The sequence below is a fragment of the Bombina bombina genome, chromosome 1 (assembly GCF_027579735.1).
Source record: "Bombina bombina isolate aBomBom1 chromosome 1, aBomBom1.pri, whole genome shotgun sequence".
Taxonomy (NCBI): Eukaryota; Metazoa; Chordata; class Amphibia; order Anura; family Bombinatoridae; genus Bombina; species Bombina bombina.
Window position 1 is genome coordinate 599,366,844 of NC_069499.1, and position 288,358 is coordinate 599,655,201.

General features: G+C 39.4%; 2 protein-coding genes across 2 annotated transcripts; one reads left to right on the forward strand and one right to left on the reverse strand.

Moving 5' to 3' along the window:
- Positions 1–41,813: 41,813 nt before the first annotated feature.
- Positions 41,814–153,772, forward strand: ARHGAP36 (Rho GTPase activating protein 36). Its single transcript, XM_053698934.1, has 12 exons — positions 41,814–42,089; positions 46,344–46,474; positions 49,419–49,463; positions 61,121–61,347; positions 79,681–79,873; positions 124,099–124,154; positions 129,787–129,937; positions 135,928–136,076; positions 148,718–148,867; positions 149,359–149,456; positions 152,496–152,575; positions 152,758–153,772. The coding sequence occupies exons 2-12, from the start codon at positions 46,345–46,347 to the stop codon at positions 153,033–153,035; spliced, it is 1,557 nt and encodes a 518-aa protein (XP_053554909.1). The 5' UTR covers positions 41,814–42,089; position 46,344; the 3' UTR covers positions 153,036–153,772.
- Positions 153,773–207,855: 54,083 nt separating this feature from the next.
- Positions 207,856–239,637, reverse strand: LOC128638934 (galactose-specific lectin nattectin-like). Its single transcript, XM_053691066.1, has 5 exons — positions 239,557–239,637; positions 226,638–226,732; positions 225,631–225,765; positions 222,353–222,465; positions 207,856–208,080 (listed from the first exon to the last, which is right to left on the reverse strand). The coding sequence occupies exons 1-4, from the start codon at positions 239,630–239,632 to the stop codon at positions 222,403–222,405; spliced, it is 369 nt and encodes a 122-aa protein (XP_053547041.1). The 5' UTR covers positions 239,633–239,637; the 3' UTR covers positions 207,856–208,080; positions 222,353–222,402.
- Positions 239,638–288,358: the final 48,721 nt, after the last annotated feature.

Consider the following 288,358-nt stretch of genomic DNA (forward strand, 5'->3'; position numbering starts at 1 on the left):
GGGAGAGTAGGGGCTTATGGTGATTCTGGTTAGCATGAGAGTAGGGTGTTAGGTTTTCTTTAAATCTTTTGCTCCATTGACTTCTATGCAGCAGTAGGTGATTGTGCTAGGGGTAATTATTTTATTAGAGGTTAGCGCTAGAGCAATCATTTTTTACTTTCAACTTGTAATACCAGTGCAACCCGACTCGTGCAAAAGGTTTACCGCTAGCGCAATTAGCACACTAGCAAAAGCGCTAGTTAGCGCCCAACTTGTAATCTAGCCCATTATGTGTACACATACTGGCATTGTATACTCTCTCATTTTGATGGTTGGAGCTGCAATCTGCTGGCATCAGTAATAGCATCAGCAATAGGGAGGCTGTGGGTGTCTTTGTGCTGTTTGCTGCACCACTTTCCCTATGTGGTGACAGAGCCAAGGCTATACATTTTATTTGTAAACGGGGAGGAACCAAGAGCAGCATGTGCAAGACTAGTCAATAGTAACTCCTCTACAGCTTCTCTCCCTAAATGGCAACAAGAGTTAGTTGCCTATCACTGCTAGGGGGAAAGGACAGAGTGTGTTAAATGGCAGTGATATTGTAACTGACAGCGCTGGTACTTCGTTAAGAGTAGTTTGTCTCAGGCCTTCCCTTTAGGCAGGGCGAGAGGGGCACCTACCCAGCAGGGCCCATTTACTTAATGTCAGGGGTGAGGGTATGAGAAGGTGCATTGTACATCCTGTATTTATTTTATGAAGAAGTGTTTATGGTATTGGGAGCAATGTTCCCTCTACATTTTCTTACAGCTGTATGGACCTGCTACTGCTCTGAGCAAAAATTCTTTACACAACCTGACAACTGGGCAGCACTTAAATATATACATAATGATAATATTGTATAATGGCAACTGAATAGTTAAACATATAACTAGCAGTGTGATTCAGCTAAAGACACAAATTATCTAAAAATACAGCAAATTAGCAACTATGGAATATATAGCTAAAATTTGCTTCACTTTAGTTTCTTTCATATACAACTATGAAATATGTAGCTAAAATGGCTTCACTTGTTGCCAAATCACAAAGTAGGACAGTTCTGATAAACCTCTTAACTTTGACAATAATAAATGGTGCAAAGGATATAAAAAAAAGATTGCCCAGCCCCAGACCACAAGAGACTGGCGTCTATTGTAAGAATAGTTCAAATGAAGTGTTGAAAGTAAAGCACACAGCAGGTTGTACCTCATCACATTTGCAAATGAGAGAAGCTTACACTGTAGTCAACTGATTATAATTAGTGATGTCCCGAACTGTTCGCCTGCGAACGGTTCACAGCGAACATAGCTTGTTCGCGTTTGTGGGCGAACACATGGCGATCCGCCCCTATGTGTCAGCATTGAGGAAACTTTCACCCTGTATGTCACAGCCGTCTGACACATTAGAGCCAATCAACATCAGACACTCCCTCACAGACCCTCCAAGCTACTCGGAATCCGCCATTTTAGACTCATAACGACCTTGCTTTCTTAATTAGAGGACGTGTTGTGTTTTTGCTCCTGACATTAATAGGAAAAACATAGCTAGGCTAGTGTATTTAGTGTCCACTACAGTCCAGAAGGACTCCACTCATCTCTGCTGCAAGCACAGCACCCCAAAAAGCCCTTTTTAGGGGTATATTTCGTGCCGTTTTTTTTTTCGTTTTTTTTTTTATATTAGCATTTGCCTGGCTTTCAGGCTGTGTGTTTAAGGCTCACAGCATATGCTGTGATTACTGCCACCACTGATATCTCCCTAACAACATTAGTTTAAATTTAACTAACCAAAAATTTTAATTATTTTGCTAGTGTAATTTTTTTTCATTTTCTATCAGGCCTGTGTCACACAGCATATACTCTGGTTCATTGCTCTGTGCCAGCCACCAGTGTTAATATCCGTTTATAACATTATTTTAAATTTAAAAAATAATAAAAAAAAAATTTTGCTAGTGTAATCTAATTACATTTACTATCAGGCCTGTGTCTGTCAGGCTCACTCAGCATTAATATACCTCATTTTTTTCATTCTTTTGGTTAATTGGTCTGTGCCAGGCACACCCAGCACTCATATCTTCTTCACCTTAATTTAAATATAAAAAAAAAAAGTTTAAATTTGTTTGATAGTGTAATCTAATATAATTTTCTATCAGGCCTGTGTGTTTTGCTGACATACAGAGCTTACTGTGTTTACTTGCTGCCCTCCCTAGTCTATGAGCCACGACTCATATGTGTGTGCTTCACCTTTTTCTTTAAATTCCCAAAAAAAAGTCTTTAAATCATTATGCTAGTGTAATCTAATTTTATTTTCTATCAGGCCTGTGTCTAACTGTCTATCTGACTTACAAAGCATACTGTTGTTAATTGCTGTCCTTCCAAGGCTATCAGACACGACTCATATGTATGTGCTTCACCTTTTTCTTTAAATTCCCCAAAAAAAAAGTCTTTAAATCATTATGCTAGTGTAATCTAATTTTATTTTCTATCAGGCCTGTGTCTAACTGTCTATCTGACTTACAAAGCATACTGTTGTTAATTGCTGCCCTACGTAGCAGCCAGCCAGTGCGACCACTCATATGTGCATTGCACTTCTTAACATAATTTTAATATTAAAATCTAAAATTTTAAAATATTTTGCTAGTGTAATCTAACTTAATTTTCTATCAGGCCTGTGTTTTTGTCACTTACACAGCATACTGTGTTAAATTGCTGCCCTACCTACCATCCACGACTCATATCTGCCAGCCAATTAGTGGCACCAATCATAATTCTTGTAACAGTATCCAAAAAATTAAAAATCATAATTTTTTGTACTTCAAATATTCAGTCTACTAGTGCCATTGAATTGCAGTTTCCTCCTGCCTGGCAGCCGGTGTGCCAGGCACAAACTAGCCAATTAGTGCCACCAATCCTAGTTTTTGTAAAAGTATTGTTAATCTTTAAAATTCCAAATTGATCGCTTGTGATTCCTCAGTTTGCTCGTGCCATTGAATTGCACTTTCCTACTGCCTGCCAGCGTGTTTTCCAGGCCCAACTAGCCAATTAGTGGAACCAATCATAATTCTTGTAACAGTATATAAAAAAATAAAAATCATAATTTTTTGGACTGCAAATATTCAGTCTCCTAGTGCCATTGAATTGCATTTACCTCCTGCCTGCCAGCCTTTTGTGCCAGGCCGTCTAGCCAACTATTTACACCAATCATAATTGTTGTCACAGTATAGTTACTAATTAAAATTAAAAAAAAATTGATTGTTGATCTTAATCCTCAGTTTGCTTGTGCCATTGAATTGCACTTTTCTACTGCCTTCCAAGCCTGTGTGCCAGGCCTACTTTCAAAATATTTACACCAATCATATTTGTTGTCACAGTATTCTTAATAATTAAAAATTAAAATTTTTGGTAATAGTTGTTCTGAATCCTCAGTTTGCTCGTGCCATTGAATTGCACTTTCCTCCTGCCTTGCAGCCTGCTGTGTGCCAGGCCCACCTAGCCAATTATTGCCAGCAATCATATTTCTTTTAACAGTATTGCAAAAATTGTCAATCATCACTGTTTTGACTGTCAGTATTCAGTCTCCTAGTGTCCTTGAATTGCATTTACCTCCTGCCTGCCAGCCTTTTGTGCCAGGCCGTCTTGCCAACTATTTACACCAATCATAATTGTTGTGGAAAAGAAAAAGCGGATCCATCCAATACTTCCAAAACACAGTAACTTTATTGTAGCAATTTTCTTTCACAAACGATTGTTGCAAAAAACTTCAGAGACACACACTTAAAACCATAGGAGCTGATATGAGGTCTGGTTTCAGTCTTACATGTTTCGGCGGATCCTGACCGCCTTAATCATAGACCATACCGGAACCTCTATACCTGTAGCCCTTTTACCTGTGTACAGGTATACGCCCTCAAACATTTACTCCAATCATATATATACAATGGGTTTTGGCCTCAAACGGCTTGACAACATCGAATAATATTCTATTAACTTACATAGATAGATCTTAATCCTATAAATGTCTTTATATAACATTTTGTAGGAAGACATAATTAATGCTGAATTATAGATTAAACTTAAATAAAGGTCATATAGCTACATTAAATGCATCATAATAGCTATGGGGTTGCTGTGGCATAGTGCTTAGGTTTACTGCCTCCTAACCCAAAGGTTGTGAGTTCAAACCTGGCTTCAACTGCTGATTTTTTCAATATGTGTCTTTAATAGATGTGTTAGAAGTTTGCGTTCTAAATTACTAAAAATGAGTACCTTCTTTTAAGTTTAATCTATAATTCAGCATTAATTATGTCTTCCTACAAAATGTTATATAAAGACATTTATAGGATTAAGATCTATCTATGTAAGTTTGCTCAGTTTGCTTGTGCCATTGAATTTCACTTTCCTCCTGCCTTGCAGCCTGCTGTGTGCCAGGCCCACCTAGCCAATTATTGCCAGCAATCATATTTCTTTTAACAGTATTGCAAAAATTGTCAATCATCACTGTTTTGACTGTCAGTATTCAGTCTCCTAGTGTCCTTGAATTGCATTTACCTCTTGCCTGCCAGCCTTTTGTGCCAGGCCGTCTTGCCAACTATTTACACCAATCATAATTGTTGTCACAGTATAGTTACTAATTAAAATTAAAAAAAATTGATTGTTGATCTTAATCCTCAGTTTGCTCGTGCCATTGAATTGCACTTTTCTCCTGCCTGCCAGCCTGTGTGCCAGGCCCAACTATCCAATTAGTGCCAGCAATCATATTTCTTTTAACAGTATTGCAAAATTTGTCAATCATCACTGTTTTGACTGTCAATATGCAGTCTACTAGTGCCCTTGAATTGCATTTTCCTCCTGCCTGCCTGCCTGTGTGCTAGTCCCAACTAGCCAATTAGTGCCACCAATCATATTTATTGTAACAGTATTGGAATTTTTTTTAATCATAACTGTTTTGACTGTGATTCTTCAGTCTCCTAGTGCCATTGAATTGCAGTTTCCTTTCTCCCAGCGTGTGTGCCAGACAGGCCCATTTGCCAACTAGTGCCAAACAATCATATTTGTTGTCACAGTACTTGTAATATTTAAAAAAATTAACAATTTGTGATTTTTAAAACATCTGTCTTTTTTGTTGTTGTCAGTCTCACAGCGTATACTGTGCCCACTTTCACAGTGCCACCACTCAATTGGTGTAATAGTATTGTTAGTGTCCATTTACAAAAAAATGACAGGCAGAGGCAGGCCACCCCCGTCGTGGTCGTGGTGCTGTGATTCCTTTAGACCCTACAAATATGCACATTGTTCAGACGCCGGGTGCCAGGGGGGATGCGAAAAGTTCTGAGGAGGACCTAGTTGAATGGCTAACACAGGACACCCAATCTTCTTCAGCTTCCGCTACTAGTCCTCCTAACCTTGACGCACCATCTACGTCCAGCTGTGCTTTGGGCAGGTCTCAAGTGACCAGTGCCACTCCCCCGCCTGTCGCCAACACCAACACTAGCACCACAGCCGCTTCACTTGATCTGTCACAGGAGTTATTGACACATCATTTGGAAGAAATGAGTGATGTGCAACCATCATTGACAGAGGATGTAGATAATAGTGATCAGTCTCAGTCAGGCAGCATTACCGACATGGAGGTACGGTGTGATGATGATGATGATGTTGTACCCGCTGCTGCTTCCTTTCTTGATGTTTCAGATACAAGTGAAGCGGTTGATGATGATGTGTCAGTGGATGTCACGTGGGTGCCTGCTAGAAGAGAAGAAGAAGAGGGGGAAAGTTCAGATGGGGAGACAGAGAGGAGGAGGAGACGATTTGGAAGCATGGGGAGGTCGTCTCAAGGAGCTAGTGGCACAGTCAGACAGCATGCATCGTCACCAGGGGTCAGCCAGACAGCACGCCGACGCCCATCAACGCATGCTGTTGCCACCACCAGAATGCTGTCATCGCAGAGCTCAGCAGTGTTGGATTTTTTTTGTGTGTCTGCCTCTGACAACAGCGATGCCATTTGCAACCTGTGCCAAAAGAAACTGAGTCGTGGGAAGTCCAACACCCACCTAGGTACAACTGCTTTGCGAAGGCACGTGGTCTCCCATCACAAACGCAGATGGGAAGAACACATGAGTAGAAGCAGCACACAAAGTGAAAGCCGCCCTCCTCCTCCTGCTCCAGCATCTTCAGCCACGTCAACCAGTGCTGTCCTCTTGCCCCCTCTCAACCATCCTCCACTCAGTCTCTCTTACGTAGCAGTTCCTGGTCATCTGCCCACAGTCAGGTGTCTGTCAAGGACATGTTTGAGCGTAAGAAGCCAATTTCTCAAAGTCACCCCCTTGCCTGACGTCTGACAGCTGGCTTGTCTGAACTCTTAGCCCGCCAGCTTTTACCATACAAGCTGGTGGAGTCTGATGCTTTCAAAAAATTTGTATCTATTGGGACACTGCAGTGGAAGGTACCTGGCAGAAATTTCTTTTCACAAAAGGCAATCCCAAACCTGTACTCTGTTGTTCGAAAGGAAGTTATGGCATGTCTGGCACACAGCATTGGGGCAAGGGTCCATATGACCACAGATAGCTGGTCTGCAAAGCATGGTCAGGGCAGGTATATCACCTACAGTGCGCATTGGGTAAACCTGCTGACTTCTGACAAGCATGGAATGCGTGGCTCTGCAGAAGAGTTGGTGACACCGCCATGACTTGCAAGCAGGTCTGCTGCTACCTCCTCTACTCCTCCTACTCCATCCTCTTCCATAACCTCTTCCTCGGCTGAGTCCTCTTCAACTTCTGTGTCTTGCTCCACATCTATGGCACCCCCCAGCTCCCCAGGTACTATGCTACATCCCGGGTACGGCAGTGTCATGCCGTCTTGGGGTTGACTTGCCTGAAAGCGGAGAGTCACACCGCACCAGCACTCCTGACCGCCCTGAACACACAGGTGGATCAGTGGCTGACTCCGCACCAACTGGAGATTGGCAAGGTTGTTTCTGACAATGGAAGTAATTTGGTGGCGGCATTGAAATTGGGCAAGTTGACACATGTGCCGTGCATGGCACATGTGTGTAATCTAATTGTACAATGATTTGTCCATAAGTACCCAGGCTTACAGGACGTCCTGAAGCAGGCCAGGAAGGTGTGTGGCCATTTCAGGTGTTCCTACACGGCCATGGCGCACTTGTCCGATATCCAGCGTCAAAACAACCTGCCAGTGAGGCGCTTGATTTGCGACAGCCCGACACGGTGGAATTCAACACTCCTAATGTTTGACCGCCTGCTACAACAAGAAAAAGCTGTTAATGAGTATTTGTATGACCGGGGTGCTAGGCCAGCCTCTGGGGAGCTGGGGATATTTTTTCCAAATTACTGGATGCTCATGCGCAATGCCTGTAGGCTCATGCGTCCTTTTGAGGAGGTGACAAACCTTGTCAGTCGCACCGAAGGCACCATCAGCGACATCATACCATTTGTTTTCTTCCTGGAGCGTGCCCTGCGAAGAGTGCTGGATCAGGCAGTAGATGAGCGTGAAGAGGAAGAGTTGTGGTGTCCATCAACCCCACAAACAGCCGAATCAGCATCGCTTGCTGGACCTGCGGCAACGCAGGAAGAGGATTGTGAGGAAGAGGAGTCAGAGGAGGAATGTGGCTTTGAGGAGGAGGAGGAGGAGGAGGAGGAGGAGGAGGAAGACCGAGCACAACAGGCATCCCAGGGTGCTCGTTGTTGTCACCTCTCTGGTACCCGTGGTGTTGTACGTGGCTGGGGGGAAGAAGATACCATCAGTGAGATCAGTGAGGAGGAGGAACGGGACATGATTAGCTCGGCATCCAGCCTTGTTCAAATGGGTTCTTTCATGCTGTCGTGCCTGTTGAGGGACCCTCGTATAAAAAAGCTGAAGGAGAACGACCTGTACTGGGTGTCCACGCTCCTAGACCCCCGGTATAAGCATAAAGTGCCTGAAATGTTACCAAATTCCCGCAAGTCGGAAAGGATGGAACATTTTAAGAATAAATTAAAAACTATGCTTTACACAGCGTATAAGGGTGCTGTCACAACACCACAGGAATGTAAAAGGGGAAGAGATGAAATTAATCCTCCTCCTCCCACGACCACGGTGGCAAGGACAGGATGCTTTCCTGACGTCTTGTTGATGGAGGACATGCGTAGCTTTTTTAATTCCAATGCACCCTCAGAGCCTTTCGGGATCCAGCCTTAGAGAAAGACTCAACCGACAGGTAGCAGACTACCTAGCTTTAACTGCGGATCTCGACACTCTCAGGAGCGATGGACCCCTTGACTACTGGGTGTGCAGGCTGGACTTGTGGCCTGAGCTATCCCAATTTGCAATGGAACTTCTGGCCTGCCCCGCTTCAAGTGTCCTGTCGAAAGAACTTTCAGTGCAGCAGGAGGTTTTGTCACTGAGAAGAGAAGTCGCCTAGGTCAAAAAAGCCTTGACTATCTCACTTTTATAAAAATGAATGAGGGCTGGATCCTGAAGGGACTGACATTGGGCGATACATTTGAATAAAAAAGGCCTGATAATGAGATGAGCTGGCTTGGGCTACAACTGGTACACAGGCTGGCCTTTTTGTTTTGTTATAAAGCCGGAGGACTTGCTTGACTTATCCGCCAACAACTAGTGTTCAAGCCACAAGCTTTTAGGGCACTTTATAAATGTTTTACAAACATCAATTTTTCTGGCCGCTGCTACAGCAGTTGCTACAACAATACCCAAATTTTTCAGTCATTTGTACATTCCTAATTTTTCTGGCCTCTGCTGCAGCTCTGTGGATACAAAACTCAAATAAAAAAAATAAGGCACATAACAGTGATTAAACTGTTACGAATAGTACAACTTAGCACACCACTCATATCTGGTGGACCATTAAATTGAACGCAAAATGCCACAAATTTGAAGGAGGAGGACCGACCAAGCATCTTTATCCGTCTCTTGGTTGCTCTAAATTATCTCCGTGTTCCATCTATGCCATACCTGTACTCTATTGTGCAAAAGGGTGGCATGTGTGGTGTTTCATGCTGTTGTGCCTGTTGCGGGTCGTGGCCCATGGTATAAAAAGGCTGAAGGAGAACGACCTGTAATGGGTGCCCCAGCAAATTTTTAGAAAAATGTTCCTGGTTCCTCTCAATTATCTCCGGGTTTCTAAAATGGATGCCATACCTGTACTCGCTTGTGCAAAAGGATGGCATATGTGGTGGTGTTTCCTGCAGTTGTTTCTGTTGAGGGTGCTGGACCCTCTTATAAAAAGGCTGAAGGAGAACGACCTGGAGTGGGAGTCCAAGCATGGTTTTTGGGGCAATTTCACTTTTCCAAACAATTATCTGTGGGTTTCTAAAATCAATCAATTTTTTTTTCTATTTCACATTTGCCCAAAATTATCTCTGGGTTTGTAAAATCAATGCTGTACCTGTACTCTATTGTTCAAAAGGATGCCATACGTCCTCTTTCCTGCTGGTGTTTTGTTTGAGGGTCCTGGACCCTCTTATAAAAAGGCCTAAGGAGAAAGAAGTGTACTGGGTGTCCATCGAATCATTTGTTTGATTCAAATTCCCGGTTGCAACAAATTATCTCCGGGTTTCTAAAATCAATGCCTTTCCTGTAATCTAATTTTCAAAAGGATGCCATATGTCCTCTTTCCTGCTGGTTTTTTTGAGGGTCCTAGAGCCTCTGCTAAAAAGGCCTAAGGATAAATAAGTGTACTGGGTGTCTAATCAATGTTCTTTTAGATTTCCCGGTTGAAACAAATTATCTCTGTGTTTCTAAAATCAATGCCTTTCCTGTAATCTATTATTCACAAGGATGCCATATGTCCTCTTTCATGCTGTTGTTTCTGTTGAGGCTCCGGGAGCCTCTTATAAAAAGGCCTAAGGATAAAGAAGTGTACTGGGTGTCCAATCAATGGTTTTTTCTATTTCCCGGTTCATATAAATGATCTCTGGGATTCTAAAATCAATGCCTTAACTGTAATCAATTGTTCACAAGGATGCCATATGTCCTCTTTCATGCTGTTGTTTCTGTTAAGGGTCCTGGAGCCTCTGCTAAAAAGGCCTAAGGATAAATATGTGTACTGGGTGTCTAATCAATGTTTTTTTAGATTTCCCGGTTGAAACAAATTATCCCCGGGTTTCTAAAATCAATGCCTTTCCAGAAATCTATTTTTCAAATGGATGCCATATGTCCTCTTTCCTGCTGCTGGTTTTGTTGAGGGTCCTGGAGCCTCTGCTAATAAGGCCTAAGGATAAATAAGTGTACTGGGTGTCTAATCAAGGTTTTTTTTAGATTTCCAGGTTGCAACAAATTATCTCTGGGTTTCTCAAATCAATGCCTTAAATGTAATCTATTGTTCAAAAGGATGCCATATGTCCTCTTTCCTTTTTTTTTTTTTTTTCTCTGTATTTTTGTTTATTTTAGAAAATGTAATGCACTTATAGGTTCACTAAGATTATGACTTTGCACACTGCCATTTTCCATGCTGCATTTTCACATGTCGTGTGATATGACTAGAAGAATGGCATGTTTTGAATCTGCTGAGCATAATAAAAAAATAAAAAAATTAATTTAACTTGAGTTACTAACTGAAGCATGACTTCAGGAGTCAGGTGTGGTCCTAGGTAGTGGTTGTTAGCAGATTCTTTTTAATGCAAATTGCAATTGCCACAGCGTGCATAAAATGTGTGTCACTAGTCTCCAAATCTTACCTTTTTAATGCCAATTGATATTGCCACAGCTGGAACAACAGTAAATAACATGTGTATCACCACAGTCTCCAAAGCTGTTGTCAGATGTATACAAAAACACTGATAAAGTATTCCTTTCGGGGCGCAAAGAGATGGCTACCGGAACACTCCAGGAACTTCCCAAGAGTCGCTGTCTTGTGTTTCTGGTGATGTTAGAGACATCTGGTTAGTGTACAGGGAGGCCCAAAATCCTCTCCATCTCTGTGCACCATGGGACAGGACGTCCTTGTCATCCATAAGCACATGAAATTGCTGGCATTTTCCTTGCTTCAAGAAGTTCAGCTTTTGTGGTGATAGTACAGAATTTAATAAACTTTGGTTTCCTACCATACTCAAGACAATCTTGTAGTTCAAGCTTCGGACTTGCTGTGGGAAACAGTGGCCTGTCCATACCAGGAAGATGATTTAGACAGAAGTAACGAGCTCTGCTTGCAGGTGACACATGTTTATCGTCAATCATCAAAGGGGTTGCGTGCAGAATATGGCAGATGGCCCCTTTTTCACATGTTTGTCCAGAGCCACAACATTTGCAAACAGCCAGAAGAAAGGTCGGTTCTCACCAGCCTTAAGTTGCGCTTCATTTACCAATGTTGATATTCAAAAAATAGACAAACAGTGCCTTAAAAAAGACATTTGCGATATGGATTCACCAGAGCAAGGTCATTGCAAGTACTTCCCATGATAACAAAATTAAAATTCCACAACTCCGCAATCTTCCCCTTCACATTATTATTGTCACACTACCTTGTTCTCCTATGCCCAGCAACCTGCTCTTGTTTTTGTTGAGGGTCCTGGAGCCTCTGCTAAAAAGGCCTATGGATAAAGAAGTGTACTGGGTGTCTATTCAATGTTTTTTTAGATTTCCCGGTTGCAACTAATTATCTCTGTGTTTCTAAAATCAATGCCTTTCCTGTAATCTATTATTCAAAAGGATGCCATATGTCCTCTTTCATGCTGTTGTTTCGGTTGAGGCTCTGGGACCCTCTTATAAAAAGGCCTAAGGATAAATAAGTGTACTGGGTGTCTAATCAATGTTTTTTTCTATTTCACGGTTGCAACTAATTATCTCTGGGTTTCTAAAATCAATGCCTTTCCTGTAATCTATTATTTAAAAGGATGCCATATGTCCTCTTTCATGCTGTTGTTTCGGTTGAGGCTCCGGGACCCTCTTATAAAAATGCCTATGGATAAATAAGTGTACTGGGTGTCTAATCAATGTTTTTTTCTATTTCCCGGTTGCAACTAATGATCTCTGGGTTTCTAAAATCTATGCCTTTCCTGTAATCTATTATTCAAAAAGATGCCATATGTCCTCTTTCATGATGTTTTTTCTGTTGAGGCTCCGGGACCCTCTTATAAAAAGGCCTAAGGATAAATAAGTGTACTGGGTGTCTAATCAATGTTTTTTTCTATTTCCCGGTTGCAACTAATTATCTCTGGGTTTCTAAAATCAATGCCTTTCCTGTAATCTATTATTCAAAAGGATGCCATATGTCCTCTTTCATGATGTTTTTTCTGTTGAGGCTCCGGGAGCCTCTTATAAAAAGGCCTAAGGATAAAGAAGTGTACTGGGTGTCCAATCAATGTTTTTTTTCTATTTCCCGGGTCATATAAATGATCTCTGGGATTCTAAAATCAATGCCTTTCCTGTAATCTATTATTCAAAAGGATGCCATATGTCCTCTTTCGTGCTGTTGTTTCGGTTGAGGCTCCGGGACCCTCTTATTAAAAAGGCCTAAGGATAAATAAGTGTACTGGCTGTCTAATCAATGTTTTTTTCTATTTCCCGGTTGCAACTAATGATCTCTGGGTTTCTAAAATCTATGCCTTTCCTGTAATCTATCATTCAAAAGGATGCCATATGTCCTCTTTCATGATGTTTTTTCTGTTGAGGCTCCGGGACCCTCTTATAAAAAGGCCTAAGGATAAATAAGTGTACTGGGTGTCTAATCAATGTTTTTTTCTATTTCCCGGTTGCAACTAATTATCTATGGGTTTCTAAAATCAATGCCTTTCCTGTAATCTATTATTCAAAAGGATGCCATATGTCCTCTTTCATGCTGTTGTTTCGGTTGAGGCTCCGGGAGCCTCTTATAAAAAGGCCTAAGGATAAAGAAGTGTACTGGGTGTCCAATCAATGTTTTTTTCTATTTCCCGGGTCATATAAATGATCTCTGGGATTCTAAAATCAATGCCTTAACTGTAATCGATTGTTCACAAGGATGCCATATGTCCTCTTTCATGCTGTTGTTTCTGTTGAGGCTCCGGGAGCCTCTTATAAAAAGGCCTAAGGATAAAGAAGTGTGCTGGGTGTCCAATCAATGTTTTTTTTATTTCACAGTTGCAAAAAAATTATCTATGGCTTTCTAAAATCTATGCCTTACCTGTCATCTATTGTTCAAAAGGATGCCATATGTTCTCTTTCCTGCTGTTGTTTTTGTTTAGGGTCCGGAATACTACTCTAAAAAGGCCGAAGGAGAACGACCTGTACTGTACTGGGTGTCCAATCATGTTTTTGTTTTCAATTTCACGGTTCATAATAAATATCACCGTGTAACTAAAATCAATGCCATACCTGTACTCTGTTGTTCAAAAGGATGGCATATGTGGTGTTTCATTCTGTTGTGGTTGTTGAGGGTCGTGGCCGTGGGACAGCGTATAAAACGGCTGAAGGAGAACAACCTGTACAGCCTTGCTCCTCTTTTTAGGCAGGCCAGCTCTTTGCATACATGCCCACAGACTCTGTAATGCATGCCTCTTTTAGGGAGAGGTGCAGCCATAATGCAGGGTCAGAACCTCTGCCTGCAACTGTTATACTCGATTTTGCAAAAGGAAGTAACCTTACCATGGTTCCCTGCACACACGTATTGTTGTTATATTTTGGTGAGGGTAATCATGATGGCCATGTAGACCACCACCGAGAGTCCTGGAAGTAACAGGGATGAGATGAAAGTGCTAAGAATAGTACAACTTGAAACAACAGAGTTAGCCATGGGTGTTAGTGCAAGACCGCTTGGCTTTTTTTTGGCTTTGGGTGCGGCTAATCATGCAGGCCATATAGAGCTGCCACCATTCGGTGTTGTATCAGGTATTAAACTAATAAGAACAGTACTACCAAAATACATCCAATGAAGGGCCTTATGAAGACTGAGCCAAGGTTGGATTGTAGTATTTGGTTAGGCTAATCAAGATGGCCATGTAGACCACCACCGAGAGTCCTGGAAGTAACAGGGATGAGATGAAAGTGCTAAGAATAGTACTACTTGAAACAACCGAGTTAGCCATGGGTGTTAATCCAAGACCGCTTGGCTTTATTTTTGTTTTGGGTGCGGCTAATCATGCAGGCCATATAGAGCTGCCACCATTCGGTGTTATATCAGCTATTTAACTAATAAGAACAGAACTACAAAAATACAACCAATGAAGGGCCTTATGAAGACTGAGCCAAGGTTGGATTGTAGTATTTGGTTAGGCTAATCATGATGGCCATGTAGACCACCACCGAGAGTCCTGGAAGTAACAGGGATGATGAGATGAAAGTGCTAAGAATAGTACTACTTGAAACAACAGAGTTAGCCATGGGTGTTAATCCAAGACCGCTTGGATTTATTTTTGTTTTGGGTGCGGCTAATCATGCAGGCCATATAGAGCTGCCACCATTCGGTGTTGTATCAGCTATAAAAATAATAAGAACTGTACTATCAAAATACAGCCAATGAAGGGCCTATGAAGACTGAGCAAAGGTTGGATTGTAGTATTTTGTTCGGCTAATCATGATGGCCATGTAGACAACACCCGTAACAGGGATGAAAGTGCTAAGAATAGTACTAATTGAAACAACCGAGTTAGCCATGGGTGTTAGTCTAAGACCACTCTGCTTTTTTTGGGGTTTGGGTGCAGCTAATCATGAAGGCCAGATAGACCTGCCACCATTTGGTGTTGTAACAGGTATTAAACTGCAAAGAACAGTATTACTTAACACATCCTACTTACCATGGGTCCCAGAGCATATGTTTGGTTATTATATTTTGTAAGGGTAATCATGCAGGCCATATAAACCTCCACCGATAGGGTGAGTATGAGTAACAGCTATTAAAATGCTAAGGACATTACTAATTAACACAACATAGTTACCATGGGTCGCAGACCAAGAGCAGATGTCTTATTATTATATTTTGTATGGGTAATCATCCAGGCCGTATAGACCTCACCAAATAGGGGGAGTTACAGAGATTAAAGTGCTAAGAATGGTAGTACTTAAAATACAACCTAGTTAAAATGGGTACCAGACCGCATGTCTTATTATTATATTTTTTCAGGGTAATCAGGCAGGCCATATAGACCACCCCCGATGGGGGGGGGTAACAGGGATTAAAGTGCTAAGAAAAGTACTAATTAACACAAGCTAGTTAGCATGGGTCCAACACCGTGCGTCTTGATGTTATACTTTGTCAGGGTAATCATGCAGGCCATATAGACGACCCTTGATAGGGGGAGTAACAGGGATTACAGTTATAAGAATAGTACTACTTAAACACAACCTAATTACCATGGGTCCAAGACCAGATGTTTTATTATTATACTTTGTCAGGTTAATCATGCAGGCCAAATAGAGCTCCAACAAAAGGGGGGGTAAGAAAGATTCAAGTTATAAGAAAAGTTTTACTTAACACAACAAAATTACCATGGGTCCCAGAACGCATGTCTTGTTGTTATACTTTGTCAGGGTAATCATAACCGCCATATAGACCTCCACCAATAGGGGGAGTTACAGGGCTGAAATTGCGAAGAATAGTACTACTTAACACAACCTAGTTGGGTCCAAGTACGCATGTTTAATTATTAGACTTTATCAGGGTAATTATATATCTAACAAATCTATCTATTTCTCTTCTATCGATTCTATCTAACTATCAATCTATGTATATCTATCTATCCTATCTATCAATCTATCTTCTGTCCGGGATGTTTTGAGACAGCCACTTGTGTTTCTGAAAAATTTGAAGTAGGAGGACAGAACAATCATCTTCTTCCATCTCCCGGTTCCACAAATGAAGGCCATATAGTCCTCATCTGATAGGGGGAGTAACAGGTTGTAGTAAAATGTTAAGAATATTACTACTTAACACACCACGGGTCACAGACCACATGTCTTATTGTTATACTCTGTCAGGGAAATTATATATATTTCAAATCCATTTATTTATATATCAAATCGATCGAACTATCAAACGTATCGATCAAATGTAGATTGCATCTATTGATCAATGTAATTCGTATCTATAAAATGTATATTACATATTTTGGTTGATGTCATTCGTATCTATAAAATTTATATTGCATCTTTGATTCGATAACATTCGTATCTATCAAATGTATATTGCATCTATTGATCAATGTAATTCGTATCGATCGAATGTATATTGCATCTATTGAGCTATGTACAGTGTATCGATCATATGTATATTGCATCGATTGAGCTATGTTATCTATGTATCTATCTATCAAATCTATCTATCTCGTGGTTGTGCAAGTGGACTGTTTGCAGTTGATTGCGGTGCGTAACACTTGGAGTTTGCTCTGTCACTGTGATGCGGCCGTAACCCTTACACTACCTGATAGATACGACATCATAACTGATGTTTTAAAGCATGTTATTGCAAACAATTTGGGAATGTTAGTTGATTTAGGCCCATTATGGGTTAAAAGCAGACTCTGCATAAACTATGTAATTTTCCATGGGAGTTTTGCCAGGGATCCCCCTCCAGAATGCCACAGTCCAGGTGTTAGTACCCTTGAAACAACTTTTCCATCACTATTGTGGCCAGAAAGAGTCCTTGTAGGTTTTAAAGTTCGCCTGCCTATTGAATTCAATGGCGGTTCACGCGGAAAATTTTAGGTTCGCGACATCACTAATTATAATACAAACTATGTACTACACTTGACTGTCCATGTGAGAGGGACTATTTAGGTTCAATATCTCAGAAACATTCCTTTCAGTACATAAATCTGCTAATAACTATAAACCAACTCAATTATTTAAATCATTGGAAATAGTTTTTGGAATATAACCATAAAGTTTGGATATGAAATGACAGGTTATAATAAAAAAATATTATTTCTCCATACAGCAGATTAAAATGCCTTGGATGGAGAAATTGTGGAAAAGTAAGCATGAAACGTTTAACTCTTAATGATCTTAATTATTAAAATAACTGTAAATGCTTGTTTTAAAAGTCTGCAATAATTAATATTTGTGGTTTATGTAAAATTCCTACTATAGAGAAAATGACTATGCTATATTATGACAGACAATGTATGACACTGTTCACAATAAACAAAAAGAACAAAAAAAATTAAATACAAGTGTCATGCAAAAACAATTTCTGTTTATTGTAAGCCATTCCAATCCATTAGAAGAGCTACTGTTTTAATTAGTAAAACCACTAAACTTATGTATCCAATACAAAAGGGAAACCTAGTTAAAATAAACAGCAGAAAAACATTAAGCAATTGCCATTTAAACCCCTTAGTGACCAGACCATTTTTCAATTTTTTTACCATTATGGACCAGGGCTATTTTTAGATTTCTGCAGTGTTTGTGTTTAGCTGTAATTTTCCTCCTACTCATTTACTGTATCCACACACATTATATACCATTTTTCTCACCATTAAATGGACTTTCTAACAATGCCATTATTTTCATCATATCATATAATTTAATATAAAAAATTATAAAATATGATGAAAAAAACACACTTTTTATAACTTTGACCCCCAAAATCTGTTACACATCTACAACCACCATAAAACTCCCATGCTAAATAGTTTCTAAATTTTGTCCTGAGTTTAGAAATACCCAATGTTTACATGTTCTTTACTTTTTTTTTGCAAGTTATAGGGCAATAAGTGCAATAAGTACAAGTAGCACTTTGCTATTTCCTAACCATTTTTTTTTTCAAAATTACCGATAGTTATAATTTTAGTAGACAACCCAAAGTATTGATCTAGGCCCATTTTGGTATATTTCGTGCCACCATTCACAGCTAAATGCGATCAAATAAAAAAAATTGTTAACTTTTTCACAAACTTTAGGTTCTCACTGAAATTATTTACAAAAAGCTTGTGCAATTATGGCACAAATGGTTGTAAATGCTTCTCTGGGATCCCCTTTGTTTAGAAATAGCAGACATATATGGCTTTGACATTGCTCTATGGTAATTAGAAGGCCGCTAAATGCCGCTGCACACCACACTTGTATTATGCCCAGCAATGAAGGGGTTAATTAGGTAGCTTGTAGAGTTAATTTTAGCTTTAGTGTAGAAATCAAACTCCCACCTTAGACATCCCACCCCCTGATCCCTCCCTGACCCCTCTCAAACAACTCTCTTCCCTCCCCCCCCCCCACAATGCTCACCACCATCTTAAGTACTGTCAGAAAGTCTTCCAGTACTAAAATAAAATGCTTTTTAATTTTTTATATATATATATATATATATATATATTCTGCATTGTAGGATGCCTCCTTACCCCCAAACCTCAGCAATCCCCTCCAAATAGCTCTCTAATCCTCCCCCCTCTACCTATTTGTTGCTAAATTTTAGGCTTTTTTTTCATTAAAAAAAATTAAAATCCCATTTTTTTCTGTAGTGTAGCTGCCCCCCCTCAATACCCTCCCCCTCCCAGATCCCTTTCCCAAAACTTATTCCCCCCTTTCCCCCCTTCCCTTTCACTAAAAACATTCCATAGTGTAGCAGTCCCGCACGCTCCCACCCCCTCATGCGCGCTCCCGGACCTCACTTCCCTGCTCACCGGAAATCCTCCAGCGATGGGCCGCCCACCCGCTTCCCTGCTATTCCTCCCATGCCACCAATGATCGGCATCATTGCTGGCCGATGCAGAGAGGGCCACAGAGTGTCTCTCTCTGCATCGGTTGCTTAAAAAGGGTATTGCAGGATTGCTTCCAGTGCTTGAAACCCCTGAGGACGTACCAGGCACATCCTTGGTTGTTAACAACCAGTTTTTGTGGGGCGTGCCTGGCACGTCCTTGGTCGTTAAGGGAGTCTTGCAGGATTGGCAGGAACTGGGTTGGCTTACCAGGATACCCTCGTGGGCTGCAGCAGCTAGGTCTGGAAAGCTGCAATTTAAAAAGAAGATTAATGAATGCAAATGGGTTGTAGGGTGCCTATGTAACAACATGACAGCATATAGAATACAATTAAATAATGACTTATGACTCAATGCAGTTTTCTTAGTAAACTATTAATATCAATTTGTGACATGTGCAATTAATATATAATGTTTTTAAAATCTTTACAACTTGCTGTTAGTGGGTGATCCGGTCACTCATCATGGTGCTGAAGTGAATATATATGAGACATAACAAAGGACTTTAGTGCTTTTAGCAGAAGACAATATGCAAAGCCCATGTACATGTTTTACCTTTGTGGGGATAGAAATTGATTTATTTCATGGCTATGCACTGCATACTACCATTGGATAAGGTGACCAGGATTTTGGAGGTGGTTAGGACAGCTGTCTCTTCCAAATGGTCGCTGATTCAGGATCTGCAGCCCCTGCTAGGTCTTTTTAACTTTGCAGGGAGGGTGTTTCCCATGGGCTGTGTATTTAATCTTAATGTGAATGAGCTATTGAGAGGGGGTGTTGATAGAGGCAATGTGGTTAGAATCCCTAAGGGAAAAAAATTTAGTTGGCAGGCATCCTAATTCGTATTAGTGACACCTTCCAGTTAACCCCAATTGAACGTGACATCTATGGCATAATTTTTTTACTGACTGGTATTCTACATCAGAAACCTATTACTCTAGTTAATATACAATCCCCCCAACCCATAACCTAAACACTCTTAGTTTAGAGCCATATTTAACAAAATGCTATTCCTCAAGAAAGGAACATTGTTCATGGGAGGAGATTTTATTTCTGCCGACACATACCTATTCCACAATAGATCAGATACTAATAGATTTTGAAAGTGCTAACAATGCTAAGAAACATTATCAAATCATGCATCAATGTCCTGCTCTCTGAGAGCATGCAATTTTAAGCAACATTCTAATTTACTTCTATTATCAAATGTTTGTTCTCTTGGTATCTTTTGTTGAAAAGCAGGGACGTAAGCTCAGTAACATTCTTGTGCCTGGAGCACTATAGGGCAGCAGTTTTGCAAGACTGTTATCTGTTTGCAAGAGCACTATATGGCAGTACTATTTCCTGTCATGTATTGCTCCAGGAGCCTACCTAGTTATCACTTCAACAAAGAATACCATGACAACAAAGCAAAATTGATAATAGAAGTAAATTAATACTGTGACAGATACCCCGGCTACCCCGACTAGGTAGCTCTGCCAAACGGGTCCTGCTTGCTCCCTGCCGACTGCAGCTATGTAGCTGGCAAGTGACCACAGCCTGTAGCCACCCCTGATGCCCGACAGCACCAGTACTCAGTGTCCCACCCTGTGGCAGACTCCAGCTACCCCGACTGGGTAGCTCTGCCAGAGGGTCCTTACTTTGCCTGGAACAGGCTGCTATGTAGCCCAGGAAAGTGATTCTAGCAGGAGCCCACCTAAATGACTAGAAAGACTAGCATTCAGGTGAGTAAAGAACTGCCTTTATTGGGACAAACACACATCTTTTATACACACACACACATCTTGATAAAACAGGGAGAAAATGCCACAGTTTTCCCACCATTCCCGCCCCTCCAGACTGACCGGCGCCTCCATAGCAACCATAGTCCCACAGAATCCCAGGACACAGTGGTGACAGTTTTGGGGTGATCCTGGGAAACCGTCATTTGAAAGCTCTCGGTCCCCAGATGCCGCAGTCCAAAAAGCGGCTTGATTTGTTGTTGGGGACCGTAGATACAGCCCGTTGAAGTTGTAGGGGTGTCCAAAACCCCTCTTTCCCAAAGCAGCTTCCCTCCAGTAATTCCCCCACCTCCTGTCCTCCCTAGGGGCTACTAATCCCCAAAAGAGCGGAGCTTTGGGGCACATGGTTGCTGGAGCAACCAGGGGTAAAGTTAGCAGGTGTCCTGCTGTCCTGTGAGTTCCAGGAGCCCGGACAGCCTGAGAGGGGTTAGGCGGGTGTCCGTGGTGAGGCAGCCGACCGGGAGTTCCAGGGGCCCGGCCAGCCTAGGAGGGTTGTCCTGGTCATACACCAGCTTTTCACAAGACAAGCAAATCAAAGCTTCCAGGGATTGTGGTTGCTCTGAGGAGCCCCAAACCACTGAGAAACAACAGGGGTGAGGTTGTAGGGGGGTGGGGGGGTAGCCTTAGCTGTCTGGTATCCATGACATCTCCCCCCTCCAGTTTGGCAGACCCAGATAGACCCTTAATGGGTTGGCCTGGGGCCATCCGACGGTAGCCCTCCACTTCTCGGTTGCTGGGAGAGGTTATCCCATCTCTCCTGAGCTTTGGGCATCCTGGGGGGTCCCTGCTGGCATTTATACCCTGCGCCCTGGGCACAGGGAAAGTCAAATAAGACAAAGTCCCAAACAAGTTTGCTAAGGCCAGCTCCCAAACAATTGCTGTCCCACAAGTTCCAGTGTCCTTAAGTTCCATGGCAACACTGCCTCTCTCTGTGACACTCTGTTTAGTACCGGCTGACCCACCCACAAACAAAGATAGTGCCGGTTTCCCAGCTGTATTCCCACCCCAGACCGGAGGGGGAGGTTGCTCCTTGGTGGGGCAGGCAAAGCTCGGGTGCCCAAACATGTGGCACCAACTGTATAAGCTTTTATCCTCCTTGCCTAATGCAACGCCTGTCTCTTCTCCCGAGAAGAAGATCTACCGCTGGGGAGGGAGGTTTGCTACCTCCGCTCCATGGGAAACTGTGCTGCCGCTGGGGAGGGAGACCGGCTGTCTCTGCTCCCTGTACGGGTTTCTGCTGCTGCCTGGGTAGAGAGACCAACTGTCTCCTCTCCCAGAAAGGGATTCGGCCGCTGGGGAGAGATATCGATACCCGTCTCTCCCTGCAAGGGCTTCTCTGTAAGGGGAGGGAGGACGACTACCTCCGCTCCCGAAGGATGGACCTGCCGCTGGGGAGAGAGACTGACTGTCTCCTCTACCAGGCCGGGGTTCTGCTGCTGGGGAGGGTTATCAACATCCATCTCTCCCTGCAAGAGGTGTTCTGTAAGGGGGGAGGGAGGATGACTACCTCCACTCCCAGGGGATGGCTCTGCCGCTGGGGAGAGAGACAGATTGTCTCCTCTCCCGGCTCCTGGCTCTGCCGCTGGGGAGAGAGACCGACTGTCTCCTCTCCTGGGAAGGGCTTCTGCTGCTGGGGAGAGTTATCGACATCCATCTCTCCCTTCAAGGGGTTCTCTGTAAGGGGAGGGAGGACGACTACCTCCACTCCCAGGGGATGGCTCTGCCGCTGGGGAGAGAGACCGACTGTCTCCTCTCCCTGCTCCTGGCTCTGCCGCTGGGGAGAGAGACTGACTGTCTCCTCTCCCAGGAAGGAGTTCTGCTTACGAGGAGGGAGGACGACTACCTCCGCTCCCAGGGGATGGCTCTGCCGCTGGGGAGAGAGACCGCCTGTCTCCTCTCCCTGCTCCTGGCTCTTCGGCTGGGGAGAGAGACCGACTGTCTCCTCTCCCAGGAAGGGGTTCTGCTTACGGGGAGGAAGGACGACTACCTCCACTCCCAGGGGATGGCTCTGCCACTGGGGAGAGAGACCGACTGTCTCCTCTCCATGCTCCTGGCTCTGCCGCTGGGGAGAGAGACCGACTGTCTCCTCTTCCAGGAAGGGGTTCTCTGTAAGGGGAGGGAGGACGACTATCTCCACTCCCAGGGGATGGCTCTGCCTCTGTGGAGAGAGACCGACTGTCTCCTCTCCCTGCTCCTAGCTCTGCCGCTGGGGAGAGAGACTGACTGTCTCCTCTCCCAGGAAGGGGTTCTCTGTAAGGGGAGGGAGGACGACTACCTCCACTCCCAGGGGATGGCTCTGCCGCTGGGGAGAGAGACCGACTGTCTCCTCTCCCTGCTCCTGGCTCTGCCGCTGGGGAGAGAGACTGACTGTCTCCTCTCCCAGGAAGGGGTTCTGCTTACGAGGAGGGAGGACGACTACCTCCGCTCCCAGGGGATGGCTCTGCCGCTGGGGAGAGAGACCGCCTGTCTCCTCTCCCTGCTCCTGGCTCTTCGGCTGGGGAGAGAGACCGACTGTCTCCTCTCCCAGGAAGGGGTTCTGCTTACGGGGAGGAAGGACGACTACCTCCACTCCCAGGGGATGGCTCTGCCACTGGGGAGAGAGACCGACTGTCTCCTCTCCATGCTCCTGGCTCTGCCGCTGGGGAGAGAGACAGACTGTCTCCTCTTCCAGGAAGGGGTTCTCTGTAAGGGGAGGGAGGACGACTATCTCCACTCCCAGGGGATGGCTCTGCCGCTGGGGAGAGAGACCGATTGTCTCCTCTCCCAGGAAGGGGTTCTGCTTACGGGGAGGGAGGACGACTACCTCCGCTCCCAGGGGATGGCTATGCCGCTGGGGAGAGAGACCGACTGTCTCCTCTCCCTGCTCCTGGCTCTGCCACTGGGGAGAGAGACCGACCAGCTTTTCACAAGACAAGCAAACCAAAGCTTCTAGGGATTGTGGTTGCTCTGAGGAGCCCAAAAGGGGGGGGGGGGTAGCGTTAGCTGTCTGGTATCCGTGATAAATACCTTTGTTTAAATTGTATGCTATGACTAAATAACAAAAGAGCATTTTGGGGTTTTATATCCCTTTAACTGTTTGCTGGTTTCTGCAAAAGAGTGTGACATAGGACTGGACTCTCTAAAGCTCTTTAAAGGCAAGATTATGTAAGAAGAGGAATATTCTAGACATTTGCTGTATCTCTCTAGGGTATTTACTGCATTTCTTAATATGAGGTTTTATTACTTTTAAAGTTTGTACTTTACATGTTGTGCTTTTATGACTTTGGATATAACATATTTAGGATTGTGGTTTGCACAATGTACAATTGTACATTGAATGTTTCTATGTATCTTTTAACAAATTATAACTAGACTTGTACAAATTGCATTTCACTTTCTATTGTTTATTTGTGAAAAAAAATCTTGTGATTATAGAGAGTAGGCTGGACAGGGACATCTAATCAGATAGAAAGAGGAGGTCCCTGGGTAGGTCTGAATCTCACAGCCCTTAGAATATATTCACTCACACCTGCACTGATTTATCTCGCCAGACATATCCTGGTAAAGTTTACTCAAAATTTACAATGCACTTGTTTAACTGAAATAAATACTAAGTATACTAAACTAGAAGCCAATACAAGTTAAACTGCAGTGAAAGTTAAGTCAGTGCCTGATGTTACTCCTTCAGGTTCCTCCTGATGTTCCTCCTTCAGGTTCCTAGCTGTGTGGCCGCCAGTTAAGTTAGAGATAGTTGCAGTTTGTGGGACTGGATTAGCTGCAGTTATTTTAAATTATGTTGGGGCCTGGTCATTTTGAGGACTGGGCCAGGCTTGGTTAGGGTTAATGGCAGTAGCAGTTTGTTATGGGTAAGAATAGTCACAGTTAAAATCAATAGTTATTAAAATCAATAGTTTTAATGAGGGATAGTTGCATTTTGGGGTTTGGGTCTTTTCTCAGTCAGAAATGTTGCAGGCCTCCAAGGGGAAATTTGGACTTGCCACCAATCCCCTGGTCTACAGTGAGCTCCTCCTTGTGGATCCACAGCCCTCCCCTGGGAAATGTGGTCTACCAAACCCCTGGGTTGAGATGCAGTTACTGATTTAGATCCTTGGCATCATGCTTACACTGCCTAGGATAGGCTTGTCTACTGGAAACAAATTGCTGCGGCTGAGGTAAGCCCTGCGGTTGGAGGTGCTGAGAGGTAAGTTCCTGCACCGTCATAGCCCACCCGCTATAAGCATGAACATGTTTCACATAGTCTGGGGACATATATTTATACATTATACACCTTATACTAGCAGTTTGTAGCACTTTTAGGCACTTTTAAAAAACTTTGTCTTTTGAGGTTACTGTTGCTTTAAATTTAGGGCAGTCGGCTTAGCACTCTCAGAAGTTGCTTCTAAGCTATGTTTACTTCACCTGCTAGTTACCTTCTGGTTTTTAGCTTTATCGCTCACTGGTAGCGCAAACGCTCTATGGGCCTGATAAACCTTGCTGGCAGGGAGAGAAATAACACAACATCTTTGTTTTTTTTAGGCCTTGTTTCACAAACAAATCACTACATAGCAGCATAAACATGTATCAAGTTAAAATTTGTGTTTCTTTCATGTAATTAGCAAGAGTCCATGAGCTAGTGACGTATGGGATATACATTCCTACCAGGAGGGGCAAAGTTTCCCAAACCTTAAAATGCCTATAAATACACCCCTCACCACACCCACAATTCAGTTTTACAAACTTTGCCTCCGATGGAGGTGGTGAAGTAAGTTTGTGCTAGATTCTACGTTGATATGCGCTCCGCAGCAAGTTGGAGCCCGGTTTTCCTCTCAGCGTGCAGTGAATGTCAGAGGGATGTGAGGAGAGTATTGCCTATTTGAATGCAGTGATCTCCTTCTACGGGGTCTATTTCATAGGTTCTCTGTTATCGGTCGTAGAGATTCATCTCTTACTTCCCTTTTCAGATCGACGATATACTCTTATATATACCATTACCTCTGCTGATTCTCGTTTCAGTACTGGTTTGGCTTTCTACAAACATGTAGATGAGTGTCCTGGGGTAAGTAAATCTTATTTTCTGTGACACTCTAAGCTATGGTTGGGCACTTTGTTTATAAAGTTCTAAATATATGTATTCAAACATTTATTTGCCTTGACTCAGAATGTTCAACTTTCCTTATTTTTCAGACAGTCAGTTTCATATTTGGGATAATGCATTTGAATTAATCATTTTTTCTTACCTTCAAAAATTTGACTCTTTTTTTCCTGTGGGCTGTTAGGCTCGCGGGGGCTGAAAATGCTTCATTTTATTGCGTCATTTTTGGCGCGGACTTTTTTGGCGCAAAAATTATTTTCCGTTTCCGGCGTCATACGTGTCGACGGAAGTTGCGTCATTTTTTGACGTTATTTTGCACCAAAAATGTCGGCGTTCCGGATGTGGCGTCATTTTTGGCGCCAAAAGCATTTAGGCGCCAAATAATGTGGGCGTCTTATTTGGCGCTAAAAAATAAGGGCGTCGCTTTTGTCTCCACATTATTTAAGTCTTATTTTTTCAGTGCTTCTGGTTGCTAGAAGCTTGTTCTTTGGCATTTTTTCCCATTCCTGAAACTGTCATTTAAGGAATTTGATCAATTTTGCTTTATATGTTGTTTTTTTCTCTTACATATTGCAAGATGTCTCACGTTGCATCTGAGTCAGAAGATACTACAGGAAAATCGCTGTCTACTGCTGGAGCTACCAAGCTAAGTGTATCTGCTATAATTTTTGGTATCTGTTTCTCCAGCTGTTGTTTGTATTGCATGTCATGACAAACTTATTAATGCAGATAAAATTTCCTTTAGTACTGTTACATTACCTGTTGCTGTTCCGTCAACATCTAATTTTCAGAGTGTTCCTGATAAACATAAGAGATTTTATTTTTTAAATCCATTAAGAAGGCTATGTCTGTTATTTCTCCTTCTAGTTTACATAAAAGTCTTTTAAAACTTCTCTTTTTTCAGATGAATTTTTAAATGAACATCATCATTCTGATACTGATAATGGTTCTTCTGGTTCAGAGGTTTCTGTCTCAGAGGTTGATGCTGATAAATCTTTGTATTTGTTCAAGATGGAATTTATTCGTTCTTTATTTAAAGAAGTATTAATTGCATTAGAAATAGAGGATTCTGGTCCTCTTGATTCTAAATCTAAACGTTTAAATAAGGTTTTTAAATCTCCTGTAGTTATTCCAGAAGTGTTTAATCTCCCTGATGCTATTTCTGAAGTAATTTCCAGGGAATGGAATAATTTGGGTAATTCTTTTACTCCTTCTAAACGTTTAAGCAATTATATCCTGTGCCATCTGACAGATTAGAGTTTTTTTGGGACAAAATCCCTAAGGTTATGGGGCTGTCTCTACTCCTGCTAAATGTGCTACTATTCCTACGGCAGATAGTAATTCATTTAAGGATCCTTTAGATAGGAAAATTGAATCCTTTCTAAGAAAAGCTTACTTATGTTCAGGTAATCTTCTTAGACTTGCTATATTTTTAGCTGATGTTGCTGCAGCTTCAACTTTTTGGTTAGAAGCTTTAGCGCAACAAGTAACAGATCATAATTTTATAGCATTATTATTATTCTATAACATGCTAATAATTTTATTGGTGATACCATCTTTTGATATCATTAGAGTTGATGTCAGGTATATGTCTCTAGCTATTTTAGCTAGAAAAGCTTTATGGATTAAACTTGGAATACTGATATGTCTTCTAAGTCAACTTTGCTTTCCCTTTCTTTCCAGGGTAATAAATTATTATTTCAACTGTTTCTGGAAGGAAGGGAACTTTTTTTCCAAAGGATAAAAAATCTAAGGTAAATTTAGGTCTAATAATCATTTCGTTCCTTTCCTCACAATAAGGAACAAAAGCCTGATCCTTCATTCTCAGGAGCGGTATCAGTTTGGAAACTATTTCCAGTTTGGAATATATCCAAGCCTTTTAGAAAACCTATAGCCAGCTCCTAAGTACCCATGAAGGTGCGGACCTTATTCCAGCTCAGCTGGTATGGGGCAGATTACGTTTTCTTCAAAGAAATTTTGATCAATTCCGTTCTCAATTTCTGGTTTCAGAACATTGTTTCAGAAAGGTACAGAATTGGCTTCAGTTAAGGCCTCCTGCTAAGAGATTTTTTTCTTTCCCGTGTCCCAGTTAACACAGCAAAGGCTCAGCATTTCTGAAATGTGTTTCAGATCTAGAGTTGGCTGGAGTAATTATGCCAGTTCCAGTTCTGGAACAGGGGCTGGGGTTTTATTTTATCTCTTCATTGTACCAAAGAAGGTCAATTCCTTCAGACCAGTTCCGGATCTATCAATATTGAATCGTTATGTAAGGATACCAACATTCAAGATGGTTACTGTAGGACTGTCCTGCCTTTTGTTTAGCAAGGGCATTATATGTCTACAATAGATTTACAGGATGTGTATCTACATTTTCCGATTCATCTAGATCACTTTTAGTGTCTGAGATTCTCTTTTTAGACAAGCATTACCAGTTTTGTGGCTCTACTGTTTGGCCTAGCCTCAGTTCCAAGAATTTTTTTCAAAGGTTCTCGGTGCCCTTCTTTCTGTAATCAGAGAACAGGGTTTTTTGGTATTTCCTTATTGGACAATATCTGGGTACTTGCTCAGTCTTCTCATTTTCGAAGAATCTCATACGAATCGACTTGTGTTGTTTCTTCAAGTTCATGGTTGGAGGATCAATTTACCAATCAGTTCATTGATTCCTCAGACAAGTGTAACCTTTTTAGGTTTCTAGAATAGATTCAGTGTCTATGACTCTGTCCTTGTCAGACAAGAGAAGTTTAACATTGATATCAGCTTGTCAAAACCTTCAGTCACAATCATTCCCTTTGGTAGCCTTATGCATGGAAATTTTAGGTCTTAGGACTGCCGCATCAGATGCGATCTCCTTTGCTCGTTTTCACATGCGACCTCTTCAGCTCTGTATGCTGAACCAATGGTGCAGGGATTACTCAAAGATATCTCAATTAATATCTTTAAACCGATTATACGACACTCTCTGACATGGTGGGAAGATCACCATCGTTTAGTTCAGGGGGCTTCTTTGTTCTTCCGACCTGGACTATAATCTCAACAGATGCAAGTCTTACAGGTTGGGGAGCTGTGTGGGGGTATCTGACGGCACAAGGGGTTTGGGAATCTCAGGAGGTGAGATTTCCGATCAATATTTTGGAACTCCGTGCAATTTCAGAGCTCTTCAGTCTTGGCCTCTTCTGAAGAGAGAGTTGTTCATTTGTTTTCAGATAGACAATGTCACAACTGTGGCATACATCAATCATCAAGGAGGGACTCACAGTCCTCTGGCTATGAAAGAAGTATCTCGAATTTTGGTTTGGGCGGAATCCAGCTCCTGTCTAATCTCTGCGGTTCATATCCCAGGTATGGACAATTGGAAAGCGGATTATCTCAGTCGCCAAACGTTGCACCTGGGCGAATGGTCTTCACCCAGAGGTATTTCCTCAGATTGTTCAAATGTGGGAACTCTCAGAAATAGATCTGATGGCTTCTCATCTAAACAAGAAACTTCCCTGGTATCTGTCCGGATCCAGGGATCCTCGGGCGGAGGCAGTGGATGCATTATCTCTTCCTTACAAGTGTCATCCTGCCTATATCTTTCCGCCTCTAGTTCTTCTTCCAAGGGTATTCTCTAATATTCTAAAGGAATGCTCGTTTGTCCTGCTGGTAGCTCCAGCATGGCCTCACAGGTTTTGGTATGCGGATCTTGTCCGGATGGCCTCTTGCCAGCTGTGGACTCTTCCGTTAAGACCAGTCTTTCTGTCTCAAGGTTCTTTTTTCCATCAGGATCTCAAAACCTTAATTTTAAGGTGTGGAGTTTGAACGCTTGATTCTTGGTCAAAGAGGTTTCTCTGACTCTGTGATTGATACTATGTGACAGGCTCGTAAATCTGTATCTAGAGAGATATATTATAGAGTCTGGAAGACTTATATTTCTTCAGGATGGTTTAGATAAAGGTTTGTCCGCAAGTTTCTTGAAAGACAAATCTCTGCTCTTTCTGTTCTTTTTCACAGAAGGATTGCTAATCTTCCTGATATTCATTGTTTTGTACAAGCTTTGGTTCGTATAAAACCTGTCATTAAGTCAATTTCTCTTCTTTGGAGTTTGAATTTGGTTCTGGGGGCTCTTCAAGCTTCTCCTTTTGAACCCATGCATTCTTTGGTCGTTATATTACTTTCTTGGAAAGTTTTGTTTCTTTTGGCCATCTCTTCTGCCAGAAGAGTCTCTGAATTATCTACTCTTTTTTGTGAGTCTCCTTTTCTGATTTTGCATCAGGATAAGGCGGTGCTGCGAACTTCTTTTGAATTTTTTACCTAAGGTTGTGAATTCTAACAACATTAGTAGAGAAATTGTGGTTCCTTCATTATGTCCTAATCCTATGAATTCTAAGGAGAAATCATTGCATTCTTTGGATGCTGTTAGAGCTTTGTAATATTATGTTGAAGCTACTAAGTCTTTCCGAAAGACTTCTAGTCTATTTGTCATCTTTTCCGGTTCTAGAAAAGACCAGAAAGCTTCTGCCATTTCTTTGGCATCTTGGTTGAAATCTTTATTTCATCATGCCTATGTTGAGTCGGGTAACACTCCGCCTCAAAGGATTACAGCTCATTCTACTAGGTCAGTTTCTACTTCCTGGGCGTTTAAGAATGAAGCTTCGGTTGATCAGATTTGCAAAACAGCAACTTGGTCCTCTTTGCATACTTTTTCTAAATTCTACCATTTTGATGTGTTTTCTTCTTCTGAAGCAGTTTTTGGTAGAAACGTACTTCAGGCAGTGGTTTCAGTTTGAATCTTCTGCTTATGTTTTTTCATTAAAATTTTATTCTGGGTGTGGATTATTTTCAGCAGGAATTGGCTGTCTTTATTTTATCTCTCCCTCTCTAGTGACTCTTGTGTGGAAAGATCCACATCTTGGGTAATCATTATCCCATACGTCACTAGCTCATGGACTCTTGCTAATTACATGAAAGAAAACATAATTTATGTAAGAACTTACCTGATGAATTCATTTCTTTCATATTAGCAAGAGTCCATGAGGCCCGCCCTTTTTTGTGGTGGTTTTGATTTTTTTGTATAAAGCACAATTATTCCAATTCCTTATTTTATATGCTTTCGCACTTTTTTCTTATCACCCCACTTCTTGGCTATTCGTTAAACTGAATTGTGGGTGTGGTGAGGGGTGTATTTATAGGCATTTTAAGGTTTGGGAAACTTTGCCCCTCCTGGTAGGAATGTATATCCCATACGTCACTAGCTAATGGACTCTTGCTAATATGAAAGAAATGAATTTATCAGGTAAGTTCTTACATAAATTATGTTTTCTATTTTTTTTTGTAAGGGCCTCTCCGCACCAACGAGACTTCTTAGAATATCTCGCCTGAGCGGCGAGGTTTTGAATATCACGACCTAAGGGTTAACTGTTTTAGCGTGTTATATAGCGTGCCTTTCCTGCTTCTTTGTTGCTGTAAATTCTAAGTGGGTACAAAGTTTTTAAGGACCAGTGGAGGAGGTAAAGCGCTCTAACTATCAGAGCTTGGGGTACAAATTTTATTTAACCCTTTATGTGCTGTAATTTGTGCTATGTAATCCTTTATACTGTTTTACATTTTTTTCATCGCTTATTTGAACAGTATCTTATGTTTATCTCTAATATTTAAGCTATTTCTTTACTAGTCTTTAGGATTATATTCACTCTGATATAAGTATGCTGTTGGCATTTAGCGAGGTCGAGCAGACATGATTCTCTACAGCAAATCATGTCCGCTCGACCATTAATAAAAAAAGGCCCTTTATGGGCTATTGGTAGTTTATTTTTAGAATAGTTTTTTTTTTTTCTATTTTGGGGTTGTTGTTTTTTTAAGGAATATTCGAATAGGATTAATTATTTTTATTTTTGGTAAGTTCTTTTTTATTTTCTGTAATGTTAGTTTATTTTTAAATCTAATGGTAGTTTTTTTATTCTTTGTAATTGCAGGTGTTTTTATTTTTCAGTAATGGTAGGTTTGTGTTTTTGTTATGATAGTTTTTTTGTGTGTAATGTTAGTTTATAACTGCTTGGTGGGGGGATGGTGGTTTAGGGGTTAATAGTTTATTTAGGTACTTTCTGATGTGGGGGGACGGCAGTTTAGGGGTTAATAGTTTTTTTAGTGTTTGCAATATGGTTGGATGGCTTATTAGGATAGGGTCTTATGCTAGGGTGTTTTTTCACTTTTTATTTCTCTATTGATTTCTATAGAGAATGCGAAAATGTGAGGTCGTTTACGCGAGTAGGGTGTTTTTTTCAACTTTTTGTCTCCATTGATTTCTATGGGGGATTGCATGCACTCAGAAACTCTACTTAGGATTTTTGCCCTTTTCTGGTTACGCTAGTGCAAAATACGCTTTTTTTCAACTTCTAATACCAGCGTAACCCGAAAAGCGCAAAAAGCCTAACACTAGCAATGTTTTTGCTAATTAAAAAAATATATTTACTGTGGCACTTGCAATCTAGCCCTGTATGTGTTCAATAGTATTTATAGGGGGATATTTATCAAGTCATCATCTCCAAATACGCTAAAATTCTGCAGCGTAATTGTGGCGAGCTTGATTTGACCTAGTTATCAAAGTCTACAGACCGGCAAAAGTTGAAATCTGTGACGTAACATACGATCCGCCAGTCTCAATCCAACACAGATCGATGCTTACGTCATTACAGATGTTCCGAATACACATTCTGCACTATTTGACACGTTTTAAAAGTTATCAAATAGTTAACCGGTACGCTCGTGGCTATTCCAGGCCAGCGTACCTGGTTTTCAATCCATCACCCTGGAGGCCGCAGATGCCATAGGAATAGGAATGGGAGTCTGAAAGCAGTGAAAACGTATGTTCGATGCTGCCAGATAAGAATGGTTTAGTCTGTGGAGATTTAGCGCCAAGGGATAAGCCACCTTTAGCTCTGACTATGGGCTATCTAGCGAGCCTAAAAAATGTGATAGAAAGAGAGTGTTAGTACAGAGCACCTCAAATTGTGGGCTAGGTGATATATTGTTATGATTCCAAATTATGAATTGTACTTCATATGTATTGAACTTTGGGGTGATTTTAAAATTGAACTTTATGTTGATTTAAAACCGTAAAGAAATGAATTACAATATCATAAAAATATAATGTCATAAAAAACACCATAAAATAAATTGTGGATCCACAATGTCAAATAATCCCAAATGTACAAAATTAAAATATTAGACTTCAGAAGTAGACCCCTAGTATGTTGTGTCTAATGTTGTAGCCTGGATCGGCTGATTGTGAATGTCTGCAATGGCCTTGAGACGTCTGAGATGTCTCGGTTAAAGACTGGGATTGGATGATCAGAATCCCGTGGAGTGATTATAACGAGAGTGATCTACAGTGTTAGATCATATGGTAACAAGGTGTCTCATATGGATTGAACAATGACTTTGTGTCTGTGTGGTATCTTTGCAGTGAATCAAATGGTGACTATATGTCTTTAGATTTGTATGTCATCTTACACTCGTGAATGTGATTAAAAAGTATTGTGATGTGTTGGGTTATTTTCTCTAGGTGTGTGAACTGCCCTGATAAATCTTTTTGGCAAGTGGTTTAAAGTAAAAATGAATATGAGAATTGACCTTTGTTGAAAATTAATGACAAAGTGCACAAAAATATATATATATAAGTCTTTGGAATCAAAAAGGATGAAAAAATTGTGAAAAAATTGAAAAAAAGAAGAAAAAGAGAAAATGAAAACTTGAAAACAAAATTGGCTTGTGTACAAAAGAGTGCTAGAAAAAAAGTGGTAATAATAATTTGTAATCCAATAGTTTGTTTGTTGAAATTGTTAATACAGTTGGATGAAAACATTAATAAAGAAATTACCTTATTTCTTGATGGTGAGAATCTTTTTCAAATTCTGGTGGTGAGAACCGCCATTTGCGTGCCCAAGTGTCACACTGAGATGAATGCTTAGCTCTCCTTGTGGAGATAAATTCCCTTGGCGAAGGGGAGAATCCCTGTTCCTGAGGTGAGAATCTTTGTCTTTAGGTCCCGTAAGTGTTTGTCCTTTTGTCTCAAAAGTCCTAAAAACATAAATTCTGATGGTGTGATGGTGTGATATGTTTTAAAACAAGTATAACAATTGAAAATATTCTTACCAGCTTGGTCAACGCGTTTCGGCCTTAGCTAAGCCTTTATCAAGACTGTCTTGATAAAGTTCTTGAATGACGTCACTTGCATTCAAGTTCCAGTTTACAGCGGTGAACGTATTGAAGAGGAGCTCCGCGCAGAATGTCTTCAGGTTGGACCCGCTCCACGCCGGATGGATGAAGATAGAAGAGGATGCATGGATGAAGACTTCGCCGGCTGGATGAAGAGAGGAGAGGCTGCATGGATGAAGACTTCACCGGCTGGATGAAGATGGAAGAGGCCGCCCAGATGAAGACTTCTTGCTGGTTGGATGGATCCTTCAAGCGGGAACTTAAAAAACTGTAAGTGGATCGTTGGGGGTTAGTGTTAGGTTTATTTTTGGGTGGGTTTTATTTTTAGATTAGGGTCTGGGCAGGTAAAAGAGCTAAATGTCCATACAAATGCCCTTTTCAGGATAATGGGGAGCTTAGGTTTTTAAGATAGGGTTTTTATTTGGGGTGGTTGGTTGGGTGGGTGGTGGGTTTTACTGTTGGGGGGTGTTTTTATTTTTTTTTCCAGGTAAAAGAGCTGATTTCTTTGGGGCAATGCCCCGCAAAAGGCCCCTTTTATTTTTGATAATTTTCTTCATAATTTAGGTTTTTTTTGTAATTTAGCGTTTATTTTTTTTTGTAATTCAGTAATTTTTAATAGTAGATTTAAATAATTTGAGTAGGGTTAGGGTTTTTTAATATGTTTAATACATTAACAGTTTAATGTAATTTTAGTATAATAGTTAGGGTAGGTTAATTAATAGTTTAATATAGTTTATTTTAATGCTACAGGTAAGTTTTAATTTATTACAGGATAGGGATGTTGTAATTTTAATGTAAAGTTAGTGGGTTGTTAGGTTAAGGGATTAATAGCTTAATTTAGTTTAGGGCGATGTGGGGGCTGGCAGTTTAGGGGTTAATAGGTTTAGTTAATGGTAGTGATGTGGGAGGCCAGAGGTTTAGGGGTTAATACATTTATTTAGTGGTGGCGGGGTCTGGGAGCAGCGGGATAGGGGTTAATAACTTTATTAAAGTTGCGGCGGGGTCCGGGAGCGGCGGAATAGGGGTTAATAACTTTATTAAAGTTGTGGCGGGGTCCGGGAGCGGCAGGATAGGGGTTAATAACTTTATTAAAGTTACGGCAGGGTCCGGGAGCGGCGGGATAGGGGTTAAAGGGACATTATACACTCTTTTTTTCTTTGCATAAATGTTTTGTAGATGATCTATTCATATAGCCCATAAAGTTTATTTTTTTTTAAATGTATAGTTTTGCTTATTTTTAAATAACATTGCTCTGAATTTCAGACTCCTAATTAAGCCCCAAACTTTAATGAGAATACCGTCAGATACCTACTTCATCTTTCTCCTGTTTATGTAAAGGGTCTTTTCATATGCAAAAGAAGGGGGGGGGGGGACTGTCTTATTTCCCACTTGCAGTGGGTTTTCCAACTACCTTATCAACCGAGCTAAACTGAGAGCTTCTAAGTAAGTTTTTAAACAGTTTTATACTAGATTTTTATATCAGTATCTGTGCATCTTATTCTTTATAGTAGTGTCTATAACATGCAGTTATATGAAAATGAGTGTATACTGTCCCTTTAAAGATTTTAGTATAGTGGCAGCGTTTAGTGACAGAGTATAAATAAAGTTGCTAAAAAGCCGAATAGCAGCAAGATCGATGACTGTTAGTTAACAACAGTCCGATGCTCATCACCCCGTACTTGGTGCACAGATTTTTTTTTATAAATTTTGAGACATCGTATTCAGGTCCGCGGCCGTGATGTTAGGCGAGCCTATTGGTTCCGGCGAATGCAGCATAGTTGAGGCTTTGATAAATATCCCCAATAGGCTTAGTTTCAAAACTTATTTAGTCTCTTCTATAATTTTAGTTTGTTTGACAAGCGGGCTGGTTAGATTTATATACAGTGATGTAGGAATTATACATGTCTGCCATACTACAATCTCATGTTTATCTCCACATCTCCAGTATAACGTTTTACTCATCATCTAGTTGGTACTGGATGTCTCCCTGGGTTTGCAGTCACTGGATGACATCTCAGTAAGTTAATGGAACTATTAGTTTGTCCTTCTCAGACTTTTATATATATTTGTTTGAAAGGTTAAATTTTTATGTGCTAATAATAGGCTTATATCCCATTTTTTTGTTTACAAATTCTACCACAAGATTTAACTAACTAAGCCCACTCTAATAGGTTTCTTTATTCCAAAGATTTTACAATATTATAGAGCTAAGTCATAATGTACTGTCTGTGGCCAAGATAGTATGATTGGCATATACTCTCCTTTTCTTTTTATTTTTTGCTCTTTGGTGATTCTCTATATGATATAATGCAATATACAAGAGGAAACAGGTGAAATCTTGTCAGATGGTTCCTAAGGTGGAGGGAGCAGTTTCCACTCTGACCAAGAGGACCACTATTCCTATTGAGGACAGCTGTTCCTTTAAAGATCCTATGGATAAGAAGTTGGAAGCTTTGCTTAAAAAGATTTATGTTAACCAGGGGTATCAATGGCAACCAGCTGCATGTATTGCTACGGTTACTATTGCTGCGGCATATTGGTTTGATGCATTGTCTGATTCTATTCAGCAAGATACTCCTCTTGAAGAAATTCAAGATAGAATCAAGGCTTTGAAGTTGACTAATTCCTTTATTGCAGATGCTTCTCTACAGGTCATCAAGTTAGGAGCTAAAATTTCTGGTTTTGCTATTTTTGCTCGCAGAGCTTTATGGTTAAAATCCCGGTCTGCGGATGTGTCCTCTCAGTCTAAGCTTTTGTCTATTCCTTACAAGGGTAAGACCTTGTTTGGGCCAGGTTTGCCTGAGATTATTTCTGATATTATGGGAGGGAAGGGACATTCTCTTCCTAAGGATAAAAGAAATAAACAGAAGGGGTTGGCAGAATAATTTCCGTTCCTTTCGTACTTTCTCTGGTAAATATTTCTCTTCTTCCTCCAAGCAGGAACAGTCCAAGCCATCTTGGAAGTCAAATCAGTCTTGGAATAAGGGGAAGCAGTCCAGGAAGCCTGTTGCTGACTCAAAATCAGCATGAAGGGTCTGCCCTCGATTTGGAAATAGATCTTGTGGGGGGCAGACTCTCTCTCTTTGCTCAAGCTAGGGTTTGAGATGTTTAGTATCCCTGGGTGGTAGATATCGTATCCCAGGATTACAAACTGGAGTTCAAGAATTTTCCTCCCAGAGGCAGGTTTCTTCTCTCCAGGTTATCTGTAAACCAGATAAAAGGAGAGGCGTTCTTACGTTGTGCTCAGAATCTTTCTCACATGGGAGTGATAGTTCCTGTTCCGGTTCAGGAACAGGGTCTGGGTTTTTATTTCAATCTCTTTGTCATTCCCAAAAAGGAGGGAACTTTCAGACCTATGTTAGATCTCAAGAATGTAAACAAGTTTCTCAGGGTTCCGTCTTTCAAGATGGAAACTATTCATTCCATTCTTCCTTTGGTTCAGGAAGGTCAGTTCATGACCACAGTGGATCTAAAGGATGCGTATCTGCATATTCCCAGTCACAGGGATCATCACAGGTTCCTAAGATTTGCATTTCTAGGCAAACATTTTCAGTTTGTAGCTCTTCCTTTTGGTCTAGCAACATCTCCCAGAATTTTTTCAAAGGTCCTGGGAGCATTGTTTGTGGTGCTTCGATTGAAGGGTGTTGCTGTGGCTCCTTATCTGGACGACATTCTAGTTCAGGCTCCATCTTTTCAACTAGCAAACTCCCACACTGAGTTGTTGTGGTCTTTTCTGCGCTCCCACAGTTGGAAGGTGAATTTAGGAAAAAGTTCCTTAATTCCAGCTACAAGAGTGGTATTTTTGGGGTCCATTATAGATTCTCTAGAGATGAAAAATGTTCTGACAGAAGCAAGAAAGTCAAAGATTTTCAATACGTTTCTTGCTCTTCAGTCCCTTCCTCAGCCGTCAGTGGCTCAGTGCATGGAGGTTATTGGTCTGATGGTTTCAGTCATGGACATCATTCCGTTTGCTCAGTTCCATCTCAGACCTCTGCAGTTATGCTTGCTCAGGCAGTGGAATGGCGATTATGCGGATCTATCTCCAAAGATTGTTCTAGATCAGATGTCCAGAGATTCTCTTCCATGGTGGTTGTCTCAGGATCTTCTCTCTCAGGGAACTTGCTTTCGCAGACCTGCCTGGGTGATTGTAACCACGGATGCCAGTTTGCTGGGGTGCTGTCTGGGGTTCTTTAAGGGCTCAGGGTCTATGGACTCGGGAGGAGTCGGTTCTTCCAATAAATGTTTTGGAACTGAGAGCAATTTTCAATGCTCTTCTAGCCTGGCCTCAGCTAGCTTCAACCCAGTTGATCGGGTTTCAGTCGGACAACATAACGTCAGTGGCTTACATCAATCATCAGGGAGGAACTCTGAGTTCCGGAACTCTGAGTTCCGGAACTTGGAGTTCCGGAACCCGGAGTTCCTTGGCCATGACAGAGGTAGCCAAGATTATTCAGTGGGCAGAGATTCACAACTGTTGTCTGTCTGTTATCCACATTCCAAGGGTGGACAATTGTGAAGCGGATTTTCTGAGCAGACAGACTTTTCATTCGGGGGAGTGGGATCTTTATCCAGAGGTATTTTCCAGCTTGATTCTCAGCTGGGGGCAGCCGGAGTTGGATCTCATGGCATCTCGTCAGAATGCCAAGCTCCCGACATACGGGTCGAGGTCAAAGGATCCTCAGGCTGTTCTGATAGATGCTCTGGCAGTTCCTTGGACTTTCAGTCTTGCATATGTGTTCCCTCCGTTTGCTCTTCTTCCTTGGGTCTTTGCTCGGTTCAAACAAGAGAGGACATCAGTGATTCTCATTGCACCGGCATGGCCTCGCAGAATCTGGTTTGCAGATCTGGTGAAGATGTCTTCCCTTCCACCTTGGCGTTTTCCATTAAAGAAGGACCTGCTTCTGTAGGGTCTCTTCCTTCATCCAAATCTCATTTCTCTGAAGCTGACTGCTTGGAGATTGAACGCTTGATTCTTTCTAAGTGTAGTTTTTCTGAGTCAGTCATTGAGACTATGATTCAGGCTCATAAGCCTGTCACTAGGAAGATTTATTTATTATAAGATTTGGTGTAAATATTTGTATTGGTGTGAATCCAAAGGCTACTCGTGGAGTAGAGTTAGGATTCCTAGGATTTTGTCTTTTCTCCAGGAGGGTTTGGAGAAAGGTTTATCTGCTAGTACCCTGAAGGGTCAAATTTCTGCTTTATCTATTTTATTGCACAAGCGATGTGCCAGATGTTCATTCTTTTTGTAAGGCCTTAGCTACAATTCAGCCTGTGTTTAAGTCTACTACTCCACCTTGGAGTCTTAATTTGGTTCTTAGAGTCCTTCAATAGGCTCTGTTTGAACCTATGCATTCTTTGGATATTAAGATGTTATCTTGGAAGTTTTGTTTCTGGTGGCTATTTCTTCAGCTCGAAGAGTTTTGGAGCTTTCAGCCTTACAGTATGAATCGCCTTTTCTTATTTTTCACTCTGATAAGGTAGTTCTGCGTACTGCCTTGGGTTTTCTTCCCAAGGTTGTTTCTGATAAGAATATTAATCAAGAGATTGTTGTTCCTTCTTTGTGTCCTAATCCTTCTTCTCATAAGGAGAGTTTGTTGCACAACCTGGATGTGGTTCGTGCATTGAAATATTATTTGCAGACGACTAAGGATTTTCGCCAGTCTTCCTCTTTATTTGTTGTAGGGTAAGAAAGCTACGGCTACTTCTCTTTCTTGTTGGTTGAGGAGTGTTATTCGCTTGGCATATGAGACTGTAGGTCAACAGCCTCCTGAGAGAATCATGGCTCATTCCAAGAGGGCTGTTTCATCTTCTTGGGCTTTCAAAAATGGAGCTTCTGTAGATCAGCTTTGCAAGGCTGCAACTTGGTCATCTTTGCATACTTTTTCTAAATTTTACAAATTTGATACTTTTGCTTCAGCAGAGGTTTCTTTTGGGAGAAAGGTTCTTCAAACAGTGGTGCCTTTTGTTTAGGTTAACTGTCTTGTCCCTCCCTTATCATCCGTGTCCTCTAGCTTGGGTATTGGTTTCCAACAGTAATTAAGATGATCCGTGGACTCACCGTGTCATTAGAAAGAAAACATAATTTATTCTTACCTGATAAATGTATTTATTTCTTGACACGGTGAGTTCACGGCCCGCCCTGTTTTTCAGACAGTTTGCTTTTCTATAAACTTCAGGCACCTCTGCACCTTAGATTACTTACTTTCTCCTTTCCCTTTGGTCGAATGACTGGGTATTTTGGGTAGGGAGAGTGATATCTAACAGCTTTTGCTGTGGTGCTCTTTGCCTCCTCCTGCTGGTCAGGAGTGCTATTCCCAATAGTAATTAAGATGATCCATGGACTCACTGTGTCAAGAAATAAATAAATTTATCAGGTAAGAATAAATTATGTTTTTATGATTTCCATATAGTACATTATACTACTAGATGGTAACTGTTAACATATAAATACTATCATGTATTTAGCTAGTAGTTTAAGAATTCCACTTTGTCAACTGTTTCATATTAACTAATCAGGGGTAACCTCTAATACTTTGACATAGTTATATATATATATATATATATATATATATATATATATATATATATATAATTATAATGTGTTCAATCAGCACTCTCTGGACTTATCATATAGTGGATATTTTTACTACAAAAAAGACAGTGACTTTTCAGGTTGGTCTGATGAAGGGGCAAATACCCTGAAACGTCACTGATTTTTTTTTTATAAAAATATCCTCTATATAATAAGTCCAGTGAGTGCTGATTGAACTTTTCTATATTACATTGAATTCTACCACCCTGGCAATTGCAAGATTGGTTTGTGAGAGTGCACCTATTTAACCTCTCTCTCTCTCTCTCTCTCTCTCTCTCTCTCTATATATATATATATATATATATATATATATATATATATATATATATATATTTATCTCAATGCATATTGTATTGGCACTTGTATATGTACCTTCAGTATTATTCTGTCACCCTTGTCATGTGGCTTTTTCGTTGCATCCTCAATAAAAATAAAAGCCTTCACCACGCAGGTTGTAATGTAATTTGCATAAGACTATCCTCAGATCGGAAACATGTGCAGATTTGATAAACCTTCTGGCTTTTATCTGCCATCAACATCTATGTTTCATGTGTCTTTCTTCTCTAACAGTGTCAGTGATCATGCTGTCTTCAGGGACAGGAAACACAATATTTGTCTTTAATGTTTCAGACACAACATACAATTTAAGACAACTTTCCAATTTACTTCTATTGTTAAATTTGCTTCATTCTCTTGGTATCCTTTGTTGAATGAGCATCAATGCACTACTGGGAGCTAGATGAACACATCAGGTGAGCTAATGACACATGTATATATGTGCAGCCACCAATCAGCAACCATTGCTGCTCCTGAGTATACTTAGGCAAAGAGAATGAAGCACATTAGATAATAGTAGTAAATTGGAAAGTTGTTTAACATTGCATGTTCTGTCTAAATCATGAAAGAACATTTTTGGGTTTCATATCCCTTAAAGGGACATTACACTCAAAATGCAATTCCCCATTATAAACATGCATTTTTCCTGCTTTTCTGTTGTTTCTCCACTTCCCCCAGAAAGGCTGGTGTACCTCCTGCAGTGCCTCTGTCTTATTTATATCTGTCTCTAATTGGCCACAGCAGAGATAATAAGTAAACATACTTAAGTGGCTTATCAAGGGGAATGTCCATGGAGTGCAAAACAATGTAAATTGTGCTAACAAACTGACTGTTTTTAAATATCTCTGAAACATTTGGTATTCCGTTCTTTTGCAATGCTGATATACAATATGTCCCTTTACTAATCACTTTGCCCTGGCTGTGTGACACATTTTCTCTCTATTTTTTTGTCTCTCTACTCCTTTGTCATAGGTGTAATTCCTTCTTTGTCTGTCCAGAGCCCTGTCTGCCTGCTTCTGTCCTGCAAGGGTTTATTATGGCTCCCCTCCAGCAGCAATATTTCTCTTGAGCTCACACTTGTTGCTGTAGCAGAGTGCAGTAACTTGTCACCTATCCCCTCCCTCTTGCGTTCTCAAACTTTGTATATCCCTCTTATGCTCATCCCCTCCTTCCTCTGCTTTCTTTCCCCACCCCCCTTTTCTCTCTCTATACCTCCCCATTCTTCTTTCTCTCTCCTCTTATTCTCACTTTTCCCCTTCCACTGCCCTATTTCCCCCTCCCCCTGCCCCTCCTCCGCCTCTTTCCCTCTCATGAGAAATTTTACAGATACCTGCAGCCTGAATAGAGACACACACAGAGAAGAGAAGTATTGGGAATATAAAGAGTTGTTGAATGAAAAAGCAAGAGAAAGGAGTAAGGGATAAAGAGACTGAAAAAGCGAAGGAGGGAAGGAGAGCAAATCTTGTATCTCAGTGGAAGGTAAGTGACAAGTAAAAAGGAAATATACTGTGGGAGTATGATTCATATATATTTATATATAACTATTGTGCAAATGTGCACAGCTACATAAACATCATGCTCTATGTAATCAGACTGTACACATACTGTATATCTACCCACATACAGTGCACCAGTCAACACTGTAGAGACCGATATCTTGCAGACACACACAATACATGCAAATTGCCTACAAATGTACTGTGCTCTGTGCACACACATGAAAAAGTTACTAGTTAGTAAGTTAATAGTCCATACAATGTTAAGATATGCAAGAGCTTGTGTGTTGCAATTTCTAGTAATGTGTTAGTGATGTGTATATATATATATATATATATATTTATTAATTCCCACAGGCATGCACACATATATTATAAAAAGGTGCCCTCACTGTATACCACTACAAAGACATAATGTATAAATATGTATTTAATTTCATGCACATACTATAGACAGTGTATAAATATGTCTTTCATTTCATGCACATACTATAGACAGTGTATAAATATGTATAACATTTCATGCACATACTATAGACATTGTATAAATATGTCTTTCATTTCATGCACATACTATAGACAGTGTATAAATATGTATAACATTTCATGCACATACTATAGACAGTGTATAAATATGTCTTTCATTTCATGCACATACTATAGACAGTGTATAAATATGTATAACATTTCATGCACATACTATAGACAGTGTATAAATATGTATAACATTTCATGCACATACTATAGACAGTGTATAAATATGTCTTTCATTTCATGCACATACTATAGACAGTGTATAAATATGTATAACATTTCATGCACATACTATAGACAGTGTATAAATATGTATAACATTTCATGCACATACTATAGACAGTGTATAAATATGTATAACATTTCATGCACATACTATAGACCAGAGCTTTCCAAACTTTTCATGTTGGTGACACACTTTTTAGACCTACATCATTTCGCGACAAGGTAATTAATTTAGTTGTACTAGTAAAAAGGAGGTTAAACTAACTTGTTTTAAAATATACGGACACATACATAAATTATATAATAATAATATGTATTTACAAGTAACAGTATGTATGTGCAAGAATTAAAAAAAAGTTTAATAACACCAATAGCTACTTACTATTTTAATGGGATTTATGAGATTGATGGGATGAACACAATTTCTGAATATTTGGTGGAATATTAGATAAAGATACTCGCATTTCATCATCAAGCATTTTTAAACTTCCACTTCCTATCCATATATCAAGAGCAGGAGCAGCAATGCACTACTGGGAGCTAGCTGCAAAAAAACCCTCTGACTTCAGCTCAGCGTTTAAGCTGCCGCCCTCAGAGCTCCGTGAGCCCTACTGACTACTGCCTGTTCTGCAAACACACTGCTGTCCCACTAACTGACTACACATGCAGTCACAAGCAAATTAAGGAGACTACACGTGCAGTCAGGAGCCAATGTGCCGCCAAAGCCGCCAATGGGAATAGTTTCAGTTCCCACTGAGCTGCACCAATTGGTTAAGATGATCTGTGACCCACTAGGTATCAATCATGTGTCAACTACAGTGGGGAAAAAAAGTATTTAGTCAGCCACCAATTGTGCAAGTTCTCCCACTTAAGAAGATGAGAGAGGCCTGTAATTTTCATCATAGGTATACCTCAACTATGAGAGACAAAATGTGGAAACAAATCCAGACAATCACATTGTCTGATTTGGAAAGAATTTATTTTCAAATTATGGTGGAAAATAAGTATTTGGTCAATATCAAAAGTTCATCTCAATACTTTGTTATATATCATTTTTTGGCAATGACAGAGGTCAAATGTTTTCTGTAAGTCTTCACAAGGTTGTCACACACTGTTGCTGGTATGTTGGCCCATTCCTGCATGCAGATCTCCTCTAGAGCAGTGATGTTTTGGGGCTGTCGCTGGGCAACACAGACTTTCAACTCCCTCCAAAGGTTTTCTATGGGGTTGAGATCTAGAGACTGGTTAGGCCACTCCAGGACCTTGAAATGCTTCTTACGAAGCCACTCCTTCGTTGCCCTGGCAGTGTATCTGGGATCATTGTCATGCTGAAAGACCCAGCCACGTTTCATCTTCAATGCCCTTGCTGATGGAAGGAGGTTTGCACTCAAAATCTCACAATACATGGCCCCATTCATTCTTTCATGTACACGGATCAGTCGTCCTGTTCCCTTTGCAGAGAAACAAAAGCATGATGTTGCCACCCCCATGCTTCACAGTAGGAATGGTGTTCTCTCTCCTCCAAACACGACAAGTTGTGTTTCTAACAAATAGTTCTACTTTGGTTTCATCTGACCATATGACATTCTCCCAATCCGCTTCTGGATCATCCAAATGCTCTCTAGCATACTTCAGATAGGCCTGGACATGTACTGGCTTAAGCAGGGGGACACATCTGGCACTTCGGGATCTGAGTCCCTGGCGGTGTAGTGTGTTACTGATGGTATCCTTTGTTACGTTGGTCCCAGCTCTCTGCAGGTCATTCACTAGGTCCCCCCGTGTGGTTCTGGGATGTTTGCTCACCGTTCTTGTGATCATTTTGACCCTACGGGGTGAGATCTTGCGTGGAGCCCCAGATCGAGGGAGATTATCAGTGGTCTTGTATGTCTTCCATTTTCTAATTATTGCTCCCACAGTTGATTTCTTCACACCAAGCTGCTTGCCTATTGCAGATTCAGTCTTCCCAGCCTGGTGCAGGTCTACAATTTTGTTTCTGGTGTCCTTCGACAGCTCTTTGACCTTCATAATAGTGGAGTTTGGAGTGTGACTGTCTGAGGTTGTGGACAGGTGTCGTTTATACTGATAACAAGTTCAAACAGGTGCCATTAATACAGGTAATGAGTGGAGGACGGAGGAGCCTCTTAAAGAAAAAGATACAGGTCTGTGAGAGCCAGAAACCTTGCTTGTTTGTAGGTGACCAAATACTTATTTTCCACCATAAAGGCTGTGACACACTGCAAGCGGAGCGACGCGCAGCGTGTACATGCAGCTGTGTGCGCTCAGTGTGTCCTGCCTTTTCATCTCTGAGCACTCTGCTGCGTCAGGACGCGTAGCTGAGCGCTCAGAGATGAAATATTTGAACTTCAGAAGCGATGCGACGCAGAGCGAAGCAGCTGCTTCGCCTCGCGCTGCATCGCTTGCAGTGTGTCACAGCCTTAATTTGCAAATAAATTCTTTCCAAATCAGACAATGTGATTGTCTGGATTTGTTTCCACATTTTGTCTCTCATAGTTGAGGTATACCTATGATGAAAATTACAGACCTCTCTCATCTTCTTAAGTGGGAGAACTTGCACAATTGGTGGCTGACTAAATACTTTTTTGCCCCACTGTATGTGGTATGCATAGCAGGCAGGCGGAAAGTCAGAAACCAAAAATAAATAAATAAATAAATAAATAAATTTTAAAAAATTGTGCTGAAGCAGGGACACACCTACACACTGCTGCTGACACACTAGTGTGTCCCGACACACAGTTTGGAAAGCACTGCTATAGACAGTGTATAAATATGTATTTAATTTCATGCGCATACTATAGACAGTGTATAAATATGTATTTCATTTCATGCACATACTATAGACAGTGTATAAATATGTATAACATTTCATGCACATACTATAGACAGTGTATAAATATGAATAACATTTCATGCACATACTATAGACAGTGTATAAATATGTATTTCATTTCATGCACGTACTATAGACAGTGTATAAATATGTATAACATTTCATGCACATACTATACATATGCACATGCTGTATATAAGCACTGCGCTTTGAGCTCAGTGTAAATAATTGAATGTCTAAGCAGCTTGGAATGACTCATCCTAGGTCTGTGTATTTTCCTATTCTCACTGTTTTCCTTTTTCCTACTCTGTCTCTCTATTTCTCTTCACTTATTCTCTATTTCTGTTATCCACATCTCACTCTCACTGGCTTTCTCTATCTGTTCTTTTTATAATTCTTCTTTTTATTTGACTCTTCCTCATTCAGTATTTTACAGTATTTCTTTTTCTTTCTCCTTCATCCCTCTTCTGTCCCTTCTCTCTTTTTTGTGCTGTCTCTCCATTTTAATATATTTTATACACTTTGTCCTTTTTACCGATTTCCTTTTTTCTATTGCTTTTAATTGTTTACTTTCTCTTTTTTCACTTTCTGTCTTTTTACTTAACTCCATTTTCCCCCATCCTACCCCAGGATGCTGGGTCCTGTTTTGCAGCTGCCTGCTGTTCCTCTCCAGAGCTTGTCAGAGCTGGAAAGATTCCAACTGCAGGAGATCGCTCTTTACCGACTGCGAGAGCATGGAGGGTGTCATGACATCACAGCAGGTAAGGGCAGTGCTGTGGCATCACACATTACGCACTGATGTCTTATGTGGTTGAAGGCATCTAATAAAATCTGTGAACACCATGCTGCAGGGTATTAACATGCTACTAGGTCGCTAGATGTTGGTTATTATGCCCTTGTCTCCAAATATTCTCTTGCCCACCCCTTCATTCTGCCCAATACCTTATTCTTCCCTTCTCTTGTGCCACCTTCTTACATTCCCTCCTATGGGACTTTTTAAAACTGAACTTATTTAGTGTAATTCTCTGTCGTACTCTTAAAGACTTATATGTATATGGAGATATGCCAAATGCAAATATTTTCTGATTTAAATAATAATTCTGTTGTGGCACAAACACTACTACTGACATAGAGAAGTTTAGATAAATCTGGAAATTGTACCTGCAAATCCAGGGTTTTTAGAATGTGTGGTTGTATGATACCATGTGGCAGGTTTTGTATATTATTACACTTAGTGACACACATTCTGCTATTGAGGGATACTCTAATATTGCAAGTGTTATGTCATCACACTGGTTCAGTGAAGGTGCTATGACATCAGACTAGGCGAGGTGATACAGCACCACTATGTCAGGTGCCACACCCTTATATTAGTTCTACGGCAATGCTATAACATTGTACCAGAGATTGGATTTACATTTTTATTTTCTCCATCTTGTATTTGGTGTGAGAACCCACAGGGTAGGCGATGGGAAGGGTGTAATTAAGTAGCATGTTCCCAGGCCCAGGAAAAGAGGAAATGAGCTGTTTATTTTGGGATTCCCTCTGGAATGAGTAATAGCTCAGCCAGAATCCCAGGGGTTACAAGGATTAACATTCTCAATCCCAGAGTTTACTGACATGTTACATCCTCATAATGCAGCTTTATCACTACCATATATAGCTGCTTCTAATGTATTCAGAGTTCCAGTGCTGTCTTTTTCCTACAGAAGCAAAACTACACATGGGGAGCACGCTTACTGCAGGGCAACAGATACACACATACAGTCACGTGAAAAAGAAAGTACACCCTCTTTGAATTATATGGTTTTACGTATCCGGACATAACACAAATCATCTGGTCCTTAGCAGGTCTTAAAATTAGGTATATACGACCTCAGATGAATAACAACACATGGCATATTACACAGTGTCATGATTTATTTAACAAAAATGAAGCCAAAATGGAGAAACCATATGACTAATGGTGGTTCCCTGAATAGAAGACTTAGGGCTCGATTTATCAAGCCTTTACGGCAGCAAGTTCTCTCAAGAACTTGCTCGCCGTTATTTATCAAGCAGCGGTCACCAGACCGCTGCTTCCCTAACATCTACGCCACCTCTATTGTGGCGAAATTCAATCTCCTCGGTCGAGTCCGACCGAGGAGATTGACAGCTCCTGCCCGCGCGTGATTGGCTGTGCGCGGGCAGAGGGCGGGATTGCACGCGATCGCAAAATTGTGCTCGTGTGCAATGGCGAATACCTGCGGGTAATTTCGCCATGCCTCAGCGTTAATAAATCTAGCCCTAAGTGCTGATTAAATGCATAAAATGTGAATATCACGTATATTAAAAACAGACAGACCAATTCAGTTTCTTCAGTCTCTTAGAACAAATTGTAGAAACTTGTTTTTAATTATAAGTTGAATTCCAAGGCATTTCAATCTGAGAACAGTTTAAAAGAACTCCATAAACAAACATGAAAGAGAAGTAAGCCAGTTTATGCAAATGTATATTAAATAAATCCAGATAACAGTCCTTTTATATGCAGAAATAATAAATGCCATGCCATGATATTAAAGACATATGTTAGAATTCAGCAGTAAATGAGATAACAAAATAAAAAATAAAATCATCATAGCAGAAAATATTTCAAGGTTTAAAAAAACAATTTAATAATCTATATATTAGGAATAAGAAAGTGAGCAAACCGTATTAAAAAAAAAAGTGGGCAATACTATATTTGACAAATATATATTTTACATTTTACCCCACAGGGAGAATTCATCAACCTGCAGGAGGATACGTTTTTAAGTAGAGAACCTGTCCTCCTGCAATCACTTGCGATGCTGAATTACTTGGTAAAAATGTAGGATTGCACAAGAGCTCTCTTGTGCAATCCTGCTCCTGCTGAACCATTCACACAAAAGCAGGACCTGCCAATCACCCCTAGCTTATTCACAGGAGCTGGTTCTTAAATCTGTGGCTGCAGACTCATATCACAATAGGCTTGATGTTAAAAAGCTCGCCCAATTGGAAAGAGTCACACAGAATCGTTAGTTTTTTTTTTTGTCTCTTTTGCACATCCAGAACCCTGCATAGCATAGCTAGATAAACAGCTCTCAAGCTAACATTTGCCTTTCTAAAATGATTTCAGCTACATTTCCAAGATGTCTATATTTAAAGGGACAGTCAACTCAAAAAGGTTTATTGTTTAAAAAGATAGATAATCCCTTTATTACCCATTCCCCAGTTTTGCACAACCAACATGGTTTGATTACCTTGTATCTAAGCCTCTTTTGGCAGCCCCCTGATCACATGACTTTTTATTTATTATCTATTGTCTTGCATTTTAGCTGTATTGTGCTGTACCCACGGGCGTGAGCACAATGTTATCTATATGGCCCACAAATAAAAAAGCATGTGATTAAGAGGCTGCCTATAGTGGCTTAGAAACAGGCAGAAATTTAGAGGTTTAAATGTTATAAAGTATAATACTATAACAATGTTGGTTGTTCAAAGCTGGGGAACGGGTAGTAGAGGCATTATCTAACTTTTTAAACAATAACAATTTTAGTGTTGACTGTCCCTTTTAAGGTTAAAGAAGTTACAGATGGTAAAGTGCTAATGTATATAGAAATGTACTGTTCATCAGGGTTGTAAGAAAGTATATTTCAACTCTGGTATTCCAGGTTCTGATGTTGCTTTTTTTTTTTTTTTTTACAGATCCAAAGAAGAGAAAGATTACAAAGAGGAGACAAGATAAAAAAGGTATGATTAATTCAGTTTGTTTCAACACTCAGAGGTGGGTATATACACACATATTGCCAGGTTATTTTAATGATCCAAAAAATTATCAAACCAGGTTTTTAGGTAAACTGTCAGTTTTTTTTATTTCCTTCATTTGCAATGTACCAAGATATTCTGCTACATTATTCATGTTGTACAATATAGAGTAAGATTGCTGTCAAAAAGGCAAGTGTGTGTGATTCTTTATCATTGTACATAAATTGTGACATACAAATACAAATCTAAATGTAAAAATATAATTTCTTTCATACAGGTGGAGTCCATGATCCATTACTCCTGGGAATTACCCTTCCTTACCACTAGGAGAAGGCAAAGAATCCCAAACCCCAAGAGCCCTATAAAACCCCTCCCACCTCACAAATTCCTCAGTCTTTACTTTGCCTCCACTGGAGGTGGTCGAAGAATGAATATGTGCATTTGATTCTTCAGAGAGAGGGGTTTTCATTCTATATTGAAGTCCAGTTTCCTCTAAGAGTACAGTTCTTGTCAGAGGAATGTATTTGGGTTATGTTTTGCGATTCTTTTTTCACCTCATGGGAAATTTATCATAGACCTTCCAAAATTGATCACAGGGCTTTTATTTTGCCTCCCTCTATGGATCTACAATATTCTTATATTTCATAAACCTCTGCTGATATGTTTCCGTACTGGTTTGGCTGTCTGCTGCTTATTTGCTGGTGGATTTTTTTTTTACATTTTAGGCACTCTATACCTATGTTATGGGCACTTATAGTATATATATATATATATATATATATATATATATATATATATATTCTAATATATATGGCCCTTTACATTATTCCCCTTGCTGTTTTGTGTGCTTGAAGAAAAATAAAGGTCCCTATTAAATTTATACAAGGCTGGAGTTACTTTGTTTCCTGATTATCTATGTGGTGGTGGCTGACTCCATGCCTTGAGGTTGAAACAAGTGGTGCTGTTCTCTACACTTTAAATTGGCAAGTATACCTAAGGTTAATGGGGTCGTTTCCACTCTAGCTAATTATACCACTATCCCTTTGGAAGATAATACTTATTTTAAGGACCACTGGACAGAAAATTAGAGTCTTTTCATAGAAGGGCCTTTTTACAAGAAAGATTTTTACTTAGGCCAGCCATTTCTATAGCTGATATGGCTGCTGCTACCACTTACTGGTTATCCAGTCTTTCAGAAAAGTGTTCTGATGAGTCAAAGAGGCCTATTTATCAAAGGTCTTGCTGACCTGACCCGACAGTGCAGATAAGGTCCGCAAGACCTCGCTGAATGTGGAAAGCAATACGCTCTCCGTATTCAGCATTGGACCAGCAGCTCACAAGATTTGCAGCCAATGGTCCGCCAGCAGGGGGTGTCAATCAACCCGATTCCTGTCCACCTGCTCAGAGCAGGCGAAAAGGGTTATGGAGCAGCGGTCTTTAGACCTGGCGAGTCTGTTTCTGGCGAGTCTGAAGCTTGACAAAGGGAAACACTCCCGAAACGTTGCTCTGCTGTTTTTCCTTGTGTGTTCCAAATAAAATGTGTTGTGCTGCCACACTCTTGGATTTTTTGAGTCTGAAGACTCGCCAGAAACACGGGCCCACAAGCTCCATACGGAGCTTGATAAATAGGCTTCAAAGTCTTTTGGCTCTACTTCAAAAGGCTAATTCTTTTATTTGCAATGCTGTGTTTGATATTATAAAGATTAATATCAAAAGCATGTCTTATGGCTTAAATCCTGGAATGCTGACATGGTTTAAAAATCCAGATTATTGTCTCTTTCTTTTCAAGGAAAGAAACTGTTTGGTTCTATTATATCTACTGTTACTGGAGGTAAAGGGGCTTTTCTTCCTCAAGACAAGAAGTCTATACGGAAATCTAATACTTCTAATACGGCTAGATTACGAGTTGTGCGTTAGCCTTAAAAAGCAGCGTTGAGAGGTCCCAACGCTGCTTTTTAATGCCCGCTGGTATTAAGAGTCTGGCAGGTACAGGTGTACCGCTCACTTTTTTTTGTGACTCGAAAATACCGCAAATCCACTTACGTCAATTGCGTATCCTATCTTTTCAATGGGATTTTCCTAACGCCGGTATTATGAGTCTTCCTAAAAGTGAGCGGTACAGCCTCTCCTGTCAAGACTCCTACCGCATTTTAAAGTCAGTAGTTAAGAGTTTTATGGGCTAAGAGTATAAAACTCTTAACTAAAGTGCTAAAAAGTACACTAACACCCATAAACTACCTATTAACCCCTAAACCGAGGCCCCCCACATTGCAAACACTATAATAAAAATTTTAACCGCTAAGCTGCCGAACTGGACATCGCCGCCACTTTAATAAATGTATTAACCCCTAAACCGCTGCACTCCCGCCTCGCAAACACTAGTTAAATATTATTAACCCCTAATCTGCCGTCCCTAACATCGCCGCCACCTACCTACATTTATTAACCCCTAATCTGCCGCCCCCAACGTCGTCGCCACTATATTAACTGTGTCAACCCCTAAACCTAAGTCTAACCCTAACAGCCCCCTAACTTAAATATTATTTAAATAAATCTAAATAAAATAACTACAATTAAAGGGACAGTCTACCATAGATGTGTTATTGCTTTAAAAGATAGATAATCCCTTTATTACCCATTCCCCAGTTTTGCATAACCAACACAGTTATATTAATACACTTTTTATCTCTGTGATTACCTTGTATCTAGGAACCTTCTTCCAGACCCCTGATCACATGACTGTGACTGTTTATTATCTATTGTCTTAAATTTAGCATTGTTTTGTGCTAAATCTTAAATAACCCCCTGTGCCTGAACACAGTGTTATCTATATGGCCCACGTGTACTTTCTGTCTCTTTGTGTTGAAAAGAGATTTAAAAAGCCTGTGATAAGAGGCCGCCCTCAAAGGATTAGAAATTAGCATATGAGCCTACCTATGTTTAGTTTAAACTAAGAATACCAAGAGAAAAAAGCAAATTTGATGATAAAAGTAAATTGGAAAGTTGATTAAAATTACAAGTCCTATCTGAATAATGAAAGTTTATTTTATACTAGACTGTCCCTTTAACTAAATTATTCCTATTTAAAACTAAATACTTACCTATAAAATAAACCCTAAGATAGCTATAATATAACTAATAGTTACATTGTATCTATTTTAGGATTTATTTATTTTTTTTATTTTTTTTTTAAATTTATTTTTTATTGAGGTTAGAAAACAAAACAGGTTACAGTCAAAATTCTCAAAGTAAATATGTTCATACAAGCAGTAAAGTTTACATTCAGTACTGTAATGGTTTTACAAAACAGACCTCAGGTTTTTAATTATGACAGTGTTAGGATATCTCCTTAGAAGTTAATAAGGTTTGTGTTAGAATGATATCCCCTAGTAACCAGCGGGGCCACTCTTGGACCCCAGGGTGCAGTAATGACCTTTAAGGGGAATGACTGGGGAGATAGGATTGATTTGGCCACTCTTGGACCCATGGTAATATAAATAACAGCAGTTAATTAGCAATAATAACTAGAACTTATAGGAGAACTCTGTGGGCTCAATCATGTGCTAACAGGATAGACAACTCATCTAAAATATCTAAAGGGATAACACCTAGATAAACAGCATATTGATATTGATATTACTGTCCTAACCAAAACTAAAAATGGACAGAACATAGAAGGGCAGAAGTGAATAGACAGTGTATACATTCGACTTGTGAGACTACATGAAACAGACACAATACTGGTATAAGTAGCTGTGGATGTTGGTTTACCATAGAGCTGCCTGAACAAGACACAATGAAGTATAAGAGAAAAACCCCATGGGACTATATTAGAGCCTGTCAGTGTTGTGCTTATATTTGTACATTCCCAAGATGCTGAAGCGGGTTGATGCAAGGCCCGTTTTTAACTCTGAGTGCAAGATAAAGAGTAAGCAACATGTAATGTCCCTCTAGGTCTTATATATCATGAACAGTTGTGTGTTTACAGACCGCATTAATAGATTTCAGTTCTTTTGCTTTAATAATGTTTTGTCTCTATTATAGTCCAGCTTGCAGGGCAGCTCAAGGCGCTTGGTTAGTACAATCTTTAAACAAAACAGTGTCCCAGGCTAGAAGGTCAGTCCCGCAATAAAAGGCTCTAGCCTACCCCTGTTTTCCGAATTTGACCATCTGGAAGGTGTGGGTTCAGCCGAAAACAGGCACATCGCTTCTGAGAAGCGCAACTTTTATAGCTCCCTGACCAATCCGATGAGAGCTCTGTGTATTGCTGGTCAGAGGTTTTTAAAACCGACAGCCTCCATGCGGTCGTGGGTTCCACCCAGCATTTCCATCTTGCCACGACAGTCCCGGTCTGCTGCTTACGAGGTGCGAGCTCGCACAAGCTTCTCTCTGTGCCTCCCCCCTCCGACGGCAAGGAAGAGGCCGGCAAAGTACCAGTATCTGGGATCGGAGTCTCCTGGCCAGCTGGGCTCAACGCTCCCCTTTTCAGGAGTAAGTCTACCGGAGCGGGTATGGAAATAGATGCGTTAGGCAGGGAGGCCATCGCGTCTCCTATGCTGTGAGTTGGAGAGGGGCTGGGTAGGCTGTGTATCTGTGGCTGCTCCTCCTGAGCTCTGCTATGGCTTGGTTCAGCATAGGAAGCCCTCTTCAAGGCCTCGATATCCCTTTGTAAACCGGTTGCGACAGACTTGGAGACCCCCTCAGCCTCTGTTGCTAATAGGTCCGGTTCTGTTAGGTGATTTCCTTTTGTGTGCTGCGAAGGTGTGAGGAGCCTGCAGAGCTCCTTCTCCAGGCTCCGGTAGCTATCACGTATCGCCTGGGTCACGGAACGCTCCCACTTATCCAGAGCTTCCATCTTTCTGGTATGTTGGTATTGTGTTATTCAGATGATAAAGCCCCTGCTTATTGCTGTATTGCGAGGACAGTAGATTCCCACTTCAGCTGTAAATAATCTATTATGGGTTAAGACTGCGCACATGAGGGGCAGCTAGTTGTGGGGACAGGCTGAGGCTTCTTTTATAGGGGAAGGCCTCAAAAATTAAAAGTCCGGTACTGAGGGCAGTATAGCCCAGTCACCATCCAAAACCCTATTTCTGGATTACGAACCTCTTCAGACAAGCCTCTCCACTAGTTTAATCAGGATATTGCCCAAAATATGATGTGAAATTTAGGAATAGTAGAGAGGGCTTATGGAGCTGAAGCTCAGTGCGACCTGTAAGATGGCCGCCGCCCGGAAGTCCCCCTAGGATTTATTTTTATTTTACAGGCAACTTTGTATTTATTTTAACTAGGTAGAATAGTTATTAAATAGTTATTAACTATTTAATAACTACCTAGCTAAAATAAATACAAATTTACCTGTAAAATAAAACCTAACCTAAATAACAATTACACCTAACACTACACTATAATTAAATAAATGAACTAAATTAAATTAATTACAATTAAATAAAAAAAACTAAAGTACAAAAAAAACACACTAAATTACAGAAAATAATAAAATAATTACAAGTTTTTAAACTAATCCCACTAATAAAATAAAAAAGCCCCCCAAAATAAAAAAAAGCCCTACCCTATACTAATTGCCCCAAAGTAGTCAGCTCTTTTACCTGTAAAAAAAAGTACAATACCCCCCCCAACATTAAAACCCACCACCCACACACCCAACCCTACTCTAAAACCCACCCAATCCCCCCTTAAAAAAACCTAACACTAACCCCTTGAAGATCACCCTACCTTGAGAAGTCTTCACCCAACTGGGCCGAAGTCCTCAATGAAGCCAGGCGAAGTGGTCCTCCAGACGGGCAGAAGTCTTCATCCAAGCCGGGAAGAAGAGGTCCTCCAGACAGGCAGAAGTCTGCATCCAGACGGCATCTTCTATCTTCATCCATCCGGCGCAGAGCGGCTGCATCTTCAAGACATCCGATGCGGAGCATCCTCTTCCATCGACGGCAACTGGAACCTTTAAATGACGTCATCAAAGATGGCATCCCTTGAATTCTGATTGGCTAATAGAATTCTATAAGCCAATTGGAATTAAGGTACAAAAAATCCTATTGGCTTATGCAATCAGCCAATAGGATTAAAGTTCAATCCTATTGGCTGATTGGAACAGCCAATAGGATTGAGCTCGCATTCTATTGGCTGATTGGAACAGCCAATAGAATGCAAGCTCAATCCTATTGGCTGATTGCATCAGCCAAAAGGATTTTGTCTACCTTAAATACAGTCCTTGACCCTGAAGTGGGCCTTTCAGTACTTGGCTCTTTTCTGTCTGAACTTGCACATGAATATCAGCTATACTGGTTTGTACAATTATTATTAGTATAAACTATTTCAGGAAGTTACTTATTATTTGCCTGTGTAGCTTTCTCTTAATAAACAGGGCTGTTGTATATATTTGAGTCTCCAGTCTATTGCTATGCAATCTGCCCATTTCACTACTAACCATGCTATTGGGCTCCATCAGAATCAAGAATTCGTCCTCTTAGTTGAAACTTTTGATTCACAGGGTTTACTTAGAGGCAGGCAAGTTTCCTCCACAACAGATTACTGCTCATTCTTCTAGGTCAGTTGCCACTTCTTGGGCCTTCAAGAATGATACTTCAGTTGACCAGATTTGCAAGGCAGCTACTTGGTCTTCTTTGCATACTTTTACAAAATTCTACCATTTTTATATTTTTGCTTCTTCTGAGGCAACCTTTGGTAGTAAGATCCTTCAGCAGTTGTCTGAGCTTGATTTTTTTTCTTGCTTGATTTTTTTTTTAAATGCATTAAAACATTTTTTTTTATTGGATCTAATTTTTCAGTGAAAAATAATGTTTTTTTTTTTTAAATCCCTCCCTTTATGTTATTTATGCTTACCTGATACATTAATTTATTTTTTGGGTTTATTATTTTCTTTAGCACATCTTTTTCTTACCTCATTATGCTTGGCTATACGTTAAACTGATGTATGTGTGTGTGTGTGGAGGGGGGGGGTTATAGGTTTTATAGAATCTTTGCCTCATCCTAGTGGTAAAGAAGGGTAATTCCCAGTAGTAATGGATCGTGGACTCCACTATCAAATAAATTAATTTATCAGGTTGGTACGCATAAATTATGTTTTTTATTTGGAAATACAAGTTTTTGTTTAGAATACAAATTTTTAATTACAAATATAATTCTTTTTTTTGGAAGTACAATCTTCTTTTTTGGAAATACAATTAAATTTTTTCTTTTTCTGTTTCAAAACACTGTTAAAAATAAATGCTAGTTCACATTTTGCTAAAGAACTTGTGATGTCACAGCAGGAATATCATCAGTTTGACTGGGTACTAGCAATTTGCTTTGTTTTCAATTAAATGTGGAAAAGTAGCTGACAACCCCAGCACAACCGTAATATGAGGTAAACTTTTTAACATTTATCATGTAAGATACAACATGGCTTAACATGTCAAATAGTTATTATTAATTATTGTATTAATTGTGATGTTTTAATTACAGTTTTCATGGCGCAGAAAAACTCACTCTAGTATGTGGTTTTCCTTCAGAATATTTTTTTTTATGTTGTCATTTAGCTAAGTAAAACTCTCAGAACCTTTTGCAATCTATATTACTAGTTGAGCACTGCTTTATGGAACATGGTCAACATAACACTGGCAGTAAAAAAAGTTTATTTAATTTTTTTGCTTACCCAGCAAAACCCAGTGATGTGCGGTGAGGTCAGAGGCTGGTGAGGCACTGGCTGTGATACACCCGAGCAACATGTATGAACCCGACAAAGGCAGCTTAAATTTACAATTTAATTGGCATGTTTACTGCTATTATTACATTTGCTTCATTCTCTTGGTATCCTTTGTTGAAGGATATGCAGATACTGGGTGCTAACTGAACACATTAAATGAGCCAATGACAAGAGGCATGTATGTGAAGCCACCAAACACCAGATGCTCCCAGTAGTGCATTGCTGCTCCTTAGCCTACCTAGGTAAGCTTTTCAAAGGATATCAAAAGAAAATATCATAATGCAAATGATTCAAATGCAATTACTGTATGTGACAGTGAAATAAGTCACATAAACTATATATGAAACCAAAGCAAGTGTATTTGTGTGACTGTGTTGTGTGTGCATTTCTTTGTATATGTCTGTGTTTGTAAGTGTGTGTGTGCTGTGTGTGCGTGTTGTCGTCTCTGTAAATTGCTTTCATTAGTCTCTGTGCCGTCATTACATCTGCAATCAGTTTGTTAGCAAGGTCTCATAGACCAAATAAATATTAAGTAATGTAATAATATAAAAATAAATAAATTAATGTATAGAAAAACTTTTCTTTTTCCTAAGATTTAATAACAGTACAGTGTAATATTACCACAAGCTTCAATTTTTTTTTTAACAATGAGAACCAGAACTGTCTGCAGACAAGAATCAGCTGCTCTCCAATTCCCTTCCAGAAAGCTTTAACAAGTTTTGCTCCTGTAATATACAAGGTTTTTCTACTTACTGCTAAAACCTCTAAGGATTGCTCACACACCCCTAGCAAGAAAAATACACACTAAGGACTGAACCAAATCCTCTTGGGAGTTCTAGAGATTTTCATCTGACTACTATCCAATCACCAGCCTGACTAAGCAGAAGCTGTGTATCCAGTCACCAGCCTGGCTTAGTAGAAGCTGTGTATCCAGTCTGGGATGCCAGTCAAACTCCTCTAGAGCCAGATAACTCTGCACCAGTGCCTAACAATACTCCTATGAGCATGACACCAATAAAAGATAATACAAAAACTATCTAAAAATGGGTTACTCAGTGGGAACCTTGATTTTCCAGAGAACACAGAAAGAATATCTTGTCTTTTGTATATGGGTTCCTGGGTGACTTTGTACTTGTCTGTCAGTCACTCTCTTCCAAACAATGCTGTCCATGCTAGTTAACATAAATAAGTATTAATGATTATAAAGCATATCTCATATACTGAAGCTGCTAAGATATATTTTTAATTTATATAATAATTTCTGTCAAATTAGATTCCGACTCTCTTAAATGTTTTATCACAAAAGGCTAATTTGCTATTGCTATATTGCAATTTTCATTCCTTACTATCTATATTTGACTGTATCTTTAAAATGATGTTTGGTCATTGGTCAACCAGTAGCTATTGTTCAGATGTGCAGTGCACTAATCTTGTGTATGTGTACAACAATAGTTCCAAACTTGCTGCCAAGCAGCCAAGATGGGATGCTATGGCAGTGATATAGCACTTCTAATCTGCATTGCTGCTTTGGCAGATGGGGTGATCCTAGTGTAATGCTGTACAATGAAGTCACCTGCTTTGTTCTTCCTTGGACCTTTAGTACTTGTATTAATTAACTCTTTCTGCCCTGAGTGTCAAGATTCCTGTCCTTTCTGATCCATCTCATTCTCTGTAGGATAGGAGTTAGGTCGGACTTATCAATAACTGAATAGTTTAATTAAAACATTTAAGCAAGAGTAGGCTTTATTATTTAGGTGTAAACATGCGTTTTCCACACATATGTTGTGTTTATGTATGCATGTATTAATTTAATAATGACTTAGCTGCAAGTGAAATATATTTCACTTGCAGCTAAGACATTATTAAATTAAATACATGCATACATAATGCTACTACTCGGCATTAAAATTGTAAAAAAAAAGTCAATAAGGCATACTTTGCTGCTGGTAATGGGGAGCTCCAACGCTCCTCACCGCAAGTCCACAACTGGTCCTGAGCTGATGAGGTTGTCACTGTCAGACACTGAGAGACTGTCTGTCACTCCACCCCCGTCCTCCTGAGTCCTCCAGGACCTCATCCATAGTCCACACCACACAGCCACAACCGCAGCTGAGCACTTTCAGCACACAGGGCACTGAGGGCAGGGCAGTACGGGCACACACTCTCAGCAGCAGCTCCCTCCTGTACTGAGTCTCTTTCCACCTGAAGTCTGACTGTGTCGGCGCGACGTCACGTAAATCTGACGTCACGTGACCCACACTCTGTCACTCAGCAGCCCAGCAGGCACGCCTCCCCGGCTGATTGGCTGAGTGATCTAGCTCCATCATGGAGGCGGTTTTGAGAACCGCCTCCATTGGAGCTTGTATGAGGGCCGGCGAGACACCACTGGGTGGCGCTAGCTCTAAGTAAGCAGTGGAAGTTATTCAAATCCATGTTGCGCAATTAATGGAGGAAAGCAGACCGGCTCACTGCCTCCTAATTGTGCAACAATGGATGCTGAATTTGGCAGCGCAAGCGCAGTACAAATAAAATAATTATAATTTGGGTAATCGCCGTCGGGGGTGGGGGCACCCTTGGGGCGGGGGTGGGAGTAGCCAAAAAAAATAAGAAGACAAAAAATACTTTTTTTTTTTTAATAAATATTATTTAAAATCTTTTTTCTCCAATTGCCTCCCCTGCCTCATATTACTGCACGTCACTGGCAAAACCCCACACTGTCTATCAGTTAAATAATTGCAGAAGGTCATTATCTTTCAAAATATATAATGGGGTCTCTGTTGGTTTGCTGCCACCTTTATTATCTTGCTATGGTGGCACCAAAAACTTGAGGTCATTGTTGTTGTTTACTCTGGAGATAATGGGAAACCTTATTGCTTTAAAGGGACAATATACAACAATTTTCATATAACTGCATGTAATAGACACTACTATAAACAATAATATGCATAGATACTGATATAAAAATCCAGTATAAAACCGTTTAAAAACTTACTTAGAAGCTCCCAGTTTAGTTCTGTTGAAAAGGTTAGCTGGAACACCCACTGCAAGTGGTTGTATACCAAAAAGAGGAGACACTCCCCCTTCCTCTGCATATGAAAAGACTCTTTACACAAACAGGAGCAAGCTGGAGTAGGTATACATCAGTATACTTCTAAAACTTTGGGACTTGGTTAGGAGTCATTTAAAAATAAACAAAACTATACTGTATGGGCTATATAAATGGATCATCTACAAAATATTTATGCAAAGAATAATCTAGTGTATAATGTCCCTATAACTCCTGGTTATCAAGTCTATCCACAAAGACCTATTTGCTTCTTGCTGGAATTTAACTTGACATGAATAGATCTGATTTCATATTGTGATTAGCGTTAATCTTACGATCAGTTATTATATTGAGTTACTAATATGCATTTATGTCTGATGTCTCTTTTTGTCTTCCTATTTTTAACGTGATATCTTCAGAGGCTGCCCCTGCTAGAAGTATTCCCATCAGTTCTCAAATACCTTCACCAAAAGACAATTTCAGTCTATCATATGAATGATGGTCTTAATAATATCTCATCTTCATTAGGTTAATGCAATTTCATTTTAAAATTTAGTGCTGCCAATTAGGTATCCTAATTTAACAACTAAGTGATAGATAGTAAAATTAGGCTGTTTGGCCAATCCTGTGTAATGTCATCATGATGTCATCAGTGGGCGGAGCTTGGCAGACATTTCAAAGCAGCAAGAAACAATATTCATTTTAAAATTATTAGAGATCTACTTTAGATGACAATTAGGTATAATGGAACAGGTTAATAAAAAGTGTGATACTAAAGGGTGACTAAGGATAATTAAGTAGAAGGTGGGGGCTTTGATTTACAGTAATTTCATTTATATAAATGCTTAATTTTACCTCTGTATCTTGCAGATGCCCCCTCTGGCCTGTTTGGGGTTCCCCTATCAGATGTCATTGCTCAAGACCGTGTGGAGAAGCAACGTATCTCTGTTGTACGGAGCCGCAGAGGCTTTGAAGAGGTGGAGAGTACTGTACTTACTTTCCGGGTGCATAGCCAGCGCTCTTCCCACCGAGGTGCATCACTGGAAGTGCCACTCATACCCACCATGAATGACAGCATGACAAGGGCAAGGAGGAGGGTGAGGATCAGCCACAAATGAAAATACTCACAGCACACAAGTTACTTGCTCTCTGTAATACTGAAACCCATACTTGATTTCATTCTGTGCTTCTTTCTGAGCATTGCACTGCAGCCAAATAGAAAATACAAATACAAATTATTATTATTATTATTATTCTTTATTTATAAAGCGCCAACAGATTCTGCAGCGCTGCCCATGGGTACAAGGATAACAGTACAGTGGAGAAACAATACGATAAGACACAAAATTTTACAGACAAATACAGGGGGAGTTGAGGGCCCTGTTTCCGTGGGAACTTACAATCTAGATGGGTAGGAGGATTGGAAACAGGAGGTGGGGACTGCAGAGGTGAGAATGATATTAGTGAGGAGATAGAGGGCAACTGTTAGTTAGTTGGTTAGTTTGTTAATAAGTCGGGTGATAAGCTTCCCTGAACAGAAAGGTCTTTAGGGAACGTTTAAAGGAGGAGAGGTTAGGGGCAAGTCTGACATCTCGAGGAAGTGCGTTCCAGAGGGTTGGTGCCGCACGAGAGAAGTCCTGTAGTCTAGAATGAGAGGAGGTGATGGTAGAGGATGCAAGAAGCAGGTCGTTGTTGGATCTTAGGGGACAGGCAGGAGTATATTTGTTGATGAGTGAGGACAGGTAGGGTGGGGCAGCATTGGTGAGGGCTTTGTAGGTCAGGGTGAGAATTTTGAATTTAACTCTGTTGTGAATGGGGAGCCAGTGAAGGGACTCACAGAGAGGCGCAGCAGAAACAGAGCGTCGAGAGAGGTGGATTAGTCTGGCGGATGCATTTAGGACGGATTGGAGGGGAGAGAGGCGGGAGAGAGGGAGGCCAGTTAGTAAGTTGTTACAGTAGTCAAGTCTGGAAATTACCAGGGAGTGGATGAGCTGTTTGGTAGTTTCAGCACTCAGAAACGGGCGAATTTTGGAGATATTGCGTAGGTGGTTGCGGCAGGATGAAGAGAGCAGTTGGATGTGGGGAATGAAGGACAGATTTGAGTCAAGCGTGACTCCGAGGCAGCGGACTTGGGGTGATGGGGAGATAGTGGTGCCGCCAACAGTGATAGAGAAATTAGAGACGGGAGTGGAGCTAGAGGGGGGAATTAGAAGTAGTTCGGTCTTGGACATATTTATTTTTAGGTGGTGAGAGGCCATCCAGGAAGAAATGCCAGATAAGCAGTCGCTGATGTGAGAGTTGACAGAAGGAGAGAGTGCAGGGGTGGAAAGGTAGATCTGGGTATCATCAGCATAGAGGTGATAGCTGAAGCCATAGCTGTTGACAAGTTTACCCAGTGAAGAAGTGTAAATAGAGAAGAGTAGAGGACCCAGGACAGAGCCTTGAGGTACTCCAACAGACAGGGGCAATAGAGAGGAGGAGTCACCAGCAAAAGAGACTGAGAAGGATCTGTTAGAGAGATAAGAGTGAATCCAGGAGAGGGCAGTGTCACAGAGACCAAGAGAACTGAGAGACTGTAGGAGAAGGGGATGGTCAACAGTGTCAAAGGCAGCAGATAGGTCAAGTAAGATGAGTATAGAGTAGTAGCCTTTGTTTTTAGCAGAAAGGAGATCGTTAGTAACCTTGGTGAGAGCAGTTTCAGTTGAGTGTTGGGGACGGAAGCCAGATTGCAGGGGGTCAAGCAATGAGTTGGACGACAGGAAGTGGGTTAGGCGATTGAAAACTAGTTTTTCGAGGAGTTTTGAAGCTAGTGGGAGCAGTGATATGGGGCGGTAGTTTGCAGGGGAGTTAGGGTCGAGGGAGGGTTTTTTGAGGATGGGGGTGACCTTCGCATGTTTGAAGGAGGCAGGGAATGAGCCGGTAGAAAGGGATAGGTTAAATATGTGAGTAAGAGCCGGAGTGAGGGTGGTAGACAGAGGAGGAATTAGATGTGAAGGAATAGGGTCAAGTGGGCAGGTAGTGAGGTGTGAGGAAGACAAAAGGGAAGCCACTTCACTCTCGGTGGTTGGGAGGAGGGTGCAGAGAGTGGCAGAGGGGGGTGACTGGGAGCGGAGTTGGGAGATTGCAGGTTTGTGTTGGGATGTTTCCTCGGATTGCAAGTGTTTTATTGAGAAAATAGTCAGCGAGGTCTTGAGCACTGAATGCAGATGAGGGGGGTGGTGCAGGTTGGTAGAGGAGAGAGTTGAAAATAGAGAAGAGTCTTTTAGGGTTTGAGGAGTGAGTGGATATAAGAGAGGAGAAGTAGGTTTGCTTAGCTAAGCGAAGGGCAGAGGTGTAAGAGTAGAGAATGAACTTATAGTGCATGAAATCATGTTCAGAGCGGGATTTCCTCCAGGCACGCTCAGCAGTGCGGGAGCATTTTTGTAGGTGACGTGTTTGTTGGGAGTGCCAGGGTTAGAGCGGACGACGTGGGGCTTTGCGAGGTTGGGGTGGAGCGAGAGTGTCAAGTGCAGCAGAGAGAGTATTGTTAAAGTGGGTTATAGCAAGGTCAGGGCAGGATATCGTGGAAGTGTGGGGGAGGCGTAGTTGAATAAGATTGGAGAGTTGGGGAGCGTCCACAGTGTGCAGATTTCTGCTGGTGTAGGGGCGAGAGGGGGAAGTAGGTTTAGTATCTATATTAGGATTAAAGGTGAGCAGATGGTGGTCTGAGATGGGAAATGGGCAACATGCAACATTAGAGAGAGAGCAGAGATAGGAGAATACCAGATCAAATGAGTGTCCTTCGCAGTGGGTAGGGAATAGGGTGGATTGTGACAGGAGGTGAAGGAGTTAGTGAGTGAGAGAAGTTTAGAGGCAGCAGGGGCAGATGGCTTGTCAATGGGGATGTTGAAGTCCCCTAGAATTAGAGCAGGTGTATTTGTGGAGAGAAAGGAAGGAAGCCAGGCAGCAAAGTTGTCAAGGAATTGGGAAGTTGGTCCAGGGGGGCGATAGATAACTACCACTCTGAGAGAGAGGGGAGAACAGGCGAATGCAGTGCACTTCAAAGGAAGAAAAGGAGAGAGATGGAAATGGGGATAGGTACTGATAGGAGCAGGAGGGGGAGAGTAAGATGCCAACACCGCCACCGTGTCTCTCACCTGGTCTAGGTGTGTGGCTAAAGTGAATACCACCATGTGTGAGAGCAGCAATGGAAGCAGTGTCAGAGGAAGATAGCCAGGTTTCAGTAATAGCTAAGAGGTTGAAAGCGTTGGAAACAAACAGGTTGTGAACAGTTGTAAGCTAATCCGCTACAACTATACGTTTTCATGTCTTTCCACCTGTTACATGTGTACTACTACATAGGCACATACCATTATTGGGAACTATCCCTTCGTGACTAATATGGGGGTATCAAATTCTTCATTACTGGTACTTGAGGACTCTAGATTATATACATTACCAACATCTTCTTTCCTTTGTTGGGAAGGTTGTGGTAGTTTTAGGGACTCCACTGCTACAGGCCTGTCCTTTTAGGAGGCTTGCTGCTGCTCAAGCAGAATCAGATTCCAGAACCACTTGTTTACAGGGCTGCAGTTTTTCGAATCACCACTAGATTAGGTTAAAAAATTGTGGTGGCTGAAAAATAATTGGGGAAAAGAAAGCTCTGCACATAAGGCAAGCAGTTTACTGTGATATGTGTTTTTCTTAGTGCTGTAGTGTTTGTTACGGGTGTTTGCTAGGCTGTGCATCAACTCTCTCTTGTGTATGTATGTGCATGTCTATGTGTGTGAGTGTATATGTATGTGTGCCTGTGTGCATGTGTTTGTGCATATGTATGTGTTAGTGTGCATGTGTTTGTATGTGTGTATACATATATATATATATATATATATATAAATATATATATGTGTGCATATATGTATGTGTGCATGTGTTTGTGTGTGTGTATGTGGCTATAAGTATACAGTATGTATGTTTTGTGTGTGTGTAATGTGTGTGTATGTGTATATATGTTTATGTATGTGTGCATTTTTGTGTGTGTGTATGTGGCTATAATTGTATGTATGTTATGTGTGTTTGTGTAATGTGTGTGTATGTGTATATTTGTGTATGTATGTGTGCATGTGTTTGTGTGTGTGTATGTGGCTATAAGTATATGTATGTTTTTTGTGTGTGTAATGTGTGTGTATGTGTATATATTTGTATGTATGTGTGCATGTGTTTGTGTGTGTATGTTGCTTTAAGTATATGTATGTTTTTTGTGTGTGTAATGTATGTGTATATATGTGTATGTATGTGTGCATGTGTTTGTGTGTGTATGTGGCTATAAGTGTATGTATATGTGTTTGTGTGTGTAATGTGTGTGTATGTGTATGTATGTGTGCATGTGTGTGTGTGTGTGTGTGTATGTGGCTATAAGTACTGTATATGTATGTTTTGGGTGTGTGTGTAAGTTGGTATATGTGTATATGTTTGTGTATTTGTGTGTATTTGAGTGTATTGCTCATTACCTTTGAAAGGGGTGCTGTTCAAATGAGGGGGGCCCTGCTACAGGCTTTGCCCTGGAGCCCAGTGAGTTCTTGTTACGCCTCTATATTGTCTGGAATTATCAGTGAATAAATTACGGGGATTGATTGTGTTGAGATAACAAAAAACAAAACTTTACAAAAATTACAGATTAAATGCACATTAACTGATCATTAGCTGATAAACAATATCCACAGCCTTACCTCAAGCATATAAACAAAATAAAATCAGTTTTTCATCACAACCTCACCCCCCTCAAAAAACTAAAGACCAAATCAACAGTAACAAAAAATAATACAGGCAGATTTTAAAGTAAATTGTAGGACAAACAGGCATATAAATAGTGATTACAATACTATATTTTGCATTTTTTTTATACAGTGCTTACTTTGACATTTCGGATGACTATGAATGAGCTGATAAATACTGCATTAGAGGGCAGTGATTGAATGAGATTTTCTGTTGCATTTTTTTTGCTGGATAAGTTATCAGTTATCTTTCACATTGTTCCACACTGACTGCTGCTCAGTTCTATGGTTCGTCTTGCTCACTGATACTGGGTCATAATAGTTACCTTTCATATTATTGTCATTAAAGTTATAAATGTGCAATAATAAAATGCTACAATGTAACCACTGCAAAGGTGATAAGGACATAGATAAATTCACCTCCGGAGTGTTGATACACCACTACTGCAGAGCTCAACATCCGGTAATTGGTGGCTAAGTACATATACTCCCTGTGATTGGCTCACCAGCAAACACAAACGCGTTCATTTTGATTTCTTTCCAGTGCTACAACATGAGCTATGATTGTGCCATATAGTAGCCCATCACTGATAACATAAGCTGCTTTGCTTAAAGTGATACTAAAGCCAATTTGTTTGTTTTTTTCATGGTTCAGGTAGAGCATGCAATTTTTTAATTTATTTTTATTTTTATTTAATGTGCAGTACAATTTAGATGATAACGCTGCTTTCTATTGGCAGTGATAAATCACAGCTCACTACCCAAGTGTATGTAATAAACAGCAACACACATATAGAGTTCATGATTTACTCCACTCCGAAGTGACAAGTGTGTCGGTTCATCCTACATGGGAGGGTGTAATGTCCCTAATTGTCTAACCAACCGAGTGGGAATATTTGATAAAACCCTATTTACCGTTTACATAGGCAGTCAATGAACTGTATCTCAACACAACCCTGAATAAATATAAAGGGGAATTAGGGAACATCCAGACACACTTAGTTTATCTTTGCACCTATTTCCAACAATTGGACTTCATATCATATATTTAATATTCTTTGTAGCACCGGAGCAAAATTGCAAATTACCCATATAACAAGTAAGCTCGAAACCCGCATAGGATTTTGCTACCATTTCAAGTTATAGCACTTTTTGCTCAAGAATCACAGGGGGCACCTGGCTGCAGTACGATTATTAACCCTATTGAACTTTTATGCCATTTTGTGGCCCCCTTTAATTCATTCAACCTTGATTTGGTTTATTTAACTACCCCATTTTAGGTTTTGGTCATTGAATAATTAATTCTAAGGGTATCCAATTTTATTTTAAAGAGGTATTATCCTCTGGAACTTTACCCTGATTGGTGATTCACTCATTTTATCACACTGTGTTTTTAATTTACATTCGGCTAGATTACGAGTTGTGGGTTAGGCTTAAAAAGCAGCGTTGGCCGGTCCTAACCCTGCTTTTTAATGACCGCTGGTATTACGAGTCTTGCAGGTACAGGTTTACCGCTCACTTTTTTGGCCAGACTTGGAAATACCGCAAATCCACTTACGTAAATTGGGTATCCTATTTTTTCAATGGGACTTGCATAACGCCAGTATTACGAGTCTGACAAAAAGTGAGCGGTACACCCTCTCCTGTCAAGACTGGTACTGCATTTTAAAGTCAGTAGTTAAGAGTTTTACACTACAACGCCGTAGCATAAAACTCTTAACTAAAGTGCTAAAAAGTACACTAACATAAACTACCTATTAACCCCTAAACCGAGGCCCTCCCACATCGCAAACACTATAATACATTTTTTAACCCCTAATTTGCCGAACCGGATATCGCAACCACTATAATAAATATATTAACCCCTAAACCGCCGCACTCCAGCCTCGCAAACACTAATTCAATTTTATTAACCTCTAATCTGCCGTTCCTAACATCGCTGCCACCTACCTACATTTATTAACCCCTAATCTGCCGACCCCAACGTCGCCGCCACTATATTAAATTTATTAACCCCTAAACCTAAGTCTAACCCTAACCCCCCCAACTTAAATATAATTTAAATAAATCTAAATAAAATTCATATCATTAACTAAATTATTACAATTTAAAACTAAATACTTACCTGTAAAATAAACCCTAAGCTAGCTACAATATAACTAATAGTTACATTGTATCTAGCTTAGGCTTTATTTTTATTTTACATGCAAGTTAGTATTTATTTTAACTAGGTAGAATAGTTACTAAATAGTTATTAACTATTTAATAACTACCTAGCTAAAATAAATACAAATATACCTGTAAAATAAAACCTAACCTAAGTTACACTAACACCTAACACTATTCTATAATTAAATTAATTGCCTAAATTAAATACAATTAAATAAAATTAGCTAAAGTACAAAAACAAACAAACACTAAATTACAGAAAATAATAAACAAATTACAAGATTTTTAAACTAATTACACCTAATCTAATCCCCCTAACAAAATAAAAAAGCCCCCCAAAATAAAAAAGCCCTACCCTACACTAAATTACAAATAGCCCTTTAAAGGGCCTTTTGCGGGGCATTGCCCCAAAGTAATCAGCTCTTTTACCTGTAAAAAAAACTTACAAATCCCCCCCAACATTAAAACCCACCACCCACACAACCAACCCTACTCTAAAACCCACCCAATCTCCCCTTAAAAAACCTAACACTAACCCCTTGAAGATCACCTTAGTGGGAGACGTCTTCATCCAACCGGGCCGAAGTCCTCAACAAAGCCGGGAGAAGTCTTCATCCAAGCCGGGCAAAGTGGTCCTCCAGACGGGCAGAAGTCTTCATCCAGATGGCATCTTCTATCTTCATCCATCCGGCACGGAGCGGGTCCATCTTCAAGACATCCGAATTCTATCAGCCAATCGGAATTAAGGTACAAAAAATCCTATTGGCTGATGCAATCAGCCAATAGGATTGAGCTGGCATTCAATTGGCTGATTGAAACAGCCAATAGAATGCCAGCTCAATCCTATTGGCTGATCCAATTGGCCAATAGGATTTTTTCTACCTTAAGTCTGATTGGCTGATAGAATTCTATTAGCCAATCGGAATTGAAGGGACGCCATCTTGGATGACATCATTTAAAGGAACTTTATTCAGTCTTAGCCGTCGGAAGAAGAGGATGCTCTGCGTCGGATGTCTTGAAGATGGACCCGCTCCGCGCCGGATGGATGAAGATAGAAGATGCCGTCTGGATGAAGACTTCTGCCCGTCTGGAGGACCACTTTGCCCGGCTTGGATGAAGACTTCTCCCGGCTTCATTGAGGACTTCGGCCAGGTTGGATGAAGACATCTCCCGGTAAGGTGATCTTCAAGGGGTTAGTGTTAGGTTTTTTTAAGGGGGGGTTGGGTGGGTTTTAGAGTAGGGTTGGTTGTGTGGGTGGTGGGTTTTAATGTTGGGGGGAGATTGTAATTTTTTTTACAGGTAAAAGAGCTGATTACTTTGGGCCAATGCCCCACAAAAGGCCCTTATAAGGGCTATTTGTAATTTAGTGTAGGGTAGGGCTTTTTTATTTTAGGGGGGCTTTTTTATTTTGTTAGGGGGATTAGATTAGGTGTAATTAGTTTAAAAATCTTGTAATTTGTTTATTATTTTCTGTAATTTAGTGTTTTTTTTTTGTACCTTAGCTAATTTTATTTAATTGTATTTAATTTAGGCAATTAATTTAATTATAGAGTAGTGTTAGGTGTAATTGTAACTTTGGATAGGTTTTATTTTACAGGTAAATTTGTATTTATTTTAGCTAGGTAGTAATTAAATAGTTAATAACTATTTAATAACTATTCTACCTAGTTAAAATAAATACAAACTTGCCTGTAAAATAAAAATAAAGCCTCAGCTAGATACAATGTAACTATTAGTTATATTGTATCTATCTTAGGGTTTATTTTACAGGTATTTAGTTTTAAATAGGAATAATTTAGTTAATGATATGAATTTTATTTAGATTTATTTAAATTATATTTAAGTTAGGGGGGGTTAGGGTTAGACTTAGGTTTAGGGGTCAATACATTTAGAATAGTGGCGGCGACGTTGGGGGCGGCAGATTAGGAGTTAATAAATATAATGTAGGTGGCGGCGATGTTGGGGGCAGCATATTAGGGGTTAATAAGTATAATTTAGGTGTTGGCGATGTTGGGGGCAGCAGATTAGGGGTTCATAACTATAATGTAGGTGGCGGCGGTATCCGGAGCGGCAGATTAGGGGTTAATAATATAATGTAGGTGTCGGCGATGTCGGAGGCGGCAGATTAGGGATTAATAAGTGTAAGATTAGGGGTGTTTAGACTCGGGGTTCATGTTAGGGTGTTAGGTGTAGACATACATTTTATTTCCCCATAGGAATCAATGGGGCCTGCGTTAGGAGCTAAACGCTGCTTTTTTTCAGGTGTTAGACTTTTTTTTTCACGAGCACGTTACACCAGCTCACAGCTGACTTAAGCAGCGCTGGTATTGAAGTGAGATTTTAAGCAAAATTTGCTCAATGCTCACTTCTTGTCTGTTAACGCCGGGTTTGTAAAAACCCGTAATACCAGCGCTATCTGTAAGTGAGCGGTGAGCATAAACTGCTCGTTAGCACCGCATAGCCTCTAACGCAAAACTCGTAATCTAGCTGATTATGTTTTATTTTCACCTTATTAAAAGTTAAGTTTTATCCCTTCACCCCTTCTATTGGACGATCCCCAGTTGGGTCCTCCTTGAACCTTTAGGCTCTTATTCCTTAGTGGTGTTAAATTTTAAATAGTGTTTGTGATGCGGGAGGGTGGCGGTTTAGGCGTTAATAGGTAGTTTATGGGTGTTAGTGTACTTTGTAACACTTTAGTTATGAGTTTTGTGAAAAATTTTTGTGGTGCAAAACTCATAACTACTGCTCTCAGGTGGCAGTATGGATCGTGTCGGTAAAGTCTGTAATGCAAGCTTTTTAGCTGGAACGCACAACCTGTAATATCGGCGCAATGAAAATCCCACGCAAAAACGTCATTTTTTTAAAGTGCGGAATGGATGTTGCGTTACAGGCTAAAATGCTTGCGCTATTGCTATACCGACACGACTCGTGATAGCTGCGTTTCTGCCATTACGCTGAAATTGCCATTTTTTCAGCGTTAAAAGCCGTAATGCAGAACTCGAAATCTACCTGTCTGTGAGCTTCTTTCTTTGTTAACACTTAATTTTATTCTTCTTTCTAACTGTTAATGGTGCCTCCTGCAGTTCCTTCTCTGCTGTTGCTTGTTCTTAAAGGGACATTAAATTGTTTATATATATATATAAAACTACTTTTTCTTTCCATAAGGCAGGGATAGTCCACAACTTCATTCCTTACTGTTGGGAAATACAACACCTGGCCACCAGGAGGAGGCAAAGACACCCCAGCCAAAGGCTTAAATATCCCTCCCACTTCCCCTATCCTCCCAGTCATTCTTTGCCTTTTGTCACTAGAGAAGGTGGCAGAGAAGTGACAGAAGATTTGGATAGTCCTGTAATGGGTATGTTCCCTTCAAGAGAGGACTGGAGTTTTAAGTAATCATATAAACCTCTCAGTGAAAGTATTTATGAAAGTTAGAGTCTGGAGATGCAGGGAAAAGTTTTTCTGTGAAACCATCCAGGCTGTTAGCTAACAATTCCTGAGCTATCAGTGTTGACGAGTTTCACTGCTTGCTTTTAATCACTCAGGTCCCTGTCAGAGCGTCGCTACAAGGCTGTCACACTTGAGAGGCTGTATCTGTTTCACAGCATGGATCCTAGAGGGTAAGTCCGCTTTATTGTTATAGCAGGGACTCCTGTATAGGGACACAGTGTGACTTCTCTATAACTCAATAGGATCAGGGGTAATATCTCCTTTAGGGAGATTATTGGGAACAGTTATGGGGATCTTTATGTTCTGCATTAGGTTTGGAGACAGGTTTCACTTTAGTTTTTGGGATCATAAAATTGTGTGCTTTTGGCTTGGGAACAGACAGGTTTCACTTTCATTTTTGAGTGTTGCACAGTTTTAGCAGGGGAAGTCCTGTCTTGCGCACCACGTGACCAGGTGCGGCCTCTTTCACTTCTTTGCAATCCTGCTGCAGACAGCACTCCTGAGGAGAGCGTTTCACTGATCATTTTTCTGTGTCTAGGAGGTGGTGAGTGCCCCAGCCATTGGGATTGTAAAAGTGCCTGTTTATATTAAAAATGCTTGTTTTTTGTATAGTTTTTTATTACATGTGTGGAATTACATACCAAAGCTATGGAGGACTCTGATACTACGTTAGAGGGTTCCACTCCTTCTATAGTGAATAATAATACTCAACCGCTTCACATGCAGTTCCACGCGGCACAGCTAATTCTCCATGTGGAGGGGACCTTTTTCCTGTGGACTTCACCGTGCAGCTACAATTGGCAGTGTCTGCGGCCCTGAGTGCCCTACCTATCTCTGGGAAACGTAAGAGAAAGCTATGGCTATGGAGGACTCTGATACAACGTTAGAGGGTTCCACTCCTTCTATAGTGAATAATAATACTTGTCTACTCAAACCGCTTCACATGCAGTTCCCCACGGCACAGCTAATTCTCCATGTGGAGGGAGCCTTTTTCCTGTGGACTTCACCGTTCAGCTACAATTGGTGGTGTCTGCGGCCCTGAGTGCCCTACCTATCTCGGGGAAACGTAAGAGAAACGTTAAACATAGTTCTCCCGACTTAGAGTCATCTAAATTTCTATTGGATCTAGCCTGTATGTCTCAGCTATCTGAGGATAAGTTAACCAATGTAGCGTCAGATGGTGAACTTTCTGAGTCGGAGACGTCTGTTACTAAGTGTCCTCCGGTGTAGGAACCCTCCTTTAGATTAAAAATTAAACATTTAATTTTTTACTAAAGGAGGTCCTGTCTACACTAGAGGTTCCAGAGGCTAAGCTACCTGAGGATCCTAAGATCCCTAAGTTAGACAGGCTCTACGAAAACAGGAAGGTCCCATAGACTTTTCCTGTACCAGTTTGTATGATGAATGGGAAAGAATCGGAACTTCCTTTTCTCCCTCGGCAACTTTTAAGAAATTGTTTCTGGTCCTTGACTCGCAAATAGAATTGTGGGGTTCCATACCTAAGGTGGATGGCACCATTTTGACGCTAGTTAAGCATACTACTATCCCCCTTGAGGATAGTTCATTCTTTAGAGAGCCTATGGACAAGAAATTGGAAACTATCCTGAGGAGAATGTTCCAACACACAGGGTTTTTATTCCAACCTGCGGCAGCAGTAGCCTCGGTGATGGGAGCAGTTACCTACTGGTGCAAGAATTCAGGAGAAAATTAAGGCATTAAGAATTGCTAACTCCGTCTGTGATGCGAATATGCAAATTATTCGCCTGAACACAAAGGCTTCAGGTTTTGTGGTTCTAGCCCCGTCGGGCTCTCTGGTTGAAGTCTTTTTCTGCGGATATGACTTCTAATTCCAGGTTACTTTCTCTCCCCTTCAAGGGGAAGATCTTATTCGGACCAGGTCTGGACTCCATCATTTCCACTTTTACCGGAGGTAAAGGAGCCTTCCTGCCACAGGATATGAAGAACAGACCTAAGGGACGACAGTCATCGAATTTTCATTCCTTTCATTCAGACAAGACCCAATGATCTCAATCCTCAACCAAGTCCGAGCAGCCCAAGAGTACTTGGAAGCCGGCTGAGTCCTGGAACAAGTCCAAGCTGATAACAAGTCGGGAAGGAAGTGGCGGCCCCTGATCCGGGATCGGATTGAGTAGGGGGCAGATTGTGGCTTTTCTCAGACGCTTGGTTTCAGGATGTTCAGAACCCTTGGGTTCTGGAGGTCGTATCTCAGGCATACCAGATAGGATTCAAGTCCCATCCACCCAGGGGCAGATTCCTTTTCTCCAGACTGTCTACAAGACCAGAGAAGAGGACAGCATTTTTAGTTTGCGTACGGGACCTAGTCTAGTAATTGTCCCGGTACCTGCATCAGAAAGAGGTCTGGGGTTCTATTCAATTATCTTTGTGGTTTCCAAGAAGGAGGGAACTTTTCGTCCAATTCTGGACTCGAAGTCCATGAACTAATCTCTAAGATTCCCATCCTTCAAGATGGAGACAATAAGATCAATCCTTCCTCTGGTTCTGTAAGGACATTTTTTGACTACCATAGACCTGAAGGATGCATACCTTCACATTCCGATACACAGGGAACATTTTCAATTCCTGAGGTTTGCATTTCTGGACCAACACTTTCAGTTCATAGCACTTCTATTTGGCTTAGCTACTGCTCCAATATTTACGAAGGTTCTGGGAGCTCTCCTAGCGGTTGCCAGAACACGAGGTATCGCAGTAGCACTTTACCTGGACGATATCTTGGTACAGACACCATCTTTTCGTCTAGCAAGGGAGCACTTAGAATTCCTTCTAAGTCTTCTTCAGTCACCTGGATGGAAGATAAACTTGAAAAAAGTTCTCTTACTTCACATACCAGTACAGTTATAGACGCGGTATCCATGAAGATCTTTCTAACGGATCAGAGACGTTGCAAACTAACATAACCATTCAGACCTGTCCCAACAGATAATACTGGACAGCCTGTCGAGAGATTTGCTCTCTTGGTGGCTCTGTCAAGAGCACCTGTCCCAAGGCATGTGCTTCTTGAGACCATCCTGGGAGATTGTGACTACGGACACAAGTCTATCCAGCTGGGGAGCCGTTTGGGGTACCAAGAAGGCACAGAATCTGTGGACTCAGGAGGAGTCCATGTAGCCGATCAATATCTTGGAACTTATAACAATAGCTTGGCCCCTTCTGGGTTTGTCCCAGTTTATCAGATTCCAATCAGACAATATAACTTTGGTAGCCTACATCAACCATCAGGGAGGAACAAGGAGTTCCTTAGCTATGAGAGAGGTTTGGGAGACCCACAACTGTATGCTGTCAGTGATCCGCATTCCAGGTGTGGACAACTGGGAAGCAGACTTCCTCAGCAGGCAATCTTTTCACCTGGGGGAATGGTCTCTCCACCCCAAGGTATTTGCAAAGATATGCTCCAGATGAGGGATGCCGGAGATAGACCTCATGGCCTCCCGTCTAAATGCCAAACTACCCAGGTACAGGTCAGATTGAGGGATCCTCAAGCAGAACTAATAGATGCTCTAGTGGTTCCCTAGAGGTTCAGACTCATATCTATTTCCTCCATTAGCTCTTCTCCCCGTGTGGTGGCTTGGATCAAGCAGGAGCGAGCACCGGTGATTCTAATTGCTCCACCCTGGCCGCAAAGGGCTTGGTTTGCAGATCTGGTGGGGATGTCCTCATCTCCTCCATGGAGGTTACCCTGTCGCAGGGACCGTCTACTATAGAATCCCTTCCTACATCAAAATCTAGATTCTCTGAGGCTGACTGCATGGAGATTAGTCTTAGCCAAGAGAGGTTTCTCTGAGAGTGTTATTGACACTTTGATTCTAGCTTGTAAGCCGGTTACTCGACACATCTATCATAAGGTGTGGTGGACTTATCTGCACTGGTGTGAATAGCGTGTTTTTTCTTGGCATAAGATTAAGGTTGCCAGAATTTTATTCTTTCTCCAGGATGGACTGGAGAAGGGTCTATCTGCTAGTTCCCTAAATGGACAGCTAGCGGCCCTGTCGGTGTTGCTGTAGAAGAGATTAGCTGAGCTTCTCAATGTGCTGTCCTTTGTTAAGGACCTGACTAGGATCAGGCCTGTGTTTAGAAGGGTGGCTCCGCCTTGGAGTCTCAACCTTGTTCTTCGTGTGTTGCAGCAGGCTCCGTTTGAGCCAATGCATACTGTTGACATTAAACTGTTATCCTGGAAGGCTCTGCTTCTGAGCCTTCCTACTGAGTTTTTGGTTTCCTTCCAAAGGTGGTGTCAGATTGGAACATTAAAGGGACAGTCTACAATAGAATTTTATTGTTTTAAAAGATAGATAATCCCTTTATTACCCATTCCCCAGTTTTGCATAATCAACACAGTTATATTAATATACTTTTTACCTCTGTGATTACCTTGTAGCTAAGCATCTTCTGACAGCCCCCTGAGCACATGACTGTGACTATTTAAAATCTATTGAGTTGCATTTAGTACTGTGTTGTGCTAAATCTTAAATAACTTTCTGGGCGTGAACACATTGTAATCTATATGACCCACATGAACTATCAGTCTCCTGTTGTGAAAAGCAAATACAAAAGCATGTGATTAAGAGGCTGTCAATAGAGCCTTTGAAATAGGCAGAAAATTAGAGATTTAAATGTTATAAAGTATATTTTTGGTTGTGCAAAGCTGGGGAATGGGTAGTAAAGACATTATCTATCTTTTTAAACAATAACAATTTTTGTGTAGACTGTCCCTTTAATCAAGAGATTGTTGTTCCGGTAAAGGAACGTCTGCTTCACAATCTAGATTCGGTTCGTGCCTTGAAATTTTACCTTCAGGCTACTAAGGAGTTCAGACAATCTTCATCTTTGTTTGTCATCTATGCAGGTAAACGTAGGGGTCAGAAGGCCACTATGTCTTCCTTGTCTTTCTGGTTGAGGAGTGTCATCCACCTTGCTTATGAGACAGTGGGACAACAGCCTCCTGAGAGGTTTACGGCTCATTTCACTAGAGCAGTAGCTTCTTCCTGGCTTTTAAGAATGAGGCCTCTATGGAGCAGATTTATAAGGCGGCTACCAGGTCCTCCTTACATACTTATCTAAATTTTACAAGTTTGATATGTTTTTGCTTCGGCTAAAGCAGCTTTTGGGAGAAAGGTTTTGCAGGCTGTGGTGCCCTCAGATTAGGGTCCGCCTCCTTTTTGTTCCCTCCCGTTATTCCTTCAGTGTCCTCTGGAGCTTGGGTATGGTTTTCCCAACAGTAAGGAATGAAGTCGTGGACTCTCCCTGCCTTATGGAAAGAAAACAACATTTATGCTTACCAGATAAATTCCTTTCTTTCCTGGCAGGGAGAGTCCACGACCCCGTCGTAAGAAATTTTGTTTGGGCGGCTCCCTTTTTATACTTTCTTCTGGCACCTTTATACCCTGATGTTTCTCTTTCTTTTCCTTGTTCCCTCGGCCGAATGACTGTGAGGATAGGGGAAGTGGGAGGGATGTTTAAGCCTTTGGCTGTGTTGTCTTTGCCTCTTCCTGGTGGCCAGGTGTTGTATTTCCCAACAGTAAGGAATGAAGTCGTAGACTCCTTGGTAAGCATACATTTTGTTTTTGTTTTTACCAAAATGTTTACGAACATTGTCTTGAGTGTTCTCATCAAGCAATCACTGTATAGAATGTTGCAGGGCTAAGGCATAGATTCCTGCATTATGCAGACGGTTGGTAAAAAACAAATTTTAGAGTTAAATTACAGTGAGATAATAATAATAATAATACAATACTTATTTTGATATTATTGATAGAAGCAGCATTAAGTGTACTCCTCTCTGCTAATATTAAATGTTATTCTCTCCTAATCTACTTGTGCATCACTCACAGTATCGCTCTTTCTGCGAACAATGCTTTGCATACTGCCCTACACACACTACTATGACAGTTATCTGCTCTCACTACTCCCCAGTGCTCGCCTCTGTCCTTTCCTGTAGTTTTCTCTGTACAGTTATTTATGGCATTATTAGACAGTGGGGGAGGAGAGCAGGAAATTACTTCCAGATGTCACATTGCGAGAGAGGTTACTGTCCCCAAATCCATCATTTTTAAGAAATAATTTGAATGTTTATATAACATTATACTTCATTGTATTATTCAATATAACAGATAACTTCCTTAGACGATTCTTCTTTTTCCCCTTATACTTCTTAAAGGAACATAAAATAAGAATTAAATTGATAATGTGTGCTTCAAATTCCATAAGTGGCATTTAAAAAAAAAAAAGAAAAGAAAAAAAAGTAGATTTTTTTAAAACGATGTCTTCTTCCTTAATGACAACTGTTCTTGTGCTTGTGAATTGTTGCCAGTATGGTGGTTGTCTGTGTGCGCTTGAAATTGCCACCAGAACTTTCTCAAAATGCCGTTGATATCAATTAATTTATGTCTCTTTAAAACTACCATCACAATAGCCCCAAGTATTGTTCTCTATCTATAGACATAAATAAACATTTCTGCTGTTACCTCTTTACATTTTCTACAACTTTCCTATTTACTCCCTATTCTACAACCAGTAGTGGACCTACTTAACAGAGGGCCCTGGTGCAAAATATCCCCCCCCCCCCGGTAACTCATTAGTAAGCAATAGTAATAATATACATATGTATAATGATTTTGAGTATAGATTTACAGTGTAGATAAGATGGACCTGCAACGTGCAATAATAAAAGTCTCTTTTGCATTAGGTCAGTACATATTCTGCACAGCCTATGTATAGACTAGTTGCTATGGCCCCCGCACCAGAACTTGGGCCCTGGTGCCACTGCACCTGCTGCACCAATGGTAGTTCCGCCTCTGTCCCCAACCTTATCGCCTTCCATGTAAACCTCACAACATATTATATTCCTTTATACTAACAGTGCTCTTGCTGATGTATAACATTGTAGTACTGCAGACACACACACCCCTGAGCTTACATCCTGTAGTACTGCAGACACACACATACCCCTGAGCTTACATCCTGTAGTACTGCAGACACACACACACCCCTGAGCTTACATCCTGTAGTACTGCAGACACACACACACCCCTGAGCTTACATCCTGTAGTACTGCAGACACACACACACCCCTGAGCTTACATCCTGTAGTACTACAGACACACACACACCCCTGAGCTTACATCCTGTAGTACTGCAGACACACACACACCCCTGAGCTTACATCCTGTAGTACTACAGACACACACACACCCCTGAGCTTACATCCTGTAGTACTGCAGACACACACACACCCCTGAGCTTACATCCTGTAGAACTGCAGACACACACACACCCCTGAGCTTACATCCTGTAGTACTGCAGACACACACACACCCCTGAGCTTACATCCTGTAGAACTGCAGACACACACACACCCCTGAGCTTACATCCTGTAGTACTGCAGACACACACACACCCCTGAGCTTAAATCCTGTAGTACTGCAGACACACACACACCCCTGAGCTTACATCCTGTAGAACTGCAGACACACACACACCCCTGAGCTTACATCCTGTAGTACTGCAGACACACACACACCTGAGCTTACATCCTGTAGTACTGCAGACACACACACCCCTGAGCTTACATCCTGTAGTACTGCAGACACACACACACCCCTGATCTTACATCCTGTAGTACTGCAGATACACACACACACATCCCTGAGCTTCCTTACAAAGGATAACAAGGAAAGAAAGAAAATTTGATAATAGAAGTCAATTGAAAAAGTTGTTTAAAATTGTATGTACTGTCTTAATCATGAAAGAAAATGTGTTGGCTTTATGTCCCTTTAAGTCCATTATAATGCCTAATTCTAGATATTCCTAATAATTCTTTCCAGTTATATAAATATTATTTTTTATATAACCCCTCCTACATCTCCATCAATATAGCTCATCCGCTTCTTTCCATATAACTCTTCCCTATAAAACCCCTATTGCTTTACATAAGCTCTAATAACTGCTCCTATTGCATTAATAAACCTCTTCCCATGATTCATTCTACTCCTTTCCTTGACAATGCACCTTCACTGTCTTCTCTAGGGGGCCTTGTCTGTTGATTCAATCACAGAATTGGATGATGGAGATGCTCGGCTCCTGGAGGCTTTGCATTTATCACATCCAGACGAGTTAAGGAGTCAAAGAGACGAGCACATCTCATGGCTCAGTCTGAATCCGATCTACAAACAAGTGCCGCGGATTGTTGAGAGATGTTCCTCTCACATAGAGACCTTTGGTAAGACACAGGGAAAGATGTGACAGACTTTTTTTTTTTTAGATGCTTTTCAAAAATACATGAAACCCCCCCAAAAATATTTTGAGATAAAATCCATTTGTGTGGCTGTAGTGCAGCTAGCGATAAGCGTTTCATTGCTTAGTAGTGGCTCTTTCCACGGGCAGCGAATTGTAGTTATGAAATGGTTACAATACCACCGATCAGCTTTATTGAGTAAGACACAGGAGCGTAGGAACAAGTAGTACATTTGTGTTACATAAGCAGTGTTTTTTTTTTAAATGAAAACATTATCGCCTAGATTTAGAGTTTTGTCGGTAAAGACCCGCGTAGCTAACGCTGCTTTTTTCCCCAGCACACCCTTTAACCTCTTAAGGACATATGACGGATTTTTTCCGTCATAAAACAATTGAGCAAACTGAAAGCTGTGTCCTTAAAGGGTTAAACAACGCTGGTATTTAGAGTTGTCTGAGTGGCTGCGTTAGGCTCAGAAAAGGGAGCGTTGAGCATAATTTAATGCCACTTCAACCCTCAATACCAGTGTTGCTTATGGTAGCGGTAAGCTGGAAAAACGTGCTTGTGCACGATATCCCCATAGGAAACAATGGGGCTGAGCTGGCTGAAAAAAAACCTAACACCTGCAAAAAAGCAGCATTCAGCTCCTAACGCAGCCCCATTGTTTCCTGTGGGGAAACACTCTCTAAGTCTGCACCTAACAACCTAACATGAACCCCGAGTCTAAACACCCCTAACCTTACACCTAATAACCCCTAATCTGCCGCTCCGGACACTGCCGCAACCTACATTATCCCTATGAACCCCTAATCTGCTGCCCCTAACATCGCCGACACCTACATTATAGTTATTAACCCCTAATCTGCCCCCCCAACGTCGCTGCTACCTAACTACACTTATTAACCCCTAATCTGCCGACCGGACCTCGCCGCCACTATAATAAATGTATTAACCCCTAATCTGCCCTCCCTAACAACGCCGCCACCTACCTTCAATTATTAACCCCTAATCTCCCAACCCCAACGTCGCCGCTACTATAATAAAGTTATTAACCCCTAAACCTAACTCTAACCCTAACCCTAACACCCCCCTAAGTTAAATATAATTTTAATTAAACAAAATAATATTCCTAAAATTAAATAAATTATTCCTATTTAAAACTAAATACTTACCTATAAAATAAACCCTAATATAGCTACAATATAACTAATAATTACATTGTAGCTATTTTAGTATTTATATTTATTTTACAGGCAACTTTGTATTTATTTTAACTAGGTACAATAGCTATTAAATAGTTATTAACTATTTAATAGCTACCTAGTTAAAATAAGTACAAAATTACCTGTAAAATAAATCCTAACTTAAGTTACAATTACACCTAACACTACACTATCATTAAATTAATTAAATAAATTAACTACAATTAGCTAAACTAAAATACAATTAAATAAACTATTCTATAATACAACCCCCCCCCACTAAATTACAAAAAATTAAAAAAAATTACAAGAAGTTTAAACTAATTACACCTAATCTAAGCCCCCTAATAAAATAAAAAATCCCCCCAAAATAAAAAAATGCCCTACCCTATTCTAAATTACAAAAGTAATCAGCTCTTTTACCAGCCCTTAAAAGGGCTTTTGCGGGGCATTGCCTCAAAGTAATCAGCTCTTTTACCTGAAAATAAAAATGCAATACCCCCCCAACATTACAACCCACCACCCACATACCCCTACTCTAACCCACCCAAACCCCCTTAAAAAAAACTATCGCTAACCCCCTGAAGATCATCCTACCTTGAGTCGTCTTCACCCAGCCGAGCCGAATTCTTCATCCAAGGTGCGCAGAGGAGGTCCTTCATCCGGTAGAAGTCTTCATCCAAGCGGGGCAAGAAGAGGTCCTCCATCCGGTAGAAGTCTTCATCCAGGCGGCGTCTTCAATCTTCATCCATCTGGAGCGGAGCGGAGCCATCCTCTTCAACTTCCCGACTAATGAAGGTTCCTTTAAGGGACGTCATCCAAGATGACGTCCCTTCAATTCCGATTGGCTGATAGGATTCTATCAGCCAATCAGAATTAAGGTAGGAAAAATCTGATTGGCTGATGCAATCAGCCAATCAGATTGAAGTTCAATACGATTGGCTGATCCAATCAGCCAATCGTATTGAGCTCGCATTCTATTGGCTGTTCCAATCAGCCAATAGAATGCAAGCTCAATACGATTATAGGGTTGACGATGTGGGGGGGGGGCCTCGGTTTAGGGGTACATAGGTAGTTTATGGGTGTTAGTGTACTTTGTAGCACAGTAGTTAGGAGCTTTATATTCTGGCATTAGCCCATAAAGCTCTTAACTACTGACTTTTTTTGGCGGTAGGAGTCTTGTCAGTAGAGGGTCTACCGCTCAGTTCTTCCAAGACTCCAAATACCAGCGTTAGGCAAATCCCATAGAAAAGATAGGATATGACGTAAGGGGATCTGCGGTAGCCTGGAGTCGCGGTAAGGAAGTGAGCGTTAGACCCTTTCCTGGCTGACTCTAAATACCAGCGGGAGGTAAAAAGCAGCGTTAGGACCCCTTAACGCTGCTTTTGATGGCTAACGCCAAACTCTAAATCTAGCCGTATATTTGTTACAATTTTCAATGTGTACCAGTTGCTGCCCCTAGGAGTGTAACCCTCTCAAATGGCAACACTGTCTGAGCATGGCCTGGTTACATGCGTATGTTGTTCCTGATTAGCCCACAAGCTACGTCCTTCTCATGACCGGTAGTGCATTGCAGTTATTGAGCAGGACTTAGTTTCCATTGCTTTTGTAAACTGGTGGTGACATAAAACATATTCATAGACTGTAATGGAGATGCTTGTTGTTACCATAAGTTTACACAGTTTACAACAGCAATGGAAACTAAATAGTTTACTGAGATTTTTTTTTCTTCCCCTTAATTTGTTCCCAATGATCAATTTTACCTGCTGGAATGTAATAATTTGTTTACAAATAATGACTTTACCTTCATTTTGTCATTTGAAATAGCTGCTGTTACCTGTTGTATCCACCTCTACTGCATATTTCAGTACATAAGTACCTGTTTTAGAAAAGATATGCAAACATGAAGGTTTAGAAGACATTATACTCCCAGTGAGGAGTGGTTGGTCAGAGATAATAAAATGTTAATTTTCCATTGTTCTCTGTAAGTATTGGTCTCACTGTGCAGAGTGAAAAGGAGGATTTGGTTTAAATATAGAGAGATAAGATAACAATCGGTCAGATTAAGAGTTTTGCGTTATGGCTGGCTCGCTACTAACTTGCAAGTTATTTCCACCGCTCACCTTTAATATCGCTGCTATTACAGGTTTGCTAAAAAACGGCGTTTGCGGGCAATATGGCAGCGTTGAGCTCCATACTGCACACAAATACCAGCGCTGTTTTGACGTGCTCATGCACGATTTCCCCATAGACATCAATGGGGAGAGCCGGCTAAAAAAAAAAGCCTAACACCTGCAATGACGGAGCGTAAAGCTCCGTAACGTAGCCCCATTGATGTCTATGGGGAAAGAAAATGTACGTTTACACCTAACACCCTAACATAAACCCTGAGTCTAAACACCCCTAATCTGCCGCCCCTGACATCACCGACACCTATATTACACTTATTAACCCCTAATCTGCCGCCCCAATGTCGCCGCCAGCCATATACATTTATTAACCCCTAATCTGCCGCCCCCAATGTCGCCGCCACCTGCCTACACTTATTAACCCCTAATCTGCCGCCCCCAATGTCGCCGCCACCTACATAAATTTATTAACCCCTAATATGCTGCCCCAATATTACTGCCACCTGCCTACACTTATTAACCCCTAATCTGCCGCCCCCAACGTCGCCGCCGCCACTATACTAAAGTTATTAACCCCTAAACCTCTGGCCTCGCACATCACTAACACTAAATAAATATATTAACCCCTAAGTCTAACCCTTACCCTAACACCCCTAACTTTAATATAATTAAATCTAAATAAAAATTACTATTATTACCTAAATAATACCTATTTAAGACTAAATACTTACCTGTAAAATAAACCCTAAGCTAGCTACAATATAACTAATAGTTACATTGTAGCTATCTTAGGTTTTATTTTTATTTTACATGCAAGTTTGTATTTATTTTATCTAGGTAGAATAGTTACTAAATAGTTATTAACTATTTAATAACTACCTAGCTAAAATAAATACAAATATACCTGTAAAATAAAACCTAACCTAAGTTACGCTAACACCTAACACTAGTAGGTGTTATATAATGTAATAAAAAAGCCCCCCCAAAATAAAATAAAATAAAACCTAGCCTACACTAAACTGCCAATAGCCCTTAAAAGGGCCTTTTGCAGGGCATTGCCCCAAAGAAATCAGCTGTTTTACCTTTTTAAAAAAAATACAAACAACCCCCAACAGTAAAACCCACCACCCACACAACCAACCCCCCAAATAAAAACCTACCTAAAAAACCTAAGCTCCCCATTGCCCTGAAAAGGATATTTGGATGGGCATTGCCCTTAAAAGGGCATTTAGCTCTTTTATGGTGCCCATAGTCCCTAATCTAAAAATAAAACCCACCCAATAAACCTTTAAAAAAACCTAACACTAACCCCCGAAGAGCCACTTATAGTTTTTGAAGACCGGACATCCATCCTCATCCAGCCGGGAGAAGTCTTCATCCAAGCGACAAGAAGTCGTCCTCCAGGCAAGCAAAAGTCTTCATCCAGACGGCATCTTCTATCTTCATCCTTCCAACTCGGAACGGCTTCATCTTTAAGACATCCGGCGCGGAGCATCCTCTTCATACGGTCCCAGCCGTACACTGAAGGTTCCCTTTAAGGGACGTCATCCAAGATGGCGTCCCTTGAATTCCGATTGGCTGATAGAATTCTATCAGCCAATCGGAATTAAAGGGTAAAAATTCCTATTGGCTGATGCAATCAGCCAAAAGGATTGAGCTTCAATCCTATTGGCTGATCCAATCAGCCAATAGGATTGAGCTCGCATTCTATTGGCTGTTCCAATCAGCATTGGATTTTTTACCCTTTAATTCCGATTGGCTGATAGAATTCTATCTTGGATGGCGTCCCTTAAAGGTAACCTTCTGTGTACGACTGTGTCCGTATGAAAAGGATGCTCCGCGCCAGATGTCTTCAGATGGAGCCGCTCCGCGTCGGAAGGATGAAGACTTCTCCCGGCTGGATGAGGATGGATGTCCGGTCTTCAAAAACTATAAGTGGATCTTCGGGGGTTAGTGTTAGGTTTTTTTAAGGGTTTATTGGGTGGGTTTATTTTTAGATTAGGGACTTTGGGCAGCGTAAAAGAGCTAAATGCCCTTTTAAGGCCAATGCCCATCCAAATGCCCTTTCAGGGCAATGGGGAGCTTAGTTTTTTTTAGGTAGGTTTTTATTTGGGGGGTTTGGTTGTGTGGGTGGTGGGTTTTACTGTTGGGGGGGTTGTTTGTATTTTTTTTACAGAGCTGATTTCTTTGGGGCAATGCCCCGCAAAAGGCCCTTTTAAGTGTAGGCTAGGTTTTTTTTTATTTTGGGGGGCCTTTTTTATTTTGATAGGGCTATTAGATTAGGTGTAATTATTTTAAATATTTAATAATTTCTTTTTTATTTTGTGTAATTTAATGTTTATTATTTTTTGTAATTTAGATAAATGTATTTTTTTAATTTAATTTAATTTATTTAATTTTAGTGTAATGTTAGGTTTAACTGTAAGACAGGTTAGGTTTTATTTTACAAGTATATTTGTATTTATTTTTACTAGGTAGTTAGTAAATAGTTAATAACTATTACTAACTAGTCTAACTAGTTAAAATAAATACAAACTTACCTGTGAAATAAAAATAAAACCTAAGATAGCTACAATGTAACTATTAGTTATATTGTAGTTAGCTTAGGTTTTATTTTACAGGTAAGTATTTATTTACTTTTAAATAGGAATAATTTAGGTATTAATTGTAATTTTTATTTGGAATTATTTTAATTATGTTAAAGTTAGTGGGTGTTAGGGATAGGGTTACGTTAGTGTTAGACTTAGGGTTAGGTTTAATATAGTGGCGGCGACATTGGGGGCAGCAGATTAGGGGTTAATACGTGTAGTTAGCTGGTGGCGATTTTGGGGGCAGCAGATTAGGGGTTAATAACAGTAATGTAGGTTGCGGCGATGTTAGGGACAGCAGATTAGGGGTTAATAAGTGTATGTAGGTGGTGACGACATTGGGGGCAGCAGATTAGAGGTTAATAATATTTAACTAGTGTTTGCGATGCGGGAGTGCGGCAGTTTAGGGGTTAATATGTTTATTATAGTGGCGGCGATGTCCAGAGCGGCAGATTAGGGGTTTATAATTTTATTTTAGTGTTTAACACTTTAGTTATGAGTTTTATGCTACAGCTTTGTAGCGTAAAACTCATAACTACTGACTTTCAGGTGACGGTACGGATCTTGTAGTTATAGGCTGTACCGCTCACTTTTTGGCCGGACAAGCAAACTCGTAATACCGGCGCTGTGGAAGTCCCATTGAAAAAGGATTTTTTGAAAGGTGCGGTAGTTACGTTGCGTGACGGCCAAAAAAGTGTGCGATACAGCTGTACCTACAAGACTCGTAATAGGAGCGGTAGTGAAAAAGCAGCATTATACTCATAACGCAAAACTCGTAATCTAGCCGAATGTCTGCTCTCCATGGAAACTCATTTGATAAGGTTGTTGTTTTATTTAGCAGATACAGCTATTTCATTTATAAAATATACCTAAAGAAGCTATTCTCCATACATTTTAAACCATGCAGCTGATATAGCAAGCCCTTGTAAACACATTAAAGGGACATGAAACCCATTATTTTTCTTTCATGATTCAGATAGAGAATACAATTTCAAACAACTTTCCAATTTACTTCTATTATTTATTTTGCTTTCTTCTCTTGTTATCCTATGCCGAAAAGGTTTATCTAGGCAAGCTTAGGAGCGGCAGAGAACCTAGGTTCTAGCTGTTGATTGGTGGATGCATATATATATTGATTGTGATTGGCTCACCCATGTGTTCAGTTAGAAACCATTAGTGCATTGCTGCTCCTTCAACAAATGATACCAAGAGAATGGAACAGATTAGATCATAGAAGTAAATTAGAAAGTTGTTTAAAATTATATTCTCTATCTGAATTATAAAAATTTTTTTTTGGGTTTCATGTGCCTTTAAGGGGAAACTAGTTTTACATACAGTACACTGTCCATTTAAGCCCCCTGCAGGGATTAAGCACTTAGTTTAATGAGGGAATGAGTGCAAAAATAGCATGCTGTAATACATAAGAGAATATTTATTGTTGTGCTAGTTAGCCGTTAAACATTAGATAGCAACACGCACACACAAACACACGTATATATTAAAACTTACATTTAGTTTCTGTACACAAACACTCAGATGCAATAACTTCCTTTTCCTTCTTTGTAAAACATTTATCCAACAGCATATTTTACCTTTTTCTCGCTACAGCAATTTCATTGTCACCACAAACCAAGCCCCTTCTCCCTGCTACCACATATATTTTTTATGGCTAGAATATGAAAATCTAGCAAATAAATGATGTGAAAAATCCATTTTATTTTAAAGGGACATTCCAGTCAAAATGAAAATGGCCATAGATGAATTACATCTTTGAATAAAAACATATTTGCAATATAGATATATTGGCAAAAATGCTTCTTTTAAGAGTTATCACTGTTTTAGTGTTAACATTTTTCTCTGCACGTGCATGTGAAGCATAGCTAGATATTGTCACTGCACCCACATTTTATATACTACAGCTGCCCTGAGCACCAGTGGGGCTTGTATCATGTCAGCAATTAACAAATGTAGTCATCACAAAATGATACGAGCACCTTAGGCTCTCTGAACAAGTGCTGTATTTAAAATGCTGGTGCACGGTGCATACTTAAATACACTTTTGAAACAGCTGTAGCTTTTATTAGAAGCATTTTTGCTAATGCATGTATATTACAAAAATGCTTCTATTCAAAACTAAAATGCATCATCTGCATTTCAATTTTGGCTGGAATGTCCCTTTAAGTATTGGCAGCCTGCTCTAACTGAAAATTCCCCTGAGAGCAGTGTGGCAGCTGTGATTTGATATCGACAGCTTTTTAATAAAATGACACTAAGCAGTATATTTATCATAGTGCGAGCGGACATGTCACAATGTAGCGTATCATGTCCGCTGCACATCAATAAATGCCGACAGTATACGCTGTCGGCATTTATCATTGCACCAGCAGTTCTTGTGAACTGCTTGTGCAATGCCAGCCCCTGCAGATTCGCGGCCGTATTCGATCGGGTTGATTTCTCTCCGCGGCCTCAGAGCAGACGGACAAGTTATAAAGTCCGAGGTCTAAAGGCCGCTGCTTCATAACTTCGGTTTCCGGCGAACCTGAAGGAAAACAGGGGCATCAAGCTTCATACAGAGCTTGATAAATCGCCCCCTAAAAGTTGTCAATCAGAATAGCTGTGGGCGGGGCCACCATCAAAACTGAGCCATACTACTTTCCTGATTGATGCAACAGTTTTGAGTGGCTTTATTGTGACCATGCCTGTGTAACAAATTGTTGTGACAAAACTGTAACTGTCACTATGTTATGTGGCTGAATTGAGAGCTATCAGGTTCAGAAAAACAGCCTGTTTGTTTTGAGCATTAAAGATATATATATATTTTTTTTTGCTGCATTTAAAACAGGGTATTTCAAAATAAATGTATTTTTTATTTTAAAAAAAAAGAGAAAAAAAAAGATAGTTCTGTACAAAACAAATTGTATTTTTTTTGCTTTTTATATATTTATATATTGTTCACCTGTAGAGCTTCTGGTTTTGGTTTTATCAGCCATTCTGTACATTAGTATTGGTTGTGCAGAAACATGGACTTACTGTCAGTTTCAAATTGTTATTAACTTAACATGTTTAACTGTTGCTCTTTTATATGCATTCATCATTCTTTTTATCAGTTTAATAGTCTTTTAATATTCACACATTCTTTGTAATGCTGCCAGTTAGTTCACAAGTATACTTATTTATATGTAACAGCTGGGAAGGTCTAGGACTATCAGGGCATGATGATCACAACTTTGCTGAGTCAGACATGACAAACCACACTGACACTCGCAGGGGCTGCCTTCAGGGTTTCTCTAAAAAAAGGGGCTGTCCCTGCGAGTTGTTAGATGCCTCCCATAGAAAGTAATAAAGTTTGCTGGGGAGAGTAAAGGTAGTAGGAAGCAGGGGGTGCACTTTAAAAATTTAAAACTGCAGACAATAAAATCAGATTAAAATCGCCTCTATTTTTTAATGCACATTTTTCCTATGAGGTTACAAGTGAGGCGCTATCTTAGTGTGCGCCCGTAAAGGGGCAGATTTGCCCATTTACGGGCGCATGTTAAATAACCAGCCATTACAAGTGGCTGTTAATGTGACAGCGAGCTCGTGGTTTCACTTTGCGATTAGCGCAACTTTATAATTAATAATAAAGATGCCCATTGTTATTTTTGTAAAAAAAATCCTGCACAAAGCAGTTATAAGGGGATGTGGGGTGTGCCTTTATGTGGCGGTCAATTGGGGACTGTGGTTTCACTATAAATATATATGTATATGCTTATATACATATATAAATGTGTATGTACACATAAACACATAAATATATATGTATATTATATACATATATAGTTATTGCTGCCCAACGCTGCAGGATTTGCCCACTGCGCTAGGTGGTTTGCCATGTCTATTGGCATGAAAATGATGCTCCCATTAAAGACACTCTTGTTCGTGAGGTCACGTTCGCATTTTGCCGCACTTGTAATACTAGTGCACATTTACGTGCACTGGTATTACTGAGTGGAGAGCAAATATTGCGCTTGTGTAAGAGCAATATTGTGCTTTATTTGTAATCTAGCCTTAAGTGTTTTGAGTATTGTGAGAAAAAACAGCGAGATCTGAAAGGGGAAAATATTTACAGAATACGCCAGACCTGATGAAGAAATTTCAGCTACACGATGGAACGCCCCTATTCAGCACACTAGGCAGGGAAACTCTTTTTACAATAGGAAAATAATAATCTTTGAGTTTAGTATTACAAATATGAATTTCACAGCGTTTTTTTTAATGTGCATGTATTTTTATTACAATTTCTTCTGTGCTCCATAAATTGTTTTGTTTTTTCCTGCATGATTTTAATTTCAATTTCAATTTTTCTATAAAATACGATTTTTGCAGAACAATTTCATTACGATTTTTAATGTGATTAAACAATGCCATTTTTACTACATATTTTTATTTGAGTTATTATTTGTTTTATAAGATTGTTTTCGAGCGTAACATACTTAAATGCGGGTAACACCCCTCCGCTAGACACAATGTTCTCAAGATAAAAACTGCCTTTAGGGAATAATGACAGAGGTTTCATAGTACTGGTGAGATTTCTTAGAGAATCTCATAAGCCAAGAGAGCTTTAGATTATCTGGCACTCAGAAAAGTCTCACAATTTGTATCCTTATCCCAAAAATCTGAATGACAGGTAAGGAGGCATTTAGTTTTCCTTTTCCATTTGGTCACTAGCCGCAATATATCCTAACATATTTAGTAAACTTTTCAACAATGTTCTTCCTCTTTTATTGTGTTTTTATTGACCTAGGTAGCTTTTACTGCTATGACTGCTCAGCCTGTCACTTCTACAACTGTCTGCCACCATCTCTCATAGTGACAAATTCCCTGGTGGCCTTGCAGTTGCCATGACAACTGGACAAGGCTTCTCCTACTAGTGCTTGGATTCAAGGTGAGAGACCCAGAATAGTGAAATGAGGAGGCTGAAAAGATTAAACATCCCACACTGTGGAGAGTTTATCCAACATGCAACAAGCTATCAATGTCATTGTGTACTTTTAGTAAAAATGATTCAAGGACAATAACCTTGTGTGCAGTATAGTGCACGTTTTTTTTTAGATGTTAGTTTCCTTTGATGTTTAATCAGTAGTGGTTCTATTGAGTGCTGAATGGGATGCTCAGCACTTCCTTATGATGATTTCAGCAGCCCCAGTGGTGTATACAGCCACCACTTATTCCCTTTGTTAAATGTCCCAGGACAAGTAGATCAGTAAAAAGCAGATATGAGAACTAGAATACAATGATTTACTCCCCTTACACACATACTTGGTATATAGGTTTTTGTACACCTTTGTCTGTACATATAGGCCCAGATTTTAAGTGGCAAGCTAACTACTCAAGTTAAAAGATAAGTGCGCCGGGTTAGCGCTGGTATTACAAGTTGAGAGTAAAACGTTAGCATGTGAACGAAAGACTTGTTAACTTCAACACTTCAGAAATTGCGACCAGCGCTAACCTCCCTCTCCCTATAGATATATAAAGCTGCTGTTTATGAGATAGTCTCTCAGACTCCTGTATAAAGCTGCTGTTTATAAGATAGTCTCTCAGACTCCTGTATAAAGCTGCTGTTTATAAGATAGTCTCTCAGACTCCTGTATAAAGCTGCTGTTTATAAGATAGTCTCTCAGACTCCTGTATAAAGCTGCTGTTTATAATATAGTCTCTCAGACTCCTATATAAAGCTGCTGTTTATAAGATAGTCTCTTAGACTCCTGTATAAAGCTGCTGTTTATAAGATAGTCTCTCAGACTCCTGTATAAAGCTGCTGTTTATAAGAATACAGTTGCAGTTTTAACAAATTTATTAAAAGAACATCTTATAACAGAATGCATAAACTTCAGCTCTTGTTACAGTTAAAGTCTGTGTAACTGCCTTACTCATCAACTAACTATTTCCTGCTGCATTGCAGTGTAACATATATTAAACTTCCCCCTGCAACCAAACACTATTGCCTAGCTTACAAGTCTTGCATTAGCCTTAAAAAGCAGCGTTGAGAGGTCCCAACGCTGCTTTTTAACGCCCGCTGGTATTACGAGTCTTGAAATGACAGGCTCAGTGCTCACTTTTTCGTCCAGACTCGAAAATACTGCAAATCCACTTACGTCAATTGCGTATCCTCTTTTATCAATGGGACTTGCATAGCGTTGGTATTACGAGTCTTCGAAAAAGTGAGCGGTAGACCCTCTCCTGTCAAGCCTGGTACTGCATTTAAAAGTCAGTAGTTAAAGGAACAGTCAACACCAAAAATGTTATTGTTTAAATAGATAGCTAATCCCTTTATTACCCATTCCCCAGTTTTGCATAACTAACAAAGTTATATTAATATATGTTTTACCTCTGTGATTACCTTGTATCTAAGCCTCTGCAGACTGCCCCCTTATCTCAGTGCTTGTGACTGACATGCAGTTTAGCCAATCGGTGCCGACTCCTAAATAACTCCACGGGAGTGAGCACAATGTTATCTATATGACACACATGAACTAATACTGTCTAACTGTGAAAAACTTTCAAAATGCTTTGAGCTAAGAGGCGGTTTTCAACGGTTTAGAAATCAGTTTGAGCCTAGCTAGGTTTAGCTTTTCAAAAATACCACCATGGGAACAAAGCAAATTTGATGATAAAAGTAAATTGGAAAGTTGTTAAAATTGCATGCCCTATCTGAATCATGAAAGTTTAATTTTGACCAGACTGTCCCTTTAAGAGTTTTATGGGCTAATGCCGTAGCATAAAACTCTTAACTAAAGTGCTAAAAAGTACACTAACACCAATAAACTACCTATTAACCCCTAAATCGAGGCCCCCCCACATCGCAAACACTAAAATAATTTTTTTAACCCCTAATCTGCCGAACCAGAGATCGCCGCCATTATAATAAATATATTACCCCTAAACCGCCGCACTCCCGCATCGCAAACACTAGTTACATTTTATTAACCCCTAATCTGCCGTCCCTAAAATTGCTGACACCTACCTACATTTATTAACCCCTAATCTGCCACCCAGAACGTCGCCGCAACTATATTAAATGTATTAACCCCTAAATCTAAGTCTAACCCTAACACCCCCTAACTTAAATATAATTTAAATAAATCTAAATAAAATTACCACAATTAACTAAATTATTCCAATTTAAAACTAAATACTTACCTATAAAATAAACCCTAAGATAGCTACAATATAACTAATAGTTACATTGTAGCTATCTCAGGGTTTATTTTTATTTTACAGGCAACTTTGTATTTATTTTAACTAGGTAGAATAGTTACTAAATAGTTATTAACTATTTAATAGCTACCTAGTTAAAATAAAGACAAATTTAGCTGTAAAACCTAACCTAAGTTACAATTACACCTAACACTACACTATAATTAAATTAATTACCTAAATTAACTACAATTAACTACAATTAAATAAAATGATATAAAGTATTAAAAAAACACTAAATTAGAGAAAATAATAAACAAATTACAAGATTTTTAAACTAATTACACCTAATATAATCCCCCTAACAAAATAAAAAAGCCCCCCCAAAATAATAAAAAGCCCTACCCTACACTAAATTACAAATATCCCTTAAAAGGGCCTTTTGCAAGGCATTGCCCCAAAGTAATCAGCTCTTTTACCTGTAAAAAAAAATACAATACCCCCCAACATTAAAACCCACCACCCAACCCTACTCTAAAACCTACCCAATCCCCTCTTAATAAAACCTAACATTAACTCGTTGAAGATCACCCTACCTTGAGAAGTCTTCACCAAACCAGGGCGAAGTGGTCCTCCATATGGGCAGAAGTCTTTATCCAAGCCGGGAAGAAGAGATCCCCCAGAGGGGCAGAAGTCTTCATCCAGATGGCATTTTCTATCTTCATCCGTCCGGCGCGGAGCGGGTCCATCTTCAAGACATCCGACATGGAGCATCCTTCCTAGCCGACGACTAAAGACGAATGAAGGTTCATTTATGTGACGTCATCCAAGATGGCGTCCCTTCAATTCTGATTGGCTGATAGAATTCTATCAGCCAATCGGAATTAAGGTAGGATAAATCCTATTGGCTGATGCAATCATCCAATAGGATTGAACTTCAATCCTATTGGCTGATTGGAACAGCCAATAGAATGCCAATAGAATGCTGATTGGAACAGCCAATAGCGTTCAATCCTATTGGCTGATTGCATCAGCCAATAGGATTTTTCCTACCTTAATTCCGATTGGCTGATAGAATTCTATCAGCTAATTGGAATTAAAGGGACGCCATCTTGGATGACGTCACTTAAAGGAATCTTCATTCGTCTTTAGTCGTCGGCCAGGAAGGATGCTCCGTGTCGGATGTCTTGAAGATGAACTCGCTCCGCGCCAGATGGATGAAGATAGAAGATGCTGTCTGGAGGACCTCTTCTTCCCGGCTTGGATGAAGACTTCTGCCCATCTGGAGGACTACTTCGCCCGGCTTCATTGAGGACTTCGGCCCTGTTAGATGAAGACTTTGCAAGGTAGGGTGATCTTCAAGGGGTTAGTGTTAGGTTTTATTAAGGGGGGATTTGGTGGGTTTTAGAGTAGGGTTGGGTGTGTGGGTGGTGGATTTTAATGTTGGGGGGGTGTTGTACTTTTTTTTACAGGTAAAAGAGCTGATTGCTTTGGGGCAATGCCCCGCAAAAAGCCCTTTTAAGGGCTATTTGTAATTTAGTATAGGGTAGGGCTTTTTATTATTTTGCGGGGCTTTTTTATTTTATTAGGGGGATTAGATTAGGTGTAATTAGTTTAAAAAAATTGTAATTATTTTATTATTTTCTTTAATTTAGTGTTTTTTTTTTCCGTACTTTAGATAATTGTATTTAATTGTATTTAATTGTAGTTAGTTTAGGGATTTAATTTAATTGTAGTGTAGTGTTAGATGTAATTTGTCTTTATTTTAACTAGGTAGCTATTAAATAGTTAATAACTATTTAATAACTATTGTACCTAGTTAAAATAAATACAAAGTTGCCTTTAAAATAAAAATAAACCCTAAGATAGATACAATGTAACTATTAGTTTTATTGTAGCTATCTTAGGGTTTATTTTATAGGTAAGTATTTAGTTTTAAATAGGAATAATATAGTTAATTGTAGTAATTTTATTTATATCTATTTAAATTATATTTAAGTTAGGGGGTGTTAGGGTTAGACTTAGGTTTAGGGGTTAAGAACTTTAATATAGTTGTGGGTGGCAAATTAGGGGTTAATAAATGTAGTTATGTTGCGACGAGATTGGGGGCGGCAGATTAGGGGTTAATAAATATAATGTAGGGTTTGGCAATGTTGGGGGCAGCAGATTAGGGGTTCATAAGTATAATGTAGGTAGCGGCGGTCTCCGGAGCGGCAGATTAGGGGTTAATAGTAGGTGTCGGCGATGTCAGGACGGCATATTAGGGGTTAATAAGTGTAAGATTATTAACTAGTTTAGACTTGGGGTTCATGTTAGGGTGTTAGGTGTAGACATAAAATGTATTTCCCCATAGGAATCAATGGGGCTGCGTTAGGAGCTGAATGCTGCTTTTTTGCAGGTGTTAGGTTTTTTTTTCAGCCGACTCTCCCCCATTGATTCCTATGGGGAAATCGTGCACAAGTACGTTTTGCCAGCTCACCACTACCGTAAGCAGCACTGGTATTGAGGTGAGATGTGGAGCAAAATTTTGCTCAACGCTCACTTTTCTGCGGCTAACGCCGGGTTTTTAAAAAAACGTAATACCAGCGTTGTCTGTAGGTGAGCTGTGAGCATAAACTGCTCGTTAGCACCGCACACCATTACCGACAAAACTCGTAATCTAGGCCTATCTTTTTTTGGTTCCATACATATTGATACAATAGACTTCTATGGGGCGTGTTACAAAAAGCATGATTATTTATCGCTCGCACGCTAACCTAACACTGCGCAAAAGGGGAGTTAGGAATATTTCATATTCCTATGTTCTTCACTAAAAGAAAATGTTCTTTTTATTTTTAAATTTAAATATATATTTCTTTGGAAAATATATATGTATATATATATATATATATATATATATATATATATATATAGAAGCTCTTTCTAGTCAAACAATTTACCATATACCATATCCCCTTTTTAACACCTTTTTATCAATATTAAAATTCAATTTTTAAAAAAAATTGTATACATGAGTTTAATACTTTATTATAATATGTTCAGGTTTCGAGTCACGCTAAATATTCTAGCTCAATTCCGGCTTGTGCTCGAGGGCAACATATAACTTTCAACTTGTAATAGCGCTATTTAGCATGGACATGATATCTATTGAAATGATAGGTTGTGCTAGAGCAATGTCTGCCGTGCAACCCTTTTCTGATACATGTGATTTACCATGGACTTGTAATATCAAGTTGCGTGCTAATGTTCGCATAGTCCAGTGATACTGCTTATCACATCTTGTGCTATCATTAGCCTGACACTTGTAATCTAGTCCATAATTATTCAGGTGTAGGACTACCCCTGGAGCTAGTAGCTCTTATTATTGTTTGAGAATGTTCTTTTAATGTTTTTTTTCTTTATAGAAATCTATCGGCAGAAACATTCATATTGGTTCTGTAATAATCTACATGGGCAATGTGACTGCAAATGCACTTACTTAGCTCAGTTACGCGGTAGCTCTTCCCCACTCTTAGAGTGGTTGCTCCGTATGACTGGGACTCTTTATCCACTGCAGAGAAACAAAAATACATTTTTGTACCTATGATATTCTTCATTTGAGAAAACATTATTTTGGTACAACATAGAGCTCTTTCATGATTGATTGGAACATTCTCATCAAGGAGTTCCTTAAATATATATGTGTGGAATAGGTGGATGAGGTAAGATGCCTTGTTGAGAAAGACCTTTATATATCATTAACATATTATTATTATTGTTGTACAACAGCAGTTCTGTCATGTTTGGTAGGAGTTAGTCGAGTTGGTGCAGAATAATACTTGATAATAATTATAAAATGTTCTGCTGTCAAAAGCATTGGTCTCTAGTAGTTTTCTTCAGTTTGCGTTTTCAACACACATGCTATATGCTTTCTATTGCATGACCCTTAGCTTGTGGTTGCTTTATTTGTATTGTTAGTATTTCTGTCTACACAAATGAAATGTAGAAATGTAAATGTAGAGAAATGTAGTGTGATTTACACTCAATCTACAACATAGCAGTTGTACAGTCATGGCCAGAAATATTGACACCCCTGCATTTCTGTCAGATAATGCACTACTTCGCCCAGAAAATTGTTGCAGTTACAAATGTTTAGGCATTCTCATGTGTATTTCTTTTGTTTGTATTGGTATGACACAAAAAAGTGGAGAATAAAAAGCCAAATCTGACACATTCCACGAAAAACTCCAAAAACCGACTGGACAAAATTATTGGCACCCTCAATTTAATATTTGGTAGCACACCCCTTGGAAAAAAAACCTGAAATCAGTTGCTTCCTGTTTCCATCAGTGAGTTTCTTACACCTCTCTACTGGAATTTTGGATCACTCTTCTTTCGCCAACTGCTCCAGGTCTCTCAGATTGGAAGGGTTCCTTTTCCCAACTGCTGTTTTGAGATCTCTCCGCAGGTGCTCTATGGGATTGAGATCTGGACTCATTGCTGGCCAGTTCAGTACTCTCCAGCGCTTTGCTTAAACTATTTCTAGGTGCGTTTTGACATGTGCTTTGGGTCATTGTCCTGCTATAAGACCCATGACCTCTGTGGAGATGGACTTGTAACCTTAAGATTGTCCACGCTTTTCCACAATTTATGTTCTCAAATCCTCAGACAATTCTTTGCTGCTTTCTCTCTTCTCCATGGTCAGTGTGGCACTTAGAGACAAACAACAGAAAGGTTGAATTAATTTTTCACCATTTTAACTGGTTGCCGGTGTGATTTCTAAATTGTCAGCACCTATTAATTGATACAGGTGAGTTTAATGACAAATTACAGGAGCATCACAAACTTGGAATGCAATTATTTCTTACAATTTTGAGAAGGTGCCAATAATTTTGTCTCCACTTTTTTGTGTCATACCAATACAAATAAAAGAAATAAACATGAGAATGCCAAAACATTTGTAATGTTTTCTGGGCTAAGTAGTGCATTATCTGACAGAAATGCAGGGGTTCCAATATTTTTGGCCATGACTGTATATGACAGTGATATAAATGGTAGTTTAGTTTGACACCATTTTATATTACTGTAGTAAAAGATGGTAGTTTAGTTATACGGTCTTGTAAATGATTATTAAAGCAGTTTTTAAACATTTTGCTTCTCCCATAATGGTTATGCCAGTGGATGCACCAAAATATTCAATTCTGCATACTGCACTTGTTACTGGCCAATGCCACCAATGCACTTTTACAATCTCAAAATGGACAGGGGCCAGGATGTTTACCCACAGTACTGTCTGCCCTTTTAACATTATATTCCCCTGTGACCCATAAAAAGACTGTGGGAAAACATGAGTCAGCTTAGTACCTTTACAGAAGAAACACTTAGATCTTATAATGATAAACTGAACAGTTTGCTGTCTTCCATGGGCTCATGTTAGGCATATTGTTAAGCGTATTGATAGATTGTTAGAGGGATCTGGGTCTGATCCTGCAGTCATGGTGCATATTGGAACTAATGAAGGAATCAGCGGGAGATGGAGATTCCTAAAAAATGACTTCATAGCGTTAGGTAGCAATCTTAAAGCAAGCACCTCCAAGGTAATATTTTCTGAGCTATTACCAGTGCCATGTGCTAAGTAAGGTAGAAAGAGCTAAGGTCAGTTTTTTCCTGGTTAAAAACATGGTGTAAAATGAGGGGTTTGACTTTTTAGAGCACTGTGCTGACTTTTCACTTGGGTACAATTTGTACAGTAAGGATGGATTGCACCTGAATGACATGGGTGCAGGTGTGTTGGGGGAGAGGATGGTAGCACGCTTAGAGAATCTTTTAAACTAGGCAAAGGGGGGAGGGTCAGTCCAAACATAATAGAAAAGATGGATCAGCCTGTGTATATGATACACCTAGCATATCTCAAGGGAGTGATGACTGAAAGGTACACTTAGGAAATGTCACATTGTAAAGTTTGGAGGAAAGTGCACCAAGTAGCAGCAGAAAGCACATGAAACTGCAAAGTATGACAGCAAATGCAAGAAGCATGATGAGTAAAATGGGGGAGCGGGAGCTCTTAGTTGCAGAAGAGGACTATGATATTATTAGTATAACTGAATCCTGGTGGGATGATTCACATGACTGGGCAGTTAACTTAGAGGGTTATACTTTATTTAGGAGGGACAGGAGTAATAAAATGCAAAAAACAATCAAATTAGCCAAAATTGAAAATGCAAGATTAATTGCAAGTCAAATCCTAAAAGTTTTTAAGTACACAAATGGCAAAAAATCTAAGAAGGACAATATAGGTACATTAAAATGTGTGGAGGGTAGCATGGTTAACAGTGACAGGGAGAAGGCTGAGGTACTAAACCAAATGGAAAATATATATATATATATATATATATATATATATATATATATATATATATATATATACATACAAACACACAAGCATGAATATGTAAAATAGTATCAACATAAATATGTAAAATAATAAAAAAAAGAAAACACAGGATTGCAAGTAATACAATGTGCTGATCATAATTCAATCAGACAAGGTATTAAAGTGCTGCCCAACTTCTGTGGGATCTATGGTCGGTTAAAGCAATACTGTATATTGCAAATTACCCCCAATCACCATATGGTGATTCTCAGGGGTTAAGGAATCCCTACCATGGAGTAATAATGCAGTTCTTTGTGCCGTTCTTGAAGTATGGTTAAAAATACCCAGGGGAGCTGCTTTATTCTAAAGGAAACTTCCGTTGATGTATCCCAGAATATATGCGCTATAGAAAACAGAAAGAGACAGAGCGCATTCCACTCTAAGGGTAATCAATTTATTTATATACACAATGCACAAGATAAAATTAAAACTTACTCAAAGTAAGTGACATATGAGCATTTAAAAGTTGTATGTCTCAAAAAAATATATTGCAGACATCGAAAAAGTTCAGCGAAGGACCACAAAACTAATAAGGGTAATAGATAATTTAAGCTATGAGGAGAGGTTAGCCAAACTGGGTCTGTTTTCTCTAGAAAAAAGGCGCTTGAGAAATGACATGATTACTATATATAAATATATTTAAGACCCATATACAGAGATGGCGGAAGCTCTGTTTATTCCAAGAAAAATGTTTGTGACAAGAGGTCACACTTTAAGGCTGGAGGAAAGGAGCTTTAATCTCCTGCAATGTAAACATTTCTTCACTGTAAGAGCAATCAAATTGTGGAGCTCATTACCTAAGGAGGTAGTAAATGCCAATACCTTAGATGCATTTAAAAGGGTTTAGATACATTTCTGGCTAGAAACAGAATTCAAGAATATGATTGTTGTGTTAAATTGGCCACCGTTTTAATGGGATTAATTTAGCTCAACTGGAGCTTTTATTGTAAGTATATTACGAATTGTATAGATTGAATACGATGGATTTTTTTCAACCTCATCTACTATGTTACTATGACAAGTTGCTGATAAGGAAAGCTTAGGAAATTAATAGTGACAAGTTATGAGTTGAAGACAAGCCTCCTGCTGAGCCTATATTAATGTAATGTTTTAAATGATGCCCTCCTTTAAGATGGAGCCCTCTAGATTTAAAAGCCTGTTAAAAAGTGAGTAGCTGCTGTTTTGCTGTTTTTGATTAGGGAAGCAGCAAAGACCCATAGAAGAGACTTGCAGCACGGTGGCCACCCATGTGATGCAAATGTTACTGATTTATAGTGTTGTAAAGAACATGAGCCAGTTTTCCAGGAGGCAGGATATGATGCTTCCAGTGAGCTTTGTCAGGGAATAGAGAAGTGGCACAGCCAGTGGTGGGAAGTGGTATAGCCTTGGAACTTTACTAGCAGCAGATCTATAGTTCATCAGGAGACAACAGGGGAAGGTGTGCCCCACTGTACAGTAAACTAATAACAATCACCCTTGGTTTAATTGAAGCTCTGGGCAAGTATATAGAGTAATGAGGGTCTGACTTGCCTCATACTATAATTTGAATAACCACGCATTTGTGTATTTTGTGAACTGTTTATACCCATTGGCATTTTATAATATTGTGGACTATAGTGGCCAATAGTTTTTTTGTGGTGTTTTGTTGTTGTTGCTGTGTTGTGCAATATAGGTGGCAGGTGGCAGCAGTGGTATTATATTAGAATAGATACACTTCTATCACTCACTCTAGTGCTGGGGTCGCCAACCTTTCGGACCTCAGGGACCACTAAAATCACAATTTTGTTTTTTTATTTATATATTTTTAAAATATTTTTTATTAAATTTTAAATGTCATACAGGTAACAAGAACAATACAATTGTTTAGTGGTGGTAGCATTCAATATTACAGCAATATAATAGGCAAAGTTCTGTTCACATATCATACAGTATCTGAAAATATACAGAAAAACAGATAAATGTGCTTTCAATAATCCATATATAAAGTGTTGAGTAGTTACAGCTAAGAAAAAGAAGAAAATGGTAGTGATATGTTTAAGTAGTGTGTTGTACCCTGAAATATCGTAGTTGTTGTTGATCCCAATGAGGCTGAAGGTAATACAAGAGAAGAGAAAGAAGGGAGGGAGGGGGAATGGGAGAGGGAAGAGAGTCTGAGGTCCACCGTCCGCTCCCGCGGCTACCATACAGTGCGGGTCACCTTTATTGTAAAAGTTAAGGTATATTCGTTACTTTTAAAGTTAAAGTTTGGGAGTAGCAGTTAGATCATTTTATTTGAATCCCCTGCCTTACTATACTATATCACATTTTCCAAGCATTGTCTACATAAGTCCCAACTCATGCAATAAATCTCTATCTTGTTATTGGTTGTGAAGCTCAAGCTTTCCATTGACTCAATGTGAGTTATTTAGCACCTGGCTCCACCTAGAGCCCTTAGGCTGTCGCCAGGTTTTTGCAATGGCTAGTTTGATTGCCATAAATAAGTAGATGCACGTCAGGATCACACTGATATGCTTCAGGAAAGTTATTCTCTGTGAAAGGCACATGTTGAGCAAAAAGAGGCTGCTTCTTGGGTGGTAAATAGCCATAGAAGTATTCTATCAGTTCTGTCATTCAGTTAGTTAATTCCAAAAAATAATTCTTAAGAATGTGTAAATATATACATAATGTAAACTTATCTGTAGTTATACTAGTTATGTACAGTATGTGTGTGTGTGTGTGTGTGTGTGTGTATATATATATATATATATATATATATACACATACACACACACACATTATAGAGGTTTGTACCTTTTAAAAAAATTCATGTTAGTGGTCCACGGGATTCAAAACTGTGATTTTACAGACAGGGAATCTCTCCTCACCCATCCCCAATCCATTCTATTGCAGGACTGCTATCAGCACTTTTGGATGCTCACCTCAGTATGTGGGAAGAGATTCAAGTGAAAACTGTGAGTGATTTATTTGTTAACAAATAAATCACTCACAGTTTTCACTTGAATCTCTTCCCACATACTTGGGTGAGCATCCAATAGAATGGATTGGGGATGGGTGAGGAGAGATTCCCTGTCTGTAAAATCACAGTTTTGAATCCCGTGGACATGAATTTTTTTAAAAGGTACAAACCTCTATAATGTGTGTGTGTGTATGTATGTGTGTGTGTGTGTGTGTGTGTATATATATATATATATATATATATATATAAATATATATATATATATGTATATATATATATATATATATACACACACATATATTACATATACACATACATATATATACACACACACACACACATATATTACACATACACATACATATATATACACTCACACATACTGTACATAACTAGTATAACCATAGCTAAGTTTACATTTTGTATATATTTACACATTTTTAAGAATTATTTTTTGGAATTAACTAACTGAATGATAGAACTGAGAAAATACTTCCAAATGACAGATGAAGGGTGAGTGCCAACTTTTGAGCTGGAAACAGAAAGGCAGAAAGTGGGAAAAAAAAGAATTATGTTTAAAAGGACCATAAGACTTTCAGGTTACCTCCCCAGTTAGGAATTATTCAAAACTACTTATGATCATGGACAGACATTGGAGTCATAAATTAAGTTTATATCAGAAAGCTCTCAATATGGATGTGAGCTAACCACGACTGATGTTACTGGCAATTACTATTATACTGGTGGGATATGGCTGATCTGCTGGATGGTAATTACTGGAATTCAGGTAGAATGGCTTTGTGCACGGGAAAATTATTAGAATTAAAAATTAATTAATATTTAATTAAAGAAAAAGAAGATGGAGGGGAGGAAGACACACAGTGATGTAAGTCCATCTGAAGGAATTAGGAAAACTACTACAAAGAGACAGGTAAAGGGAAGAAAATAAATGAAATATTAGAACAAAATATTTTCTTTTATTATATACTTTAATTCCACTATTTAAAGCCAAGACTATACAAACCTCTCTGCTGGCTTTAGTATGAAAGCATCTTCCTCTGAACAGCTCGCCGGGCGGGAGGAGTTAAAAATTCAATCTAGCTACGCAAGTTGTTTAGTACTACGCAACGTGCATAGGGAGATTGTAATTTAACTCCTCCTCCGTCAGTTTTCACTGATGTCCAGCCAGGGTGTGACACTATCAGAGGAGATTAATTCCTGCTTGATGGTGTCAAGGACCACCAACATCTTCTCGTGGACCACCAGTGGTCCATGGGCCACTGGTTGGCGACCACTGCTCTAGTGGACTGGGATCAGTGCAGAGAACATTGCTACAATCTGGTAGATATAACAGAAGACAAATTGATTTTATTTTGGATATCATTTTGATTTTTGATATCATTTTGGTGAACTGCTGGTGCAATGCCGCCTCTGCAGATTCGCAGCCAATCGGCCGCTAGCAGGGGGTGTCAATCAACCCGATCGTATTTGATCAGGTTGATTTTTGGCGATGTCTGTCCGCCGCCTCATAGCAGACGGACAGGTTATGGAGCAGCGGTCTTTAGACCGCTGCTTCATAACTTGTGTTTCCAGCGAGCCTTACGGCTCGCTAGAAACACGGGGCATCAAGCTCCATACGGAGCTTGATAAATATGCCCCATAGTCTCAGATGATATGATTGCAAAAAGTAGACTACAAGAAATGGGTCAAATGGGTCATTTATTAAAAGGGGATATGATCCCAATTTTATTAATAAAGAAATTTCTGGAGTCATGATGATCACTAGGTGAGAATTATTACAAAATAATAAAACAGAGAAAAAGAAAGATAAATCTGTAGAAAAAAGGATGATTCTTGCTAGTGATTTTCATATATTAAGTAAGAGAATACATAATATTCTTTGCAAATATTGGTCTATACTTCGCATTTGTAATCCAGAGGTAATAGAATTTTAACAGCCCCCTATGCCAGCCTATATAGAGACGGGCACGTAACCTAAGGGATACTCTAATCAAAGCAGACATTGGGTCAAACAAAATGAGTAGACAATCATTTATTGGTAAGAAGAATACAGGCTGCTTCCCTTGTTTAAATTGCTAGAATTGCAATAACATGATCAAGGGGTCTACATTCTACCATCCCAAAACTGGAAACATTTTTACATTAAAGGGTACTATACTTGCAACACAACTTATGCCATTTATCTACTTAAGTGTCCGTGTGCCCGTATATATATATATATATTTATATATATAGGTGAATCTACTCGCCAGATAAGAGAAAGATTAAATGAGCATAAATCTAACATTAGAACCAAATATATTAAATCCCCGGTCGCTGAACATTTTTTACAAGCTGGACATCAGGGGGTCGATCCGATAAAAATCGTCGCCCGCAAAAGTCGGCGACGCCAATATTTGCGCGGGTTTGGTATCCTATATACGGCGTAACCTAGAAGTTACGCGCGTATATTTCTGCCGTCGCCCGTAGTTTTTTGGGCCATAGGCAGGTATACAAAACCCGCGTAGTTTGGTATCCAATATACAGCGTAAGGACTTACGTGGCGAAAATGGAGAAATCTTACTCCATTTTCACCTCGCAACAAAAAGCAGCCGTAAGAAGCCTTACGCTGACTATTGGAGCCCCGTAACTCCCTAAACTGGCTGCTAAAATAAACCTAACACCTAACGCATGCGCAATGTCTATCTCCCTGTCAACCGCGATCTGCTAAAATAAACCTAACACCTAACGCATGCGCAATGTCTATCTCCCTGTCAACCGCGATCCCCCGCCGCAATCCATAATAAAGTATTTAACCCCTAAACCGTCGCCATCTACATAAACTAACCCCCTACTGTGAGCCCCTAAAACCGCCACCATCTAACTGATCTATCCCCTAATGTGAACCCCTTACACCGCCGCCATCTATATAAAAATTATTAACCCCTAATTTAATCTACCTACCCCGCCGCCAGCTATATTATCTATATTAACCCTAAGTATATTATAGTTAATATAGTTATTACATTATATATATTAACTATATTAACCCTAATTATATTAGGGTTAATATAGTTAATATAGTTACTATAGTATTTATATAAACTATATTAACTCTATCTAACCCTAACACCCCTAACTAAATTCATATTAAATAAATCTAAATCATATTATAAACTAAAATATTCATATTTAAATCTAAATACTTACCTATAAAATAAACCCTAAGATAGCTACAATGTAATTAATAATTACATTATAGCTATGTTAGGGTTTATATTTATTTTACAGGTAAATTGTTAATTATTTTAACTAGGTATAATAGCTATTAAATAGTTATTACCTATTTAATAGCTACCTAGTTAAAATAATTACCCAATTACCTGTAAAATAAATCCTAACCTAAGTTACAAATACACCTACACTATCAATAAATTAAATAAACTACAAATATCTATCTAAAAATACAATTAAATAAACTAAACTAAATTACAAAAACAAACAAACACTAAATTACAAAAAATAAAAAAAAGATTACAAGATTGTTAAGCTAATTACACCTATTCTAAGCCCCCTAATAAAATAATAAACCCCCAAAATAAAAAAAATTCCCTACCCTATTCTAAATTAAAAAAAGTTCAAAGCTCTTTTACCTTACCAGCCCTTAAAAGGGCCTTTTGTGGGGGCATGCCCCAAAGAAAACTGCTCTTTTGCCTGCAAAAAAAAACACAATACCACCCCCCAACATTACAACCCACCACCCACATACGCCTAATCTAACCCAAACCCCCCTTAAATAAACCTAACACTACCCCCCTGAAGATTTCCCTACCTTGTCTTCACCTACCCGGGCAGAACTCCTCATCCGATCCAGGCGATGTGTTCCAGCAAGCGGCAGTGAAGTCTTCTTCCATCCGGGCGATGTCTTGAAGCAAGCGGCAACGAGTCTTCTTCCATCGGCGATGTCTTCAAGCAAATCGGCATCTTCAATCTTCTTAGTTCGCTCCTCCGCCGCGGAGCATCCTTCCGGCACGACGACTTCCCGACGAATGAGGTTCCTTTAAATGACGTCATCCAAGATGGCGTCCGCCGAATTCCGATTGGCTGATAGGATTCTATCAGCCAATCGGAATTAAGGTAGAAAAATCTGATTGGCTGATTGAATCAGCCAATCAGATTCAAGTTCAATTCGATTGGCTGATTGGTTCAGCCAATATTATATTTATTTTAATAAGAGTTTAGTTAGAATGTTAGAGTTAGATAGGGTTATTATACTTAATATATATATAATATAATAACGATATTAACTATATGAACCCTAATATAATTAGGGTTAATATAGTTAATATATATAATATAATAACTATATTAACTATATTAACCCTAATATAATTAGGGTTAATATAGTTAATATAGCTGGCGGCGGTGTACGGGGATTAGATTAGGGGTTAATACATTTATTATAGGTGGCCGCAGTGTAGGGGGATGTAGATTGTAGGCAAAAGAGCAGTTTACTTTGTGACAAAGCCCCGCCAAAAGCCCTTTTAAGGGCTGGCAAAAGAGCTGTTACTTTGGGGCATGCCCCGCAAAAAGCCCTTTTAAGGGCTGGCAAAAGAGCTGTTACTTTGGGGCAATGCCACGCAAAAAGCCCTTTTCAGGGCTATTTGTAGGGTTAGACTTAGGTTTAGTGGTAGGGATAGTTTAGTATTTTAGGGGTTGAATAATTTAATATAGATGGCGGCGGGGTAGGGGGATTAGATTAGGGGTTAATAATTTTAAAATAGCGGCGGGGTAGGGGCTCACTTTAGGGGGTAGGTAAGGTAGATGGCGGCGGTGTTAGGGGCTCACTTTAGGGGGTTATAGATTTAATATAGCTGGCGGCGGTTTAGGGGTTAATAACTTTATTAGGTAGCGGCGGGCTCCGGGAGCGGCGGTTTAGGGGTTAATACATATTATATTGTTAGGCTAGTGAGGGGGGATAGCGGATAGAGGGTTAGACGTGTCGGGCTATGTTAGGGAGGCGTGTTAGATTTGTCAGGCTATGTTAGGGAGGCGTGTTAGACAGTGCGGGTGATTTAGACTTTAGTCAGGTTTTGTAGGCGCCGGCAGTTTCTAACGTGCCGCAAGTCACTGGCGACGCCAGAAATTTGTACTTGCGCAGATTTCTGGACATCGCTGGTTTGTCAGACTTACGGCACGTTAGCATCTGACGGCGCCATATATGGGATAGTTCGAGTTGAAACTGCGGGCGACGCGGGTTCCCTCGCTTGCGCCGCAAACTACGATCTATATCGGATCGCGCCCCAGGTGTTCCAGCTTAGATTTCAAATCATAGATCACATAGAGGTGTCTAGACGTGGAGGTAACAGGGAAGAAATGCTGAAACAGTGTGAATTATATTGGATTTATAAATTAGAATCAAAAGGTCCAGCAGGTATGAATAAAGATTTTGACCTATCAATTTTTTTGTAGTAATAATATACGATATTCTTCTATTTTTTTCTCTGTTCAGTACATTGTAATGTATTTTTGATGCATATGGTGTTAATGTTTTTGATGCTACATAAATATAAATACAAGTTGCGTACAATAGGCCCTTGATTGTCATGTAAATGTATACATAAGGTAATATATATAATTTACTGTCCACTAGATGGCAAGTTTTAGATATTCTGTATATGTCAATAATTTTTAAATTACAACTAGATGGCAGAATATAAATGTTTTATTCATTTACCCTATAGGTAATAGACACAGGTTTGTTAATTGTTAGTAGGTAAGGGATTTATAAGGTGCAATTGTTCTTTGTGGTGTATGCAACATGATTAAGGGGTAACACCTAAAACCTTGTTGTTTTATTGTCTTTTTTAGAGTTGATGTGAATAAATAATACATCTTTTAAGATTACTGGAGTGCTGCAATCTGATTTGCTCTATAGCAGTGGTATTATATGCAGGGAAAGAGCAGCTGATTAAACATATTAAACAAAGGAATTGTCGGCTATTGATTTCCTTTGTTTTTCACAGTAATCTCAAGGACACTTTCCCGTTGAAATAATCAGTTCCCTGACTTAGTCAGAAAATCTATCTGCTAGATTACGAGTCTTGCGTTAGCCTTAAAAAGCAGCATTGAGAGGTCCCAACGCTGCTTTTTAACGCCTGCTGGTAATACGAGTCTGGCAGGTACAGGTGTACCGCTCACTTTTTTTCCACGACTTGAGCATACCGCAAATCCCCTTACGTCAATTGCGTATCCTATCTTTTCTATGGGATTTTCCTAACGCCGGTATTACGAGTCTTGGAGAAAGTGAGCGGTACAGCCTCTCCTGTCAAGACTCCTACCGCATTTAAAAGTCAGTAGTTAAGAGTTTTATGGGCTAACGCCGTAACATAAAACTCTTAACTAAAATGCTAAAAAGTACACCCATAAACGACCTATTAACCCCTAAACCGAGGCCCCCTCCCCCACATCACAAACACTTAAATACATTTTTTAACCCCTAATCTGCCGACCGGACATCGCCACCACTTCAATAAATATATTAACCCTTAAACCACCACACTCCCGACTCGCAAACACTAGTTAAATTATATTAACCCCTAATCTGTTGACCCTAACATCGCCGACACCTACCTACATTTATTAACCCCTAATCTGCTGCCCCCAACGTCGCCGCTACTATAGTAAATATATTAACCCCTAAACCTAAATCTAACCCTAACACCCCCTAACTTAAATATAATTTAAAATAATCTTAATAAAATTACTACAATTAACTAAATTATTCCTATTTAAAACTAAATACTTACCTATAAAATAAACCCTAAGATAGATACAATATAACTTATAGTTACATTGTAGCTATTTTAGGATTTATTTTTATTTTACAGGCAAGTTTGTATTTATTTTAACTAGGTAGAATAGTTAGTAAATAGTTATTAACTATTTAATAACTACCTAGCTAAAATAAAGACAAATTTACCTGTAAAATAAACCCTAACCTAAGTTACAATTACACCTATCACTACACTATAATTAAATTAATTACCTAAACTAACTACAATTAAATACAATTAAATTAAATAAACTAAAGTACGAAACCCCCCCACTAAATTACAAAAAATAATAAAATAATTACAAGAATTTTAAACTAATTACACCTACTCTAATCCCCCTAATAAAATAAAAAAGCCCCCCAAAATAAAAAAAATCCCTACCCTATACTAAATTACAAATAGCCCTTAAAAGGGCTTTTTGCGGGGCATTGCCCCAAAGTAATCAGCTCTTTTACCTGTAAAAAAATGCAATACCCCACAACATTTAAACCCACCACCCACACACCCAACCCTACTCTACAACCCACCCAATTCCCTTAATAAAACCTAACACTAACCCCTTGAAGATCACCCTACATTGAGACGTCTTCACCCAGCCGGGCACAAGTGGCCCTCCAGAGGGGCAGAAGTCTTCATCCGATCCGGGCAGAAGATGACCTCCAGATGGGCAGAAGTCTTCATCCAGGTGGCATCTTCTATCTTCATCCATCCGGAGCGTAGCGGGTCCATCTTGAAGCGAGACGACACGGAGCATCCATCCAGACCGACGACTACCCGACGAATGACGGTTCCTTTAAATGACGTCATCCAAGATGGCGTCCCTTGAATTTCGATTGGCTGATAGGATTCTATCAGCCAATCAGAATTAAGGTAGGAAAAATCCTATTGGCTGATTCAATCAGCCAATAGGATTGAAGTTCAATCCTATTGGCTGATTTAATCAGCCAATAGGATTGAGCTTGCATTCTATCGGCTATTCCAATCAGCCAATAGAATGCAAGCTCAATCCTGTTGGCTGATTGCATCAGCCAATAGGATTTTTCCTACCTTAATTACGATTGGCTGATAGAATCCTATCAGCCAATCGGAATTCAAGGGACGCCATCTTGGATGACGTCATTTAAAGTATAATTAGTTTAAAATTCTTGTAATTATTTTATTATTTTTTGTAATTTAGTGGGGGGTTTTCTTCGTACTTTAGTTTATTTAATTTAATTGTATTTAATTGTAGTTAGTTTAGGTAATTAATTTAATTATAGTATAGGTGTAATTGTAACTTAGGTTAGGGTTTATTTTACAGGTAAATTTGTACTTATTTTAGCTAGGTAGTTATTAAATAGTTAATAACTATTGTACCTAGTTAAAATAAATACAATGTTGCCTGTAAAATAAAAATAAACCCTGAGATAGCTACAAAGTAATAATTAGTTATATTGTAGCTATCTTAGGGTTTATTTTATAGGTAAGTATTTAGTTTTAAATAGGAATAATTTATTTAATTGTAGTCATTTTATTTAGATTATTTTAAATTATATTTAAATTGGGGGGTTAGGGTTAGACTTAGGTTTAGTGGTTAATATTTTTATTATAGTGGCGGCGACGTTGGAGGCGGCAGATTAAGGGTTAATAATTGTAGTTAGGTGGTGGCGGCATTGGGGCGGCAGATTAGGGGTTTATAATATAATGTAAGTGGCAACGATGTCGGGGGCGGCAGATTAGGGGTTAATAAGTGTAAGATTAGGGGTGTTTAGACTTGGGGTTCATGTTAGGGTGTTAGGTGTAGACATAAAAAGTATTTCCCCATAGGAATCAATGGGGCTGCGTTAGGCCGGTTCAGTCCCATTGATTCTTATGGGGAAATCGTGCACGAGCACATTTAGCCAGCTCACCGCTACCATAAGAAGCGCTGGTATTGAGGTGAGATGTGGACCTAAATTTTGCTCTCCGCTCACTTTTTTTAGGCTAACGCCGGGTTGAAAAAAACCTGAAATACCAGCGCTGTCTTAAGTGAGCGGTGAGAAAAAACTGAGAGTTAGCACCGCACCCCTGTTACTGAAAATCTTGGTGTATTTTATTTAAAAACAAGTTTGTGGGTTTTATTTTTTTCTCCATATGAGATTTAGCCTTGTGCCCCTAAGACTATGTTCTACTTCAGACCAAAGGAGCAAAAATCTCCTTTTTTTTCCTTGAAATGTAATTATATTACGCTAGGGTTTTCACATTTTAGCTAGAGACCATGGGGCCTATCTATCAAGCTCCGAACGGACTTGATGCACCGTGTTTCTGGCGAGCCTGCAGGCTCGCCAGAAACAACATTTATGAAGCAGCGGTCACAAATACCGCTGCTCCATAACCCTGTCCGCCTGCTCTTAGCAGGCGGACAGACATCGCCGGAAATCAACCCGATTGAGTACGATCAGGTTGATTGACACCCCCCCTGCTGGCGGCTGATTGGCCGCGAGTCTGCAGGGGGCGGCGTTGCACCAGCAGCTCTTGTGAGCTGCTGGTGCAATGCTGAGTACGGAGAGCGTATTGCTCTCCGTATTCAGCGAGGTCTGGCAGACCTGATCCACACTGTCAGATCAGGTCCGCCAGACTTTGGTAAATAGAGGCCCATGTAATGTATTATTTTTTTCCCCTTAAAGGGTCATGAAACCCACATTTTTTCTTTCATTTCGAAAGAGCATGTAATTTTAAACAGCTTTCTAATTTACTTCTATTATCTAATTTGCTTCATTCTCATGATATCCTATGCTAAAAAGCATTTCTAGATAGACTCAGTAGTTGCTGATTGGTGGCTGCACACAGATGCCTCGTGTGATTGGCTCACCCATGTGCATTGCTATTTTTTCAACAAAGGATATCTAAAGAATGAAGGAAATTAGATAATGAATGAAAATGTTTTGGTTTAGAGTCCCTCTAATGTATTCCCAGTTACTTGTTACACCAGCTGCAGAGTATTAAATGTATTGGGCGCTGTTCATTAATGTTAATTTTTGTATTTGAAATAACCATTACCTATTGTTCTCAACATGTTGAGTTGGTTTGAGAAAAAGCAGGTCTCCTTATCTTATCTCACTCTCTCTATACACAAAGGCAATATTTAGGTATATAAAACATCTGCAGTAAAGTGTTAACAGTAAAAAAAAAAATCACTTCCCTGAAAAGTGCTGCCTGTCTCAGTCTCTTAGTGGAGTTTTTCCATTACTGCATTGATCATTGCATATAGAGCAGAATTCCCCTAATTTTTATTAAATGACTTACTAATTGCTGACAATTGTCATTCTTAAATCCCCAAAAACCAGACAGAAGAGCAAACATAATTATACAGTATGTTACACAGCTCTGACGTAATAATATGTACCAGATAACAGTTACACTGTGACTACTAGATTCTGACTCAATGTCACTATGACAGTTTTGCTAAATAATAATGACTTAAAGGACCAGTCAACACAGTAGATTTACATAATCAAATGCATGATAAGAAGACAATGCAATAGCACTTAGTCTGAACTTCAAATGAGTAGTAGATTTTTGTTAAATAAATTGCAGTTATGTCTATTTCCACTCCCCCTTTACCATGTGACAGCCATCAGCCAATCACAAATGCATATATGTATATGCAGTGAATTCTTGCACATGCTCAGTAGGAGTTGGTGACTCAAAAAGTGTAAATATAAAAAGACTGTGCAGATTTTGTTAATGGAAGTAAATTGGAAAGTTGTTTAAAATTACCTGCTCTATCTGAATCATGAAGTTTAATTTTGACTTGAGTATCCCTTATCGCTGTAACTAAAAATATGTGGCGCAATAATTCTGTCACAATCAGTAAAAGAAAAAAATGCTAAATCTAAAGTGAATAAAAATCATTTTGTTTAGCGCTTTATTAACATCTAGAGAATTCCATTGGATGAGCTTTATGAAGTGAAACTATAATGAATTCCACAAGAGACAAGTAGATTGTTTATAACTACCTTGCAGTGATATAACTACAGAGCTGGACTGGGTAATGAGACCAGCCCTGGAAATGTTGGCAGACCAGCTCCAGCACCCCCCACGCACCCTGGGGGCCCAACTACCAATAGCCCTTAAAAGGACTTTTTGTAGGGCATTGCCCTAAAGAACTCAGCTCTTTTACATTAAAAATAAACAAAGTGCCCCCTAACAGTAAAACCCCCCACCCACCAAAACCCCAAAATAATAAAAACCTAACACTAATAAACCTAAACTACCCATTACCCCTAAAGGGGCATTTGTATGGGCATTGCCCTTAAAAGGGCATTCAGCTATTTTTCATTGCCTTTTAAAGGGCATTCAGCTCTTTTTGAAATTGCCCAAGGAACCCTAATCTAAAAAAACAAAACCCCCACAAAATTAAAAAAAAAACGTAACACTAAAGCCCCAAATAGGTACTCACGGTTTCAGAAGTCCGGCGAAGAAAGTCTTCTTCCAGGCAGGTCCATTATCTTCATCCACAATGAAAGCGGCGCGGAGGTTCGGAGCGTTCTTCCCAGATGTGGCGATCCTCAGCGGTGGTCATCTGTGGTGGCGGAGGTCCTCGGCGGCGGTAGTCGCTGCCAACATTCCTTTGAGGATGCGTGCGCAACTGGTGACACCAACAGATGCGTTACAAATGCGATTATAGTATAGATTCCATCCTGTTGGACTAGAACATACTTTATGCATAAATGTTCTGCTAATAATCCACATACAGAACAAAGCAATATCGTTACTTTTATGAGGGTGATATTAAGTATAGGGTAGAGGTGTTGAGAAACAGTGTAACTCCTCTACAAATGTTTATTATTTACTGACATTGATATTATATGTCTGAAATATCTAACATGGGTCACTCTTCTAAATATAGTTTAACCCTGAATATGGAGTTCGCCATGATATAGTTTTAAATACTACATTTAGTCATTTGCCCAATTATGATTAGTGTATATTGGCTTCATTTATTTTCTGAAACACTTGATCTGCTAACTTCTCCCCCATTGGCCGGGAGAGACACACCTTTTGTCTCTACCTGACCAATGGCAATAAGTAGATGTTCCTTTCGTTGGTTAGGGAGTTACTTTATAATTCTCCTTTACTTTGAAATATACGTGCCCTACATGACACACAGGTGGGCGTGTACAACTAGATTGTCTTATGATTTGCCCCTTGCCTGACCAATAATATGTATCTATAATGAATGCATACACATCGATATCACAGCTTTAGAATACTTTGGATTAAATAAGAAATAATTGTTTTGTGTTACCCTTACATGTGTAAAACATCAGTCTTTTACATTTCACATTCTAACATGTTTAACTCCACATAAGTAAAAAAACATTTTTATACTTAAAGGGACAGTAAACCTTAAAAATAATGTTATATAATTCTGCACATAGTGCAGAATTATATAACATTATTTAGGTGCTATAGCCATAAAACCCTTTTTTACCTTTTAAAATGTAAAAATGACAGCGCTTTTACAGACCCGCTCTCTGCTCTCTGCTGAGCGGGTCTGTAATATTTAGTCAGCGCATCAGGCCAGCTGTATAGTCACAGCCCGGCTGTGACAGGAGCAAGCTGCACTTAGTGCTATGGCGCGGTCGGGCCGGGCTGTGACTATACAGCTGGCCCGATGCGCTGACTAAATATTACAGACCCGCTCAGCAGAGAGCAGAGAGCGGGTCTGTAAAAGCGCTGTCATTTTCTCCAACATTGATGTGTCCGGTCCACGGCGTCATCCTTACTTGTGGGATATTCTCTTCCCCAACAGGAAATGGCAAAGAGTCCCAGCAAAGCTGGTCACATGATCCCTCCTAGGCTCCGCCCACCCCAGTCATTCTCTTTGCCGTTGCACAGGCAACATCTCCACGGAGATGGTTAAGAGTTTTTTGTAGTTTTATTCTTCTATCAAGTGTTTGTTATTTTAAAATAGTGCTGGTATGTACTATTTACTCTGAAACAGAAAAGGATGAAGATTTCTGTTTGTAAGAGGAAGATGATTTTTAGCAGACAGTAACTAAAATCGATTGCTGTTTCCACACAGGACTGTTGAGATGAAGTAACTTCAGTTGGGGGAAACAGTTAGCAGTCTTTTCTGCTTAAGGTATGACTAGCCATATTTCTAACAAGACTGTGTAATGCTGGAAGGCTGTCATTTCCCCTCATGGTAGGCTTACCATACGTCCCGTTTTTACCGGGATTGTCCCTGTTTTGAGCCCCTGTCCCAGTGTCCCACCCGTTTTTCATTTTTGTCCCGGCCGCCGGTGTTCTATCAATCATTCCAGCAAATTCATCAGACTAGCGTAGTCTGATGAATTAGCTGGAATGATAGAACACCGGCAAATCTGTGAATTTAGCTTTGTTGGGCATGCAGCATGCACTGCCTTTTACAGCTGTCTGCTGCCCGTCGGAATGTGCGACCGTGACGTCACCACATTCCTGCAACAGACGGGTCACAGAATCCGACTGATAACGTGTGCTCCACCTCTGCTTCACACTCAGTGTTTTAGGCGCCTTCAACTTAGGAGAACGCATCATGGGGCTGCACACTGTGGCTTCCTGTTGCTGAAGCAAATACCAACAAAAAAAAAATTCTTGACTTTTGCAGATCTTCTTGCTGATAATGATAAGTACGTGTGAGTTACTTACTACAATACAATATTACTTGATCTTTTCCTTTTTTCATATGCAACCACATATCTTAGGCTGCTATCTCTATCTGCTATGTGGTGTTATTATTCATTTATATTATTAGATATCTCCATTAATAATTGTGCTTCTGGGGTCACTCATCAATCATCATTAATTATGGATGGTAAACTAATAATTGTGCTGCTGGTCATTAATTATGTCAATATAATTGTGCTGCTGGAGTCAACTCATCATCATTAAATTAATGATGATGATTGATGACCCCAACAGCACAATTATATTAACATAATTAGTGATGCCCAGCAGGACAATTATATTAACATAATTAATGATGATGACCCCCAGCAGCACAATTAAATTAACATAATTAATGATGATGACCCCAGCAGCACAATTAAATTAACATAATTAATGATGATGACCCTAGCAGCACACTTATATTACCTTCATTAATGTAATTAATTATGTTAATATAATTGTGCTGCTGGGGGTCATTATCATTAATTATGTTAATATAATTGTGCTGCTAGGGTTATCACATCATTAAGTATGTTAATATAATTGTGCTGCTAGGGTCATCATGTCATTAAGTATGTTAATATAATTGTGCTGCTGGGGTCATCATTAAATTAATTGATGTCACTAATTATGTTAATATAATTGTGCTGCTGGGGTCATCCTCATTAAATAAATTATTGTCACTAATTATGTCAATATAATTGTGCTGCTGGGGTCAACTCATCATTAAATTAATGATGATGATGATGGATGACCCCAGCAGCACAATTATATTAACATAATTAATGATGATGACCTCAGCAGCACAATTAAATTAACATAATTAATAACATTAATTAATTTAATGATGATGTTGACCCCCAGCAGCACAATTAAATTAACATAATTAATTATGATGACCCCAGCAGCACAATTATAATTAATGATGATGAGTAACCCCAGCAGCACAATTATTGTGCTGCTGTGCTCATGATCGTTAATTATGGTAATATATTGTGTTGCCGGGGTCATCATCATTAATTATGGTAATATAATTGTGCTGCTGGTGTCATCATCATTAATTATAGTAATATAATTGTGCTGCTGGGGTCATCATCATTATTATGGTAATATAATTGTGCTGCTGGGGTCATCATTATTAATTATGGTAATTGTGCTGCTGAGGTCATCATCATTAATTATGGTAATATAATTGTGCTGCTGGGGTCATCATCATTAATTATGGTAATATAATTGTGCTGCTGGGGTCATAATCATTAATTATGGATGGTAATATAATTGTGCTGCTGGGGTCATCATCATTAATTATGGATGGTAATACAATTGTGCTGCAAAAAAATGTAGTAATATAATTGTGCATGGAAAATTAGTTCTGGTCGACAAATGCCCCGCCCCTTGGCCACACCCCTGACCACACCCCCACTGGCACCGTGCCAAGTGGTCCCAGTTTCATCTCTAAAAATTATGGTAAGCCTACCTCATGGGGACCGGTAAGCCATTTTCTTAGTTAAACATAAAAGAATAAAGGGCTTCAAAAAGGGCTTAAAAACTGGTAGACATTTTTCTGGGCTAAAACAATTGCTTTACTAGGCATATTATGCAGATTCTAACTAATTATTGGTATTATAATCTTGGGGAACGTTTAGAAAAACGGCAGGCACTGTGTTGGACACCTTTTTCAGATGGGGGCCTTTCTAGTTATAGACAGAGCCTCATTCTGGGACTGTATAGGGGTTAAATGTAAAAACGGCTCCGGTTCGGTTAATTTAAGGGTTAAAGCTCTGAAATTTGGTGTGCAATACTTTTAATGCTTTAAGACACTGTGGTGAAATTTTGGTGAATTTTGAACAATTCCTTCATACTTTTTCACATATTCAGTAATAAAGTGTTTTCAGTTTGAAATTTAAAGTGACAGTAACGGTTTTATTTTAAAACGTTTTTTGTGCTTTGTTGACAAGTTTAAGCCTGTTTAACATGTCTGTACCATCAGATAAGCTATGTTCTATATGTATGAAAGCCAATGTGTCTCCCCATTTAAATTTATGTGATAATTGTGCCATAGTGTCCAAACAAAGTAAGGACAGTAATGCAACAGATAATGATATTGCCCAAGATGATTCCTCAAATGAGGGAAGTAAACATGATACTACATCATCCCCTACTGTGTCTACACCAGTTATGCCCACACAGGAGGCCCCTAGTACATCTAGTGCGCCAATACTTATTACCATGCAACAATTAACGGCTGTAATGGATAACTCCATAGCAAATCTTTTATCCAAAATGCCTACTTATCAGAGAAAGCGCGATTGCTCTGTTTTAAACACTGAAGAGCAAGAGGACGCTGATGATAACTGTTCTGACATACCCTCACACCAATCTCAAGGGGCCATGAGGGAGGTTTTGTCTGATGGAGAAATTTCAGATTCAGGAAAAATTTCTCATCAAGCTGAACCTGATGTTGTGACATTTAAATTAAAATTAGAACATCTCCGCGCACTGCTTAAGGAGATGTTATCTACTCTGGATGATTGTGACAATTTGGTCATTCCAGAGAAATTATGTAAGATGGACAAGTTCCTAGAGGTTCCGGTGCCCCCTGACGCTTTTCCTATACCCAAGCGGGTGGCGGACATAGTAAATAACGAGTGGGAAAGGCCCGGCATACCTTTTGTTCCCCCCCCTATATTTAAGAAATTATTTCCTATAGTCGACCCCAGAAAGGACTTATGGCAGACAGTCCCCAAGGTCGAGGGGGCGGTTTCTACTCTAAACAAACGCACTACTATTCCTATCGAAGATAGTTGTGCTTTCAAAGATCCTATGGATAAGAAATTAGAGGGTTTGCTTAAAAAGATTTTTGTACAGCAATGTTACCTTCTACAACCAATTTCATGCATTGTTCCTGTCACTACGGCAGCGTGTTTCTGGTTCGAGGAACTAGAAAAATCGCTCAGTAAAGAATCTTCGTATAAGGAGGTTATGGACAGAGTTCAAGCACTTAAATTGGCTAACTCTTTTGTTTTAGATGCCGCTTTGCAATTAGCTAGATTAGCGGCGAAAAATTCAGGGTTTGCTGTCGTGGCGCGCAGAGTGCTTTGGCTAAAGTCTTGGTCAGCGGATGTGTCTTCCAAGACAAAATTGCTTAACATTCCTTTCAAAGGTAAAACATTATTTGGACCTGATTTGAAAGAGATTATTTCAGACATCACTGGGGGAAAGGGCCACGCCCTCCCACAGGATAGGTCTTTTAAGGCTAATAATAAGCCTAATTTTCGTCCCTTTCGCAGAAACGGACCAGTCTCTAATTCTGTATCCTCTAAGCAAGAGGGTAATACTTCACAACCCAAACCAGCCTGGAAACCAATGCAAGGCTGGAACAAGGGTAAGCAGGCCAAGAAGCCTACCACTGCTACCAAAACAGCATGAAGGGATAGCCCCCGATCCGGGACTAGTGGGGGGCAGACTTTCTCTCTTTGCTCAGGCTTGGGCAAGAGATGTTCAGGATCCTTGGGCGCTAGAAATAGTTTCTCAAGGTTATCTCCTGGAATTCAAGGAACTACCCCCAAGGGGAAGGTTCCACAGGTCTCAATTATCTTCAAACCAAATAAAGAGACAGGCATTCTTACATTGTGTAGAAGACCTGTTAAAGATGGGAGTGATACATCCAGTTCCAATAAGAGAACAAGGAATGGGATTTTATTCCAATCTGTTCATAGTTCCCAAAAAAGAGGGAACATTCAGACCAATTTTGGATCTAAAGATCCTAAACAAATTTCTCAGGGTACCATCGTTCAAAATGGAAACTATTCGAACGATCCTACCTACTATCCAGGAAAATCAATTTATGACTACCGTGGATTTAAAGGATGCGTACCTACATATTCCTATCCACAAGGTACATCATCAGTTCCTAAGGTTCGCTTTTCTGGACAAGCATTACCAGTTTATGGCACTTCCATTTGGATTAGCCACTGCTCCAAGGATTTTCACAAAGGTACTAGGGTCCCTTCTAGCGGTTCTAAGACCAAGGGGCATTGCAGTAGTACCTTACTTGGACGACATCCTGATTCAAGCGTCGTCCCTGTCAAAAGCAAAGGCTCATACGGACATCGTCCTAGCCTTTCTCAGATCTCACGGATGGAAGGTGAACAAAGAAAAAAGTTCTCTGTCCCCGTCAACAAGAGTTCCCTTCTTGGGAACAATAATAGATTCCTTAGAAATGAGGATTTTTCTGACAGAGGTCAGAAAATCAAAACTTCTAAGCTCTTGTCAAGTACTTCATTCTGTTCCTCGTCCTTCCATAGCGCAGTGCATGGAAGTAATAGGATTGATGGTTGCAACAATGGACATAGTTCCTTTTGCACGAATTCATCTAAGACCATTACAACTGTGCATGCTCAGACAGTGGAATGGGGATTATACAGACTTGTCTCCGACGATTCAAGTAGATCAAAAGACCAGAGATTCACTCCGTTGGTGGCTGACCCTGGACAATCTGTCACAGGGAATGAGCTTCCGCAGACCAGAGTGGGTCATTGTCATGACCGACACCAGCCTAGTGGGCTGGGGCGCGGTCTGGGAATCCCTGAAAGCTCAGGGTCTATGGTCTCGGGAAGAGTCTCTTCTCCCGATAAACATTCTGGAACTGAGAGCGATATTCAATGCTCTCAGAGCTTGGCCTCAACTAGCAAAGGCCAAATTCATAAGGTTTCAGTCAGACAACATGACGACCGTTGCATATATCAATCATCAGGGGGGAACAAGGACTTCCCTGGCGATGAAAGAAGTGACCAAGATAATTCAATGGGCGGAGGATCACTCCTGTCACTTGTCTGCGATCCACATCCCAGGAGTGGAAAATTGGGAAGCGGATTTTCTGAGTCGTCAGACATTCCATCCGGGGGAGTGGGAACTCCATCCGGAAATCTTTGCCCAAATAACTCAATTATGGGGCATTCCAGACATGGATCTGATGGCGTCTCGTCAGAACTTCAAGGTTCCTTGCTACGGGTCCAGATCCACTGATCCCAAGGCGACCCTAGTAGATGCACTAGTAGCACCTTGGACCTTCAACCTAGCTTATGTATTCCCACCGTTTCCTCTCATCCCCAGGCTGGTAGCCAGGATCAATCAGGAGAGGGCCTCGGTGATCTTGATAGCTCCTGCGTGGCCACGCAGGACTTGGTATGCAGACCTGGTGAATATCTCATCGGCTCCACCATGGAAGCTATCTTTGAGACAGGACCTTCTTGTTCAGGGTCCATTCGAACATCCGAATCTGGTTTCCCTCCAACTGACGGCTTGGAGATTGAACGCTTGATTTTATCAAAGCGTGGGTTTTCAGATTCTGTAATAGATACTCTGATTCAGGCTAGAAAGCCTGTAACTAGAAAAATTTACCATAAAATATGGAAAAAATATATCTGTTGGTGTGAATCTAAAGGATTCCCATGGAACAAGATAAAAATTCCTAAGATTCTATCCTTTCTACAAGAAGGTTTGGAGAAAGGATTATCTGCAAGTTCTCTGAAGGGACAGATCTCTGCTTTATCTGTTTTACTTCACAAAAGACTGGCAGCTGTGCCAGATGTTCAAGCATTTGTTCAGGCTCTGGTTAGGATCAAGCCTGTTTACAGACCTTTGACTCCTCCCTGGAGTCTAAATCTAGTTCTTTCAGTTCTTCAAGGGGTTCCGTTTGAACCCTTACATTCCGTAGATATTAAGTTATTATCTTGGAAAGTTTTGTTTTTGGTTGCAATTTCTTCTGCTAGAAGAGTTTCAGAGTTATCTGCTCTGCAGTGTTCTCCGCCCTATCTGGTGTTCAATGCAGATAAGGTGGTTTTGCGTACTAAGCCTGGTTTTCTTCCGAAAGTTGTTTCCAACAAAAATATTAACCAGGAGATAGTTGTACCTTCTTTGTGTCCGAATCCAGTTTCAAAGAAGGAACGTTTGTTACACAATTTGGACGTAGTCCGTGCTCTAAAATTCTATTTAGAGGCTACTAAAGATTTCAGACAAACATCTTCCTTGTTTGTTGTTTATTCTGGTAAAAGGAGAGGTCAAAAAGCAACTTCTACCTCTCTTTCCTTTTGGCTTAAAAGCATTATCCGATTGGCTTATGAGACTGCCGGACGGCAGCCTCCTGAAAGAATCACAGCTCACTCCACTAGGGCTGTGGCTTCCACATGGGCCTTCAAGAACGAGGCTTCTGTTGACCAGATATGTAAGGCAGCGACTTGGTCTTCACTGCACACTTTTGCCAAATTTTACAAATTTGATACTTTTGCTTCTTCGGAGGCTATTTTTGGGAGAAAGGTTTTGCAAGCCGTGGTGCCTTCCATTTAGGTGACCTGATTTGCTCCCTCCCTTCATCCGTGTCCTAAAGCTTTGGTATTGGTTCCCACAAGTAAGGATGACGCCGTGGACCGGACACACCAATGTTGGAGAAAACAGAATTTATGCTTACCTGATAAATTACTTTCTCCAACGGTGTGTCCGGTCCACGGCCCGCCCTGGTTTTTTAATCAGGTCTGATGAATTATTTTCTCTAACTACAGTCACCACGGTACCATATGGTTTCTCCTATATATATTTCCTCCTGTCCGTCGGTCGAATGACTGGGGTGGGCGGAGCCTAGGAGGGATCATGTGACCAGCTTTGCTGGGACTCTTTGCCATTTCCTGTTGGGGAAGAGAATATCCCACAAGTAAGGATGACGCCGTGGACCGGACACACCGTTGGAGAAAGTAATTTATCAGGTAAGCATAAATTCTGTTTTTACATTTTAAAAGGTAAAAAAGGGTTTTATGGCTATAGCACCTAAATAATGTTATATAATTCTGCACTATGTGCATAATTATATAACATTATTTTTAAGGTTTACTGTCCCTTTAATATCACCCCTATAAAAGTAACGGAATTGCTGTGTTCTGCTTACTTGTCCGCTATTGGCCTGGAGAGACAAACCTTTGTTTCTGCATGACCAATGGCAATCAGCAGATTGATCTGACATATGTAGAGGATTTACACTGTTTCTCAACACCTCTACCCTATACTTAATATCACCCCCATAAAGTAACAATATTGCTTTGTTCTGTATGAGGATTATTAGCAGAACATTTATGCATAAAGTTAAGTATGTTCAAGTCCAACAGCATAGAATATAGCTTATAAAGGGCATATGGGTGTTACTACAAATCTGTAACAATTAAATAACAGCTGACTGTGTCAGTTGAGAATTAGAGAATGTGATTGGTTCATTCTTGGTAAGACAAAATAATTGGCTAAAAGAGCCTATTTAAACCAGAAAGTCATCAGAAACAAATTGCCTTTGAAAAAGCAGGATGAGAAATGTGCGTCAGGGGCTTTGTGACTTGATTAGGTCCTGACCAGGGGGGCTTTGGTATTGTATTGCAGCTATATTTGATATGTTATATTTGCTTTATTGATTTAACCCTATGCCAGATGCTTTTGCAGTACCAGATTAGGACAGGAATACCCAGTGTTTTTAAACAATTGTGTAGGAGCAACACGTGAGACTAGTAGTTCGCCAATCCCTTTTTTGTGGTTCTCCTTAGGGAGATATTATAGTCACCGGTAGACTCTATATTAGGGCTCCTTTTATTTGTGTTGCACTATATAATGGGGATAATGACCTCCTTTGAACCTTTCTGGTATTAGGCCTTATATTTGATTGTATAGGTGTATGTTTGTTGCATGATTTACACAATACTGTGATTTGGACCTTTCATGTCCCTGTAAGTTATTTCTCATTTTAAGTGTTTTAAAAGTGATTTTATATTTCTATTTTTTTATTTTTTATATATAATAAATGTTAAGTTTTCTGTTTTCCCCTCATATTGTGGTGAGGATTGAGAACCCCTCCGTTTCACTGTGTGTCCTCTCTTCTGGACCAATCTAATTTAGTGTTTCCCAGAGTGCTTAAACTATGCTGCTTTTTCTTTTCTTTTTGTACTTAGGCCCCTGCATTAACACCTCTACTTACTGCAAGCCAGATTGGCCCCCAAGATGTATGGCCCCAATCTCAAATGAGACTTCTGATACCCCTGTAGTTATGACCCTGCTACATTGCTTTAACATATCTGGTTACTGGTATAATGATACAGACATCATAATAAATAATGACTGTGTAACACTGTGCAGTGATAGGACTACACTAGGGAACAGCATAAACATATGAAGAACAATAACATTGTTTGTGTATTTTCTGTTCTAGGACTTCACACTGTTGGAATTTTTCGCATTGGGAGCTCAAAAAAAAGAGTTGCACAAGTAGGTATTTTACAAGCACTATGTAAACATGCTGGTTATAGATATATGTATATATAGATATATATATGTTACAGTTAAAGTGCAGAAATCAGTTAATGTGCACATTACCTAGTTAATCTGCAGATTAACTAGGGTGATCAGTTAAAGTGCTAAAAAAAAATGTAATTTCTCACATTACCTAGGTAATCTGCACATTACCTACTAGACACTAGTTAAAGTACAAAAAAAAAAAAAGCATTTTAGCTTTTTAGAAAAGTTTGTTTCTCTCATGTAAACTGTTTATTGAAAAAGAAGCAGAAGAATGTAATAAATAAAGAACAGAATGTTCCGATTTCGGCCGAGGGCAGATACGCTCCAGACACAATTTGTGACTGCAAATTCATTTCCTAGATCTAATATTTTAAACCATTTGATTGTTTGTATTATATTTTTTTAATTGTTATAGTTGAGTTTAACGAAATAAATAAAGAACATGATGTTAAATAATAACATTATGTTAATTTCATTAATTGTTATAGTTGAGTTTAACAAAACAAATAAAGAACATGATGTTAAATAATATTTGAGTTTAACGAAATAAATTAAAAACAAAATGTTCCGATTTCGGCCGAGGGCAGATACGCTCCAGAGTGCTCTGTTCTAATCAGAGCCTCGGGCACCGCAACTGCCTCTGGGACCCTTACCATGGATCCCAGCCGCACGTCTTGAAATTCTCTGTGTGGGAAATTATCTATCTATCTCTCGAATCTATAATAAATAGATAGATTCGATAGATAGATAATTTCCCAGACAGAGAATTTCAAGACGTGCGGGCTGGGACCCATGGTAAGGTTCCCAGAGGCAGTTGTGGCGCCCGAGGCTCTGATTAGAACAGAGCACTCTGGAGCGTATCTGCCATCGGCCGAAATTGGAACATTCTTCGGCTTCTTTTTTCAATAAACAGTTTACATGAGAGAAACAAACTTTTCTCACTTTAACTACACGGAAGCAGTTAATGTGCACATTACCTAGGCAAAGTGCAGATTCTGCACTTTAACTGAGCAAATCAGTTAATCTGCAGATTAACTAGGTAATGTGCACATTAACTGATTCTGCACTTTAACTGTAACATATACACAGGGCTTTTCTTCTATACCATGTTATACGAACATACAGGAAGTAAACAGTGGCTATATGCAGATACATGCCAAGATTACACATTATATGTAATTGAGAGTTGGGGAACTGTAGCAACAGCCCTAATGATATTAATTGTGCTTCATGAGATATTACATTAGATGTTAAAAACAAATTATCTTAAAACTTCTTTATTGACTGATTTATTAATATGTTATAATTGTGACTTGTGGATATACAGCTGGTAAGTATGTTCCTCATATACATCCATGGTAGCTATTAATTATAATTTTATGTTTAAATATTTTTTATTGAAATATTCATAGATTTTATGAAACATATACATCATAGTTTGAATGTCAAATTCTAGAACAAAGAAGCCAGAAAAACAGCATGCTACAGACGAAAGGAGTTCCACTAACGCCCTTGCCACCCTACCTATCGAGTCTTGACCACCTGTCATCTCTTAACTAAAAATATCCATACAGCTTGTTCAAAGAGATGCAAAATTTCTACTATGTTGACCATAATTCTCTGTATATATAATGTAATAATTCAATTTACCATTTCTAGCTTACGTCATAAATGTAGCTAAATTTAACAAATGTCGAATAATGCTAGTACATATAAATAAGTGGGGTGAGGGGAGGGAGGGGAACATTAGTGGGGACAGTGACATCATATCATCTATAAAATGTTTATTCATTAAAATCTTATTCCATGACGCATTACCAGGCAGATATATAAGGAAGTGTTCATTTAGTCATCTCCTCCCTACCTATCCAATAGTACCAAATCTTGTTGACCAGTTCTCTATTGTTTAATATCCCAGATGCGGATTTATACATATTCTAGGTGTGTTGCACTTTGTTATAGATTTCTGACCATGGGGGGGGGGGGGGCACCTGACTTCCAGTATTTCACAATGCAGGTTCTAGTAACTGTGCAGAGGATTTTAATAAAAATGTTGAGATGTTTGTTATATGTGTCCATGTATTTGTGAGCAGAGCCTGTTGGGCCGTGAGTTTAAATTCTTAACCAAATAGTTGGTCAATGAGAGAGGATAAACGTCTCCACACTACCCGGACTTCAGCACACTCCCACCACATATGTTTATATGATCCCACCTCCCCTCATCCTCTATAGCATAGCCTATAGCCCTGTGGGTACATATGTGAGGTTTTCAGTGGTGTCAAATACCATCTGAAAATAGTTTTCATAGAATTTTCTTTTAGATCCATACTCAAAAGGCCTTTGTTTATTATAATTTTAAAGGGTCATAATTATTGAAAAATTACATGCTCAATTTCAAATTTGGTAAGCCTATTGACCCTACATTACTGTGTGTTTAACCCCCGCAAAAGAGGTTAAACACACAGTAGAAGTGCCTCTTGGGACCCGCAGAGCCCTGCTGGTCCTAAACGCGGAAACAGACACTGAAACCTGTGCAAATGGTGTACGTATATATTCCATATATTCTATTATTCATATTGGCCTAGATTAAAAGTGGAACTCTAGGGTGAGCTATCAATATCGCGGGCCTGCTCTAAGATTAGAGCCCAGTAAGATATTTCAAGTCCAAGGCTGTGCTAAACATCGTTTAAATAACAAGCTGTGAGTTTTGCTCGAGTGCAACACATAATAGTGCTAACAAAAAATTAGAGTGACTGGAGACTTGAAGTAAAGTGTTAGGGCTAGAATAAAAGTATTAACGTAATAACAAAAGTAACAAAACACATGTAAAACATTTAAAAATGTATGTGTATGTGTGTGTATATATATATATATATATATATATATATATATATATATATATATATATATATATACTAGGCAATAAGCCTTCCCAGGGGTCAGTCTATTTATTTAAAATTAATGAAAAAAATAAACAAAATGATCAAAAATAAAAAAAATTAAACCTAATCTAATACCCCTATAAAAATACCCCCCCCCCCAAAAAATAAAAACACCCCCTAATCTAAACTAAACTACCAATAGCCCTTAAAAGGGATTTTTGTAGGGCATTGGCCTAAGTTACACAGCTCTTTTGCCTAAAACAATTACCAATTACCCCCTAACAGTATAACCCCCCACCCAACCAACCCCCCAAAATAAAAAATAAAAAAGTCTTAAAAAACCTAAGCTACCCATTGCCCCTAAAGGGGCATTTGTATGGGCATTGCCCTTAAAAGGGCAATCAGCTCTTTTACAAACAGCTCTTTTGCGCCCATAAAAAAAATAAAAATCCCTAATCTAAAAAAAGATCCTGTCTAACCCTGAAATAGGTACTCACAGTTCCTTAAGTTGGCGGCGAAGGTCTTCTTCCAGGCGGTGCAGATCTTCATCCAGCGTGGGCACATCTTCTATCTTTATCCGGAGCGAAGGCGGCACGGAGCGGAGGTGATCTCAGAGTGGAGATGACCATATAGCAGGACCGACGATTGTGGAACAGAACCACCCGTCGCGGAGCAGGACCGGCGTGGAGGATCCATTTTATATGGTCACCACCGCATGCTGAATATTGAATGCAAGGTACCCCATTTAGGTAGCTTGCATTCCTATTGGCTGAAATTTTGAAATCAGCCAATAGGATGAGAGCTACTGAAATCCTATTGGCTGTTCAAATATGCTCTCATCCTATTGGCTGATTTTAAAATTTCAGCCAATAGGAATGCAATGTACCCCTATATAAATGTGGTACCTTGCATTCAATCTTCAGTGTGCGGAGGCGACCACATAAAGAGGAACCTGCATGCCGGTCCTGCTCCACGGTCATCTCTGTTCCTCGATCACCTGCACTCCGAGCCGCCTTTGCTCTGGATGAAGATAGAAGATGTCCCCGCGCTGGATAAAGACCTTCACTGCCTGGAAGAAGACCTTAGCCACCGGACTTCAGGAACTGTGAGTACCTATTTCAGGGTTAGACTTATTTTTTATGGCTTCAAAAGAGCTGTTTGTAAAAAGAGCTGATTGCCCTTCTAAGGGCAATGCCCATACAAATCCCCTTTGGGGGCAATGGGTATCTTAGGTTTTTTTTTATTTTGGGGGGTTGGTTGGGGGGGGGGTTTTACTGTTAGGGGGTAATTGGTCATTTGTTTAGGCAAAAGAGCTGTTTGACTTAGGGCAATGCCCTACAAAAGGCCCTTTTAAGGGCTATTGGTAGATTAGTTTAGATTAGGGGTTGTTTTTATTTTGGGGGGCTTTTTTATTTTCATAAGGGTATTAGACTAGGTTAAAAAAAATATTTTTGATCATTTTGTTTATTTTTTTTCTGTAATTTTAGACTTTTTTATTTTTTGTAATTTTAGATTTTTTAATTTAATCTTTATGTCATTGGGGTTAATTTAGGGGGTGTTAGGTTAGGAGGCTTAGTAATTAAATTAGTTATTTGTGTTGTGGGGGTTGGGGGTTTAGGGTTTAATTAGATTTATTGGGATGTGGGGTTTTGGCGGTTTAGGGGTTAATAGGTTAATTAGGTTTATTGCGATGTGGGGTGTTGGCGGTTTAGGGGTTAATTAGGTTTTTGCGATGAGGGGGTTTGGCGGTTTAGGGGTAATATTTTAATTATGCTAATTGCGTTGTTGTTTAATATGCAAATTAGGGGTTAATTACTTTATTATTTTGCTATGTGGGGGTTGGCGGTTTAGGTGTTTGTTAATATTTCTTAGATTTTTTTTTTTAATATTTCGTACGGGTGCTAGGTTTTTATGGTTAATACTTCGTGTGGGCGGTTAGGTTTTTTTATTATTTCGTGCGTGCAGTTAGGTGTTTTTTCCTTAATGCTTTGTTTGGCTACGCTGCATCCAAGTGGATTCTTTTGGCTATGCGCGCAGCCAACATTCTTGGATGCATGTCCAACTGACGACGGCGACGGATGCGTTACAAATGCAATTAAAGTATGTATATATATATATATATATACACACACATCTTTGAACCCTTCCCAAACAATTTGTCATATATATATATATATATATATATATATACATTTTTTATAGTATATTTGTAAGATTTGTAAGATTTTTTTTATAACAGGTCATATTCATTTATATACATACTAGTCTTAAAGCCCGTGTACATGGGCCAAAACGTGCCCAACTCCCTCCCCCCTCCCTCATTTACCCACCTTTCCCTACCCTCTGATCCCCCCATCCACTCGGATCCCCTCTCCCTCATCTCCCTCTCTCATTCCCCCTCCCTGCCGCTCTCAGCGTTTTTGTTTTTTTTAAAGTTACCATAGCTTATAGGATTTCCCATGCACTCTGCTAAGCATATGGCAGTACCCCAGATGCACCTTCATCCTCCAATGATACAATCATTCCATAGTAAATGGTTTGGTTTTTGACAAACCATTTAAAGCCTAATATTTAGCCTTTGCAGTATAATTCTATATAATTATGAACAGAGGCACCGTGTTATATATACAGCAGATATAATATATATAGTAGGAGTATAACTAGACTTTCTTATGCACAGTATTACACATGATGTACTAACAAGGTTTTTATGTTCCCAGCTGCGTGAGGAATTTGCTGCAACTGGTGATGTGTTCCTTGGGGAAGAGACATGTGTGCATGATGTTTCTGCTTTGTTCAAAGGATTTCTGAGAGAACTGCCTAATCCAGTGTTACCCCGTGAGCTCTACCCTGTGTTCATACAGAGTGCTGGTAAAGATACACACGTTAATATATACAGTTGTTGCATAAACAGCGTACTACTGTATTACCACGTTAATATTGGTGGGAGTTTGATCAAAACACTTGAAGCCACTATAAAAAAAAACTGCATTCACCCGTGGTTCCATTATAGTGACATAAGACTTTAGCCTACTAAAAATGTCCAATATTCATAAAAAGCTTTATTACATAAGTCTCAGGGGTTAAATGCAGGATAAACAATAATAGTAAACAAGGTGGATAAATAAACAATGCAGAGAATAGGTACGGGATGCTCCAGCTAAGGCTCTCTTACCGTGGCGTTCTTCTGTGCCCCAATTAAATGCCAGTAGGGTGTGTAATTCCAGGTGCTGCAGGAAAGGCCCCTGAGTAGGCCTACAGAACAATGTAAACCACAAAAGTCCTGGCACTTCCGAAAGAACACTCCCAAACGAATAAGATAAAAGTTCAAAAGTTTATTTCATCCAGTGATCAAGTGCTTACTTAGCATGAAACCCGTCTGTACGGAGGGGCCATGGTTACCCCATTTCAGTATTGTTTTTTTCTTTAATCATATCCATGTATTGGATCCCTGTATGTTTTTATTTTTTGGATGAAATAAACTTTTGAGCTTCACGCTAGAATGATTACCGCGACTTCAGAGCTTTGGTTAACTGTTTCACGAAACAAAAATGTTGCACAAAACACATCAAAAACACATTACAAAGTACAGTTACACTCATAACACTATATGATAAAATTATTATAAAAAAATATTGCATACAAAAGTTATAAGGGCTCAAAGATAGGTCTCAGATGTTAGAAAAAAAGGCATGCAAAGGGCCTTAACATAGAGATACATACATATACATGTCTAAAGATGTATATGTATATATATATATATATATATATATATATATAAAGCAAGGAGTGTGTGTGCACTCTCACCATCAGTGTCAATTGCCAGGGTGCTGTACAATAGTAGATAGGCTGAAGTGAAATAAGCACTCGCTGGTCTTCTGTCATCTGTGAAAAACTTTCTTTATTTCAAACTTGTGACGTTTCGGGACAAACAGCGTCCATCAGAGGAAGGGACGCTGTTTGTCCCGAAACGTTACAAGTTTGAAATAAAGAAAGTTTTTCACAGATGACAGAAGACCAGCGAGTGTTTATTTCACTTCAGCCTATATATGGATCCACAGGTTGGACACATTGGTCCCTAAAGGCCTCAACACCTCACTGGACTTCAGCCCATTCTATTAACATCACACTGAAGAGGCATTGCCCCGGACTTATCTAAAAGGATAGCTCACTATTCACTAAAAAGTTTCTATCCGTACCCCAGGGTGGTATGAGGTTACAATGTATATGTAATTGGACATACATTTATCTGATTATGATTATGTTTTTTGTTACATCCACTAATGGCGTGCACCAGGGGTTACAAATCCAATAGTGATACATTTAATACTGTTGGTTTTCGCTAGTCCTCATCGGCAATATGTACTATGTATAGTAATGGCAAGATGCCTTGTCTCTTCTTGTGCTGATGTTCTTTACTGTCTATTCTGGCATTTTGTGCCCATTCTCTAAGGATGGCCCTTAGATTGGTCTTTTTCTGAGTTTGACAGTTTTTTGTATCTAGAAATCACACACTAGATCTAATCATTTAACAGATTACGTACTAATATGCCAAATAATAATATGTTTCTAAACATTATTAATGTTTTGTTTATAAACCGCTATGCCCAAATTTTTAACACGCTTAACATAATGTGGATTGCTTTGGTTGCTGTTAGCAACAATTATACACAGTAATCTTTGATAGTATTCTATACTCGTGACTAAGTCACTCCCCACTCTGACGCGTGTGGCTTCCCGACGTCGCTATGGCAACGCCGTGCCATGCGTCATCACGCTAGGCACGTAGCGTGCGTACGTGACGTCATTGCCATTGATGGGAAGACGTGAGTGGAGGCATGGCGGCAATAGTTTGCTTACATCTTTAAAAGGGGTATGTTTTTAACTGTGTGTCATATTGATTTTAAGTGTGCTGCATATTCGTTTGGCTACATGTTGACATTTGACAAAGGCACATATTGGTGCCGAAACGTTATGTCTTTTTAATGATTTCTAAATAAATTGTTACATTTTAACAAGACCAGTGAGTGCCTGCATTCTGTGGACGTTGTGGATTATTTTCAGCAGAGCACCGTGGCATTAAACAAATGGTGAGATTGTGCTTTCCCTCCATGGAACTGTGCACTATATATATATATATATATATATATATATATATATACACAGTATCCCACAAAAGTGAGTACACCCCTCACATTTTTGTAAATATTGTATTATATCTTTTCATGTGACAACACTGAAGAAATAACTTTGCTACAATGTAAAGTAGTGAGTGTACAGCCTGTATAACAGTGTATATTTGCTGACCCCTCAAAATAACTCAACACACAGCCATTAATGTCTAAACAGTTGGCAACAAAAGTGAGTACACCCCTAAGTGGAAATGTCCAAATTGGGCCCAATTAACCATTTTCCCTCCCCGGTGTCATGTGACGCGTTACTGTTACAAGGTCTCAGGTGTGAATGGGGAGCAGGCGTGTTAAGTTTGCTGTTATCGCTCTCACACTCTCTCACTGGTCACTGGAAGGTCAACATGGCAACTCATGGCAAAGAACTCTCTGAGGATCAGAAAAAAAGAATTGTTGCTCTACATAAAGATTGCCTAGGCTATAAGAAGATTGCCAAGACCCTGAAATTAAGCTGCTGCATGGTGGGCAAGACAATACAGCGGTTTCAAAGGACAGGTTCCACTCAGAACAGGCCTCGCCATGGTCGACCAAAGAAGTTGAGTGCACATGCTCAGCGTCATATCCAGAGGTTGTCTTTGGGAAATAGACATATGAGTGCTGCCCGCATTGCTGCAGAGGTTGAAGGGGTGGGGGTCAGTACTCAGACAATACGCTGCACACTGCATCAAGTTGGTCTGCATGGCTGTTGTACCAGAAGGAAGCTTCTTCTAAAGATGATGCATAAGAAAGCTTGCAAACAGTTTGCTGAAGACAAGCCAACTAAGGACATGGATTACTGGAACCATGTCCTGTGGTCCGATGAGACCAAGATAAACTTATTTGGTTCAGATGGTGTCAAGCATGTGTGGCCGCAACCAGGTGAGGAGTACAAAGACAAGTGTGTCTTGCCTACATTCAAGCATGGTGGTGGGAGTGTCATGGTCTGGGCCTGCATAAGTGCTGCCGGCACTGGGGAGCTACAGTTCATTGAGGGAACCATGAATGCCAACATGTACTGTGACATACTGAAGCAGAGCATGATCCCCTTCCTTCCAACATAATAACAACCCCAAACACACCTCCAAGACGACCACTGCCTTGCTAAAGAAGCTGAAGGTAGAGGTGATGGACTGGCCAAGCATGTCTTTAGACCTAAACCATATTGAGCATCTGTGGGGTATCCTCAAACAAAAGGTGGGGGAGCGCAACGTCTCTAACATCCACCAGCTCTGTGATGTTGTCATGGAGGAGTGGAAGAGGACTCCATTGGCAACCTGTGAAGCTCTGGTGAACTCCATGCCCCAGAGGGTTAAGGCAGTGCTGGAAAATAATGGTGGCCACACAAAATATTGACACTTTGGGCCCAATCTGGACATTTCCACTTAGGGATGTACTCACTTTTGTTGCCAACGGTTTAGACATTAATGGCTGTGTGTTGAGTTACTTTGAGGGGACAGCAAATTTACACTGTTATAAAGGCTGTACACTCACTAAAGTGTCATTTCTTCAGTGTTGTCACATGAAAAGATATAATAAAAGATTTACAAAAATGTGAGGGGTATACTCACTTTTGTGAGATCTTGTATGTAGAAATATTTATGAATAATATGCATTATTGTAAGTTTGGCTTTTTGTACTTGTCGGGTTACAGACTGTGAGTAGATATAATGCATCAAAAATACATAAAAAGTTAGTTTACTGTTTTTGTAGCTGTGCACACCACATACATATATATGAAATTTATCTCTTATATTTATGACCTATGTTCTAGGGTTGGAGCTCACAGAGAGGCTGCGTACTCTGCAGCAACTTATATTTGCAATGCCGCCATGTAATGCTGACACATTGCTTCGCATTCTGCAGCTCCTGCACAAGGTTTCTCTACATGCAGAAGACTCTGTTATATATATATATATATATATATATATACACAGTATCCCACAAAAGTGAGTACACCCCTCACATTTTTGTAAATATTTTATTATATCTTTTCATGTGACAACACTGAAGAAATAACTTTGCTACAATGTAAAGTAGTGAGTGCATTGCTGACCCCTCAAAATAACTCAACACACAGCCATTAATGTCTAAACAGTTGGCAACAAAAGTGAGTACACCCCTAAGTGGAAATGTCCAAATTGGGCCCAATTAACCATTTTCCCTCCCCGGTGTCATGTGACGCGTTACTGTTACAAGGTCTCAGGTGTGAATGGGGAGCAGGCGTGTTAAGTTTGGTGTTATCGCTCTCACACTCTCTCACTGGTCACTGGAAGGTCAACATGGCAACTCATGGCAAAGAACTCTCTGAGGATCAGAAAAAAAGAATTGTTGCTCTACATAAAGATTGCCTAGGCTATAAGAAGATTGCCAAGACCCTGAAATTAAGCTGCAGCATGGTGGGCAAGACAATACAGCGGTTTCAAAGGACAGGTTCCACTCAGAACAGGCCTCGCCATGGTCGACCAAAGAAGTTGAGTGCACATGCTCAGCGTCATATCCAGAGGTTGTCTTTGGGAAATAGACGTATGAGTGCTGCCCGCATTGCTGCAGAGGTTGAAGGGGTGGGGGTCAGCCTGTCAGTACTCAGACAATACGCTGCACACTGCATCAAGTTGGTCTGCATGGCTGTTGTACCAGAAGGAAGCTTCTTCTAAAGATGATGCATAAGAAAGCTTGCAAACAGTTTGCTGAAGACAAGCCAACTAAGGACATGGATTACTGGAACCATGTCCTGTGGTCCGATGAGACCAAGATAAACTTATTTGGTTCAGATGGTGTCAAGCATGTGTGGCCGCAACCAGGTGAGGAGTACAAAGACAAGTGTGTCTTGCCTACATTCAAGCATGGTGGTGGGAGTGTCATGGTCTGGGCCTGCATAAGTGCTGCCGGCACTGGGGAGCTACAGTTCATTGAGGGAACCATGAATGCCAACATGTACTGTGACATACTGAAGCAGAGCATGATCCCCTTCCTTCCAACATAATAACAACCCCAAACACACCTCCAAGACGACCACTGCCTTGCTAAAGAAGCTGAAGGTAGAGGTGATGGACTGGCCAAGCATGTCTTTAGACCTAAACCATATTGAGCATCTGTGGGGTATCCTCAAACAAAAGGTGGGGGAGCACAACGTCTCTAACATCCACCAGCTCTGTGATGTTGTCATGGAGGAGTGGAAGAGGACTCCAATGGCAACCTCTGAAGCTCTGGTGAACTCCATGCCCCAGAGGGTTAAGGCAGTGCTGGAAAATAATGGTGGCCACACAAAATATTGACACTTTGGGCCCAATCTGGACATTTCCACTTAGGGATGTACTCACTTTTGTTGCCAACGGTTTAGACATTAATGGCTGTGTGTTGAGTTACTTTGAGGGGACAGCAAATTTACACTGTTATAAAGGCTGTACACTCACTAAAGTGTCATTTCTTCAGTGTTGTCACATGAAAAGATATAATAAAAGATTTACAAAAATGTGAGGGGTATACTCACTTTTGTGAGATCTTGTATGTAGAAATATTTATGAATAATATGCATTATTGTAAGTTTGGCTTTTTGTACTTGTCGGGTTACAGACTGTGAGTAGATATAATGCATCAAAAATACATAAAAAGTTAGTTTACTGTTTTTGTAGCTGTGCACACCACATACATATATATGAAATTTATCTCTTATATTTATGACCTATGTTCTAGGGTTGGAGCTCACAGAGAGGCTGCGTACTCTGCAGCAACTTATATTTGCAATGCCGCCATGTAATGCTGACACATTGCTTCGCATTCTGCAGCTCCTGCACAAGGTTTCTCTACATGCAGAAGACTCTGTTAGCGCAACAGGAGAGAAGGTAAATGAGAGTTTGTAGTTTGAGGTATGTTGTATGTATGAGTAGAGCTGTGTGTATGAGCAGAGTATTGGTTATACACAAAGCTACTTTTCTATGTGCAGAAGTCCAAGAATTCTCCAGAGGCAAAATAAAATCTCCAATTCCTAACTTATTCGAAAGGACTTAGATTTGAGTTACCTCATAATATAGCCAATTGCTCTGTAGGACAGTACAGAACTTTTTTTCTATTGCCTTCAATGTTTTGTGATACTGGAAACCTCTGTTTATTTGCAGAACATTGCGTATTGAAGGATGTGTATTAGTGTGCAGTAAGTGATACAAGTTTTGAGTTGCACCATAATTGAGTACCTTAAAGGGACACTCAAATCAAAATAAACTTTTATTATTCAGATAGAGCGTGTAGTTTTAAGACACTTTCCAATTTACTTCCATTATCAAATTTTGCATTCATACTTTCTGGGGAACAAGATCGTACTGAGCATGTGCACAAGCACACAGGGTATACCTATACTAGTCTGTGATTGGCTGATGTCTGTCACATGATACAGGGGGCTAAAAAATGGGAGAAAAAAAAATTTGTCAGAAAAAAATTCTACTGCTTATTTGAAATTCAGAGTAGCGGGTAGATTTTTCAAGCAGCGAATGCTGCAATTTACCCCCAAAGTTACAGGTCCGCAAGACCGCTGCTCCTTAACTCATCTGCCACCTCTGAGTATATGATTGGGATGATTGACACCCCTGCTAGCAGCGGATCATGTCCGTCCGACATTTGTTAAATCTACCCCATGTGTTATTACATTGTATTTTATTATGCACATGTTAATTATACAATTCTTCTGCATTTAGTGGTACTTTAAAGGACCACTAAACACAGTAAAAAAGCATAATCAATAAATGCATAATAAAGACAGTGCAAAAGCAATAGAACAATATAAATGCCCATTATACAAACTTTGTATATAACAATATACAATATATATATAATGTAGGTAAAGACACATGCATGCTCTGATTAACCTACCTATGGTTTACTCTTCAACAAAAGATATCAAGAGAACAAAGCAAGTTTGATAATACTAATAGTATATTGGAAAATTGTTGAAAACTGCATGCTCTATCTCAATTGGGATAGAAAGTCATAATTAAAATGTGCCTAGGTACTTTTTAATTTTAAATATAATTTTTGAAATATACATTGCATTATCAAAAATGCTTCTAGTAAAAGTTATTACTGTTTTTCAGTGGCATACACACATATGCCATGAGGGCCTATGCACTAGCTGGGAGTGATGTGTATTGTGCCTGTTAAGACTACATTTGTGTTATACAAGCAACTGCTGACTCTCTATGAAGGTGTAGTGGTTGAATACTGGTGCACAGGTCCTCACAGCATATGTGTGTATGCTGCAGAAAAACAGCCAGAACTTTCACTAAAAGCATTTTTGCTAATTAAAGTATATTGTAAAATTAATTCTATTTAAAATTGAAATGTACCCATGCACAAGCCAATTTTGACCTTTTTATTCATTTAATTTTTTACTTCTCTGTCCCTTTAAGTATAAAGGGTAAAACCAGTAAACAAAAAGAGTCAGAACAGGTTAATGTGAATAGCACTAAAACATAAGGGGACACGCAATAACTTGTAATGAAAAGGTTTTGGGGGAGCATTGCAATCAGAGAACATATAGAACACATAAAACACTTGTTTGCTGCAGAAGTTTTTCACAACCTCTTCCCCTCCACTTGCCTTATTTTAAGGACCCAATCCAGACTTGTTACCATTGTGGTCAAGGCTTGACACGGTCAATATATTAGAGAAACGTGCATTGTTTTGCAGTATCTTATCATATCACCCCCATTGAGGCCAGATAGGTACAGATATGTAGCAGGGCTAGGCATGTGATGTCTGCAGGGTGTACTTCTAAATCCCAGATTTGGTTAATTTTCAATTTTTAGAGTTAAATTATAGGAAAAGTGGCAAAATAAATAATTAAAGTGTATTGCAAAGTTTTGTTTTTTTATTATGCAAAATTAAACAATTTATGTTATAAACTCCATTATCTAGATTACGAGTTTTGCACTAATCAGGGTGCGAAACGAACGCAACAAAAGTTGCGTTACTTCACCCTCCATATCGCTGCCATTACGAGTTACAAAAAAGCCTCCTTGTGCATGCGATATGGTGGCGTTAAGCTCCATACCGCACAAAAGCCAAGAGCTGCTTTGACGTGCTCGTGTACGCTTTCTCCCATTGAAATCAATGGGGAGAGAGTGTTAGAAAAAAAAAACTAACACCTGAAGCACGAAATGAAAAATCTCCTTAATGCAACCCCATTAATGTTTATGGGGAAAAAAAAGTTACGTTTAAACCTAACACCCTAAAATAAACCCCAAGTCTAAACACCCCAAATCTGCCACCTCGACATCGCCAACACCTAAATAAAGTTATTAACCCCTATTCCGCTGCTCCCCGACATCGCCACCACTATAATAAAGTTATTAACCTCTAAACCCCCGGCCCCCTACATCTGTGCCACTGAATAAACCTATTAACCCCTAAACTGCTGGCCCCCCACATCGCAAAACACTAAATTAAACTATTAAGCCACCCCACTAATTTTAAATTAGAATTACAATATAACTCTATTTAAATAAATAAAAACTTACCTGTGAAATAAATATAAACCTAACATTAAACTATAAATTAACCTAACATAACTATTCTAATAAAATAACAAATACTACCAATTAAAATATCTAAATTACAAATTTAAAAAACCTAACACATCGAAAAAAATGAATAAAAGTTTACCAAAAATAATTTACACTAAAATCACGAAAAATAAAAAACACTAAGGTTACAAAAAAATTAAATGAAATTTTCAAAAATATAAACAATTACATCTAATCTATTAGCCCTATAAAAATAAAAAAGCCCCCCCCCCAAATAAAAACACCCCTAGCCTACAATAAACTACTAATAGCCCTTAAAGGGCCTTTTGTAGGGCATTGCCCTAAAGAAATCAGCTCTTTTATCTTTAAAAAAATACAAAGTCCCCCCAACAGTAAAACCCACCACCCAACCAACCGCCCAAAATAAAAAACTTAACTCTAAAAAAAACCTAAGCTACCCATTGCCCCTAAAGGGGCATTTGTATGGGCATTGCCCTTAAAAGGGCATTTAGCTCTTTTGCATTGCCTTTAAAAGGGCATTTAGCTCTTTTTCAAAGCCCAAAGCCCTAATCTAAAAAAAAAAAAACCCACCCAAAAGAATTTAAAAAAGAACTAACACTAACCCCATAAAATGTACTCACGGTTCCTGAAGTCCGGACATCCATCTCCATCCAGGCGGCAAGGTCTTCATCCAGGTGGCAAGGTCTTCATCCATCCCAGGGGTTTCTTCTATCTTCATCCCGGTAGCGCAGACCAGAGCCATCCTGGAAGCCGAGGACATCCTGCGCGGAGCGTCCTCTTCATACAGTCGCCACCGTACACTGAAGTTGAATGCAAGGTAGCCGTTTCAAAATGGCGTACCTTGCATTTCTATTGGCTTATTTGATTCTTCAAATTCAAATCAGCCAATAGGATGAGAGCTTCTGAAATCCTATTGACTGTTCAAAACAACCAATAGTATGAGAGCTACTGAAACCCTATTGGCTGTTCAAAACAGCCAATAGGATGAGACCTACTGAAATCCTATTGAAACAAAAAGAAAGGGCGCCTCCTAGTGTAGCCAGTATATATTGGGATAGAATGAGATATAGATTTTATACTCACATATAGTTAAGGCAAAGATAATGCCTAGGTAAGCAGTCTGGAAACTTAGCAGTGTCCCAGTTGACTGTGCATCAGATTGCAATGGCAGCTCCTCTTAGTAGATTTCCAAAACCATCTGAAAAAGTAGAAAGATATACAGAGGGCGACTCCTAGTGCAGATTAGTAAGCAAAGTGTGTACCCACCAGCTTAACCCTTCAGAGAGATACTCACAAAGTATAAAGCACACTGTAGTGCTAATGTAGCAAGCTGGGTATATTACAGTGGCCCAGCGCACATACCACTCCGGTAAAGAATTGTCCAAGGTGTTTAGAATGCTCAAAAGAAAAAATAGGAGACTCCAGAAGTATAAAAAAACACTTTATATAAAAATGTAACAATGTACAATAAAATATCAGTAAAACACGCTACGCGTTTCTCAGAGCTGACCACTCTGTTTCCTCAGGCAAGTCATACTGATCTATGACTGAAGTCTCCTATTTATACACCCTCAAATAAATTAAAACATCAGTCACACCCAGTTTAGCAATTACTTATGCAAATGTTGCTATGGTTACCTTCACAATCAAAAATGACTTTTCTTAGTAGGTCTAGAAATATATAGTACATTTTGTGCACAGATCTACTTTAATACGTTTAGCTAGTAGTTAAACAAGTGTGTGACAGATAATACAATGTATCTAATAAACATTTTAAAAGAAAACATATACTAAGTCTACAATAACATTTTCACAGGAAAAAAGATATAACACCCATATAGTTAGTTCATAACTTTTAGACAATCTCTCTCTGTGAATATAGATAAACTATTTATTTATTCATCTTGCGATTAATGACTTCTTTATTTTTTTTTCCTAATGATTTATTTCTTACTTATAATGCGAAGGTTTATTTGTTTGTTGGAAGCGCCTAAATACTTTCATAATCCCATCTGTGTGAGTACTAGCTTGTGGGCGTGTATTGTTAACCAATCCCCCACTGCCGTGTGAATGGGTAATGGCTTATAGGCGTGTATCGTTTATCGCCGAATTTTAAGTAAAGTTCCTCAACTATATTCCTAATATGTTCTTATTACTTTTTATATAGTGTCTAACAATAGATGGCTTCTACGTTGCCTAAATGATTATGTTATGCTTATTATAGGCTTATGTCCTGAAGATGCCCCGCTAGTTTCCCGATGACATATGTGTGGGCGATGGCCCGTGGGCGTATATCGCCAACCAATCCCACAGCACTATGTGTGTGAGTCATGCCTTATGGGCGTATATCGTCTATCGCCAGATTAAGAATAAACACTCTCAACTACATTCTAAATGTAAACAGCACCTTTCCAGTTTCTTACTAAAACCTACTCAACCTCCTCAAGGTAGCGACTATAATTTATTATTAAATTTGGGAATATACGTCTATAATGTTAAATATCCAGCAACTGATAAGTAAACTTCATGACTGCTGGAATGTGTCAGTAACAACCAATAGCTATATTGAAAGAAGCTGCGGCCAATCTATGAGGCCCTATGATGCCGCTTCTGAAAAGAAAAAGGGGGTAGATCCTATCCTAATAGCCCTCGGCATTTTAGGCTAAGATATCATATTAAGGATAATGCCGATCTCGTTATCGTAATGCTACAATCTACCAAGTACATATATACATATGCCAATAAATCCAGATAAATATAATTGTTATTTATTATTGATATATTAATATGTAATAGAATTATTATTAACCTTAATTATATAACCCATAAGAAATAAATAGTGTATACCCGTGTCTTTGAATATTTTGTGTCAAAATATGTAAATTAGTATGCTTGTCTATATAAACCAATGGAGAAATAGGTTATCTATGCTTTATTAGTCGTGAGATTGTTATTATTCGTGAACTCATTATGTGACTAGTGCAGAATTCTCTAGCTATGTGTTGCTATGTAGTGTACAAGTGTGGTATGGAAAAAACCTATAAGTGTGAATCACTTGTGCAATAATGTTAAATATTCTTATAAAATATAAGAAAAGTCATTTTTGATTGTGAAGGTAACCATAGCAACATTTGCATAAGTAATTGCTAAACTGGGTGTGACTGATGTTTTAATTTATTTGAGGGTGTATAAATAGGAGACTTCAGTCATAGATCAGTATGACTTGCCTGAGGAAACAGTGGTCAGCTCTGAGAAACGCGTAGCGTGTTTTACTGATATTTTATTGTACATTGTTACATTTTTATATAAAGTGTTTTTTTTTTACACTTCTGGAGTCTCCTATTTTTTCTTTTGAGCATTCTAAACACCTTGGACAATTCTTTACCGGAGTGGTATGTGCGCTGGGCCACTGTAATATACCCAGCTTGCTACATTAGCACTACAGTGTGCTTTATACTTTGTGAGTATCTCTCTGAAGGGTTAAGCTGGTGGGTACACACTTTGCTTACTAATCTGCACTAGGAGTCGCCCTCTGTATATCTTTCTACTGAAATCCTATTGGCTGTTCAAATCAGCCAATGGGATTTCAGTATTTTTTTTTTTTAGATTAGGGCTTTGGGCTTTGAAAAAGAGCTAAATGCCCTTTTAAGGGCAATGCGAAAGAGCTAAATATGCCCTTTTAAGGGCAATGCCCATACAAATGCCCCTTTAGGGGCAATGGGTAGCTTAGAGTTAGTTTTTATTTTTTGGGGGTGGTGGGTTTTACAGTTGGGGGACTTTGTCTTTTTTTACAGGTAAAAGAGCTGATTTCTTTAGGGCAATGCCCTACAAAGGGCCATTTTAAGGGCTATTGGTAGTTTATTGCAGGCTAGGGGGTGTTTATTTTTTTGGGGGCTTTTTATTTTTATAGGGCTATTAGATTAGGTGTAATTGTTTTTATTCTTAAAAATTCAGTTTTTTATTTTTTTTATTTTTCGTGATTTTAGTGTTAACTATTTTTGGTAAACTTAGATTTTTTTTGCAAAAAGGTGCAAGAATAAGAAACACTCGGCTAGATTCCGAGTTTTGAATTATGACTGAAAAAGCAGCGTTATGGCTCTTTTTCACTACCGCTGGTATTACGAGTTTTGCAGGTATATCTGTACCGCACACTTTTTGGCCGTAACGCAACGTAACTACCGCAGCTTTCAAAAAGTCCTTTTTCAATGGGACTTCCATAGCGCTGGTATTACGAGTTTGCCTGTCCGGCCAAAAAGTGAGCAGTACAGCCTATACTGTCAAGATCCATACCGTAAACTGAAAGTCAGTAGTTATGAGTTTTACGCTACAAAGCTGTAACATAAAACTCATAACTAAAGTGCTAAAAAGTACACTAACACCCATAAACTACCTATTAACCCCTAAACCGAGGCCCTCCCGCATCGCAAACACTAAAATAAAATTATTAACCCCTAATCTGCCGCTCCCGACATCGCCGTCACTATAATAAACATATTAACCCCTAAACCGCCACACTCCTGCATCGTAAACACTAGTTAAATATTATTAACCCCTAATCTGCTGTCGCTAACATCAGCGCAACCTACATTACTGTTATTAACCCCTAATCTGCTGCCCCCAAAATCGCCGCCACTATACTAAAGTTATTAACCCCTAAACCTAACCCTAAGTCTAACCCTAACACCCACTAACTTTAATATAATTAAAATAAATCTAAATAAAAATTACTATCATTAACTAAATAATTCCTATTTAAAACTAAATACTTGCCTGTAAAATAAATAAATTATTGAATAGCTAACTAGATAAAATAAATAAAAATTTACCTGTAAAATAAAACCTAACCTGTCTTACACTAACACCTAACCTTACACTACAATTAAATAAATTACATAAATTAAATACAATTAATTACATTGCAAAAACAAACACTAAATTACACAAAATAAAAAAGAAATGATCAAATATTTAAACTAATTACACCTAATCTATTAGCCCTGTCAAATTAAAAAAGCCCCCCCAAAATAAAAAAAAACCTAGCCTAAAATAAACTGCCAATAGCCCTTAAAAGGGCCTTTTGCGGGGCATTGCCCCAAATAAATCAGCTCTTTTACTTGTAAAAAAATGAATACAACCAACCCCCCCCCAACTGTAAAACCCACCACCCACACAACCAACCCCCCCAAATAAAATCCTATCTAAAAAACCTAAGCTCCCCATTGCCCTGAAAAGGGCATTTGGATGGGCATTGCCCTGAAAAGGGCATTTAGCTCTTTTTCAGCCCAAACCCTAAGCTAAAAATAAAACCCACCCAATAAACCCTTAAAAAAACCTAACACTAACCCCCGAAGATCCACTTACAGTTTTTGAAGACCGGACATCCATCCTCAAAGAAGCCGGGAGAAGTCTTCATCCAAGCGGCAAGAAGTGGTCCTCCAGACGGGCAGAAGTCTTCAGCCAGACGGCATCTTCTATCTTCATCCTTCCGACGCGGAGCGGCTCCATCTTCAAGACATCCGGCGCGGAGCATCCTCTTCTGTCGATGGATCTTCAAGAATTAATTCTCCTTTAAATGACGTCATCCAAAATGGCGTCCCTTGAATTCCGATTGGCTGATAGAATTCTAACAGCCAATCGGAATTAAAGGTGAAAAAATCCTACTGGCTGATGCAATCCTGTTGGGTGATCCAACCTAAATCAAACGCCCGCTAACTTTAAATTTAAGTTACAATATAACTACCTTTAAAATAATAAGGTTTAATTTTTATTTTGGATAATTTCGTTTATTATTTTTTGTAATCTTAGAGGTTTTTTTTGTAATGTTATTTTTTTTATTTTTTTCGTAGTGTTAGGATCTTTTAGTTTTGTAATGTAGATTTTTTAGTTTTAGTTTATTTTAGTTTTTTAAATAGTTATGTTTGGTTTATTTGTAGTTTAATCTTAGTTTTTTTTCACAGGTAAGTTTTTATTTATTTTAAGGTAGTTATATTGTAACTTTAATTTAAAGTTAGCTGGTGTTAGGTTTAGGGGCGAATAGTTTAATTTAGTGTGTCGCAATGTGGGGGACCGGCGGTTTAGAGGTTAATAGGTTTATTTTAGTAGTTGCGATGTGGGGGGGTTAATAGGTCTATTATAGTAGTTGCAATGTAGGGGTCGGCGGTTTAGGGGTTAATAGGTTTATTTTAGTAGTTGCGATGTGGGGGGTCGGCAGTTTAGGGGTTTAAATTTTTATTATAGTAGTTGCAATGTGGGGGGTTGGCGATTTAGGGGTTAATAGGTTTATTATAGTATTTGCGATGTGGGGATGGCAATTTAGGGGTTAATATGTTTATTTTATTAGTAGCGAGGTGGGGGTGGCGCTTTAAGGGTTAATTCATTTATTTTAGTAGTAGTAGTGATGTGGGGGGTCGGCGGTTTAGGGTTAATAACTATTTAGTTTTGGTGGAGCAGGGGGCAGATTAGGGGTTAATACTTTAATTTAGGTAGTCGCAATGTTGGTAGGCGGTAGGTGGTGTATTATAGGTAAATAGGTTTATTATAGTAATTGCGATGCGGGAGAATGATGGTTTTTAAGGTTAATAGGTAGTTTATGGGTGTTAGTATACTTTGTAACATTTGTTATGAGTTTTGTGAAAGATTTTTGTTTCGCAAAATCCATAACTACTGGTTTTTGATAGCAGAATGGATCGTGGCGGTATAAGCTATAACGCTAGGGGAATAGCCGGACCGCACAAAATGTAATATGGGTGACCTGAAAAAAGCCATTTCTTGAGTGTGGAATGGAGAGTTGCGGTACAGGCTAAAATGATAGCGGTATAGCCGTACCGCTGCCACTTGTAATACGGGTGACCTTCCATTCCGCGCTCAAAGGCCAATTTTCAGCGGTACCGCAAAACTTGTAATTTAGGTGAAAGTTTGCAAATTAGAGGCATGCAGTGTTTGTGTAGTGATATTACAGATCAGAGACATGCAGTGTTTATGCAGTGATAGTACAAATTAGAAGCATGCAGTGTTTGTGCAGTGACATTGCAGATCAGAGGCATGGAGTGTTTGTGTAGTGATATTACAGATCAGAGGCATGGAGTGTTTGTGTAGTGATATTATAGATCAGAGGCATGCAGTGTTTGTGTAGTGACATTACAGATCAGAGGCATGCAGTGTTTGTGCAGTGATAGTACAGATTAGAAGCTTGCAGTGTTTGTGCAGGGACATTACAAATCAGAGGCATGCATTGTTTGTGCAGTGAGATTACAGATGATGCATGCAGTGCTTGTTTAGTGTTAATACAAATTAGAGGCATGCAGTGTTTGTGTAGTGATATTAGAGAACAGAGGCATGCAGTTTTTGTGCAGTGACATTACAAATCTGAGGCATGCAGTATTTTTTAGTGATATTATAAATCCGAGGCATGCAGGATTTTTGCAGTGACACTAAAAATCAGAGGCATACAGTGTTTGTATAGTGGTATTACAGATCAGAGGCATGCAGTGTTTGTGTATTTATATTACAGATCAGAGGCATGCAGTGTTTGTGTAGTGATATTACAAATTAGAGGCATGCCGTGTTTCTACAGTGATATTAGAGATCAGAGGCATGCAGTGTTTGAGCAGTGATAGTACAGATTAGAAGCTTGCAGTGTTTGTGCAGGGACATTACAAATCAGAGGCATGCATTGTTTGTGCAGTGAGATTACAGATGATGCATGCAGTGTTTGTTTAGTGTTAATACAAATCAGAGGCATGCAGTATTTGTGTAGTTATATTAGAGAACAGAGGCATACAGTGTTTGTGCAGTGACATTACAAATCCGAGGCATGCAGAGTTTGTGTATTGATATTACAGATCAGAGGCATGCAGTGTTTGTGTAGTGATTTTACAAATTAGAGGCATGCAGTGTTTGTGTAGTGATATTACAGATCAGAGGCATGCAGTGTTTGTATAGTGATATTAGAGATCAGAGGCATGCAGTGTTTGTGAAGTGACATTATAAATCTGAGGCATGCAGTATTTTTTTAGTGATTTTACAAATCCAAGGTATACAGTGTTTGTCCAGTGACATAAATCCGAGACATGAAGGATTTTTGCTGTGACATTACAAATCCGAGGCATGCAGTGTTTGTGTAGTGATATTACAAATCGGAGGCATGCAGTATTTTATGCAGTGACTTTACAAATCCGTGGCATGCAGTATTTTTGTAGTGATATTACAAATCTAAGGCATGCAGTGTTTGTGCAGTGACATTACAAATCCATGTCATGCAGTGTTTTTGCAGTGACATTACAAATCCGAGGCATGCCGTGTTTTTGCAGTGATATTACCGAACCGAGCCATGCATTGTTTGTATAGTGACATTACAAATCTGAGGCATGCAGTGTTTATGTAGTGATATTACCAATCCAAAGCATGCAGTGTTTTTGCAGTGACATTACAATGCGAGGCATGCAGTGTTTTTGCATTTATATAAAAAATCCGAGGCATGCAGTGTTTTTGCAGGGACATTACAAATCTGAGGCATGCAGTGTTTTTGCAATGACATTACAAATCCAATGCATGCAGTGTTTGTGTAGTGACATTAGTAATCCGAGGCATGCAGTGTTTGTGTAGTGATATTACAAATCCAATGCATGCAGTGTTTGTGTAGTGACATTAGTAATCCGAAGCATGCAGTGTTTGTGCAGTGATATTACTAACCCGATGCATGCAGTATTTGTGTAGTGATATTACAAATACGAGGCATGCAGTGTTTTTGCAGTGATATTACAAATCTAAGGGCATGCAGTGTTCTTGCAGTGACATTACAAATCAGAGACTTGCAGTGTTTTTGCAGTGATGAGATCATCTGATGGCAAATACAGGATGCTTATATAACAGAGGAACAATTTGGGGAATGTTGTGGGCAGGCAAAGCTTTTCAAATGCAGGAAAGTTGTATTAGCTGGGTGCAGTGTGTTTGCAAAGCAGAAATGTATTAAAGGGAGACAGCTGTGCATACCAGTTACATGCAGTCTAAGGGGTAGATTAATTAAATCCGCTCGACATCGCTAAATGCAGACAGCATACGCTGTCCGCATTTATCACTGCACAAGCATTTCTGGTGAAACGCTTGTGCAATGCCGCCCCTGCTCACTAGCGGCCAATCGGCCGCTAGCAGGGGATGTCAATCATCCCGATCGGATCGGGATGATTTCAATCTGTTAAGGAGCAGCAGTCTTATGACCGCTGCTTCTTAACTTCTGTTTCACGCCTCCGAAGCAGCATCAGCTGGTTAATAAATGGAGCCCTAAGTATGATCCTGCCACTAAAACAGAGCCACTAGGAAAAACCTGCTGATGTTTTTTTCCCCCATAGTGGATCAGTTTTAGCAGCCAGCATTGGATCATGCCATGTGTAAGCAGAATGATGTCTGCACAGAGGTGTGTGTTTGTGTGTGCGTGTATGTGTATGTGTGTGTGTGTGTGCATGTATATGTGTGTGTTTGTGTGTATGTGAGTGTGTGTGCGTGTGTATGTGTGTGCGTGCGTGTATGTGCGTGTGTGTTTGTGTGTGCGTGTATGTGTGTGCATGTTTGTGTGTGCATGTTTGTTTGTGCGTGTGTGCTTGTATGTGTGTGTTTGTGTGTGCGTGTATGCATGTATGTGTGTGTGCGTATATGTGTGCGTGTATGTGTGTGCATGTTTTTGTGTGCGTGTATGTGTGCATGTTTGTGCATACATGTGTAGAGCGGTTCTTAAGATTTGTATGTAGGCTGGTTGTATATGTGCTTAGAGAACAAAGATTGCTGTGTTTGTGTGCATGTGTGCACACAAATGCAGTGCTATAAGTTACTGTGCTTGTAATGTGCTGAGTACATATTTAGGGCGCTTTGTGTGCATATTGCGCTTGAGGAGTGTGCAGAGTAACGTTTATCTTGCTCCTCTGCATAACATCTCACTTTTCATTCACCTGCAGGTGTCTGGTAATAAGATGTCAGTCTATAATCTTGCCGCTATATTTGGACCAAACTTATTGCAAAGTGAAGATGCACAGTGTATGCAGGACAGTGCAGCGCAGATCATGGTTACAGAAACCTTAATACAGCATTATCAGGAGCTCTATACAGTAAGAACATATAGCTGCAGTGCCAGTCATACAGAGTGATGGTGGTAGGAGGCGCATACACGCGCATGCGCACACACACATTTATCCTCTCTTACATACCCACAGCGACATTCCAAAACTGCAGTGTTAGGCTCCCATTCACACAAACATACACACAAAGCACTACTCATAAAACAGCTGCAGAACAGTACCTACCCTATCCATCCACACACAGAATGGTGTCAGTGAAAGCTTCCTGCTTTCTCACATATACACACAAAGTGACTAACTTAACACTTAGACATAAGTTCTTACCTTACAAGTCACAAATCACGGCACTGCCATCCTCCTTTCCTCGCACAGTCACAATACACAAAATGCCAGGTTTCATCTCATACAACAGATGTAGCAGCCTCCCCTTTACAAGCCCATACACAGTAGCACTACAATGATGTCTACTGCGTATATAATGGCAGTTCTTGTGTCCTTCTTACGCTTTCATTCTTTTGCAGGTTCCCTCTAACACACATAGTGACTTACTGATCAGTTTGATGAAGCTTGATCCAGAAGTAACAGATTATTTATTACGACGGAAACTCTCTGGTGCCAAGTAAGTTTCTAAGTGTACCCAGAGCACTAAATGCCCCTAGACAGAAAATGTGACATCCAAAAGAGGGTATGCAATGTTAACTCCTTGATTAATATGGTGTAGGTAAAACAATTAAAATAAAGGACAAATGAATGGCAAGGCCGCACCAATGTAATTTTAAACATATTTGTATTTATTGTGAAAACAAAGATAAGAACCACCACTTTATAGGAATATTCATTGCAAAATTTCACATCATATATATGCAATAAAGAACAAAAGTAACCAGATTTAATTGCTGTTTACAGTTATGTGGAAGCCCTTAGTGCTAATTGCACGCTTCACAGCTAGAAAAGTTTTTGCAGCAGATTTAGGAGCACTTAGTGCCAAAGCACGCTCCAAATAGATTAGAGGGCAAAAAATGAACAAAAGTGAAACATCCACTTCCAATACCTATGTTTAGGCAGATTAGATATAGACCAGTCCCAAGGTATTATACTCTGATGCAGAGGAACTTATCATAACGATCTAAATGCCACTTGCAAAAGTACCTTTCATCTGATCCAGGAGCCTGCAACAGAGAGTAGGTTGTCACCCATGTGGCAAGGGCACCTATTGCAGTAGCATACAGAAAACCAAAACGTTTGGTACTAATCCACATAAAACGTTTAAAATTAGACAATGGATAATTTGCAACACATCAGGTATTTTTTATTTGCTGTATTGTTCTTGCCCTAGATATTACGTTGGTAAAACTGGGAGGTAGCTCAAAGATAGAGTTAAAGAGCATAGAAATGACATCAAGCAAAAAGATACTGACAGTCCGGTAGCTAGGCATTTTGCTGAAAGTCATGATGCAAAATACACTTGCTTAAAAGTGATAGGTATTAACATCCTAAACAAAAGAGAAGAGGTGGAAATTATGATAAAGTGCTTCTCCAACAAGAAACAAAATGGATGTACAGGTTGCGGACACTAACCCCAAATGGGTTAAATGAAAAAATAGAGTATGCGTGTTTTTTGTAATAAGTAACAATCCACACAGAAAAAGTGATAATTTACTCAAAACTTGTGATAATATATGTCTTTTGATTTTCCATATTTCAAATATTGTATAAATGAATTGTACTATCATCTGATAAGAAATTGTCATGTGAATAACATACAGTTTGTGATAATGACAAACAAAGTGAGTGATTAAATAGATGGTTTGTTGAGATGCTGTTGCCTTATTCAAATTAAAAATATATTGCAAACATGCTTCTATTTCAAATTCAAATGATCTTATGCACATTTTAATTTTGACATTTCTATTCAATTAAATATCTCACTAAAATGACGCTTGATGTTTTATAAGTTCTGTTTATATCCTGGTGTTTTCTGCCATGTGCACGCTTTATCATTTTTTGTTTTGCTCCATAGAGATTATACATCTAGCTCCCACTAATGTTTCATATAACCTCTGCCTATAACACTCTATAGTTCAATAATCTCTTCCATCATATCCGTCTCTATAGCAGCGTCTTGCTGTTAAAAGCTATAAAAATGGTATAAAGGGGGTCTGCAGGGGCTTAGAGGCAAGTAGACATTTAGAGCTTTAAATGTTATAAAGTATATTAATATAACAATGTTGGTTGTGCAAAGCTGGGGAATGGGTAGTAGCAGTGTTATCTATCTTTTTAAACAATAAAAAAATTGGAGTAGACTGTCCCTTAAAATATTTTAAAATATATTTGTGTGTCCGGTGAGTCCATCATAGGTGCCACATGCAAAACAATTATTTTATACCAGTGGATTAAAATAACATTCTTAAGGGCTTGGTTACAATCCAGGTATAACGTTTGTGAACTGGTACTAAAAAATCTACATAGACTTTAATGGAGATATTTGTTGTTACTACCAGTTTATAAAGTTAACAAAAGCAATGTAAACAGAATGAGGAGGTATTTAATACTTGTGAAAAATGGAAAACAATAACATATTACACCAGCTGAATTGTTAAACACGTCGCTTCTTATATACACAGCCCGGGCATTCTAATTGCTTCATACTGCAATTCCCTATATCTACCGCTTAAAGGGACATGGCACTTTCTTATGTTATGTATATGAAAGAGCAGAAGTTAAATATGTATCTTTTTTAATGAAAAACAGTTAAGTAAAAATTTTCAAATTTAAAGTGAAATTAGCATAATGTGGGACGATGGCTCACTGGTTGAAAGAGACGACTCCCACAATACATATTTTTCAGCAACATGGATGTTTAATACAACTTTCCAAAGCTCCACAAAACTACTAATTCTCTTTACCTGCTCACGTAACATTTCCCTGTAACTTCTCATATTGCTTAATTCATTTCCATTAGAAACCTACTATTGCGGAATAATACTCCTCCCTTTAAGGGCTAGATTATGAGTGGCACGCTAACTGTTGTGCACGAGTGATATTGAGCTTACCGCGGCTGTTTGGATGTGTCGGAAGAAGCGCACACATTACAGGTTGAAAATAAACGCAATAGCTTGAGCGCTATTGAATTTAACCTGCGTCGGGATTTCGCGACTTCATAGCTCTGGTTAACTTACACTTGAATAAAAAGTATCACAAAACACATGAAAAAATACATTCAACAATACAGTTACACTTATAATAAATCTATCTATTAAAAATGATTTAAAAAAATTGCATTTAAAAGTTATAAGGGCTTAAAGATATGAGGACTTAGGTGTCAAAGGGGCTGTCAAGTAGATGATAACATGTGAAATCATTTTTATGCAATACTCATGTTTAATAAAGTATCTAACTAAATATTTCACAATCCAATGTTCTTCACAAATATGTTCTATATATTTATAAATAGATATTCCTATCTATCTATATATATATATATATATATCAGTAAATTTCTTCTGTGCAATGTTCTTTACAGAGAGAAATATGTTCTACACGTTTATGATTTATATATATATATATATATATATATATATATATATATATCTGTATATGTCTACACCAATATATAATCATCAATATATATAGGTTGATTACTTTCTTGCTATTACAGGGTTTCACTTGATTCTCTTCTATTGGAATTGGGCTTGGGCTGTCCGGTTTTTTCCCACCGACCATTGGAAAGCTTTATGAGTAAGTGATAAGGATTTGGATAGTAATTTAAGATCTGGGTAAGATAGGACTTATTCTTATTTAACCATTTATTTAATGTAAAGTTCAGCTCTCATATGTGATAATTTACTTTTTGTTTCATTTTCACTTCTTAACATATTCTCACTATTTGTCCTTTTCTAATGCTCCTTTCTATTCATCAGATTTTCAGGATTCATCTTCTCAGTTATCTCGCCGCCGTCCATCTCGTTCTCAAGAGAATTTGTTTCAATGCACTCCTCCGGAGCCCCCTCCAAAATCCCAGCTACTGCCACGACCACGCTTCCTGCCTCTCTTTACCAGGTCTTCCTCTTCCAATTCTCAAAAAAGTCCCAGCTCCCCTTCCCCAGTGACTTTATCACCATCTACACCCTCAGTTTTCTCAAATGTCATTAGAAAGTGGGAAGGTTTGGGTGAAATTGGAGGAGGACACCCTACATAACCAAAACTGAAAGACTTGCACAATGAGTTTTGCTGGATGGCTAATATGCTACAGGTTGCTTTATATAACCCTAGCCATTTATTGCTCAATATATTGCTCATTACATCACTTGTCAGCACTTAATGGACCATTAATTCAGGGGTCTACAATTTGATCAAAAGCTAATTTCATGACCAATTAGTTGCATGCTAGTTGCTTACCAGTTGTCTACATGTGGTCACCGTCTTAATCTGACAGTATCTGTTCACTATTCAATCATGACCCAACATTTCAGGGCAGCTTTACCAACATAATAGTTAAATTTCTAAAATATGGTTTTGGAAATCATTGTAACATGCAGATATATTTGTAGCTGCCGGCATGACTTAATGTTTCTTTGGATACCTAAATAATTAAAAAAAAATATTTTATAAAGTTTTTATAATAAAAGTTATTCTTTGATGAATACTGTCAAAAAACATATTATTATATGACATGGAACATGAAAGGGTTCACCACATCTCATTACTGGTGGGAGAGCTGAAGGCCAAAGTTTGTATGAAAAACAAGTTATAATTTATAACTGAAAAGCACAGTGACAAAAGCAGGAAAAAGCAACAAGTTTAACAATTGATTATGTTTCTGGTTCACAGATGGCAAAAGTGAGCAAAATATCCCTTCTAGAGTTTGTGTGAGATAAATAGCTATTGTCATTGATCACAAGTCACAATGAAAAATAAAGAAGCTGGTAATAATTAGGTTATATGTGTGATCCTATAATATTTTGTACAGATAAAATAAAATACCAAACACACAATGTCCTCCGGAACACAGCAACTCTCAGCAGCAGTGCAGGAAGTCACATGACAACCAGGTAAAAGATCGCCCGGAGTGGCGTTGCTGCGGCAGATCAAGACGCTAAATCCAGACAGATACAAGAAAGGTGAACGCAGGCACTACTCAGTGGGTATATAAAAAATCTTAACTTTATTGAAGCCAAACTTTTAAAACTTCGACAAACATGGAGGTCAACAGAACAAGGGGAAACAGTTTTAAGCATTTCACACCCTCTAGTGGCACTTATTCATAGACTAAGGAAGCATAGAGGTAATCCCCTATTTATATCTTACAGGCTTTTCTTAAAGGGACAAATTTAAAAACAACATAATGATAAAAACCACATCATAATACAAACAACAACTGACATATCTATCATATTTCTAAGCTGTCAAAAACATAGATTTACATTTTCATTAATAACAGACCAACTTAAATAGTACATGTGTATATATAGTTAGGCATATTTTCTTTGTTTCTATTTTTAATATTAGTATCCAATAGTGTATAGTAACATGGGGCGCGATCCGATATAGATCGTAGTTTGCGGCGCAAGCGAGGGAACCCGCGTCACCCGCAGTTTCAGCTCGCAACTCGAGCTATCCCATATATGTCACCGTCAGATGCTAACGTGCCGTAAGTATGACAAACCAGCGATGTCCAGAAATCTGCGCAAGTACAAATTTCTGGCATCGCCAGTGACTTGCGGCACGTTAGAAACTGCCGGTGCCTACAAAACCTGACTAAAGTCTAAATCACCCGCACTGTCTAACACGCCTCCCTAACATAGCCCGACAAGTCTAACACGCCTCCCTAACATAGCCCGACACGTCTAACCCTCTATCCGCTATCCCCCCTCACTATCCTAACAATAAAATATGTATTAACCCCTAAACCGCCGCTCCCGGAGCCCGCCGCTACCTAATAAAGTTATTAACCCCTAAACCGCCGCCAGCTATATTAAATCTATAACCCCCTAAAGTGAGCCCCTAACACCGCCGCCATCTACCTTACCTCCCCCCTAAAGTGAGCCCCTACCCCGCCGCTATTTTAAAATGATTAACCCCTAATCTAATCCCCCTACCCCGCCGCCATCTATATTAAATTATTTAACCCCTAAAATACTAAACTATCCCTACCACTAAACCTAAGTCTAACCCTACAAATAGCCCTGAAAAGGGCATTTTGCGTGGCATTGCCCCAAAGTAACAGCTCTTTTGCCAGCCCTTAAAAGGGCTTTTGGCGGGGCTTTGTCACAAAGTAAACTGCTCTTTTGCCTACAATCTACATCCCCCTACACCGCGGCCACCTATAATAAATGTATTAACCTCTAATCTAATCCCCCTACACCGCCGCCAGCTATATTAACTATATTAACCCTAATTATATTAGGGTTAATATAGTTATTATATTATATATATTAACTATATTAACCCTAATTATATTAGGGTTAATATAGTTAATATCGTTATTATATTATATATATATATTAAGTATAATAACCCTATCTAACTCTAACATCCTAACTAAACTCTTATTAAAATAAATCTAATATTAATATTATTAATTAAAATATTCCTATTTAAATCTAAATACTTACCTATAAAATAAACCCTAAGATAGCTACAATGTAATTAATAATTACATTATAGCTATGTTAGGGTTTATATTTATTTTACAGGTAAATTGTTAATTATTTTAACTAGGTATAATAGCTATTAAATAGTTATTAACTATTTAATAGCTACCTAGTTAAAATAATTACCCAATTACCTGTAAAATAAATCCTAACCTAAGTTACAAATACACCTACACTATCAATAAATTAAATAAACTACAAATATCTATCTAAAAATACAATTAAATAAACTAAACTAAATTACAAAAAAAAACAAACACTAAATTACAAAAAATAAAAAAAAGATTACAAGATTTTTAAGCTAATTACACCTATTCTAAGCCCCCTAATAAAATAATAAAGCCCCCCAAAATAAAAAAATTCCCTACCATATTCTAAATTAAAACAAGTTCAAAGCTCTTTTACCTTACCAGCCCTTAAAAGGGCCTTTTGTGGGGGCATGCCCCAAAGAAAACTGCTCTTTTGCCTGCAAAAAAAAACACAATACCACCCCCCAACATTACAACCCACCACCCACATACCCCTAATCTAACCCAAACCCCCCTTAAATAAACCTAACACTACCCCCCCTGAAGATCTCCCTACCTTGTATTCACCCCGCCGGGCAGAACTCCTCATCCGATCCGGGCGATGTGTTCCAGCAAGCGGCAGTGAAGTCTTCTTCCATCCGGGCGATGTCTTGAAGCAAGCGGCAGAGAGTCTTCTTCCATCAGCGACATCTTCAAGCAAATCGGCATCTTCAATCTTCTTACTTCGCTCCTCCGCCGCGGAGCATCCTTCCGGCACAACGACTTCCCGAGGAATAAGGTTCCTTTAAATGACGTCATCCAAGATGGCGTCCGTCGAATTCTGATTGGCTGATAGGATTCTATCAGCCAATCGGAATTAAGGTAGAAAAATCTGATTGGCTGATTGAATCAGCCAATCGGATTGAACTTGAATCTGATTGGCTGATTCAATCAGCCAATCAGATTTTTCTACCTTAATTCCGATTGGCTGATAGAATCCTATCAGCCAATCGGAATTCGACGGACGCCATCTTGGATGACGTCATTTAAAGGAACCTCATTCGTCGGGAAGTCGTCGTGCCGGAAGGATGCTTCGCGGCGGAGGAGCGAAGTAAGAAGATTGAAGATGCCGATTTGCTTGAAGACGTCGCCGATGGAAGAAGACTCTCTGCCGCTTGCTGCAAGACATCGCCCGGATGGACGAAGACTTCACTGCCGCTTGCTGGAACACATCGCCCAGATCGGATGAGGAGTTCTGCCAAGCGGGGTGAATACAAGGTAGGGAGATCTTCAGGGGGGGTAGTGTTAGGTTTATTTAAGGGGGGTTTGGGTTAGATTAGGGGTATGTGGGTGGTGGGTTGTAATGTTGGGGGGTGGTATTGTGTTTTTTTTGCAGGCAAAAGAGCAGTTTTCTTTGGGGCATGCCCCCACAAAAGGCCCTTTTAAGGTCTGGTAAGGTAAAAGAGCTTTGAACTTGTTTTAATTTAGAATATGGTAGGGAATTTTTTTATTTTGGGGGGATTTATTATTTTATTAGGGGGCTTAGAATAGGTGTAATTAGCTTAAAAATCTTGTAATCTTTTTTTTATTTTTTGTAATTTAGTGTTTTGTTTTTTTTGTAATTTAGTTTAGTTTACTTAATTGTATTTTTAGATAGATATTTGTAGTTTATTTAATTTATTGATAGTGTAGGTGTATTTGTAACTTAGGTTAGGATTTATTTTACAGGTAATTGGGTAATTATTTTAACTAGGTAGCTATTAAATAGTTAATAACGATTTAATAGCTATTATACCTAGTTAAAATAATTAACAATTTACCTGTAAAATAAATATAAACCCTAACATAGCTATAATGTAATTATTAATTACATTGTAGCTATCTTAGGGTTTATTTTATAGGTAAGTATTTAGATTTAAATAGGAATATTTTAGTTTATAATATGAATTAGATTTATTTAATAAGAATTTAGTTAGGGGTGTTAGGGTTAGATAGAGTTAATATAGTTTATATAAATACTATAGTAACTATATTAACTATATTAACCCTAATATAATTAGGGTTAATATAGTTAATATATATAATGTAATAAATATATTAACTATAATATACTTAGGGTTAATATAGATAATATAGCTGGCGGCGGGGTAGGTAGATTAAATTAGGGGTTAATAATTTTAATAGATGGCGGTGGTGTAAGGGGTTCACATTAGGGGATAGATCAGTTAGATGGTGGCGGTTTTAGGGGTTCACATTAGGGGATAGATCAGTTAGATGGTGGCGGTTTTAGGGGCTCACAGTAGGGGGTTAGTTTATGTAGATGGCGGCAGTTTAGGGGTTAAATACTTTATTAGGGATTGCGGCGGGGGATCGCGGTTGACAGGGAGATAGACATTGCGCATGCGTTAGGTGTTAGGTTAATTTTAGAAGATCGCGGTTGACAGGGAGATAGACATTGCGCATGCGTTAGGTGTTAGGTTTATTTTAGCAGCCAGTTTAGGGAGTTACGGGGCTCCAATAGTCAGCGTAAGGTTTCTTACGGCTGCTTTTTGTGGCGAGGTGAAAATGGAGTAAGATTTCTCCATTTTCGCCACGTAAGTCCTTACGCTGTATATTGGATACCAAATTGCGCGGGTTTGGTATACCTGCCTATGGCCCAAAAAACTACGGGCGACGGCAGAAATATACACGCGTAACTTCTAGGTTACGTCGTATATAGGATACCAAACCCGCGCAAATATTGGCGTCGCCGACTTTTGCGGGCGACGATTTTTATCGGATCGACCCCTTGAAACAGCAACACCGGGAGTTAGTGCACGTGAAGACGGGGATTCTGCCAAATTCCCTGTCACAATATAGCAAAAGAAATGGATGTCCACAGCACTGTATTTCCTCTTAACTAACTTTATTTTCTGTTAAGGTACAGACATAAAAATAGCGACGTTTCAAGTGTATTCACTCTTATTAATGCTAGTTATATTGTATCCTGTTAAACACTTTTAAAAGGATTCAGTTTTGCGCCAACCACCAAACAATATGGCTCTGCTGCCATCTACTGACAAAAAAATACTAATTACACTTATTAAAAACCTTACTCAAAAATGCATAGAAAATGTAACCAACAATTGTTATTATTGCTAGCTTACACAGTATCATTTCATGGTTATTCAACCTTAACTCCGTAATATTTAATACCTCTTTTTTATATTCTCACAATGTTTTTACACTATACATATTACTTTCAAAGAAAATATCACTCTAAAAATAAAATAAATTCTTTAGAGTGATGTAAAAAAGAGGTATTAAATATTACGGAGTTAAGGTTGAATAACCATGAAATGATACTGTGTAAGCTAGCAATAATAATTTTTGGTTACATTTTCTATGTATTTTTGAGTAAGGTTTTTAATATATGTAATTAGTATTTTTTGTCAGTAGATGGCAGCAGAGCAACATTGTTTGGTGGTTGGCACGAAACTGAATCCTTTTAAAAGTATTTAACAGGATACAATGTAACTAGCATGATTAAGAATGAATACACTCGAAAAATCGCTATTTTTATGTCTGTACCTTAAAAGAAAATAAAGTGAGTTAAGAGGAAATACAGTGCTGTGGACATCCATTTGTTTTAATATTGGTATAATTAACCCCATATACATCAATGCTGGATTCCACAAAGATATTATTCAAATGCATTATGAGATAATGATTGGCTACAGGCAATATACAAACAATATATACATATATGTGAATCTGTTTAGTATATTATGTATTAGACATCACCTACTTTTATTTGTAGTCTTGAGATATGGACAATATTGAAGAATACTGAAAAATAAATGTGACAGGAACACATTTAGCAATTCACCTATGCTTAGTATTCAGTTATCAAATAAATAATCAGTCACATTCTCTATTCATCCCTGAAGCATTCCTAGTTTTTAACGTTTCACATCTCTTACATGTTCCCCAACTCTCTTTCTGATTTCACGTGAGGTTTTTCCAGCGTATTTACAATTGCATAAATTGAAGGTGAGCATATTCGCTGTGGATCACAAATCTCGTACTGCAGTTGGCATAGAAATTCATTTCACATTTTTTATTAGTAGCGTTAGAAACAAATGTCTTTCCTCACAGTATCATGGGGCATGTGTGGCAATTCACACACATCTGAAGTTTCCTTTGTTTTGTTGCCAATTAGTTATATTTTTTCTGGTATTTCTTGTCACTAGACTGGGGAATAATGATTGTGCCAATGTTTTTTGTTTTTTTTATATACAAATTTGCACTTCTCCACTAGAGGTTTTAAAATATGCAAATGTTTCACTTGTTAAGTGTATCCAGTCCACGGATCATCCATTACTTATGGGACATTAACTCCTCCCCAACAGGAAGTGCAAGAGGATTCACCCAGCAGAGCTGCTATATAGCTCCTCCCCTAACTGCCATTACCAGTCATTCTCTTGCACCCAACGAATAGATAGGATGTGTGAGAGGACTGTGGTGATTATACTTAGTTTCATACCTTCAATCAAAAGTTTGTTATTTTATAATAGCACCGGAGTGTGTTATTCCTTCTCTGGTAGAATTTGAAGAAGAATCTACCTGAGTTTTTCTATGATTTTAGCCGGAGTAGTTAAGATCATATTGCTGTTTCTCGGCCATCTGAGGAGAGGTAAACTTCAGATCAGGGGACAGCGGGCAGATTAATCTGCAAAGAGGTATGTAGCAGCTTATTATTTTCTGACAATGGAATTGATGAGAAAATTCTGCCATACCGATATAATGTAAACTCAGCCTTAAATGCAGTAGCAGCAACTGGTATCAGGCTGTCATGTATGTATATTTTACACTTCAGTATTCTGGGGAATGGCACTTCACTGGAATTATACTGTATGCATAAAACTTTAGCCTAATTTGCAGGGACTAGCAACAGGCTTTTTAATAACACTCAATTTATTAATGTTAAACGTTTTTTTGCTGGCATGTAAAATCGTTTAATTTTCTGAGGTACTGGGTGAAAAAATGTTTTGGGCACTATTTTTTTTTCCACTTGGCAGTCGTTTTATTTAATTTATGACAGTTTACTGATCTCTCTCACTGTTATGTGTGAGGGGGAGGGGCCTTTTTTGGTGCTTTTGCTACGCATCAAAAAATTCAGTCAGAAGTTTATTGTCTTCCCTGCATGATCCGGTTCATCTCTACAGAACTCAGGGGTCTTCAAAACTTGTTTTGAGGGAGGTAATCACTCACAGCAGAGCTGTGAGATTGTAGTTGACTGTGATAAAAAAACGTTTATTTCTTTCTTTTTTTTTTTTTTTTCTGCTATCAGGGTTAGTTATCCTTTGCTAATGGGAGCAATCCTTTGCTAAAATTGTGTTTTTTACAAAGATTTGATGCTATAACTTTTCAGTTTATTAATTTTCAACTGTCATAACTTTTTCTGTGCTTCTTATAGGCACAGTACGTTTTCATATTATAGTAAATTACTTGAAAAGTATTTCCAAGTTGCTAGTTTATTTGCTAGTGTGTTAAACATGTCTGATTCAGAGGAAGATATCTGTGCTATATGTGCTAAAGCCAAAGTGGAGCCCAATAGAAATTTATGTACTAACTGTATTGATGCTACTTTAAATAAAAGTCAATCTGTACAAATTGAACATATTTCACCAAACAACGAGGGGAGAGTTATGCCGACTAACTCGCCTCACGTGTCAGTACCTGCATCTCCCGCTCGGGAGGTGCGTGATATTGTAGCGCCGAGTACATCTGGGCGGCCATTACAAATCACATTACAGGATATGGCTACTGTTATGACTGAAGTTTTGGCTAAATTACCAGAACTAAGAGGTAAGCGTGATCACTCTGGGGTGAGAACAGAGTGCGCTGATAATATTAGGGCCATGTCAGACACTGCGTCACAATTTGCAGAACATGAGGACGGAGAGCTTCATTCTGCGGGTGACGGTTCTGATCCAAACAAACTGGATTCAGATATTTCAAATTTTAAATTTAAGCTGGAAAACCTCCGTGTATTACTAGAGAAAATGTGTAGGTTGGATAAATATTTTGCGGTACCGGCGAGTACTGACGTTTTTCCTATACCTAAGAGACTTACTGAAATTGTTACTAAGGAGTGGGATAGACCCGGTGTGCCGTTCTCACCCCCTCCGATATTTAGAAAGATGTTTCCAATAGACGCCACCACACGGGACTTATGGCAAACGGTCCCTAAGGTGGAGGGAGCAGTTTCTACTTTAGCTAAGCGTACCACTATCCCGGTGGAGGATAGCTGTGCCTTTTCAGATCCAATGGATAAAAAGTTAGAGGGTTACCTTAAGAAAATGTTTGTTCAACAAGGTTTTATATTGCAACCTCTTGCATGCATTGCGCCTGTCACGGCTGCAGCAGCATTTTGGTTTGAGTCTCTGGAAGAGACACTTGAATCAGCTCCATTAGATGAGATTACACACAAGCTTAAAGCCCTTAAGTTAGCTAACTCATTTATTTCAGATGCCGTAGTACATTTAACTAAACTTACGGCTAAGAATTCCGGATTCGCCATTCAGGCACGCAGAGCACTGTGGCTAAAATCCTGGTCAGCTGACGTTACTTCTAAATCTAAATTGCTTAATATACCTTTCAAAGGGCAGACCTTATTCGGGCCCGGGTTGAAAGAAATTATCGCTGACATTACAGGAGGTAAAGGCCATGCCCTGCCTCAAGACAGAGCCAAACCTAAGGCTAGACAGTCTAATTTTCGTTCCTTTCGTAATTTCAAAGCAGGAGCAGCATCAACTTCCTCTGCACCAAAACAGGAAGGAGCTGTTGCTCGCTACAGACAAGGCTGGAGACCTAACCAGTCCTGGAACAAGGGCAAGCAGGCCAGGAAACCTGCTGCTGCCCCTAAGACAGCATGAATCGAGGGCCCCCGATCCGGGAACGGATCTAGTGGGGGGCAGACTTTCTCTCTTCGCCCAGGCTTGGGCAAGAGATGTCCAGGATCCCTGGGCGTTAGAGATCATATCTCAGGGATACCTTCTAGACTTCAAATTCTCTCCCCCAAGAGGGAGATTTCATCTGTCAAGGTTGTCAACAAACCAAATAAAGAAAGAGGCGTTTCTACGCTGCGTACAAGATCTTTTATTAATGGGAGTGATCCATCCGGTTCCGTGGTCGGAACAAGGACAAGGGTTTTACTCAAATCTGTTTGTGGTTCCCAAAAAAGAGGGAACTTTCAGGCCAATCTTGGATTTAAAGATCCTAAACAAATTCCTAAGAGTTCCATCGTTCAAAATGGAAACTATTCGGACAATTTTACCCATGATCCAAAAGGGTCAGTACATGACCACAGTGGATTTAAAGGATGCTTACCTTCACATACCGATTCACAAAGATCATTACCGGTATCTAAGGTTTGCCTTTCTAGACAGGCATTACCAGTTTGTAGCTCTTCCATTCGGATTGGCTACGGCTCCGAGAATCTTCACAAAGGTTCTGGGTGCTCTTCTGGCGGTACTAAGACCGCGAGGAATTGCGGTAGCTCCGTACCTAGACGACATTCTGATACAAGCTTCAAGCTTTCAAACTGCCAAGTCTCATACAGAGTTAGTACTGGCATTTCTAAGGTCGCATGGATGGAAGGTGAACGAAAAGAAGAGTTCTCTCTTTCCACTCACAAGAGTTCCCTTTTTGGGGACTCTTATAGATTCTGTAGAAATGAAGATTTACCTGACAGAAGACAGGTTAACAAAGCTTCAAAATGCATGCCGTGTCCTTCATTCCATTCAACACCTGTCAGTAGCTCAATGCATGGAGGTGATCGGCTTAATGGTAGCAGCAATGGACATAGTACCCTTTGCACGTCTACATCTCAGACCGCTGCAATTGTGCATGCTAAGTCAGTGGAATGGGGATTACTCAGACTTGTCCCCTACTCTGAATCTGGATCAAGAGACCAGAAATTCTCTTCTATGGTGGCTTTCTCGGCCACATCTGTCCAGGGGGATGCCATTCAGCAGGCCGGACTGGACAATTGTAACAACAGACGCCAGCCTACTAGGTTGGGGCGCTGTCTGGAATTCTCTGAAGGCTCAGGGACAATGGAATCAGGAGGAGAGTCTCCTACCAATAAACATTCTGGAATTGAGAGCAGTTCTCAATGCCCTTCTGGCTTGGCCCCAGTTAACAACTCTGGGGTTCATCAGGTTTCAGTCGGACAACATCACGACTGTAGCTTACATCAACCATCAGGGAGGGACAAGAAGCTCCCTAGCAATGATGGAAGTATCAAAGATAATTCGCTGGGCAGAGTCTCACTCTTGCCACCTGTCAGCAATCCACATCCCGGGAGTGGAGAACTGGGAGGCGGATTTCTTAAGTTGTCAGACTTTTCATCCGGGGGAGTGGGAACTTCATCCGGAGGTCTTTGCCCAAATACTTCGACGTTGGGGCAAACCAGAGATAGATCTCATGGCGTCTCGACAGAACGCCAAGCTTCCTCGTTACGGGTCCAGATCCAGGGATCCGGGAGCGGTTCTGATAGATGCTTTGACAGCACCTTGGACCTTCGGGATGGCTTATGTGTTTCCACCCTTCCCGATGCTTCCTCGATTGATTGCCAGAATCAAACAGGAGAGAGCATCAGTGATTCTAATAGCGCCTGCATGGCCACGCAGGACTTGGTATGCAGATCTAGTGGACATGTCATCCTGTCCACCTTGGTCGCTACCTCTGAAACAGGACCTTCTGATCCAGGGTCCCTTCAAACATCAAAATCTAATTTCTCTGAAGCTGACTGCTTGGAAATTGAACGCTTGATTTTATCAAAACGTGGTTTTTCTGAGTCAGTTATTGATACCTTAATACAGGCTAGGAAGCCTGTTACCAGAAAGATTTACCATAAGATATGGCGCAAATACTTATATTGGTGCGAATCCAAGAGTTACTCATGGAGTAAGGTTAGGATTCCGAGGATATTGTCTTTTCTACCAGAAGGTTTAGAAAAGGGTTTATCCGCTAGTTCCTTAAAGGGACAGATTTCAGCTCTGTCCATTCTTTTACACAAACGTCTGTCAGAAGTTCCGGACGTTCAAGCTTTTTGTCAGGCTTTAGCTAGGATCAAGCCTGTGTTTAAAACTGTTGCTCCACCATGGAGTTTGAACTTAGTTCTTAATGTTTTACAGGGGGTTCCGTTTGAACCCCTTCATTCCATTGATATCAAGTTGTTATCTTGGAAAGTTCTGTTTTTAATGGCGATTTCCTCGGCTCGAAGAGTCTCTGAGTTATCTGCCTTACATTGTGATTCTCCTTATCTGATTTTTCATTCAGACAAGGTAGTTCTGCGTACTAAACCTGGGTTCCTACCTAAGGTGGTCACTAACAGGAATATCAATCAAGAGATTGTGGTTCCATCTTTGTGTCCTAATCCTTCTTCGAAAAAGGAACGTCTGCTACACAATCTAGATGTAGTCCGTGCCCTGAAATTTTATCTACAGGCAACTAAGGATTTTCGACAAACGTCTTCCCTGTTTGTCGTTTATTCTGGTCAGAGGAGAGGTCAAAAAGCTTTGGCTACCTCTCTCTCCTTTTGGCTTCGTAGCATAATACGGTTAGCCTATGAGACTGCTGGACAGCAGCCTCCTGAAAGAATTACAGCACATTCTACTAGAGCTGTGGCTTCCACTTGGGCCTTTAAGAATGAGGCTTCTGTTGAACAGATTTGCAAGGCTGCAACTTGGTCTTCTCTTCATACTTTTTCCAAATTTTACAAATTTTACACTTTTGCTTCTTCGGAGGCTGTTTTTGGGAGAAAGGTTCTTCAGGCAGTGGTTCCTTCCGTATAAAGAGCCTGCCTGTCCCTCCCGTCATCCGTGTACTTTAGCTTTGGTATTGGTATCCCATAAGTAATGGATGATCCGTGGACTGGATACACTTAACAAGAGAAAACATAATTTATGCTTACCTGATAAATTTATTTCTCTTGTAGTGTATCCAGTCCACGGCCCGCCCTGTCACTTTAAGGCAGGTAATTTTTCCATTAAACTACAGTCACCACTGTACCCTATGGTTTTCCTTTCTCTGCATGTTTTCGGTCGAATGACTGGTAATGGCAGTTAGGGGAGGAGCTATATAGCAGCTCTGCTGGGTGAATCCTCTTGCACTTCCTGTTGGGGAGGAGTTAATGTCCCATAAGTAATGGATGATCCGTGGACTGGATACACTACAAGAGAAATACATTTATCAGGTAAGCATAAATTATGTTTTTTTTTCAGAAATTTCACTATAGTTTTATACTGCTGTGTGTATTCAGTTCTGAAAATTATTGAATCTTTAAACTTATAACATTTGTTTCCCTTTCTCTATCTCTTTTGCCTATTCAAGATATTGTAAGTAGTGATGTCGCAAATAGTTCGCTGGCGAATAGTTCCCGGCGAACATAGCTTGTTCGCGTTTGCCGCGGTGGGCGAACATATGCGATATTCGTCATCATTGAGTAAACTTTGACCCTGTACCTCACAGTCAGCAGACACATTCCAGCCAATCAGCGGCAGACCTTCCCTCCCAGACCCTCCCACCTCCTGGACAGCATCCATTTTAGATTCATTCAGAAGCTGCATTCTTAGTGAGAGGAGGGACAGTGTAGCTGCTGCTGATTTAATAGGGAAATCGATAGCTAGGCTAGTGTATTCAGTGTCCACTACAGTCCTTAAGGACTCATCTGATCTCTGCTGAAAGGACAGCACCCCAAAAAGCCCTTTTTAGGGCTAGAACATCAGTCTGCTTTTTTTTTTCCTGTGTAATCTAATTGCAGTTGCCTGCCTGCCAGCGTGTGTGTCAGGCTCACAGCGTATACTGTGCCCACTTGCCCAGTGCCAACACTCATATCTGGTGTAACAGTAGTGTACATTTAAAAAAACACACACTTTTTTGACTGTGAAATAATAGCAGACAGCTGCCAGTACCCAAGATGGCCGCCAATAATGCAGATGGGGAGGGTTAGAGAGCTGTTTTGGGGGGGATGCTACACCACAGCATATGTAAATATGCTAAAAAAAATTTGAAAAATTTAAAAACCTTTTATTTTAGTACTGGCAGACTTTCTGCCAGTACTTAAGATGGCGGGGACAATTGTGGGATGGGGGAGGGAAGGGAGCTGTTTGGGAGGGATCAGGGGGTCTGATGTGTCAGGTGGGAGGCTGATCTCTACACTAAAGCTAAAATTAACCCTGCAAGCTCCCTACAAACTACCTAATTAACCCCTTCACTGCTAGCCATAATACACGTGTGATGCGCAGCAGCATTTAACGGCCTTCTAATTACCAGAAAGCAATGCCAAAGTCATATATGTCTGCTATTTCTGAACAAAGGGGATCCCAGAGAAGCATTTACAACCATTTGTGCCATAATTGCACAAGCTGTTTGTAAATAATTTCAGTGAGAAACCTAAAATTGCGAAAAAATTTAAGTTTTTTTTAAATTTGATCGCATTTGGCGGTGAAATGGTGGCATTAAATATACCAAAATGGGCCTAGATCAATACTTTGGGTTGTCTACTACACTACACTTAAGCTAAAATGAACTCTACAAGCTCCCTACATGCTCCCTAATTAACCCCTTCACTGCTGGGCATAAAACTCGTGTGGTGCGCAGTGGCATTTAGCAGCCTTCTAATTACCAAAAAGCAACGCCAAAGCATTTACAACCATTTATGCCATAATTGCATAAGTTGTTTGTAAATAATTTCTGTGAGAAACCTAAAGTTTGTGAAAAAGTGAACAATTTTTTTTTATTTGATCGCATTTGGCGGTGAAATGGTGGCATGAAATATACCAAAATGGGCCTAGATCAATACTTTGGGTTGTCTACTACACTACACTTAAGATAAAATTAACTCTACAAGCTCCCTAATTAACCCCTTCACTGCTGGGCATAAAACACGTGTGGTGCGCAGTGGCATTTAGCAGCCTTCTAATTACCAAAAAGCAACGCCAAAGCCATATAAGTCTGCTATTTCTGAACAAAGGGGATCCCAGAGAAGCATTTACAACCATTTATGCCATAATTGCAGAAGTTGTTTGTAAATAATTTCTGTGAGAAACCTAAAGTTTGTGAAAAAGTGAACAATATTTTTTTATTTGATAGCATTTGGCGGTGAAATGGTGGCATGAAATATACCAAAATGGGCCTAGATCAATACTTTGGGATGTCTTCTAAAAAAATATATATACATGTCAAGGGATATTCAGGTATTCCTGACAGATATCAGGGTTCCAATGTAACTAGCGCTCATTTTGAAAAAAGTGGTTTTGAAATAGCAAAGTGCTTCTTGTAGTTATTTCCCTATAACTTGCAAAAAAAGCAAAGAACATGTTAACATTGGGTATTTCTAAACTCAGGACAAAATTTAGAAACTATTTAGCATGGTTGTTTTTTGGTGGTTGTAGATGTGTAACATATTTTGGGGGTCAAAGTTAGAAAAAGTGTGTTTTTTTCCATTTTTTCTTCATATTTTATAATGTTAGGTGATTTATGCCCTTTATGGATTAAAACCAGACTCTGCATCAACTATGTAATTTTCCATGGGAGTTTTGCCATGGATCCCCCTCCGGCATGCCACAGTCCAGGTGTTAGTCCCCTTGAAACAACTTTTCCATCACTATTGTGGCCATAAAGAGTCCCTGTGGGTTTTAAAATTCGCCTGCCTATTGAAGTCTAGTTCACGTTCGCCGTTCGCGAACCCAAATTTTTATGTTCGCTACATCACTAATTGTAAGATCTCATTTATTTGCGGCATTCGAAGTTTGTCGCCTCATATCCCCTATTAGCCTATTTCTAAGTTCCATAGATTGATAATCATAAACTTCATCTGATTTAGTATTTCTTCTCAATCTGATGAATTGTCCCTTAGGTATAACCTGTATTAGATGCTTGGGGTGTTGAGAAGAGGCATGCAGAATGGTATTACCCACTGTGGGTTTTCTGAAAATTTTTGTGATAATATTATTATCCACTATTTGTAGTAAAGTCTGGAAATGTACCTCCTCTCTGCTGTAGGTACCAGTAAAAGATAAATCCAGTTCATTACCATTCAGATATTCCATAGATTCCTGATATAAGAAGTCATTTAAAGGTTTTTTTGACCACAAATAGCAGGTTGTCTATGTAGTAAACAAAGAAAACAATATCTTCACACCATGGATTTGAGGAACAATAAATGTTGGTAAGTTCCCACCAGACAGCTTGATATCCTCATCTAGTCCAAATTCCCTGTCTAGAAAAAACTCCACTACCTGTACTCCCAAATCTTGGGGAATACATGTAAATAGGAATGTGATGTCTATTACCATCCAAGAATAGTTGTCCTGCCATTGTATCTATTCTAAGGACTGCAGTAAGTGTGAACTATCTTGCAGGTAGCTCAACTGCTTTCTGGCAATCGGCTATAGGATCGCATCAAGCCATGCACCCAAAGGTTCAAACAAAGAGCCAATGCCAGAAACAATCAGTCTACCTGGAGGATGATCACGATTCTTATGTACCTTAGGTATATGATAAAAGATTGGAACCACTGGGATCTCTGGTACCAAAGTATTAAAAAAATTGTGTTCAAAAACACCTAATGCAATACCTTCAAGTACAAGTAGATTTAGGTGTTTTAGTGTGGCGCTAGTTGAAACCTTTGCTACATATACTTATAGACTATGATTCACAACTAAAAATCTTACCGCTAGATTTAGAGTTCTGCGTTAGCCGTCAAAACCAGCGTTAGGGGCTCCTAACGCTGGTTTTTACCACCCTCTGGTATTTGGAGTCAGTCAGGAAAGGGTCTAACGCTCACTTTGCAGCCGCGACTTTTCCATACCGCAGATCTCCCTACGCCATTTGCGTATCCTATCTTTTCAATGGGATCTTCCTAACGCCGGTATTTAGAGTCTTGGCTGAAGTGAGCACTAGAAACCAACCAAAAAACTCCAGCCGCAGAAAAAAGTCAGTAGTTAAGAGCTTTCTGGGCTAAGGCCGGTTTATAAAGCTCTTAACTACTGTGTTCTAAAGTACACTAACACCCATAAACTACCTATGTACCCCTAAACCGAGGTCCCCCCACATCGCCGCCACTCTAATTACATTTTTTAACCCCTAATCTGCCGTCCGCACGCCGCCGCAAGCTACGTTATACTTATGTACCCCTAATCTGCTGCCCCTAACACCGCCGACCCCTATATTATATTTTTTAACCCCTAATCTGCCCCCCTCAACGTCGCCTCCACCTGCCTACACTTATTAACCCATAATCTGCCGACCGCACATCACCGCTACTATAATAAATGTATTAACCCCTAATCTGCCTCACTAACCCTATAAGAAATAGTATTAACCCCTAATCTGCCCTCCCTAATATCGCCAACACCTAACTTCAATTATTAACCCCTAATCTGCCGACCGGTTCTCGCCGCTACTCTAATAAATGGATTTACCCCTAAAGCTAAGTCTAAGCCTTACACTAACACCCCCCTAAATTAAATATAATTTAAATTTAATGAAATAAATTAACTTTTATTAAATAAATTATTCCTATTTAAAGCTAAATACTTACCTGTAAAATAAACCCTAATATAGCTACAATATAAATAATAATTATATTGTAGCTATTTTAGGATTAATATTTATTTTACAGACAACTTTGTATTTATTTTAACCAGGTACAATAGCTATTAAATAGTTAAGAACTATTTAATAGCTAAAATAGTTAAAATAATTACAAAATTACAAGTAAAATAAATCCTAACCTAAGTTACAATTAAACCTAACACACACTATCAATAAATTAATTAAATACAATACCTACAAATAACTACAATTAAATAAACTAACTAAAGTACAAAAATAAAAAAGAACTAAGTTACAAAAAATAAAAAAATATTTACAAACATTAGAAAAATATTACAACAATTTTAAACTAATTACACCTACTCTAAGCCCCCTAATAAAATAACAAAGACCCCCAAAATAAAAAAATGCCCTACCCTATTCTAAATTAAAAAAGTTCAAAGCTCTTTTACCTTACCCCTAATCTAACCCAAACCCCAATTAAATAAACCTAACACTAAGCCCCTGAAGATCTTCCTACCTTATCTTCACCATGCCAGGTTCACCGATCCGTCCTCCGAAGTCTTGATCCAAGCCTCCGAAGTCTTCATCCAAGCCCAAGCAGGGGCTGGCGATCCATAATCCAGCTGAAGTCTTCTATCAAGCGTCGGCTGAAGAGGTCCAGAAAAGGCTCCAAAGTCTTCATCCTATCCGGGAAGAAGAGGAGATCCGGACCGGCAACCATCTTGATCAAAGCGACATCTTCTATCTTCATCCGATGACGAACGGCTCCATCTTGAAGACCTCCAGCGCGGATCTATCCTCTTCTTCCGACGTCCAACTGAAGAATGAAGATTCCTTTAAGGGACGTCATCCAAGATGGCGTCCCTCGAATTCCGATTGGCTGATAGGATTCTATCAGCCAATCGGAATTAAGGTAGGAAAATTCTGATTGGCTGATGGAATCAGCCAATCAGATTCAAGTTCAATCCGATTGGCTGATTGGATCAGCCAATCAGATTGAGCTTGCATTCTATTGGCTGTTCCGATCAGCCAATAGAATGCAAGCTCAATCTGATTGGCTGATCCAATCAGCCAATCGGATTGAACTTGAATCTGATTGGCTGATTCCATCAGCCAATCAGAATTTTCCTACCTTAATTCCGATTGGCTGATAGAATCCTATCAGCCAATTGGAATTCGAGGGACGCCATCTTGGATGACGTCCCTTAAAGGAACCTTCATTCTTCAGTTGGACGTCGGAAGAAGAGGATAGATCCGGGCTGGAGGTCTTCAAGATGGAGCCGTTCGTCATCGGATGAAGATAGAAGATGCCGCTTGGATCAAGATGGTTGCCGGTCTAGATCTCCTCTTCTTCCCGGATAGGATGAAGACTTTGGAGCCTCTTCTGGACCTCTTCAGCCGACGCTTGATAGAAGACTTCAGCCGGATTATGGATCGCCAGCCCCTGCTTGGGCTTGGATGAAGACTTCGGAGGCTTGGATCAAGACTTCGGAGGACGGATCGGTGAACCTGGCATGGTGAAGATAAGGTAGGAAGATCTTCAGGGGCTTAGTGTTAGGTTTATTTTAAGGGGGGGTTTGGGTTAGATTAGGGGTATGTGGGTGGTGGGTTGTAATGTTGGGGGGGGTATTGTATGTTTTTTTTACAGGCAAAAGAGCTGAATTATTTGGGGCATGCCCCGCAAATGGCCCTTTTAAGGGCTGGTAAGGTAAAAGAGCTTTGAACTTTTTAAATTTAGAATAGGGTAGGGCATTTTTTTATTTTGGGGGTCTTTGTTATTTTATTAGGGGGCTTAGAGTAGGTGTAATTAGTTTAAAATTGTTGTAATATTTTTCTAATGTTTGTAAATATTTTTTTATTTTTTGTAACTTAGTTCTTTTTTATTTTTTGTACTTTAGTTAGTTTATTTAATTGTAGTTATTTGTAGGCATTGTATTTAATTAATTTATTTATAGTGTAGTGTTAGGTTTAATTGTAACTTAGGTTAGGATTTATTTTACAGGTAATTTTGTAATTATTTTAGCTATTTTAGCTATTAAATAGTTCTTAACTATTTAATAGCTATTGTACCTGGTTAAAATAAATACAAAGTTGCCTGTAAAATAAATATTAATCCTAAAATAGCTACAATATAATTATTAGTTATATTGTAGCTATATTAGGGTTTATTTTACAGGTAAGTATTTAGCTTTAAATAGGAATAATTTATTTAGTTAGAATAAAATTATATTTAACTTAGGGGGGTGTTAGTGTTAGGGTTAGACTTAGCTTTAGGGGTTAATCCATTTATTAGAGTAGCGGCGAGATCCCGTCGGAAGATTAGGGGTTAATAATTGAAGTTAGGTGTCGGCGATGTTAGGGAGGGCAGATTAGGGGTTAATACTATTTCTTAAAGGGTTATTGAGGCGGGAGTGAGGCGGATTAGGGGTTAATAACTTTATTATAGTAGGGGTGAGGTGCGGTCAACAGATTAGGGGTTAATTATTGTAGGTAGCTAGCGGCGATGTTGTGGGGGCAGATTAGGGGTTAATAAATATAATATAGGGGTCGGCGGTGTTAGGGGCAGCAGATTAGGGGTACATAGGTATAATGTAGGTTGCGGGGGTGTACTGAGCGGCAGATTAGGGGTTAATAATAATATGCAGGGGTCAGCGATAGCGGGGGCAGCAGATTAGGGGTTAATAAGTGTAAGGCTAGGGGTGTTTAGACTCGGGGTACATGTTAGAGTGTTAGGTGCAGACTTAGGTAGTGTTTCCCCATAGGAAACAATGGGGCTGCATTAGGAGATGAACGCTGCTTTTTTGCAGGTGTTAGTTTTTTTTTCAGCTCAAACTGCCCCATTGTTTTCTATGGGGGAATCGTGCATGAGCACGTTTTTGAAGCTGCCCGCGTCCGTAAGCACCGCTGGAATTTAGAGTTGCAGTGGCGGTAAATATCCTCTACGCTCCCTTTTTGGAGCCTAACGCAGCCCTTCTGTGAACTCTAAATACCAGCGGTATTTAAAACTTGCGGGAGAAAAAAAGCATGCGTAGCTTTGGCCGCAGAACTCTAAATCTAGCCGATAGAGAATTGGTTCCTAGAAAAAGGTTGCAGAGCTGATGAAGTTAAAACCTCTATATTACAAGCTAGAGAATTTGAGAGGAAAGACATCTTGTTTAAGGAACAAATAAATAATAAAAAAAGCTATTTAGATGAGGATGCTGACACCTTAACGATCCCTTTCATAACAAACTACAATTGCCAGTATAAATATGTAGAGAAGATTATTAAAAAATATTGGCATCTCATACAAACAGATCCTGTTATAGGTAACTAATCCCGAGTAAACCAACTATAATATATCGTAAAGCAAAAAATATGAAGAATATATTGGCCCCCAGTGATTTTAATGCTAAAAAATCCATTGTCACAAAAGACAGAGACCTTTTAGGTAATAATCTCAATGGTTTCTTCCCGTGTTATAGCTGCAGAGCCTGCAAACACAGTACGAAATTAAAAAAGTTCAATTCTACCAACACCTAGAAAGAATATAAAATTTCAGACACCATTCGGTGCAGTGATAAAGGGGTGATCTACCTCATTCAGTGTGCATGCCAAAAGCAATATTTAGGCGAAACGTCACGCACCTTACGCACCAGAATACAAGAACATCTCAATTTGATTGAAAAAGGAGATCAAGAAACAAGGCTATACACTTTAGAAATGTACATAAAAATAACATTAAGGCCACCGTCTCCATAGTATCTACCCGGGTTCCTCCCCCCTGTGTTGGAGGCACTGCGGAGGGACGGGTACCCTTTCCCATATTTGGTGGTCCTGTCCACTCTTAAGCACTTTCTGGTCAGATGTATCGAAACACATTAACACTAAATCTGGGACTTCAATATCACTTTCACCCACCATCATCTTACTGAACGACACCCCAGCAATCCCCTGCCAATACAGGAAACGATTATTTCAGTGTATGATCAACTGTGCAAAACGCTTGATCCCCAGGTTTTGGAAGAAATGTATACTTCCTACTGTCACTATGTGGATGCATGAAGTGGATCATGTCCTAGAGTAAGAGAAGATTCACTATGTGTTTATTGGCAAACAAGATTTCATTGCTGATGTTCTTTTCTTGTGGGAGCAATAAGGTCTGTGATCATTGACAAAGGGAACTACCATTATTGTAATTATGTATGCCTCATTCATGTATGTTCTGTCTACAAAACTTTAAGTGGTGATGATTTATTAAGCAGTGCGATGAGTTGACATCTCTAGGTGGGGTACGAAGGTCCTCTTGTTTATATTTGTATCAAATTCTCAATGTAAACCTGCCGTTAATGCATATGTACTTTATGTTAGAGCATAAAAGCTCGTATGTTATGTTATTTGGTTTGAAAATAAATAAAACATTTAATTGAAAAAAAAAAAATAACATTAAGGATTTCAAATTCTGGAGTATTTGCAAGGTTATAAAACCATGGAGAGGAGGAGACTTTGACAAAGTGCTTCTATTAAAAGAAACACAAATGATTTATGATATGGGTACTCTTTTCCCACTCAGCCTTAACTCAGAGCTAGATCTCAACCCCTTCATCCTAGATTAGATATACCTAAGCACATCTCACAAAGTATTCAGTTCATTATCGATTTACACTATTGCAGTGTCTAATTTATGCACTAAATTAAATGTGCAATATTTATAAACTTAATCTAGGTTGGCTCCATTTTTAATTAACATTAGTAAATGAATAATCATAGATATATATTTTTTTTGTTAAATTACATTTATTTTGTATATCTTTTCGGTGTATATAACTAAATTTTAGAATTTGTATGCAAATAATTTCTAAGCAAATTATGTATTATTAAGCATTGCTCTTGTACAAAAGGCTTTTCTATAGCAAACATTGAGAGGAACCAATACTATAAATCTCCAAAAGATTCCACCTTAAATAAACCACCTTAAAAGAATTGTAATTGAAAAAGAGGCACCCTATCACAAAACAGAAGGGATCTATAAAAAAGATGTTATTTTAACCCCAATAACCATCTTGATAAAGCCGTTTATCTGTGAAACGCGTTGATGGTGTACCTTTATAAAAGAAAATCGCATACAGAAGAAGGATTATATCGGAATATAAGGGACTACTTTTTTATCCACAAACTCTGTGCAGAGTAAGGATTTTCTTTACAGATTATGGATCAATACACTTGAAATTCCTCTTGACTTGGAGTTAGGATCAGGTAATACGGACCAAACAGACCACATTGGAGAAGCGGTGAGTGGGCTAAGCAGACGTTACAAGACTCCACAGACACTCGTTCTGAAGCTCTGTTCATATTATCAGGAAGGAGTAAATAACTAAAAAGCAACATCAAGCAAAAGGTAGGTACTTTAACAAGGGGTGTAAGAGTCCGGACGTAGTTTGCTAGCATACCGCTATCAGCTGTATACAATGTCTTATATGAACGTTTAACGTGAATTCCAAGTACACTCTTATAAAGGCATTTTAGAACATCTCACCTACTACTTGAATTAAACTTAAAGAGTTAAAAGTACCACAATACTAAAGGGACACTTTTAAACTTTCTATGAAAAAGAATAAAATCCTAAGTGCTGGACTTTTTAATTAAAACCATTGTTATTCAGTTACTATTCCAACGATTTAACTGATACAGGTGGTTCTATTTTGCAAAAGGAGAATTCTTAAAAGGAGACTTTTCAAGCGCTTTGAGACTGATTGTATTTGCAATATTTTGTAATTTTATATATTTTTATATATATATATATATATATATATATATATATATATATATATATATATATATATATATATATATATTTATTGAATATAGTACAATCAAACTAAAGAAATGACCGGTCATATTATGTAAATTTTAAAGATAATTTTTATGAGCAATACAATCATAAGATTGTTATAAATATTTATTAAACTGTTTTTTGGGGGAATGTGAGGAACATAATCAATCAAGCACAGGGACAAATAAGGATGTGGAGGTAGATTCCATCCCACATTTACAATTCAGTGATGCATGTGCCCTAGTTACCCTAAGTGACTTATATAGTGGAGAGAACATACACATTGCCCCTCAAGAATTACAAAGACAGAATAAAAATAAATCAGATTTTTATCCTATCCAATTTAGGGGTCCTATGATAACTGCCTTCCAAAAGGCAGTGCAAAAGAACATCTTAGAACTAGAGCATAAAATCAATACCGGTGCATCCACCTATAATCTGAGTTATAAAGAACGGCTAGCAATTAAATCTTTGCAGAGCAATAATTAAATTGTAATCAAAAACTCGGATAAAGGTGGAAGCATCGTAATTATGGATAAAGATTACTATTCTCAGGAAGCCCAAAGACAGTTCTCAGATATTACTACATATTATAGTAAATAAATTACCAACTAACCCTATGTTAAAATATAAGGAAGACTCAAATCTACTTGTACTTAAAGGTATTGCATTAGGTGTTTTTGAACAAAAAGATTTGAATATGTTGGTACCAGAGAACCCAGTGGTTCCAATATTTTATCATATACCTAAGGTACATAAGAATCGTGATCATCCTCCAGGTAGACTGATTGTTTCTGGCATTGGCTCTTTGTTTGAACCTTTGGGTGCATGGCTTGATGCGATCCTATAACCGATTGCCAGAAAGCAGTTGAGCTACCTGCAAGATAGTTCACACTTACTGCAGTCCTTAGAATAGATACAATGGCAGGACAACTATTTTTGGATGGTAATAGACATCACATTCCTGTATACATGTATTCCCCAAGATTTGGGAGTACAGGTAGTGGAATTTTTTCTAGATAGGGAATTTGGACTAGATGAGGATATTAAGATGTATGTTGGAGATGTGCTGAAATACCTGCTTTCCCATAACTTTTTCATGTTTGATAACGAATATTATCAACAAATCTGTGGGACAGCTATGGCGGTGAAATTCACCCCAGTATTTGCAAATCTATTTGTTGCCTGGTGGGAACTTACAAACTTTTATTCTTCCTCAAATCCCTGGTATGAAGATATTGTCTTCTTTGTTCGATACATAGACAACCTGCTATTTGTGGTCAAAAAACCTTTAAATTACTTCTTATTTCAGAAATTTATGGAATATCTGAATGGTAATGAATTGAGTTTATCTTTTACTTGTACCTACAGCAGAGAGGAGGTTAACTTTCTAGACCTAACCCTACAAATAGTGGATAACAATATTATCACAAAAACGTTCAGAAAACCCACAGTGGGTAAAACCATTCTGCATGCCTCTTCTCAACACCCCAAGAATCTAATATGGGTTGTCCCTAAGGGACAATTCATCAGATTGAGGAGAAATACTAAATCAGATGACATTTATGATTATCAATCTATGGAACTTAGAAATAGGCTAATAGATAGGGGATATGAGGCGACAAACTTGTTAAATAAAAACGTTAACCTACCACTGCCTGCACTGATATCATGTGAGTGTGACATGACTACAGGGGTTAGTGTTTCTGTTTTACCCATTGGTGTTTATGTGTGTGTGTATGTATATATGTGACTGTGTGTATTTATGCATGTATGTGTGTTTGTGTATGTTTGTGGAATCAGCAAATTACAGACCTTGTTACTACAGCATGGGGGGGGGGGAGGCAGGGGGTAAACAGTGTCACCATACAGTACCACTATATACAGTATGGGGGGAGGGGTGGACCATGTCACTGACTACTGTGGTCACTTTATAAAGTACTGGGCAGGTAGGGTCAGGCCAGCCATCTCACCGGCAGATTACGACTGTGTCACTAACTTACTATATACAGTACTGGTGGGTTAAATAGTGTCACTATATATATACACAGTAATAGGGGGTCAGACCATCTCACAGACTGTGGGCACAGGGTACCTCCTTTTTCAGACATGTAATCTGATTCCCATTTTTTTCTGTGTTAAATGTATTTTTTTTAAAAAAATATGTATTAAATTCACCTTTTTTGGAGGGGGGAGGGGTAGTGGGGTGGGGGCCCTTCTTAGATTCTTGCACCTGGGCCCTGTGGTTTCTAGTTACGCCTCTGGATTTAGCAATAGTACCTCTGAGAGGTGGTGACAGAGGAAAAATATTAGATAAAAAAAGAACTTTTTTGGATACTAAAATTTGACATTGATTATTTCATTGATAACTGAATACTAAGCATAGGTGAATTGCTGAATGTGTTCCTGTCACATTTATTTTTCAGTATTCTTCAATATTGTCCATGGGGCCGATTTATCATATTGCGAACGGATCATGCCCGCCACACATCGAGAATTGCAGACAGCATACGCTGTTGACATTTATCATTGTACAAGCATTTCTAGTGAAATGCTTGTGCGATGCCACCCCTGCACATTCGCGGCCTATCGGCCACTTGCAGGGAATGTCAATCAACTCAATCGTATCCGATTGGGCGGATTGCTGTCCGCCGCCTTAGAGGTGGCGGACGAGTTAAGAAGCAGCGGTCTTAAGACTGCTGCTTTTTAACTCCTGTTTCCAGCGCCCTGAAGGCTCGCATGTAAACAAGTGCATACGAGGCATGATAAATCGGCCCTTATATCTTAAGACTACAAATAAAGTAGGTGATGCCTAATACATACTATACAGATTCACATTTGTGTATATTTTGTTTGTATATTGCCTGTAGTCAATCATTATCTCATAGTGCATTCGAATAATATCTCTGTGGAATCAAGTATTGATGTATATGGGGTTAATAATACTAATATTAAAAATAGAAACAGAGAAAATATGCCTAACTGTATATACACACGTACTGTACTATTTAAGTTGGCCTGTTATTAATGAAAATGTAAACATCTAAGACTGTGCAATTAATGTTTTTTGACAGCTTAGAAATATGATAGCTATGTCAGTTGTTTTTGTTTTTATTATGATGGGGTTTTTATCATTATGTTGTTTTTAAATTTGTCCCTTTAAGAAAAACAAGGGGTTAAAACAGTTCCTGTATGATATAAATAGGGGATTACCTCTATGCTTCCTTAGTCTATGAATCAGTGCCACTAGAGGGTGTGAAACGCGTAAAACTTTCCTTGTTCTGTGGACCTCCATGTCTGTCAAAGTTTTCAAAGTTTGGATTTAATAAAGTTGAGATTTTTTATATACCCACTGAGTAGTGCCTGCATTTGCTTTCTTGTATCTGAAAATAAAATAACAGTATGTGCTTTTTTAAAGCTTTACTTTGAGACATCCTATGTCATACATATTTTGTTATATTCCATTCATGCTTATTCATTTTTGTTGTACATAGAAGGAGATGTATTCATGGAAATTATATTTTATTTCCTAAAAAGGTTTATGAAGCCAGTGCTTGGGGAAAGGAGCAATCAAAGGCACATGAAAAATGACCCACAGACTAACTCAGTAAAGCACAAGTATCAATTTCTTTCTATAGCCAAAGAATGCTGATTTGTTAGAAATGTTTTATAGCAGCATAGTATTGGCAATAAATGCTATGAGGATATCAGTATAGACGAGCTGTGTCCTGTCTGGGAGTAGCCTGAATTATGTGCTGTGACAGTTTGCTCTAATGTGAGTCTTTGGGGTCAGTTACCCTCCCTGACATCTGCTCTATGACTCTCCAGTAAAGATAAATGCAGGTAGTACAGATTTGACTGACTGGCATCCCTCTGTGTTACCGTACACTGCCTGTTACTGACAATAAGCTCCATTTTATAGTAACATCCTATGGCTTTTTGTGGTGTTTTCAAATGTGAACCCATTCCAAAATCCCATAATAGCCTCTTTATCACAAGGCTGTCTAATTAATTTGCGGCACAATAAATCCATCTATGCAATGCTCAAGGGGACAGTTTCACAGCATTGTTCCAATCAATAAGACAACTGCTCTGAGGACATTTGTGTGGGCAAATTTTTACTTTTATATTTGTTGAAAGCCCATTTGCCTGTTTGTAGTGCACACTCATGTCTTAATTCACACAAGTAATTCTTAATTCACACAATTAGGATTAACAAAAATCACACATAAATTTCATAAATGGCACATATTAGCTGCCATGTTTCTGAATAGAGTGAAGCGTTACCCATACTGACTTTAATAAATCAATTCTTACTGCAAATGCAGGGAAGTTTCAATGACAGGTCCGCTGGCTGTGATGTCCGCTCTAGAAATGAGAGCTGTTCTTTTGTTCAGGATGTTAAAAGGCCCATTTGGTGGATTTCAACACACTGCACATGTGCAAACTACTGTTCACTAGCATAATATGTCATGTTTGACATGGAGAGTATTCCATTCCACAAACCCATGGATAATGATGACGTCACATATAGGAGGAGTCCGGCGGCCATTTCAAATCGGCCGGAGGTTACAAAGTAATTTTGTCAGAAAACAAAGTATACACTATCCTTGGGCTAAAGGTTGATTACATGAAAATTAAGCACCGAGTCCAAAACAGTAAGTAAAAATTGCATGTTGACTGTCCCCTTAATGGTTCTTTGGATAAGGGATAGAGTTAGGGTTGCCACCTCAGCCATGTTTTCCTGGACACTTATGAGTTATTGAGAAAATTAAGCACCGAGTCCAAAACAGTAAGTAAAAATTGCATGTTGACTGTCCCCTTAATGGTTCTTTGGATAAGGGATAGAGTTAGGGTTGCCACCTCAGCCATGTTTTCCTGGACACTTATGAGTTACCCATGCTGCAGGGTGTGCAGGGAGGAACATGTATCGTGTTTCTGGACAGCACTATTCATATTCCTCCCTGCACACCCTGCAGCATGTGTAACTTATAAGGGTTCTGTATTTTAAGGGACGGGTGGCACTGGCAATCCTAGCATAAAGTTGACAAGTGGTACAGTGTCGTAGGCACTGAATTAACTGCTAGACACTGATATTAGCCAGATGATGTGAAAAAAAATCAACCTATACCTTTCTTTTACTTGTTACAATAGTTAAAAGACTATAATCTGTAGACAAGGTTTGGCTGTAACAATACAAATAAGTCTTGTACCTGTGGCCCAATTGTTCAGCTTATTTTGTAAATGATGGAGATCTTTATGCTAAATAAATAAAATTACATGACTTATTGTTATCTGCTATACTCACCATAATTCTAGAATGTTTGCCCATGGGCATCAAACCAAAAGAGTGTTGAGGGATTTTTACAGTACACAGGGAAGAAAGCTAGACGAAAGGGACATTAAACTCAAATTACTCTGCCCTTCAGATAAAGAAGCCCTTTTAATGATAGTTTATTTTAAATGTATTTTCCAACAGAATTGTAATTTTTTTCTTCACTTTCCCAGAGACACTGGAGTGGATCCTGCAGGTTTCACAACAGTGACTCAGCGACATTCTGCACAATTGCTTGATCAATAATAAAGTAATACATTTTAAAATGTCCTCTTCTTTAACATACTTTTAACTAGATTATGTTTTTTGTTTTTTTATTATTCATAAAAGTTTTTACAGAAATGGCTGTAACATGTTTAACCACGATATCTGTAGTTTACAGCTAACAGTAGGTCTCAGTCTAACAAAAGAATGCTGAACCAAAATTATGTTAAACATTATTATTTTTATTTGGGTACATAAGAAGAGGTACACATTGGCCATGATTTATATATACCAAAAAAATACAGATACATAGGCCTAAGTAGGCAAATTAATACAAGAAGAGGGGAGCCCTGGGCCTCTATTTATCACAGGTCTTGCGGACCTGATCCGACCGTGCGGATCAGGTCCACAAGACCTTGCTGAATGCGGAGAGCAATACGCTCTCCGTATTCAACATTGCACCAGCAGCTCACAAGAGCTGCTGGTGCAACGCCGGCCCCTGCTGACTCGCAGCCAATCGACCGCCAGCAGGGAGGTGTCAATCAACCCGATCGAATACGAATTGCGGCGATTCCTGTCCGTCTGCTCAGAGCAGGCGAACAGGGTTATGGAGCAGCAGTCTTTAGACCGCTGCTTCATAACTGCTGTTTCTGGCGAGTCTGAAGACTCGCCAGAAACACGGGCCATCAAGGTCCATTCGGAGATTGATAGATAGGCCCCATAGTCTGCATTAAATAAATTGATACAGATACTTTTTCTCACACTGCAATGTTTTGCTGGTAACCACAATTGTGCTGGTACTTCCATAAATAAGCACTAGCTAAAAAATAAGCACTGCACATAGTTTAGGAGGCATTAACTAATAATATCCAGGTGATAAATATGAGAACAAATCCATACATCATAGTAACATTCACAATGTTCTCAGACTGATCTGTAATATGATTGATAGCTCCCATTTCTATTTCCGTCTCTTCTACCCTGTGAACTGAAGCAACTGGGGTTACTATAACTTATATGCATAGAAACAAGCAGTGGTAATTTCATTAAGTAGTTTTGTTTCTGGTGAATGTTACAAGAGCTAATAAACTGGAGGTTTGTATGTTTATCAATGAGCATCACATGGTCTAGTGCTGTGCAGGAGGGCTGCAGTTTAGAATGCTCCCTAGAGATGGCTCCTAAAATACAATATTCATAATAGAACAAGCAAATTCTAAGCTCCTAACATTTTCTTAACACCACATTGCCTAATGTATTTAAGCAAAAAAATGTTGCTGCCAGATTGTGATGTTAGGATGAAAGTCTGAGCTGCAAGATCAGCAGAGAAACAAACAAGAGCACTGCAAAATAAGCTCCAGTCTGCCACTCTTATCTTAGGTCAGTCCTCTGGTCTATAAATTAGCTGTGCTGAGTGAGTGTGCTGCCTGCATGCCTCTAGCACTGACAGCATTATGCCGCCAGGGAAAAGAGGAGGAGAGGGGGGACAGAAGTGAGAGGAAAGTTTCCTGTTAGGCAGTTTAAAGGTGCTGTCTGCACCACAGCAGCAGCTCTATGGTTGTTATACTCCTGAGTGCTGAACTCTATAACTCCGGTGTTCTGATAAGAGGGCGAACTTTGGAAAACAGCGAACCATGTCACTTCACAAATTTGGACGTAATGCGCATGCGTGCCAGCGTCATCACATACCTGGCCGCATACGTCACAGGTACAATATTTAGAGCTGTGAAATTCCGGGCCCCTTTCTATAGCACATGCGTGGGATTTTGTATCAGAAATGGTGCGCTCATGGAAAGATGTTTCTTCGGCTCCTCTGCAATATTCAGAACTCCGCCCCCTACTGCAACTACTCCCATTACTACTACTACTCTAAAGCTGATTCTCCATGCTCATGCATGAGAAACAGTCCCCCCTGCCCGCGGCTATAACCACTTGAAACAATGACATTGAAGGGAGCCTGTGAAAAGCTGCATTGGATCAGCAGAAGTAGTGGCGATAGCTGAGTGGCGGGGCTATTTCTCATGCACGAGCACGGAGACTCAGTTTTAGAGTAGTAGTAGTAATGGGAGTAGTTGCAGTGGGGGGGGGTGGAGTTCCGAATATTGCCGAGGAGCCAAAGAAACAGCTTTCCATGAGCGCACCATTTCTAATGCAAAATCCCACGCATGCGCTCTAGAAAGGATCCCGGAATTTCACAGCTCTAAATATTGTACCAGTGACGTATGCGGCCAGGTATGTGATGACGCTGGCACGCATGCGCATTACATCCAAAATTTGTGAAACAGTTGCTGTAACGTCACAGGAAGGGACATGGTTCGCTGTTTTCAAAAGTTCGCCCTCTTACCAGAACACCGGTGTTCTAAAATTTTCCTGAACCCAGAAGAATGCTGGACTGTGTCACTTCCGGTTACACCGTTCAGCTGTCTGACTGAAAAACCCCTCAGAGCGCATGCGCTTTAGATTCACCATCTTCACTATCAATTTTTGCCTCCTTCTGGGAGGTTCAAGGGGGAATGCCAGAGGATCAGCGGAGCACCACCCTTGAAGCCCCCAGGCAGAGGCAAAAACAAATAGTGAAGATAGGTAAATTACAGTGCCATCGTATATACTGTATGTATGAGTAAAAATTAAATCCTGTGGTGTAGCGCATGTGCAGACCTGTTCTCAGCCCCATAAGAATGCTGGACCACAGCGATTGGAATGTGGTAATGTGTTATATAATGTGGAGCGCATACGTACTGAAGGCATTTGCGGTCACACAGCTGAGCATCGTCATGAAGTCCAGGAAAATTTTAGAACACCGGTCCCGTTCACTTCCTGGTGCTGACTGTCAATCACCAGAAAGTTCAGGAACGTGACCGGCGCTGATTGGCTCCCCCGGGTCCCCCCCAAGAGGCAACAATTAGAGCTGCCTCAATTGGGGGATTATTAGCCACACTGAGTTCTAACCACTCCGTGGGTGGTGCTGGAGCTTGCGGCTCATAGGCAACAGAGAGACTGATCTGCTCACTGCCTCTCTCCATAGCTTTAACATAGGGGACAAAATATATATATATATATATATATATATATATATATATATATATATATATATATATATATACAGTATATATATATATATATTTTTGGTTACAAAAATGGATTCATATGTTTGCCTATATGACAGGTGAGGCAGAGCCTCACCTGCCTCCTCTGACACACACATATGCTACAGTCTGCAGAGTATACAAATAAGCATGCGCACACAAACATAGCATAGCAACACACATCTTCTACCGTCTGCAGAGTATACAAATAAAAATGCACACACACAGCATACACATACATGCAGACACACAACATACACACACATGTAAACACAGTCTCAAATGCACAGTGAAAAAAGGTGAAAATGAGTGTTTCCCTATATCTTTGTAAACTACATTAGAGTTGTTTTTTATAACAAAGTTAGCCTGCTAACCCTGTCAAATAACAGGTCATTTACCGTGGGAATAATTCAGACAAATACAGCAATCTTTCAGTTACTTTGTACTTCTCTCTATATAAAACCTTCTCTCTTTCACTACATGTACGTATTTCTTTCACTCTGTGACTTGGCTGCTTCTCCCTGTTACACACACTGCATTGTCCTTATAATTTTCACTCTTTTTTTTCCTCACCTTTGCTTGACCTAGAATTTCTGTGTACGATCAAGTCTAACCTTCCAAACTCACTCCCTCACTTGCTCCTCCTTAGCACTGATTTCCCAGTCTCTGGCTTCTCTCACTGCCTGGAATCAAATTTCACTCAAAGTTGCAGCTGCACTTGAAGGAGTTAAGAGCTAAGAATGTGTGAATGAGATATGTGTGTGTGTGTGTGATAAGTGATTTGTGTGTAGCTGTACAGGATTAGTGACATAAGATCATGGTGAATACATAAGAATAGTTTTGCGTGGACAGAACAGTGAATCTGTTTTGCAGGGAAGCTTTGCACTCAAAAGAGCGCACTTCCATAGGTTCTAATGGGAGCCACATTCTCATGCTGCGAGACACGGAGAGAACCTAGGGCAGCAAAGGGGGTAAGTCTTGCAGCGATGGGCAGCAAAGTAAAGATCTGATCTCTGGTTAATTTTCCCGAGCGATAATTGCTAACCTGACTTGCGGTAGCATTAGCCAGCCACTTGTAATGGCTGGTTATTTATCAAGCACCCGTAAATGGGCAAATTTGCCCTTAAAGGGACAGGAAACAGCTTGTAATTACAAATTTCTGAAGCGTGTATTCCAGTAGATTAACCTATCAGCAGAGTCTGAACGTTATTAGAACAGATAAACAAATCTGTTTGCTGTTATTGTTTTTCAATGGTAAAAATCCACCCACTGTTTTCTTTTGGAACAGCAAATCTGGGCTTGTGTCCTGAGAAGACAGGTATTGCTTCAGCAGAAATGGTAAGATAACAATCTAAACAATGCACTCTTTCAGTTTTCAAGACTAAGAAATTCACAATTTTCAGAGATAAATTAGACGAAAGAGGGGAATAAACAAATATTGAAAGTATATTGCAGTTATTTTACTGAGCATAATTAATCATTTAACATTACAATCCTGAAGTGTTTACTGTGCCTTTGATGTATATGTTTTTTCTCTTTTACTAAGCAGCTGTTTTTCCGCTAATACACAATTCCTGTTTTTTAATAAGAGTTGTATAAATCTTACAATTTAAAACATGGAGGGTTTAAATAACCCGCTTGCCTTTGTTTTTTTTTTTATAATTCATAATATTTGCGGAATTTATAAAGATTTGGAATCGCCCCAATTCACAGCTGCTATTTGCGAGTTTAAGTCAATTATAAAGCTGTATCTATTGTTCAACAATTAATTTCTTGCCACATAGAGGGCCTAGTATTCAAAACCTTGCCACTCAGGTAAGGCCTTTACATTTTTTTAGAAACACTTATTTTAACTTGAGACATGTTTATGTTGCTATGTAGCAGGGCTCAAATTTTCAAGACCTAAACTACTAGCCAGGACAAAATGCTACTTGCAACTTCTAATCCCACCCAGAGCATACCCACTACTTCACCCCTCGCTGCATATGTTAAGCCATTGTGAAACATTTTGTAATATTGTTTATATGTTATACCATAACAAATTAAATAATGCTACATACAGTAATAAATTAGCAAACATAAGTTCATAGCAGCTAGAAACATCAACTAGGGATTCTGAGGAAGAAAACAGCTGGATAGAAAAAAGAAGTCGTTGAACATAGAGGGTGAGATTACATATATGGCATAGTTTTCAGCGCAACTGCTAAATCCCATGCCACCTGTAAGTTCACCACACCCATCAGGTGAATCACATATACGGCAGCACCAGATCATATTTTGCCGTAAGTTGAATAAACCGGCAACGTTCAGAAATGTGTAGAAATAGACATTTCTGGAGTCGCCAGTGACTTATGGTAGTTTATGAACTGCCGGCGTCTAAGAAAAAAAAAAAGTTTAATCGCCCGTAGAAATCTAACCCGCCTCCAAAAAATTAACATGGCACGTCAAAACCCCTATATCCATCCCCCCACATTACAACTAATAATAAAATGTATGAAACGGTCATCTAAGACCGAGAAACTTTGTGTTGTTAAATAAAGTCTTTTTAACTTTTACAAGACTTTGTTTCCACGAACTTAATTTTACCTTTATTGTATCACGCTTTGGAAACTTTTTGATACACAGTGTGCTACTAACACCCGTATAACTGTGTAATTCAGCCTACCGGGTTAGGCAACCTCTAACACAGGATAAGAGGCTGCAAGAGTCAAGACCATACTTGCGACCTGTGGTCCTTTTGGGAGAGAAACACAGCCGGTATCCAAACTGATATCCTAAAGAGGGGATCGACCTCTGCGAGAGTCAGCTGGACGACTCTAAAGGTTCCAGAAGGCGTTTGTTACATTTCTCAAGTGTCGGAGAGCTTGTAAGTACCAGCTATACTTGCGCATCTTGGGCTTGTTTATTCCACTGATCGTGCACTATGGTGGCGCCTTCTTTTTTATTCTACATTTCTGCAGATTACGTTTTTTCTCTGAAATTAGAGAAGAGAGGAGCGCAGACTCAAATGCAGAGTAATAACAGTTTTAATATAACACACAAGACAAATGGCCACTCACAAGATAAAAGTTAAAATTCAGCATATGTGCAACAATAACACAAAAGACTTATCGTCTCATGTCAGGTTCCTTCTGTGTTCCAAAAATGTCAAAGTTGGCGTGTCCCTCCAATGATTTCCAAATATAGCCCGGTTGTCAGATTATGTCCGTTGCAAAGTGTCTCCAAACAAAGTTCAAGCAAAAGCATCAGACATAAACAACAGTGGTAATAATACCTGTGATTCAATACTGGAATATGGGGCAAGGAGGATAACAGGCAGATTGACAATTGCGACTATGTAATAACGTTCCTCTGCTCTTATACCTCCAGACTCGTAGCTGCAGACTTAGAGCTGGGGCGGCTTCACAGGAACGAATGGCTCAGGGATGGGCGGGTCTCTACGCGTTTCGTCACGTCTCGGCGTGACTTTCTCAAGAGTAATAGGTGATAAGGGAGGAGAGGCTCTATAAAGGGGAGTGTAAATACACACACCCACTTATTAGACCAATCACATGGGGTAAATAACGGCAGTGTTGGATATCTAAGATAAAAACGACATATAAGAAAAATGACAATACTTTCTTTAAAATATCACAATAATAAATACTAAATACGATATGCATATAAATATTGATTAATAAAGATGGGCATGCTAATAATACCATACAATATAGATACAAGAATATATATATGAATATGTTAATAAGAATATGCTATAATACGTAGACCAATATTCAAATATTAAAATACTATATATATAGAAAAATTGTGTAAACATGTATATATTAAATATAAATATATGTATCTTAAAAATACTAATAATAGTAACACCTGAATTAAAATTAAAAAATTAAAACCATTAAAATTTATGTATGTTATGAAACTATTTTATAAAAAGGCCTGCAAGTCAATTTCTATATTTAACCCATTGGGCTCCATACAATTGAGATTTTTAATCCAAAAGGTTTCTTGTTTTCTGAGTTTTAATAGTCTATTTGTGTCCCATACATTAGGTTTTACCCACTCTATAACTTTGACAGTGAGATCTAGGGGATTTTGATTGTGGTGGGTTTTGAAGTGACGGGACACACTATGATTTTAAAAACCGTTTGAAATATTATTTACATGTTCTCTGATTCTATATTTGATTTTTCTCTTTGTGCGCCCTATATAAATATATCCACATTTACAGACTAATTGATAGACCACATATGTAGTGTGACATGTATATCTATCTTTACATGTATACTTTTTGCTATTGTTATAGTTATAAAAATGAGTACTGTCTTTATCTATTAAAGGACACAAAATACAATCCTTCTTTTTGCACGGATGTAAACCATTTTTTCCCCCACACCATTTATTCAGAGAAACAGATTGTTTTTTATTATCTCTTAATTTTGTGGGAGCAATATCATTTTTAATATCTTTGCTCTTCTTAAAAATCACCTGTGGTTTGTCTTCCAAAATTTGATTAAGGATGGGATCTAATTTTAGTACATTCCAATGTTTTCTAAGAATGTTTTTTATTTTAAAATGCTGATTGTTGTATTGTGTCACAAACTTGGGATGATTGTTTGTGTTTTTGTGTTTGGGTATGCGGGTCTTATTATTTAAAAGAGAATTTCTATCCATCATGTTTACTCTTTCTCTACTTTCCTTCAAAAGGTCCATATTGTAACCCTTTTCTCTAAATTTATCTATTAAAATATCTGATTCTTTCTGATAGTCATCCAAATTGGTACAATTACGTCTTAGTCTTTGGAATTGACCTAGGGGAATATTTTGTTTCCACTGTCTTAAATGGCTACTTTTGATATTTAATAAGCTATTTCTCTCAGTGGGTTTGCGGTAATTTCTAACAGCAACTTTGTTTGTGGATTCATCATGATAAAGAATAAGGTCCAAAAAGGGTAAAGAGACAGTTGAATGTTCCATAGTAAACTTGAGATTGTATGTATTGGAGTTTATATGATTTAAAAAATCATTGATCCTATTTTGTGGACCCTGCCAGATAATAATAATATCATCTATATATCGATGATATTTTACAATATCCTCTTTGAATGGATTATTGGTCCAAATAAGATGATCTTCAAAATGAGATACATATAAATTGGCATAGGACGGGGCGAAGGTTGTCCCCATCGCTGTGCCTTGATGTTGACGATAGTAAATGCCTTCAAATAAAAAATAATTATGATTTAAAATAAACGAAATTCCTTCTAATAAGAACTCTATCTGTCTTTCTGCAAATTTATTGTTTCCCAAAATATCCTTGATTGCAGACAACCCCTTAACGTGAGGGATACTTGTATAAAGGGAAGATATGTCACAAGTGATCCATGTATAGTTTTTAGCCCAAGGAATATATTCATATTTATTTATCACATCTATGGTGTCTCTGAGATAGGCTCTGGTGGATTTGACTACCGGTTGTAAAAAATTAGTAGTAGTCAAATCCACCAGAGCCTATCTCAGAGACACCATAGATGTGATAAATAAATATGAAGATATTCCTTGGGCTAAAAACTATACATGGATCACTTGTGACATATCTTCCCTTTATACAAGTATCCCTCACGTTAAGGGGTTGTCTGCAATCAAGGATATTTTGGGAAACAATAAGGCCTAGATTTAGAGTTCGGCGGTAGCCGTCAAAACCAGCGTTAGAGGCTCCTAACGCTGGTTTTGGGCGCCCGCTGGTATTTGGAGTCAGTGATTAAAGGGTCTAACGCTCACTTTTCAGCCGCGACTTTTCCATACCGCAGATCCCCCTACGCCATTTGCGTAGCCTATCTTTTCAATGGGATCTTTCTAACGCCGGTATTTAGAGTCGTTTCTGCAGTGAGCGTTAGAGCTCTAACGACAAGATTCCAGCCGCCTGAAAATAGCAGGAGTTAAGAGCTTTCTGGCTAACGCCGGTTTATAAAGCTCTTAACTACTGTACCCTAAAGTACACTAACACCCATAAACTACCTATGTACCCATAAACCGAGGTCCCCCCACACTGCCGCCACTCGATTAAAATTTTTAACCACTAATCTGCCGACCGCCACCTACGTTATATTTATGTACCCCTAATCTGCTGCCCCTAACCCCGCCGACCCCTATATTATATTTATTCACCCCTAACCTGCCCCCCACAACGTCGCCGCCAGCTACTTACAATAATTAACCCCTAATCTTCCGACCGCAAATCGCCGCCACCTACGTTATCCCTATGTACCCCTAATCTGCTGCCCCTAACATCGCCGACCCCTATATTATATTTATTAACCCCTAATCTGCCCCCCTCAACGTCGCCGACACCTGCCTACACTTATTAACCCCTAATCTGCCGAGCGGACCTGAGCGCTACTATAATAAAGTTATTAACCCCTAATCCGCCTCACTAACCCTATCATAAATAGTATTAACCCCTAATCTGCCCTCCCTAACATCGCCGACACCTACCTTCAATTATTAACCCCTAAACTTCCGATCGGAGCTCACCGCTATTCTAATAAATGGATTAACCCCTAAAGCTAAGTCTAACCCTAACACTAACACCCCCCTAAGTTAAATATAATTTTTATCTAACGAAATAAATTAACTCTTATTAAATAACTTATTCCTATTTAAAGCTAAATACTTACCTGTAAAATAAATCCTAATATAGCTACAATATAAATTATAATTATATTATAGCTATTTTAGGATTAATATTTATTTTACAGGCAACTTTGTAATTATTTTAACCAGGTACAATAGCTATTAAATAGTTAAGAACTATTTAATAGTTACCTAGTTAAAATAATAACAAATTTACCTGTAAAATAAATCCTAACCTAAGTTATAATTAAACCTAACACTACCCTATCAATAAAATAATTAAATAAACTACCTACAATTACCTACAATTAACCTAACACTACACTATCAATAAATAAATTAAACACAATTGCTACAAATAAATACAATTAAATAAACTAGCTAAAGTACAAAAAATAAAAAAGAACTAAGTTACAGAAAATAAAAAAAATATTTACCAACATAAGAAAAATATTACAACAATTTTAAACTAATTACACCTACTCTAAGCCCCCTAATAAAATAACAAAGCCCCCCAAAATAAAAAATTCCCTACCCTATTCTAAATTAAAAAAGTTACAAGCTCTTTTACCTTACCAGCCCTGAACAGGGCCCTTTGCGGGGCATGCCCCAAGAATTTCAGCTCTTTTGCCTGTAAAAGAATAAATACAATACCCCCCCCCCCAACATTACAACCCACCACCCACATACCCCTAATCTAACCCAAACCCCCCTTAAATAAACCTAACACTAAGCCCCTGAAGATCTTCCTACCTTGTCTTCACCATCCAGGTATCACCGATCCGTCCTGGCTCCAAGATCTTCATCCAACCCAAGCGGGGGTTGGCGATCCATAATCCGGTGCTCCAAAGTCTTCCTCCTATCCGGCAAGAAGAGGACATCCGGACCGGCAAACATCTTCTCCAAGCGGCATCTTCGATCTTCTTCCATCCGGTGCGGAGCGGGTCCATCTTGAAGCAGGCGACGCGGATCCATCCTCTTCTTCCGATGTCTCCCGACTAATGACGGTTCCTTTAAGGGACGTCATCCAAGATGGTGTCCCTCGAATTCCGATTGGCTGATAGGATTCTATCAGCCAATCGGAATTAAGGTAGGAATTTTCTGATTGGCTGATGGAATCAGCCAATCAGAATCAAGTTCAATCCGATTGGCTGATCCAATCAGCCAATCAGATTGAGCTCGCATTCTATTGGCTGTTCCGATCAGCCAATAGAATGCGAGCTCAATCTGATTGGCTGATGGGATCGGCCAATCGGATTGAACTTGATTCTGATTGGCTGATTCCATCAGCCAATCAGAAAATTCCTACCTTAATTCCGATTGGCTGATAGAATCCTATCAGCCAATCGGAATTCGAGGGACGCCATCTTGGATGACGTCCCTTAAAGGAACCGTCATTAGTCGGGAGACATCGGAAGAAGAGGATGGATCCGCGTCGCCTGCTTCAAGATGGACCCGCTCCGCACCGGATGGAAGAAGATCGAAGATGCCGCTTGGAGAAGATGTTTGCCGGTCCGGATGTCCTCTTCTTGCCGGATAGGAGGAAGACTTTGGAGCACCGGATTATGGATCGCCAACCCCCGCTTGGGTTGGATGAAGATCTTGGAGCCAGGACGGATCGGTGATACCTGGATGGTGAAGACAAGGTAGGAAGATCTTCAGGGGCTTAGTGTTAGGTTTATTTAAGGGGGGTTTGGGTTAGATTAGGGGTATGTGGGTGGTGGGTTGTAATGTTGGGGGGGGGGCATTGTATTTATTCTTTTACAGGCAAAAGAGCTGAAATTCTTGGGGCATGCCCCGCAAAGGGCCCTGTTCAGGGCTGGTAAGGTAAAAGAGCTTGTAACTTTTTTAATTTAGAATAGGGTAGGGAATTTTTTATTTTGGGGGGCTTTGTTATTTTATTAGGGGGCTTAGAGTAGGTGTAATTAGTTTAAAATTGTTGTAATATTTTTCTTATGTTTGTAAATATTTTTTTATTTTCTGTAACTTAGTTCTTTTTTATTTTTTGTACTTTAGCTAGTTTATTTAATTGTATTTATTTGTAGCAATTGTGTTTAATTAATTTATTGATAGTGTAGTGTTAGGTTAATTGTAGGTAATTGTAGGTAGTTTATTTAATTATTTTATTGATAGGGTAGTGTTAGGTTTAATTATAACTTAGGTTAGGATTTATTTTACAGGTAAATTTGTTATTATTTTAACTAGGTAACTATTAAATAGTTCTTAACTATTTAATAGCTATTGTACCTGGTTAAAATAATTACAAAGTTGCCTGTAAAATAAATATTAATCCTAAAATAGCTATAATATAATTATAATTTATATTGTAGCTATATTAGGGTTTATTTTACAGGTAAGTATTTAGTTTTAAATAGGAATAAGTTATTTAATAAGAGTTAATTTATTTCGTTAGATAAAAATTATATTTAAGTTAGGGGGGTGTTAGTGTTAGGGTTAGACTTAGCTTTAGGGGTTAATCCATTTATTAGAATAGCGGTGAGCTCCGATCGGAAGTTTAGGGGTTAATAATTGAAGGTAGGTGTCGGCGATGTTAGGGAGGGCAGATTAGGGGTTAATACTATTTATGATAGGGTTAGTGAGGCGGATTAGGGGTTAATAACTTTATTATAGTAGCGCTCAGGTCCGCTCGGCAGATTAGGGGTTAATAAGTGTAGGTAGGTGTCGGCGACGTTGTGGGGGGCAGATTAGGGGTTAATAAATATAACATAGGGGTCGGCGATGTTAGGGCAGCAGATTAGGGGTACATAGGGATAACGTAGGTGGCGGCGTTTTACGGAGCGGCAGATTAGGGGTTAAAAGTGTAATGCAGGGGTCAGCGATAGCGTGGGCGGCAGATTAGGGGTTAATAAGTGTAAGGCTAGGGGTGTTTAGACTCGGGGTACATGTTAGAGTGTTAGGTGCAGACGTAGGAAGTGTTTCCCCATAGGAAACAATGGGGCTGCGTTAGGAGCTGAACGCTGCTTTTTTGCAGGTGTTAGGTTTTTTTTCAGCTCAAACAGCCCCATTGTTTCCTATGGGAGAATCGTGCACGAGCACGTTTTTGATGCCGGCCGCGTCCGTAAGCAGCTCTGGTATCGAGAGTTGCATTTGCGGTAAAAATGCTCTACGCTCCTTTTTTGGAGCCTAACGCAGCATTTGTTTGAACTCTCGATACCAGAGTTAAATTTATGGTGCGGCCAGAAAAAAACCCGCGGAGCGTTAACAGCCCTTTTACCGCCGAACTCTAAATCTAGGCCTAAATTTGCAGAAAGACAGATAGAGTTCTTATTAGAAGGAATTTCGTTTATTTTAAATCATAATTATTTTTTTATTTGAAGGCATTTACTATCGTCAACATCAAGGCACAGCGATGGGGACAACCTTCGCCCCGTCCTATGCCAATTTATATGTATCTCATTTTGAAGATCATCTTATTTGGACCAATAATCCATTCAAAGAGGATATTGTAAAATATCATCGATATATAGATGATATTATTATTATCTGGCAGGGTCCACAAAATAGGATCAATGATTTTTTAAATCATATAAACTCCAATACATACAATCTCAAGTTTACTATGGAACATTCAACTGTCTCTTTACCCTTTTTGGACCTTATTCTTTATCATGATGAATCCACAAACAAAGTTGCTGTTAGAAATTACCGCAAACCCACTGAGAGAAATAGCTTATTAAATATCAAAAGTAGCCATTTAAGACAGTGGAAACAAAATATTCCCCTAGGTCAATTCCAAAGACTAAGACGTAATTGTACCAATTTGGATGACTATCAGAAAGAATCAGATATTTTAATAGATAAATTTAGAGAAAAGGATTACAATATGGACCTTTTGAAGGAAAGTAGAGAAAGAGTAAACATGATGGATAGAAATTCTCTTTTAAATAATAAGACCCGCATACCCAAACACAAAAACACAAACAATCATCCCAAGTTTGTGACACAATACAACAATCAGCATTTTAAAATAAAAAACATTCTTAGAAAACATTGGAATGTACTAAAATTAGATCCCATCCTTAATCAAATTTTGGAAGACAAACCACAGGTGATTTTTAAGAAGAGCAAAGATATTAAAAATTATATTGCTCCCACAAAATTAAGAGATAATAAAAAAACAATCTGTTTCTCTGAATAAATGGTGTGGGGGCAAAAATGGTTTACATCCGTGCAAAAAGAAGGATTGTATTTTGTGTCCTTTAATAGATAAAGACAGTACTCATTTTTATAACTATAACAATAGCAAAAAGTATACATGTAAAGATAGATATACATGTCACACTACATATGTGGTCTATCAATTAGTCTGTAAATGTGGATATATTTATATAGGGCGCACGAAGAGAAAAATCAAATATAGAATCAGAGAACATGTAAATAATATTTCAAACGGTTTTGAAAATCATAGTGTGTCCCGTCACTTCAAAACCCACCACAATCAAAATCCCCTAGATCTCACTGTCAAAGTTATAGAGTGGGTAAAACCTAATGTATGGGACACAAATAGACTATTAAAACTCAGAAAACAAGAAACCTTTTGGATTAAAAATCTCAATTGTATGGAGCCCAATGGGTTAAATATAGAAATTGACTTGCAGGCCTTTTTATAAAATAGTTTCATAACATACATCAATTTTAATGGTTTTAATTTTTTAATTTTAATTCAGGTGTTACTATTATTAGTATTTTTAAGATACATATATTTATATTTAATATATACATGTTTACACAATTTTTCTATATATATAGTATTTTAATATTTGAATATTGGTCTATGTATTATAGCATATTCTTATTAACATATTCATATATATATTCTTGTATCTATATTGTATGGTATTATTAGCATGCCCATCTTTATTAATCAATATTTATATGCATATCGTATTTAGTATTTATTATTGTGATATTTTAAAGAAATTATTGTCATTTTTCTTATATGTCGTTTTTATCTTAGATATCCAACACTGCCGTTATTTACCCCATGCGATTGGTCTAATAAGTGGGTGTGTGTATTTACACTCCCCTTTATAGAGCCTCTCCTCCCTTATCACCTATTACTCTTGAGAAAGTCACGCCGAGACGTGACGAAACGCGTAGAGACCCGCCCATCCCTGAGCCATTCGTTCCTGTGAAGCCGCCCCAGCTCTAAGTCTGCAGCTACGAGTCTGGAGGTATAAGAGCAGAGGAACGTTATTACATAGTCGCAATTGTCAATCTGCCTGTTATCCTCCTTGCCCCATATTCCAGTATTGAATCACAGGTATTATTACCACTGTTGTTTATGTCTGATGCTTTTGCTTGAACTTTGTTTGGAGACACTTTGCAACGGACATAATCTGACAACCGGGCTATATTTGGAAATCATTGGAGGGACACGCCAACTTTGACATTTTTGGAACACAGAAGGAACCTGACATGAGACGATAAGTCTTTTGTGTTATTGTTGCACATATGCTGAATTTTAACTTTTATCTTGTGAGTGGCCATTTGTCTTGTGTGTTATATTAAAACTGTTATTACTCTGCATTTGAGTCTGCGCTCCTCTCTTCTCTAATTTCAGAGAAAAAACGTGTTTTACAATCAAGGTCTGTGGAATCACCTGTTCAAGAGGAGCTGCTGGAATCCTTTGCTTTATTCATAGGATCTTTTAATAAGTATAAAGAACTTTCCTTGCATCTACATCACTGGACTTTGTGTTATTTGTATTTATATTTTACACAATAACAATTGGTATGTTTTATATATGATATTCAATTTATAACTTCCAGGTTTATTGCGCTGCTTTGGTGTGTGTGTGCAAACACTCCCCATTTGTTTGTATTATATTTCTGCAGATTCCTTCCTTTTGGGACACCAACAAAAGTTTTGAAGAAGCTGCTAGCCACCTATTTCCGTGAATTGAGAATATACCTTTCTGATTGACAATTTGTTCTATTGGGGAATACCTATACACCAGTACCAGCTAAGTTACTGAGTTTTTTTGGTCCAATTTTTTGGGACTTAATGCTACTATTGACATTTATTATGATTTTGTCGATGTTCATTATGTATGACTAATATCTTTGTGAATAATTTCCAACATTGTCAATCATAAAGTATCTGCTGGTGCACTGTTCTTTTTTTAAATATTGTAATAACTTTTATTTAGTTGCGGCGGGGTCCTGGAGCAGCGGGATAGGGGTTAATAACTTTATTTAGTTGCGGCAGGGGCAGGGAGTGGCGGGATAGGGGTTAAACAGTTTAGTATAGTGGCGGTGTTTAGTGACAGGGTATAAATAAAATTGGTAAAAAGCTGAATAGCAGCAAGATCGATGACTGTTTAGTTAACAACAGTCCGCTGCTCATCGCCCCGTACTTTGTGCGCGGCTTTTTGGCAACTTTTTATATAAATATGGAGAGCATATTCAGGTCCGTGGCCGTGATGTTAGGCGATGTCAGGCGAGCGTATTGGTGCCGTCGAATGCAAGAAACTTGACAGCTTGATAAGTAGGCCTCTGTGTGTCCGCCTCCAATTCGTGATGTCACTGGCTGGGTGTTGCTGCTGCTTTTTTTTAAAGTCTGGTGTCCCATAATCAGGAAAAAAAAACATGATGCAAATTTGTGCTGTATGAATATTGGTAAAAATACAGTTCAAGTAGATAGTGTCCCTTCAATCAGAGGAGAGGAATGGGTTCAGTGAACAGAAAATGTACACACTATTTAGTTGCTCATAGTGTGTCTATCCAGCTACACATGTTTCACACCACAGCTAATCACTCTCAGGGCTTCATCAGGCATGACAAATTGATGTCTGTATCATCCATTTGCCTTTATTTATACATGCCACGGGAGTATTAACTCTCGGTTGCCCTAAGTGTAGTGCCATAATATTAACTGTTAAAATACAATCACAGTGGTCAAGAATGGCAACCCCCAATATATAATTTAAATAAATCTAAATAAAATTACTACAATTAACTAAATTATTCCTTTTTAAAACCAAATACTTACCTATAAAATAAACCATAAGCTAGCTACAATATAACTAATAGTTACATTGTAGCTAGCTTAGGATTTATTTTTATTTTACAGGCAACTTTGTATTTATTTTAACTAGGTACAATAGTTATTAAATAGTTATTAATGATTTAATAGCTACCTAGTTAAAATAAAGACAAATTTACCTGTAAAATAAAACCTAACCTAAGTTACAATAACACCTAACACTACACTACAATTAAATTAATTCTCTAAATTAACTACAATTAAATACAATTAAATAAAATTATCTAAAGTACAAAAAAACAAACACTAAATTACAGAAAATAATAAAATAATTACAAGTGTTTTAAACTAATTACACCTAATCTAATCCCCCTAATAAAATAAAAAAGCCCCCCCAAAATAATAAAAAGCCCTACCCTATACTAAATTACAAATAGCCCTTAAAAGGGCCTTTTGCGGGGCATCGCCCCAAAGTAATGGACTCTTTACTTGTAAAAAAACTACAATACCCCCCCAACATTAAAACCCACCACCCACACACCCAACCCTACTCTAAAACCCACCCAATCCCTAACACTAACCCCTTGAAGATCACCCTACCTTGAGAAGTCTTCACCCAACCGGGCCGAAGTCCTCAACAAAGCAGGCAGAAGTGGCATCTTCTATCTTCATCCATCTGGCGCGGAGCGGGTCCATCTTCAAGACATCCGACGCAGAGCATCCTTCCTGGCCGACGATTACCCGACGAATGAAGGTTCCTTCAAGTGATGTCATCCAAGATGGCGTCCCTACAATTCCGATTGGCTGATAGAATTCTATCAGCCAATCGGAATTAAGGTAGGAAAAAGCCAATAGAACCCAAGCTCAATCCTATTGGCTGTTCTAATCAGCCAATAGGATTGAAGTTCAATCCTATTGGCTGATTGCATCAGCCAATAGGATTTTTCCTACCTTAATTCCGATTGGCTGATAGAATTCTATCAGTCAATCGGAATTGAAGGGACGCCATCTTGGATGACATCACTTAAAGGAACCTTCATTCGTCAGGTAGTCGTCGGCCAGGAAGGATGCTCCACGTCGAATGTCTTGAAGATGGACCTGCTCCGCGCCAGATGGATGAAGATAGAAGATGCCGTCTGGATGAATACTTCTGCCCGTCTGGAAGACCTCTTCTTCCTGGCTTGGATGAAGACTTCTGCCCGTCTGGAGGACCACTTCACCCGGCTTCGTTGAGGACTTTGGCCCGGTTGGGTGAAGACTTCTCAAGGTAGGGTGATCTTCAAGGGGTTAGTGTTAGGTTTTATTAAGGGGGGGTTGGGTGGGTTTTAGAGTAGGGTTGGGTGTGTGGGTGGTGGGTTTTAATGTTGGCAGGGTATTGTACTTTTTTTTACAGGTAAAAGTGCTGATTACTTTGGGGCAATGCCCCGCAAAAGGCCCTTTTAAGGGCTATTTGTAATTTAGTATAGGGTAGGGCTTTTTATTATTTTGGGGGGCTTTTTTATTTTATTAGGGGGATTAGATTAGGTGTAATTAGTTTAAAAAACTAATAATTATTTTATTATTTCTGTAATTTTGTGGGGTTTTTTCGTACTTTAGTTAATTTTATTTAATTGTATTTAATTGTAGTTAATTTAGGGAATTAATTTAATTGTAGTGTAGTGTTAGGTGTTGTTGTAACTTAGGTTAGGTTTTATTTTACAGGTAAATTTGTCTTTATTTTAACTAGGTAGCTATTAAATAGTTAATAACTATTTAATAACTATTGTACCTAGTTAAAATAAATACAAAGTTGCCTGTAAAATAAAAATAAATCCTAAGCTAGCTACAATGTAACTATTAGTTATATTGTAGCTATATTAGGGTTTATTTTATAGGTAAGTATTTAGTTTTAAATATGAATAATTTAGTGAATTGTAATTTTATTTAGATTTATTTAAATTATATTTAAGTTAGGGGGTGTTAGGGTTAGGGTTAGACTTTAGGGGTTAAGAACTTTAATATAGTGGCGGCGACATTAGAGGCGGCAGATTAAGGGTTAATAAATGTAGGTAGGTGGTGGCGATGTTAGGGACGGCATATTAGGGTTTAATAAAAATTTAACTAATGTTTGCGAGGCGGGAGTGCGGCAGTTTATGGGTTAATATATTTATTATAGCGATGGCGATGTCCAGTTCGGCAGATTAGGGGTTAAAATATTTATTATAGTGTTTGTGATGTGGGGGGGGCCTTGGTTTAGGGGTTAATAGGTAGTTTATGGGTGTTAGTGTACTTTTTAGCACTTTAGTTAAGAGTTTTATGCTACGGCGTTAGACCATAAAACTCTTAACTACTGACTTTTAAATGCGGTACCAGGCTTGACAGGAGAGGGTCTACCGCTCACTTTTTGGAAGACTCGTAATACCGGCGCTATGCAAGCCCATTGAAAAAATAGGATACGCAATTGACATAAGTGGATTTGCAGTATTTTCGAGTCTGGCCAAAAAAGTGAGCGGTACACCTGTACCTGCAAGACTCGTAATACCAGCGGGCGTTAAAAAGCAGCATTGGGACCTCTCAACGCTGCTTTTTAAGGCTAACGCAAGACTCATAATCTAGCCAAAACTTTTGCAAATCAAAAATTCTTATCAATACATAGGAGCAAGCTTACTTTATCTATGTGTTTATTACCTGCATCAAATATAATGCTTATAATTTTAAAGCTAGCAGATATAAAATAGGGATCTTGATATCATTAAACCAAGAAGGGAGCATAATTAAGCTCTTCATTTAACCCCTCTGGTTGTAATGAATTCATATTATAGATCCTTTTGCTCAATGATAGGAGTAGGTTGTCCCAGTCTCCCCCTCTCTCAGAGATATCAATCAATTCTAAGCCCATGAATCTAAGCCCCTCAACACTACTGTCATTACACTCATAAAAGTGACGTGCCACACCACTATCTTTCATTTTCTCATTGAGTATGTCCTTTCTATGTTCTTTTATACGTTCCCTAAACTCACAATAGGTTTTTCCTACATAGAGGCGAGGGCACGAACAAGCTGCCATATAGATCACCTCCTCACTCCTACAGGTGATATCTCCTTTTTACTCTGTGTTGTTTACCTGCTGAGTCTGAAGCATATCTACCTCTAAGAAGATGTTTGCACATTTTCCATCTACCGCATGCATAACATCCATCCTTTATAATGGCTATGAACCAGTTTGTCCTTTAGGAAGGGGGCTCGTCTAGCAGTCATAAGTGGATATGTTCCTACAATTTTTTGAAGTTCAGCAGTGAGAATCTTCCAATGTTTAGTGAGTAGTGATCTCACTTCCTCCCACCTATTGCTATAGGTGGTTATGAACCTAACCTCTGAGTTGACCTTTTGCTCTTTTTGCTGGTAAAGCAACATTTGCCTGGGTGTATCTCTCACGCTTTTACAGCCATAGTTAAAGGGACATGAAACAAAAAAAATTATTTCATGATTTAGGTAGAACATACAATTTTAAACAACTTTCCAGTTTACTTCTATTATCAAATTTGCTTCATGCTCTTGGTATAATTTGTTCAAGGAGCAGCAGTGTACTACTGGTTTCTAACTGAACACATGGGTGAGCCAATGTCAATCGGTATATATATGCAGCAACCAATCAACAGCTAGAACCTAGGTTCTCTGCTGCTCCTTAGCTTCCCTAGATAAACCTTTCAGCAAAGGATAACAAGAGAAGAAAGAAGATTAATATTAGAAGTAAATTGGAAAGTTGTTTAAAATCACACGCTGTTTCTGAATCTTGAAAGAGAAAATTTGGGTTTCATGTCCCTTTAATGACCTTCTGTGAAAACCTCTTGATTTAAATCAAGTTTTTAGATCATCTGAGAAAAATCTTAAAACTAATTTTAGATGAGCAGTTCCTTTTTTGTCGCAGGAATTGCCCTATTGGTATAGCATTATTTTGATGTCTAGGGTGATAGCTGTTGCAATCTAATAGTGTATTTGCTGATGTGTCCTTACAATATGTTTCTGTACAAAAATTATCACCTATCCTAGTAATTTTTAAATCAAGAAAGGACAGGGAATTATAGCTCCATTCATAGGTAAACTTAAGGTTCCAATTATTAGAGTTCAGATATGCCATGAATTTGGAGAGACTTTCCGGAGTCCCTTCCCATAACATCAGCACATCATCAATAAAACAAATCCACAGTGTGATAGACTCTACAAATTCATCTTCCGCATCCGAAATGGTTTGTGTCTTCCATCTACCCAAATATAAGCATGCATAGGCGGGGGCACAACAGGCCCCCATGGCTGTACCCATTAGTTGTCTATAGAACTTCCCATCAAATTTAAAATAATTTATGTTTAACACAAATTCCAACAGTTTAATCACCAGGTCAGTGTGTTGATCAAATCTACTAACCCTTTGGGTAAGGTATTCTTTCATTGCCAGTAATCCTTTCTTATGAGGGATGGACAAATATAATCGCTCTACATCAAGTGACACTAGGGTTGACCCTGGCAATAAAACAACACCATCCAATTTTTTCAGAACTTCTGTTGTGTCCTTAACATAAGATGATAGGGATATAAGAAAGTGCGGAGACACCAATCAATATATTTAGTCACCCCTTCAGTAAGGCCCCCATCCCCAACACAATCAGTCTCCCGGGGGGGGGGGGGGGTCTTATTTTTATGAATATTAGGTGTAGTGTAAAACATAGGTATCACTGAACAATTTACTGACATAAATTCAAGCTCTTTTTTATTTATCAGACCTTCATGGAAGGCTGATTGAAGGGGTTGATCCAATTCCTCTTTATATATATATAGGTGGGATTGGTTGATATACAGAAGTAACTCTCCATAGTTTAACGTATCTACTTACAACTTAATTTGTGACTTTTACATGCCTGGGTATATACAGTTATATCTTTTGTACAACCAATTTATGTACAAATGATGATGCTGTTTTACATTAAATATTAGTTCTTAGAGGCTATCCGGTGTTTCCCCTGTAATTATACTCTGATTATATACAGCTGCAGCTGAGTAAATAAGAGTAGACTTAAATCTGGGGATCTCAATTCTTACTGTTACTGACATGTAGATACCCTTTAATTTCTACACAATCAATGTATTTTTCATTTACAGTAATTTACTCAAAACAATGGTCATATGTTCTTACATTGTCAGCAGTCCTCTCATTCATTCAGAGTTAATGTAAAAAAAACTATAGGTTGTATATAAAAATCATTCATTTAGGCAGTATATCTGGGTTTTATCCATATAGTTAGATAACCCTATCTATCACATTTTTAGTGCCTGAATGATATTGTTCTTTAACATAGTCAATATTCGAATCCAGATAAGTGCAATGGGGCATGCATGTATGTACCGAATCTGCAATTGTAATCATTATGCAGACACGTTTTGTATTGTTTTACATAGTTTTGTGTTACCAGCTCAAATGCTTCCACATCAGCGTATATTTTTTTCTATTATTTTCCTGTAAGACAACAGAGATACTGTTTTGACAGAACATGATACTTGTATGCATAAAATTTACCAATACATGTACTTTGTCATGTATGCTTTGTGGGTCTGGTTACTACTGACCTCATTAATGTCATGTACTTTGGCTAATCTCATTATTGTAAGCAGTGTCGAGTCTGTTTTATTGACAGACCATGCAAATTACTTTATCTCAGACACTAAATTGTATGCTCAGCTACATGCAAACATGGATCTATGAAAATATTTTAGTGTTTGCATCAACACGCATTGCTAGTCTCAATACACACTATCTATGTCAAGCTTAGTGTTAACATTCCTAGTTCACAAATAAGGAATCTAGAGTTTGCCTGGGCACCATCTGGAGGTCTTGAGGTAAGGTTCCTATTGAGGTAAGGTTACCACTCAACATTCTGGAACTCTGAGCATTTCTTAGAGCTCTTCAGGTCGTGGTCCATTCTCAGTCAAGTCCCATCTTCATTTCTAATCAGATATCTTTATAGCAGTTGCTTAAATCAACTATCAAGCAGAAACTTGCATCTCCCTCACCATGCAAGAAATATCTCTCTTTTTGTTATGAATAGAGAAGGAAAGCTGTTCTCTATCAACTTCATATTCAAGGAGTGAACAACTGGGAAGCAGACTACTTTAATCTTTTCAGTCAGGAGAATGGGTTCTTCATCAAGACATATTTGACCAGCTTAATCTAAATTTGGTTCTACCATGTATAGGTCTAATTGTGTACAAGATGAATCACAGCTTCAAGCATATTGTGCCAGATATAGAGACTACAAAGCTCTATGATAGATGCCTTTGTTTGCCCCTGAATATTTTATTTAATGTTCCTGTTTTACCAATGTGTTCTTCTTTTAAGAGTCATTGCAAGAATCACACAGGATTCAGCTTTAGTAATTCTCATAGCTTTGGCGTGGGCCTGCAGAACTTGGTATGCGGACCTAATTCAAATGTCTCTCTAGTCCTACATGGACCCTACCCCTAAGGAAGTATCTTCTGTCTCGATGACCTCTGTTTCACCCAGATTTCAGTTTGCTGAATCTGACGGCATGAAGGTTAAATACTTAGACCTCAAGATCAGTGCTTTCTCTGATTTGTATACCTATACTTTGTTTCATGCAATTAAAGGGACAGTCTAGTCAAAATAAATTTGCATGAATCAGATAGGGCATGCAATTTTTAACAACTTTCCAATTTACTTTTATCATCAAATTTGCTTTGTTCCCTTGGTGGTATTTTTGAAAAGCTAAACTTAGCTAGACTCAAATTGATATCTAAACCGTTGAAAACCGCCTCTTAGCTCAGAGCATTTTGAAAGTTTTTCACAGTTAGACAGTACTAGTTCATGTGTGTCATATAGATACTATTGTGCTCACTCTTGTGGAGTTATATAGGAGTCTGCACTGATTTGCTAAACTGCATGTCTGTCAAAAGCACTGAAAAAAGGGGGCAGTCTGCAGAGAGGCTTAGATACAAGGTAATCACAGAGGTAAAACATATATTAATATAACTGTCTTGTTTATGCAAAACTGGGGAATGGGTAATAAAGGGATGATCTATCTTTTTAAACAATAATAATTCTGGTGTAAACTGTCCCTTTAAGCCAGTTAAGCAAATAATTTATCATAATATCTGGAAAGCTTACTTTCTTATGGAGTTTTTTTCTTGGAAATCCTTTAAAATTCCCAGAATACCTCAGTTCCTTTAGGTTGGACTAGATAAGGGCCTATTGGCTAGTTCTCTAAAGGGTGAGATACCATATTAACTGTTTTGTTTCACAAAAGGTTGGCTAAGTTGCCAGATGTTCAAACGTTTGTTCAAGCCCTGGTGAGAATTTGTCCTGTTCTTAGACCAATTTCTCCTCATTGGAACTTGGAACTCTGTTCTGCAAGGTTCTTCTTATGAACCTATGCATATTTTAGACTTTAAACTGTTGTTCTGGACCTGAACCAAATATGATTTTCTTCCAAAGCTGGTATCTTCAGAAAATATTAATCAGGAAATAGTTGTTGTCAGAGCTTTAAAGTTCTATATTCAGGCTACTAAAGACTTTAGACAAACTTCCAGTTAATTTGTCCACTACTCTGGTCCTAGGAAGCATCAGAAAGCTGTGGCAGTGGCCCTGGCATCCTGGCCCAAGCAGATTATTCATAAGGCTTACTTGGTTTCGCTAAATCCACCACCAAGGAGAGTAACTGCTCACTCTACAAGATAAGTATCTACTTCCTAGGCTTTCATGGATGATGCCTCCTTTGAACAGATTTGCAAGTTGGCAACTTGGTCTTCCCTTGACACTTTTTCCCCAAATTGTATTATTTGACATGTATGCTTCTTCTGGTGCAGCTTTTGGCAGGCAAGTCTTTTGGGCTGCAGTGTCCGGCAAATAGGGACTGCCTACTATTTGTCCCACCCGTTCTTAACATGGACTCTCAGCTTGAGTATTATATCCCACATGTTATGAAGCTATGGACTCTCATCAGCTAAGAAGGAAAACAGAATTTATACTTACTGATAAATGTAATTCCTTCGGGCTGATGAGAGTCCATAGCCCCTGCCCTATTTTTTGTATATGGTTGACAGCTATCATTTGCATCTTGTAACCCTGCTTTCTGTGTTTCCAACTTTTTTTCTGTCTCTCTCCTCTGCTCAGCTATACGTAAACTGGAGAGGAGGTGGGAGGGGCTAAAGATTTGTGAGGATTCTTAACCAATATCCCACATGTTATGAAGCTATGGACTCTCATCAGCCCACCTGGCAGCCCTAGACATCAGGGTCTATGATTAAGGTGGCATTCTTCCGAAATGTGTAAGACCTAGGGACCGATTTATCAATGTCTGGCAGACATGATACGCTGTAGCATATCATGTCCACCAGACATCGCTGAATGCCAACAGCATACGATGTCGACATTTAACATTGCACAAGCAGTTCTAGTGAACTGCTTGTGTAATGCCGCCCCCTGCAGATTTGGGGGTGTCAATCTTAAGACTGCTGCTTCTTAACTCCTGTTTTGTGTGGAAACAGGGGCATCAGGGACCATTCAGCCCTTGATAAATTGGCCCCCTAGTCTCTTATCTTTTTGTTGCACTCTTTTATTTATTCCTTTCATTTGCTGGTCCCATAAGGTACAATAAAATAGACCTTTTATTTAATCCATGCCCGCCTTTCTTTTGACTGTCTAGCCCTAGACATCATACCTAGTATCATTAAGTATATCACTGATGACATTACACATAACATTCATTATAATTTACATTAGTGATGGCCAACTTCCTAACATATGGGGGCACAGATAAGTATTTTAGAATCCTTAAGGGTCCTAGATCAATATTTTAGAATACTTAAGAGCCACATATACATTTATGGATACAGACAAATAATAATATATTTCCTAAAAATGTCCAATGCACAGGACCTGATTTAGGTAAGGTTGAAGGTTTCTGCTGTTATCCCCTCCAGATGGCTTTTTAGAGTTGAACCTCTTTGTTTATCTACCACCAGAATTCCCCAAAACACTAATTTTTAGTTCCCCCCTTTCTCTGTGTATCCCAAGGGCCGCCAGTTGGACATCCCTGAGTTACACCATAATATTTGGCTGAATATATAATATATAATTATATGATTCCCACATGTGCTTATGATTGTATCTGTTTCTATGCATGTGTGCTATAACTGCAGAGTTTGTAATTGCTCAACTTGTACGTTATTATTTCTACTTGAAGCATGGAATAACATTTGTTAGTTAAACACTTATGTAAATAACTTGGTGGATGGAACTGAATAATAATAAGTTTTGGGAAAATGTTTGTGCAAAGTATTTTCTCTGTCTTCTGTTTCTTGCTTTTTTCTTTATGCTATATTAGTTGCAGACATTTTTCTAATTACACATTATTCCACATATTACATTTGAAATACATTTGCATATTTGCGGAATCTGACAGCACAATTTAACTAATAATTATTAAGTATTTATTACTGATTGTGACTTATTTTGCACATTAATTTTTGTTATAAAACTTACCAGTGACTACCTGGAACGGGCAGAGGTATACTATACAAATTGTACATTTGCATTTTACCAACGTGTCAAACCACTACATTATGACCTGTATTTTACTACCTCAGCATATGGTCAGTTAGGAAATTATCATGAGACATTAATTTGCTTTAACCATTTTATTAAGCATCAATAGCGTAAAGCTCATATATAGCTGGGTTGAAGACAGATTTAGGGGGAGGATAATAGGGAAAGAAGGGTAAATCTTTGGAACACACTGATAAGGGAAGGACTGTTAAGCGAAGGAATGTTCCATTGTGGTCAAGCTCTATGTTGACAAACATAGGGCTTCTTTCTACTGCATCTGACATCATTCCAGAGGCCGGCCCCTATGGAAGAGAAAAAGGAAAGTGAGACACAATCTTATGGTGCCCCAAGAATCTCTTTAATAAGAAGTCTGCCCATGGTGTGCTTATACACAGTAACGGTGTACTGAACAGAAACACAAATTGGGAAGAATAATGTGGCAGGTTAACCTTCTATTAACATAAAATGAATATACACATCTTAGTCCCACCCAATTATCTCATTGAAATATATCTATTTTATTTTAATAACAGATAAACACACAGATTATTTTTTTCCCAACTTCCAGTGCTTGACAATTTGGCACCTCCTACCATAACTAGGAAGTGACATACTCATCCTCAGTCCCAGCATACTCCTCTGATACGCTGCCTATGCTAATGATCCTGCACTGGAGAAAATCTTGGTGTTTAGCTGACTTTCTTCACTACAAGTTCATCTTGAAGTCCTACTACTCTGCAATTAACCTTGCTGAGCAAAACAACTTCTCTACTCTTATCTCCACTCTTTCTCCAAACCCAAACATCTGTTCTCCACTTTCAATACCCTTTTCAGCCCAGCCCCAAGTCCTGCTACAACATCTCTCTCCGCTCAAGATTTTGCCAGCCACTTCAACAACAACATTTATTCCATCATAAATTAAATAATTACTCAACATACTACCAGTCTCCAACCCCCTCAACAGTTTGAAATCATCCAAAACCCACAAACTCACAAATTCAGTTCCTTTGCCCTTGTTACTGAGGAAGAAGTTTCTGCCCTTATATTGTCCTCTCAACTCACTACCTATACTCTCAATCCCATCCACTCACAGCTACTCCCCTCCCTCTCTCTTACCCTTACCCACATACTTACACACATATTTATCTCTCCCTCAGCACCAGTTTAGTTCCCTCATCTCTTAAACATGCACTAGTCACACACCTAACCTCAAAAAACCCTCTCTCAATCCAACCTCCCCATTCAACTACTGCCCTATTTCCCTACTCCTCCTTGCCTCAAAACTTTTTGAAAAGATAGTATACACAAATTTATCACATTTCCTTACATTCAACCCCTCCATGACCCATTGCAATCAGGATTTCGCTCCCAACACTCCACAGAGACAGCAATCGTCAAGGTTACTAATGACCTACTTACAGCAAAATAAAAAGGCCACTTCTCTCTGCTAATCCTTCTTGATCTGTCTGCAGCTTTTGACACTATTGACCACCCTCTTTTGGTCTAAACCCTCCAATCCTTCAGCATTTGTGACACAACCCGCTTGTGGTTGTCCTCCTACCTGTCTAACCGTAACTTTAGTGTAGCCTTCTCTGGCACTTCCTCTGCCCCTCTACCACTTTCTGTTGGGGTACCACAAGACTCAGTCCTTGGCCCCCTTCTATTCACAATCTATATGTCATTATTAGGTACCTTAATAAAATCCCATGGGTTTCAATATAATTTGTATTTCGATGACACTCAAATCTACCTTTCTGCACTAGACCTATCCCCTTCTTTGCTAACTCATGTCACTAACTGACTTTCTCATATTTCATCTTAGATGTCCTCTCACTATTTTAAGGTAAATCCTTCCAAAACTGAGCTCCTTACTTTCCTCGCTTCTTACAAAATCCCCACCCCCCAGCTTTCTATAACTATTAGTAAGAGCATCATTTCCCCCAACCCCGCACACCCAATGTCTTGGAGTCACAATTGACCCCTCACAACTAGTCTTTGGTCAACTCTTCCTGTTTCCACCTTAAAAACATTTCCAATATCCCCCCTCCTTACACAAAACAAAATTAAGATTATTTAACTCTCTTATCATTTCCCTCCTTTACTATTGCAACTCAACCCTCTCTGATCTCCCTAGTTGCCATCTGTCTCTTTTACAATCCATAATGAATGCCTCTGCCAGGCTGATCTTCCTTACACATTGATCTTCTTCTGCTGTACCTCTCTGCCAATCCCTTCCCTGGCTTCCTATAGCCTGCAGAATTAAAAACAAAATTCTGACTCTGACATTGAAGATCCTCAATGGCACTGCTCCTCCCTATATCTCAGACCTTGTCTCCAGATACTCTCTCTTCTTTACTCACAACCTCCTCCTCTCTTGTCAACTCCTCACATTCCCATCTACAGGACTTCTCCAGACTGGCCCTGTTTTTGTGGAACTCTCTGTCTCGCTCCACAAGACTAACCCCTTGTTTTTAAAGGTTAAAATGCTTACATACAATATACACTAATGTCAGTTCCCCCCCCTTTTGTTATCCCTGTAAACCCCCTTAGCATGTAAGCCTATGAGCCTAGGTGTTTGTAGATCACCTTCATGAGAGCTGAACTACAACCGTCCAACTCTTGGTTGGGCCCTCTACCCACTTGTTCCCTATAAATATTACCTTGTATATCATGCCTTGGTTTATAGCTCTGTGGAATCTGGTGGAGCTCTACAAATAACTAATGATAATAATAACAATGCAGCTATAGCAATCCAGAATTGAGCTTAGAGGGTGGGAGTCAATTCACTGCTAACCTCCACTCTGTAAATAATCTGACACGTCAAAACAGTGTAACAGGAATTATTCAGCCTGTTAAGCAATGGATATATTGCTGCAGAAGGATGACTGGATGGAAAGCAACAGCTATTTAATTGGTTAAAGGGACATGAAACCCATTTTTTTTCTTTCACAAATCAGATTGAGCATACAATTACTTCAATTTGCTTCATTATCTTTGTATCCTTTGTTGAAAGAGCAGCAATGCCCTACTATCAGCTAGCTAAACACATCCGATATGCCAATGAGAATAGGCATATATGTGCAGCCACATTTCTGCTCCCAAACCTACTTATATATGCGTTTCAACATAGGATAACAAGAGAGCAAAGAAAATTAGATAATGGATGTAAATTGCGAAGTTTTTTAAAATTGTATGCTCGATCTGAATCGTAAAGTTTAGTTTTGACTTTACTGTTCCTTTACTACTTGAGGTGTATGCCATATTAAGCAACAAGCAGACATAGGATCAGTAAATACCAGATAACATCTGATGCTGAGGTGACAGATATAAGCCAGGAATATGAAGTGCACGGTTACGCACAAGCAATAAGGGGTTTATCGCGGGTGTTTGCATGCAGCAGGTTTTTTACTCATAAGTTGAAAGTAAATGTGATCACGTCAGCACAATTAAAGTTAAAGCGTGTCGGGTTAACGCGACCACAGAGCTCTGGTTAACTGTTTCACAAAACACAAAAGTGTCACAAAACACATCAAAAATACTTTACAAAGTACACTTATACTCATAATAGCATCATTTATTAAAAACTATTTAAAAAATATTGCACTAAAAAGTTATTAGGTCTCTAAGACAGGAGGTCTCAGGTGTTAGGGAAAAAAGGCAGACAGGGAGCTTAAGACATAGAGATACATACATATACATGTCTACACCACTACACCCAGAAAATTGTTGCAATTACAAATATTAAGGCATTCTCATGTTTAGTTCTTTTGTTTGCATTGGTATGACAAAAAGTGGAGAGAAAAAAAAAGTCAAATCTGATACGCAAAACTCCAAAATTGGACTGGACAAAATTATTGGGACCTTCTCAAAATTGTACGAAATAATTGCATTTCAAGTTTGTGATGCTCCTGTAATTTGTAATTAAACTCACCTGTATCAATTAACAGGTGCTGAGAATATAGAAATCACACCGGCAACCAGTTAAAATGGTGAAATATTGACTCAAACTTTCTGTTGTGTGTCTCTGTGTGCAACACTGAGCATGGAGAAGAGAAATAGCACCAAAGAACTGTATCAGAATTTGAGAACAAAACTTGTGGAAAAGCATGGACAATCTCAAGGTTATCTGAAGGTCCATCTTCAGAGATCCTAATGTTCCTGTGTCCACTGTGCCAACATTGTCAAGAAGTTTACAGCCCATGGCACTGTAGCTAATCTCCCTGGACGTAGACGAAAGAGAAAAATTGATCAAAGATTGCAACAAAGGATTGTTCGAATTGTGGATAAAGAACATCAATCAACTTCCAGACAAATTCAAGCTGACCTTCAGGCACAGGGTACAAATGTGTCAGTTCGCACTATACGTCACCATCTGAATGAAAAGGGCACTGGTAGGAGACCGAGGAGGACCCCACTTCAGACACAGAAACATACAAAATCCAGATTGGAGTTTGCCAAAACTTACCTGAGGAAGCCAAAATCCTTTTGGGAGAATGTTCTGTGGACAGACGAAACAAAATTACAGAAAAAGAAATGAGGCTTTTAAAGAAAAGAATACAGTCCCTACAGTTCAGGCACTGGATGTCTTGAATGTGTGCATGGCATTATGAAATCTGAAGACTACCAAAGAATTCTGTGGTGCAATGTAGGGCCCAGTGTCAGGTCATGGGTCTTACAGCAGGACAATGACCCAAAGCACACATCAGAAAGCACCCAGAAATGGTTTAAGACAAAGCACTGGAGAGTACTGAACTGGCCAGCAATGAGTCCAGGGGGCCTATTTATCAAAGCGTTAACTATGTTTCATTCGCCGGCGTCAATACGCTCGCCAAACATTGCTGCAGTGGACCTGAATACAATCTTCTTATTTATTAATAAAAGCCGTCAAAAACACGCGCGTCAAGTATGGTGCGAAGAGCATTGGACTGGTGTTAACTAACAGTCATCAATGTCACGGTTATTCAGGTTTTTCCCAACTTTATTTATACCATTTAATTACTGTCCATGAACAAGCACATTTCTCTAAAGCTAATCTTTTATTTTTCAACTTTCAATCTCCAAGAAATTGCTACATTTATACCTCAACAAACAATATATCATAGAAAGTTATTTTTATATTTATTTGTTATACAAAACAAAAATTTGTTATATGATACTTTCAGATAAATTAATGTGTATTTGTATTTCTAGAAGTCATAATATGCTTTTATATCATATTTTGTTTTTATAAATGATTATTAATGCTAGAATTTGTACATATATCTTTGCACATACTTGTATATATATATATATATATATATATATATACTGTATATATATATATATATATATATATACAGTATATATATATACATATATATATATATATATATATATATATATATATATATATATATATATATATATATATATATATATATGTATGTGTGTGTGTGTGTGTGTGAGTGTGTGTGTTATGTCAGAAATCTTTTGCCAACATATTTACATGTCCCTAATTTCATTTTATTGTTCTAAACAATGTTGTCTTTCATATCTCTATGTTTATTTATACCACTATATGTATATAGTGTAAATGTATTATTAGTATGAGCAGGAATAATTGCGAATATAGCATGTAATCAGAGTATCATATGTATTTATTTGCAATCAATGGATATTTTAAGAGCTGGGCCAGTTTTATTTCTGTACCTGGGCAACCCCTCCTGATTGCAATCTAGTTTTGAAAACCACCCCTTTCCCAGGTGTTATAAAATGGGCTGGCATATAAGATTACATTTCTTACTAAAAAAGAAATTCAAGAGAAGGAAGAAATACACTGAAAATAGCATTACAGTAAAGAGGTGATTTTAATTTCTGCTGTATCTGAATCATGACAGCTTAATGTTAGGTAGGCTATCCCTTTGAGCTATCAGCTTAAGATTATATTGAATCAAACATCAATTCGAATGTTAAAATCCTGGTCTAAAATATTACACTGTTTGTCCTAATGTCAGCATCAATATTTATCTTTAATTCTAAATTCACATATACATACTTTCAAAGTATAATACACAATGTAACAAATGGCACTTACAAGTTCTGATGAGTGATCAATGACACAAGTATCAAACAATTTGATTAGTTAGTGATAGTTTATAATGTGTATTTGAATCAGATTGGCTGATGTCATAAAACATGTGATTATGCATATTCCAATCAAAAGTGGTGGAAAAATTCACTAGTGTGTGGGTTGTTTAGGAGTTTGCGTCATAATTGGTGCGAAAAGTGTTGAGTCAAATATGGCATGAAGTGGAGATTGTGACTTGTATTATATGGCTTAAACATGGTGCACATAGATTTTTCCAAAAAATAAAAAGGAAGTTAGCTATATTATGTTGTGTATTTATTTCATTTTTATCTCTATATCTATTAGTGCAACAAGTTTGGGGCAAAACTTTGCACCAAATTTGTAGAGATAATATTGTCCCCTTGCTTTGTAATGAGCGACAAAGTTGTAACATAATCAATAAGTAGTAATGTATTTTTTATTGTTATCCCTATATCTACTAGTGCACCACATGAGGAGCAATAATATTGTTTGATTTAGAAAGGGTATACAAATGTAATAAAGTTTCTGATTTACTTTTATTATGTCATATGCTTCATTCTCTTGCAGCATTGAACATTAGCTTTCTATGTTTTCAGACTCCCATTGCATTCTATGGCATTGATAACTTAGTGAGAGGTTCAAATAGTGTCGATTAGGAGGTCGAATGAACACAATTCCAATCGAATACTACTGTTTTCAACTCAAATCGATCTGCGTTGGATTGAGATCGCTTTGATAACTACGGTGGATCTCGTGACAAATACGATGCAGAATTCAAGTGTATTTTCAGTTGACGCTTTGATAAATAGGCCCTCAGATCTCAATCTCATAGAGCACCTTTGGAGAGATCTCAAAGCAGCACTTGGAAAAAGGAACTCTTCCAATATAAGAAACCTGGAGCAGTTGGCAAAAGAAGAGTGGTCCAAAATTCCATTAGATAGGTGTAAGAAACTCATTGATGGTTACAGGAAGCAATTGATTTCAGTCATTTTTTTCCAAGGAGTGTTCTACCAAATATTAAATTGAGGGTGCCAATAATTTTGTCCATTTTAGGAGTTTTGCATAGAATGTGTCAGATTTGGCTTTTTTTTCTCCACTTTTTTGTGTCGTACCAATACAAACAAATAATAAACACGATAATGCCTAAACATTTCTAATTGCAACAATATTTTTGTCAAAGTGATTCATTATCTGACAGAAATGCAGGGGTGCCAATATTTTTGGCCATGACTGTATGGGGCCGATTTATCATAGTGCGAGTGGACATGATCCACTGTAGCGGATCATGTCCGCCGCACATTGATAAATGCCGACATTTATCAATGTATATAATCATGACTATATAAGTATAAATATATATTTGTGCAAAAAAAACATCAAATATTTAAAAAATATGTATTTTTGAATAAATAGAACATAATATTCAATATGAAGAACATTGGAATGTGAAATATTCATATTTTCATGTCGGGTTAGCGCACTTGAGAATATGCGATCAGGTTTGCGTGTACGTAGGGTGTTTTTTTCCATCTTTTTTGCTCTATTGACTTCTATGGGGGAATTAATGATTGCATGCACGATATAGTTCAGCTTTTTTACACTTGTCGGGTTAGCGCAGGAACGATAACTTTTTACTTTCAACTTGTAATATGAGCGCAACCTGACGCACGCTAAAAGTTTACTTCTAGCACAGTTAACGCTTGAGCAGGAATGTTAAATATCGATCCACTTGTAATCTGGCCTGAATGTGTTTCTGGGAACCAGCAATAAAGGGTGGTGTTATCACAATGTCTGATTACTTCACATCTAATTGGTGGTGCCAACAGGCAGAGGTACAGTACATCCTTAAAGCGAAGGTCAATTTTCATGTGAAAGTGCCCCGTTTTTTAAAATCATACTAAATGACTAAATCCACTGCAAAATATCTTTCTGCAGTATAATGTAGCTAAAATTCATTGCCCGTTTTAAATATAATATATCATTATCCATCAATACCAACTGAACACACTAGTATGGTATACAATCTGTATCCAGAAAAACATAATATGTATAACTTAGTAGTAACATTGTTACAATATCTAAGTGATGACAAGTAGAACTACACATAAACATGCCTGGTGATTGACACTCCTATTACCCAATCAGATTGAACCCCTGAACCAATCCCATGTTAGAGGTGTGTACACATTAGCCAATATAAGAGCGTCTTTTTGCCGGTCCGCATACCCCCTCTGAGGAAGCGTTAGTGAAATGCTGCATCAGGGGTTTTTGTTTTAATACTGCTCTCCTGTTGTAAAACGATAGAATATGTAATGTTTTAATTTTAAATCATCTGGTATCCTCAATCCATATTATAGCACTTCGCGGTATTTTTGTCTAAAGCCGCTGGCTATGCATTTACTATAGCGGTATATTAGCATTAGCGATAATAACTGGAAAGGTAGCGATAAATATATGCAGCATTTTACTTAATTCTGCTTCAAGTTTAGTATAAAGTGTATACAATATAAATAAGTTTAAAAATCTAAAGTTACGGCAGTTGGTATAATATATGCACCTCAAGTACTTAATGATTGTCTCACCTGAGACACTGCTTCAATATGAAACAGAGTAGTATCACTAATAAGTCTCTAACAAGTATCAATATACAACTACTGTTTGTTGTAAAACTACTATTGACTTGAACAATATACTTTAACTAAGATATAAGAGTGTTATAAAACAAACTGCATAATTACAGAAGTACCAATCTAATTAACATCTGAACTTTGCAAAGTAAGGTTAAAGTAAACAATAAACGTCTAAGGTAATCTAAATAGGCAACAGTAGCTATTAGACTGGCACATGAAAGTGTAATAAATAGTGATACAAACATTAGAGAACAACACTGCCAACTATATAAATAATACAAGTAAACTGACAGCTTATCTCTTGCAGCTACCAATGCTCTGTTCGTAATACCACACACCTGGTTTGACTAGGACTTTTAAGCGTCTTTCCCAACATGTATGGTGATCTACTATGAAGTCTGACTCTCTGGATTTTGTGAAAGCCTGCACAACTCCCAGATCCTTACCTCCTGGCTTGCTCCAACCATTGTCCATTCCCAAACAGCCATGGATGCATATAACAATGGATTTCATTGTGGACCTTCCTCCTTCTGACCATCATACAGTTATCTGGGTTGTGGTGGATCGCTTTTCCAGACTGGCTCATTTTGTACCCCTAACCAAACTGCCTTCTGCCCAAGAATTATAGTTTCTTTTTCTCTTGCATGTGGTATGACTTCATGGCATTCCTGTGAATATTGTTTCCGACAGAGGTCCACAGTTTGTGTCCACTTTTTGGAGAGCCTTTTGTAAGCTGATTGGAACCACTGTTTGTCTTCTAGCTACCATCCTCAGACCAACGGAAAAACTGAGAGAGTAAACCAGGATCTTGAAGCCTACCTTAGAGCCTTTGTCAACGCTCGCCATACCTACGCTGAGCTTGCAAGAAACACTCATTGGCACTCTTCTCTTCAATGTTCTCCATTTCAAGCCGCAGCAGGGTATCAGCCTCGTGTCTTCCCTCTTTCTGCTCAGTTCACTGGGGTTCTTGCTGCAGACCGACACATTACTGAACTCACCACTCATTGGCAACATATTCGCTCTCAGCTACGTTCAGCTGTCTCTAGATATAAGAAGTTTGCTGATTGTCATAGAGCTTCTGTATGTGCCATCCCAGTGGGTGAACATGTTTGGGTCTCTACTCGACATATTCATCTATGTCAACCCTGTCACAAATTGAGGCCTAGGTTTATCGGTCCTTACAAGGTCCTGAAAAAACTGTCTCCTGTTGCCTACAAAGTGGCCTTGCCCAAAACCCTGCGCATACACCCTGTCTTCCACATCTCACTACTCAAGCCTTACATCAAGAATAGATATACCTGGCTCCAAGCTCTTCCTCCTCTGCTCCTGGTCCGTGGTGACCCTGAATATGAGGTAGCTAAGATCCTCGACTCCAGATACAGACAACTGCACATGATACATTGGAAGGGTTTCTCTGTGGCAGATCATTCCTGGGTTCCTGCCCGTGATGTGCATGCTCCATCTTTGGTCTCTAGATTCCATGCTACTCAACCTTTGAGACAGACTCTGAGACCTTTGAGACAGACTTCCCCAGATGGAACCCTTGAGAAGGGGGCTATGTTGCGCAGCGCCGATCTAGACATTGCTAGGGGCGCGGCGCAACCTATATGCTCATTGCCTAGTGGGGAGTCGGCTCCTCTCTGCGTGAGGTGGGGACATAATCGCTGCACACTTTCTCCCTCAGAAGCCGGTTAGGATCACCTGTGGCACGAATCTTGCGCCTCTGTAAGTAACTCAGTCATACCTATCACTGCCCAAGTATAGGTGTTACTTACTGTTCTCCTGGGTTGTGCTTATTTGTATGCTGGACTGTTATATTGTTGCTGAACCTTGCCTGTCTAACCACTCTGCCTATTTAACCCTTAAACTGCTGGATTGATATGCTGCTGCTGAACCTTGCTTGTCTTACCACTCTGCCTATTTAACCCTTAAACTGCTGGATTGATATACTGCTGCTGAACCTTGCTTGTCTTACCACTCTGCCTGTTTAACCCTTAATTGCTGTAATGTTATATTGTTGCTGAACCTTGCCTGTCTAACCACTCTGCATATTTAACCCTTAAACTGCTGGATTGATATGCTGCTGCTGAACCTTGCTTGTCTTACCACTCTGCCTATTTAACCCTTAAACTGCTGGATTTATATACTGCTGCTGAACCTTGCTTGTCTGAACGCTCTGCCTTTTTAACCCTTAACTGCTGGATTGATTTACTGTTGCCAAACCCTGCCTGCCTGACCATCCTAGTGGTTTACCTTTGGACTGCCTTACTGTTGCCGATCCCTGCCTACCTTACTCTGGTTTCCTGTCTGTTGCTGCCAAGGACTGTCCTGCCTGTGGTAAGTGCCCCTTATCTCATCTTACAAACCTTCTCTGCTCTGGGATATTCCCTATCATTCCGGGTGAAGCTGGGATAACATGACTACTGGCCGAGTTCGGTCTGATAGAGGAGTATCCCACAAGCATTACACAAGGGGCATAAAGCTCCGTTCTGAGCTTGATAATTTGGCCCCATAGTGTCTGATGACTTCACATGTAATTGGTGGTGCCCACAGGCAGAGGTGTATCCTTAATGCTCTGAGCACAAGGGACAGGGGCTTTTAGAGGAACTTACAATCCCTTGTAATCTTCTCTAAATTGCGACTTGGCTTGTCATTCTAATGTACAAGTGAATTACATACTTACACTAGGCCCCTGCGAGTTTTACCTTAGGGTAAAAAACACAACCTGAAATATAAAAGCCTGTTAGGTTGCAGCTGATCACCAGTGGGACAAGGGTTGTTCTTCATTGGGGTGACATAACTGCTTCAGTACAAAAGTAAGAAATGGTTCAGCATTAAGAGTTAAAGGGACATAAAAGCCAAAACTAAAGGATTAGATAGAGCATGTAGAGTGTAGAGCAAGTTAAAAATAAAAATTAATTAAAGAAACAAAGATGCTATCATGGTCAAACTTCTACGTGTGTTAAAATCTAATTATAAACCATTGGCCATTTAAAATCAGCTCTAGTAGCTTTAGTTCCTGATATATGCTGTATAGTTATAATGAGCATGACCGGTATTTTTTTTCCAGAATAGGTGGCAACCCTAGCTGCAACATTAAGTGAGATAAAACTGCGACCTATAGGCATGATATTCTTATGTATATATATATATATATATATATATATATATATATACTGTATATATATATATATAAGTTCAACAAACTGAAAATCCTTAAAAAACATGTATTCACTGGGAAACCCATTCATTAAGGATTTAAATCAGCCAGTGCTTTGCTTAGGCATGATATTCTTATGTATATATATATATACACACATACAAACAAATAGCACTGAGATAAGGTATAAAAATTCAAAATTTATTTGACAAACTTAAAATTTGCAGAGGACACACACGGAGAAGTGTAGGAAAGGACACAGCCTAAGTCATCTGATGCGTTTCACGCCTTGATGGTGCTTTCTCAAAGACAGTGTAGTGAGTGCAGGACCAGCCATATTATTTAAAACCCAGCTGGACTGCCCCACTGGGAACGCTAACCAAACATGTGGCAAATCGAAGACCAGCCTCCACTACACTGTGTTGTGTAGGTAAACACTCGATACATGTGTGTATATTGTCTAATGTATTGAGTGTTTACCTACACAATACAGTGTAGTGGAGGCTGGTTTTCGATTTGCCACATGATTGGTTAGCGTTACCAGTGGGGCGGTCCTGCTGGATTTTAAATAATAGCGCTGGGCCTGCACTCACTACACTGTCTTTGAGAAAGCACCATCAAAGTGTGAAACGCATCAGATGACGTAGGCTGTGTCCTTTCATACACTCCTGCGTTTGTGTCCTCTGCAAATTGTAAGTTTTAAAGTTTGCCAAATAAATTTTGAGTTTTTATACCTTATCTCAGTGCTATGGTGGTATTGTTGCCTTGATATTTCGGCTACCCACACGCTTGGATGATTTTGTTTTGCTTGTATATACACACATATATATATATATATATATAATATATATATATATATATATATGTGTAGTATATCTATATTTATATATGCTAGCTCTTTTCTATTTAAATAGATTCTAATGATTGTTTGATATGCCTGATTAAACAGCATTAGTGTTAAGAAACGTGTTGCAATTTTATTTGTGTTTTAGCTTTTTTTATATGGTTCACTGCTTATGGTTTCATCCATCGAGATCTTTAATAAATTAACTTTATTTTTAACCATTTAAACCTGGATCTTTAATGAGCCTAAGCTACCTGATGGAGTCAGAATCCTGTTATCCTGTGCGAGTTCAGCCAGCTGGTTTGCTGTATAAAAACCAGCCTGCACCTATTAACACAATCGGGTGCTCTTCTCAAATGTGAGTACCCTGTATTTGGTGCACAATATTGGGGACTATTCTCTATTGATATACACATGCAACTCCTCTCTTGTTGTTTGAATATTTTCTAGAAGTTCTACTCTGCAAGTAAGAAGGTAGAGTGCAGCCTTGCTTTCGCCTAGATTACAAGTGGTGCGCCAACTGTAGCACTAGTGTGATAACTTTTTTAGGCTCCCTAGAGCATCTTCAGCCACTCTAGCCTCATCAGTCCTAATGTTATTAAATAGTATTAGACTGGTGAGGATACAGAGGCTGAAGATGCTCTAGGGAGCCTAAAAAAACCCGATATCGCACTTGCGCTACAGTTAGTGCACCACTCATAATCTAGGCGTTTGATGGGAGTGATGTATTACCTGTCTTTTTGTGTCTTTTTTTATTTTATTATTATCATTAGTATAATTGTGTATCTGTCTTATCCCCTTATTTTAGGGGTACACATATATTTGCTTCCCTTGTATTTATCATCTCCTGGTGAGTGATAACATATCTGTTGCCTTTGTGCACCCCCTATCGACAGTGTGGGGCTTTGATCCACATTTATCTAAAATTTTACATATTTTTTACAATTTTAACTTTGTAAATTACTCTGTATGAGGTTAACTGTCCTCTTTTTTTCTGTGTAAGGACATTTTTAATGCAATAATGTAAATGTGTACTGTTTATACAGATTTGTTTGCATAATATGATTCAGGTTTGTACAGTGTACATTAAATATGCTTTTAAAATGCTTAGTGTATTTTTCATGTGTATATGTATCCAGCCATCGCATACAGATTACATCCCTTAGCGCAGTGGTTTCAAAGTACCGGCCCTGGGGCCATATGCGGCCCTCAAGATAGTTTCATTTGGCACTCCTTTGTTTAATAGGTAAACCAATTCATTTGGGCTGCCATTTTTTTTTAGGGTTTTGAATAGGTGTAACTATAGTCAATGTTCTACTATAGGCACTCACAAGATATAAAGACAAGTGTCCAGTGCAGACTCCCACCATGCACTGCTTTGAAAAACGTCACTTTTTACGCTGTTATACAGCTCCAGGAATAATCACTTCACTTGGCACTCAGAAGATAAATATAGACAACTGTGTATGTCTATTGTGGGCTACAACTCCCATAATGCACAAACTATTTGGGTAAATGTCACTTCCAGTCCCCTAGTATAATCCAGTTTAGGAGCACTTGTTCAAGTGGCCCCCATGGGAGAAGAACACTTGGCCAGTGGCCCCACAGATACATTGAATTTGATACCCCTGCCTTAGCGAGATACAAAGCTCATAATATAAAATGTGCCTTTAGATCATCCCTTCATGGACTCAAGGAGCATTAACAGTGGAGATCATTAGATCATTGAGCCCTATATGTACAGCACCACAGGATTTTTTTAGGTTTCTGTAACATTTTTTGTATGTTAATATGAGTTGTGCAAGATCAGATTGCTGTTAGATCGCAAGCTTTAACATCTGCTAAGCACTCACTTTGTAGTTAATTTCTAAGCAGTTCTCAGGCACAAAGAGATTGTTAGGTTCACCTTTTGCCCATCGTGTGTAAACAAAACCATTTTCGATCCAGCCATTTGAAGCTTCCATACTGAAATACAGACATATCTCCAGGCTCAGAGTGAAAGATAATATGGGGAGAAAATAATTTAACACAAAGGGTGGTCTACTATCTAAAAATGCATATTAAACAGTATGAGGACTGTAATATAAAAAAATAATTATGTGTAGCTAAAAAAGCGAATATTCTTTCATTATTTATTTTTTTCCCCTTTCCTGCAATTTAACTCTGAATTGAATTGTTGGTTTCATTAATTCCACTGAGTTTCTATAAAGTAATAGGCACTGCCATGTTTGTACTTTAGTTGCCCCTTTTTATTTCCCAACTTAAGGGACAGATATAAAACAGGCAATAAATGAGACTGTCCAAACAAGGCTGTGTGAAACAAAAGATAATCTAAAATATATTCCACACAGTTAGAAAACTAGCTCAAACATGCAACACCCATTGATTTATAGAAGCTAAAGTACTATATAGAAACTAACACCTAGATTAAGAGTTTTGCGGTAACAAGGGTCTTGTTGAGAACTTCGGCCCAGTTAGATGAAGACTTCTGCCACTTCCTTGAGGATGGATGTCCAGTCTTCAGAACAGTAAGTCGATCTTCAGGGGGATAGTGTTAGGTTTTTTTAAGGGTTTATTGGGTGGGTTTGGGCCTGCAAAAGAGCTAACTGCCCTTTTAAGGGCAATGTCCCTCCAAATGCCCTTTTCACAGCAATGGCGAGCTTAGGTTTTTTTAGATAGTATTTTATTTGGGGGGTTGGTTGTGTGGGTGGTGGGTTTTACTGTTGGGGGGGTTGTTTGTATTTTTTTTACAGGTAAAAGAGCTGATTACTTTGGGGCAATGTCCTGCAAAAGGCCATTTTAAGGGCTATTGGTAGTTAAGTTTAGGCTAGGGTTTTTTTTTTATTTTGTGGGGCTTTTTTATTTTGATAGGGCTATTAGATTAGGTGTAATTAGTTTAAATATCTGTAATTTGTTTTTTATTTTCTGTAATTTAGTGTTTGTTTGTTTTTTGTACTTTAGCTAATTTAATTTAATTTAGGAAATTGTATTTAATTTAGTTAATTTATTTAATTGTAGTGTAGTGTTAGGTGTTATTGTAACTTAGGTTAAGTTTTATTTTACAGGTACTTTTGTATTTATTTTAGCTAGGTAGTTAGTAAATAGTTAAAAACTATTTAGTAACTATTCTACCTAGTTAAAATAAATACAAACTTGCCTGTAAAATAAAAATAAACCCTAAGCTAGCTACAATGTAACTATTAGTTATATTGTTGCTAGCTTAGGGTTTATTTTATAGGTAAGTATTTAGTTTTAAATAGGAATTAGTTAGGTAATGATATTAATATTTATTTATATTTTTTGTAATTATATTTAACTTAGGGGGTGTTAGGGTTAGGGTTAGACTTAGGTTTAGGGGTTAATAAATTTAGTATAGTGGGGCGACGTTGGGGCGGCAGATTAGGGGTTAATAAGTGTAGGTAGGTGGCGGCAATGTTAGGGGCGGCAGATTAGGGGTTAATAATATTTAACTAGTGTTTGCGAGGCGGGAGTGCGGCAGTTTAGGGGTTAATATGTTTATTATAGTGGCGGCGATGTCGGGGGCAGCAGATTAGGGGTTAATAAGTGTAGGTAGGTTGCGGCCACATTGGGGGAGGCAGATAAGGGGTTAATAAATATAATGTAGGTGTCATGATGTTGGGGGAAGCAGATTAGGGGTTCAGAAATATAATGTAGGTGGCGGCGGTGTCCGGAGCGGCAGATTAGGGGGTAAAAAATGTATTTTAGTGTTTGCGATGCAGAGGGCCTTGGTTTAGGGGTTAATAGGTAGTTTATGGGTGTTAGTGTACTTTTTAGCACTTTAGTTATGAGTTTTATGTTACGGCATTGCACCATAAAACTCATAACTACTGACTTTCAAATGCGTTAGAAATCTTGACAAGATACGGTGTACCGCTCACTTTTTGGCCTCCCAGGACAGACTCGTAATACCAGCGCTATGAAAGTCCCATAGAAAAAAGACTTTACAAAGTTTACGTAAGTCGTTTCGCGGTAAGGCCTAAAAAGTGTGCTGTGACCCTAAACCTGCAAGACTCGTAATACCAGCGGTAGGGATGGGCGAATGTTTCTAAAAATTCAAAATTTAAAATGAATTTTAATACATTCGTTCATTCGAATTTCGAATGTTTATGTATCATTCTAACATTCTATTTTCGAATTTTCATTTTCTAATTTTTCAATAAAATTTGAAAATATTTGTTAGAATAATAGAATGTTTAGCTATGTATTCATTCAATTTTAAAATGTAATATTCGAATTCGAATGTGTCCCAAATTTTTCAGAGGGGAAAAGCAAAGAGGTTAGTGAGATAACTACAATATATATGTGTAACTGATTACAAATTTCTACCGTCCAAAAATATTATACAGTTCAAATTTGAAATAGTATTTATAGTGTACAACTGTGTTTAATAAATGTAATATTCGAATTTGAATGCTACATTCGAATTCGAATGTCACATTCCAATTTGAAAGAGTATTTCTAGTCTAATACTGTGTTTTAAATGTGATATTCGATTTGAATGTGATATTCGAATTCGAAATAGTATTTCTAGTCTAATACTGTGTTTTATAAATGTAATATTCAAATTCGAATGTGATATTCAAATGTAATATTCGAATTTGAATGTGACATTCAAATTCGAATGTGACATTCGAATTCAAATGTGATATTCGAAAACTGTAAATAACATTCTAAAATCGAATTTTTAAGAATATTCGTTCTTATCAACATTCTATTGTGTAAATCAAATTTCTACAATAACATTCGTTCTAACATTCGAATTCGGATATAAACACATTCGCCCATCCCTAACCAGCGGTAGTAAAAAAGCAGCATTAGTACCTGTTAACGCTGCTTTTTCAGCTACCTGCAAAACTCGTAATCTAGGCCTAAACCTTTTACACTTATTTTTACACAATATTTTCAATATTATAACTAATATAATTGTAAATGTACATCTACATATCAAGTCTAATCTTTGCTTTGAATACATCATTTTGTCTAACATGTATTTATTGTTTTAACATCCCTTTAAATGCATATTGACATGTTGACTATGATATACAATAAAATGTACAGGGAAGATATACTACTTACATCAAGTGCAACATCTATTCTGCTGTTACTTACATTTTTCGTTCTCTGAGCTCCCAGCCATGTGCGGGGTGTGCCAAAACTCTTGGCGGTGATTAGTCCAGTAATCTGACGGTTCTGTGTCTCTGAGATGACAGAAGCCAAAGTGCCGCCATAACTCCTACAGTTGATCTGAGGAAACAAAGCTTTACAATAGGGACACCCTGGGTACAGCAGAGGACACAGGTCACAATAAAATTCAAATTTCTCAATAAAATTAAAATTGAGAAATATATTAGATTAATGTGCCCACTTAATAGTAGTTGAACACATAAGCACCTGCGGTGAGGAAAATGATAAAATGTATAGTATTTTCTATTTTCCACTTGCCTGTAATGTCTGGGACAGAGTCTTTGAGTAAGAATTAAACTCTGGAACTATCATTCTGACAATGAATATGTAGAAATATGTAAGTACCCTTCTCCTCTAAGGTCATAATTGTCCTTGCAACTAATATATCTCCTGATCCATGGACAAGTGGGCCTCAGTACCATTAATAATAATATGCAAGGCCTAATAAAGTAATAAAGTCAGGGACTCTTGGGGCAAATTCCTCCACCCTCCTATTCAATTAAATATTTTAGTGAATATACATCTTAGATTGACACTAGGACAGAGAACTGCTTAGAACAAGATATGTAGAAGGAACAGGAGGTGAAATACTGTGAATAGAAGCAGTGGTCGAGAACTTGGATTGCCAGCAGTCCTCAATAAAATTACTGGAAGGCCAGTGGCTGATCAGGGGAAAACAGTAGGTGAGGTCATAATCATACTGCAAATCAGACCCTATGGCCCAATCAGACCCTATGACTCTGTTAGTAGCATGCTCATATCATACCTCACTTCAGAACCATGGTTATAAAGCTTTTGTTATTTATATCAAACTGCAAATCAGACCCATAGCCCTGTACAACCTGCCAGCAAAGGCTGCAGACAATGGTAACAACTGTAGGCAAGATGAGGGGAGGATAGCAAGAAACAGAATGGATGTGGTTGTTCCTTACCAGAGCCTGGTTAAAGGTCACGGGGGAATAAAAGTACTGGTAACAATACGATCCCATCGATGTCCAGCCCTCCAGACCTTTCACACGGCATCTACCTATAAGAGCAATAGGAGGATGGAAGTAAAGGGGAGTTATGTGTATATATCAGTAGGTATGAGTACTTTTCTACGGAATAAAACAAAAGGGCACCAAACAGAATAGGAGGAGTAGTGTAGAAACAACCATAAAGCAGGTGGATGATATTTTGTTAGGTAACAAAAAACAATGGACAGTATAGGGAAAGGGATAAAATCCTCCTCTATTTCTTCAGGTCTTTTTTCTATGCCGCAATATTGGGCTACATTTTTTTTTAACTATTTCTTCAAGGAGACGATGAGATGATGAATATTTTTTTGGATAGAACAAACAATTTTAATCAACTTTACATTTTACTTTAATTATCAAATTTGCTTATCTTGCTAAAGAAAAAGCATTGCACTACTGGCAGCTAGCTGAACACATGTAGTTAGCCAATCACAAAAGACAAATGTGTGCAGGCACCAATCACCAGCTAGCGTGCACTAGGGTAGGATATGTGCATATTTTTTTTCAACAAGGGGTACCAAGAGAATGAAGCATATTTAAAAATAGAAGTGAATTTAAAAGTGTCTTAAAATTACATGCAAGTTTAATTTTCACTCTTCTATCCCTTTAAAACTAAATCATTCAATCACAATGTAATTTTGTTTTGTGACACATCTTGCATACGTTTAGATTTGTATGACATCACTGATTTTCTTTTCTTTTTAAAGAGCTTTAGTGAGAAAAATTCAATCTGCCATACAATAGTGAATCATTTTAGATACGAGAGAGGGGAGAAGTAGGAAGTGGAGAGAAGGAGGGGAGACAAAAAAAGAAGGGGAGGGGGGGTGACTCCATCCTTTTCGGTCAATGTGGGTCAAAATATATGTGAAAGGCGGTCCCTAAGCCCTAGACAGCTCTTTCCAATAAGCAAGCATGTAATCATGGGTTTCTAATCTGTCTAAGAAGTTGTAGGAATTGTTCAACTTGATTTTTCCAGTCATTGACTGTAGGTTTTATTATAGTCTTCCATTTCCTGGGGATTAGTATTTCTGCACCATTGATCATTATATAAAAGGACTGTTTTTATTTTGTAGCTGTAGTAGGGAATGGAATAAAAGTATGTGTGGAGTAGGTTGTATTGTTTTACCTATTACTTTTGACATTGTGGGGATTATTGTTGTCCAAAAGGTTTTGATATAGGGGCAGTCCCACCAGATATGTAAAAAAATCCCACTCCCCTCCACATCCTCTCCAGCATTGTCCTGAGGAATATTTAAAGATTTGTTTGACCTTGACTGGGGTAAGGTACCATCGGGATAGTAGTTTATAATTCATCTCTTGGATCTGTGCAGAGACATGGACTTAATATGTGCCTGAAATATGTTGTCCCATACTTTACTATCTATCTGTGTCTGTAAGTCAGTGTGCCATCTATGCATGTATGAGGGAAGTGTTTCACCTTCCACTACTAGCATCATTTTATATAGCAATGAGATTAGATGTCGTGGTGTGTTCCGCTTCATGCACAACTGTTCAAATAGGGTAAGTGTTTGTGACAACACTTGTTTGTTAGATTGTTGGTTAAAATAGTAGACATTCATAATAATTCGGTATGTGTCGGTAATTCGGTTTCGGAATTTATTCGTGTTGTTTAGAATTTTGAAATTCTGATGCATTCGAAACCATTATCGAATTATTATTAATATCAGACCGAATCATTATTATGGACTGAATAGTTATTTCTACCTAATGTTCCGGTGATTGCCGAAACAAAATTATGTTAAACCGCCGCCGCCACCACCCACGCCGCCACTAAATAAAGCTATTAACCCCTAAATCGCCATACCCCCACATCACTAACACTACCTAAACCTATTAACTCCTAAACCGCAACCCCCACATCGCCAACACTAACTAAACCTATTAACCCCTAAACCGCCGTTCCGAAACATCGCCGACATGAACTAAACCTATTAACCCCTAAACTGCACCCCCCACATCACCTACACAAACTATACCTATTAATCCCTAAACCGCACCCCCCCCCACATCGCCAACACTAACTAAACCTATTAACCCGTAAACCGCCGTTCTGAAACATCGCCGACACAAACTAAACCTTTTAACCCCTAAACCGCACCCCCCACATTGCCGACACTAACTAAACCTATTAACCCTAAACCTCCATTCCAAAACATCGCCAACACTAACTAAAGCTATTAACCCCTAAACCGACGTTCACAAACATCACCAATACTAACTAAACCTATTAACCCCTAAACTGCCAGCCCCCACAATGCAACAACCTAAATTAAACTATATTAACCCCTAAACCTAACACCCCCTAACCCTAAACCTAACCCTAACCCAAAACCTAACACCCCCTAACTTTAACCTAATTAAAATATATCTAAATTAAAGTTACAATTATTAACTAATAATACCTTTTTAAATCTAAATTCAAAGTAACTTACCTATATTAACCCCTAAACCTAACCCCCCCAACTTTAAACCTAACCCTAACCCTAAACTTAACACCTCCTAACTTTAACATATTTAAATTATATTAAATATCTAAATTAAAGTTATAATTATTAACTAAATAAAACAAAGTAACTTACCTGTGAAATAAAACCTAAGCTAGCTACAATGTAACTAATAGTTATATTGTAGCTAGCTTAGGTTTTATTTTTATTTCACAGGTAAGTTATTTATTTTAACTAGGTAGACTACCTGTAGTTAGAAAAAAATAGTTATTAACTATTTACTAACTACCTAGTTAAAATAAATACAATCTTACCTGTAAAATAAAAATAAAACCTAAGCTGCCTTACACTAAAACCTAACATTACAAAAACAAAAAATAAAAAACATTAAAATGACAAAAACTAAGAGAACCTACCATTACAAAAAATAACGAAATTATCCAAAACAATACAAAATATTCCTATTATAATACCCTTAAAAAAAAAAAAAAAACAAACAAAAACAAAACCCTAATCCTATATAATAAATGGCCAAGTATGTTTGTCAGATGCAGTCATGCGCAGTAGCGACTGAATATGACAAACATACCTGGCTGTTTGGATCCTTACACTCAGCACTCAGCACAGAGCAAGGCTGAAGCGGAGTGTCAGGGAGCGTGGCCACCGGGAGCGTCGCAATGGGGCCATGGCCGGGCGCCGTAAGGGGCGTGGCCGGGAGTGTGAGGTGCGTGGCCGGACGGGTGTCGCCACGATGGGGCGTGGCCGGGCGGGGTGCCGTGATGGGGGCGTGGCCAGAGAGGCAAAGGCTTTCAATTAAGACAGAGCCAGAGAGGGAGCAGGAGAGGGGGGGGGGAGAAGGGCCAAAGAGGGGGGAGAGAGCCAAAGGGGGGGAGAGAGCCAAAGGGGGGAGAGAGCCAAAGAGGAAAGAGAGCAAAAGAGGAGAGAGAGCCAAAGAGGAGAGAGAGACAAAGAGGAGAGAGAGCAAAAGAGGGGAGAGAGCCAAAGAGGGGGGAGAGAGAGCCAAAGGGGGGGAGAGCCAAAGAGGGGGGGGAGAACAAAAGAGGGGGGAGAGAGAGCAAAAGAAAGGGGGGGAGAGAGCCAAAGAGTGGAGAGAGAGAGCAAAAGAGGGGAGAGAGAGAGCAAAAGAGGGGAGAGAGAGAGCAAAAGAGGGGAGAGAGAGCTCAAAGGAGAGGCGGAAGAGAAAGCAAAAGAGAGGGGGGAGAGAAAGCAAAAGAGAGGCGGGAAGAGAGAGCAAAAGAGAGGGGGAAAGAGCAAGGGGTGGGACAGCTGTACTGCAAAAAATGGCCCGTGTACACGGGCTTTAGTACTAGTCTATAATAAACTATCAAGGGCCCTTAAAAGGGCCTTTTGTAGGGCATTGCCCTAAAGTTAACAGCTCTTTTGCTACAAAACAAAACACCCCCCCAAACAGTATACAAACCCCCACCCGCCAAACCCACAAAATAAAAATAAAGTAAAACCTAATCTACCTATTGCCCTGAAAAGGGCATTTGTTTGGGCATTGCCCTTAAAAGGGCATTTAGCTCTTTTGCTGACCAAGCCCTAATCTAAAAATAAAAACCCACCCCAAAACGAATAAAGTACATTACACAAAATAACAAACAAATTATCAAAAATTATCAAAAATAATAAAAATTATTCCTATTCGAATACCCATTTAAAAAAAAAAAACAACCCAAAATTAAAAACCTAATCTAGAATAAACTACCAATAGCCCTTAAAAGGGCCTTTTGTAGGGCATTGCCATAAGTTAAACAGCTTTTACCTGAAAAAAATGACAAAGACCCACTAACATTACAAACCCCCTCACCCCAAACCCACAAAATAAAAAACCTAATCTACCCATTGCCCTGAAAAGGGCATTTGTATGGGCTTTGCCCTTAAAAGGGCATTTAGCTCTTTTGCTGCCCAAACCCTAATCTAAAAAAAAAAAACACCCCAAAAAAAAATCTAACACTAACCCCCGACGATCAAGAAGTCTTCATCCAGATGGCCTCTTCTATCTTCATCCAGGCGGAGAAGTCCTCATCCAGGCTGCGAGAAGTCTTCATCCTGCGGCCTCTTCTATCTTCATCCAGACGGCATTTTCTATCTTGATCCCGGCAGGGCGGAGCAGGTCCATCCTGAAGACATCCGGCATGGAGCATCCTCTTCATACGGTCGTCACCGTACACTGAATCTTCAATGCATGGTAAGCGATTCAAGATGGCATCCCTTGCATTCCTATTGGCTGAAAAAATTGAATAAGCCAATAGGAATTAGAGCTGCTAAAATCCTATTGGCTGTTCAAATCAGCCAATAAAATTCAATAAAATTTAAGCAGCTCTCATTCTATTGGATGATGAATGAATTTAGCAGCCCTAATTCCTATTAGCTAATTCAAAATTTTCAGCCAATAGGAATGCAATGGTACCCACAGTATAAAAGGGTTACCTTGTATTTTAATCCTCAATGTGCTGCGGATGATCGCATGAAGAGGACCTCCATGTCGGATCAATGGACCTCCGCCTTGGACCTTCGCCTGGACCTCCATCCCTGCGCATCGTCTCTGCAGGGATGAAGAAAAGCCTCCTGGATGAAGATGGAGCCGCCGGGATGAAGATCGTTTAAGCGGGACTTCAACAACCGTGAGTACCTAAAGAGGGGTTAGAGTTAGGTTTTTTTAAGGTTTTTTGGGGTGGTTTTTTTTTTATTAGGGTGAGTACTCTTAAAAGAACTGAATGCCCTTTTGAGGGCAATGCCCATACAAATGCCCCTTTCAGGGCAATGGGTAGATTAGGTTTTTTAGATCGTTTTTTTGGGGGGGTTGGGGGTGTGTGGGTTTGTAATGTTAATGGGTCTTTGTATTTATTTCTGAGCAAAAGAGCTGTTTAACTTAGGGCAATTCCCTACAAAAGGCCCTTTTAAGGGCTATTAGTAGTTTATTGTAGATTAGGTTTTTTATTTTGGGGTGTGTTTTTTTTTTAAATGGGTATTAGAATAGGATTTTTTTTTTATTATTTTTGATAATTTGTTTGTTATTTTGTGTAATGTATTTTTTCGTTTTGGGGTGGGTTTTTATTTTTAGATTAGGGCTTGGGCAGCAAAGAGCTAAATGCCCTTTTAAGGGCAATGCCCATACAAATGCCCCTTTCATGTCAGTCGGTAGATTAAGTTTTACTTTATTTTTTATTTTGTGGGTTTGGGAGTGGGTGTTTGTATACTGTTAAGGGAGGTTTGTTTTGTTTTGTAGCAATAGAGCTGTTAACTTTAGGGCAATGCCTTTTAAGGGCCCTTGGTAGTTTATTATAGATTAGGGTTTTTTTATTTTGGGGTGTTTTGTTTTTTAAAGGGTATTAGAATAGGAATAATTTTAATTGTTTTGGATAATTTTGTTTGTTATTTTTTCTAATGTTAGTTTTTTTTTAATTTTGTGTTTTTTTAATTTTGTAATGGTATGTTTTAGTGTAAGGCAGCTTAGGTTTTATTTTTATTTCTCAGGTAAGTTTGTATTTATTTTAGCTAGGTAGTTAAATAGTTAACTATTTACTAACTAGTCTACCTAGTTAAAATAAATAACTTATCTGTTAAATAAAAATAAAACCTAAGCTAGCTACAATACAACTATTATTTATATTGTAGCTAGCTTAGGTTTTATTTCACAGGTAAGTTACTTTGTATTTAGATTTAAATAGCTATTATTAGTTAATAATTGTAACTTTAATTTAGTTATATTTTCATTATGTTAAAGTTAGGGGGTGTTAGGGTTAGGTTTAGGGTTAGGGTTAGGTTTAAAGTTAGGGGGTGTTAGGTTTAGGGGTTAATATAGGTAAGTTACTTTGTATTTAGATTTAAATAGGTATTATTAGTTAATAATTGTAATTTTAATTTAGTTATATTTTAATTATATTAAAGTTAGGCGGTGTTAGGTTTAGGGTTGGGTTTAAAGTTAGGGGGTGTTAGATTTAGAGGTTAATATAGGTAAGTTACTTTGTATTTAGATTTAAATAGTTATTATTAGTTAATAATTGTAACTTTAATTTAGTTATATTTTAATTATATTAAAGCTAGGGGGTGTTAGGTTTAGTGTTAGGTTTAGGGTTAGGGGGTGTTAGGTTTAGGGGTTAATATAGGTATGTTACTTTGTATTTAGATTTAAATAGGTATTATTAGGTAATAATTGTAACTTTAATTTAGTTATATTTTAATTATATTAAAGTTAGGGGGTGATAGGGTTAGGGTTAGGTTTAAAGTTAGGGGGTGTTAGGGTTAGGTTTAGGGTTAGGCTTAGGTTTAAAGTTAGGGGGTGTTAGGGTTAGGTTTAAAGTTAGGGGGTGTTAGGTTTAGGGGTTAATATAGGTAAGTTACTTTGTATTTAGATTTAAATAGGTATTATTAGTTAATAATTGTAACTTTAATTTAGTTATATTTTAATTATGCTAAAGTTAGGGGGTGTTAGATTTAGGGTTAGGTTTAGGGTTAGGGAGTGTTAAGTTTAGGGGGTAATATAGTTTAATTTAGGTTGTTGCAATGTGGGGGGGGGGCGGCGGTTTAGGGGTTAATAGGTTTAGTTAGTATTGGTGATGTTTGTGAACAGCGGTTTAGGGGTTAATAGCTTTAATAGCACTAAGGGCAGGCTATTACAACATAAGGGACTTGTCTTAAACATTGTCAGCACTTTACTAAATCATTGATGACCTTTTACAAAATTTCAAATATTAGCTACAGAGTGGTAACCACCACAGAAGTTTTCCCAGAGTATTGACTGACAGGTGTGGGCAGAGTCTGCAAACTACCAGTCGTGACGTAAGACGCCAGCACCACGAGACAGACACAAGCCGCGGAACACCAGAGGAGACTGAGAACATCTTGCGGTCCTGAATACCCAAGTTTCAAGGTACGTTACCACACAGTGGCTACCGATTGTAACCTATCCTTTGAAAACACAGGACGAATGTAAATACCCTGTAGCAAAAGACTGCCAAACTATAAAGACACGACCCATAAAAGGAACTGTGTTATTAACTCTCTTCGCACTGCTTCACTTAAAATATAGGAAAACACAAAAGCATAATATCAGCTGAACAAATATCTATGCATTTGGAAACTGACTTTTCCTAATAATAATGAAGCTATAGCACGGTCTATTATCAATTGATTTTTACATATATTGTGTCGTTAGAGTGTTTTTACTCATCAATTGTGAGACTTGCTACATTACACCGAATGATACATTTTAGCTATTAACTCTATGCTCTTAAAAGTTATAAGTTCACTTATTCATTAGAATTGTTTATCATGCTGGTTTATCTGTAATATTATGTTCCATGTGAGAGACGTCTCTATCATTTTTATATGCTGTCTGTAGGCAAGCCAATTACAATTTATTTGGTATTTGTATGAAATTTTATTATTAAATAATTTGAGAATTTTAATAAATTGAGTCTTTTTAGAATTTAATTTACTTCCACATCCACAAACACAAGGTGTTCACACTGAATACACATGAATGTTCAATTTATTCTCCAAGTTTGAGTATCTTACTAATTTAATATATACACTGTCACACCACGGGATCTTTAGCTTATAGCGCCCTTACTGTACAGTTTTTTCATATATCTTTTCCTGGTTTAGATTGAAGGATCTAAATCTATTAAGTAAGGAGTTTGATCCACCCCCCTCCCCTGACACTAGCGCACTATTAACTCCAATTTTCCACTCTAGCTTTAGTTAGTGTTGGCGATGTTTTGGAACAGTGGTTAAAGGATTAATAGGTTTAGTTAGTGTTGGCAATGTGGGGGGGTGCAGTTTAGGGGTTAATAGGTTTAGTTTGTGTCGGTGATGTGTATGGGGGTGCGGTTTAGGGGTTAATAGGTTTATTTTTTGTCTGCGATGTTTCGGAACGGTGGTTTAGGGGTTAATAGGTTTAGTTTATGTCGGTGATGTGGGGTGTGTGGTTTAGGGGTTAATAGGTTTAGATTGTGTCGGCGATGTGGGGAGGGTGCGGTTTAGGGGTTAATAGGTTTAGTTTGTGTTGGCGATGTTTTGGTATGACAGTTTAGGGGTTAATAGGTTTAGTTAGTTTCAGCGATGTCGGGGAACTGTGGTTTAGGGGTTATACCTTTAATATAGACTTAGACTTAGTGTCGGGGAACTGCGGTTTAGGAAGAAACAATGAAAATTCCGAATATGAATAATGGATCCGAAAATTAGGAAACATATTTATTCATTTTCTGAATTTTACAGGCTGTGCCGATTCAGCAATTCGTCCGAATTCCCAATTCGTACGAAACGCACATGTCTATAAAATAGTTTTTAAGCTGGGCATATCTGAATCATGAGTGGAACTCATCAATTTCAAGCTCTTTGAGGGAGGTATATGATTTGAGTTTTCCATCCTGTATAAGGGGGTATATTGTACATTCATTTAACTTCGGTCTACTAGGGGTTTCTCTTTTGTGGCAGAAAAATTGCACACCAGGATTATTCATAAAAGGGCTCAATGGGCCAGGTTGTGAGGAGATATGAGTAGTTATTTGTAACAATTTGTCATATTGTTGTAGACATTCATTCTACAATCGGTATTGGTTAACTGTTTTAGGTATCTTTTCCAGTGTTAACCAGGCCAACATGCTTGCATTATCAGTTAAGAGTGTATCATCGTCCAGATGTGTCCATGCTTTTTTCGTGGAACCGTGGCTCCACTCTATTATTCTCTGTAATAGCAGTTCTATATGTGCCAATATCTGACACTCCCAACTCCCCCTTTGTCCCTTGGGAGTATCATGGTGTGTCTGTTTACTCTGGGTTTGGTGTCTTTCCATATGAACTGCTCTATTATACGTTGAAGATTAGGGATAAATGTGCATGGAAGGGGAATAGGTATGACATTCATCTTTATTACATTTATTCTTTCTAACCAGGTTAGGGCTTTATGGAGCAATCCAGAAAGATCTTATGTTACTGTTGCTAGGAGTGGTGTAATAGTTATGCTCATATAAACTATCAATCTGTGGGGGAGATAGATTCCTAAATATTTCAAGTTTTGAGTCTGTATAGACATTGGGCATGTGTTCCTACAGTCATTTTAGGTATTATTAGGTGTGGCAATGTTCATCACTTCAGATTTGGTTGGATTCAAATGGAAGTTTGAATATATCCCATATTCTCTAATTTCTGCTAGTAAGATTGAAAGCGAGTTTGAAATGTTAGACAGTGGGAATAGTATATCGTCTGCATATAACATTATTTTATGTTTAGTTTCTGCTATTTGGATTCCCTTTATCTTCTTGTTGTTTCTGATTCTACAAGCTATAATTTCTATTGTTAAGGCAAATAATAAAGGGGACATGGGGAATCCCTGTAGGGTACTGTTGGATATCTGGAAAGAGTCGGATAAAAGGCAATTAACCTTGATTTTTGCTGTGGGGGAGGAACATAAAGCAAGTATATTTTTTATATATTTGTTGCCAAAATTCATGCATGATAGGGTGGTCTTGAGAAAATCCCAACTTACCCTATCAAATGCTTTTTCCTTATCAGTGGATACCAGTTTCAATGGTATATTATTTGTGTGTGAGTAGGTAGGGTATTATCCCTGGCCTCTCTTCCGTAGATAAAGCCTGCCTGGTCTGTGGAGACCTGATTGGGCATTGCTTTATTGAGGCGTTCTGCTAAGATTTTTTCAAATATTTTTATGTCTATGTTCAGTAGCGAAATCGGCCTAAAGTTTAATTAGAAACCTGAAGTGAAGCATTTAACGCTGGATAAAGGTACCTTTACACGCAAACTATTGCCTGATTCAAGAAATTACATACTGTCCTGATTTGAAGCTATACTAGCTAACATCTATTACTGTTTTATTCCGCACATGAGTAAGTTGATCAGAAACTTCAATACGATCACTAGATTTTAGCCATTCAAAGTACAGACTACATCACATTCTTATCATATAAATTAATTATATTTTATAATATTATTACATCCTTAACTACTAGAACTACTAGACAGTCAGCTCTGACAGGAGCACTTCTCCTTTTTTGTATTGTACTCCTTGCTAGCGGCTGGTGCAATGATAAATGTCGAATCATGTCCGCCCAACAGTTGATAAATTGGCCCCTTAGTATCACAAATAGATATACAGTATTATGCATATACTGTAGATATAAATTCATTATCACATATAGATATACAGTATTATTATTAACCTTTTAACCACTAAACCGCAAACCCCCACAACGAAATATACTAAAATAAACTATTAACCCCTAAACCTCTGGCCTCCCACATCACTACATAAATATATTAAGCCCTAAACCTAACCCTAACGTAACCCTAAGCCTAAATCTAACCCTAACCCTAGCACCCCCTAATTTAAATATAATTAAAATAATCTAAATAAAACTTACAATTATTACCTAAATAATTCATATTTAAAACTAAACACTTACCTATAAAATAAAACCTAAGCTAGCTACAAAATAACTAATAGTTATATTGTAGCTATCTTAGGTTTTATTTTTTTTCACAGGTAAGTTTGTATTTATTTTAACTAGGTAGACAAGTTAGTAAATAGTTATTAACTATTTACTAACTACCTAGTTAAAATAAATACAAATTTACCTGTAAAATAAAACCTAACCTGCCTTACATTAAAACCTAACACTAAATTACACAAAACGAAATTATCAAAAATAAAAATGAATTAATCCTAATCTAATAGACCTATCAAAATAAAAAAGCCCGCCCCCCAAAAAAAAAACCTAGCTTACACTAAACTGCCAATAGCCCTTAAAAGGGCCTTTTGCGGGGCATTGCCGCAAAAGAAATCAGCTCTTTTACCTGTTAAAAAAATACAAACACCCCCCAAAAGTAAAACCCACCACCCACACAACCAAACCCCCCAAATAAAAACCTAATCTAAATAAACCTAAGATAACCATTGCCCTGAAAAGGGCATTTGAATGGGCATTGCCCTTAAAAGGGCATTTAGCTCTTTTACATTTCCCAAACCCTAAGCTAAAAATAAAGCCCTCCCAATAAACCCTTAAAAAAACCTGACACTAACCCCCGACGATCCACTTACAGTTTTCGAACACCGGACATCCATCCTCATCCAGGGGGCTGCAGTCTTCATCCAAGCAGGCAGAAGTCCTCATCAAAGCCGGCAGAAATCTTCATCTAAGTGGGCAGAAGTCTTCATCCAGACGGCATCTTCTATCTTCATCCATCCGGCGCGGAGCGGGTCCATCTTCAAGACATCAGGTGCGGAGCATCCTCTTCTTATAATCTCCGCCGGAAAATGAAGGTTTCCTTTAAGTGACGTCATCTAAGATGGCGTCCCTTACATTCCTATTGGCTTATATTTAGTTTTAAATAGGAATTATTTAGGTAATAATTGTAAGTTTAATTTAGATTTATTTTAATTATATTTAAGTTAGGGGGTGTTAGGGTTAGGGTTAGGTTTAGGGGTTAATAGTTTTATTTAGGTGGCATCAATGTTAGGGGCAGCAGATTAGGGGTTAATAACATTATGTAGGTTGCGGCGATGTTAGGGGCAGCAGATTAGGGGTGTTTAGACGTGGTTTTCATGTTAGGGTGTTAGGTTTAAACGTAACTTTTACTTTCCCTATAGATATCAATGGGGCTGCGTTATGGAGCTTTTGTTTCTGCGATTGCAGGTGTTAGGCTTTTTTTTGCCGACTCTCCCCATTGATGTCTATGGGGAAATCGTGCACGAGCACGTCAAAACACTGCTTGTATTTGGGTGAGGTATGGAGCTAAACGCAACCATATCGCCCGTACAAGCCGGGTTTTACAAAACCTATAATAGCAGTGCTATAGGGAGGTGAAATAACGTCGCTTTTGTGGCGGTCGTTAATTTCCCTATAGCGCTCAAAACTCGTAATCTAGCTGAGTGTGTTTAAAAACTTGAAAACATGTTTGAGCTATCATATATTAGGGGTAAAATAGTGCTATGTTTGGTTTGGCACTAGCACAGTACAGTATTCAATTAGCATTCAATAAATACTGCACCTGTAAAATAGTGACAATTACTGTAGTTAAATTTGCCTAGACTATAACACTGAGGCACAGATTGCACTGTAATGCTGTAAACAGAGTGAACTGTGCATAACAAAATGGTGCCAGTCACTTTTTGCGCAATCGCACGATGATTACAGCACTGTTTCAAAATCCTTGGAGGTTGAACTTCAGCTCCACAAAGCGCTGTATTAGCGAAGCGCTGTAAAGTGAGGTATACCTGTATTATGTACATAGATAAACATTCAGTATTACACATAAAGTACAACACAGAAGAGTAACAAAATGCAATATAATCAGTAGACTCTTTACATCATAATGATTCTTACCCTGAGCTTGGATCGTTGAAACTTCAAAGAAGAAGAAAAGCAGAAGGCTTACAATAAGGTGTCTCATGGTGGCCATACAACTGATTCTATAAATGAAAGACAGTTTAACGGTGAGAAATAAAGAGATATAGAAATAAAAATATATTCTGGTAGTATGAGACAGAGAATAAAACCAAAATGTCTTTGGAAAGTCAAGAATAGAACTTGAAAGAGGAAATGATTCAGGGAGAGAAGGAAAAAGATAACTCTACGGTAAGAATTAGATGGGGCACATAATGATTGAAATGAGGAAGAGAAATATGATGATAGAAAGAAAAGTGAAATGCGTGATCATGATAAGAGTGAATAGATAAATGGAGAAAGGGAAAAAGAGGAGAGGAATGTAAACAAGTTAAGAGGACAAAGAGATGAGAGATTTATGAGTAAAGACATATAAATAGGGGAGTCAAATGAAGAAAGGTGGGAGGCATTGTGATGGAGTATAAAAACTCATCCCTGTAGAAAGGGTTCATTTTTCTACAGGGAAATGTACTATCCTGAAAGAAACAAAATGTTGTAAGGCTTGTCAGCTCAGTGCTGAAAACATTCCTATTGGTAACAGTCAGACAACAAGAAGCCAATTAACAACAGCTGAGAACAGTTAGAGTGCTATATAAGGCAGCTCTTGCAAGCAAGGTTAGATTTATTCGGTTCTCAGACAGGGAAGTAGCAAGACACTGGGAGAGTTGTCTTGGAAAACCTGTAGTTAAATGCCTAATGTCGAATGCTCTATCACAAGAACTTGTAGAATTATATAAGTTGTGTGTTAGTTTTTTTTGGTTCTAACACATATGACTTTGTATGTGTACTGTGTATTTGCTTTTTGTTTAACTACAGAAGAGTGGTTGTTTAACCCTTAAACTGCTGACTAAAAGTAAAGACTATTGTTTAAAAGTGAAAACTTCTCTTCTTCTCTGTGCTTCACTAACCCCTACCCTAACTCATCTCTTTAACCAATCTCTCACCGCTGATACATTTCCTGATACATTCAAGCATGCGTCAATCATACCAATCCTAAAAAAGCCCTCGCTTAACCCCTCCACGCCTTCTAACTATCGACCGTTCTCCTTACTTCCCTTTGCTTCAAAATTATTGGAATGACTGTTCTATAATCGACTAACTCAATTTCTCACAACTAACTCCTTACTTGATCCACTACAATCTGGTTTCCGCCCTAAACACTCAACAGAAACCGTTCTTAATAAAGTAACACATGACTTGTTATCAGCTAAAGCAAAAGGCCACTAATCCTTACTAATTCTTCTTGACCTGGCCTCTGCTTTTGACACAAACTAGTCTGCAGTGAGGCCAGCTGAATCTTACATTAAATACACTGCTCTCTGACAAGGTGCTGTATTCTGTTTCTACCTCATCGCTATCACACCAGTGATTTAAAAGGAGCTGCACAAGGAAAAAGAGAATTCCTCTCACTTTTGGACATTGCTACACAAGCATTTAAAGAGACACTACCTGCAATAAAGTTAGGAGAATCTGTTGCCGGCTACACGGATTGACCTACCGCATGAGGGAAATTTCTGTTTGAAGGACAAAGATCCTGTATCCTGACTTCCTGTAAGAAACACTGAGACTGGACGGTCACAGCCAGGTTAGCCAGGAGGGAGAAACAGGACATTGTGAGATCGTATAGCAACATCTATACAACACGCTGTCACATACCTCATATTGTTTGAGGGTTTGTTTGTGAGTTTGTTTTTTGTTATTAATAAAATGTTATTTTTATCCAGATATACTGCACTATGATCTTTTCTCTGCTTTCTTCCTTGCGCTCCATGTTTTTCTTTTTTTTAGTTTCTACCTCATCGCTATCACACCAGTGATTTAAAAGGAGCTGCACAAGGAAAAAGAGAATTGCTTTCACTTTTGGACATTGCTACACAAGCATTTAAAGAGACACTACCTGCAATAAAGTAGGAAGGTTTTCCTTATTACTTATCCATTTTTAACTGTATTGCATGTTTTAATACCATTGGAATTTATATGTATTTTATATATGCTTGTATGTTTTGAAATATTTTTAAGATTTTGCTTATTCAGTAGCTTTCTAAGGATATATGTGTTTGGCGCTTTTCAAAGTGTTTGTTTGTTTATATGTTTGACCCCTCCACGCCTTCTAACTATCGACCGGTCTCCTTACTTCCCTTTGCTTCAAAATTATTGGAATGACTGTTCTATAATCGACTAACTCAATTTCTCGCAACTAACTCCTTACTTGATCCACTACAATCTGGTTTCCGCCCTAAACACTCAACAGAAACCGTTCTTAATAAAGTAACACATGACTTGTTATCAGCTAAAGCAAAAGGCCACTAATCCTTACTAATTCTTCTTGACCTGTCCTCTGCTTTTGACACAGTTGACCAGCCTCTCCTCCTTAAAATACTACATTCATTTGGCATCTAAGACACAGCCCTCTCCTGGTTTCCCTCATATCTCTCAAACCGCTCGTTTTCAGTTTCCTTTAACAACATATCTTGTGATCCTATGCCTCTCTCAGTAGAAGTACCGCAAGGTTCTTGGGCCCCTAGCTTTTCTCTCTATATACATCCTCCCTTGGAAAACTTATAGCCTCCTTTGTATTCCAGTACCACTTATATACTGATGATACCCAAATCTATATTTCCTCTCCTGATATCTCTCCCTCTTTACTCAACCAGATTTCCAACTGTCTGCAATTTCCTCTTGGATGTCTTCACACTACCTCCAACTCAATCTGTCCAAAACTGAGCTGCTTCTTATTCCCCCCCTCTTCGAGACATCCAACACCTGACATTTCTCTGACGGTTGGAGACTCTCTTCTCAACACCTCACCCCAGATCCGCTATCTTGGGGTCACACTTGACTCAGAGCTCACATTCAACCCACATATACAAGCACTTACCAAATCCTGCCATTCACACCTATGCAACATTCCCAGAATTCCTCCATTCCTTACTCAAAAAACTACTTACTCAAAAAACTACAAAAATACTTATTCAGTCCCTCATTTTGTCACGCATTGATTATTGCAATCTACTCCTAAATGGCCTTCCAAAACACTGCCTCTCCTCCCTCCAATCTATTATGAATGCTTCTGCTAGACCATCAACCTAAGTCACCGATCTACATCAGCTGCTCTGCTCTGCCAGTCTCTACACTGGCTCCCCATACACTCCAGAATACAATTTAAAGTATTAACACTAACTTACAAAGCACTCAACAGTCTAACTCCCAACTATATTTCCTCTCTCATCGTGAAATATTCCCCATCCCGTCCTCTTCAATCAACCTCTGATCTACGTCTCTACACTCCTGTTATCTCTACGTCCCACTCCCGCCTCCAAGACATTGCACGTGCTGCTCCTGTCCTCTGGAACTCTCTACCCCGCTCCATAAGACTGTCTCCAACCTTGTATAGCTTCAGATGCTCCTTGAAAACCCACCTATTCAGAGAGGCTTACCATATCTCCTCCATCTCTCTTCCTAACCAAACTAATACATGAACTGCCTGACTTACTGCTGCAAATACAACCAATGTAACAAGCTACCCCAACCTTATGTCTCTGCACCCTAAACCTGTAGACTGTGAGCTCTCCGGAGCAGGGCCCTCTTCCTCCTGTACTAGATTTATTTTGTTTTGTAATGTTTTGTATTTATCACAAATCCTTGTCATTGTATACCCCTATCATGGTACCCAGCGCTATGGAATTTGGCAGCGCTATACAAATAAATGATAAATGATAATAATGAAAACTTATTTTGCATCATTCTTTTTGTGCTTAACATTTCCTGACAAGGTCCACTCCATTACAGGCATGTTTATTAGTTAATTAAACTCTAGAAATATATAAATGTGAGTTTTAAAGACAATAGGATTGATGGGTCAAAATCCATAGATGTTTAAATGAGAGAGAATAAAGCATAATATGGTGGTCAGATTGGATTATAATAAAAAGTGAGATGGTAAAGTCATTGGGGTAGATTTAACATGCAGCGGATGCTGCAATCTACCCCCGTAGTTTCCAGATTGCTGGAAACATAAGTTAAGAAGCAGCAGTCTTAAGACCACTGCTCCTTAACTCGTCCGCCACCTCTGAGGCGGCGGAAAGCAATCATCCCGATCAGATACTATCAGGATGATTGACACCCCCTGCTAGTGGCCGATTGGCCCCAAATGTGCAGGGGGCGGCATTGCACAAGCATTTCACTAGAAATGCTTGTGGAATGATAAATGCCGACAGCATATGCTGCAGCATTTATCGATGTGGGGCGGGCATGAATAAAGTATAATAGGGTGGTCAGGTGGAATAAGAATAAAAAGTAAGATGGTAGAGTCATTAAATGAAAGGTGGGAAATCAGGTGGAGGAAGAAGAGATGAGAAAGAATGAGAAAGATCAGCATGAGGAGAAAATGATAGAGAGCAATATGAGCTTGTTCGGGTAGTCATTAACATTGTATATAGAGAAGTCAGTGAGAGAGATGAGATGCTTGTATCAGGGAAGGAACATGTGATGGGAGTAACAGAGAGAGAGATCACAGATTGTAGTGTGATAAGAGCAGCATTACAGAAAACAAGACAGCAGAGACATGAGATGACATAGGAATTGTGCACATATAGGTTAGGGAGCTAACGAGAACACAATATGTACGCAAGACTGGTGGCAGCAAGAGGAATAAATAAAGTGATAGGAATGAGGAGTTCAACAATCAAGTGGAGAGTAAAGAAGCAGGAGTACAGACAAATGACAAAGGAATGGTAGAGTCAGGTCGGTGTAAGGACACCTTGCATATCCCTGGGATAGAGTTATAGAGAGCTAAAATAAACTGAACAAATGCACAGGTAGCTCGGTTTAAACAGGGGTTCTTGTTATACAAAGCTATGCAAACTACTTTATAGGTCAAAAGGAAGTCAGTCAGTTACATTTAAGGACTCTTTTAACATCAATATACATAATACAATATTTTATTTAATGCTCTGAAAAATATATAAATTATGTAAAAAATAATTTCTGTGATAAAGTTTAAAACTGGTGGCTGTTATACAACTGATGTAGAAGATAACACTATCAGGCAGTTTACAAAAGAATGTCAGTAGAAGGCTGGTTTTGGCTCCCATTACAGTCAGTAGATGTCAAATAATAATAATTTACACAAGTTAATGGGATATAAAACCCCCCAAAAATTATTTTGTGATTCAGACAAAGCATACAACTTTAAAAAAGTTTCCAATTTACTTCTATTATCAAATTTGCATTATTCAGATAATATTCTTTGTTGACAAGATACCTAGGTAGCCATCTGCAGCACTACATGGCAGGACATAGTGCTGCCATCTAATGGTCTTGCAAATGGATAACATTTATGCAAAACTGTTGCCATATAGTGCTCCAGAAATGGGCTGGCTCCTAAGCATACATCCCTGATTTTCAACAAATGATACCAAGAAAAATTGATAATAGAAGTAAATTAGAAAGTTTAAATCACATGCTCTATCTGAATCATGATAGAATGATTTTGGATTTCATATTCCTTGAACAGTGAGTGTTACTAGTGTTAACATGGTTATAGCCTGGGGTAACTATTACTAGGGACTGAGCCCTCATGACAGCGCCATTGCTGCGCACCAGTCACATTACACCGCTGCACTACAGGAGGTGCTGATTCTGTAGTGTGCACTGCTGAGAGTGATTCAACTAGAGACAAATATAGAAAACGCAGGTATGGAAGTGGTAGGGAAGGAATGTGACTATAGGACAGGAGAGAGGAAGTAATTATAACACAGAAGAATCAGCCCTGTTGTATTTCTCTTTCTTCCTCCTCCTTTCATCTCTTTCATCTGAATTCCGATCTCTTTGATTTCTCTATATAATTACTCTATCTATAATCTGTGCTCTCTCACCTGCTGTCTCTCTACTTCCTGTTGTAGTTTCTTCTTCCTTATCACTTGCTAGATGGCTCCCCTCTATATCACTCTCTAAACACTCAGACCCCTGATAACCATTTTATAATTATTTTGCTAAGCAGCTCCTCTTTTCTGTCTATCTTTTCCTTTTGTTTTTACTTATCCTTTTACCCTGTGTCTTTTGGCTAATATTCTTTCCCAGTCTTATCATCTTTATCAATTACCAGACACCATTTACCTTTAGCAAAGCACAGTACCCGATCTCTGTTAATCTTCGATCTCTGTTAATCTTCTCTGAGCTGTGTTCTGACATCCTGCAGATATTGCTTAATATACACTCCAATGAGGAAATGCGACATGGGTGTGAAGATTTCCCCTAACATAATACAAACAACGCACATAAAAAGATTGTATTTGTTTTGTTCCAGGATACAGTACTTTTATTATTAGATTTATTATGAGATAACCTCTATATCTTGCACCTGCTACTATTTGTGTTTTAATGTCAGTTTATAGTGGACAAACATAAATAAATATAACCACTTGAAACTTTGTAGAAGCACCAATTAGTATGTAAGGAGAATATAGGCATACATTATGACAAGGGTTAATTGATGCAGGAAAGTTAATTCTGTACATCAACATTGGCCTAGATACATACGCCTAGATTTAGAGTTCTGCGTTAGCCGTCCAAACCAGCGTTAAGGGGTCCTAACGCTGGTTTTGGCTGCCCGCTGGTATTTAGAGTCAGTCAGGAAAGGGTCTAACGCTCACTTTCCAGCCGCGACTTTTCCATAACGCAGATCCCCTTACGTCAATTGCGTATCCTATCTTTTTAATGGGATCTTTCTAACGCTGGTATTTAGAGTCTTGGCTGAAGTGAGTGTTAGAACTCTAACGACAAGACTTCAGCCGCAGAAAAAAGTCAGGAGTTAAGAGCTTTATGGGCTAACGCCGGTTCATAAAGCTCTTAACTACTGTGCTCTAAAGTACACTAGCACCCATAAACTACCTATGTACCCCTAAACCGAGGTCCCCCACATTGCCGCCACTCTAATAAATTTTTTTAACCCTTAATCTGCCAACCGCACACCGCAGCAACCTACATTATCCCTATGTACCCCTAATCTGCTGCCCCTAACATCGCCGACCCCTACATAATATTTATTAACCCCTAATCTGCCCCCCCCCAAAGTCGCCGCTACCTAACTACACTTATTAACCCCTAATCTGCCGACCGGACCTCGCCGCTACTGTAATAAATGTATTAACCCCTAAAGCTAAGTCTAACCCTAACACTAACGCCCCCCCTAAATTAAATATAATTTAAATCTAACGAAATAAAATAAATCTTATTAAATAAATTAATCCTATTTAAAGCTAAATACTTACCTGTAAAATAAACCCTAATATAGCTACAATATAACAAATAATTATATTGTAGCTATTTTAGCATTTATATTTATTTTACAGGCAACTTTGTATTTATTTTAACTAGGTACAATAGCTATTAAATAGTTATTTACTATTTAATAGCTACCTAGTTAAAATAAGTACAAAATTACCTGTAAAATAAATCCTAACCTAAGTTACAATTAAACCTAACACTACACTATCAATAAATTAATTAACTAAACTATCTACAATTATCTACAATTAAATCAACTAAACTAAATTACAAAAAACAAACAAACACTAAATTACAAAAAATAAAAAAAGATTACAAGAATTTTAAACTAATTACACCTACTCTAAGCCCCCTAAAAAAATAACAAAGCCCCCCAAAATAAAAAAAATGCCCTACCCTATTCTAAAATAAAAAGTTAACAGCTCTTTTACCTTATCAGCCCTTAAAAGGGCCTTTTGCGGGGCATGCCCCAAAGAAAACAGCTCTTTTGCATTTAAAAAAAAACATACAATACCCCCCCAACATTACAACCCACCACCCACATACCCCTAATCTAACCCAAACACCCCTTAAAGAAACCTAACACTAAGCCCCTGAAGATCTCCCTACCTTATCTTCACCACGCCGGGTATCACCGATCCGTCCAGAAGAGGGTCCGAAGTCTTCATCCTATCCGGCAAGAAGAGGTCCAGAAGAGGGTCCGAAGTCTTCATCCTATCCGGCAAGAAGAGGACATCCGGACCGGTAGACATGTTCATCCAGGTGGCGTCTTCTATCTTCATCCATCCGGCGCGGAGCGGGACCATCTTGAAGCAGCCGACGCGGATCCATCCTCTTCTTCCGGCGACTCCCGATGAATGAAGGTTCCTTTAAGTGACGTCATCCAAGATGGCGTCCATCGAATTCCAATTGGCGAATAGGATTCTATCAGCCAATCGGAATTAAGGTAGGAAAAATCTGATTGGCTGATTGAATCCGCCAATCAGATTCAAGTTCAATCCGATTGGCTGATCCATAATATGAGTCGATGACACCCTGAGTTGCCGATAATCAGTTGGTTTATCTGCATATCCTTGCAGCCTCAAAGTAAAGCAGCCATCTTGGCTGAATCCCGGAAGCGTTCCCCCATCCAAATGCCCTTTTCAGGGCAATGGGGAGCTTATTTTTTTATTAGTTAGGGTTTTATTTGGGGGGTTGGTTGTGTGGGTGGTGGGTTTTACTGTTGGGGGGGTTGTTTGTATTTTTTTTTTCAGGTAAAAGAGCTGATTTCTTTGGGGCAATGCCCCGCAAAAGGCCCTTTTAAGGGCTATTGGTAGTTTAGTTTAGGCTAGGTTTTTTTTTATTTTGATAGGGCTATTAGATTAGGTGTAATTAGTTTAAATATCTGTAATTTGTTTTTTATTTTGTGTAATTTGTGTTTGTTTGTTTTTTGTAATTTAGGTATTTGCATTTAATTTATGTAATTTATTTAATTGTACTGTATGGTTAGGTGTTAATGTAAGACAGGTTAGGTTTTATTTAACAGGTAAATTTGTATTTATTTTAGCTAGGTAGTTGTTAAATAGTTAATAACTATTTAGTAACTATTCTACCTAGTTAAAATAAATACAAACTTGCCTGTAAAATAAAAATAAAATCTAGGGGGCGTGTCTCTGGGCAGCACCATGATCGGTCGCAATATTGGCTGCTCTAGATAGATCACTGATAATCTGCCTAATATCGGTGCACAGAAAGATCAACTAAGCCACAACATCAAAAACTTGAAATCAGCAAATCAAACTGAATCTAATGATATGCTCATTGTGGAAAATCTACTATTGTAAGCCGATCCGGAGCGTTGAGGCCTGGGGCAGGCTCTTTGGAGTGAGGCTCTCAACACCCCCCCCCCCCCCCCCCCCCCCCCCCGGTATCCTGTAAGCCGGGTACACAGTGCTTTGACACTGAAATCCTCCTAAAAAACTAAGTATTATTCTGGGAATACAGTCTCAGGTCATCAGAATGGAGAGAGAATCTGCCCTGTTGCTGGAAGAGATCTATACTATTCTGGCGGAAACAAATGGCTGCGGCCTGGAAATATGAAACCGGAGAATTACTTGCAGCGGAACTTAAGCTAGCAGATGGGGACCAGATACAGGATCACTTACCCACAGATCAGCTAGAAGCACTACTGGGGACTACAACCCAGCATGGTAAGAACTCCTTAGAAGGCTTCAAGCCGTCAAACACTGATAAAACTCCGGTGGGGACCCCCCTCATGGCTCCATTATAAACTGGCCTACGGAAGAAGCTGCCCTGAATCCTGCAGAGCAGACACCAAGGGGAGGCCCAGCGAGACTGAGCTCTCTACTCACCGCAACCCCCACTAGAAGCACACAGCCGCTCTCCATTGTCACCCCTGCTCAAGGTAGTAGTCATCTCAACTGTGAGAACGGAACAAGGGAGAAATCCGGCACCATGCGGATAGAGAGGGTGCAAGTGTTAACCCAGAGAGCAACTTTCGCTAAGATACTCAGCGTGGACTTGCTGATACTGGAAGCGGGCTTGTTAGCGGGAGAGGGAGAAAGACTCTGCCAAAATGACCCTAGCCTTGTCACCATCTATCCGCATATGAAAGCGGCATTGTTCACAACAAAGGACAGTGAGCTGATGAAAATTATTAGGGGACATGTGCTAACCCTCCCGGCCACCAAATTGGGTATCGGATGAACTCCTTCAGACTTGCTTTCTGGGCTACGAAGAGTTGTTCACTTGCCCATGTCTTCCCACATATTTATTGCTAAGCCGTTTATTTCACATTGGTTTCAAGCTTAACTGTATTATACTCATATCACTAATTCATGAGGTCTTTTCTGTCAGTGGCTGTAACAAATATTGGAGAGTATACGAGTGCTTCATTCCCATATTTACTTCTTTAATTCTTAGTTTGCAAGGGTAAAATATTGGTCAGACGTTCACTATTCCAGGTTCAGTCAAATAGAGGATTGAATATATTAGTTGTTACATGTCCTCTATATTATCACATCTATGTGTGGTGACCGCTATATGTTTTACAGTTTTCCCCTGTACATGCATTACAGACTTGGGTGTCATTTTGATATTAGTATTGCTTGGTTAACTCTCATGAAGATGTATTCCTACCAAGATGATGCGCTCTGAAATATTACTGTAAGTAGATTCATAAATACCAGACTTCTCCACTAGAGGGGGGTAAAGGCACACATAACGATTTTGTAAGAGTTTCATCGCTCTTCCAGCCTCAGGATTAATTGTTTTATGCAGCTGAGATTTACGCCATCAGTTACACACACAGAGTTTCTCCCATCATCGGTCCTGGCATTTATTAGAATGTGCATGAGCGCTGTGTATGCTGGGACTGGTAAGAATTTGTGCTAGACCCCAATTTATTAATAGATTTATGTAACTGTGGGGGCTATAAATATGTGCACACATAATTCTCTATTTTATGTACATTTATATGCATTTCTAGGTCATCACACCCTATATTAGATCTCTATGTTTATGTAACGGGGTTTGGCCTAGGCCCACAATTACCCCTGTGGGTCTTTACCCCAGCTACCTCCATGTGCTCTGCAGGCTGATCCTGAGTCTCCGCTACCTGGGAGTTGGGGTACATGACTGTGGCAGTGCCTCCACCTGACTGGGCATCCAGGGCAAGAATGGGTTTCCCAGACAGGAACATAATAAATAACTACAACACACACAGTAATAACAGTAAAACAGTATGAACATGTATTAAAGGATTATGGCAAATAAAAAATAAGGCAAGAAATACAGTGACTAACTAACACACCAACTCTCTCTAACCAGGCCCAGCACCCTCCCAAACCACCTGCGAACCCACCCTCAGGCTTCACCCTAATGGCTGATGGGTACCAGTTGGTGCACAGAAATGTTGGGGCCCTTTAAGGTAATCCACATGCATTTAAACAGTTACAGCTCATAGGAAACTGCAATCCACAGGAAGAGCTGTTTATAAGTTTATGTGATGGACAGAATGCCATGTTAGTATGACAAGGAGAGAGGATACTTCTTACCACTAAACAGGCTGAAAGAAAACTCCAAGGTCTGCCAGTCATTTACTTTGTCTGCATTCTTCTCCACAGCTCTCTCACAGGGTCAGACTGCAGCTGGCAGCAAACACTAAATCAGCAGAGGAATGCTGTTACTTTACAAGATGAAGTCTGCAGCTCTCTCACAGCCAGGCCTCACACACACACCTTCACTGCTCTGACATGTCTGCTTCCTCCTGTGTCTTACACTCTTCTTTCAGTTTCACTTGATCACATGACCAACCAGTCTAATAGTTGCCTAGGCAACATCTCCTGCAGATTGTATACAGGTGCAAAAGTTCACAGGAAAATGTTCAACAGGAAGGGCTACATTCTCCCCCTCGTAAAATCCTTGCCTTCCACTGGCAAGGTTCCACCAAGAGGTAATTGAAAAAACAAAACATATAAATAATAATAAATGCACTAACATTCCTATAAACAAATGTTAACTATCTTACAGTTTATTCTAGTACAGAGGGGTTCCAACATTCATAATGTCCGCAACCGCATACAGAAAATCAACCATTTTAGACTGTACCTGGGGCATATGTACATAACTGGGTTCTCCGACTTGATCGTAAGTAAGAACCCTGGGAGGCTGTCGTATTCTAGTACCCAGTCTCTGTTCTCTCTGAGGAAGTCCAGAATGTGCCTGGGAATCTTCAGCTCTGGCCACTTGGGTGGGGAGATCACCAGATGCTTGAGACCCTGGCTCTCCCATGATACAAGAGTCTCTTTTTGGGGTCCCAGGCACAAAGTTGGGGCTGTTGGGATTCAATGTAGAGGAGGCTAAGGGAGGAGAGGAAGGAAAGTGCTGTGTTTCCTCAGCAGGAGGAGACCACCATTGATCCTCAGCACTAAGAGCTTCTGGAGTCTCTGCCTCATTTTCAGGACTCTCCGTTGTGCTTTTCTCCCATTCACTACTACTCCCTTCCTCTTCATCGATATAGGCTATTGGTAGTAGATGGTTCCTATGCCAAGCTTTGATCCGGCCTTCTGGGCCTTTTATATTATACACTGGCAGCCCCTTTAGCTTAGACACAACTTCAAATACGGTATCCTTCCATCTGTCTGCTAATTTGTGTTTCCCAGGTACCCCTAGATTCCGGAGGAGAACCTTATCTCCCGCTTGGACTTCCCGATGCTTCACTTTGGTATCGTATCTTCTTTTGTTGCGTTCCTCCATTTTTGCCGCAGCTTGAGTGGCCAACTCGTAGGCACTGTGAAGGTTTTGTCTGAGGGTCCTCACATACTGGAAGTGAGAGTCTGACTTTGTCCCATCTGGGGACACCCCCAACCGGACATCTATCGGTAGTCTGGCTTCCCTTCCAAACATTAGGAAATAGGGTGAGAATCCTGTAGACTCATGCCTTGTGCAATTATATGCGTGGACCATGGCTTCTACATGCTTACTCCAGGACCGCTTCTCCACTTGTTTCAGAGTCCCGAGCATGTCTAGGAGTGTCCTATTAAAACGCTCAGGCTGGGCATCACCCTCAGGGTGGTAGGGTGTTGTTCTGGACTTGTGAACCTGCAACATATCCAACAGTTCTTTGATCAGCTTACTCTCAAAGTCTCTACCTTGATCAGAATGTATTCGATTGGGCAGACCGTAGTGCATAAAATATTTCTGCCAGAGGACCTTGGCTACGGTCACAGCCTTCTGGTCTTTAGTGGGAAAAGCCTGAGCGTATCTGGTGAAATGGTCTGTTACTACCAGAACATTCCCAATTCCGGTAGTATCATTCTCAATACATAGATAGTCCATGCACACAAGATCCAGGGGTCCTGTACTTCTCAGGTGGCCCATAGGGGCAGCTCTCACAGGCAGAGTCTTTCTCTGAATACATCTTCTGCAGGTCTTCACATAATGTTCAACATGTTCTCTCATGCGAGGCCAATAGAACCGGTCTTGTACCAGGCCATAGGTCTTGTCTACCCCAAGATGCCCATGTTGATCATGGAGGGCTCTTAGGACCATTCCCCGATATCTATGAGGTAACACTAGCTGCTTTCGACCAGGGTGGTCATGGTATTTTATAATTCTATAAAGGATTCCATCTTCTAGATGTAGTTTACTCCATTCTCTCCGGTACAAATCTCTTTGTCCAATGGGAAGGGAGCTCAGTAATTTAGGGTTCTTGGCTCTCATTGCCTTGAGGACTGTCCCTATATACCAGTCCTGTGACTGGGCTTTCTTCTTGTCTTCATTGGTTATGTGAGACCACTGTTGGAGCATTGCAGGAGCACAGAATACCTCTGGTACGGCTTCTGGGGAGTGACATATGGAGTCTATTCCTCTGAGTTCAGAGAACTCATCCTGCCTCTCAGCCACTACATATGTTTGGCACAGGGCTCCTACCCCAGGCACAGGGATTTCTTCCCATTCCTCCTTTTCTTCATGAGGAGGAAGTCCAGGTCTGCGGGACAGAGCATCCGCACTGACATTCTTAGGGCCTGGCTTGTATTTAAGGCTGAAACTATAGTTCGACAATGCTGCCAGCCACCTATGACCTGTGGCATCCAGCTTTGCTGTTGTTTGAATATAAGTAAGCGGATTGTTATCCGTCCTTACCTCGAATGTTGCTCCATATAAATAGTCATGTAACTTGTCCACAATTGCCCACTTGAGCGCCAAGAATTCTAGCTTATGGACCGGATAGTTTTTCTCTGCACCAGTTAGACTTCTACTTATGTAGGCCACTGGTCTTAACCCTTCCGGGTAGCTCTGATGCAATACGGCCCCTAGGCCTTCCATACTGGCATCAACATGGAGCACATATGGTTTCTCAGGATCTGAATATGCCAATACAGGAGCTTCTGTGAGTCTTTTCTTCAAGATTAAGAAGGCTTCTTCGCATCCTGAGGTCCATTTCTTTCCGAAGGAGTCTTTAGGACTTGGCGCCTTAACACCCTCTATAGCAGAGGTAGTCTTTAACAGGTTGTGTAGCTCTCGAGCAATCTTTGAATAGTCTTTCACAAACCTCCGGTAGTAACCGCAGAATCCAAGAAATGAGCGCAGCTCACTGATGTTATCTGGCCTGGGCCAGTTCATCACCGCTTCAATTTTGGTCGGGTCAGTTGTCACACCTTGTGCGGAAACAATGTGACCTACATATGTAACAGAGTTCTGGGCAAACCGACATTTGTCTATTGATAATTTCAGACCCTCTGCTTGGAGTCGATCCAACACCTTCAGCAATCGCTGTTCGTGTTCTTCTGGTGTCCTTCCAAACACTATGAGGTCATCAAGATAGACTAGGCACTCTTTGGGATTCATATCCCCCACAGTCTTCTCCATCAGCCTTTGAAAGGTGGCGGGAGCTCCAGTGACCCCTTGGGGCATCCTGGTAAACTCGTAGAATCCCAAGGGACAGATGAAAGCTGTCTTTTCCTGATCCTCCTTCTTCATGGGTACCTGATAATACCCAGACCTCAAGTCCAGAACGCTGAACCACTGGCTTCCAGAAAGGGCATCTAGCAGATCTTCTATCCGTGGCAGAGTATATTGATCTGGCACAGTCCTTTTGTTTAAAGTCCGATAGTCTATGCAGAGCCGGACTGTGCCATTCTTTTTCCTAACTACCACTATGGGTGAGGCATATGGACTTCTGGACTCTCTAATAATGCCAGATTCTTCCATCTGTTTGAGTATATCCCGGACATCTTCCACATCTCGAGGGGGCATTCTCCTTGATCTTTCTCTGAAAGGAGCTGGGTCAGAAAGTCTGATAGCATGTGTGGCACTCTTTGCACATCCCACATCCATTTCTTTCCTGGAGAAGACTTTCTCTCGAGTAGCTAATTTGGATCGGAGGCTATCTCTCCACTTTTGTGGTAGAGGAGAATCTTCCAGTTCAAAAACTATAGGTCCTTCATGATCACCTCCCTGTTCTGCCTTTACAGACATTACTGAAGAGACTTGGTCCAACAAGTGAATCACACCAATCTTCTGGTGACGATCAATTCTGATCTCTGTGGGTGTTAAGTTTCTTATCATTATCGGAAAATCTTTACACCAGTGATTCCGCCAGTCTTTCACCTCAGGTATGAGAGTCCACCCCTTTTTTGCATCCTCCTCAGGCAAGGACTCAATGAGGTATTGCCTGGTTCCTCCTGATATTTCATGGTGCATAGATGCTATGGCTCGTAGAGTCTTAGTCTCTCCAGGCCTTACAAATAAAGGTTCTTTCCCCGAGTAGTGGCATGATCCTGGTCTAGCTTGTAGGGCTAGTCGATGGCACTCTTTCCCTAGAACAGGGCTGACTTCCATCAGTCTGGTTAGAGATACATCTCCCACTTCAGTTAGGTAGGCCCTGAACATGTCCTGCACCATTCTTGCGTTGGTACCCAAAATTATTGGGGCGCACATTGTTTTCTTCATGGAGCATACAAGAGCTTCCAATTCCATAGGGCAGATCATTCCTGTGTTTAACTGTGGGATGGTTATTGTCACTCTTATACATCCCTCTACAGGCTGGGCCTGAGATCCCACTCCCCACAACTGCAACTCTCCTGCTGGCTCCAGGGGAATATGTTTTAGATGATGGTCATAGAAGTCTCTATTAATGATGGTGACCTGGGATCCAGTATCTAACAAGGCCGAGGCATGAATATCTTCTATTTGTAACTGTATCAGAGATTTGGGCCCGATCTTGGCCCCCACAGATAACATGGGTGTGTTTTTTTTTCCTCTTTTCCTGAAAGGACTGGTAACTTGAGCCTCCTCCAGCTCAATAGCTAGCACTTCCACTCCTGTATCTGATGAATTAGTGGGACACTCCCGCTTGAAATGTCCTGATTTTCCACACTTAAAACAGTTCCCTTGGGGGGACTGTTCCTCTGGGAATAACCTTCCTGTGGTCTCCCTGCGGTGCTGCCTCCTGGTAGGAGAATAATCTGTTCTTCTTGGCAATGACTTAGACAATAATTCTAATTCAGCTACCTTTTTTTTAAGGACGAACAGTTCCATATCCTCTTTCTCTGCAGCTTTAGAAGAATTTCCTTTTTGTGGAGGAGATGGGGACATTTGGTTCTCCAGTACTTTTGCTTTTCGGATCAGTGTGGAATAGGACAAGACTTGATCATCCAACTTAACTCTTAACATGATCATGACTGGATCATTGCTAAGGCCTCCCTTCTGAATTTGTTTGGATAGTCGAGCATCCAACTCAGATGCAGTGACTGCTCCATTATGAAACAGTTTTCCCAGTGACAATTGTAATCGATTGATATAGTCTGAAGCTTTCTCATGTTCCTTCTGTTTAGTGGCTAGGAACTTAATTAATAGATCATCAGAGTCCTCTGATTTTCCATACGCATCCTGCAAAACTTTCAGGTAATCTTGTGCAGTAGCTTGTTCATTCACTCCCCTAAACAGCCTTATCATATTCGTAGCTGGGAAACGAAGACTCTCCATTATCCGTTGTTTTTTTATGTTATCCGTACAAGACCATTCTTCCAATAATTGTACAGCATTATCCTTCCAGGCCTTAAAGGGTTCCTCCCCGGCAGGAACAGGCTGATTCCCAGAAAACACTTTCAGCTTACGGTAACTGTGGGTATGGGTAGCTGTTACTATGGCTTCTGAAAGTTTTTGCAGTATTTCAGATATGTTACTCTCTCCTGAACTTGTGGCTCTCAATAGGGAATCGCCTGGTTTTGGGGATGTTGGAGATGAGGGAACCACTAGATCTTGGGTCTTAGGGGCAGTTGTCCCTTGCACACTGGAAAAGTAGACATTTCGTTTGGGGATGGCCCCAGTCTCTACAGGGGTAACCGGTAATCTCCTGGCGGGTTTCTCTGACAAAGGGGACAGAATCTGGGAATAACTTGATACATTAAAGTCTCTTTGGCCTATACTGGAGGGTTGCTGCAGTGTAACCCCTTCCTCCTTATCAGGGAGAGCATACACTAAGCGACATCCTTCAGGAGCTGCTTCAAGAAGGTATAGACATGTAGGCCTATGACGGCCTCTCAAATCTGCATGGGAATATACTAACATGTAAGTTTGACCGTATGAATCATGCAGGATATCTCTGATGGTAGCCATCTCTATTCCCAGTACAATCTCTACGCACTTGGTGATATGTTTTATTTCACTATAGGGAGGTACCTGGCATATCATCACTGCATGATGCAATGGTACCTTCTGTTGCTGGGCCCAATCTGTTACAAATGGGAGTGTGGGCCGGGGAATTAACGTATCCTTACTGGGTGTACCCCAATTTATCTCAGCAGTACCACCAAATGTAACGGGGTTTGGCCTAGGCCCACAATTACCCCTGTGGGTCTTTACCCCAGCTACCTCCATGTGCTCTGCAGGCTGATCCTGAGTCTCCGCTACCTGGGAGTTGGGGTACATGACTGTGGCAGTGCCTCCACCTGACTGGGCATCCAGGGCAAGAATGGGTTTCCCAGACAGGAACATAATAAATAACTACAACACACACAGTAATAACAGTAAAACAGTATGAACATGTATTAAAGGATTATGGCAAATAAAAAATAAGGCAAGAAATACAGTGACTAACTAACACACCAACTCTCTCTAACCAGGCCCAGCACCCTCCCAAACCACCTGCGAACCCACCCTCAGGCTTCACCCTAATGGCTGATGGGTACCAGTTGGTGCACAGAAATGTTGGGGCCCTTTAAGGTAATCCACATGCATTTAAACAGTTACAGCTCATAGGAAACTGCAATCCACAGGAAGAGCTGTTTATAAGTTTATGTGATGGACAGAATGCCATGTTAGTATGACAAGGAGAGAGGATACTTCTTACCACTAAACAGGCTGAAAGAAAACTCCAAGGTCTGCCAGTCATTTACTTTGTCTGCATTCTTCTCCACAGCTCTCTCACAGGGTCAGACTGCAGCTGGCAGCAAACACTAAATCAGCAGAGGAATGCTGTTACTTTACAAGATGAAGTCTGCAGCTCTCTCACAGCCAGGCCTCACACACACACCTTCACTGCTCTGACATGTCTGCTTCCTCCTGTGTCTTACACTCTTCTTTCAGTTTCACTTGATCACATGACCAACCAGTCTAATAGTTGCCTAGGCAACATCTCCTGCAGATTGTATACAGGTGCAAAAGTTCACAGGAAAATGTTCAACAGGAAGGGCTACATTTAGAAGTTAAGTGTTTTGGAGCTATGGCCCCATTGCACCATGAGCTGCTAAGCTGTTATTTTCACTATTACATGTCCTCCACACAACTCAGACTCTCAGGTTGCTAAATAGTCACTCCTTTATATACAGCCTAAATGCTTAGTTTGGTCTAGTATAATGTATGGAGGTATGGTAGGTTTGCTATGTACACAGTGATCATGATGCTTTCTTTTTTGTTTGTAATTTATCTGCTTTACATATCACATGTATCTGGATTATAGTTCCATATCCCCTTTCAGTTATGACTGTTTTGAGTTGAAATTAAATTTTAAAAAGCTGAGGTTTGGCTGCTGAGACCCACAAGTGGTCTCTTAGATTAGACACCCCCTATACTATTATTTATACTTACTGTTGGGGTCCAAAAGTGACCTCCCTGAGCCATTTGGAGGTGTACAGTACATAAGGCACATACATATACATATATACGGTACTATTTGCTCTTTCATTTTACAAAATGTGCCCTTTATTTTATTGTTGCTATGTACTTTGGAATTCGTATACTATGTATGCCTTTTTATGTGTTTATGTCAAACCTCAAATAAAAATAAAAAATAAAAAATAAAAATAAAATCTAAGCTAGATACAATGTAACTATTAGTTATATTGTAGCTATGTTAGGGTTTATTTTACAGGTAAGTATTTAGTTTTAAAAATAAATTATTTAGTTATTAATTGTAGGTTTTAATTAGATTTATTTTAATTATATTTGTTAGGGGGTGTTAGGGTTAGTCTTAGGTTTAGGGGTTAATAAATATAATATAGTGGCGGCGACGTTGGGAGCGGCAGATTAGGGGTTAATAAATGTAGGTAGGTGGCGGCAATGTTAGAGACAGCAGATTAGGGGTTAATAATATTTAACTAGTGTTTGCGAGGCGGGAGCGCCATGGTTTAGGGGTTAATATGTTTATTCTAGAGGTGGCGATGTCCGGAGCGGCAGATTAGGGGTTTATTTTATTTTAGTGTTTGCAATGCGGGAGGGCCTCGGTTTAGGGGTTAATAAGTAGTTTATGGGTGTTAGTGTAATTTTTAGCACTTTAGTTATTATGCTACAGCTTTGTAGTGTAAAACTCATAACTACTGACTTTAGATTGCATTAGGAATCTTGCGGGATAGGCTGTAATGCTCACTTTTTGGCCTAAAAAAAAAAAAGCTTGTAATACCGGCGCAATGGAAGTCCCATTGAAAAAAGACTATACGCAAATTGTGTAAGTTAATTTGCGGTAAGGCAAAAAAAGTGTGCGGGACAGCTGTACCTACAAGACTCGTAATAGTAGCGGTAGTAAAAAAGCAGCGTTATGAGGCTAAACGCTGCTTATTTACTCATAATGCAAAACTCGTAATCTAGCCGATAGTTTTGAACAGGACATATTTATAAACATAGAATAATTCTTATAAAGATATTTCAAGTATATGCCTTGTTAAAATAAAAATAATGATAATAAAAATAAAAATAAGAATCTTTGCAAAATGAAATGATTATCCATCTTAAAGCACTTAAAAAAGATGTACTGGACATCAAAGGAAAAAAAATGAACAGGGATTCATCTGATTATAAGACCACGAATACACCTGCTGAAGTTATTAATCCTAATTTAACAGATATATAATGATAATAATTGGAGAAATAGGCAACATAATAATAAAAGAGATTATTGTGGGAAACAAAAACCTCAGGAGAGCAAGAGCCAATGGAGTAAGAAAAATAATTACAAGTGGAAAGGAGTTAATATTAGGAATAAAGATAATGACCAAATATATAGAAACTAGTCCTAAAGCCGTGTACGCAGGCCAAATTTTTTAAGTACCGTGGTCCCACCCCTTGCTCTCTCTCTCTCCCCCCTCTTTTTTTGCACCCTCTCCCCCTCTCTTTTGTGCTCTCTCTCTCCCCCTATTTTGCTCTCTCTCTCCCCCCTCTTTTGCTCTCTCCCCCTCTTTTGCTCTCTCTCCCCCCCTCTTTTGCTCTCTCTCTCTCCCACCTCTTTTGCTTTCTCTCTCCCCCTCTTTTGCTCTCTCTTCCCCTATATTGCTCTCTCTCTTCCCCTCTTTTGCTCTCTCTCCCCCCTCTTTTGCTATCTCTCTTTCCCCCTCTTTTGCTCTCTCTCCCCCCCTCTTTTGCTCTCTCTCCCCCCTCTTTTGCTCTCTCTCCCCCCTCTTTTGCTCTCTCTTCCCCCTCTTTTGCTCTCTCCCCCCTCTTTTTTTCTCTGTGTCCCCCCTCTCTTTTGTGCTCTCCCCCCTCTCTTTTGCACTCTCTCTCCCTCTCTTTTTTTCTCTCTTCCCCTCTCTCTCCCCCCTCTCTTTTGCTCTCCCCCCCTCTTTTGCTCTCTCTCTCCCTTCTCTCTTTTGCTCTCTCTCTCTCTATCCTGTCTTTTGCTTTCTCTCTCCCTCCTCTCTTTTGCTCTCTCTCTCCCTCTCTATTTTGCTCTCTATCTCCTCTTTTGCTCTCTCTCTCCCACTCTCTTTTGCTCTCTCTCTCTTTCCCCCTCTGTTTTGCTCTCTCTCCTCTCTTTTGCTCTCTCTCTCCCCCTCTTTTGCTCTATCCCCCCTCTATTTTACACTTGCTTGCCCTCCTCTCTTTTGCTCTCTCTCTCTCCCTCCTCTTTTTTGTTCTCTTTCTCCCCCTCCTCTCTTTTGCTCTATCCCCCCTCTTTGCTATCTCTCCCCCTCTTTTCTCTCTCTGTCCCCCCTCTCTTTTGCGCTCTTCCCCCTCTCTTTTGTGCTCTCTCTACCTCTCTTTTGCTCTCTCTCCCCCTCTCTCTCCCCCCTCTTTTGCTATCTCTCTCTCCCTCCTCTCTTTTGCTCTCTCTCTCTATCCTGTCTTTTGCTTTCTCTCTCCCTCCTCTCTTTTGCTCTCTCTCCCCCCTCTATTTTGTTCTCTCCCTCCTCTTTTGCTCTCTCTCTCCCTCTCTTTTGCTCTCTCTCTCCCCCTCTGTTTTGCTCTCTCGCTCTCCCCTCTCTTTTGCTCTCTCTCTCCCCTCTCTTTTGCTCTCTCTCCCCCTCTTTTGCTCTATCCCCCCTCTCTTTTGCACTCTCTCTCTCCCCCTCTCTTTTGCACTCTCTCCCGCTCTCTTTTGCTCTCTCTCCCCCTCTCTTTCCCCCCTCTCTTTTGCTCTCTCCCCTCTCTTTTGCTCTCTCTCTCCCCCTCCTCTCTTTTGCTCTCTCTCTCTCTCTCTCTCTCTCTCTCTCTCCATCCTGTCTTTTGCTTTTTCTCTCCCTCTTCTCTTTTGCTCTCTCTCTCTTCCTCTTCTCTTTCGCTCTATCTTGCCCTCCTCTCTTTTGCTTTCTCTCCCTCCTCTTTTTTGCTCTCTCTCTCCCCCTCCTCTCTTTTGCTCTCTCTCCCCCCTTTCTTTTGCACTCTCTCTCCCCCTCTCTTTTGCGTTCTCTCTCCCTCTCTTTTGCTCTCTCTCTCCACCTCTCTCTCCCCCTCTCTTTTGTGCTCTCTCTCCCTCCATTTTGCTCCCCCCTCTCTTTTATTTATTAATTTATTTATAAAATATTTTACCAGGAAGGATACATTGAGATTTCTCTCGTTTTCAAGTATGTCCTGGGACCACAAAACATTGCATTGATACAATAGTGTACAATAAAATACGAAAACAATAATAATACACAATATATACAAACATTTAACATAGAACTGGTAGGAAATATTTAATCAACCATGACAGGCACATTCTGTTTTGAGATATGTAGAGAGGGATCTCTTAAAGGATTTTAGGCTTGGGGAAGTTTTTAAAGTGTGAGGGAGGTCATTCCATAATTGAGGTGCTCTGTAGGAAAAGGAGGATCGAGCTGCTTTCTTTTTGTTTTGAGGCAAGCTAAATAATGTGCTGGTATTGGATCGGAGGTTATAGGAGGTGGGAATAGCAGGGCAGAGCATTCTGCTCAGGTAGGGTGGGAGCTTCCCAGAAAGGCTCTTAAACACAAGGCAGGAAAGATGGAGGATGTGTCTGGATTCCAGCGACAGCCAGTTTAGTTCTTTTAGTATGTCACAATGGTGGGTCCTGTAGTTACATTGTAGCACAAAGCATCAGAACAAGTTATACAATGTATTAAGTTTATTAAGGCGAGTTTGCGGTGCAGGTGTATATACATCATCCCCATAATCCATGATTGGCATCAGCATTTGCTGTACAATCTTTTCCTTTACTGTAGGGCTGAAGCAGGATTTGTTTCTGTACAGGGCACCTAGTTTTGGATAAAGTTTAGATGCAAGTTTTTCTATGTGGAGGCCAAAAGATAGATTGGGGTCTAACAACATACCTAAGTATTTAAAAGTGTGGACTGCGGTCAGCATGCAATTGGATTTTGTTTTGATGCGAAGATGGGAATTTTGTCATTTGTGTAAATTAGTTCCCGTTCCAAAGATCCTTGTGACAGTTTTTTCAGTGTTTAGGAAGAATTTGTTTTTTGAGATCCACTTTTCTACCTCTGTGAACTGGTCTTGGAGCACTGCTTCAAGCTGCGACAGATCGGAATTGTTTGCATAGATTACCGTGTCATCTGCGTACATGTGTACAGTTGAGGATTTGCAGACATTAGGCAGATCATTTATAAATAATGTGAATAGAAGGGAGCCGAGAATGGAACCTTGGGGTACACTACACGGGACTGGGAGAGGGAGAGAGTCGCTGTCAAAAATGGAGACATGTTGCGATTGATCCGATACATATGATCGAAAGGGTTAACGGATGATCAGCAATACCAGAGTTTTTTAGTTTGAGCAGTAGTATGTCATGGTCTACTGTGTCAAAGGCCTTTGCAAAATCAAGGAAAATAGCTCCAGTTAGGTCTCCTTGTTCCATGCCAGTTTTGATGTTGTTGCAAACTTTTAGGAGGGCAGTTGTAGTAGAGTGATTCGGGCGAAAACCTGATTGATCAGGGGTCAGATAGTTAGATTGTTGGTAATACTCACATAATTGCGTATGGACGCATTTTTCTAAGATTTTTGACAATACTGGGAGCAAAGATATAGGGCAATAATTAGAAACCAAGGTTAACGCCCCACTTTTATGGATAGGCACTACTCTTGCAGTTTTCCAAAGTTTGGGTATGTATCCAGACACCAAGGATTCGTTAATTAGGGTTGTGACCGGATTAGCAATTGCCGGCGCACTGAGCTTCAACAGCATTGCTGGGATTTGATCAGGTCCAGACTGGTTTTTCATTTTTAGATTATTAAGGTGTTTCTTAACGACATTGATGGGTACAGGTCTAAAATTGAACTTCTCTATATTGGGTCTTTGCTGATTTAGTGGGGCCTGATCCACATTTGTAGTTTCAGGATGCGTGTCATTAATTAGTTTGTCAATCAGGGTGGTGGAGCATCTGACAAAATAACTATTAAAGGCATTTGCTACTTCTAAGGGGAGTTGCAGGGTATGGTTGTCCACATTGACAGTGGGGGGTTGGGAGTGGATTGGAGGATTTTGTAAGTTATTTACAAAACTTTCTAGGGTTTGATATGTTATTGTTCAGATTTTCACAGAAATATTGGGCCTTGGACAATTTTGTTTGTTTAGCGCATATATTTCGTCAATTTCTATATACACAGTATATGATTGTTCATAGAGCCTGTATGTTTGAACTTTGACCACAATGAATCCTGAAACTGGTACATTTGAATGAGGTCAGCTGTGATCCAATTCAAGTGTGCTCCTTTAACTCTCACCTTACGCAGCGGGGCATGTAAATTCCAAACTTGTAGGAGTTCAGACTTAAAGAATTCAACTGCAGAGTCTAGATCAGGGATTAAGTTTAATCTGTGCCAGGGGAGGTTCTGGATGTCTGGATGGATTGAAGATTACATTTTTTGAAGGATCTGGTGATTTTAACCTTGGGAGAGGATTTAGTTGCTTTTATTTTGCGCACGCAGTACACTAAGCAGTGATCACTGAAATTGCTAGGGAGAACACCTGCCTCCTGGCTTCGGTCGGGAGAAGTGGAGAGAATCCAGTCGAGCAGGGTGTGATTATGGCTTTTGATGTTTATGCGAGTTGGGGAGGAGATTAATTGTGTTAGCTGCAAAGATTTAAACAGCGAGCGACAACTATTATTTTTTGGATTCAGCCAATCAATATTAAAATCTCCAAAAACCAAAATTTCACTTTTTGGGTTTTGAGCTATGGTTTCTCTAAGGAGATGTGCTATGTCAGAAATTGAATGCACGGGGAGCTAGGTGGGCGGTAGATTCCTGCAACAATGATTGATTTACTGCATGGGATCTCAATTTTGCCAGAAAGGAAATCAAACGTGGCAGAAGAGCTATATTTTTGTAAAGGGGTGTACTTTATGGAAATGTCAGCATAAATTACAATGCCGCCTCCTCTCTTTGCTCTATCATTTCTATGGCATGAATACCCATGTACTGCAATGGCAGAGTCAGGTGTTTTTGCGGTTAGCCACGATTCAGAGATCACAATGATTTTGGGCTTGTAATGTGAACACCAAGCTTGCAGTGCATCGATTTTTGGTAGTAAGCTGCGAATATTACAGTGCACAAAGGCGAGGCCTTTTTTAGCTAGAAGGCTAGGAATGGAATTTGTTGCTGGACCAGGGTTAGACTCTACATCATTTGCAAAGGCAAGTAACATAAGGAAAAGGAATTTTGAATTCATTTTTGTTTGGCCATATTGTGAATAGTGATGTCGCGAATAGTTCGCCGGCGAATTGTTCCCGGCCAATATAGCATATTCGATGTTCGATCCGCCCCCTATTCGTCATCATTGAGTAAACTTTGACCCTGTATCTCACAGTCTGCAGACACATTCCAGCCAATCAGCAGCAGACCCTCCCTCCCAGACCCTCCCAGCTCCTGAACAGAAGCCATTTTAGATTCATTCGGAAGCTGCATTGTAAGTAAGAGGAGGGACAGTGTAGCTGCTGGTGATTTAATAGGGAAATTGATAGCTAGGCTAGTGTATTCAGTGTCCACTACAGTCCTGAAGGACTCATCTGATCTCTGCTGTAAGCACAGCACCCCAAAAAGCCCTTTTTAGGGCTAGAACATCATTTTTTATTTTTTATTTTTTTTCCTGTGTAATCTAATTGCAGTTGCCTGCCTGCCAAACCACTTGCCCAGTGCCACCACTCATATCTGGTGTAAAAGTAGTGTAAATTTAAAAAAAAAAAAACTTTTTTGACTGTGAAACATCAGTCTGCTAGTGTAATCTAATTGCAGTTGCCTGCCTGCCAGCGTGTGTGCCAGGCCCACTTGCCCAGTGTCACCACTCATATCTAGTGTAACAGTAGTGTAAATTTTTTTTAAAAAACTTTTTTGACTGTGAAACATCAGTCTGCTAGTGTAATCTAATTGCAGTTGCCTGCCTGCCAGCGTGTGTGCCAGGCCCACTTGCCCAGTGCCACACCACTCATATCTGGTGTAACAGTAGTGTAAATTTAAAAAAAACAAAAAACTTTTTTGACTGTGAAACATCAGTCTGCTAGTGTAATCTAATTGCAGTTGCCTGCCTGCCAGCGTGTGTGCCAGACCCACTTGCCCAGTACCACACCACTCATATCTGGTGTAACAGTAGTGTAAATTAAAAAAAACAAACTTTTTTGACTGTGAAACATCAGTCTGCTAGTGTAATCTAATTGCAGTTGCCTGCCTGCCAGCGTATGTGCCAGGCCCACTTGCCCAGTGCCCCCACTCATATCTGGTGTAACAGTAGTGTAAATTAAAAAAAAAAAAAAACTTTTTTGACTGTGAAACATCAGTCTGCTTGTGTAATCTAATTGCAGTTGCCTGCCTGCCAGCGTGTGTGCCAGGCCCACTTGCCCAGTGCCACCACTCATATCTGGTGTAACAGTAGTGTAAATTAAAAAAAACAAACGTTTTTGACTGTTAAACATCAGTCTACTTGTGTAATCTAATTGCAGTTGCCTGCCTGCCAGCGTATGTGCCAGGCCCACTTGCCCAGTGCCCCCACTCATATCTGGTGTAACAGTAGTGTAAATTAAAAAAAAAAAAAACTTTTTTGACTGTGAAACATCAGTCTGCTTGTGTAATCTAATTGCAGTTGCCTGCCTGCCAGCGTGTGTGCCAGGCCCACTTGCCCAGTGCCACCACTCATATCTGGTGTAACAGTAGTGTAAATTAAAAAAAAAAAACTTTTTTGACTGTGAAACATCAGTCTCCTAGTGTAATCTAATTGCAGTTGCCTGCCTGCCAGCGTGTGTGCCAGGCCCACTTGCCCAGTGCCACACCACTCATATCTGGTGTAACAGTAGTGTAAATTTAAAAAAAACAAAAAACTTTTTTGACTGTGAAACATCAGTCTGCTAGTGTAATCTAATTGCAGTTGCCTGCCTGCCAGCGTGTGTGCCAGACCCACTTGCCCAGTACCACACCACTCATATCTGGTGTAACAGTAGTGTAAATTAAAAAAAAAAAACTTTTTTGACTGTGAAACATCAGTCTGCTAGTGTAATCTAATTGCAGTTGCCTGCCTGCCAGCGTATGTGCCAGGCCCACTTGCCCAGTGCCCCCACTCATATCTGGTGTAACAGTAGTGTAAATTAAAAAACAAACAAAACTTTTTTGACTGTGAAACATCAGTCTGCTTGTGTAATCTAATTGCAGTTGCCTGCCTGCCAGCGTGTGTGCCAGGCTCACTTGCCCAGTGCCACCACTCATATCTGGTGTAACAGTAGTGTAAATTAAAAAAAACAAACGTTTTTGACTGTTAAACATCAGTCTACTTGTGTAATCTAATTGCAGTTGCCTGCCTGCCAGCGTGTGTGCCAGGCCCACTTGCCCAGTGCCACCACTCATATCTGGTGTAACAGTAGTGTAAATTAAAAAAAACAACTTTTTTGACTGTGAAACATCAGTCTCCTAGTGTAATCTAATTGCAGTTGCCTGCCTGCTAGCGTGTGTGCCAGGCTCACAGCGTATACTGTGCCCACTTGCCCAGTGCCCCCACTCAAATCTGGTGTAACAGTAGTGTAAATTAAAAAAAAAAAAAACTTTTTTGACTGTGAAACATCAGTCTGCTTGTGTAATCTAATTGCAGTTGCCTGCCTGCCAGCGTGTGTGCCAGGCCCACTTGCCCAGTGCCACCACACATATCTAGTGTAACAGTAGTGTAAATTTAAAAAAAAAAAACTTTTTCGACTGTGAAACATCAGTCTGCTAGTGTAATCTAATTGCAGTTGCCTGCCTGCCAGCATGTGTGCCAGGCTCACAGCGTATACTGTGCCCACTTGCCCAGTGCCCCCACTCATATCTGGTGCAACAATAGTGTAAATTAAAAAAAAAACCTTTTTTGACTTTGAAACATCCGTCTGCTAGTATAATCTAATTGCAGTTGCCTGCCTGCCAGCATGTGTGCCAGGCCCACTTGCCCAGTGCCACCACTCATATCTGGTGTAACAGTAGTGTAAATGAAAAAAAATAAAACATTTTTGACTGTGAAACATCAGTCTGCTAGTGTAATCTAATTGCAGTTGCCTGCCAGCGTGTGTGCCAGGCTCACAGCGTATACTGTGCCCACTTGCCCAGTGCCACCACTCATATCTGGTGTAACAGTAGTGTAAATTTAAAAACAAAAACTTTTTGGACTGTGAAACATCAGTCTGCTTTTTTGTGTCAGGCTCACAGCGTATACTGTGCCCACTTGTCCAGTGCCACCACTCATATCTTGTTTAATAGTAGTGTAAGTGTACATTTAAAAAAAAAATGAAACTTTTTGGACTGTGAAACATCAGTCTGCTTTTTTGTTTCAGGCTCACAGCTTATACTGGGCCCACTTGCCCAGTGCCACCACTAATATCTTGTTTAATACTAGTGTAAGTGTACATTTAAAAACAAAAAAACTTTTTGGACTATGAAACATCATTCTGCTTTTTTGTTTCAGGCTCACAGCTTATACTGGGCCCACTTGCCCAGTGCCACCACTCATATCTTGTTTAATAGTAGTGTAAGTGTACATTTAAAAACAAAAAAACTTTTTGGACTGTGAAACATCAGTCTGCTTTTTTGTTTCAGGCTCACAGCTTATACTGGGCCCACTTGCCCAGTGCCACCACTCATATCTTGTTTAATAGTAGTGTAAGTGTACATTTAAAAAAATAAAAACTTTTTGGACTGTGAAACATCAGTCTGTTTTTTTGTGTCAGGCTCACAGCGTATACTGTGCCCACTTGACCAATGCCACCACTCATATCTTGTTTAATAGTAGTGTAAGTGTATATTTAAAAACAAAAAAAACTTTTTGGACTGAGTCTGTGAAACATCAGTATGCTTTTTTGTTTCAGGCTCACAGCTTATACGGGGCCCACTTGCCCAGTGCCACCACTCATATCTTGTTTAATAGTAGTGTAAGTGTACATTTAAAAAAATAAAAACTTTTTTGACTATGAAACATCAGTCTGCTTTTTTGTGTAAGGCTCACAGCGTATACTGTGCCCACTTGCCCAGTGCCCGCACTCATATCTTGTTTATTAGTAGTGTAAGTGTACATTTAAAAAAAAATGACAGGCAGAGGCAGGCCACCCCGCAGGTGCCGTCATGGTCGTGATGCTGTGATTCCCTTTGGCAATAGAATAATGCCCAGTGTTCAAAGGCCACGTCCCATGAACTCGAAAAGTTCTGAGGAGGACATAGTTGACTTTATAACACAGGACACCCAATCTTCCATAGCTTCCGCTCTGAACCTTGACGCACCATCCTCCTCCAGCTTATCTCCGGGCACCTCTCAAGTTACCACTCGCCCGTCTGCCGCCACCACCAACACTAGCACCACAGCTGCTTCACTTGATCTGTCAGAGGAGTTTTTTACACATCATTTGGAAGAAATGAGTGATGCGCAACCATCATTGACAGAGGATGTAGATAACAGTGATATGTCTCAGTCAGGCAGCATTACAGACATGGACGTACGGTGTGATGATGATTATGTTGTACTCGCTGCTACTTCCTTTGTTGATTTGTCAGATACAAGTGAAGCGGATGATGATGACGATGTGTCCGTGGATGTCACGTGGGTGCCTGCTAGAAGAGAAGAAGAACAGGGGGAAAGTTCAGATGGGGAGACAGAGAGGAGGAGACGAGTTGGAAGCAGGGGGAGGTCATCGCAAGGAGCTAGTAGCACAGTCAGACAGCATGCATCGACACCCGGGGTCAGCCAGACAGCACGCCAATCAACGCATGCTGTTGCCACCACCAGAATGCCGTCATCGCAGAGCTCAGCAGTGTGGCATTTTTTTTGTGTGTCTGCCTCTGACAACAGCGATGCCATTTGCAACCTGTGCCAAAAGAAACTGAGTTGTGGGAAGTCCAACACCCACCTAGGTACAACTGCTTTGCGAAGGCACATGGTCGCACATCACAAACGCCTATGGTATCAACACATGAGTAGAAGCAGCACACAAACCCAAAGCCACCATCCTCCTCCTGGTCCAGCATCTTCAGTCACGTCAACCACTTCTGTCCTCCTTGCCCCCTCTCAACCATCCGCCACTCTATTCCGGAGCAGTTCCTGCTCATCTGCCCACAGTCAGGTGTCTGTCAAGGACATGTTTGAGCGTAAGAAGCCAATGTCACAAAGTCACCCCCTTGCCTGGCGTCTGACAGCTGGCTTGTCTGAACTCTTAGCCCGCCAGCTTTTACCATACAAGCTGGTGGAGTCTGAGGCATTCAAAAAATTTGTAGCTATTGGGACACCGCAGTGGAAGGTACCCGGCCGAAATTTCTTTGCACAAAAGGCAATCCCCAACCTGTACTCAATTGTGCGAAAGGAAGTAATGGCATGGCTGGCACACAGTGTTGGGGCAAGGGTCCATCTGACCACTGATAGCTGGTCTGCAAAGCATGGTCAGGGCAGGTATATCACCTACACTGTGCATTGGGTAAACCTGCTGACGGCTGCCAAGCATGGAATGCGTGGCTCTGCAGAGGAGGAGTTGGTGACACCGCCACGACTTGCAGGCAGGCCTGCTGCCACCTCCTCTACTCCTCCTACTCCATCCTCTTCCATAACCTCCTCAGCTGAGTCCTCTTCTGCTGCTGCGTCTTGTTCCACATCAACGGCACCCCCCCAGCTCCTCAGGTACTATTCCACATCCCGGATATGGCAGTGTCACGCCGTCTTGGGGTTGACTTGCCTGAAAGCAGAGAGTCACACCGGACCAGCACTCCTGTCCGCCCTGAACGCACAGGTGGATCAGTGGCTGACTCCACACCAACTGGAGATTGGCAAAGTGGTTTCTGACAACAGAAGTAATTTGTTGGCGGCATTGAAATTGGGCAAGTTGACACATGTGCCGTGCATGGCACATGTGTGTAATCTGATCATACAACGCTTTGTGCATAAGTACCCAGGCTTACAGGACGTCCTGAAGCAGGCCAGGAAGGTGTGTGGCCATTTGAGGCGTTCCTACACGGCCATGGCGCACTTTTCCGATATCCAGCGGCGAAACAACATGCCAGTGAGCTGCTTAATTTGTGACAGCCCGACACGTTGGAATTCAACACTCCTAATGTTTGACCGCCTGCTCCAACAAGAAAAAGCCGTTAACGAGTATTTGTATGACCGGGGTGCTAGGACAGTCTCTGCGGAGCTGGGAATTTTTTTTCCACGTTACTGGGCGCTCATGCGCAATGCCTGTAGTCTCATGCGTCCTTTTGAGGAGGTGACAAACCTAGTCAGTCGCACCGAAGGCACCATCAGCAACATCATACCATTTGTTTTCTTCCTGGAGCGTGCAATGTGAAGAGTGCTGGATCAGGCCGTAGATGAGTGTGAAGAGGAAGAGTTGTGGCCACCATCACCACCAGAAACAGCCTTATCAGCATCGCTTGCTGGACCAGCGGCAACACTGGAAGAGGATTGTGAGGAAGAGGAGTCAGAGGAGGAATGTGGCTTTGAGGAGGAGAAGGAAGACCAACCACAACAGGCATCCCAGGGTGCTCATTGTCACCTATCTGGTACCCATGGTGTTGTACGTGGCTGGGGGGAAGAAGATACCTTCAGTGAGATCACTGAGGACGAGGAATGGGACATGAGTATCTCGGCATCCAACCTTGTGCAAATGGGGTCTTTCATGCTGTCGTGCCTGTTGAGTGACCCTTGTATAAAAAAGCTGAAGGAGAACGACCTGTACTGGGTGTCCACGCTACTAGACCCCCAGTATAAGCATAAAGTGCCTGAAAAGTTACCGAATTACCGCAAGTCGGAAAGGATGCAGCAGTTCCAAAATAAATTAAAAAGTATGCTTTACACAGCGTATAAGGGTGATGTCACAGCACAACGGTAATCCAACAGGGGAAGAGATGAAAGTAATCCTACGACTCTCACGACCACGCCGGCAAGGACAGGATGCTTTACAGATGTGTTGTTGATGGAGGACATGCGGAGCTTTTTAACTCCTATGCATCGCCACAGAACTTCGGGTCCACCCTCAGAGAACGACGCGACCGACAGGTAGCAGACTACCTCGCCTTAACTGCAGATCTCGACACTCAGAGGAGCGATGAACCCCTTGACTACTGGGTGTGCAGGCTTGACCTGTGGCCTGAGATATCCCAATTTGCGATAGAACTTCTGGCCTGCCCCGCTTCAAGTGTCCTCTCAGAAAGGACCTTCAGTGCAGCAGGAGGTATTGTCACTGAGAAGAGAAGTCGCCTAGGTCAAAAAAGTCTAGATTACCTCACCTTTATTAAGATGAATGAGGGATGGATCCCGAAGGGTCTGACATTGGGTGATACATTCGAGTAAAAAGGCCTGATGAGATGAGCTGCCTTGGGCTAAAAATGGTCCACACGGTGCTGTATTTTATCTTCGAATGCCGGATGACTTGCGTGACTTATTCGCCACCAACTAGGGTTCAAGCCGCAATGTTTTAGGGCACTTTCTGCCTGGGAAACAAACATCAATTTTTCTGTCCGCTGCTATAGCAGCGGCTGCAACAATACCTAATTTTTCAGGCATGTGTACATGCCTAATTTTTCTGGCCTCTGGTGCAGCACTGTGGCTTCAAAAACCAAACCAATAAAAAAGGCACATAACAGGGCTTAAACTGATAGGAATAGTACTACTTAACACACCACTCCTATCTGGTGGCACATTAGATTGCACGCGCAGTGCCCCAAATTTGAAGTAGGAGGACCGACCAAGCATCTTTTTCCATCTCCCGGTTCCTAAAATCCATGCCATATACACGTCCCCTGATAGGGGACGGAACAGGGATTAAACTGATAGGAATAGTACTATTTAACACTACAATAAATATACCGAATATCACAAAGAAAAAAATGTGAAATAAATGTGATAACAAAAATCATAAAAGGAAAACCAAATAAAGTTCTGAATCAAGGATATGTCTGTGTCCTCTGGATGAGTTTTTCAGCTTGTTAGCATTCCTCAGTGAGATCCAATAAAAAAGGAAACAGAAAATTGCAACATAGTGTCAATCTGTAACGGCACTTTGAGGAAGTAGTTGTTTTGTAACAAATGACTACTCACATTTGTTGGAGCTTTCGACTAAGCTCAAGGATATGCGCACTCCCACTTTATACTGATGGGAAAACAGTACACTAGGCAAAACTTGGATACAAATTTATTTTAAAATATATAAAAGCGTCACATAAGCCTTGATAACACCACAATGTAAGGGTACAAAAGCAGATATGCTGTAACAAATGCTTCAAATCGCCAGACTTGCAAAGAGGTAAATGGATAAGCAGGAGTGTGACCGCCGAAACCAAAACCTCTTTAGTAGCAAGACAATAGCGCTAAGCCCCCAGGTGTCCTGGCTAGTGTATAGACGCGATAAAACTCAATATAGAACAGTTCAGTTCTGACGTACGTTTCGCTGGTATGCTTTGTCAAGGAATATTAGTGCGCATGTCCAAGAGTCCTTTTAAACAATCCAACAATTAGGTTTTATACATTTTGTTGATATATGCATAGATGTTAAGATGGATAACCAGAATTGGGAAATTATGCATTATAATGTTATAGCATTATACATATATGCAAAACTTCAAAAAACATAATCACATTGTGCCTGCAATTAGTGTCTATACTGATGATATATGTAGGTATTTGTTTTTTTAACCCCTTATTGTGAAGGTATTAGTTATATCTTTTTTAGTTTAAGTGATGTTACTGACTATATGTCCTATGGACCATAATTAAACTACTAGCCTTATCATAAACCTAGTTGTGTCACAATGTTTTCAAAAATAGATTTTATTTGTTAGCATTTAACATGTTTAAAAACATATATTGTACTTATGTTTGTTTGCGCTGAAAAGTTATGATAGGATGTATAGGTTACTGTTTCTAACTATGTGTTTAATTTTACATTTGGGGTTCCATTTATTGAAAATAAGTTCGTGAAACATTCTAAAACTACCTAGCACTGAAAAAAAAAAAATATTAAAAATTAAAAAAAAAAAAATTAAAAATTAAAAAAAATTAAAAATTAAAAAAAAAAAAATTAAAAATTAAAAAAAAAAAAATTGTTGAAATTAAAAAAAGAAAAAAAAAATTAAAAAAAAAATTATTAAAATTAAAAAAAAAAAATTATGAAAAAAGACATATATAGATTTTATAGCCTATAGCTGTACTTATAAATAACTTTCACAAAAAGTGATGGATTTCAAAATCTTTATTAAGACCATTGGGTATGAAGCTATCCATAATATGGATCCACTTCATTTCCAATTGTCCCAATCTATTCTGTGTGTCTCCTCCCTTCCAATTCTGTTCTAATTTCCTAATGCCCAGAAATTCCAAATCCTTTACATTTCTATTGTGCTTTTTATCAAAGTTGGACGATACTGTATGATTAGCATAACCCTTTTCAATATTGTAAATATGCTCATTCATCCTAATTTTTAGAAGTCTAGAGGTACACCCTATATAGATTAAATTGCATGAGCATCATAACATGTAAATTACGTTTTTGCTATTGCAAGTAATAAATTGATCTATACTGTACTCCCTTTTGTTATCTCCAGAAAAAAAAATTTTACAACATTTTTGAGTTTTTTTTCATAAATTTGCAAGCATTGCAGAATTGACACTTTCTAAAACCCATTTCAGATGGTAGCAACCAATTTTTTACTTTGTTGTTGTCTACTTCTTTAATACATTGGGATAGTTGAAACTTAAGATTGGGAACCTTTCTAAAAATTATGTTAGGTCCATCGCCTAAAAATTCATTTAATGCTGCATCTCTTGTGAGAATTCCCCAGTGTTTTTGTATGATGTTCCTAAGTTCTCCACTCTGAGTGCTATGTTGGAAGATAAGTCTATTTGCTAGTTTATCATCAGTGAATTTCTTATTTTTGATTTTATATTTTAATAAATCTGACCTGTCCATGTTGGTTACTTCTTCTATTTTTTCATCTAGAAAATTAGCTGGATAATTTTTCTCTAAAAAAACGTTTTTTTAGGATTTGAGATTGAACCTTATACATATCTTGTTCTTTACAATTACGTCTCAGTTGAACGAATTGACCTTTAGGGACATTTTTAAGCCAATGTTTTTGATGACAACTTTCGAGGCTTATGTAATTGTTTACGTCTATGCTTTTAAAAAAGTTTTTCGACTTCAACATTTCATTCTCAATGTATATTTCAAGGTCTAAAAATTCTACCTTGGTTTGACTATAATTCAAAGTTAGAGCTACTTTGAACTCATTTGTTTTCAAATATTCCATGAATTCAAGTAATTGGTTCTCACTTCCTGACCATATGAAGAAAAGGTCATCTATGTAGCGATGATAAGACATTAGAAACAGTAACCTCAACATCCTATCATAACTTTTCAGCGCAAACACACATAAGTACAATATATATTTTTAAACATGTTACATGCTAACAAATAAAATCTATTTTTGAAAACATTGCGACACAACTAGGTTTATGATAAGGCTAGTAGTTTAATTATGGTCCATAGGACATATAGTCAGTAACATCACTTAAACTAAAAAAGATAAAACTAATACCTTCACAATAAGGAGTTAAAAAAACAAATACCTACATATATCATCAGTATAGACACTAATTGCAGGCACAATGTGATTATGTTTTTTGAAGTTTTGCATATATGTATAATGCTATAACATTATAATGCATAATTTCCCAATTCTGGTTATCCATCTTAACATCTATGCATATATCAACAAAATGTATAAAACCTAATTGTTTGATTGTTTAAAAGGACTCTTGGACATGCGCACTAACATTCCTTGACAAAGCATACCAGCGAAACGTACGTCGGAACTGAACTGTTCTATATTGAGTTTTATCACGTCTATACACTAGCCAGGACACCTGGGGGCTTAGTGCTATTGTCTTGCTACTAAAGAGGTTTTGGTTTCGGCGGTCACACTCCTGCTTATCCATTTACCTCTTTGCAAGTCTGGTGATTTGAAGCATTTGTTACAGCATATCTGCTTTTGTACCCTTACATTGTGGTGTTATCAAGGCTTATGTGACGCTTTTATATATTTTAAAATAAATTTGTATCCAAGTTTTGCCTAGTGTACTGTTTTCCCATCAGTATAAAGTGGGAGTGCGCATATCCTTGAGCTTAGTCGAAAGCTCCAACAAATGTGAGTAGTCATTTGTTACAAAACAACTACTTCCTCAAAGTGCCGTTACAGATTCACACTATGTTGCAATTTTCTGTTTCCTTTTTAATGGGATCTCACTGAGGAATGCTAACAAGCTGAAAAACTCATCCAGAGGACACAGACATATCCTTGATTCAGAACTTTATTTGGTTTTCCTTTTATGATTTTTGTTATCACATTTATTTCACAGTACTACTTAACACACCTTATAATAATGCAGAGAGAGGCAACGCAGAGAGAGGAGTCTGAAGAAGAGGAGTCAAAGGAGGAAGGTGGCTTTGAGGAGGTGGAAGACCAAACACAGCAGGCGTCCCAGGGGGCTTGTTGTCACCTTTCGGGGACCCTTGCTGTTGTACGTGGCTGGGTCGAGGAAGAGACCTTCAATAACATCAGTGAGGACAAGGAACGGGACATGGCTAGCTTGGTATCCAACCTTGTGCAAATGGGGAGTTTGCGGTTGTGCAAATGGACTGTTTGCGGTTGTTTGCGGTGCGTTAAAGGGACAGTCTTGGCCAAAATAAACTTTCATGATTCAGATAGAGCATGTAATTTTAAACAATTTTCCAATTCAATTTTATCACCAGTTTTGCTTTGTTCTCTTGCTATTCTTAGTTGAAAGCTTAACCTAGGAGGTTCATATGCTAATTTCTTAGACCTTAAAGCCCACCTCTTTCAGATTGCATTTTAACAGTTTTTCACCACTAGAGGGTGTTAGTTCACGTATTTCATATAGATAACACTGTGCTTGTGCACGAGAAGTTATCTGAGAGCAGGCACTGATTGGCTAGACTGCAAGTCTGTCAAAAGAACTGAAAAAAGGGGCAGTTTGCAGAGGCTTAGATACAAGATAATCACAGAGGTTAAAAGTATATTATTATAAATGTGTTAGTTATGCAAAACTGGGAAATGGGTAATAAAGGGATTATCTATCTTTTAAAACAATACAAATTCTGGTGTAGACTGTCCCTTTAAACCGGGAGTTTGGTCTGTCACTGTGAAGCGGGCGTAACCCTTACACTACCTGATCGATACAACATCATACCTGATGTTTTAAAGCACGTTATTCCAAACAATTTAGGAATGTTAGGTGATTTATGCCCTTTATGGCTTAAAAACAGACTCTGCATCAACTATGTAATTTTCCATGGGAGTTTTGCCATGGATCCCCCTCTGGCATGCCACAGTCCAGGTGTTAGTCCCCTTGGAACAACTTTTCCATCACTATTGTGGCCAGAAAGAGTCCCTGTGGGTTTTAAAATTCGCCTGCCCATTGAAGTCAATGGGGGTTTGCCCGGTTCGCAAACTTTTGGGGAAGTTCGCGTTCGCTGCTCGCGAACCCAAATTTTTAGGATCGCGACATCACTAATTGTGATGTGAATGTGATACTTTATAATTTTGTGAGGTGGGGGTAGGAGGGTTATTTTTAATAACCCTCCACCAGCACTCAGCAGATAAGTTACAGAAACAGAGCAGGCCATGGTGTATGATAATGTGTTTGTAATGAGGTGTTAATTATATGGATCACAATTGCAGTCTCTTAGATAGTAGTTATAGAAATGAGAAAGAAGTTAGGAATAGTTATGCCTGATTATTTGGTTACAGGAGTGAAGGCTGTTCCCCTGTTGACAGAGAGATATGGAACAAACGGAATCCAAATAGTAAATGCTATTGGAATGATGGTATAAGTTTGTTGTGGTTAAATGTAAGTCCGTTTTTCACAGAGTCTTTGATAGAGCAGAAAAGTCTGTTATTTCCTTATCTAAATTAGGAGATATAATTCCTTCGTTGCCACTATACTGAGAAGTAAGTGTTAACACACAAGGTAGTACAGCTGAATTAGTGAGGAGTTTACCCGGTGAGCAGGGAGAGAACAACTGCTGTGTGATGTCAGATGCAAGCAGTGTCTGTGTGCTGTGGTTAGTGTAGCTGCAGAGGAGGTGTGAGCGTCTCCACCAATCCGGTGCGTGGATTTGCTGACAGGCTGGAAAAACAGCGTCTGTGAGAGCGGCTCCGGTAAACTGTTTGTAGTAATGCTGCCTGTGAGTTTAGTCGACGGATACCTCCGGAGTGCTTGTAGCAATTTCAGGTAAGCTGAGAATGATTCAGGGGTGAGCCTTATAAGCTGTATTGTTGTTTGACAAAAACCTCCAGATGGAGGGGAGATTCTTGTAGAGGAAATCCGTATCTAAGTTGGAAGAAATCTGTAGAAAACTCTTTTGAGATAACAAAAATCCAATGAAGCCAAACAGTGTTTTAGGAGCAAGGTTTCAGGATCACAATGCTTCTAGTTACACTTGAATTAACTGGCAATTGGTGTAAAGGCTCATGGGACTTTTATAACTTACTCTTAAAGGGGTATGCAAAAATAGGAAGGTTAATGATTCCTGTTAAAGGGACATGGTGCAAAGCTAATTCCGTGACATATCCCCCCATCAAAGAACCTGCACAACAGGAAGAGGAGCTGGTCTATCAGGGTTCAATCTGTGGAAACGAAACACAAGACGAGTAGTGTTTAGATGAGTGGAGGGTTCCCAAGTGTCCTCATCAGATGAGTATCCCTTCCAACGGATCAAGTATTGAAGGGTTCCGTTAGATATCCTGGAATCAATAATTGAACCTATCTCTTAAACATTGTCATCAGCAAGAACTTGTGGTATCTCAGGGGGATTTGTTTGCAGTCTAGTGGGTACATATGGTTTGAGTAAGGAAACATGGAATGTTGGGTGTATACGGTAGTCAGGAGGCAAGTCCAAAGTAAAAGCATTTTCATTTATCATGTTCTTGATGACAAATGGACCTATGAAAAGTTGTGTGAACTTTTTACGTGGAGTTTTTAATTTGAGGTGCCTGGTGGAGAGCCAAACCTTATCTCCAATATGGTATGTAGGGGGGCTCCTTCTCTTATAATCATAGTAGCGCTTTTGTTTTTCTTGAGCATGTTTTATGTTTTCCTTCAGTTGTGAGAAAACCTCTGCTAAGGTGTTGACAGAATAATCAATTTGAGGTAAATTCGTATATATGAATGAGTGATTAGCTGAAAGGTAGGGTGAAAACCATAAATCGAAAAGAAAGGAGATGTCTTAGTAGAGGCATTTGTTGTGTTATTATAGGCAAATTCTGCCATGGGTAAATGATCTGCCCAGTTATCCTGTTGGAAAGAACAGTAACAGTGTATATACTGCTACAACCATTGGTTGACCCTTTCCGTCTGTCCATTTGTCTGTGGGTGGAAGGCTGTGCTGTAACGCTGTTGTATCTTGAGAAGTTCACAAAGTTGTCTCCAAAATTTGGAGGTAAACTGAGTACCACGGTCCGTGATAATGATAGAAGGTAATCCATGCAATCTTACTATTTCTTTCAAGAAGAGATGAGCGGTCTCAGAGGAGGTGGGAAGTTTTTTGTATGGAATGAAATGTCCCATTTTGGTTAGCAGGTCCACTACAACTAATTTCGTAGTATAACCGGAAGATGGAGGTAAGTCCACAATGAAGTCCATACCAACTGTGGACAAGGGTCGTTCTGGAATAGGCAAAGGTTTGAGCAACCCAGAAGGCTTGGCCTTGTCAGGTTTGAGAATAGTACAAATATGACAAGTCTTCACATATTCTTTTACAGTGCGAGCCATGTCAGGCCACCAATAAATCCTCTGAAGTAAATCTTGTGTTCTATGTATACCTGGATGGCCTGCTAAAAGGTTATCATGATGAGATGAAACCAGAGATTCTCTCAGTTGAGGAGGAACATATATTCTATCTTGATGGTAGTATATACCATTCTCAGCCCTATGTAATGTCTTCTTAGAAAGGGTGTTATCCTTCAACTGTTCTTCAAGGATGGATTTGTATAAATCATCAGTTAAGCCAATGAAACATTCAGCAGGAAGTATATTTTGTGGGGAATATACCGATTCAGGTGAATGATAAGATCTGGAGAGAGCATCGGCTTTCCCATTCTTTGTGCCTGGACGATAAGTGATATGAAAATGGAATCTTGCGAAATATAGACTCCACCTGAGTTGACGTGTTGACAATGTCTTGCTAGACTGTAAATATTCCAAATTGCGGTGGTCCGTATAGATAAGAATGGGAAATAATGTTCCTTCCAAGAGGTGACGCCAGTGTTCTAATGATTTTCGAATCACCAACAATTCCTTCTCCCCTATGGAATAATTTCTTTCTGGTGGTGTCATCAGTTTTGAAAAAAAAAGCGACGGGATGGATGGGATCTTTGGGTGACTTACATTGAGACAGAATAGCTCCTATTGCAAAATTTGATGCGTCAACCTCAAGTATATACTGTAGTTGGGGATCAGGGATATGGAGGATAGGTGCTGTTGTAAAATACTTTTTTAATATATCAAATGCTAGTTGAGCATCTGTATTCCATACGAAAGGTACGGTAGACCCAGTGAGTTTGGAAAGTGGTTTTACAATGGCTGAGAATCCTCTAATAAATTTACGGTAGAAATTAGCGAATCCTAGAAAGCATTGTACTTTTCTGGATGTGGGAATGGGCCATTTTTGGATAGCCTCTACCTTATTTTGTTCCATCTGAATTCCAGTTGATGTGATTCGGTAGCCTAAAAAAGAAACTTCGGTGACATGAAACAAACATTTCTCTGCCTTAGCATACAGTTGGTGAGTACGGAGGCGTCCTAGAACCCAGGTAACATGTTTAACATGGTCTTCAAAATTGTTGGAATAGATCAGGATGTCATTGAGATAAATGACCATGCACACATCCAGCAAATCTCTAAAGATGTCGTTGATGAAGTGCTGGAACGTGGCTGGGGCATTACAAAGCCCGAATTGCATCACTTAATACTTGAACAACCCATAGCGGGTTCAAAAAGCAGTGAGCCACTCATCTCCCTCACGGATCCTGACGAGATTATAAGCGCCTCTGAGGTCTAATTTCATGAAGATTCTGGCTTCTCTGAGGCGTTCAACCATCTCCGGGATCAGGGGTAGTGGGTATCTGTTTTTTTGTGTTATTTTGTTTAATTGATGGTAATCGATTATTGGCCTGAGTGTACTGTCTTTGTTCTTGACAAAAAATATACCTGCACCGGCTGGTGAGGTGGAGGGCCTTATAAAGCCTTTTTTGAGGTTCTCATCTAAATAATTTTTTAAATGCTGCAATTCAGGTTGAGAGAGTGGATAAATATGACCAAAGGGTACGGTGGAACCAGGTAGGAGTTCAATGGGGCAGTCATAGATGCGATGAGGAGGGAGAGTCTCTGCTTCTTTTTTACTGAAGACATCTAGAAATTGGTTGTGTACTTCAGGTATAGAAGAATCTGTAGAAGCAAGGAAAAGTTGATCTGGGAAGCAATGTTTATGACAGAATGATGAAACAAAATCTACCTGCAGTGTAGCCCAGTTGATATTGGGTTGATGAGTTTGTAGCCAAGATAACCCTAGGACAACCTGAAAAAGTGGAGATGGTATTATATCAAAAGAGATGTATTCAACATGTGCCACATCTGACACAACTTTTATAGGCTTGGTCTGGTGAGTAACAATATTGACAATAGAACCATTAATGACACGAATAGAGACAGGGTGTGATTTCTTTTGCAGAGGTATTTTATTTATTTTAGCTAAATCAGCATCAATAAAACTGGAGTAAGCTCCTGAATCTATGATAGCCTCAGTACAGAGTGCTTGACGTCCCCACTGTAAAGAAAGGGTTTGGAAGGTCCTAGGCGAAGGATCATTATGTTGGCATTCTGCCCGCCTTTCCCTGAGGCATCTGTCAATTTGTATGGACAATTCTATCAAGCCTTGCAAGGTTTTAGGTAGTTCTGTGCATGCTAGTTCATCTTTTAGAGGTTCACAGAGGCCTAACCTATATTGGTTGCAGAGAGCAATGTCACTCCATTCTGAGTCTTTGGAGTAGAGTTTAAATTCAGTCAGGTAGTCCTCTACTGGTCTACGTCCCTGTTTTAGGGTACGCATCTGGGTTTCAGCAGTTAGCTGTTTTTCAGTGTCCTCATACAAAGTACTCATTTGTGAAAAGAAATCTCTAAGGGAACCTAAAACAGTGTCCTCTGACTCAAAAAACATGTCTGCCCATTTCCTGGGCTCACCCCTGAGGAAGGATATTACAGTCATAACCTTGATCCTCTCGCTGTAATAAGTCTTGGGTCTCATTTGAAATAATAAGAGGCATGAGTTTCTGAATTGCCTAAATGATGATCTGTCTCCAGTAAATAGGTCAGGAAGAGAAACCTGGGGTTCAGGTGTGTTATCTCTGACAATAGAGCGTAGGGAATCATTTTGAATCTGGAGCTCTCTGAGCCCCTGGGAGAGCTGATCCACACACTGTGTGAGATTGTAGACGACATTGGGGAGATCTGCTGGATCCATCTTTTTTATAAGGCCAGTTAATATCTAATGATGTGTTAATTATATGGATCACAACTGCAGTCTCTTAGATAGTAGTTATAGAAATGAGAAAGAAGTCAGGAATAGTTATGCCTGATTATTTGGTTACAGGAGTGAAGGCTGTTCCCCTGTTGACAGAGGGATATGGAACAAACGGAATCCAAATAGTAAATGCTATTGGAATGATGGTATAAGTTGGTTGTGGTTAAATGTAAGTCCGTTTTTCACAGAGTCTTTGATAGAGCAGAAAAGTCTGTTATTTCCTTTTCTAAATTAGGATATATAATTCCTTTGTTGCCACTATACTTAGAAGTAAGTGTTAACACAGAAGGTAGCAGCTGAATTAGTGAGGAGTTTACCCGGTGAGCAGGGAGAGAACAACTGCTGTGTGATGTCAGATGCAAGCAGTGTCTGTGTGCTGCGGTTAGCGTAGCTGCAGAGGAGGTGTAAGCGTCTCCACCAATCCGGTGCGTGGATTTGCTGACAGGCTGGAAACACAGCGTCTGTGAGAGCGGCTCCGGTAAATTGTTTGTAGTAATGTCGCCTCTGTGTTTAGTTGACGGATACCTCCAGAGTGCTTGTAGCAATTTCAGGTAAGCTGAGAATGATTCAGGGGTGAGCCTTATAAGCTGTATTGTTGTTTGACGAAAACCTCCAGATGGAGGGGAGATTCTTGTAGAGGAAATCCGTATCTAAGTTGGAAGAAATCTGTAGAAAACTATTTTGAGATAACAAAAATCCAACAAAGCCAAACAGTGTTTTAAGAGCAAGGTTTCAGGATCACAATGCTTCTAGTTACACTTGAATTAACTGGCAATTGGTGTAAAGGCTCATGGGACTTTTATAACTTACTCTTAAAGGGGTATGCAAAAATAGGAAGGTTAATGATTCCTGTTAAAGGGACATGGTGCAAAGCTAATTCCGTGACAGTGTTATCCAGTTTGAGGTGTGTGTTTATGGCGGTAATGATAGAAACAAAATTGGAGCGAGAAAAGAGTTATCATGAAAAACAGTATGGTCATATTTGGATTCATGTTAGTGGTATAAGGTGTGTAGATGGGGAGGGGGGAAAAAAGTATATACTATTGATGTGTGATATGTAGCTATTTGTAAGAAGAGAGGGTATGTATTCTATAGGGTTAAGTAAAAGGAAGGATGTGTGATTAGTGTTTGCACCTGTCATTTAATGAGAAATAAAGTAGTGTGGGAGACTATCTATAAATGAAGAAATGAGCCTGGGGTGGGAGGGAAACTATCTTCCATAGGCTACCTGTTTGCATAGCAGTAGAACGGCTAAGATGAATGTCTGTATTTTCTTATTAAGACAGGGGTAGATATGCTTTTAAAATCAGGCTGAAGGAGAGATATTAGCGTCAGATTGGCCTGCAAAAGTTTAAAGGAATGGGGAGGGTATGTCTATGGACATTTGAGCTAAGGGTCATTTAAGCAAACACAGGGAAAGTTGAAAATTACAGAGATAAGACAGAGGTATTCATGCAGGGGAATAAACCATTAAACAAAGAACAAAAAAGATATATGGGTCTTAACTGGTTAAACTAACTTTTTACATAATGGCCAGACATAATGGTGACAAAATATGCATTTAACATTATAAAAACAAAGCAAAAAAAAACAAAAGAACAATATATATATAGCAATACACACATCATAAAATAGCAGGGTAGGTAAAATAAAGTGATATTACTATCTTCCATAGGCTACCTGTTTGCATAGCAGTGGAACAGCTGAGATGAATGTCCGTATTTTCTTATTAAGAATGGGGTAGATATGCTTTTAAAATCAGGCTGTTTGCATAGCAGTGGAGCAGCTGAGATGAATGTCTTTATTTTCTGTAACACTGTGCAAAGGCGTGGGGGGAATGGTAGAAATCTCAATATAACATGTGGAGTACTACTGCAGCTTAAATAAGAAAGATAGGAGTTACAGCGTTCATGTACAATTGTATATCACCAGTTTATATATATACGATCTGCGGTAGATGTTAAAGTTGACCGACTAGAGCCAGTAATGTTATGCAGCTGAGGTTACCACTGCTCTGTGGAACTGTGAGAGCGCTAACGGCTCCGGCCATAGCTGATGACGTGGCAGCGTGTGCGGTCTGACACAGAGTGCTGTGAGGCAGCGTGAGAGAAGAGATGCAGCGGCTTGCAGGGAGAAGCGAGATCACAGGCGCAACTGATTTCCTGTAAGGTGAGAACCGGATTGGCTCACTTAGACTCTGAAACGTCAGAGTCAAGGGAAAAATAATCCAGCAAAGAGTTGGTGAGGCTGTGAGTTTTTATAGGCAGTCAGGAGATATTTAAAGGGACAGAGACAGATAGGATCTGACAGCATAGCAGTGGAACAGCTGATATGATGGTCTGTATTTTCTTATTAAGACTGGGGTAGATATGCTTTTAAAATTAGGCTGTTTGCATAACAGTGAAACAGCTGAGATGACTGTCTGTATTTTCTTATTAAGACTGGGGTAGAAATGCTTTTAAAATCAGGCTGTTTGCATAGCAGTGGAACAGCTGAGACGAATGTCTGTATTTTCTTATTAAGACTGGGGTAGATATGCTTTTAAAATCAGGCTGTTTGCATAGCAGTGGAACAGCTGAGATGAATGTCTGTATTTTCTTATTAAAACTGGGGTAGATATGATTTTAAAATTTTGCTTTCCGCCTGTGATGAGAGCAGGATGTGATGTCACTAGTTCGGGGCGGGGCTTAGGTCCGGTAGTCTGTGTCGCAGTTAGTTAGTGAAATCAACCTGACTAGGGGCTCCATGTACTAAGCAGTCAGCGAGCTACCCGCAACAAATCTCGCGTCAAAATTCGCAAACTGATATGTACAAAGCCGTCAATTATGTTAAAACTCGCATCTTTAAAATTGCGAGCGTACTTATCCGCCAAACCTCGCTACCGCTCCATTTTTCACTGTAATTAGACACATTTGACCACCAACTCGCCAAAAACGAATGTACTAAAAAATCTATTTGTCCGCTCGCTACAATTTCCGCTCCCACCTCGTTATTTTTGCCTCGCCACCTTTTAGGTGGCGGGCAAGGTACAAAACAATAGGAAAGTCAATCTAGACGCCAGTCTAGACATATATAAAAGGCAGTAATATCAGCATTGTACTTACAGCATAACTGGCGTCTAATTTGTCTCTCATTTCCATGTACATAAATTGCGCCCAATTTGTCGACTGTAATTAAAGAGTAATCTATTTAAATTTGTATTGTATAGTTGTCAATCTTTATAATTATTTTTATATTAATATTTATATATTATCAGATCCAGATGAAGCCATATCCAAATTGTAAATAAATATTACAAAAATAACGCTCTGTTATCACTCTTCAAAAAATTTTGAACAATAATAAAGTTGTTTAGATAAGTTGAACTTTTATAGGAGCAAAATTCTATTCCCGCGACTACTATGATGTTCGTGACACCTTGCATGTCACGTGTTAATAATTGGCCAGACAATTCAACTGAAAGTTAAGTACATCAGCTTAGTCGCGGCGAGCGAGGCGTCAAATTTATCAACAATCCGCAACTGCTCGCAGCGGGCTAGACTTGTCTTTTTATTGGGGGAATATTAGTACATAGCGACAGCGGACACCATTTCGCCCGCGGCGAGTAACGGCGAGTTTATCTGCGTCTACAATGACGGATGAATTGACTGCTTAGTACATGGAGCCCTAGATGTATGTTTCCATGCTCTGTAATAAAATAGAGTTGTACCATCATTGCTGTGTCCTGCATATGTACTGCATCTCGTGACATGGTGTCAGAAGTTCTGGCCTGCGCTTCTGTTCCTGATCGATTGCAATGTCAGTCCAGGAAAACTGCTAGTGAAAGGCACAGTGGATGGGCGCAACATGCCCGATTCACACAGTGCTACCGTGCCCATGATCAGAGTGTTATATGCCCGGCCAGAGATAAAAGATGCAGAAAATGTAACAGAATGGGCCATTTTGAAGTGGTGTGTAAAACTGAATACATTAAGGAGATGCAGGTGGACAGTGACCAGGAGGGTCAGGAAGTGTCTTTTGTGGGGTCTGTTGTGGAATGGCCAAGCTCAGAGGAAGATTGGAAAGTTATTTTTACTGTAATGGGAGCCAAAGTTGATTTTAAGATTGACACAGGAGCAGATATCACTGTAATGTCTTTTGCTGAATTTATGAAACTGCCTCGACAGCTCCAGCTGTCGAAGGTTACTACAAATGTACATAGTCCTGGTGGCCGCATTGATTGTGTGGGGAAATTTCTTGCCAGCTGTGAGTACAAGCAAAGAAAGTTCACCATGTGGGTGCATGTGATTCGAGGTCAGTGTGTTAACAATTTATTGAGCAGAAAAGTAGCCTCTGACTTGGGCCTCGTGGCCAGAGTGAATGAGATTTCCGAAGATATGTTTGGCGAGTTGGGCCTACTGAATTGCAAACCAGTCCGTATAGCACTTAAAAGTGACGCAGTCCCATACAGTATTTCTACTCCCCGTAGAATTCCGTTCCCGCTCATGCCTCAAGTGGAGAAAGAGCTTATGCGCATGAAGTCTATGGGGGTTATTAAAGAGGTTGTTGAAGTGACTGATTGGTGTGCCCCCATTGTTCCAGTTGCAGAGAAAAAAGGAAAGGTGCGCATCTGTGTGGACCTGAAAAGGTTGAATGAGTCAGTGAAGAGAGATTTGTGCTGCCGACATTAGAAGATATAGCTCCAAAGTTGGCTGGGGCGAAGTTCTTTTCCACATTAGACGCTTCTAGCGGCTTTTGGCAGATCCTCCTGGATCCAAAGTGCCGCAAACTGCCTACCTTTATCACACCGGAAGGCCGGTTCTGCTTCTGCAGACTCCCCTTTGGGATATCCTCTGCTCCTGAAATCTTTAAAAGGGAAATGAGTTCTCTCCTGAGTGACCATGTGGGCACAGCGGTCGTCATGGACCACATTCTAGTGTATGGGTCTACAGTGGAGGAGCATGATCAGCGTTTAAGTTGTGTGCTACAGGCTATCAAAGAGTCTGGGCTGAAGCTGAATAAAGAAAAATGTCATTTTAGGAGAACTGAACTATGTTACTTTGGGCATATCATCAACAGGGATGGCATCAAGCCAGACCCCGATAAAATTTGTGCTATTGAACAGATGAAAAGTCCTTCTGATGTACATGAGCTGAGACAGATATTGGGCCTTGTAAATTATGTGGGCAAGTTTCTTCCAGATTTATCAACAGTTTTACACCCTATCACAGAGTTGCTTAAGAAAGAAGTTGCCTGGGTCTGGGGACCTTCACAAGAAAAAGCTTTTATGCCGGCCAAGTCCCTGCTGGGGTCTGCCCCAGTGCTGGGGTTCTACTACCCTTCAAAAAAGACTGTGGTTAGTGCCGATGCAAGCAGTTATGGGTTGGGGGCTGCACTCCTGCAGTTAAATGAAAATAAACTACAGCCCATCTCCTACTGTTCCCGCACACTGATGGCTGCGGAGTCAAAATATGCTCAAATTGAGAAAGAGTGCCTGGCTGCAGTTTGGGCCTGTGAGCGCTTTCAGGGTTATCTAGTGGGTTTGGAGAAATTTAGTCTGGAAATTGACCACAAACCGCTAGTCCCTCTAATCAACTCTTATGACATTGACAAAACACCCTTGAGATGCCAGAGACTTTTAATGAGACTGCTCAGGTTCAATGTTCAGGCAGTGCATGTGCCGGGGAAACAACTGGTTGTGGCGGATACACTATCCAGGCTCCCGCTGGCTGCTGCTGAAGAGTCCTCCACAGAATCTGATGTGAAAGTGTATGTTGATTCAGTTCTGGCCTCTAAGTCCATTTCTTCAAGGAAACTGGAAGAAATAAAGAAAGAGACATATTTGGACACAGGTCTGCAAGAGGTTATAAAGTACATAAAAGAATGCTGGCCCGAGAGCCGGTGAAGCCTGGATGTCTTTAAGCGCTTACCAGCCAGAGAGGTCGCAGCTCACGGAGCTGGAGGGGTTGGTGCTGTTCCAAGACCGCATTGTAATTCCTGTCAGCATGAGGAAGGAGATGTTAAACAGGATTCACGATGGCCACTTAGGTATTACAAAGTGCAGAGAAAGGGCAGCTACAGCTGTGTGGTGGCCTGGGATCAGCTCCGACATTGCAAATCATGTGTCTAAATGTGCCTTTTGCCGGGAACGCCGGCCTACTCAGAGAAGGGAGCCCTTGATTTCTACTCCGCAGCCTGCGGGGCTGTGGCAG

Coding starts and splice junctions, on each gene's coding strand:
- ARHGAP36 (XM_053698934.1), top strand. CDS start 46,345: ATGCTGGGTCCTGTTTTGCAGCTGCCTGCTGTTCCTCTCCAGAGCTTG. Junction 136,077..148,717: donor TTAGCGCAACAGGAGAGAAG/GTAAATGAGAGT, acceptor ATTCACCTGCAG/GTGTCTGGTAATAAGATGTC. Junction 149,457..152,495: donor CGGAAACTCTCTGGTGCCAA/GTAAGTTTCTAA, acceptor TTGCTATTACAG/GGTTTCACTTGATTCTCTTC.
- LOC128638934 (XM_053691066.1), bottom strand. CDS start 239,632: ATGGCCACCATGAGACACCTTATTGTAAGCCTTCTGCTTTTCTTCTTC. Junction 226,733..239,556: donor TTCAACGATCCAAGCTCAGG/GTAAGAATCATT, acceptor TTGCTCTTATAG/GTAGATGCCGTGTGAAAGGT. Junction 225,766..226,637: donor TGACCTTTAACCAGGCTCTG/GTAAGGAACAAC, acceptor TTGTTTCCTCAG/ATCAACTGTAGGAGTTATGG.